Source organism: Bombina bombina, chromosome 6 (genome assembly GCF_027579735.1).
Source record: "Bombina bombina isolate aBomBom1 chromosome 6, aBomBom1.pri, whole genome shotgun sequence".
NCBI lineage: Eukaryota > Metazoa > Chordata > Amphibia > Anura > Bombinatoridae > Bombina > Bombina bombina.
The window spans coordinates 682,145,751-682,434,108 of NC_069504.1; the positions used below are offsets into that span (position 1 = coordinate 682,145,751).

At 38.4% G+C, this 288,358-nt stretch overlaps 2 protein-coding genes across 3 annotated transcripts; one reads left to right on the plus strand and one right to left on the minus strand.

The window, feature by feature from the left end:
* The first annotated feature begins 50,849 nt into the window (after positions 1-50,849).
* On the plus strand, positions 50,850-69,161 carry MTHFD2 (methylenetetrahydrofolate dehydrogenase (NADP+ dependent) 2, methenyltetrahydrofolate cyclohydrolase). 2 transcript variants are annotated; one of them, XM_053717763.1, is made up of 8 exons: positions 50,850-51,005; positions 54,171-54,355; positions 55,029-55,151; positions 56,926-57,078; positions 58,547-58,654; positions 60,079-60,171; positions 66,968-67,093; positions 68,035-69,161. In XM_053717763.1, the coding sequence occupies exons 1-8, from the start codon at positions 50,926-50,928 to the stop codon at positions 68,172-68,174; spliced, it is 1,008 nt and encodes a 335-aa protein (XP_053573738.1). In that variant the 5' UTR covers positions 50,850-50,925; the 3' UTR covers positions 68,175-69,161. The 2 variants fall into 2 exon arrangements, with proteins under 2 accessions (XP_053573738.1, XP_053573739.1); XM_053717764.1 differs by having other exon boundaries at positions 68,009-68,141.
* A 43,255-nt stretch (positions 69,162-112,416) lies between these two features.
* Positions 112,417-234,261, minus strand: SLC4A5 (solute carrier family 4 member 5). The gene is made up of 25 exons (XM_053719377.1): positions 234,195-234,261; positions 232,310-232,498; positions 202,395-202,524; positions 186,240-186,400; positions 185,844-185,999; positions 184,693-184,788; positions 184,145-184,200; positions 180,118-180,275; positions 179,794-179,881; positions 178,350-178,504; positions 177,846-177,986; positions 174,528-174,702; positions 173,952-174,085; positions 167,448-167,719; positions 157,153-157,214; positions 154,892-155,092; positions 153,463-153,576; positions 130,644-130,805; positions 129,459-129,637; positions 124,633-124,705; positions 120,642-120,710; positions 116,314-116,487; positions 113,940-114,095; positions 113,612-113,679; positions 112,417-112,582 (listed from the first exon to the last, which is right to left on the minus strand). Exons 1-25 carry the CDS (start codon positions 234,259-234,261, stop codon positions 112,417-112,419), a joined length of 3,402 nt encoding a protein of 1,133 aa, XP_053575352.1.
* Between the last annotated feature and the right edge of the window lie 54,097 nt (positions 234,262-288,358).

Sequence of the window (288,358 nt, forward strand, 5' to 3'; positions counted from 1 at the left end):
TTATTAAATAGTTAATAACTATTTAGTAACTATTCTACCTAGTTAAAATAAATACAAACTTGCCTGTAAAATTAAAATAAAACCTATTAGTTATATTGTAGCTAGCTTAAGGTTTATTTTATAGGTAAGTATTTAGTTTTAAATAGGAATTATTTAGTTAATGATAGGAATATTTATTTAGATTTATTTTAATTATATTTAAGTTGGGGGTGTTAGGATTAGACTTAGATTTAAGGGTTAATAACTTTAGTATAGTGGCGGCGACGTTGGGGGCGGCAGATTAGGGGTTAATAAATGTAGGTAGGTGTCGGCGATGTTAGGGACGGCAGATTAGGGGTTAATAATATTTAAGTAAGCAATAGAAGAGCCGCACACAGTATAAATGCTAAACTTTGCAAATTTATTGCATAAGTAAGAAAACTTCACAAATACAGATACAAGGTGTCCGACGCGTTTCCCGCCCTCTAGTGGCGCTTCATCAGAGACATAATGCACATGTACACACTCCATCCTTATATTGGGCAGTACCTGCCCTCAGACTTGCCCATACTTCAAATTAAAAGATAATGACAACAAGTAAAAACAGAACTCAAGTACATCACATTAACAGTGCTGTTTTTAAACTAATACTAAAATTTCTATTAAGCAGATAAGCCATTTCAGAGTAAATTGCACCAAACAGTATAACAATATACAAAGTATCATGAGCAAATAGATTACAATACTCATTTAACTGTTAAATTTTCATCCTATGCATGCGTCAGCATGCACACACCAAATATAAAATGTCAGCCAAAAAAAACAAACATTTTTCTTATTTGCTCAAACAGAGCAAACAACAATCCACTAATATAGTGTGCATGCGAACAGCCGCATATTCAAAAAAGTGCAAGATCATCATATATCAAACTGTATTACTTCTATATTCAGACTGCTCACGACCAGAACCACATTCAGTGTAAAAAGGGGGGAAAAAGATCAGGTAGCAAATATTAAAACCTCACGGCTAGATTTAGAGTTCTGCGGCCAAAGGGGTGCGTTAGCTACGCTTGCTTTTTTTCCCCCGCACCATTTAAATACCGCTGGTATTTAGAGTTCACAGAATGGCTGCGTTAGGCTCCAAAAAGGGAGCGTAGAGCATATTTACCGCCACTGCAACTCTCGATACCAGCGGTGCTTACGGACGCAGCCAGCTTCAAAAACGTGCTCGTGCACGATTCCCCCATAGAAAACAATGGGGCCATTTGAGCTGAAAAAAAACCTAACACCTGCAAAAAAGCAGCGTTAAGCTCCTAACGCAGCCCCATTGTTTTCTATGGGGAAACACTTCCTACGTCTGCACCTAACACTCTAACATGTACCCCGAGTCTAAACACCCCTAACCTTAAACTTATTAACCCCTAATCTGCCGCTCCTGCTATCGCTGACATCTGCATACTTTTTTTAACCCCTTATCTGCCGCTCCGTACACCGCCGCTACCTACATTATACCTATGTACCCCTAATCTGCTGCCACTAACACCGCCGACCCCTATATTATATGTATTAACCCCTAATCTGCCACCCCTGCTATCGCTGACCCCTGCATATTATTATTAACCCCTAATCTGCCGCTCCGTACACCGCCGCTACCTACATTATACCTATGTACCCCTAATCTGATCGGAACAGCCAATAGAATGCGAGCTCAATCTGATTGGCTGATTGGATCAGCCAATCAGATTGAACTTGATTCTTATTGGCTGATTCCATCAGCCAATCAGAATTTTCCTACCTTAATTCCGATTGGCTGATGGAATCCTATCAGCCAATCGGAATTCGAGGGATGCCATCTTGGATGACGACCCTTAAAGGAACCTTCATTCTTCAGTTGGACGTCGGAAGAAGAAGATTGATCTGCGCTGGAGGTCTTCAAGATGGAGCCGTTCCTCATCGGATGAAGATAGAAGATGCCGCTTGGATCAAGATGGTTGCCGGTCCGGATCTCCTCTTCTTCCCGGATAGGATGAAGACTTTGGAGCCTCTTCTGGACCTCTTCAGCCGCCGCTTGATAGAAGATTTCAGCCGGATTATGGATCGCCAGCCCCCGCTTGGGCTTGGATGAAGATTTTGGAGCCTGGAGCGATCGGTGAACCTGGCATGGTGAAGATAAGGTAGGAAGATCTTCATGGGCTTAGTGTTAGGTTTATTTAAGGGGGGTTTGGGTTAGATTAGGGTTATGTGGGTGGTGGGTTGTAATGTTGGGGGGGGTATTGTATGTTTTTTTTTACAGGCAAAAGAGCTGAATTATTTGGGGCATGCCCCGCAAATGGCCCTTTTCAGGGCTGGTAAGGTAAAAGAGCTTTGAACTTTTTTAATTTAGAATAGGGTAGGGCATTTTTTTATTTTGGGGGTCTTTGTTATTTTATTAGGGGGCTTAGAGTAGGTGTAATTAGTTTAAAATTGTTGTAATATTTTTCTAATGTTTGTAAATATTTTTTTATTTTTTGTAACTTAGTTCTTTTTTATTTTTTGTACTTTAGTTAGTTTATTTAATTGTAGTTATTTGTAGGTATTGTATTTAATTAATTTATTGATAGTGTAGTGTTAGGTTTAATTGTAGATAATTGTAGGTATTTTATTTAATTAATTTATTGATAGTGTAGTGTTAGGTTTAATTGTAACTTAGGTTAGGATTTATTTTACAGTTAATTTTGTAATTATTTTAACTATTTTAGCTATTGTACCTGGTTAAAATAAATACAAAGTTGCCTGTAAAATAAATATTAATCCTAAAATAGCTATAATATAATTATTATTTATATTGTAGCTATATTAGGGTTTATTTTACAGGTAAGTATTTAGCTTTAAATAGGATTAATTTATATAATAAGAGTTAAGGTAGGTAGTTTATGGGTGTTAGTGTACTTTAGAGCACAGTAGTTAAGAGCTTTATAAACCGGCGTTAGCCCAGAAAGCTCTTAACTACTGACTTTTTTCTGCGGCTGGAGTTTTGTCGTTAGATTTCTAACGCTCACTTCAGCCACAACTCTAAATACCGGCGTTAGAAAGATCCCATTGAAAAGATAGGATACGCAAATGGCGTAGGGGGATCTGCGGTATGGAAAAGTCGCGGCTGGAAAGTGAGCGTTAGACCCTTTCCTGACTGACTTCAAATACCAGAGGGTGGTAAAAACCAGCGTTAGGAGCCTCTAACGCTGGTTTTCATGGCTACCGCCCAACTCTAAATCTAGCCGTCAGTGTTTTAACAGTTATTTTTTCTTTTTTGAACTTAGTCTAACTATCATCTTTCCCTACATTGTTCAACTTATCTTAAATGAAAAGTATAACAATGCAATAAATCATAATATACATCAAGGTTAAGTCAACTATCAGAAAGAAATGGGTTAGTGTGAAAACACATACGAATACTTTAATACACTTGATAATCCTCAATGTAAAACTATCATATATACTATTTAAATATGCAATGTAATAACATTCCAATATAGCAGACTATGTGAATATTACTGTTAATAAAAACACATTTCTGTGAACGTTGGAAAATATTGAGAAATATTGGGATATATTGGGAAATATGTGTAAACAGGACACGGATACACAATCAATAAGCATAGACATGCATAGTTTATATAATTCCAAGTGAATACATGGTATAAAAGTGTATATAAAAGGATATTCATTAGCCAATAAATCATAGTAATTATTTACAAGATTATCGGCTACTGTACAAAATAGCTAATATCCCATTCCTTGTATAACCCTAGAGGGACCCTAGTTTTTAATTTAAAGATCCAATATAGTTCTTTCTTATCTAGTACTTTAAATCTATTCCCTCCTCTAATGGGTGTCATAGCTTTGTATATTGCTCGAATACTGAACTCATCAACATTCGTGAAATGCACTCCATTAAAATGTTGAGCTATGCTGGAGTCCTTATTATAATTTTTAACATCATTAAAATGTTCTCGCGCTCTTGTGCCCAACTGTCTACTCGTTTTTCCAACGTATTGACAATGGCAAATTAAACATTCTAATAAATATACCACGAATGTCGACTTACAGTTTGCATAGAAATCAATATCATATTTGCAGCCATCTACCATCGATTTAAATTCTTTGTTACTATCTATCATATTACAAGTCAGACATCCTCTACCTCCACCTCTATAATTTCCTTTCGTGGTAAGCCAAGTATCCCTACCTCTTGTTCTCATAACCATACTTGGTGCTAGTGTTTTGGCTAATGTTACAGGCTTTTTATAAACAAATTTACAGTTTCCTATTATATCTTTCAATATCTCATCTGTTTCAAGAAGTTTCAAATTCCTTTTCAAAGTCCTAACTATGTATGGAAACTGCCTTGTATATTCTGTGGTGAATAGAACATCTCCTTGTTGTATACCTGGTTTGATGTCTTTCCGATCTCTTAAATTATTCTTAGAGTGACCTATTTCAATCCTAGTTGCATTCAAAGATTGTGGATCATAACCCCTCTTCTCCAATCTTTTGCACAATTCTAATGATTGTTCAAGATATACTTCCAAGTTCTTAGTGTTTCTTCTCAATCTAATTAGTTGGTCCCTTGGTATGGCACGTATGAGGTGACGTGGGTGACACGATCTAGCGTGGAGTATGGTATTACCTGCACTCTGTTTCCTTTCTTTGAAACGACCATCCTATTTGCCACGTCACCACTCAGTGTCACATCCAAGAAGTCAACGCTATCCTGGCTGTGAATCCCTACACATTTTAAGCATAGATCATTCCTATTTAGGTATGCCATAAGTTCATCAAAAAGACTTCCTGTGGCAGGTTCCTCAATGACACTAATCACGTCATCGATGAATCTCTTGTACACTGCTATACTCTCCACAAATGGGTTACCTGAATCAAAAATATGGTGAAATTCCCAAAAACCTACATATAAATTTGCAAATGAGGGGGCATATTTTGCCCCCATTGCTGTACCACAACACTGTAAATAAAATAATCCATCAAAACTAAAAAAATTATGTGTAAGTAAAAAATGTAAAACTGAACAAATAAATTTAATGGTATCTGCACAAAAACCTGTAAATTTGTTCAAAAAGAATTTGACCGCTTGTATCCCCTGTTTGTTTTTTTTGGCTGACATTTTATATTTGGTGTGTGCACGCTGACGCATGCATAGGATGAAAATTTAACAGTTAAATGAGTATTGTAATCTATTTGCTCATGATACTTTGTATATTGTTATACTGTTTGGTGCAATTTACTCTGAAATGGCTTATCTGCTTAATAGAAAATGTAGTATTAGTTTAAAAACAGCACTGTTAATGTGATGTACTTGAGTTCTGTTTTTACTTGTTGTCATTATCTTTTAATTTGAAGTATGGGCAAGTCTGAGGGCAGGTACTGCCCAATATAAAGATGGAGTGTGTACATGTGCATTATGTCTCTGATGAAGCGCCACTAGAGGGCGGGAAACGCGTCAGACACCTTGTATCTGTGTTTGTGAAGTTTTCTTACTTATGCAATAAATTTGCAAAGTTTAGCATTTATACTGTGTGCGGCTCTTCTATTGCTTACTTGACTTTGTGCGGATGGTTCCTGCACCCCAGAGCCTTGCACCTTGCCAGAATTGAGGATCTAGCTGTTGGAGGACTCCGTGGCTGCTACTGCGGATGACGTCATTCCTATGGGACGTTGATACAGTGGAGTGTATCGGTAGCTGTCGCAGCTACAATTTCTTTACCTGTTAATAATATTTAACTAATGTTTGCGAGGCGGGAGTGCAGCGGTTTTGGGGTTAATATGTTTATTATAGTGGCGGCGATGTCCGGTTCTGCAGATTAGGGGTTAAAAAATGTATTTTAGTGTTTGCGATGCGGGAGGGCCTCGGTTTAGGGGTTAATAGGTCGTTTATGGGTGTTAGTGTACTTTTTAGCACTTTAGTTAAGAGTTTTATGCTACGGCGTTGTCTACTGACTTTAAAATGCGGTACCAGTCTTGACAGGAGAGGATCTACCGCTCACTTTTTGGCAGACTCGTAATACCGGCGCTATGCAAGTCCCATTGAAAAAAGAGGATACACAATTTACGTAAGTAGATTTGCGGTATTTCCAAGTCTGGCCAAAAAAGTGAGCGATGAGCCTGTACCTGCAAGACTCGTAATACCAGCGTGCGTTAAAAAGCAGCGTTAGGACCTCTTAACGCTGCTTTTTAAACCTAACGCACAACTCGTAATCTAGCCGTATATTTTTAAACAATACATTTTTTTATGTTTACTGTTCCTTTAATTGCTATTTAGTTGAAACTTCCAGGGGAAATGACTAAAAATATCTTTAGTACAGTGGTGTAAAAATGGCACAGACAGCAAAAGGGTTAAGCAGTCGAAATGAGCATGTATCATAGCCACACAAAAATCTAGGATGCATTAAAATGCATGGTACCCAGAATGATAAATTAAGTATGTGGATATTTTCAAAGAATTATATTTAATATTTCCTTTTCCATATTTTATATGGTAATATTATTTTTACTTACATAATTGCTTTAGGGATATCTTTCATTAAGGACTAGTTCATAACAATCAATAGCTCAATCAGTGGCGTCACTGGGGGGGGGCGGGGGGGGCGGACCGCACCCGGGTGACACCCTCCAGGGGGTGACACCAAAAAAAAATTTTTTTTTTTTTTTTTTCATTTTATTGAAATTCAAAGAAATACAATGTTGAGATGCATAGATTATTTTATTAGAGGCTGGCATTTGTGAACATTAGTGGGACTGGGGAAGTTGTAGACACACAATTTTTTTGCCCCTTGAGCCAGTGCTGCAATTTCAACAAATAGTTTTCCCGGCTGCTTTTGCTTGTTTGTACTTTGCTCCTCCCCTGCCCAATTTCACTATGAATGTTGTCGGTGTGCCGTGGGGTTTGCAAAGTTGCGCTGCTAGCTTAAACCTGCCTGCCTATCTGTGCTCACTGCTCAGTGACATGCGGCCCAGGGCTGTGCACTGACAGACTTGGAACAGAGTCAGAGAGCAGAATTTTCATAGTTTGCGTGCCTAAACCTTTTCTTCAGTGATTTATTTTAGAGTGCTCTGTTTATCTTTCATTTGATGTTCTGCTGAGCCAGGGAGCAGCTCTAGGCATGAGCTTCCTAATTAATGCAGTGCAGTTTACATATTTTGTATGTGTGTGTCTGAGTTTTTGTGTGTCTCAGTGTTTTTGTGTGTGTGTTTTTGTGTGTGTGTCTGAGTGTGTTTCCGAGTGTTTGTGTGTGTGTTTGCCTGTGTTTTTGTGTGTGTCTGCTTTCTGGGGGGGGGGGGGGTGACACCATGACTTACCGCACCGGGTGACACCAACCCTAGTGACGCCACTGAGCTCAATCTTTTGTGCGACCTTGTGTCAGGATCCCATAAACTACTGTCAGGATCCCATAAGCTCAGTTCGTCCTAAAATGCAAACTGCATGATGGGGATTCCCATGGTGATTTCCCTCACTGTGCCTTGCCTGGAATAGAACCAGGGACTCCAGGTTCAGAGTGTGGTTTGTGCGACTAGAGGATATTTATTTGCAGGGGTTTGTGGAAGAATATTATCATCAGTATGTGTGTCTCCCAGCTCCACCCCTCTGGATGCTAGCTAATCAGGGAAGTGCTCTCTGACTACATATTCAGCAGACTATGGGGCCGATTTATGTAGCTGCGAATGCAGCTGTTTCCCTGCGAGCTTTCAGGCTCGCCAGAAACATAACTTAAGAAGCAGCGGTCTTAAGACTGCTGCTCCTTAACTCGTCCGCCACCTCTGAGGCAGCGGAAAACAATCATCCCAATCGGATAGGCTCGGGATGATTGACACCCCCTGCTAGCGGCCTATTGACTGCGAATGTGCAGAGGGTGGCATTGCAAATAAGCAAATAAGATAATAGAAGTAAATTGGAATTTTGTTTAAAATTGTATTCTCTATTTGAATCATGAAAGAAAAAAAAATTGGGGTTTCATGTACCTTTAAATCTTAAGTCTCTGCATTTGGCCCACTTTCTACTATTGCTTGGACTTTCCTTTTGCAGTTTCCCAGCTCCAGTACCTTATTGCCTGCTGTGCCTATTTGTTTATCCTGTTTCTAGCACTGCCTTTGTCTGTTCCTGCTAGCAGCCTTTATTCAGCACCCTAGTATTCCCTTGTTTGGCCCAGAAGCAGGCACTTTCTTCTTTTGCTTGACCCAGAAGTGGACACTCATCTTTGCTTAGGCCAGAAGTGGGCAATCCCATTTGCTTTGCCCAGAAGTGGGCACTCCTGTCCTTGCACTGAACATCAGCTGTACTGGTTTGTACAGATTTCTTGTACCTGTTTCCCAGTATAAACTGTTATACTATTTGCCTGTGTAACTTTCTCCTAATAGACAGGATTGTTGTATATATTTGAGTCTCCAGTCTATTGCCATGCAATCTGCCCAGTTTCCTGCTAACCCTGCTATTGCACTCCATCCTGTTATAGATGCCAGAAACCTGACACCTTATGCAAAGAATAACACACAATTTGGTATTACAAGTAACGTGACCTATACTTTTAATTGATAGCGCAGGCAGTGATATTAGTGCACAAAATGCACTTGCATTACAAGTGTTTGTGCGCTCAAGCCCAATTCAAAATGCCACTGTAAAATCTAGCCCTTTTTAAGACCTAAAGAAAACCATTATTTATAATACAGCACAGAACTATATGAACAACTCCACTCCCTTGGCTTAGACCACCATCACTAAGCGATATCCAACATAAATTTTTTTTGCACGCCTCTATAGAAGTCTATTATATTAGGGATTTAGCGTACTCACACTATAACAGATGTTAACGCCCCTAGACTATCTCTATAGTAACAAAAAATAACTTTGGACTTGTAATATGAGCACATAAATGAAAGCATAATTGATTGAGATCAAACAATTTTCACTCACAATAGCACTAATATTTTTGCATTCCACTAGTGCTGAAACCTCTGCTATTATGGCAGTATGCTCAACAGCAGGTCGTGTACACAATAAAGGTCATTGTTAAAGTGATGGCAAACTTTCCACTTTTTATAATTAGATCCGGAATGAAAACTATATTTTAGATGGATTTTAATTCATCATTTGTAATGAATATGCGCTGTAACTGACTTTTTAATCTAGCGATGCCATTTTAATACCCCCTCACTACAGCCACCTACTTCAAAAGTAATTTTTTTTGGTGAGCTAACAGTTTGAACTGTTCTCTAATTTGTGCTCTAGCTACAACAAAAGTGCCGTAGGGCTAGAGAACTGACTGGAGAAAATTTTAAATCTCTAGCTCAGTGATTTGCAACCTTTTTTTTTGCCGTGGCACACTTTTTTACATTAAAAAATCCTGTGGCACACCACCATCCCAAAATTTTACAAAATCACACATTGTAGCCTAATACAGGATATATATACAGTATATATATATATATATATATATATATATATACACACACTGTACTGTGCTGTCATGCCATGCCTCCTACAAACTATACATGACAAACTGACATTTATTCACAAACAATCATAATGATTGTCTGTGAATGAATGTCAATGTCATGGTTGTAAATGATGCCTGATGAGCCTGTCACATACCTCCCAATATTTAAAAATTTGAAAGAGGGACACCCCCTCACTGTTGTCAGTCTACCGCGGCACACCTGAGGATCTCTCATGGCACACTGGTTGAAAAACACTGCTCTAGCTCACAAAAAAAAAATTACTTTTGAAGTAGGTGGCTGGAGCAGGGCTATTTGAATTTCAGCGCTACATTAAAAAGTCAGTTATAGCGCATCTTCATTGCAAATGATGAATTAAACTCCATCTAGAATATCGCTTACATTCCGAATCTGTTTACCATCACTTTAAGGCAAAAATAAGTTTTAAAGTCAGTAATTTATCTTTTTCTAACAATAAGAATATTGTAAAAATGTGTTTAATTTACTTTAATTTACTTTGAAAGGAACTACTGTACATTTCAGATATCGCTTTTAAGTCCCTTTAGTCCTTATCTTCTTATTCAAGACCATTTACTCTTTAGTGCTTGCTTATATTTATAATCTTATATCTCCCCATACTCATTGGTTTTGTTTACAGTAAGTTCCAGATCTCATCTATACCCACAACAGATGCAAAACTCAAAGATAAAATAATTCCAAGGTATTGCTCAATACCTCTGACTCATATGCCTTTTGGTATATATCAAACCCATTATTTAATACTATTTAAAACACATCTAAAACAAATGCCTATTTACAGTTATCTCTGGCACAAGGGTACAATAATAAAAATATTTTTACCTCATCCAACTTCACTTGTCTGTAAATTTACAACATTCCTAATTAGGGGTTAAATTACAAGTTGTGCAATATCAGGATTATTTGCTCTATTTTTAGCCTGAGAACAAAACCTGATGCACACTAACTTAAGGACTTCGGATATCGGGGCCACTTTAAAGGTACAGTAAACACCAGAATTTGTGTTGTTTAAAAAGATAGATAATCCCTTTATTACCCATTCCCCAGTTTTGCATAACCAACGCAGTTATAATAATATACTTTTTTGTATCTAAGCTTCTGCAGACTGCCCCCTTATTTCAGTTCTTTTGACACACTTCCATTTTAGCCAATCAGTGCTGACTCCTAGGTAACTTCACATGCATGAGCTAAATGTTATCTATATGACACACATGAACTAACGCCCTCTAGTGGTGAAAAACTGTCAAAATGCATTCAGATTAGAGGCGGCCTTCAAGGTCTAAGAAATTAGCATATGAACCTCCTAGGTTTAGCTTTCAACTAAGAATACCAAGAAAACAAAAGCATAATTGGTGATAAAACTAAATTGGAAAGTTGTTTAAATGACATGCCCTATTTGAATCATGAAAGTTTATTTTGGACTTTACTGTCCCTTTTAACATTTACTGCTTGCATGCTAACCCAACACTGCGTTTACCGACTGTGCTAAAGCTGAAGTGAGTTACAAATACTTTACATTCCAAAAATGTTTCTATCTATACAGTATCTCACTAAAGTGAGTACACCCCTCACATTTTGTAAAACAGTGTAAATTTGCTGTCCCCTCAAAATAATTAACATACAGCCATTAATGTTTAAACCGTTGGCAACAAAAGTGAGTACACCCCTAAGTGGAAATGTCCAAATTGGGCCCAAAGTGTCAATATTTTGTGTAGCCACCATTATTTTCCAGCACTGCCTTAACCCTCTTGGGCATGGAGTTCACCAGAGCTTCACAGGTTGCCACTGGAGTCCTCTTCCACTCCTCCATGACAACATCACGGAGCTGGTGAATGTTAGACCTTGCACTCCCCCACTTTCTGTTTGAGGATGCTCCACAGATGCTCAATAGGGTTTAGGTCTGGAGACATGCTTGGCCAGTCCATCACCTTTACCCTCAGCTTCTTTAGGAAGGCAGTGTTCGTCTTGGAGGTGTGTTTGGAGTCATTATTACTGCCCTGTTGCCCAGTCTCTGAAGGGAGGAGATCATGCTCTGCTTCAGTATGTCACAGTACATGTTGGCATTCATGGTTCCCTCAATGAACTGTAGCTCCCTAGTGCCGGTAGCATTCATGCAGGCCCAGGCCATTATACTCCCACCATCATGCTTGACTGTAGGCAAGACACACTTTTCTTTGTACTACTCACCTGGTTGCTGTGACACACGCTTGACACCATCAGAACCAAATAAGTTTATCTTGGTCTCATCTGACCACAGGACATGGTTCCAGTAATCCATGTCCTTAGTCTGCTTGTATTCAGCAAACTGTTTGCGGGGTTTCTTGTGCATCATCTTTAGAAGAGGATTCCTTCTGGGACAACAGCCATGCAGACCAATTTAATGCAGTGTGCGGCATATGGTCTGAGCACTGACAGGCTGACCCCCACCCCTTCAACCTCTGCAGCAATGCTAGTAGCACTCATACATCTATTTCCCAAAGACAACCTCTGGATATGACGCTGAGCATGTGCACTCAACTTCTTTGGTCGACCATGGCGAGGCCTGTTCTGAGTGGAACCTGTCCTGTGAAACTGCTGTATGTCTTTTTTTTCAATTCTCAGAGAGTTCTTTGTCATGAGTTGCCATGTTGAACTTCCAGTGACTAGTATGAGAAAGTGTGAGAGCAATAACACAAAATTTAAAACACCTGCTCCCCATTCACACCTGAGACCTTGTAACACTGAGTCACATGACACCAGGGAGGGAAAATGGCTAATTGGGACAAATTTGGACATTTCCACTTAGAGGTGTACTCACTTTTGTTGCCAACGGTTTAGACATTTATGGCTGTGTGTTGAGTTATTTTGAAGGGACAGTAAATTTACACTGTTATACAGGTTATACACTCACTACTTTACATTGTAGCATGAAAGATATAATAAAATATGTACAAAAATGTGAGGTGTGTACTCACTTTTGTGAGATACTGTACATATATATATATATATATATATATATATATATATATATATATATATATATATATATATATACAACAACATTTTAAATTAGGGGGAAATAAAAGGCAAGGTTAAAATCCTCCACTACGCACAAAATATAGAAAAAAATAACTCATTGTGTAGTTCATTAACAAATCTAGACAGGCCTAGAGGCTTGTTTTCCCACAGAAAACCTCTGAATTACATTGTTTCCAATGCAGCAAAGGATTCTGGGTAAAATATGCAAATGAAGTACACAATGACACACCTTTTTACTTCAGTCTGCTTTTCAGCAGGTTCCCTTTACGCCAAAGTATCGCTGTTCACACAGAAACTTAGCTAGGGTTAGTGCAGTGATTCATAACCATCCCAGGACAGACTGTTTCGTGGTTATTGCCACTCATCAGCTGGCAGAAGGTTAGAATCACTGCTGGGTGAAGTTGATTCCAGGCAGAATACAACAACGTTTTAAATTAAGGGGAGATAAAAGGCGAGTTTAAAATCCTCCACTACGCACAAAATATAGAAAAAATAACTCCTTGTGTAGTTCATTAACAAATCTAGACAGGCCCAGAGGCTTGTTTTCCCACAGAAAACCTCTGAATTACATTGTTTCCAATGCAGCAAAGGATTCTGGGTAAGATATGCAAATGAAGTACACAATGACACACCTTTTTACTTCAGTCTGCTTTTCAGCAGGTTCCCTTTACGCCAAAGTATCGCTGTTCACACAGCTTATAAACTTAGCTAGGGTTATTGCAGTGATTCATAACCATTCCAGGACAGACTGTTTCGTGGTTATTGCCACTCATCAGCTGGGAGAAGGTTAGAATCACTGCTGGGTGAAGTTGATTCCAGGCAGAATACAACAACATTTTAAATTAGGGGGAGATAAAAGGCGAGTTTAAAATCCTTCACTACACACAAAATATAGAAAAAATAACTCATTGTGTAGTTCATTAACAAATCTAGACAGGCCCAGAGGCTTGTTTTCCCACAGAAAACCTCTAAATTATTATTTTTTCTATATTTTGAGCGTAGTGGAGGATTTTAAACTCGCCTTTTATCTCCCCCTAATTTAAAATGTTGTTGTATTCTGCCTGGAATCAACTTCACCCAGCAGTGATTCTAACCTTCTCCCAGCTGATGAGTGGCAATAACCACAAAACAGTCTGTCCTGGAATGGTTATGAATCACTGCACTAACCCTAGCTAAGTTTATAAGCTGTGTGAACAGCGATACTTTGGCGTAAAGGGAACCTGCTGAAAAGCAGACTGAAGTAAAAAGGTGTGTCAGTGTGTACTTCATTTGCATATTTTATCCAGAATCCTTTGCTGCATTGGAAACAATGTAATTCAGAGGTTTTCTGTGGGAAAACAAGCCTCTGGGCCTGTCTAGATTTGTTAATGAACTACACAATGAGTTATTTTTTCTATATTTTGTGTGTAGTGGAGGATTTTAAACTCGCCTTTTATCTCCCCCTAATTTAAAATGTTGTATTCTGCCTGGAATCAACTTCACCCAGCAGTGATTCTAACCTTTTCCCAGCTGATGAGTGGCAATAACCACGAAACAGTCTGTCCTGGGATGGTTATGAATCACTGCACTAACCCTAGCTAATTTTATAAGCTGTGTGAACAGCGGTACTTTGGCATAAAGGGAACCTGCTGAAAAGCAGACTGAAGTAAAAAGCTGTGTCATTGTGTACTTCATTTGCATATCTTACCCAGAATCCTTTGCTGCATTGGAAACAATGTAATTCAGAGGTTTTCTGTGGTAAAACAAGCATCTGGGCCTGTCTCGATTTGTTAATGAACTACACAATGAGTTATTTTATATATATATATATATATATATATATATATATATATATATATATATATATATATATATATATATATAATGTATGTACAGTATCTCACAAAAGTGAGTACACACCTCACATTTTTGTAAATATTTTATTATATCTTTTCATGTGACACTGAAGAAATGACACTTTGCTACAATGTAAAGTAGTGAGTGAACAGCCTGTATAACAGTGTACATTTGCAGTCCCCTCAAAATAACTCAACACACAGCCATTAATGTCTAAACCATTGGAAACAAAAGTGAGTACACCCCTAAGTGGAAATGTCCAAATTGGGCCCAATTAGCCATTTTCCCTCCCCGGTGTCATTTGACTTGTTAGTGTTACAAGGTCTCAGGTGTGAATGGGGAGCAGGTGTGTTAAATTTGGTGTTATCCCTCTCACACTCTCATACTAGTCACTGGAAGATCAACATGGCACCTCATGGTAAAGAACTCTGAGGATCGGAAAAAAATAATTGTTGCTCTGCATAAAGATGGCCTAGGCAATAAGAAGATTGCCAAGACTCTGAAACTGAGCTGCAGCACAGTGGGCAAGACCATACAGTGGTTTCACAGGACAGGTTCCACTCAGAACAGACCTCGCCATGGTCGACCAAAGAAGTTGAGTGCACGTTCTCAGCATCATATCCAGAGGTTGTCTTTGGGAAATAGAAGTATGAGTGCTTCCAGCATTGCTGCAGAGGTTTAAGGGGTGGGGGGTCAGCCTGTCAGTGCTCAGACCATACGCCGCATACTGCATCAAATTGGTCTGCTTGGCTGTCGTCCCAGAAGGAATCCTCTTCTAAAGATGATGCACAAGAAAGCCCGCAAACAGTTTGCTGAAGACAAGCAGACTAAGGACATGGATTACTGGAACCATGTACGGTGGTCTGATGAGACCAAGATAAACTTATTTGGTTCAGATGGTGTCAAGCATGTGTCGCGGCAACCAGGTGAGGAGTAGAAAGACGAGTGTTTCTTGCCTACAGCCAAGCATGGTGGTGGGAGTGTCATGGTCTGGGCCTGCATGAGTGCTGCCGGCACTGTGGAGCTACAGTTCATTGAGGAAACCATGAATGCCAACATGTACTGTGACATACTGAAGCAGAGCAGGATCCCCTCCCTTCGGAGACTCGGCCACAGGGCAGTTTTCCAACATGATAACGACTCCAAACACACCTCCAAGACAACCACTGCCTTGCTAAAGAAGCTGAGGGTAAAGGTGATGGACTGGCCAAGAATGTCTGCAGACCTAAACCCTATTGAGCATCTGTGGGGCATCCTCAAACTGAAGGTGGGGGGAGAGCAAGGTTTCTAACATCCACCAGCTCTGTGATGTCATCATGGAGGAGTGGAAGAGGACTCCAGTGGCAACCTGTGAAGCTCTGGTGAACTCCATGCCCAAGAGGGTTAAGGCAGTGCTGGAAAATAATGGTAGTCACACGAAATATTGACACTTTGGGCCCAATTTGGACATTTCCACTTAGGGGTGTACTCACTTTTGTTGCCAATGGTTTAGACATTAATGGCTGTGTGTTGAGTTATTTTGAGGGGACAGCAAATTTACACTGCTATACAGGCTGTACACTCACTACTTTACATTGTAGCAAAGTGTCATTTCTTCAGTGTTGTCACATGAAAAGATATAATATAATATATATATATATATATATAAATTATTATGACCCTGGGGAAGTCTCCCTATGGGTGATGGGGGAAACCAGACGTGGACTCCTTGCCCAGTGTGCTTAGAGGAATGTGGCTGCACCTCACTGACGAGGCCCATAGAAGGCCGAAACGATCATCTGGGGTTGTCATGTTCCTTGTTCAGAGGAGAATTGCCTGGTATTTCGGGGCTGGACTGACCTTACTTGGCGGGATCAGACTGATATACTTCAGGAAAGTTTTCTTCTGTGAAAAGCACACTGGTCTAAAAGAGGCTGCTTCCGGGTGGTAAATCGCCATAGAACAAGCCACTGAGCTGTTGTTCGTTCCTGGTAGAGCGCTTCTCTCTTTGTATGCTAATTATTATGACCCTGGGGAAGTCTCCCTATGGGTGATGGGGGAAACCAGACGTGGACTCCTTGCCCAGTGTGCTTAGAGGAATGTGGCTGCACCTCACTGACGAGGCCCATAGAAGGCCGAAACGATCGTCTGAGGTTGTCATGTTCCTTGTTCAGAGGAGAATTGCCTGGTATTTCGGGGCTGGACTGACCTTACTTGGCGGGATCAGACTGATATACTTCAGGAAAGTTTTCTTCTGTGAAAAGCACACTGGTCTAAAAGAGGCTGCTTCCGGATGGTAAATCGCCATAGAACAAGCCACTGAGCTGTTGTTCGTTCCTGGTAGAGCACTTCTCTCTTTGTATGCAAATTATTATGACCCTGGGGAAGTCTCCCTATGGGTGATGGGGGAAACCAGACGTGGACTCCTTGCCCAGTGTGCTTAGAGGAATGTGGCTGCACCTCACTGACGAGGCCCATAGAAGGCCGAAACGATCGTCTGGGGTTGTCATGTTCCTTGTTCAGAGGAGAATTGCCTGGTATTTCGGGGCTGGACTGACCTTACTTGGCGGGATCAGACTGATATACTTCAGGAAAGTTTTCTTCTGTGAAAAGCACACTGGTCTAAAAGAGGCTGCTTCCGGGTGGTAAATCGCCATAGAACAAGCCACTGAGCTGTTGTTCGTTCCTGGTAGAGCGCTTCTCTCTTTGTATGCTAATTATTATGACCCTGGGGAAGTCTCCCTATGGGTGATGGGGGAAACCAGACGTGGACTCCTTGCCCAGTGTGCTTAGAGGAATGTGGCTGCACCTCACTGACGAGGCCCATAGAAGGCCGAAACGATCGTCTGGGGTTGTTATGTTCCTTGTTCAGAGGAGAATTGCCTGGTATTTCGGGGCTGGACTGACCTTACTTGGCGGGATCAGACTGATATACTTCAGGAAAGTTTTCTTCTGTGAAAAGCACACTGGTCTAAAAGAGGCTGCTTCCGGGTGGTAAATCGCCATAGAACAAGCCACTGAGCTGTTGTTCGTTCCTGGTAGAGCGCTTCTCTCTTTGTATGCAAATTATTATGACCCTGGGGAAGTCTCCCTATGGGTGATGGGGGAACCCAGACGTGGACTCCTTGCCCAGTGTGCTTAGAGGAATGTGGCTGCACCTCACTGACGAGGCCCATAGAAGGCCGAAACGATCGTCTGGGGTTGTCATGTTCCTTGTTCAGAGGAGAATTGCCTGGTATTTCGGGGCTGGACTGACCTTACTTGGCAGGATCAGACTGATATACTTCAGGAAAGTTTTCTTCTGTGAAAAGCACACTGGTCTAAAAGAGGCTGCTTCCGGGTGGTAAATCGCCATAGAATAAGCCACTGAGCTGTTGTTCGTTCCTGGTAGAGCGCTTCTCTCTTTGTATGTATATATATATATATAAAATATTTACAAAAATGTGAGGGGTGTACTCACTTTTGTGAGATACTGTGTATATATATATATATATATATATATATATATATATATATATATATATATATATATATTCATTCATACACAGATATATAGCCATTGATAGAGTGTATATGTATGTGTGTGTGTATATATATATATATATATATATATATATATTTATATATATATATATGAAACAACAAAAAATAACAAAAATATATTGGTGCACATCCAACCACTTAAGTCCACTCTTTCATGGCATATTTGTATATGCTTCTGTCTGCCAAATATTTTTTGTTGTTTTGTAATTGTTTTGGTCACTTTGGTAGCACTCCCACAATATGTGTGTTAAGATTAAACAGTCCTTTTGTGGTGTGCTTAACCAAAAAAAACAACTTTGTTGTATTTCTTAAATAGGGAGCTGACCAAATCCCTCCCCTTTGGTTAATGCAGGCCACTTAGTCCAGGTGTGTTCCAGATAAATATACTTAATAAGCTAGAAAGCTTCACACTGTGTAGACATGACTTGCTGCAGTGTGGAAACTGGTTAGTGTAGGACCAGTCTTTATGGGACACATTGTAAGTGGTGACTGGCTTAGCAGAATATGATCATATTGTGTGACTAAGATCCCATGTCATTTAAAGGCATTTTTTAAAGCAAAAACATTTTTGCAGCATAAATATAAGTCAATATTATTGCGAGATGTTAATCCCAATTTTATTTGAACTATGTAAGTATATTTAGCAGATAGAAGTATATTTGTTTTTGCAGCACAAATTTAAGCTCATATTATTGCGAGATGTTTATCCCAATTTTATAAGAAGCTATGTAAGTATATTTGGCAGACAGAAGCATATACAAATATGCCATGAAAGAGTGGACTTAAGTGGTTGGATGTGCACCAATGTTTTTTGTTGTTTTGTAATTATTTTGGTAACTTTGGTAGCACTCCCTCAATATGTGTGTTAAGATTAAACAGTCCTTTTGTGGTGTGCTTAACCAAAAAAAAAACCTTTGTTGTATATATACATATACATATATATATATATATATATATATATATATATATATATATATATAAATATATACATATATATATATATATATATATATATATATATAAATATATATATATATATATATATATATATATATATACTGTATAACTATATATATATATATACAAAACACGGAAGAGGACTGCACTCTCAGAGGGTACACATCCCATGACCCTGCAACATGCTCAGCCCTGGGTGCTCATTGGCACCCACAGGAAGTTGTGCTGTCCCCAGAGTCACAAGCAGTTAACCCCAGACAGGTCTGGCGGCAAGAACCATAGGGAAAATTTAAAAACAAATTAATACAACACACAGAGAAAGTCCAGCACTCACTTACAAGCTCTCAGCTAAGATTAAAAGCAAAAATGGAAGAATTAGTTACCGCATTTGGCCAAATAAGACAAGGCCAGGTACCACGTCAAGATCCCTTCCAAAAACCTGGGACCCTAAAACAGCCACACAATGGAAGGGACTGTTTTTTTTCCTGAAAACGTCACATCAATAAAAGGATTTCCTGTTGTCACAGACGTCGTTAGACCAGCGAGTGCTTATTTCCACAAATCATAGATAGATAGATAGATAGATAGATAGATAGATAGACATATAGATATATTTCAATTATTTCTATTCAAAACATTAAAAATTATATTGCATGTTTCAAGGTATTTGACTGGGAAGGGCTCAAAGGTGTATATATCTGTCTAAGCATATACATGTGTATTTATGTGTATATATGTATGTAGATGTGAACATATCTATTTACACATATAAATACACATGTATACATTTATATACACACACACACACACACTCAAACACTTTGCCATATACCATATTTCTGTTAGTTCTTTTAAAAACTTTTTATTAATATTCAAATTATATACACCTAGATTTAGAGTTTGGCGTTAGCCGTCAAAGGCAGCGTTAAGGGGTCCTAGCGCTGCTTTTTATCGCCCACTGGTATTTAGAGTCAGGCAGGAAAGGGTCTAACGCTCACTTCCTTACCGCGACTCCAGACTACCGCAGATCCCCTTACGTCTTTTGCATATTCTATCTTTTCAATGGGATCTGCCTAACGCCGGTATTTGGAGTCTTGGGAGAAGTGAGCGGTAGACCCTCTACCGACAAGACTCCTACCGCCAAAAAAAGTCAATAGTTAAGAGCTTCATGGGCTAACGCCGGAATATAAAGCTCTTAACTACTGTGCTATAAAGTACACTAACACCCATAAACTATGTACCCCTAAACCGAGGCCCCCCCACATCGCCGCCACTATAATAAAAAATTTTAACCCCTAATCTTCCAAACGGACACCGCCGCCACCTACATTATACCTATGAACCCCTAATCTGCTACCCCTAACATCGCCGACCCCTATATTATATTTATTAACCCCTATTCTGCCCCCCCCAACATCACTGCTACCTAACTACACTTATTAACCCCTAATCTGCCAACCGGACCTCGCCGCCACTATAATAAATGTATTAACCCCTAAACCGCCACACTCCCACCTCGCAAACACTAGAATAAATAGTATTAACCCCTAATCTGCCCTCCCTAACATCGCCGCCACCTACCTACAATTATTAACCCCTAATCTCCCACCCGCACCGTTGCCGCTACTATAATAAAGTTATTAACCCCTAAACCTAAGTCTAACCCTAACCCTAACACCCCCCTAACATTACAACCTTACAAAAAAAAAAAAAGAATTACAAGAAGTTTAAACTAATTACATCTAATTTAAGCCCCCTAATAAAAAAAAAAAAATTCCCTACCCTATTCTAAACTACCAAAGTAATCGGCTCTTTTACCAGCCCTTAAAAGGGCTTTTTGTGGGGCATTGCCCCAAAGTAATCAGCTCTTTTACCTGAAAATAAAAATACAATACCCCCCCAACATTACAACCCACCGCCCACATACCCCTACTTTAACCCACCCAAACCCCCCTTAAAAAAACCTATCGCTAACCCCCTGAAGATCATCCTACCTGATCAAACAGCCAATAGAATGCGAGTTCAATACGATTGGCTGATTGGATCAGCCAATCGGATTGAACTTCAATCTGATAGGCTGATTACATCAGCCAATCAGATTTTTTCTACCTTAATTCCGATTGGCTGATAGAATTCTATCAGCCAATCAGAATTGAAGGGACGCCATCTTGGATGACGTCCCTTAAAGGAACCTTCATTCGTCGGTAAGTCGTCGGTTGAAGAGGATGGCTCCGCGTCGGCTCCTTTGAAGATGGGTCTTCGGATGGATGAAGATTGAAGACGCCACTTGGATGAACACTTCTACCGGATGGAGGACCTCTTCTTGCCCTGCTTGGATGAAGACTTCTACTGGATCAAGGACGTCCTCTGCGCACCTTGGATGAAGAATTTGGCTCGGCTGAGTGAAGACGACTCAAGGTAGGATGATCTTCAGGGGGTTAGCAATATTTTTTTTTTAAGGGGGGTTTGGGTGGGTTAGAGTAGGGGTATGTGGGTGGTGGGTTGTAATGTTGGGGGGGTATTGTATTTTTATTTTCAGGTAAAAGAGCTGATTACTTTGGGGCAATGCCCCACAAAAAGCCCTTTTAAGGGCTGGTAAAAGAGCTGATTACTTTGGTAGTTTAGAATAGGGTAGGGAATTTTTTATTTTGGTTTTTATTTTATTTTATTAGGGGTCTTAGATTAGGTGTAATTAGTTTAAACTTCTTATAATTCTTTTTTATTTTTTGTAATTTAGTGGGGGGTTTTTGTATTATAGATTAGTTTATTTTATTGTATTTTAGTTTAGCTAATTGTAGGTAATTTATTTAATTAGTTTAATGATAGTGTAGTGTTAGGTTTAATTGTAACTTAGGTTAGGATTTATTTTACAGGTAATTTTGTACTTATTTTAACTAGGTAGCTGATAGATTTAATAGCTATTGTACCTAGTTAAAATAAATACAAAGTTGCCTGTAAAATAAATATAAATCCTAAAATAGCTACAATGTAATTATTAGTTATATTGTAGCTATATTAGGGTTTATTTTATAGGTAAGTTTTTAGTTTTAAATAGGATTAATTTAGTTAATTTTAGGAATATTATTTTGTTTCATTTAAATTATATTTATGTTAGGGGGTGTTAGGGTTAGACTTAGGTTTAGGGGTTAATAACTTTTTCTCCAACATAGGTGTGTCCGGTCCACGGCGTCATCCTTACTTGTGGGATATTCTCTTCCCCAACAGGAAATGGCAAAGAGCCCAGCAAAGCTGGTCACATGATCCCTCCTAGGCTCCGCCTTCCCCAGTCATTCTCTTTGCCGTTGCACAGGCAACATCTCCACGGAGATGGCTCAGAGTTTTTTGGTGTTTAAATGTAGTTTTTATTCTTCAATCAAGAGTTTGTTATTTTAAAATAGTGCTGGTATGTACTATTTACTCTGAAACAGAAAAGAGATGAAGATTTCTGTTTGTAAGAGGAAAATGATTTTAGCAACCGTTACTAAAATCGATGGCTGTTTCCACACAGGACTGTTGAGAGGAATTAACTTCAGTTGGGGGAAACAGTGAGCAGACTTTGGCTGCTTGAGGTATGACACATTTCTAACAAGACTTGGTAATGCTGGAAGCTGTCATTTTCCCTATGGGATCCGGTAAGCCATTTTCTTAATTTTCAATATAAGAATTAAAGGGCTTCACAAGGGCTTTAAAGACTGGTAGACATTTTTCTGGGCCAAAACGATTACTATATAAGCATATTTAATGGTTTATAACTTTGGAGAGTTATTTTTATCTTGGCAATTTTGTTAAAAAAACGGACAGGCACTGTATTGGACACCTTTTTCACTGGGGGCCTTTTCTAGTCATAGGCAGAGCCTCATTTTCGCGCCACTAATGCGCAGTTGTTTTTGAGAAGCAAGGCATGCAGATGCATGTGTGAGGAGCTCAGATCCACTGAAAAAGCTTATTGAAGGTGTCATTTGGTATCGTATTCCCCTCTGGGCTTGGTTGGGTCTCAGCAAAGCAGATACCAGGGACTGTATAGGGGTTAAATGTAAAAACGGCTCCGGTTCCGTTATTTTAAGAGTTAAAGCTTTCAAATTTGGTGTGCAATACTTTTAAGGCTTTATGACACTGTGGTGAAATTTTGGTGAATTTTGAACATTTCCTTCATACTTTTGCGTATATTCAGTAAAAAAGTGTGTTCAGTTTAAAATTTAAAGAGACAGTAACGGTTTTATTTTAAAACGTTTTTTGTGCTTTGTTATCAAGTTTATGCCTATTAACATGTCTGAACTATCAGATAGACGATGTTCTGTATGTTCGGAAGCCAAGGTTCCTATCCATTTAAATATATGTGATGAATGTGACAAACAAAGTAGGGACAATGATGCCACTGATAATAATGTTGCCCAAAATTATTCCTTAAGTGAGGGGAGTAAGCATGGTACTGCATCATCCCCTTCTATGTCTACACCAGTCTTGCCCACTCAGGAGGCCCCTAGTGCATCTAGTGCGCCAATCCTCCTTACTATGCAACAATTAACGGCTGTAATGGATAATTCTATTAAAAACATTTTAGCCAAAATGCCCACTTATCAGCGGAAGCGCGACTGGTCTGTTTTAGATACTGAAGAGCATGAGGACGCTGATGATAATGGTTCTGACATGCCCTTACACCAGTCTGAAGGGGCTAGGGAGGTCTTGTCTGAGGGAGAAATTTCAGATTCAGGAAAAATTTCTCAACAAGCTGAACCTGACGTTATTACATTTAAATTTAAATTGGAACATCTCCGCGCTCTGCTTAAGGAGGTGTTATCTACTCTGGATGATTGTGACAATTTGGTCATTCCAGAAAAATTATGTAAGATGGACAGGTTCCTAGAGGTCCCGGTGCCCCCCAAAGCTTTTCCTATACCCAAGCGGGTGGCGGACATTGTAAATAAAGAATGGGAAAGGCCCGGCATACCTTTTGTCCCTCCCCCTATATTTAAGAAATTATTTCCTATGGTCGACCCCAGGAAGGACTTATGGCAGACAGTCCCCAAGGTCGAGGGGGCGGTTTCTACTCTAAACAAACGCACCACTATCCCTATAGAAGATAGTTGTGCTTTCAAAGATCCTATGGATAAAAAATTAGAGGGTTTGCTTAAAAAGATGTTTGTTCAGCAAGGTTACCTTCTACAACCAATTTCATGCATTGTTCCTGTCACTACAGCAGCGTGTTTCTGGTTCGAGGAACTAGAAAAGTCGCTCAATCAAGCATCCTCTTATGAGGAGGTTATGGACAGAGTTCAAGCACTTAAGTTGGCTAACTCTTTTACCTTAGACGCCACTTTGCAATTAGCTAGATTAGCGGCGAAAAATTCAGGTTTTGCTATTGTGGCGCGCAGAGCGCTTTGGCTGAAGTCTTGGTCAGCGGATGTGTCCTCCAAGAACAGATTGCTTAACATCCCTTTCAAGGGAAAAACGCTGTTTGGCCCTGACTTGAAAGAGATTATTTCAGACATCACTGGGGGAAAGGGCCACGCCCTTCCTCAGGATAGGTCTTTTAAGGCTAAAAATAAAACAAATTTTCGTCCCTTTCGCAGAAACGGACCAGCCTCAAATTCTACATCCTCTAAGCAAGAGGGTAATTCTTCTCAAACCAAGCCAGCCTGGAGACCGATGCAAGGCTGGAACAAAGGTAAGCAGGCCAAGAAGCCCGCTACCGCTACCAAGACAGCATGAGATGCTGGCCCCCGATCCGGGACCGGATCTGGTGGGGGGCAGACTCTCTCTCTTCGCTCAGGCCTGGGCAAGAGATGTTCAGGATCCTTGGGCGCTAGAAATAGTTTCTCAAGGTTATCTCCTGGAATTCAAGGAACTACCCCCAAGGGGAAGGTTCCACAGGTCTCAATTGTCTTCAGACCAAATAAAAAGACAGGCATTCTTACATTGTGTAGAAGACCTGTTAAAAATGGGAGTGATTCATCCTGTTTCATTAGGAGAACAAGGGATGGGGTTTTACTCCAATCTGTTCATAGTTCCCAAAAAAGAGGGAACATTCAGGCCAATTTTGGATCTCAAGATCCTAAACAAATTTCTCAAGGTCCCATCGTTCAAGATGGAAACCATTCGGACAATTCTTCCTACCATCCAGGAAGGTCAATTCATGACCACGGTGGATTTAAAGGATGCGTATCTACATATTCCTATCCACAAGGAACATCATCGGTTCCTAAGATTCGCCTTTCTGGACAAGCATTACCAGTTTGTGGCACTTCCATTCGGACTAGCCACTGCTCCAAGAATTTTCACAAAGGTACTAGGGTCCCTTCTAGCGGTGCTAAGGCCAAGGGGCATTGCAGTAGTACCCTACTTGGACGACATTCTGATTCAAGCGTCGTCTCTACCTCAAGCAAAGGCTCATACGGACATTGTCCTAGCCTTTCTCAGATCTCACGGGTGGAAGGTGAACGTAGAAAAAAGTTCTCTATTCCCGTCAACAAGAGTTCCCTTCTTGGGAACAATAATAGACTCCTTGGAAATGAAGATTTTTCTGACAGAAGCCAGAAAATCAAAACTTCTAAGCTCTTGTCAAGTACTTCATTCTGTTCCTCTTCCTTCCATAGCGCAATGCATGGAAGTAATAGGTTTGATGGTTGCGGCAATGGACATAGTTCCTTTTGCGCAAATTCATCTAAGACCATTACAACTGTGCATGCTCAGACAGTGGAATGGGGATTATACAGATTTGTCCCCGACGATCCAAGTAGATCAGAGGACCAGAGATTCACTCCGTTGGTGGCTGACCCTGGACAACCTGTCCCAAGGGATGAGCTTCAGAAGACCAGAGTGGGTCATTGTAACGACCGACGCCAGCCTGGTGGGCTGGGGCGCGGTCTGGAAACACCTGAAAGCTCAGGGTCTATGGTCTCGGGAAGAATCTCTTCTCCCGATAAACATTCTGGAACTGAGAGCGATATTCAATGCTCTCAAGGCTTGGCCTCAACTAGCAAAGGCCAAATTCATAAGGTTTCAATCAGACAACATGACGACTGTTGCATATATCAACCATCAGGGGGGAACAAGGAGTTCCCTGGCGATGGAAGAAGTGACCAAAGTAATTCAATGGGCGGAGCTTCACTCCTGCCACTTGTCTGCAATCCACATCCCAGGAGTGGAAAATTGGGAAGCGGATTTTCTGAGTCGTCAGACATTTCATCCGGGGGAGTGGGAACTCCATCCGGAAATCTTTGCCCAAATAACTCAATTATGGGGCTTTCCAGACATGGATCTGATGGCGTCTCGTCAGAACTTCAAGGTTCCTTGCTACGGGTCCAGATCCAGGGATCCCAAGGCGGCTCTAGTAGATGCACTAGTAGCGCCCTGGACCTTCAACCTAGCTTATGTGTTCCCACCGTTTCCTCTCATTCCCAGGCTGGTAGCCAGGATCAATCAGGAGAGGGCTTCGGTGATCTTGATAGCTCCTGCGTGGCCACGCAGAACTTGGTATGCAGACCTGGTGAATATGTCATCGGCTCCACCATGGAAGCTACCGTTGAGACGGGACCTTCTTGTTCAAGGTCCGTTCAAACATCCGAATCTGGCATCACTCCAACTGACTGCTTGGAGATTGAACGCTTGATTTTATCAAAGCGTGGGTTCTCAGATTCTGTCATTGATACTCTTATTCAGGCTAGAAAGCCTGTAACTAGAAAAATTTACCATAAGGTATGGAAAAAATATATCTGTTGGTGCGAATCAAAAGGATTCCCATGGAACAGGGTAAAAATTCCTAAGATTCTATCCTTTCTACAAGAGGGTTTGGAGAAAGGATTATCTGCAAGTTCTTTGAAGGGACAGATTTCTGCTTTATCTGTTTTACTTCACAAGAAGCTGGCGGCTGTGCCAGATGTGCAGGCTTTTGTTCAGGCTCTGGTTAGAATCAAGCCTGTCTACAAACCTTTGACTCCTCCTTGGAGTCTCAATTTAGTTCTTTCAGTTCTTCAAGGGGTTCCGTTTGAACCCTTACATTCCGTAGATATTAAGTTATTATCTTGGAAAGTTTTGTTTTTGGTTGCAATTTCTTCTGCTAGAAGAGTTTCAGAGTTATCTGCTCTGCAGTGTTCTCCTCCTTATCTGGTGTTCCATGCAGATAAGGTGGTTTTGCGTACTAAACCTGGTTTTCTTCCGAAAGTTGTTTCTAACAAAAATATTAACCAGGAGATAGTTGTGCCTTCTTTGTGTCCGAATCCAGTTTCAAAGAAGGAACGTTTGTTGCACAATTTGGATGTAGTTCGTGCTCTAAAGTTCTATTTAGAGGCTACAAAGGATTTCAGACAAACATCTTCCTTGTTTGTTGTTTATTCTGGTAAAAGGAGAGGTCAGAAAGCAACTTCTACCTCTCTCTCTTTTTGGCTTAAAAGCATCATCAGATTGGCTTATGAGACTGCCGGACGGCAGCCTCCTGAAAGAATCACAGCTCATTCCACTAGGGCTGTGGCTTCCACATGGGCCTTCAAGAACGAGGCTTCTGTTGATCAGATATGTAAGGCAGCGACTTGGTCTTCACTGCACACTTTTACCAAATTTTACAAATTTGATACTTTTGCTTCTTCTGAGGCTATTTTTGGGAGAAAGGTTTTGCAAGCCGTGGTGCCTTCCATCTAGGTGACCTGATTTGCTCCCTCCCATCATCCGTGTCCTAAAGCTTTGGTATTGGTTCCCACAAGTAAGGATGACGCCGTGGACCGGACACACCTATGTTGGAGAAAACAGAATTTATGTTTACCTGATAAATTACTTTCTCCAACTGTGTGTCCGGTCCACGGCCCGCCCTGGTTTTTTAATCAGGTCTGATGATTTATTTTCTCTAACTACAGTCACCACGGTATCATATGATTTCTCCTATGCAAATATTCCTCCTTTACGTCGGTCGAATGACTGGGGAAGGCGGAGCCTAGGAGGGATCATGTGACCAGCTTTGCTGGGCTCTTTGCCATTTCCTGTTGGGGAAGAGAATATCCCACAAGTAAGGATGACGCCGTGGACCGGACACACCGTTGGAGAAAGTAATTTATCAGGTAAACATAAATTCTGTTATTATAGTAGCGGCGACGGTGCAGGCGGGAGATTAGGGGTTAATAATTGTAGGTAGGTGGCGGCGATGTTAGGGAGGGCAGATTAGGGGTTAATACTATTTATTCTAGTGTTTGCGAGGCGGGAGTGCGGCAGTTTAGGGGTTAATACATTTATTATAGTGGCGGCGAGGTCCGTTCTGCAGATTAGGGGTTAATAAGTGTAGTTAGGTAGCGGCAACATTGGGGGGGCAGATTAGCGGTTAATAAATATAATATAGGTGTCGGCGGTGTTAGGGGCAGTAGATTAGGGGTTCATAGCTATAATGTAAGTGGCGGCGGTGTCCGTTCGGCAGATTAGGGGTTTATAATATAATGAAGGTGTCAGCGATAGTGGGGGCGGCAGATTATGGATTAATAAGTGTAAGGTTAGGGGTGTTTAGACTCGGGGTTCATGTTAGGGTGTTAGGTGCAGACTTAGAGAGTGTTTCCCCATAGGAAACAATGGGGCTGCGTTAGGAGCTGAACGCTGCTTTTTTGCAGGTGTTAGGTTTTTTTTCAGCCCAAACTGCCCCATTGTTTTTCCAGCTTACCGCTACCGTAAGCAACGCTGGTATTGAGTGTTGAAGTGGAGCTAAATTAGGCTCAACGCACCCTTTTTTGAGCCTAACACAGCCCCTCAGACAACTCTAAATACCAGCATTGTCTTAAAGGTGTGTTGGGAAAAAAAGCAGCATTAGCTACGCGGGTCTTTACCGACAAAATCTAAATCTAGCCGATAGTTTTTTAAAATAGTGTTTATATGTGTATAATACTTTATTTTAATGTTGTTTTTTGTGTTTTATGCAATTTTTTTAACCCTTACAGTTTACTTCAGGTCTCAAGATCGTGATAACCCTTTTCTCACTCCAATTTTGTTCACATCACTACCGCCATAAGCACACACCTCAAACTGGAAAACAAATTATCATACACCATGGCCTGCTCTGTTGCTGTAACTTATCTGCTGAGTTCTGGTGGACAGTTATAAAAAATAACCCTCCTACCCCCACCTCACAAAATTATAAAGTATCCCATTCACTATATGGCCAAACAAAAACTATGTCCAAATTCCTATTCCTTATGTTACTTGCCCTTGCAAATGATGTAGAGTCTAACCCTGGCCCCCAACAAATTCCATTCTTGGGGGCCTATTTATTATGTGTCTGTCCGACATGATCCGATCAGTGGATCATGTCCGACAGACATTGCTGAATGCGGAGAGCAATACGCTCTCTGGATTCAGCATTGCACCAGCATCTCTTGTAACCTACTGGTGTTACGCCGCCCCCTGCAGATTTGCGGCTAATCGGCCGCTAGCAGGGGGTGTCAATCGTATTCGATCGGGTTGAATTGCGGCAATGTCTGTCCGCCTCCTCAGAGCAGGCGGACCGGTTATGGAGCAGCGGTCCTTATAACTGGTGTCTCTGGTGAGCCTGAAGGCTCGCCAGAAACATGGGACTTCAAGCTTTATACGGAGCTTGATAGATAGGCCCCCTAGTCTTCCAGCTAAAAAAGGCCTCTCCTTTGTGCACTGTAATAGCAGGTTACTACCAAAAATCGATGCACTGCAAGATTGGTGTTTACAATACAAGCCCAAAATCATTGTGATCTCTGAATGGTGGCTAACCGCAAAAATACCTGACTCTGCCATTGCAATACATGGGTATTCATGCCATAGAAGTACACCCCCTTACAAAAATCTAGCTCTCTGGCCACCTTTGATTTCCTTTCTAGCACAATTGAGATCCCGTGCAGGAAATCAATCATTGTTGCAGGAATCTACAGCCCACCTAGCTCCCCTGTGCATTCCCTTTCTGGCATAGCACATCTCTTTAGTGAAACCATAGCTCAATACCCAAAAAGTGAAACTTTGTTTTTTTGGAGATTTTAATATTGATTGGCTGAATCCAAAAAATAATAGTTGTTGCTCGCTGTTTGTCTTTGCAGCTAACGCATTTAATCTCCTCCCCATCTCGCATAAACATCAAAAGCCATAATCACACCCTGCTCGATTGGATTCTCTCCACTTCTCCTGACTGAATCCAGGAGGCAGGTGTTCTCCCTAACAATTTCAGTGACCACTGCTTAGTGTACTGTGTGAGCAAAATAAAGGCAACTAAATCCTCTACCAAGGTTAAAATCACCAGGTCCTTAAAACAATTTAATATTCAATCATTTCTAAATGACATCAAGAACCTCCCCTGGCACAGATTAAACCTAATCCCAGATCTAGACTCTGCAGTTGAATTCTTTCAGTCCGAACTTCTACAAGTTTGGAATTTACATGCCCCGCTGCGTAAGGTGAGAGTAAAAGGAAGCACACTTGAATTGGATCACAGCTGACCTCATTCAAATGCACTAGTTTTGGGATTCATTGTAGTCAAAGTTCAAGCATACTGGCTCTATGAATGATCACTGTGTATATAGACAATAGCGAAATATTTGCACTAAACAAACAAAATTGGCCAAGGCCCAATATTTCTGTGAAAATCTGATCAATAATATTAAACCCTAGAAAGTTTTGGAAACTCATAAATAACTTACAAACTCCACCAATCCACTCCCAATCCTTTAATGTCAATGTGGAAAACTAAACCCTGCAACTCCCCTTAGAAGTAGCAAATGTTTTTAACAATTATTTTGTCGGATGCTCCACCACCCTAATTGACAAACTAATAAATGACACGCATCCTGAAACTACAAATGTGGGTCAGGCCCCACTAAATCAGCAAAAACCCAATATAGAGAAGTTCAATTTTAGACCTGTACCCATCAATGTCATTAAGAAACACCTTAATAAGCTTAAAATGAAAAAACAGTCTGGACCTGATGAAATCCCATCAATGCTGTTGAAGCTCAGTGCGCCGGCAATTGCTGAACCTGTCACAACTTTAATATCCTTGGTGTCTGGATACATACCCAAACTTTGGAAGACTGCAAGAGTAGTGCCTATCAATAAAAGTGGGGAGATAACATTGGTTTCTAACTATTGCCCAATATCATTGCTCCCAATATTGTCAAAAATCTTAGAAAAATGCGTCCATACGCAATTATGTGAATATTACCAACAATCTAACTATCTGACCCCTGATCAATCAGGTTTTCACCCGAATCACTCCACTACAGCTGCCCTCCTAAAAGTTTGCAACAACATCCAAACTGGCATGGAACAAGGAGACCTAACTGGACCTATTATCTTGATTTTGCAAAGGCCTTTGACACAGTAGACCAAAACATACTACTGCTCAAACTAAAAAACTCAGGTATTGCTGATCATCCGCTAACTTGGTTTAGATCATATGTATCGGATCGATCACAATATGTCTCCATTTCTGACAGCGACTCCCACCCTCTCCCAATCACGTGTGGTGTTCCCCAAGGTTCCATTCTCGGCCCACTACTGTTCACATTATTTATAAATGATCTGCCTAATGTCTGCAAATCCTCAACTGTACACATGTACGCAGATGACACGGTAATCTATGCAAACAATTCCGATCTGCCGCAGCTTGAAGCAGTGCTCCAAGACCAGTTCACAGAGGTAGAAAAGTGGATCTCAAAAAACAAACTCTTCCTAAACACTGACAAAACTGTCACAATGATCTTTGGAACGGGACCTAAATTACACAAACTACAAAATTCCCATCTATGCATCAAAACAAAATCAAATTGCACACTGACCGCAGTCCACTCTTTCAAATACTTGAGTATGTTTGTACCCCAATCTATCTTTTGGAATCCACATAGAAAAACTTGCATCTAAACTTTATCCAAAACTAGGTGCCCTGTACAGAAACAAATCTTGCCTCAGCCCTACAGTAAAGGAAAAGATTGTACAGCAAATGCTGATGCCAATCATGGATTATGGGGACGTAGTATATGCACCTGCACCGCAAACTCACCTTAATAAACTTAATACATTGTATAACTCGTTCTGCCGCTTTGTGCTACAATGTAACTACAGGACCCACCATTGTGACATGCTAAAAGAACTAAACTGTCTGTCACTGGAATCCAGACGCACCCTCCATCTTTCCTACCTTGTGTTTAATAGCTTTTCTGGGAAGCTCCCACCCTACCTGAGCAGAATGCTCTCCCCGGCTTTTCCCACCTCCTATAACCTCTGATCCAGTACCAGCACATTATTTAGCTTGCCTCAATATAAAAAGAAAGCAGCTTGATCCTCCTTTTCCTACAGAGCACCACAATTATGGAACGACCTCCCGCACACTTTCAAGCCTTCCCCAAGCCTAAAATCCTTTAAGAGATCCCTCTCTACATATCTGAAAACAGAATGCACCTGTCATGGTTGATTATATATTTCCTACCTGTTCTATGTTAAATTTCTGCATATATTGTGTATTATTATTGTTTTTGTATTTTATTGTACCCTATTGTATCAATGCAATGTTTTGTGGACCCAGGACATACTTGAAAACGAGAGAAATCTCAATGTATCCTTCCTGGTAAAATATTTTATAAATAAATAAATAAGATGGCTATTTTTTTTAGCATAGTTTCGGCTTGTGCTCAAGCACAAATTATAACTTTCAACTTCTAATACCAGCGCATATTAGAGCTGTCGCAATATCCTTTGAAAGTATAGTTTGCGTTTGAGAGAAGTCAGCTGTGTTAACCCTTCTCTGTAATGCTCGTGGGATACTCCTCTATCAGACCGAACTCGGACAGTAGTCTTGTTATCCTGGCGTTGAGCCGGAATGATGCGGAATATCCCAGAGCAGAGAAAGTTAGTAAGATGAGGAAGGCGGCACTCACCACAGGCAGGACAGTCCCCAGCGGCAACGACAGAGCAGTCCAAGGACAAACCACTAGAATGCTCAGGCAGGCAGGGTTCGGCAACAAAGAGGCAATCCAGAACAACAGGGGTTAATAAGCAGAGTAGTCAGACAGGCAGGGTTCAGCAACAGTATATCAATCCAGTAATTAAGGGGTATAGCAGGCAGAGTAGTCAGACAGGCAGGGTTCAGCAGCAGTATATCAATCCAGTAATTAAGGGGAATATCAGGTAGAGTAGTCAGACAGGCAGGGTTCAGCAGCAGTATATAAATCCAGTAGTTAAGGAATATAGCAGGCAGATTAGTCAGACAGGCAGGGTTCAGCAGCAGCATATCAATCCAGTAGTTAAGGGGTATAGCAGGCAGAGTAGTCAGACAGGCAGGGATCATACACAAAATAGGCAAATTGATACAACGGAAAAGTATTAGGGGGTTAGAGGAACCCCCAAAAAAGAATACACATATAGCACTCAAGAGCTATGTATAAATATATAGCAGTGTACTGCTAAAGTATAGATATTAGTTATTCATATCAGTTCTCTTAGAAGAATGGGGAGGAATAGTTTGGGTTAAAAAAATATAACTTTTATTAATATATTGCAACTAAAAGGTGGATGGGAAAACGACAACTTTACTTAAAAACACACACAATATTTTGACTGGTTGTATTGGGATACTTATATATGTTACAATTAAAGTGCAGAAATCAGTTAATGTGCACATTACCTAGTTAATCTGCAGATTAACTAGGTGATCAGTTAAAGTGCAGAAAAATGGTTTCATTTCTCACATTACCTAGGTAATCTGCAGATTACCTAGGTAATCTGCCCATTACCTACTAGGCACTAGTTAAAGTGCAAAAAAAAAGCATTTTAGCTTTTTAAGAAAAGTTTGTTTCTCTCATGTAAACTGTTTATTGAAAAAGAAGCAGAAGAATGTAATAAATAAAGAATAGAATGTTCCGATTTCGGCCGAGGGCAGATACGCTCCAGACACAATTTGTGACTGCAAATTCATTTCCTAGATCTAATATTTCTTTCATGTAATTAGCAAGAGTCCATGAGCTAGTGACGTATGGGATATACATTCCTACCAGGAGGGGCAAAGTTTCCCAAACCTTAAAATGCCTATAAATACACCCCTCACCACACCCACAATTCAGTTTTACAAACTTTGCCTCCGATGGAGGTGGTGAAGTAAGTTTGTGCTAGATTCTACGTTGATATGCGCTCCGCAGCAAGTTGGAGCCCGGTTTTCCTCTCAGCGTGCAGTGAATGTCAGAGGGATGTGAGGAGAGTATTGCCTATTTGAATGCAGTGATCTCCTTCTACGGGGTCTATTTCATAGGTTCTCTGTTATCGGTCGTAGAGATTCATCTCTTACCTCCCTTTTCAGATTGACGATATACTCTTATATATACCATTACCTCTGCTGATTCTCGTTTCAGTACTGGTTTGGCTTTCTACAAACATGTAGATGAGTGTCCTGGGGTAAGTAAATCTTATTTTCTGTGACACTCTAAGCTATGGTTGGGCACTTTATTTATAAAGTTCTAAATATATGTATTCAAACATTTATTTGCCTTGACTCAGAATGTTCAACATTCCTTATTTTTCAGACAGTCAGTTTCATATTTGGGATAAATGCATTTGTTTCAATCATTTTTTCTTACCTTAAAAAATTTTGACTTTTTCCCTGTGGGCTGTTAGGCTCGCGGGGGCAGAAAATGCTTCTTTTTATTGCGTCATTCTTGGCGCGGACTTTTTTGGCGCAAAATTTTTTTTCTGTTTCCGGCGTCATACGTGTCGCCGGAAGTTGCGTCATTTTTTGACGTTTTTTTTGCGTCAAAAATGTCGGCGTTCCGGATGTGGCGTCATTTTTGGCGCCAAAAGCATTTAGGCGCCAAATAATGTGGGCATCTTTTTTGGCGCTAAAAAATATGGGCGTCATTTTTGTCTCCACATTATTTAAGTCTCATTATTTATTGCTTCTGGTTGCTAGAAGCTTGTTCACTGGCATTTTTTTCCCATTCCTGAAACTGTCATTTAAGGAATTTGATCAATTTTGCTTTATATGTTGTTTTTTTCTTTTACATATTGCAAGATGTTCCACGTTGCAACTGAGTCAGAAGATACTTCAGGAAAATCACTGCACAGTGCTGGAGCTACCAAGCTAAGTGTATCTACTATAAACTTTTGGTATCTTTCTCCAGCTGTTATTTGTATTGCATGTCATGTCAAACTTATTAATGCAGATAAAATTTCCTTTAGTACTGTTACATTACCTGTTGCTGTTCCGTCAACATCTAATTTTCAGAGTGTTCCTGATAACATAAGAGATTTTATTTTTTAAATCCATTAAGAAGGCTATGTCTGTTATTTCTCCTTCTAGTATACATAAAGTCTTTTAAAACTTCTCTTTTTTCAGATGAATTTTTAAATGAACATCATCATTCTGATACTGATAATGGTTCTTCTGGTTCAGAGGTTTCTGTCTCAGAGGTTGATGCTGATAAATCTTTGTATTTGTTCAAGATGGAATTTATTCGTTCTTTACTTAAAGAAGTGTTATTTGCATTAGAAATAGAGGATTCTGGTCCTCTTGATACTAAACATAAACGTTTAAATAAGGTTTTTAAGTCTCCTGTAGTTATTCCAGAAGTGTTTTATCTCCCTGATGCTATTTCTGAAGTAATTTCCAGGGAATGGAATAATTTGGGTAATTTATTTACTCCTTCTAGACGTTTAAGCAAATTATATCCTGTGCCATCTGACAGATTAGAGTTTTTTGGGACAAAAATCCCTAAGGTTATGGGGCTGTCTCTTCTCCTGCTAATGTACTACTATTCCTATGGCAGATAGAACTTCATTTAAGGATCCTTTAGATAGGAAAATTGAATCCTTTCTAAGAAAAGCTTACTTATGTTCAGGTAATCTTCTTAGACCTGCTATATTTTTAGCGGATGTTGCTGCAGCTTCAACTTTTTGGTTAGAAGCTTTAGCGCAACAAGTAACAGATCATAATTTTATAGCATTATTATTATTCTATAACATGCTAATAATTTTATTGGTGATACCATCTTTTGATATCATTAGAGTTGATGTCAGGTATATGTCTCTAGCTATTTTAGCTAGAAAAGCTTTATGGATTAAACTTGGAATGCTGACATGTCTTCTAAGTCAACTTTGCTTTCCCTTTCTTTCCAGGGTAAATAATCATTTTCGTTCCTTTCCTCACAACAAGGAACAAAAGCCTGATCCTTCATCCTCAGGAGCGGTATCAGTTTGGAAACTATTTCCAGTTTGGAATATATCCAAGCCTTATAGAAACCTATAGCCAGCTCCTAAGTACCTATGAAGGTGCGGCCCTTATTCCAGCTCAGCTGGTATGGGGCAGATTACGTTTTCTTCAAAGAAATTTGGATCAATTCCGTTCTTAATCTCTGGTTTCAGAAACATTGTTTCAGAAAGGTACAGAATTGGCTTCAAGTTAAGGCCTCCTGCTAAGAGATTCTTTTCTTTCCCGTGTCCCAGTTAACACAGCAAAGGCTCAGCATTTCTGAAATGTGTTTCAGATCTAGAGTTGGCTGGAGTATTTATGCCAGTTCCAGTTCTGGAACAGGGGCTGGGGTTTTATTTTATCTCTTCATTGTACCAAAGAAGGTCAATTCCTTCAGACCAGTTCCGGATCTATCATTATTGAATCGTTATGTTAGGATACCAACATTCAAGATGGTTACTGTAGGACTATCCTGCCTTTTGTTTAGCAAGGGCATTATATGTCTACAATAGATTTACAGGATGCGTATCTGCACATTCCGATTCATCCAGATCACTTTTAGTGTCTGAGATTCTCTTTTTAGACAAGCATTACCAGTTTTGTGGCTCTACCGTTTGGCCTAGCCTCAGTTCCAAGAATTTTTTTTTTCAAAGGTTCTCGGTGCCCTTCTTTCTGTAATCAGAGAATAGGGTTTTGGTATTTCCTTATTTGGACGATATCTTGGTACTTGCTCAGTCTTCTCATTTTCGAAGAATCTCATACGAATCGACTTGTGTTGTTTCTTCAAGTTCATGGTTGGAGGATCAATTTACCAATCAGTTCATTGATTCCTCAGACAAGGGTAACCTTTTTAGGTTTCTGGATAAATTCAGTGTCTATGACTCTGTCCTTGTCAGACAAGAGAAGTTTAACATTGATATCAGCTTGTCAAAACCTTCAGTCACAATCATTCCCTTTGGTAGCTTTATGCATGGAAATGTTGGGTCTTAGGACTGCCGCATCAGATGCGATCTCCTTTGCTCGTTTTCACATGCAACCTCTTCAGCTCTGTATGCTGAACCAATGGTGCAGGGATTACTCTAAGATATCTCAATTAATATCTTTAAACCGATTTTACGACACTCTCTGACATGGTGGACAGATCACCATCGTTTAGTTCAGGGGGCTTCTTTGTTCTTCCGACCTGGACTATAATCTCAACAGATGCAAGTCTTACAGGTTGGGGAGCTGTGTAGGGGTATCTGACGGCACAAGGGGTTTGGGAATCTCAGGAGGTGAGATTTCCGATCAATATTTTGGAACTCCGTGCAATTTTCAGAGCTCTTCAGTCTTGGCCTCTTCTGAAGAGAGAGTTGTTCATTTGTTTTCAGATAGACAATGTCACAACTGTGGCATACATCAATCATCAAGGAGGGACTCACAGTCCTCTGGCTATGAAAGAAGTATCTCGAATTTTGGTTTGGGCGGAATCCAGCTCCTGTCTAATCTCTGCGGTTCATATCCCAGGTATGGACAATTGGAAAGCGGATTATCTCAGTCGCCAAACGTTGCATCCGGGCGAATGGTCTCTTCACCCAGAGGTATTTCTTCAGATTGTTCAAATGTGGGAACTTCCATAAATAGATCTGATGGCTTCTCATCTAAACAAGAAACTTCCCAGGTATCTGTCCAGATCCCGGGATCCTCAGGCGGAGGCAGTGGATGCATTATCACTTCCTTGGAAGTATCATCCTGCCTATATATTTCCGCCTCTAGTTCTTCTTCCAAGAGTAATCTCCAAGATTCTGAAGGAATGCTCGTTTGTTCTGCTGGTAGCTCCGGCATGGCCTCACAGGTTTTGGTATGCGGATCTTGTCCGGATGGCCTCTTGCCAACCGTGGACTCTTCCGTTAAGACCAGACCTTTTGTCTCAAGGTCCTTTTTTCCATCAGGATCTGAAATCCTTAAATTTAAAGGTATGGAGATTGAATGCTTGATTCTTGGTCAAAGAGGTTTCTCTGACTCTGTGATTAATACTATGTTACAGGCTCGTAAATCTGTATCCAGAGAGATATATTATAGGGTCTGGAAGACTTATATTTCTTGGTGTCTTTCTCATCATTTTTCTTGGCATTCTTTTAGAATACCGAGAATATTACAGTTTCTTCAGGATGGTTTAGACAGGGTTTGTCCGCAAGTTCCTTGAAAGGTCAAATCTCTGCTCTTTCTGTTCTTTTTCACAGAAAGATTGCTATTCTTCCTGATATTCATTGTTTTGTACAAGCTTTGGTTCGTATAAAGCCTGTCATTAAGTCAATTTCTCCTCCTTGGAGTTTGAATTTGGTTCTGGGGGCTCTTCAAGCTCCTCCATTTGAACCTATGCATTCATTGGATATTAAATTACTTTCTTGGAAAGTTTTGTTCCTTTTGGCCATCTCTTCTGCCAGAAGAGTTTCTGAATTATCTGCTCTTTCTTGTGAGTCTCCTTTTCTGATTTTTCATCAGGATAAGGCGGTGTTGCGAACTTCTTTTGAATTTTTACCTAAGTTGTGAATTCCAACAACATTAGTAGAGACATTGTGGTTCCTTCATTATGTCCTAATCCTAAGAATTCTAAGGAGAAATCGTTGCATTCTTTGGATGTTATTAGAGCTTTGAAATATTATGTTGAAGCTACTAAGTCTTTCCGAAAGACTTCTAGTTTATTTGTGATCTTTTCCGGTTTTAGAAAGGCCAGAAAACTTCTGCCATTTCTTTGGCATCTTGGTTGAAATCTTTAATTCATCTTGCCTATGTTGAGTCGGGTAAGACTCCGCCTCATAGGATTACAGCTCATTCTACTAGGTCAGTTTCTACTTCCTGGGCGTTTAGGAATGAAGCTTCGGTTGATCAGATTTGCAAAGCGGCAACTTGGTCCTCTTTGCATACTTTTACCAAATTCTACCATTTTGTTGTATTTTCTTCTTCTGAAGCAGTTTTTGGTAGAAAAGTACTTCAGGCAGTGGTTTCAGTTTGAATCTTCTGCTTATGTTTTTCATTAAACTTTATTTTGGGTGTGGATTATTTTCAGCAGGAATTGGCTGTCTTTATTTTATCCCTCCCTCTCTAGTGACTCTTGTGTGGAAAGATCCACATCTTGGGTAGTCATTATCCCATACGTCACTAGCTCATGGACTCTTGCTAATTACATGAAAGAAAACATAATTTATGTAAGAACTTACCTGATAAATTCATTTCTTTCATATTAGCAAGAGTCCATGAGGCCCGCCCTTTTTTGTGGTGGTTATGATTTTTTTGTATAAAGCACAATTATTCCAATTCCTTATTTTATATGCTTTCGCACTTTTTTCTTATCACCCCACTTCTTGGCTATTCGTTAAACTGAATTGTGGGTGTGGTGAGGGGTGTATTTATAGGCATTTTAAGGTTTGGGAAACTTTGCCCCTCCTGGTAGGAATGTATATCCCATACGTCACTAGCTCATGGACTCTTGCTAATATGAAATAAATGAATTTATCAGGTAAGTTCTTACATAAATTATGTTTTTAAACCGTTTGATTGTTTGTATTATATTTTTTTAATTGTTATAGTTGAGTTTAAGGAAATAAATAAAGAACATGATGCTAAATGGTATTTGAGTTTAACTAAATAAATTAAGAAGAAAATGTTCCGATTTCGGCCGAGGGCAGATACGCTCCAGAGTGCTCTGTTCTAATCAGAGCCTCGGGCGCCACAACTGCCTCTGGGAACCTTACCATGGGTCCAGCCCGCACATCTTGAAATTCTCTGTCTGGGAAATTATCTATCTATCTATCTATCGAATCTATAATAAATAGATAGATTTGATAGATAGATAGATAATTTCCCAGACAGAGAATTTAAAGATGTGCGGTCTGTGACCCATGGTAAGGTTCCCAGAGGCAGTTGCGGCGCCCAAGGCTCTGATTAGAACAGAGCACTCTGGAGTGTGTCTGCCCTCAGCCGAAATCGGAACATTCTGTTCTTTATTTATATTGTTAAACTCAACTATTATTTAACATCATGTTCTTTATTTATTTGTTAAACTCAGCTATAACAATTAATGAAATTAACATAATGTTATTATTTAACATCATGTTCTTTATTTATTTCGTTAAACTCAACTATAACAATTAAAAAATATAATACAAACAATCAAACGGTTTAAATTATTAGATCTAGGAAATGAATTTGCAGTCACAAATTATTTTATTGCAGTTTTTAGATTTGATATAGGAAATTAATTTGCAATTGCTTACTTATTTGTGCAGTCTAAAAATTGGTGACACTTTGAATTACATAGATAGATTCGATAGACAATTTCCCAGACAGAGAATTTCAAGACGTGTGGGTTGTGACCCATGGTAAGGTTCCCAGAGGCAGTTGTGGCGCCCGAGGCTCTGATTAGAACAGAGCACTCTGGAGCGTATCTGCCCTCGGCCGAAATTGAAACATTCTTCGGCTTCTTTTTCAATAAACAGTTTACATGAGAGAAACAAACTTTTCTCACTTTAACTACACGGAAGCAGTTAATGTGCACATTACCTAGGTAAAGTGCAGATTCTGCACTTTAACTGAGCAAATCAGTTAATCTGCAGATTAACTAGGTAATGTGCACATTAACTGATTCTGCACTTTAACTGTAACATATACATATATATTGGTATATTTGTGGTTTTTGGGGCAATTGTGGAGTCAAAATGGAGTTGTAAAAAATGACCAAGTGAATTGGTAGGTGTCACATACCATGTCAGTATATATATATTATATGTCTGCGGATGGTATTTGTGTATAGGCAATGCTTTATAATACTGTTGCTTTATTTATACTGGTATATTAAAAGTAATTGGAGATTCTATTGTCATGGACTAAGTATGGACAACGGTTAACAACAGTTAAATTATCCACATTGGTGTATTTATGTTGGTCGATTAGCAGTATATGTATTAGTATATTGAATTGCAACAAAATCACTAATTGCAATTGTAAGGTATATTTTTGTCTCGTATATTGTGAGAATATACCAAGATTTTAACTTGTATATAGAGGCAATATGCTAGTATATAGTAGATATTACTTACAATGTCAATAAATTATCTATAGACAGTGCTGATGTATGGGCAATGTTTTACATTGCTAATGCTTTAATGAAACAAATATATCAATGATCATTTATACTTTTGTTGTCTTTTACTAAGCATTAACAACAGTATTGCAACAGTTTGACTGACCACACCTGATATATCTTTGTCAAACGTTCAGGGGTTCTGTGAAAATATTTAAAATTTCAGCTTATATCTATACGTAGTCTAATCGTATCAACCAACTGCTGTTTTTCTCTGTTATATAGCCCAGCAATATTGCCCAATTGCTAACATAGATATTGTTATATAAAGTTCTGCCTCAATATAACTCTGTCAGGTTAATGTTTTGTATTTATAGCTTCCATTATGTATAGGAAAGATTGTTACTTTTCCTGTGGAGGCTGAATATATACGGCAGCCGATTCACCTGATAACTAAAATTAGGTATTAACGGAGTTAAATTCTCTAGCGTTTAAATGTACAGTACTTGACTCAGTTTGCACCCCATTTCAGGATCCTTCTTACATTTGCTTAGATTAATTGAAGTTTAAACACAATTAATCAAATATTGTGGGAAGTTAAAATACAGGAGTTCCCATTGACTCCTCACCAATCCCTAACATGTTTCGCCGTCTAGCACGGCTTTTTCAAAGGTTATCTTGATCATAGCGTCTTCGGTCTCTATTTATGGCGGTTCGTTGCTTATCCCCACCCATTTTTGAAAACGTCATCTTGGGAGCGTATTCACAAAATAGGCAAATTGATACAACGATCTGTCACACCCAGGAGCACACAAAGTAACACCTATACTTGGACAGTAACAGATCGTTGTGGTAGAACTTACACAGGCGCAGGATTCGCGCCACAGACATCCGACCGGCATCAGGAGCGCCGCAAGCATCCGGACCCGACACAACCCCTGGCAACGAGCAGGGAAGGAGACGCCACGCCCATAGCAATGGCTAGAGCGGCGTGATGTGACATTCTCTGGTTATCGCGCTTTACCATGAACTTGTAAAATCAAGTTGCCACTAATAATAGCGCAGCCAAGTGATACTGTAATCTAGCCCTAGATGTCTAAACTTTTGGGCATTACAGTTCCATATATGTTGTTTTCTTTACTGTTGTACTCAGGTTTAAAAGTCCTTTTACCTTATTATTCATATTGTAAAAAATATAACGTGCCATTGGACAGTGATATACAAATATTAATTTAATACCAAAGGTCTACTGTCAATATTATGTAAAATCTCCAATTATCTTATTGCAATTAGCATGAACTCCATAATCAAATTTATAGTCATCTTTTAAAATAAAGGAATCTAGCATTTCACTACATACCTTCAAAAAGCCATCATGTTTGTTCTAATATGTCACTATAAAAAGTGCATTGAAAAGTATAAATAATAAGGACTTGTTTGGAATATTTTTTACCAAAAATTATTTCTTCATAAATGGAAAGAGTCCACAGCTGCATTCATTACTTTTGGGAAAATAAGAACCTGACCACCAGGAGGAGGCAAAGACACCCCAGCCAAAGGCTTAAATACTCCTCCCACTCCTCTCATCCCCCAGTCATTCTTTGCCTTTCGTCCCAGGAGGTTGGCAGAGAAGTTTGTTTTATCTCTCTCTTATGGAGGGTAGTACTCTTTGACATGGGAATGGAGATTAAGTAATCCTATCAGTCTCTCAGTGAGGGCCTGAATGAAAGTTAGAGCCCGGAGATGCTGGAGAGTCTTTCTGCGAAACCATCCCGACTCATATTAACAGCTCCACAAGCAATCGTCATTGTCGGACTGCGCTTCGCTGCCTGCTTTCTTCTCTCAAGTCCATGGCGGAGTTGCTGCTACTATTCGTCACACTTGAAGGGCTGTGTTCCTGTTCCACTGCGTAGATTCCAGTAAGATTGTTTCATTTTACTTCGTCAAAATGTACTGTAACTCATTTTTTCCTATAAGGTGGTATCTTGCGGGACTCATAGAGAGTATGTATATATATATATATATATATATATATAGGGCCTCAGTGAGGCTCCTTTAGTATCTTGGAATCAAGGGTTAATATCTCCTGAGGGGGATTATTGGACAGGGTTTTTTTAATCATGTTTGTTATGTAAAAATGAACATATCCCAATAAAGTGATATAAAAGAGCGCTGATATTTAAAATATAAAAAAGCAATATTCAATATAAAACCAGGTAATACACTTAAAGTATAGTAGATCAAGTCTACCGTATTAGTCCTGTTTATTGTCCATAAACTGGTGGTAAATTGAAGGGATAAAGGTATTGTTACGGTTGCCTCCAGGCTGGCTGGAAGTTGGACCGTAGAAAAGGATGCTCCTAGCGCTCACCAAAGGAGCAGCAGCACCGTGGACACTATAACTACTGCGTAGCCACCATCAGTAATGCAGACTATATGAACCACCGCTGCTGGGCTGGTATCTCGCCGTCTGCTCTGCGCCCTGGACCTACGACCAGGCTCCAGTAGGCGAACCTCTTCCTTCTGTAGCAATCCCTGTAGCTAAGGGAGTATGAAAAACATAGCAATCCCTGTAGTGATTATAAGCTGTCCCCTACAAACATGAGTCAAAGCTGCAAGTTAGAGGGTCAAAAATAGGTCTGATGTGCTGGAGCACACAGCCTCCTTTTTATTGAGGTTACATGCAAACAGGACACTCTCAGGGGGAGGCATAAAATCCCCCATCACACATTTGATATTAGATAGAGAGACACTCCCTTTGACAGGCCACAACATTTACTTCAGCAGATAACATTACACACAATAAAACAATGCAGTACACCTTATCAATACTAGCAGTCTGATTAGACAATGGGAAAGTTTATCACTAAACTTAATTAGAGCTGATCCCAGCAGACTTGTATTTAGAATAGGTTTCTTGAAGCTGAACAAAATTTAACTCTTAATGGCACACAATGAAACTGAACCAAGTGGGAGAAAGCCAGGGACAAGTCATTTCACAGGTCTGGGGACATAGTCTTAAAGGGGGCATTGTTCACCAAAGTCACAATATGTCCCCAGACGGTTCCCAAAGGGCCACACACACCCAACAAAAGTTAATAGGTTTTCAGGGGCACAATCTTCCAGGGGCCATAGTCATGTGGAAGGAGGCTGGCAAATAGACTTCTCCAAAATCCAGGGAAGCAGGGCAATTTTCCATTTAAAGGGCCAGTTACAAACAGCAGTTTGTAACATATCTCCCCTTTTGGAGGGAGACTAACCAGGCACCTGACCTTCTGCCGGTCAGTGCCTAAGTTAGTCTCGCAACCCACCCACAAATAATCGTTAGCAGCAAAGTAGCCCCCCCACAATACGTAGTACTGGCCTGTAAGTTCCAGGTTGTAGGATGAAAGTGTAGCATCCTCGGCCTTCCTGGCGCAGCTGGGCAAATAGCTGATGGTACTTGTGGGGCAGAGGCCAGCGGCACTCTGCCCTGGTGCCAGCGCTTCTGCTGGGGTGAGGGGTTTGCAGGCCAGTCCTGTAACAAGGACAAGGTCTGTAGGGCAGAGGCCAGCAGCGCTCTGTCCTGATGCCAGCTCTTCTGCTGGGGGAATTGGGGCATAGTCCTGCCCGGTGGCAAAGGGAACGTGGGGGTCAGTGGGGGTTAACATCTCCACTGTTAACCCTGGGCCCAAGTTAGGAGTTAGCTGGGGAGGGGGAGATTGGCTTACCTCCTCCTCCTGATACTCCGGCGGCCGTTGGGAAGGGAGGTCGATGCTCTCCGCTTCCTGTGGAACATGCTGCGGCTGGGGAGAGAGACCGGTTGTCTCCTCTCCCTGGAAGGCACACTCTGGCTGGGGAGGGAGGTCGATGCTCTCCCCTCCCTGTAGCTGGGTCTGTCGCTGGGGATCTGGGCCGCCTGCCCAGCATCCCTGTAGGGCCGGTAGAGAGACTGCGGTCCCATCTCCACCTGCCTGCTGGGGGTCCTCCCAGGACCAGTCTATGAGGCCTGCTGCCTCTGGTATCTCTGGTTGGGGTTGGGGAAGGAGAACGGTTGTCTCTTCCCTCTGCACAGTATACTGCCGCTGGGGAGGGAGGTCGCTGCTCTCCTCTCCCTTACATACTTCCAGCCGCTGGGGAATGGAGTCTGGGCTCACAATTCCCTGCATATCTGCCCCCTGTAACTCATTTTCTCGCTGGAGAGCAGGTGTCCATACCCCCAAACTCCACAGTTGGCGCTCAAAGGCTCGTGCTGCTTCGTTCTCAGTAGCCAATTCCCGGATGAGGCGACTGACTACCTCCTGCGCAGGGTCTGGACCATATCGGACTAGCCGCCTCTTTACCTCTGGAACGAAATCCGCGCCCTCATAGCGACGGATCAGGTTGAGGTGCTCTTCACAGGGTTCTGACCAGTATCTTGTCAGCTCCATGCTGCTGTAGGTAGGGACGCTGCGCAGTGGCTAGCGTTGCCCTCAATAACTTTCCTACGATACCAGTGCTGTTGTGGTGCTGCTCCTTGCGCTAGGACGCCAATCCCACCGCTGCCGCCAAATGTTACGGTTGCCTCCAGGCTGGCTGGAAGTTGGACCGTAGAAAAGGATGCTCCTAGCGCTCACCAAAGGAGCAGCAGCACCGTGGACACTATAACTACTGCGTAGCCACCATCAGTAATGCAGACTATATGAACCACCGCTGCTGGGCTGGTATCTCGCCGTCTGCTCTGCGCCCTGGACCTACGACCAGGCTCCAGTAGGCGAACCTCTTCCTTCTGTAGCAATCCCTGTAGCTAAGGGAGTATGAAAAACATAGCAATCCCTGTAGTGATTATAAGCTGTCCCCTACAAACATGAGTCAAAGCTGCAAGTTAGAGGGTCAAAAATAGGTCTGATGTGCTGGAGCACACAGCCTCCTTTTTATTGAGGTTACATGCAAACAGGACACTCTCAGGGGGAGGCATAAAATCCCCCATCACACATTTGATATTAGATAGAGAGACACTCCCTTTGACAGGCCACAACATTTACTTCAGCAGATAACATTACACACAATAAAACAATGCAGTACACCTTATCAATACTAGCAGTCTGATTAGACAATGGGAAAGTTTATCACTAAACTTAATTAGAGCTGATCCCAGCAGACTTGTATTTAGAATAGGTTTCTTGAAGCTGAACAAAATTTAACTCTTAATGGCACACAATGAAACTGAACCAAGTGGGAGAAAGCCAGGGACAAGTCATTTCACAGGTCTGGGGACATAGTCTTAAAGGGGGCATTGTTCACCAAAGTCACAATATGTCCCCAGACGGTTCCCAAAGGGCCACACACACCCAACAAAAGTTAATAGGTTTTCAGGGGCACAATCTTCCAGGGGCCATAGTCATGTGGAAGGAGGCTGGCAAATAGACTTCTCCAAAATCCAGGGAAGCAGGGCAATTTTCCATTTAAAGGGCCAGTTACAAACAGCAGTTTGTAACAGGTATCCTCCTGTTACGTGAGTAGGGCTGCTCCTCTTGATCCCAGAGAGTGTGGAACAACTGTTAAAATAGAAAGTAGAAAGAGGGCGCCACAATAGCGTGATACCGTCTGGATATGTAGGTATAGATATAAGTAAGTATTATGCTTACCAGATGGTAACTTCAAATAAAATGGCTTATAATACTTATGACGCGTTTCTCAACCTCAAACAGGTTGTTTCATCAGATAAAAAAGTTAAGCCATTTTATTTGAAGTTGTCTGTGTTGTGGTTTATCAATACCAACTGAACAACACACAAAAGATTACACCCTTTGCAGCACCTGAAGTCCAGCCAACAGGAGACACACTCAGAGTTTCAACTAGGACAAGTGCCTTTGGAGCTTGGCTTCCACAGTGTACTAGCCACTGATAAGTGCTAGCCTGCTTTCTTGCACTGGTCACAGTACAGTGTCACACCATCTGGTAAGCATAATATTTACTTATATCTATACCTACGTATCCAGACGGTATCACGCTATTGTGGCGCCCTCTTTCTACTTTCTATGTTTGTTATGTAATTTAATCTGCTTATGTGTAGTGTTAACTAGGCTCCTGGCTTGGAACATAAGGCCATTTGGAAGTGACGCAACCTTATGGTTGGGCACGCTTTTTTTGGACTGTACGGTTCACCTTGTGACTGGGTGTGTTTACGATCTGGTCTTCCATTTCCGCATTCCTGACCGTGTGGCGACGGAAAAATTCTGGTTGGCCAGTGTCTGGTTCATAGGAGGTGGTGAGTGCCCCAACCATTGTGGGTGTCAGGTGCTGTTTAGTTTTTGTTTTCTTATAGTCCATATTTTTATATTCTGTATCCAGTTATGGAGGATTCTGATGCTGAGACTGTTCAAATTTCAGATTCAGATTCTTCGACTTGTGAAGAATGCGAATTGGCCCCATTGACACAGGTCAATCAGTTATGTTCTATATGCCGTATTAGAGCACCTTGTTCCTCGGACTCAGGGAATCAAAGGACTGCTGAGCCATCCGCCTCTGGGGGTTCTGTCCTCCGAGAGGTGAGTTCCCTACCGCTCCCTACTACTACACATGCGGGTAACCCAGATTATGTTTATCCCTCCTTGCAGGGCGGTTTGTTCCCCCCGGAGGTTGCAGCACATTTTCTCTTTCACTTTTTTTGGCGATTATGCGTCTGCAAAGTCCAGACGTTTGTGCGTTTGTGCTCGTGCCCTATTGTACCGGGTCTCCCGAACCTTGGGTGGGCCTATACAGTTCCCTGCGGGTGTAGCTGTTCCTGAGTGTTGTGCCATTCGCTACAGAATAGCGCGCCTTCGCATTTTACTCAGACACGTTTTTGAGTTATTAGGGGACCCTATCCTTAACGGATACGGGAAGCCACAATATTCTACTTCGAATGGCTCGCCTCATTAGACATGAGGGGATGAGGTAATCTCCTGATTGTTGATTTATGATGATCCTTCCCAGTTTTGTTGGAAGATCAAGGTTCCGTTTGGCTGGTCCTGTAAGTATGCCTGTTTCGTCTTGGGCGTTAACCTACTGGTTGCCTTATAAAAAAATGTTTATCCGGTTAGGATATCTTTTATTTTTTGATTATATGTTTCCTTCGGGAACTTTCTCTGGGATCGATCCTCGCTGTTTACTTCTGCGGAAGTTTGTTAGGGGACATGTTAGTCCTATGTTTGTCTGTTATTCTCTTCCCCTCTGAGGGAGGATTTAGGCAGCTTGACAGTTATGACCCTGTCTACAGGCTGGTCCTGCTCGGGTTTAGTTCTTCTCTCTCACGGCTTGTCCAGACACGTGGCGCCTGTTCTGCCCGGCTGGGCTGGTTGCGGCACAGAGTGTTCTCTTTATTATTTGTGTTTTCTTGTTTTCTTATTACAAGTTTCAACTAAACATTCTAAAGAGGACTTGTGAGTTCATAAGGCAGAAGGATGTTTCAGTCCTTATTATCGCCCTCAAGCTGGTTGACTAGGTCAGTGGAGTTCCGCTGCGTCACTCTCTCTTTCTTCTTCTTCTATTCTCGGGACCTAGAGTGTTCTTCCTCATGTTGGAGGAATGGGGGCTTAGCGCCTCATTACCACTGTTTTGGGCGGTTTGGCCTTCTGAGGCTCTGGGAAATTGTCTTTTTGGACTTGTTCCTTCCATGGTCATTTGAAGACCTGGTTTTCCTTTCGGGAAGATGGTTGTTCCTTTTTGAGGACATTGGGGTCTCTGTTGGGCTCTGCTTAGGGTTCTTCCCCGGTGCTGGGGATGATCCACATCTTTTTGTTCATATGATCCTCTGACTCGTATTGGAGGTGATGTGGAGATTAGCCTTGCTCGAGTGACTTTGTCCTCAAAGTATCGCCTTGCTTTGGATGTATTGTGGCGGTTTGAACGTCTATGGGAGCCCGCTGTAGTAGCCTGATGGTTAACTTAGCTGCCTAGCAAGCGGAAGGTTTGCAGTTTGAAACCAGCTGCAGCTCTCTAGTGTTTTGGTTCGAGATACCTTAGCTTTTTTGGAGTGTTGGACTTCGGCAGGGGGTGGTCTCTTACTTGGGTTGGGACTTGCAAGATGTTCTCGTTATCCGGGTTATTCTGAATATTGCATTGTTATCTCCCTGTGGGTCTGTTTTCTATATCAGACAGGGTTGTTTGAGTTTCTGGGATATTGTTTGTTTTTTAACAATTGGGGGCTTGGACCTGTCTTTGCCCTGGTTCTTCCGGTTGCTGAGTTTTTGCTTGGTCTGGTTAGTTGTTCTGGTCAAGGTCGGCCAGGTTTTTCTGAGTGCCGATGTTCATTGGGCTTGCCTTACGCCTATTGAACGGTTTCCCCAGTTTGCTGAAGTAACCTAATGGCTTCGCGGTTCTGCAGGCGTAGGGTGTGCAAGGTACCCACACTGCAGCTATTACACCTTATCTGTGTGCTAGCAGGCTGTTGTAGACAAATTGACCCTGTCGTAATAGGGTTAAGCCAATTAGGGAAATTTATGTAGAGAAGTCAGCAGGGTGTATTTCCACTTCAGAGAATTACAAAATCCTAATTTTTCTGAGCTAAATTGCATGAAAATGGGAAGTATATTACTTAGTTTTTTATTTTGCATAACTAAACATTTTATATAAAAATCTCAATGTATTTACTGTCCCTTTAAATTGTGCACTCTCTCTGAATCAGGAGGTTTAATTTGACATATTTGGTTAGTTATAGTGAATGTCAATTTTGATGCCAAAATTCCTGGTTTTTAATATTTTTATTAAAAACAGGGGCACTTTAATTCATCAAAATTTACATTTCACTCCTGTTGAGAAAAAAAAACGTACCTTTTAATCTTCACAGCAGCTCCAGCTTCCTCCGGTCGCTGCAAGCTATTTCTGACGTCAGAAATGATGGATAGGTCATCCTCCCAATCACGGTCTCCCCGAGGGGGAATCAGTGTCTGATTCAACGCTGTGATTGGAGGAAGCTGGATTCCTCATTTTAGACCCAGGAAGAGGCTTTGCGACGGGTGGAGGAAGCTGGAGCTGCTGTGAAGATTAAAAGGTATGTTTTTTTCTCTCTACAGGAGTGAAATAAAAAATTTTATGAATGAAAGTGCCCCTGTTTTTAATCAAATTTTTAAAAACTGGGCACTTTAGCATCAAAATTGACATTCACTTTAAAGGGACATTGTACACTAGATTTTTTTATTTTATTTTTTTAATTTTTTTTGTAGATGATCCATTTCTAGAGCCCATCTGTGAGTGTTTTGGAACAATGTATAGTTTTGTTATTTTTTTAATAACATTGTGCTGATTTTCAGACTCCTAACCAAGCACCCAAGTATCAGATGTAGACCCAGGTCTACAGATTTCTGCTGCTATTGTTTGTGTAATATGTCTTTTCATATGCAGGGAAAGGGGGAAGTGTCTGCTCTGTCTACTTTTCCATGATGAATGATGAATAATACAGTTAGCTGAGCATATTGACTTGGCTGAATTTCATTATCGCAAACATCATAACATGGAAACATATAATACAAGAACTATGGGACAGTTATAATGAAGAGCACATAATAAAGGGTTAAATATTGTATAGGCCGTATTAAAGTGTCGGAATAACTAGTAAACGTACTTATATAACACCTGTAATGTAAATATTATGCACATTGTAGTACACCCATTAGCACCGCCCATCAGTGCCTCTTGCACCAACCAACTTTCGCCTTAGTGATGTCTTAACTGCTCCGCCCTTAGCCTTCTTGTGCGTAAGTAATGACAGGAGAGGGTGGTTGGTTCTAGTTACAGTGAAAGGCGTAGATGTCGTTGTATTGTCGTCACGTCACCCGAGTATATATAAAGGACGCACAGAAGCAGATCTTCCCCCTTCGGTTTAGTCGGGCTTCAGTGCTAGTTTTGTGTGGGTTTCCCCCCTTCCATAGTGACCATGGCATCCATCACCTCCCTGCGTACCCTCTGCTGCGTTGTGAGATCTCAGGTCCGTGCCCTTCACTGCACTCCCTGCCGGTAAGTAATGCCTCAGCTGTCTCACTGTCCTCAGCGCCATGTTTAGGCACATACCGGCTTCAGTTTTGTGTATGACAGTCATCTTCTTTCAGCCATTTATTCATCTTTGTATCTTAAACCATTAGCTGCATGTTGCAACTCGTGTGTTTACAGGTCCCCGGCATAAATCGTATTTGTTAGTATCAGTTTCTATTACAGAATGTGCTTATGCTGGTTCTATATGATAATTCAATTCTACCATCAGCTCCGTATATAATGTATTACTATTGAGCTATGGGGTAGATATGAGACACCTCTACACTGTATATTTTAATTGAATTGTGTTATACCACGTACAATATATATATATATATATAATTATAGAAATGTGATAACGTAATGGCTGGTTATACTGCACATTCTTCCTCAGGGACGTACATAAATTAATTATATTAGTTTAATCCCTTGTATGTTCTCATTCTTTATGTAACATTTTCTACGAATTTTAGTACAACCATATACCACTTATTGATTATTGGAGAAATTATATATTGTCACTTAAAAGGCTTTGCAGAGTTTATTTTTTTCACTCTACCCATTGTTATTTTACTCTGTTATTGTATTTACTTATTTTACACAAAATCTAACTTCTACCTGTTTGCTAAGTATATGAGTTTTACAGCTTTAGTGTTAGGATTGGTAGATCCCATGAGCATGTTGTAGTGGCAGAAGTAGGAAGTACAGGGTGGCTGATGAAATCTCCTTTGCTGGTTGCATTTGGGTTCAACTTCCCTCCCCCTTCCGTAATACTCATCACACCCACTGTCCATTCCCTTTTGCCATGGGGGTTGATCAGAGGGCTCAAAGACTTCTATGTGGCATTGTTGTTCCCTATGTAATGGTCCTAAAGAATTTTCTAGAAATCTGACCAGCTACGTCTGATCCATGCATGTGCCTACAAGTGGTTAGCTGCTTTCTGTGATCATTAGTATGTTAGCATGTTTGTTTATATAGTGTGGTTTAGCCTGTAAAGACATTTTAAAAAGAAAAACATTTTACAGTATTTTGAGATGTAATTTGTTTGCACACATGTATTTTTTTTACATCTTTGGATGTACACTGTGTGGGTATCTTTTTGTGTGTGTGTATATATATATATATATATATATATATATATATATATATATATATATATATATAGTGTGTGTATATACTGTATGTATATGTATGTGTGTGTGTGTATATGTGTATATATATATATGTATATATGTATATATATATATATATATATATATATATATATATATATATATATATATATATATATATATACATACACACACACACACCAGTGTGGCTGCTAGAGAGGGCTCCATTTTGCCAAAGGGATAAGTGGCCCCAAGCATAAATGTCCAGTGACATTTTAAAGCAGTATTTTACATATCTGTTAAACATGCAGTCTGTGTCATTATTTTTTTTAATACAGTGGACACTTTATTGTCCAATTTTCAATGGGATGCCCATCCCTCCCAGAATGCATGTCTGTACTACAAGTAATAGCGCATAGTCTAGTTGAACAAGGAGATACTTTTCTCACAACTTTAAATCTAAAGGCAATTAAAGGGACAGTGTACACCAATTTTCATAAAACCGCATGCAATAGAAACTACTATACAGAAGAATATGCACAGTCACTGATCCCAAAAAACTTAATTAGAAGCTCCTGGTTTTAGCACTGTTGATGAGTTTAGGCTGGGACACCCAGTGAAAGGGGCTGGAAAAACAAGACACCCCCCCCTTCCCTGCATATGAAAAGACAGATAACAAACCGGATTCAACAGTAGTCTGTAAACGCATGTATACATCTGACACTGTGGGGCTTGGTTAGGAGTCTGAAAATTATCATAATGTTAAAAAATAAGCAAAACTATACATTGTTACAAAAACATTCCCAGATGAGCTATAAAAATGGATCATGTACAAAACCATTATGTAAAGAAAAATCTAGTGTACAATGTCCCTTTAACGTTCCATTTGTAGGACAACGAAAATCATGTTGAAATCCAAACTGTTAATCAAATTGAGTAGTTTGAGTTACCTCATATTAATTCGGAGTAGATGACTTTTTGCAAAAACTGTTTTGTAACTAAGCAGCCAATTGGCACACAGACTCAGCCTATATCTTTTCCGAAGGCATTGTGACAGGAAATTGCATAAAATGACTCTTCCTTTGTACAAATACTTTTCATTTAATGTTTCATACATTACACTGGGCAGTTATCCATAACTAGAAACTCATGGCTCCTAGAGTTTTTCTCCCAAGTTATTCTACATATACTGTATCTACTTATAAATGTCCTCCTTTTGACACCTAAAAAGTTAAACTGACTTTTGTTTTAATACCAGCTTCTGCCTCTGTCCTGGTATAGAAATGTATGTGGAATGTACCATCATAAGATAATGGGGGACACAGCTTTTTAAAGTGTAATAGTTTAAAAGGTATTTAACCTTAGTAGATGAGTAATGTTTACAGTTGTCTAATCTTTATACTCAGATATTTGTTTTATGTATCTATTGTGAACGTTTGTTTCACATGGTGTTTTGGTATTGCTAGCCTCTAATAACTTTATTATAGCACCTTAGGTTAGTCTTTGCTAGAAGTGGCATATAACTTCCACTGACTAGTTAAAATCTGTGTTGCTTATTTGCCTCTTCTGCTCTTTTTACTCAGTAAAGCATTAAACAGATACACTTTAGTATGAGAATTGTCTATAAAGTAAACATGTTGCATGGAGTCTGGTTCCTTGTATGCGCCTGGAGAAGTTTAGACATCACATTTGATAACTATATTATGACTTGGCTAAATTTAGCTTTTTTTGTACTGTTATAGTAAATAAAAAAATATTTCCATATACCTAATATAGAATGAGTCAGAAGATAATTGTCCTGCATAATCTGCCCTTTTTGCTAAATTGTCTTAACGTTTTATCATTCATCAATGAAAACCTTAAATAATCTTCACTCTTCAGTTTAATTCCTATAACAAGTGTTATCATCAGGTACTTGTAAGTGTTAACAATACCAAGTTTTAATAATAAAGAACTGCCCAAATCAATTTACTGCATGCATGTTTGTACAAGATCCAAATTCTGCAAATGATCAGCTAACTGCTCGCTGTTGACACAGGAATGAAGCAGTCATCATTTCTGGCAGAAAGCTGGCAAGGCAGATCCGCCAGGAGGCCCGACATGAGGTGGAACAGTGGGTGGCAGCTGGCAACAAGAGGCCACACCTCAGCGTAGTTCTGGTTGGAGAAAATCCCGCCAGCCACTCATATGTGCTTAACAAGACCAAAGCTGCTGCGGATGTGGGTGCGTATACTACTACTACTACTACTACTACGTATACTTCACATGAGAATGGAATCTGTATTTCTAACTGGTTAGATTACACCGTTCTCTTGCATATAATCTACGTTATTATAAATCTTCCCATGGTGTGAACCTTTTGCTTCTTGATAGCATAGTTTTTATCCATTAAGGTTTAACAGTGGGAAATCCTATATCCATGGGTTTTATCATTAATAGTTTTAGGTTCATCAAGATGAGAACGGCCTGATGTGTGAGGCAGTCTCATCTAAAATGAGTTGATTTTACCTTGTGGACAAAGTATGTGTGAAGTTTTTCAGCAAGTGTACTGAATGCAGAGGAAATACAATGAATGCTTGATCTAAATCTTAGATTATGTAAATATATTTAAATACCAAATAAATTAGAGGCCAGAAATAAGTATGCACTTGTTAGAGGTCATGCAAACTTTGCTGGAACTAAAGGTTATCAATAATAGTGTAACTTTTTACATCTTAATACATATTTAAAAAGCTACACTATTATTAACCTTTAGTTTTAGCAAAGATTACATTTAAAAAAAAAAATAAAAAAAAATTCTTCAAAATAAAATCCATACCTCCAAAAATATTCCTTTTTTGTGGCAATTTTAAAATAGTTTGCTTATAAACATTTTTTATTTTCCTTGTATTTTTAGGTATAAGCAGTGAAACCATTCTTAAACCAACATCCATCACAGAAGAGGAACTGCTAGATCTGATCAGCAAGCTAAACAATGATAATAAAGTGGATGGTCTCTTGGTACAGCTCCCCCTACCAGGTACTGTTCATTTTACTACAACTCTACGGTATCATTATGGCCTCTTCTAAGACTTTATCAGTTAAAAAGTGCTTCTGAATGTATTGTGAAGTCCACAATCTGATAGTTTGATTCCGCTTAAAGGGACACTGAAGTGAAAATGAAACTGATTCAGAGCACACTATTTTAAACAACTTTTCCAATTCACTTCCATTATTCAAATGTGCACAATCTTCTTATATGCACACTTTCCGAGGCATCAGCTCTTACTGAGCCTGTGTAAGAATTCACAGAATATACATGTATGTATTTTGATTGGCTGATGGCTCACATGATGCTGTAGGAAGAAAAAATGAGCTACTCTTATGATTCAAACTCTTTGCATTTGCTTTGTTATGCGTTTATTGATTCTACTGTTTATTAGTCCTTTAAAGGGACACTGAACCCAAAATTTCTTTCATGATTCAGATAGAGCATGAATTTTTAAGCAACTTTCTAATTTGCTCCTATTAATTTTTTCTTTGTTCTCTTGCTGTCTTTATTTTAAAAGCAGGAATGTAAATCTTAGCAGCCAGCCCATTTTAGGTTCAGTACCATGGATAGCGCTTGCTTATTAGAGGCTGACATTTATCCACCAAAAAGCAAGCATAACCCAGGTTCTCAACCAAACATGGGCCGGCTCCTTATAATCACATTCCTGCTTTTTAAATAAAGATAGCAAGAGAATGAAGAAAAATTGATAATAGGAGTAAATTAGAAAGTTGCTTAAAATTGCATGCTCTATCTGAATCATGAAAGAAAAAAATTAGGTTTAGTGTCCCTTTAAGAGCCAGCTACTAGTATATTGAACTTGTATAATGAAAACCTGCGGGAGTCTGTAGGATGTATTTAGATCATATATAATTTCTTTAGCAAGTAAACTATGCTTTCTAGCGATAAGAAAAAGTAATTTGTAAATTTACTGTATTACAAGGGTATAATAGTTGCCATACCCCTCACATATTGTGTGCACTGCCAAACAGTCATTAGAGGCAAGGAGTAGGTTGCACAAAAAATGTCAAGTCCTTTCTGAACGAATTTTTGTCAATAATGGTTTAAAACTTTTCAACTCATGTTTATTTAAAAACAAGTTTGGCATTCTGTATCTTTCCTATGTATGTCTCAATAACGTTCTTGATTATTACTAATTTGCATGGTAACTAGATGCTTAGGGTGGATTTCTAAAGAAGCATTTACACTGCACACAATTTTTCTAGGGATGCACATTAAAGGGACATGAAACCCAAAACATTTCTTTCATGATTCAGATAGAGAATACAATTTTAAACAATATCACAATTTGCTTCTATTATCTTATTTGCTTCATTATTTAGGTATCCTTTGTTGAAGAAATATCAATGCTCATGGGTGAGCCAATCACGCGAGGCATCTATGTGCAGCCACCAATTGGCAGCTACTGAGCCTATTTAGATACACTTTTCAACAAAGGATATCAAGAGAATGAAGCAAATGATAAAATATCATTTGTATAGCGCTAGACAAAATTCTGTTGCAGAAGTAAGTTGGGAAGTTGTTTTAAAATAGCATGTTCTTTCTAAATCGTGGAATAAAAAAAATTGGGTGTCATGTCGCTTTAACTTTTCCTGGGTTAAGTACTTGGAGGCCATTGCTTCTTAAATATATCACAGTCCTAGGGGCTATGTCATTTTAATGTAACAGGCAGTTCAATCTACTAAACCTCGTTCATACACAATTCTTATACTTTGTGCCAAAAAGTTTTTCTATATTCTTGCAGAACATATTGATGAGAGGAAAGTCTGTAATGCGGTGACCCCAGATAAAGATGTTGATGGCTTTCATGTAGTAAATGTTGGGCGGATGTGCCTAGACCAGTATTCAATGCTACCTGCCACTCCCTGGGGCGTGTGGGAGATCATTAAGAGAACAGGTAAGTTTTATAGACCCACTCCACAGTAACACCAGACTTGCAAGTACATACAGGGGCCCCTAACTAAAAAGTGACAATGTATTCTAAAATTAGTTTCCCCTTTAATGTGTTTCCAATGACTTGTTATAACAACTGCAGAGTATAAATTGTATGGGAAGTGGATAGTTTAGGATTGTTTTTGTATATTAAATAGCTGGTTTTTGTTCTTTAAACCACAACCTGTTAAAATGGACTGATCTTGTGGGGAGATCAATCCTCATTGAAATGATTTATCTTATCTTTACATTAACAGAACTGTTTGTCCAATTTTTAAGCAGCAGAGCACAGTTTTATAATTAAACAAAACCAAAAATTGTTTGATAAGAGGTAGAACTTCCACCTTGGCAAGGGGCCTCTCAATAAAGTAACCCTTGACTTCATTCTAACATAAAAAATATCTTGAATATCTATATTCAATGGTAAATAACCAGCTATAAGGTTAGGGGAAAATATCTAGCCTGCTCTAAAAATAACAAATTTATACTTATACAGTTTGAATCTGGTACATATCACAATTGATTAAAAATGTATAACAATAACAAACAAATTAAAAGCGCTAATGACTATATATCAATAACAGGACAAAGCCTTACACATTTATTTATACAGTACATATAATCAGCAATAGCAAGCAATCTGCTAATAATTGTGCAAACTGATAATAGTTCACATCAATTCAAATAACTCATCAATCTAGAGGCTAGGTATAAATAACAGGCTCAGCACTATATCATGCAAAGTATAGTTCCAAATCACCTGATTTAATATAAACAATCCAAATGATGACTCCTATTATATCTGAGTTACACATAAGCCAGGGGTAGTTGTAAAATTATACTGTTCTGAAAAAGTGAAAAGTAAATGTCTGTAGACGTCCTTTAGGCTAAGGGCATTACCATACAACACAATACCATGTTCAGGAGCTCATTGGAGTGAAGCAGCTGGTGCTGTGCACAGACCAACTAATTGCCAACCAACTAATCGATTATGAGATTCGTTGACAACTATTTTCATTATCGAATATGTCGATTAGTTGTTGCAGCTCTTATATATACACACATATAAGAAAAGATGTTTACTTCTGATAGCAGCAAAGCTGTAAGGATTTGTAAATATATTTTATTTTCTTACTTAGAGATTGGTCACACTTGCTACAAATTGACCAGTGGTAGCTGAAGAAATGTGAAGTGTTAATCCAGTTCCCCTTTATTACTCCTGTTGCATCTAAGATGCTTTGGTAAATCATTTGTTTCTAGGAGATGGCCCTTTTTAATGTCCCTTTAAGACTGCAAGGTGTGAATCCAGCTGTGGTCAAAAAGCCGACTTGTGGAGTGGAAAAAAAGCAGGCTCACAGTTCTAGGCTGTATGACCTCTGTTTTTTTTTTTTGTTTTTTTTTTTACTAATTTGATATCAATTTTCCCTTCACAGGAATTCCCACCCTTGGAAAGAATGTAGTGGTAGCTGGTAGATCCAAAAATGTGGGAATGCCCATTGCCATGCTGCTTCACACTGATGGGGGACACGAGCGACCTGGGGGTGAGTTTCACTAGTACTTTAGGTGCCTAGTAGACATCCAGACATTAAACTGCAAAATGTATTCCCTATTTAATTAGGGACAATTAAACATTTTGAATAAGTTTTTGACTTTTGCCATAAAATACCCCTGGATGTTGTACTTGCTTTTCCCTTCATAAAGAGGGTGGCTTGCAGTTTTTCTAGACCCAGCTTGCTTAGATTAATGCAATTACCCCTCCTTTATATGATTCTTACACCCCACAAAGGAGAGATGCACATTTTTGAAGGTTTCTTATGGGGTTGACCATGGACTGCTCTTAATGTCCAATTTTAGATCTTTTGAGTGCTGATCTTTTGCAGTCCATTAATAAAATAAATTGCATATATCTCTACTGTCCCTTTTAACAACTGGTGCTTTAAGATTACGTGGCAATTGCTTTAATGTCAGGCATCTGTGTTCTCCAACTAAATTTTTGCCAAGTAGCATTATGAATTAGTTGGGTGGGGGCAGTGTAATAACTAGCAATATTATAACCTTTATAAATGTTCAAGACAGTATACACCAATTTTCATATAATTGGATGGAAAAACACTGCTATAAAGAAAATATGCTCAGCTACTGATCTAAAAGTACAGTATAAAACCTTTTAAAAACTTAGAATTTCCTAGTTTAGTCCTGTTGATGAGGTTAGGCTGGGACACAGACTGAAGGGCTTGGAAAGCAGGAATAGCAGGACCCTCCCCCTTCTCTGCATATAAAGACAGATTACACAAACCGGAATCTGTAGACATCAGTATACATCTAAAACTTTGGGGCTTGGCTAGGTGCACAATCGGCACAATGTTTAAAAATAAGCAAAAGTATACATTTTTACAAAGACACTTCCATATGCGCTACAAATTTATGCAAATAAAAATCTAGTGCACAATGTCCCTTTAAAGATTTGTGCAACAAACATTGAAAATGTAATTTTGCTAGTTTTTTAGCTTCATTTTAAATTTAAGCCGGGTGGTGTGCCTTTTAAACAAACATGTTTGTTTGTGTCAGAATTTTAATGTATTTTTTGAGAAGAAAGTTAAACTACTGAGAATCCTTTTGTTTGCTTGTGGGACATGTCACTCACTGAGCTTTGGAACTTACCCTTATCCACCAGTGAGCCTCTATCCCACAGTGTAATTGTATACTAGTTTCAAAACCAAAATAGGTATAAAAACCTTTCAAACGTTTAAATATTCATGAGACATTTGAGCGTAATGTCCCTTTAACACCATAGTTTCATGTCTTTGCTTATTATACACATAGTAAACTACTATATAGCCTTTTGACTAATAAGCGGCTCAGCTTAGGTCCATCTTCCTTGTATAGATCTTGTGAACTGCATTACTTTTACTCTGTGTGCTAAATGTAAATTCTCATGCTTGAACACATTTTTTTTTTCTTCAAGGTGACGCAACTGTAACAATCTCTCACCGTTACACCCCTAAGGAGCAGCTGAAGATGCACACTAAACTTGCTGATATTGTAGTCGCAGCTGCAGGTATGTTATACAGTGTTCTACTATTTCATCTACAGTTTTGTATTTGGTATTCTGTATTTAAAGTTGTCCAATACAATAGGTTTTTACATGCAGATGTACTTTATTGTAGTTTAAATAAAATAGCAAATTCAACTTGTCAATCACCACTCCAAACCACACAGCTGAAAGGTTTTATATATTTTTTTCATGTTGGATGTTTGCATTATTACTAGTATGGCTCTGTTTGATGAGAATATTGATAGGGACAAATGCTTTAAAAAATCAGTTTGGAAAATATTTTACCCATAATATCGCAAAAAAGAACGTGTAGGTTATCTGAAGATTTTTTTTAACAAGTTAAATAGTGATTGACCACAATAACAGCAGTAAGTCTCAACTGTAAGACAACTGAAATAAGATAACTTAAAGGGACATTAAACCCCTTGCATTTTTATAAAAAGTGCTTTTTCACATGCTCCCTATAGAAGATAAAAAGCATAATCTATAAAATAGGTTTTCAAAATGCTGCAAATTACATTAATCCGATACTTGATTTGCAAGTTACTGAATTTGCTTTTCTGCTTCTTGGGAGTGTGCGGCAAGCGCAAGATGTTTGGGGAAAAAAACAAACATTTTATTCGATTGCCTTGGCATACAATTGAAAATCAAAACAGGGTAATACATTTGTCTGCAGAGTACAGTAACTTATTAATTACGCCTGTACAATCAATGCTTCTTAATACTATCCAAAAAGTCCTCTGGGTTTGAGTATGGAGAGCGAACATATAACTGTCCACAAAGTTCTATCCAGTGCTTGGAACTGCAAGATTTGTTTCTCATTCTGGAGTATGCCTTTCAAATTGAAGTTCCTCCGCAGAGTATATGTGTAAACTTTTAAACAAGGCAATCTTTACGTTTTCCTTTTCAAACTAAATAAATAAATAAATAAAACAAACAAAATGACCCAGGTAAAACGGAGTCACCTAAGGTCAAACATCAATATGTCTTAGTAATACAATTTCATACTAATACCCTTTCATCTTCAAGTCCTGGCCACTCTGATCTCCCGGATGTGTCTTTGAGCTGATAGATTTCTATTGTAATTTAGAGAGAGGTGTCTCCAACTCCTGTCAGAGGTATCTAGTCCCACAATTTCCACCCCCCCCCCTAAGTTGTGCATTAAGAATATACTCTGTTTCTAAGGGGTGGTAAAATTTGTTTTTGGGTCAGGATAGGTAGTGAAAGTATGTATGGTTGTTCTAGCATTAATATCCCCTAGAGAGTCAGCTTGTTCACAAAATACCTGACGAGTAAGTGTCGGGGTTTTTCCCCAGTGGGAGAGAATAAGTTTTCTCGCCATCAGTATCACATTCCCTATTAGTTTCCTTTGTAAGTTAGTGTATTCCTTGAGATCTAGGAGTATCACCTTTTCCAAGGTGAATGTTGTTCGCGTGTGACAAAGTGAACTGACCTAGTGTGAAGTCATGTACCAGAATTTCTGTAGTGGTGGGCATTGCCATATCATATGAAGCAGATCTGGTTTTGGGTGTCTGCATTTGCTGCAATATTGGGGTTCTTTAGCTCCCTATTTTTGGTAATATTTAGGTGTGATATATGCATTATGTATGAGTTTCATGTGTGATTCCCTAGAATCCATATAGTAGCCTTTTTAAAGGGACAGTCTACACCAGAATTGTTTTAAAAGATAGATAATTCCTTTATTACCCATTCCCCAGTTTTGCATAACCAACACAGTTATATTAATATACTTTTAACCTCTGTGATTATCTTGTATCTAAGCCTCTGCAAACTGCCCCTTTTTTCAGTTCTTTTGACAGACTTGCAGTCTAGCCAATCAGTGCTTGCTCCCAGATAGCTTTACGTGCACAAGCACAGTGTTATCTATATGAAATACGTGAACTAACTCTCTCTAGTGGTGAAAAACTGTTAAAATGCAATCTGAAAAGAGATGGGCTTCAAGGTCTTAGAAATTAGCATATGAACCTCCTAGGTTAAGCTTTCAACTAAGAATACCAAGAGAACAAAGCAAAATTGGTGATAAAAGTAAATTGAAAAATTGTTTAAAATGACATGCTCTATCTGAATCATGAAAGTTTATTTTGGCCTAGACTGTCCCTTTAACTGTCTCGAAGCTCTTCGAGATCTGAGCCTCTGTTATAGTTGACTCTAGTCTATTCGACCAGTCCAATGCCAGTTGAGAGATCACTGCATTGCTGGGGGCCTCCTGCATTATGTTGTAGATGGGCGTAATGGAACCAATACCATGTTTGGCCCAGTTGATTATTTTGTCTAACGTTGCTGCGTTGGCTCCCATTGTCTGTGAGTCTTTCAGAGTGTATATATAGGTTTTAACCTGTAGATAGGCAAAATGGTGTTGCTTTGGTTTGTCATATTTGTTCATTAATTCTGTGAATGGAATTATTGCGGCGCCATCTGTTGTCAGTAAATCTTGGATGTGTCTAAGACCCTTTCGTTTCCAAATTCTAAAAGTCTGAGTGGTGAGGCTCGGCATAAAGCTCGGGTTGCCTCTAAAAGGCAAGTATTTAGTCTTATGTGGTGAGATAAGGAAGTGTTCACACATTTTCTGCCACTCCCTAATTGGACCTACAAATGGTATGAGTCCCCAATCTTTGGGTCGAGTTTATTCAGTTGGAGATGCGGGAGGAAGGACAATGACCAGGGTTTGACAATTTTCCTTTCAAGATCAAGGATTGCAAAGGTGTGTGTTTCTAGCCACCAATCAGTTACATATTTAATTTGTGCTGCCCAGTTATAGAACTGCAAATTAGGGAGTCTCAGGCCACTCTTTAATGTTGTGATGGTCAGTTTGTGGATACCTATTCTGTGTTTTTTCCCCCTCCATAGAAAATTAGTGATTGTGGAGTTTAGCATTTGTAAGTCTTTTTTTTTTTTACAGTGATTCTGGTAGCATTTGAAACAAGTAGAGGAGCTTGGGAAATATCATTTTAATGAGATTTACTCTCGCTGTAAGAGCTAGCGGTAGGGGATTCCAGGTCTTAAGTAGTGATTTAATCTCCAGGAGTATTGGCTTGTAATTGGATTCATACCAAGATTCCGTATTGTTTAAAAGTTTCACTCCCAGATATGTGAAGTCAGAGGTAATCAGTCTAAAGTCTAGCTCTCCAATTGTTTGGATGTGGTGTGGATGGAGCTCTGATTTATTTTTATTAACCGGATAACCTGAGACTCTCCCAAAATGCTCTACTATGGACATAATTTTGGGTGTGTTAGTCTGAGGGTCACTGATGTATAGTATCATGTCATCCGCAAACAGTGAAAGATGTAGCTTTGTTTTCCCCACTTGTAGGCCAGGAGTCTGGTTTCTGATCTTAATGGCCAGGGGCTCAATCACAAGATCGAATAATAAGGGGGATAATGGGCATCCCTGTCTGGTACCCTGTTTAAGCGAGAAAGGAGAGGTAGTGTCGCCGTTAACAAGTATGGACGCTGTAGGGTTTGCGTAAATCGTTCTAATGGCTGACATAAATTGTCCCTGAAACCCACATTTTTCTAGTACTGTATAAAGTTGATCCCGTAAGACTTCATCGAAAGCCTTTTCTGCGTCAAGCAGAATTGTGGTTTGTTTACGTGAGTTTAGTAATTTTCGCCAGGTATTTACCAGTCCTATTTCCAAATCTGTAAAATCTGGCTTGGGAATGTGTATAGCTTTTTGGTTTAAAAAAGCGTCTCAAGTTTTGTCTCCTTGTATTTATTCCTGGTAAAAGTAGTCGGGTATCTATTGTATGCGTTCATCTGTTTCAGTAGAAGGTCTTCCCTACATTTTTTTTTTTTTGTGATCCCTGCCATGTAAGAGTTGATCACCCTTTTGGAGAACTGCCTTAGCCGTCTCCCAAAAGAGGAGCGGGTTATTTCTGTGTTGTGAGTTAACCGTTTGAAAGATCTGCCAATGTAGTGTTGGATATCTATGCAGATTAACATCCTTATATAGAAAATTAGGGAATCTCCATCTCAGATTTGAAGCGAAATGGGGGCATGATCATATAGAGTGATGGGATGGATTTTAGGGTCTTGGATTCTGGTGCTTAGTTTCCCTGCAACCAGGAAGAGGTCAATGCGTGATAGGGTGTTTTTGGATGTGGTAAGACAAGTAAAGTCTCTGGATTGCGTTCCCTCCAAATATCTTTAAGGTGTATTGTGTTGGTGAATTTACCTAGGATTCTGGAATCTCTTCTGTGATATTTAGGTATTGGGATTTTTTCCAAGGTCTATTGTGTGTCCTTTAAATCTGCCTGTTGGTACTTTCGGAGCTATATTTAGGTCCCCTCCCAAGATAATAGCATCTACCTGGGTATCTAGTAATTTCTGTTGCAGCTGATGCCAGAATTCTGATTTCTTATCATTAGTAGCATGGATTCCCACTAGTACCAGTGGTAGGGTCTCAACAGTTATGTGGGCAATAATAAACCGTCCCTCTGGATCACATTCTGATTTGAATACTGTGTAACTTAAGTTTTTGCGAAACAGTATGGCTACTCCTCTTGCTCTACGTGTCTCATAGGTGGTATGGAGGACTGTAGGCGGTATGGAGTGTGTCTCCAAGTATCGCTATATCAACTTTCTGTGATTTCAGGTAACTCAATATGGACTTTCTTTTTATTGGGGATGTGATGCCTCCCACATTCCATGCTAGTATCTTAATTGTACATTACACTTTACAAGTCCCCTTCCATAGGAGCCAGAGGGATACTAGGCTACTTGGAACATGGTGAAGATCTACAGTTCCTCTAGGAAACAGACATTTCCCAAATCTAATGTTTCGGTGTGAGGACAAGATTGCATTCCCCTGATCAGGTTGTGTTCTCTGTTGCAGAGGATGCTTTTCCATTTTCTGTTTCTTCTTTATCAAGATATAGTTGCAAATGTTTAGGTGATTCAAAAAACTTCTGTCTCTCGAGGTTTGAAGTGTCAATTTTGCCGGAAAGAGCAAAGTCACAGAGCGGCCCTTCTCCAACAGCCTTTTACAGTAGGGAGAGAATTCTTTTCGCCATGTTGTAATCTCTGCGGAGTAGTCTTGAAAAAGGTAGATGCATTTACCCTCATATTCTAAGGATGTGGTCTGTGTATGCCCTGAGTATCTGTATTTTTTCTTTAAAGTTCAGGTATTTAACCATTACCTGCCTTGGCGGCCCATTTAAGTTGGTTTGTCTTCCTCACTATGTGCGCTCTCTCCGCTTCAAAAGAAGTATATTCTTCTGGTATTCTTAGAAGTTTAGGAAGAATGTTTTTAACCAAGTTTAGCAGTGCTGTGTTTGGTACAAATTCAGGCAGTCCTACAATCCTCAGGTTGTTTCAGCGTGACCGATTTTCAAGGTCATCAACTTTGTCCATGAGGATTTTATTTTGTTTCTGCAAGTTGGTCACACTAATCCTGCTTTCTTGTTGTCTGTCTTCTACATCTGACAGTATTCGTTCCACTTGGGTTAGTCTTGTATTGAACTCGGAGTTCATAGAATCTACGCCAGTCTGGAGCTTTTCAATCTTTGGCCGAAAAAGGTCAGAGAGCTGTGACACTATAGAATGTGTGTCTGGAATATCAAGGCCTTCATATTCTGATTGGGCTCTTTGCTCCTGATGCGTCTGGCTGTTTAGATTTCCTTTCATTCTGTTTCTGCGTGTGTGACATTCTATCAGTCTGTTTATTGTATGTGTTGTAATATTTACGCATACAGGGAAAGATGGGAGAATTAAGATGACTGGCGATGAAACGTTTTCACTATGAGTATAGCACTTTGAGGGCATTCAAGATGGTGTATATCAGACGTATATGTCTATGGGAGTAGTCATGCAGGTAGTATTGTCAGCTGCATACTATCTACATGTGTCTTGCTTGTGTCTTGCTTCTATGCTGGAGTCAGAGTCCTGCACATGCCTCACATAGTACTGGGGCGGTGTGTGGTGTGGCCGCTGTGTTCACATGCCTTATAGAGGGCAGAAGGTAGGGGAAGGACGATTTTGCCTTTGAACTTGTGCGGTGGTTAGGTTCTGATTTTACACGTGGAGTGTAAGGCCGCAGATATACAGAGCTGTGCTCGCCTTGTCTTCCACTGATCGGTTACCCATGTGCAGTAATCCACTTCCCCAATACCTCAGTGATATCAATCTGTTCCATAGGGCTCTTGTCCTCCCCTTGTCTCTTGTTTGGCCAGTCTCCGGTATGGTTTTTCTGCTGCTGTGTGTGTTGTACTTTTTTCTTGTTTAGACTGCAGGGCTGGTTGCGGCCTAGTCACGGCCGTTACTTTATCGCTCCCAGCGACAGAGGTGCTGAAATCAGCCTAGGGATACGTTGTTGGGCAAATTTGGAGCGGAAGTTGATGGTATATGGCAGTTTAAGAGCAGAGCTCTTCTCCCCTGCTGCCGCTCTCTAAGCACGCCCACCAGATGTCAAGCACAAGATGTTTTTAATGTCCTCTTAAGTTACTAATTAAATTTAAACTCCAAATCTAAAGCTGTGAAATGTTTAAGCGTAGAAAAAAGCATCATTTTATTTTACCATTTTCTTGTCATTTTTCTCAGAAAATTGATTTTCTACTCCAGTTTTTGGCTGACATAGGGAACACAAATAAGCTCTTTCAATGATGCAACCTTTAATTTTCCTTTAAGATACCTTTGACATATGAATTGAGGCACACAGATTCCATGTGAAAGAATACACACTATACGAACCCCACATTGCCATCTTTTGTGTAGTTGTCATGCTTTCATGTGTTTGTGTAGTATGTTTAATGTCATTTTTTTTTTCTTTATCTCCCCCTAGGTATTCCCAACCTCATTACAGCTGATATGATAAAGGAAGGAGCAGCTGTTATTGATGTTGGAATAAACAGAGTGCAGGATCCAGTCACTGGCAAACCCAAACTTGTAGGAGATGTGGATTTTGAAGGTAAATAACATTTTGTAAAACAATACAAACTACTTTGGCCAAAAGAATAAGTGTTCTAAAGTGAACTTTACACCATTTGTTTTCAAAAATAGATTCAGATTTTTATTTGTTGTTCAAATCTAAACAGCACATAACACAAGCATTTTTAGCAGTGTTTTTGGACATTAAATAGTAACAATATTATTATTATTATCGGTTATTTGTAGAGCGCCAACAGATTCCGCAGCGCTAACAATATATTCAGTTACGTATATAAAAAAAATATCCTGGGCTGAATAAACTTTTTTTTTTTTTTTTTGTCTGTGGGAGTTTTTCAAATAAACCAGATTTGCAGACACAGGCATCTTCTGCTTATTTAAAGTTGAACGTAAACAAATCTCTGCTTTATCATTTTTTCATATAGACTTGTATAATTTAACTGCTTTTTCCTACGTATAATATTGCAGTACAAGTTCCCTTTAATACATGCTTAAAGGGGGCATCCTAATCTACATAAATTTAGTTAGGGGAAGGGGGGGTAAAGGAAACATCCTTGCCTTAATTCTTAATATATTTCCTGTGAAACTACAGAAGGCGTTTCTGCCTCTAATGCTTTCAACTAAGCGTCATATGGGCCCTGAATTATGGCCATATCTGCACCAGGCTGGCTGTAGGGGGGAAATTGGCTGAAGATGGGTTAGAGTTCTTATCTTGCTTGTGAATGTCTCCTGACTCTTCCACTGAATCATAACTCCTGTACTATAAATGTCCCTTTTTTAAATGCCACCTTTTTTTTCTTTTCCTATACCTGTTTCTTAAACTGATTTTTATTTTTTGTATCTGATTTTTCTTGTAACTAGAATACCAGTTCTACTCAGCCTGACCTTTTTTATTATGCTAAACAAGGGTAATATTGAGACAGCTATATTTATGTAGGCTACACATTTTGTCCCTTTCCACAGGTGTAAGAAAGAAAGCAAGTTACATCACTCCAGTTCCCGGGGGAGTTGGTCCCATGACAGTCGCTATGCTGATGAAGAACACAATCATTGCTGCTAAGAAAATGCTGAAATCTACGGAGCTCCAGGCACTTGCCGTTTAACATCCGCTCCATCATATTTATGACTTTACATTCCAAACCCACTCCCATGAACAGGCCGAAGAAAAATGCAATATTTTGTATTTATTGTAGAGAAGCCAGTGGCTTCGGAGGTGAAGATATTTATTTGGAGCAGAGTATTACCTGCTCACTATACACAGCAGAGAAAAGCTTGATCTGCAAAGACATATGTGGTTAGTGACTGTTACTAGTTACTGTTACAAATGCATAAGCCAAAGTTAATGCTTAGTACTGAGCGTGTTAGAGAGAGCAGATGGTTGTTACCTTGCTGTGCTGGAGATAAAATGAAAATGCTGCTCTACATAATAGGATTCTGACAGTGGCTTTGTTAGTAACTGCAAAGGAATAAAATACTGGGTCTAAAATATATACAGGTTCGTGTGCTTGTGCTCTTGTCCTAGAAATCGCAAGGAGTCTATAGAAGCAAAAGCATGTACTTGAATAATTTAAGCAAATCAGGTTGCCAAATTGCTAGCAGAAAAAGATCACTTACATGTCTAACTATTTGGCATGTTGAAAATACTGTAATATGAAATTGGGATATGACATATTATCCCGATTAGCTTGTGATCTAACTCAGTGTGTTGTAAATTGAATACAGATACATATATATGATTTGCCAGTGAAGTTTAGCCATGTGCAACCTTTGCAGACCTGTATTATCTGAGTTCTACACAACCTGCCTGCATCAGTTATCAGCTGCTAATGCTTGTGGTTTTTGAGAGCTCTTGGGTTTATTTTAAGAACCCACCCTCATATATATTTTTACATGTTTTTTATGATTTGTAATATACATTGAATGGAGAATGTCAACAGCTGATCAGCAACTGATTGTGAAGGGAGGAATTCTGTGAAACACCAAACAGATAATCCCTGTGTTGATGTGTGATTTGTAAGATGCCTGCTCTTTCATTTGTTTGAATGAAATGCAGGTACCATTTTGACATCAATTAAAATTTTAATTCCCTGTGTGTGTCTCTGCAGTTATTTAATAACTATTTTTCTTCTGTTATGTGTGATCAGTCCACGGGTCATCATTACTTCTGGGATATAACTCCTCCCCAACAGGAAATGCAAGAGGATTCACCCAGCAGAGCTGCATATAGCTCCTCCCCTCTACGTCAGTCCCAGTCATTCTCTTGCACCCAACGACTAGATAGGATGTGTGAGAGGACTATGGTGATTATACTTAGTTTTTATGACTTCAATCAAAAGTTTGTTATTTTAAAATAGCACCGGAGCGTGTTATTACTTCTCTGGCAGAGTTTGAGGAAGAATCTGACAGAGATTTTTTACTATGATTTTAACCGGAGTAGTTAAGATCATATTGCTGTTCTCGACCATCTGAGGGAGGTAAAGGCTTCAGATCAGGGGACAGCGGGCAGATGAATCTGCATTGAGGTATGTGGCAGTTTTTATTTTCTGAATGGAATTGATGAGAAAAGCCTGCCATACCGTTAAAATGACATGTATGTATACACTTCAGTATTCTGGGGATGGTATTTCACCGGAACTACTGTGTTAAGGTCACTAATCCTTTTAATAACTATTCTCATGTTAAACGTTTTTGCTGGAATGTAGAATCGTTTACATTGCTGAGGTACTGTGTGAATAAATGTTTGGGCATTATTTTCCACTTGGCAGTTTTTTGCTTTAATTGTGACAGTTTCGTTTCTCTTCACTGCTGTGTGGGAGAGGGAGGGGCCGTTTTTGGCGCTCTTTGCTACGCATCAAAAAATTCCAGTCAGCTACTTTTATATGTCCTGCATGATCCGGTTCATCTCTGACAGATCTCAGGGGTCTTCAAACTTCTTTGAAGGGAGGTAAATTCTCTCAGCAGAGCTGTGAGAATTCTTATAGTGACTGTGTATAAAAAACGTTGTTTTGTTTTTCTTATGTACAAATTTAATTAGTGTTGTTTTTTACTAATGGGAACAAACCTTTGCTAAAAGTTGTGTTGTTTTAAAATTTGATGCAATAACTGTTTTTCAGTTCATTATTTCAACTGTCATTTAATCGTTAGTACCTCTTTGAGGCACAGTACGTTTTTTGCTAAAAAAGATTATAACCAAGTTGTAAGTTTTTTTGCTAGTGTGTTAAACATGTCTGACTCAGAGGAAGATATCTGTGTCATTTGTTCCAATGCCAAGGTGGAGCCCAATAGAAATTTATGTACTAACTGTATTGATGCTACTTTAAATAAAAGTCAATCTGTACAATGTGAACAAATTTCACCAAACAGCGAGGGGAGAGTTATGCCGACTAACTCGCCTCACGCGACAGTACCTGCATCTCCCGCCCGGGAGGTGCGTGATATTTTGGCGCCTAGTACATCTGGGCGGCCATTACAGATAACATTACAAGATATGGCTACTGTTATGACTGAAGTTTTGTCTAAATTACCTGAACTAAGAGGCAAGCGTGATCACTCTGGGGTGAGAACAGAGTGCGCTGACAATGCTAGGACCATGTCTGATACTGCGTCACAGCTCGCAGAGCATGAGGACGGAGAGCTTCATTCTGTGGGTGACGGTTCTGATCCAAACAGATTGGACTCAGATATTTCAAATTTTAAATTTAAATTGGAGAACCTCCGTGTACTACTAGGGGAGGTCTTAGCAGCTCTCAACGATTGTAACACTGTTGCAATACCAGAGAAACTGTGTAGGTTGGATAAATACTTTGCGGTACCGGCGAGTACTGACGTTTTTCCTATACCTAAGAGACTAACTGAAATTGTTACTAAGGAGTGGGATAGACCCGGTGTGCCGTTCTCACCCCCTCCAATATTTAGAAAGATGTTTCCAATAGACGCCACCACTCGGGACTTATGGCAAACGGTCCCCAAGGTGGAGGGAGCAGTTTCTACTTTAGCTAAGCGTACCACTATCCCGGTGGAGGATAGCTGTGCTTTCTCAGATCCAATGGATAAAAAATTAGAGGGTTACCTTAAGAAAATGTTTGTTCAACAAGGTTTTATATTACAACCCCTTGCATGTATCGCGCCGATTACGGCTGCGGCAGCATTTTGGATTGAGTCGCTTGAAGAGAACCTTAGTTCCTCTACGCTAGACGACATTACGGACAGGCTTAGAGTCCTTAAACTAGCTAATTCTTTCATTTCGGAGGCCGTAGTACATTTAACCAAACTTACGGCTAAGAACTCAGGATTCGCCATACAGGCACGCAGGGCACTGTGGCTAAAATCCTGGTCAGCTGATGTTACTTCTAAGTCCAAATTACTTAATATACCTTTCAAGGGGCAGTCCTTATTCGGGCCCGGTTTGAAAGAAATTATCGCTGACATTACGGGAGGTAAGGGCCACGCCCTACCTCAAGACAAGGCCAAAGCTAAGGCTAGACAGTCTAATTTTCGTCCCTTTCGGAATTTCAAAACAGGAGCAGCATCAACCTCCACTGCACCAAAACAGGAAGGAGCTGTTGCTCGTTACAGGCAAGGCTGGAAGCCTAACCAGTCCTGGAACAAAAGCAAGCAGGCCAGGAAACCTGCTGCTGCCCCAAAGACAGCATGAACCGAGAGCCCCCGATCCGGGACCGGATCTAGTAGGGGGCAGACTCTCTCTCTTCGCCCAGGCCTGGGCAAGAGATGTTCAGGATCCCTGGGCACTAGAGATCATATCTCAGGGATACCTTCTAGACTTCAAATTATCTCCCCCAAGAGGGAGATTTCATCTGTCAAGGTTGTCAACAAACCAGATAAAGAAAGAAGCGTTTCTACGCTGCGTACAAGATCTGTTAACAATGGGAGTGATCCATCCGGTTCCGTGGTCGGAACAAGGACAAGGGTTCTACTCAAACCTGTTTGTGGTTCCCAAAAAAGAGGGAACTTTCAGACCAATCTTAGATTTAAAGACTCTAAACAAATTCCTAAGAGTTCCATCGTTCAAAATGGAAACTATTCGGACAATTTTACCCATGATCCAAGAGGGTCAGTACATGGCCACAGTGGATTTAAAGGATGCTTACCTTCACATACCGATCCACAAAGATCATCACCGGTATCTAAGGTTTGCCTTCTTAGACAGGCACTACCAGTTTGTAGCTCTTCCATTCGGATTGGCTACGGCTCCAAGAATCTTCACAAAGGTTCTGGGTGCCCTTCTAGCGGTACTAAGACCGCGAGGGATTTCGGTAGCTCCGTACCTAGACGACATTCTAATACAAGCTTCAAGCTTTCAAACTGCCAAGTCTCATACAGAGTTAGTTCTGGCATTTCTAAGGTCGCATGGATGGAAAGTGAACGAAAAGAAGAGTTCTCTCTTTCCTCTCACAAGAGTTCCATTCTTGGGGACTCTTATAGATTCTGTAGAAATGAAGATTTACCTGACAGAAGACAGGTTAACAAAACTTCAAAATGCATGCCGCGTCCTTCATTCCATTCAACACCCGTCAGTAGCTCAATGCATGGAGGTGATCGGCTTAATGGTAGCGGCAATGGACATAGTACCTTTTGCACGCCTACACCTCAGACCGCTGCAACTATGCATGCTAAGTCAGTGGAATGGGGATTACTCAGATTTGTCCCCTACTCTGAATCTGAATCAAGAGACCAGAAATTCTCTTCTATGGTGGCTTCATCGGCCACACCTGTCCAGGGGAATGCCATTCAGCAGGCCAGACTGGACAATTGTAACAACAGACGCCAGCCTACTAGGTTGGGGCGCTGTCTGGAATTCTCTGAAGGCTCAGGGACTATGGAATCAGGAGGAGAGTCTCCTTCCAATAAACATTCTGGAATTGAGAGCAGTTCTCAATGCCCTTCTGGCTTGGCCCCAGTTAATAACTCGGGGGTTCATCAGGTTTCAGTCGGACAACATCACGACTGTAGCTTACATCAACCATCAGGGAGGGACAAGAAGCTCCCTAGCAATGATGGAAGTATCAAAGATAATTCGCTGGGCTGAGTCTCACTCTTGCCACCTGTCAGCAATCCACATCCCGGGAGTGGAGAACTGGGAGGCGGATTTCTTGAGTCGCCAGACTCTTCATCCGGGGGAGTGGGAACTTCATCCGGAGGTCTTTGCCCAAATACTTCGACGTTGGGGCAAACCAGAGATAGATCTCATGGCGTCTCGCCAGAACGCCAAACTTCCTCGCTACGGGTCCAGATCCAGGGATCCGGGAGCAGTTCTGATAGATGCTTTGACAGCACCTTGGAACTTCAGGATGGCTTATGTGTTTCCACCCTTCCCGCTGCTTCCTCGATTGATTGCCAAAATCAAACAGGAGAGAGCATCAGTAATTCTAATAGCACCTGCTTGGCCACGCAGGACTTGGTATGCAGATCTAGTGGACATGTCATCCTGTCCGCCTTGGTCTCTACCTCTGAGACAGGACCTTCTGATACAGGGTCCATTCAAACATCAAAATCTAACTTCTCTGAAGCTGACTGCTTGGAAATTGAACGCTTGATTTTATCAAAACGTGGTTTTTCTGAGTCGGTTATTGATACCCTGATTCAGGCTAGGAAGCCTGTTACCAGAAGGATTTACCATAAAATATGGCGGAAATACCTATACTGGTGCGAATCCAAAGGTTACTCCTGGAGTAAGGTTAGGATCGCTAGGATATTGTCTTTTCTACAAGAAGGTTTAGAAAAGGGTTTATCAGCTAGTTCATTAAAGGGACAGATTTCAGCTCTGTCCATCTTGTTACACAGACGTCTGTCAGAAAATCCAGACGTCCAGTCCTTTTGTCAGGCTTTAGCTAGGATCAAGCCTGTGTTTAAAGCTGTTGCTCCACCATGGAGTTTAAACTTAGTTCTTAACGTTTTACAGGGTGTTCCGTTTGAACCCCTTCATTCCATTGATATAAAAATGTTATCTTGGAAAGTTCTGTTTTTAATGGCTATTTCCTCGGCTCGAAGAGTCTCTGAGTTATCAGCCTTACATTGTGATTCCCCTTATCTGATTTTTCACTCAGACAAGGTAGTTCTGCGTACTAAACCTGGGTTCTTACCTAAGGTAGTCACTAACAGGAACATCAATCAAGAGATTGTTGTCCCATCCTTGTGTCCAAATCCTTCTTCAAAGAAGGAACGTCTTTTACACAATCTGGATGTAGTTCGTGCCCTCAAGTTCTACTTGCAGGCAACTAAAGATTTTCGCCAAACTTCTTCCTTGTTTGTCGTTTACTCTGGACAGAGGAGAGGTCAAAAAGCTTCTGTTACCTCTCTCTCTTTTTGGCTTCGTAGCATAATACGTTTAGCCTATGAGACTGCTGGACAGCAGCCTCCTGAAAGAATTACAGCTCACTCCACTAGAGCTGTGGCTTCCACTTGGGCCTTTAAGAATGAGGCCTCTGTTGAACAGATTTGCAAGGCTGCAACTTGGTCTTCGCTTCATACTTTTTCCAAATTTTACAAATTTGACACTTTTGCTTCTTCGGAGGCTATTTTTGGGAGAAAGGTTCTTCAGGCAGTGGTTCCTTCTGTATAATGAGCCTGCCTATCCCTCCCGTCATCCGTGTACTTTTGCTTTGGTATTGGTATCCCAGAAGTAATGATGACCCGTGGACTGATCACACATAACAGAAGAAAACATAATTTATGCTTACCTGATAAATTCCTTTCTTCTGTTGTGTGATCAGTCCACGGCCCGCCCTGTTTTAAGGCAGGTAAATATCTTTTAAATTATACTCCAGTCACCACTTCACCCTTGGTTACTCCTTTCTCGTTGTTTCTTGGTCGAATGACTGGGACTGACGTAGAGGGGAGGAGCTATATGCAGCTCTGCTGGGTGAATCCTCTTGCATTTCCTGTTGGGGAGGAGTTATATCCCAGAAGTAATGATGACCCGTGGACTGATCACACAACAGAAGAAAGGAATTTATCAGGTAAGCATAAATTATGTTTTTATTTTTTTATATTTTTTTTATTTTGTTTTTATTGAGGTATTAAAATCGGGCTTACAAATCGGTATACAAACATACAAAGAATGTTACAATACATCACAAAAAGCAGAGTACTCATTCCCATTAATACCTTTATTGCACACACCATCAGAGAGATAACTAATTGGTAGTGGTGGAAGCATTAGATCAAAGTACCTGAACACACGGAAACCTTCCAGAATGATCTTAGAAGGCCTCTCTTGGGCCTCACAGGTTTAAGGTTAACATATATAGAAGAAGGTGTAATGAATTGAAGAGACCACTTTTGGGTCCCATTGTGAAAACCTCAGTTTTTATAAGGGGAAAGAAAATGAAAAAAGAAAAAAGGACACATAAAATTGTAAGATATCATTACATGTGACTATGAGTAGAGGAAGAAGCAATATATATCTTAAGGGAATTAATACGCCAACATCCAAATACTAGTTACCAACTGGGGGTTCTATTTTAAAGTAAGGAGGATTGGAGGGCCTATGGAAGTGATGTGGGGGTAAGATAGCAACCAGTCTATGGGAATATAGGATAAATTATATACTTTGGAGTATTAGTGAGAGGGGAGATTTTGAGGTATCAGATGTATACTGTGGAATAGTTAAGGAAGAGGATCTTAATGGTCTTAGAACCCATTTATGTTTGCTCATAAGCAGATACCTAAGACTATGTGTAAAGTTATATTTTTCTAAGTTGAACACATATAATGAAACATAGTCCCCTGCAGTGAAAATAAATTAGATAACAGCAAAATAAAGTCTAGGAACATGAACACCATACAATAGTTAAACATTTACAGCAGAATGTCAGTGTTGCTCTATTCATAGTATGAGTAGTACTCATGTGTTGTGTGTATACACGGAAACAGCACAAATAAATCCACACTTCAACTTCTCATTGCGCATAGTAATAAAAAATATGTTGCAATAAAGATTAACCCAGATAAACTGATATGAAAGTAGTCTGTACTTAATAAATCAGGTAGTGTGTGCTTAATAAGGACGGCTATTTTATGGACTGGAAAAAGCCTGCCTGGAATTTGCAAACTACTGATAGCCAGACTTGTCTCACCAGCATTTTCGTTATAAAGTCCTGCACAAAACAGCATCTCTATATGGCAGTATTCTTAATTGATATAACCTCGTCCTTGTAGGCACCATATGCTAAAGTGTATAGAAAAAGTCTCTGTAGTAATTGTATGGCTTTATAGAAGACATCGGAGCTTGAAATATAATAAAGATTGCTCAATGTCTATTTTAGAATCACCACCCTTGCTTATTTCCATATAGTGTGGGGAGATGAATCAGAGAGTTCCGACCAACCTCTCGGCTGCCGGAATGACACAGACCTGGGGCAAAGCACCTTACCCCTCTCCGGCATCACGGAACGAACTCTGACCGTAAATCAAACCCAACTCTCGGTCCGGATCAGACATTGAAGCTACAGCCGCTCCAGACGCACCGCTGAGGGCTCCAGATCCCCCAGGGTCCCAGCTCACCTGCGCCAAGCCGGTAAGAATTATTACATGAAGCTTCTCTGCGTCATGAGCAGGCTCCATGGAGGTCAGATCTCTGCTGTCGGGTTGAACGGTTGTATAGTTGGCCCCATTGAAGTAGAGGAGCGCTCTCGCAGCACTATCATTTCCTAGCTGGGGTTTCCCCGTCCGCTCCAGAGGAGTTGAAGATACAGTAGACATTATGCGTCGGAGTTCCAGAGCTCCGTCGCCTCCTCCTCTATGGCCGACAGTGGTGTTCTGTGGAACCACGAAAGGCAGAGTGGAATCAACGTTGCCGAATTCCGACCTCCGGGTCTCTTTAGGCGGGTCTTGAAGTGTGGTGGGTAAAGTACTGACTTTGAAGCTCTCTGTCCAAGCGCTATTATCAGATATGGCTCCGTATCCACTCCAGAGCCCGGAGTCAGGATGAGTAACAGTTGTCACTTCTAGGTAGTTGTGTGCTTTGTAGCTTATTTCTTCTCCCACTGAGGGCACAACTTCTGGCGTCTTTGAGGCAGTTAGTGTAGGCTCAGTAGTACAAACACTACCCCAGTCTCTGGTCAAATGTTCAGATATGCATTTGAGTTGAACTTCTAAGAGTCCGGCAATAATGGCCACTAGTGATTCCTCTCCTCTAACCATTCTGGATGTATATGCGGGTAGCTTGCTCTTCCTAACACAATATGTGGTTGGCTGTAGAAAGGCTTGCTTCGTGAAGTGCTGGCGGCGCAGCAGTTTTGAGGACAGGAGAGGCTTCAGATATAGTGGAAGACTTCAGAGAAAAAGTCCGGTACTGAGGGCTATGTAGCCACACCACGGTCCAAAACCCTATCCTTTGGGTCAGGGTGTCTTCAGTCACACTTCTCCACCAATTTAGCTGACCTGGCACCAAGATTTCAAACAAAATCTGGAGAAATATGATGAGTAAGTCAGGAGCTGAAGCTCAGTGCGACCAGCAAGATGGCCGCCGCCCGGAAGTCCCCTCTATTTAATAACTACTTTGAGAGTATTGCATATAGTGGATATGAGAATGTTGTTCACCTCCTCAAATGTTACTGGAAGTTCATTCCATCCTTAGCTCTATTCACTGTTTGGTAGAGGGTTTTTAGGTGCCTCACCAATACATCAAACTGTAAAATGTTTCTCTTAATATATTCAAAATGATTTGTTAGACTTACTGCAGATTATTAAATGTAGAAGGTTGTTCCTTCATGTTTGTTTTATTATTAATAGCTTTTTTTGCCAGAGAAAGCTATTACGGATATGCTCATAAAAAAAGGACTGACTCTGCAGAAAAAGCCGACCTAGTCATGTTATATTTTTGTAGAGTCGAATAGGTATTAAAGTGCTAATTAACTCTGGGTGTGGTTAATAAGAAAAACAGCTATTTCAGAAACAAAAATATTTCTTTAACACTTCCCACTGTGAGGTTAACTTGCACTTACGTTTACATAGCTTTTATACATAGTGTACAAACAATCATATTTTCTGTATAGGTGGTGGAGTCAACATACTAAAGTAAATATTTCAAATAACAAAAAGTAAAAATTATGGATTATAAGAACACATAAAAGGGGAGAAGAATTTACGGTACAATGTGCCTTTAATCTTTCCTGAACATATCTTGCAGTGATCTATGCATTCATTGTAAACCATCCCCAAAAAACACTATTGAGAAAAAAAAATTACTTCCCTTGCACCCTACAAAAATGTGGTGAAACCTCCCAATTTCCTTTTTTTCTTTTTAAAGACACAATGAGTCCACGGATCATCTTCATTACTTATGGGATATTCACCTCCTGGTCAGCAGGAGGAGCCAAAGAGCAACACAGCAGAGCTGTTAAGTAGCTCCTCCCTTCCCTCCCACTCCAGTCATTTTCTTTGCCTATGTTAGTGCTAGAAAGAGGTAAAGTTAGGTGTTAGAAGAGATTCTTCAATCAAGAGTTTATTATTTTTAAAGTAGTGCAAGATTGTGCTGCTTTGTTCTAGGGTGTAGCCATAGTTAATATCAGTCTCTTCAGTAGAGCTTTTGGTGGCTTTAAAGCAATGGGAACTGGTGGGACATAGTTCTCACTGTGCCTCCCATACATTTATGCTGCCCTAATCCTGATGGCCTAAGCAAACTTAACTCAGGCTTTATCATTTTCCACAGGGCTATGGGAGGGAGAGGACCTCTTAAACCTGCTGGACTGTCCTGCTGTTGGACAGAATGAAGGTAAGTGCTGACTTTTTTATTCTGGGAGAATAACAAGACTCAGAGGAAAGTGGGCACTTTAATACGATGCATATAACACATAAGGCTCAGAAACATGGGGCTCTTTATGTTGGGACATTATGCTCTCTGTGTATGGAGGGTTTTGGACAGCATAAGTACAGGCACTGAGGCTGGGAGCTAAGCTTATGTGACATTACTGTGGTTAATTTCCCTAATGGTTTATTTTTCTATGAAGCCGGTCGGGTTATGTTTGTTTAGTAATGCCCACGATGGGTGGGACTATCGTTTTGCGCGCTTCCTCTAAGCTGAGCAGTATTCAACCTTGTCTGGTGTGTCATGGACGTCTGAGCAACGTCGCACTCGAACCGCATGATGGTTGTATAATTTGAGCAAGCGGTTTTAGCGCTATAGAGCCCTTATCCGGATCGCTAAAGATATAGCAGTGAGCCCGGTTGGCAGGTAGGCGCCTCAGCAGAGCTGCTGAGGTGTAAGGGGGTCTGAATTTTACTTTATTTAACTGAGAATATGTTCTTTTGCTAGTAAAATAGTTGTTTTAAAATTTAAAGACACAGTAACGGTTTAAATAATACAATTTTTTGTTTGAAATAAAGTATTTGATTAACTTATAATTTTTATTTTTGGGGAGACATTTTTCTTCCTGCAAGTAAAGTTTCCTTTAAAATTTTAAAGGGACAGTAACGTTTTAGTGTAATAATTTTTTTGTGTTAAAGTAAAGTTTTATTACATTGTCATTTTATTGTGCTTCAGTATGGACATAGGAACCGTGCAAAACGTTACTTGCTCCATGTGTTTGGATGCCAATGTGGAACCACCAATCCCTTTTTGTCCCTCATGTATTGAGAGGGCTTTAAGTTATAGAGAAGATTTTTTCATGAACAAAATTTTTCAAAAGCGGATGCTTCTCAGGAGTCTAATGACGAGATTCAGAGTATGCCGCAGCTTTCTCCCTAAGCATCCCAAACTTTAACGCCAGCATAAGCAGTGCCCTGTACTTCTGCTCTAGCTCCTGCTGGAATTACCTTAAAAGATATAGCTGCACTTATGTCTTCCACAATTTCTGATGCGTTGTCTGCTTTTCCTATACTACAAGGCAAACGTAAGCGGAAAGACAACCATGCTATCAGTGAGGTTTCTGATGCAATGGTGGCAATCTCTGATGTACCCTCCCAGGGAACTGAGATGGAGGGTATAGAGGTTCATTGCCTTTGACTGATTCAGAGGTTGTCTCTTTCAGGTTTAAACTAGAACACCTCCGCCTGTTACTCAGTAAGGTTTTGGTTACTTTAGACGACTGCACAGTAGTGGTTGCTCCTGCGAAGTCGAGTAAATTGGACAGATATTTTGAAGTTCCTTCTTACTCAGACGTTTTTCCAGTGCCTAAGCGAGCTTCGGAGATTGTTTCTAAGGAATAGGAGAGACCAGGTATTCCCTTCTCTCCCTCTCCTATTTTCAAAAAGATGTTTCCTTTAGCTGACTCTGTCAGGGAAGCTTGGCAAACGGTTCCGAATATGGAAGGGGCTATTTCCACCTTAGCCAAGTGAACTACTATTCCCATTGAGGATAGTTGTGCTTTTAAAGATCCCATGGACAAGAAGTTGGAGTTTCTACTTAAAAAGATTTATGTTCACCAGGGTCTGCTATTGCAGCCAGCTGCGTGCATTGCTACTGTCACTAGTGCGGCAGCTTATTGGTTTGATGCTCTGAGTCTCTCAGGACTGAGACTTCCTTAGAGAAGATCCAAGATAGGATTAAAGCTCTGAAGTTAGCTAATGCTTTTATTATGGACGCTTCTCTGCAAATTACTAAATTGGCAGCTAAAAGTTCGGGGTTCTCTATCCTAGCCCGCAGAGCTTTATGGTTAAAACCTTGGTCTGCGGACGTGTCATCCAAATCTAAGCTTCTAGAGATTTCCTTACAAGGGGAAGACCTTGTTTGGACCTGGCCTGACGGAAGTTATCTGACCTCACGGGAGGTACGGGTCATCTCCATCCTCAGGATAAGAGAAACAAACAAAAAGGACAACAAAGTAATTTTCGTTCCTTTCGAAATTTCAATGGAAATTCTTTCTCTTCCTCCTCCAAACCGGAACAATCTAAATCTACTTGGAAACCAAACCAGTCTTGGAACAAGGGTAAACAATCCAAGAAGCCTGCTGTTGAATCCAAGACAGCATGAAGGGCATGCCCCCGATCCGGGACCGGAGCTGGTAGGGGGGCAGACTTTCCTTCTTTGTTCAGTCTTGTGTTCGGGACGTTCAGGATCCCTGGGCAGTAGAAATAGTGTCCCAGGGATACAAACTGGAGTTCAGAAATTTTCCTCCCAGAAGAAGGTTTCTTCTTTAAAGATTATCTGCAGACCAGATAAAAAAAGAGGCGTTCTTACATTGTGTAAGAAACCTCTCCTATCTAGGAGTGATTGTTCCAGTACATGGACAGGGTTTTTATTCAATTCTGTTTGTGGTTCCTAAAAAGGAGGGAACCTTCAGACCTATCTTAGACCTCAAGAGTCTAAGCAAATTTCTCAGTTCCATCATTCAAGATGGAAACTATTCGTACAATTCTTCCATTGATCCAGGAGGGTCAATTTATGACAGTGGATTTAAAGGATCTTATCTACATGTTCCCATCCACAGAGATCACAGGTTCCTGAGGTTTGCTTTTCTAGACAAACACTTCCAGTTCGTGGCTCTTCCTTTCTGGCTGGCCACAGCCCCCAGAATTTTCACAAAGGTTCTGGGGTCTCTTCTGGCGGTTCTACGACCACAAGGCATTGCAATGGCTCCTTATCTGGACAATATTCTAATCCAGGCACCATCTTTTCAACAAACAAAATCTCATACCGACGTGGTGCTATCCTTCCTGAGAGCTCACGGGTGGAAGGTAAATCTGGAAAAGAGTTCCTTAATCCCAAATACAAGGGTGACTTTCTTAGGAACTCTAATGAATTCTATATCTATAAAGGATTTTTCTGACAGAAGTCAGGAAAATCAAAGCTTCTCGATACCTGCCGAGCCCTTCAGTCCACTCCTTGGCCGTCAGTGGCCCAGTGCATGGAAGTAATCGGACTGATGGTGGCGGCAATGGACATCATCCCGTTTGCTCGGTTCCACCTCAGACCTCTGCAGTTAAACATGCTCAGACAGTGGAATGGAGATTATGCAGACTTGTCTCCTCGAATAACCCTGGAACAGGAGACGAGGGACTCACTTCAATGGTGGTTGTCTCTGGATCATCTATCCCAGGGAACCTGCTTTCGCGGACCGTACTGGGTGATTGTGACAACAGACGCCAGCCTTCTAGGGTGGGGAGCTCTCTGGGGTTCCCTAAAGGCTCAGGGAGTGTGGACTGAGGCTGAGTCTGTTCTTCCTATAAACATCCTGGAACTAAGAGCGATCTTCAATGCTCTTCTGGCCTGGCCTCGGTTAGCCTCAGCCCAGTTTATCAGATTCCAGTCAGACAACATAACTTCAGTGGCTTACCTCAATCATCAGGGAGGAACAAGGAGTTCCTTAGCGATGACCGAGGAAAGCAAGATAATTTGGTGGGTGCAGGTCAATTCTTGCTATCTGTCGGCAATCCACATCCCAGGGATGGGCAACTGGGAGGCGGACTTTCTGAGCAGGCAGACTTTTCATCCGGGAGAGTGGGAACTCCATCAGGAAGTGTTCTCCAGCCTGATTCTCAAATGGGGTCGGCCAGAGTTAGATCTCATGGCTTCTCAACAGAATGCCAAGCTCCCGAGATACGGGTCGAGGTCCAGGGATCCACAGGCAGAACTGATATATGCTCTGGCGGTTCCTTGGTCCTTCAGCCTTGCATACCTATTTCCTCCGTTTGCGCTTCTTCCTTGGGTCATTGCTCGAATCAAACAGGAGAGGGCGTCAGTGATTCTTATTGCTCCGGCTTGGCCTTGCAGGATTTGGTATGCAGATCTGGTGGAAATGTTATCTCTGCCACATTGGAGACTTCCGTTGAGAGAGGACCTTCTAATTCAAGGACCTTTTCTTCACCCAAATCTTGACCATGAGTCAGGCTCGTAAGCCTGTGACTAGAAAGATCTACCATAAAGTTTGGCGTAAATACCTTTGTATTGGTGTGAATCCAATGGCTACTCATGGAGTAGGGTTAGGATTCCTAGAACTTTGTCCTTTCTCCAAGAGGTTTTGGATAAGGGTTTATCGACAAGTTCTCTAAAGGGTCAGATCTCAGCTTTATCTGTCTTGTTACACAGATGTTCAGTCATTCTGTCTGGCAGATGTTCAGTCATTCTGTCAGTCCTTGGTCAGGATCAGGCCTGTGTTTAAACCAGTTACTCCTCCTTGAAATCTTAATTTAGATCTCAAAGTTCTTCAAGGGGCTCCGTTTGAGCCTATGCATTCCTTAGATATTAAGTTGTTACCTTGGAAAGTTTTGATTCTTGTTGCTATTTCTACAGCTCGTAGAGTGTCTGAGTTCTCGGCGTTGCAATACGCTTCTCTTTACCTTATTTTCCACTCAGATAAGGTAGTTTTACGTACTAAACTAGGTTTTCTTCCTAAGGTTGTTTCAGATAGGAACATTAATCGGGTGATTGTGGTTCCTTCCTTGTGTCCTAATCCTTCTCAGAAAGAACGTCTTCTACACAATTTGGATGTGGTCCGTGCTTTTAAAATGTTATTTACAATCGACTAAGGACTTTCGTCAGTCCTCTTTGTTTGTAATTTTCTCTGGAAAACGTAAGGGTCAGAAAGCTACGGCTACCTCTTTCTTTTTGGCTAAAGAGTATCATCCGTTTTGCATATGAGACTGCTGGACAGCAGCCTCCTGAGAGTTACGGCTCATTCCACTAGGGCTTAAAAAATTAAGCTTCTGTGGAACAGATTTGCAAGGCATCAACTTGGTCCTCTCTTCACACTTTATCGAAATTCAATAAATTTGATACTATTGCCTTGGCCGAGGCCGCTTTTGGCAGAAAGGTTTCAAGCAGTGGTGCCTTCCGTTTAGGTTCCCTGTCTTGTCCCTCCCTTATCTGTGTACTTTAGCTTGGGTATTGTATCCCATAAGTAATGACGATGATCCGTGGACTCATCGTGTCTTTAAAAAGAAAAGAAAAACATAATTTATGTAAGAACTTACCTGATAAATTCATTTTTCATATTAGCAAGAGTCCATGAGCTAGTGACGTATGGGATATACATTCCTACCAGGAGGGGCAAAGTTTCCCAAACCTCAAAATGCCTACAAATACACCCCTCACCACACCCACAAATCAGTTTAACGAATAGCCAAGAAGTGGGGTGATAAGAAAAAGTGTGAAAGCATCAAAAATAAGGAATTGGAATAGTTGTGCTTTATACAAAAAAAAAAATCATAAACACCACAAAAAAGGGTGGGTCTCATGGACTCTTGCTAATATGAAAGAAATTAATTTATCAGGTAAGTTCTTACATAAATTGTTTTCTTTCATGTAATTAGCAAGAGTCCATGAGCTAGTGACGTATGGGATAATAAATACCCAAGATGTGGAACTTCCACGCAAGAGTCACGAGAGAGGGAGGGATAAAATAAAGACAGCCAATTCCGCTGAAAAATAAACCACACCCCAAAACAAGTTTAAATCTTATAATGAAAAAAACTGAAATTATAAGCAGAAGAATCAAACTGAAACAGCTGCCTGAAGTACTTTTCTACCAAAAACTGCTTCAGAAGAAGAAAATACATAAAAATGGTAGAATTTAGTAAAAGTATGCAAAGAAGACCAAGTTGCTGCTTTGCAAATCTGATCAACTGAAGCTTCATTCCTAAACGCCCAGGAAGTAGAAACTGACCTAGTAGAATGAGCTGTAATCCTTTGAGGCGGAGTTCTACCCGACTCAACATAAGCATGATGAAGACTTTAACCAAGATGCCAAAGAAATGGCAGAGGCCGTCTGACCTTTCCTAGAACCAGAAAAGATAACAAATAGACTAGAAGTCTTTCGGAAATCTTTAGTAGCTTCAACATAATATTTCAAAGCTCTTACCACATCCAAAGAATGTAACGATCTTTCCTTAGAATTCTTAGGATTAGGACACAATGAAGGAACCACAATCTCTCTACTAATGTTGTTAGAATTCACAACCTTAGGTAAAAATTTAAATGAAGTCCGCAACACTGCCTTATCCTGATGAAAAATCAGAAAAGGAGATTCACAAGAAAGAGCAGATAACTCAGAAACTCTTCTAGCAGAAGAGATGGCCAAAAGAAACAAAACTTTCCAAGAAAGTAATTTAATATCCAGAGAATGCATAGGTTCAAAAGGAGGAGCTTGTAAAGCTCCCAGAACCAAATTTAAACTCCAAGGAGGAGAAATTGACTTAATGACAGGTTTGATACGAACCAAAGCCTGTACAAAACAATGAATATCAGGAAGATTAGCAATCTTTCTGTGAAACAGCACAGAAAGGGCAGAAATTTGTCCTTTCAAGGAACTTGCAGACAAACCTTTATCCAGACCATCCTGGAGAAACTGTAAAATTCTAGGAATTCTAAAAGAATGCCAGGAAAATTGATGAGAAGAACACCAAGAAATGTAAGTCTTCCAGACTCGATAATATATCTTCCTAGACACAGATTTACGAGCCTGTAACATAGTATTAATTACGGAGTCAGAGAAACCTCTATGACTGAGAACCAAGCGTTCAATCTCCATACCTTCAAATTTAATGATTTGAGATCCTGATGGAAAAATGGACCTTGAGATAGGTCTGGTCTTAACGGAAGAGTCCAAGGTTGGCAAGAAGCCATCCGAACAAGATCCGCATACCAAAACCTGTGAGGCCATGCTGGAGCCACCAGCAGTACAAACGAACGCTCCTTTAGAATCTTGGAAATCACTCTTGGAAGAAGAACTAGAGGCGGAAAGATATAGGCAGGATGATACTTCCAAGGAAGCGACAATGCATCCACTGCCTCCGCCTGAGGATCCCTGGATCTGGACAGCTACCTGGGAAGTTTCTTGTTTAGATGAGAAGCCATCAGATCTATTTCTGGAAGACCCCAGATTTGAACAATCTGAAGAAATTCCTCTGGGTGAAGAGACCATTCACCCGGATGTAACGTCTGGCGACTGAGATAATCCGCTTCCCAATTGTCTATACCTGGGATGTGAACCGCAGAAATTAGACAGGAGCTGGATTCCGCCCATACAAGTATCTGAGATACTTCTTTCATAGCCAGAGGACTGTGAGTCCCCCCTTGATGATTGACATATGCCACGGTTGTGACATTGTCCGTCTGAAAACAAATGAACGATTCTCTCTTCAGAAGAGACCACGACTGAAGAGCTCTGAAAATCGCACGGAGTTCCAAAATGTTGATTGGTAATCTCGCCTCCTGAGATTCCCAAACCCCCTGCGCTGTCAGAAACCCCCATACAGCTCCCCAACCTGTCAGACTCGCATCCGTTGAGATCACAGTCCAGGTTGGAAGAACAAAAGAAACCCCTTGAACTAAACGATGGTGATCTGTCCACCACGTCAGAGAGTGTCGTACAATCGGATTTAAAGATATTAACTGTGATATCTTTGTATAATCCCTGCACCACTGGTTCAGCATACAGAGCTGAAGAGGTCGCATGTGAAAACGAGCAAAAGGGATCGCGTCCGATGCAGCAGTCATAAGACCTAGAATTTCCATGCATAAGGCTACCGAAGGGAATGATTGAAACTGAAGGTTTCGACAAGCTGAAATTAATTTCAGACGTCTCTTGTCCGTCAGAGACAAAGTCATGGACACTGAATCTATCTGGAAACCTAAAAAGGTTACCCTTCTCTGAGGAATCAATGAACTCTTTGGTAAATTGATCCTCCAACCATGTTCTTGAAGAAACGACACAAGTCGATTCGTATGAGATTCTGCTAAATGTGAAGACTGAGCAAGTACCAAGATATCGTCCAAATAAGGAAATACCACAATACCCTGTTCTCTGATTACAGATAGAAGGGCACCGAGAACCTTTGAAAAAAATCCTTGGAGCCGTTGCTAGACCGAACGGCAGAGCCACAAATTGGTAATGCTTGTCTAGAAAAGAGAATCTCAGAAACTGAAAGTGATCTGGATGAATCGGAATATGCAGATATGCATCCTGCAAATCTATTGTGGACATATAATGCCCTTGCTGAACAAAAGGCAGAATAGTCCTTATAGTTACCATTTTGAATGTTGGTATCCTTACATAACGATTCAATATTTTTAAATCCAGAACTGGTCTGAAGGAATTCTCCTTCTTTGGTACAATGAATAGATTTGAGTAAAACCCCAGACCCTGTTCCAAAACTGGAACAGGCACAATTACTCCAGCCAACTCTAGATCTGAAACACATTTCAGAAACGCCTGAGCCTTCACTGGATTTATTGGAATGCGAGAAAGAAAAAATCTTCTTGCAGGTGGCCTTACCTTGAAACCTATTCTGTACCCTTGTGAGACAATGTTCTGAATCCAAAGACTGTGAATCGAATTGATCCAAATTTCTTTGAAAAATCATAATCTGCCCCCTACCAGCTGCGCTGGAATGAGGGCCGCACCTTCATGTGGACTTGGGAGCTGGCTTTGGCTTTCTAAAAGGCTTGGATTTATTCCAGACTGGAGACGGTTTCCAAACAGAAACCGTTCCTTTAAGGGAAGGATCAGGCTTTTGTTCCTTATTCTGACGAAAGGAATGAAAACGATTAGCAGCCCTATATTTACCTTTAGATTTTTTATCCTGAGGTAAAAAAGTTCCTTTCCCCCCAGTAACAGTTGAAATAATAGAATCCAACTGGGAACCAAACAATTTATTACCTTGGAAAGAAAGAGAAAGCAAAGTTGACTTAGAAGACATATCAGCATTCCAAGTTTTAAGCCATAAAGCTCTTCTAGCTAGAATAGCTAAAGACATATACCTGACATCAACTCTAATGATATCAAAGATGGCATCACAAATAAAGTTATTAGCATGTTGAAGAAGCTTAACAATGCTATGAGTATTATGATCTGACACTTGTTGTGCCAAAGCCTCCAACCAAAAAGTGGAAGCTGCAGCAACATCAGCCAAAGAAATAGCAGGCCTAAGAAGATTACCTGAACATAAATAAGCTTTCCTTAGAAAGGATTCAATCTTCCTATCTAAAGGATCCTTAAAGGAAGTACTATCTGCTGTAGGAATAGTAGTACGCTTAGCAAGAGTAGAGAGAGCCCCATCAACTTTAGGGATTTTGTCCCAAAACTCTAATCTGTCAGATGGCACAGGATTCAATTTCTTAAATCTTTTAGAAGGAGTAAAAGAATTACCCAGATTATTCCATTCCCTAGAAATTACTTCAGAAATAGCATCAGGGACAGGAAAAACTTCCGGAATAACTGTAGGAGGTTTAAAAACCGAATTTAAATGCTTAGTAGATTTAGTATCAAGAGGACTAGAATCCTCCATTTCTAAAGCGATTAAAACTTCTTTAAGCAAAGAACGAATAAATTCCATTTTAAATAAATATGAAGATTTATCAGTGTCAATATCTGAGACTGAATCCTCTGAACCAGAAAAATCCTCATCAGAGACAGAATCAGAATGATGATGTTCATTTAAAAATTCATCTGAGAAATGAGAAGTTTTAAAAGACCTTTTACTCTTACTGGAAGGAGGAATAACAGACATAGCCTTCCTAATAGATTTAGAAACAAAATCTCTTATATTAACAGGAACATCCTGAGTAATAGATGTTGATGGAACAGCAACAGGTAATGGAATATTACTAATGGAAATTTTATCTGCATTAGCAAGTTTATCATGACATTCATCACAAACTACACCCGGAGGAACAGTTTACAACAAATGCACTTAACTTTGGTAGGACCAGCATCAGGCAGTGTTTTTCCAGAAGTAACTTCTGATCCAGGGTCAACCTGAGACATCTTGCAATATGTAAGAGAAAAAACAACATATAAAGCAAAATCTATCAAATTCCTTAAATGACAGTTTCAGGAATGGGAAAAAATGCCAATGAACAAGCCTCTAGTAACCAGAAGCAAAAGAAAAATGAGCTGAGTGGGAAAGGGTAAAGCATACTTTAATCTCAAATAGAAATAAACATATTAAACGGTTTATTAGCACTAGCAGTTAGATATATATATCTATCTTATTTCTTATATTGATAAACATGTCTGCTGTTAGATTAGCATTAACAGTGCTTGACTAAGTTTATTCCTTATTTAAAAGATGAATCATATCTGGTAGTTTATCTTTTAACAGTACTTAATCTGTTTTAGCAGTGCCTGTGGTTAGACACACTAAGGAGTATCTAAAAATCAATCCCGGTGTGGAACAAGAACAAACAGCCCAAGAATATGACGCCAAACAAGGAAGCATGCAGGATCAGCCCCCAAACTGGGCTCAGGTCAAGGGGGGGTGCAGATTATCTCTGTCTCATGAGGTTTGGGCTCAGTCCATTCAGGACATCTTATCTCAGGGTTACAATATATATATATATATACTGTATATATATATATATATATATATATATATATATATATATATATATATATATGTATATGTATATATATTTCCTGATCTCGCCCCTGAGGCGTGGGTTCTTCCTCTCTATGATCTCGGTATGGTGGAAAACAGGGGGCGTGAGAAGACAGGTTTTATTCAAACCGATTCATTGTTCCCAACAAAGGAGGGAACCTTTTGTCCTATTTTAGACTTAAGTGCCTCAACAAATTCTTAAGGGTCCTTCCTTCAAAATGAAAACCATCAGGTCCATTCTTCCTCTCATGCAGGAGGGTCTATTCATAACCACCATAGACCTGAAGGATGCATACCATCACATTCCAATTTACTGAGATCAACAGTACCTACATCTTTTCTGGAGAAGCATTACCAATTCATATCTCTTCCATTTGCTTTAGCTACAGCTTCCATGATCTTACAAAGGTTCTAGGGGTTCTCCTTTCTGTAGTCAGACAAGGGATTGCTGTGGCACGATACCTGGACAACATCTTGGTTCAGGTACCATTTTTACATTTAGGGATATCTCACTTAGAGAAGTTACTCTGGTATCTTTGAACATATGGCTTGAAATGAAATCTAAGTTTCTATCAGCATGCGTATCTATCTCACAGAGGCCGGAACTTCTATGCAAAATCTGATTTTCTGAGGCTGACTGCATTGGGATTAAACGCATAGTTTTGTCCCAGAGAGGATTCTCTGGGATAGTGTTTGATACTCTGGTTCATGCTAGAGAGACCATTACCAGACATATTTACCATAAGGTGTGGAGGGCTTATCTGTCCTGGTGTGAGGAACTTGTGTTCTCTTGGCACAAAGTGAAGACTCTGCATATCCTTCAGTTTCTACTGGATTGCGTGGAGCAGAGCCTGTCGGCTAGTTCTCTTAAAGATCAGATGTCTGCTTTTTTTGTTGCATAAGAAGTTGGCTTGTTTCTATTGATATTACGTTACTAATTTGGAAAGTGTTTTTTGTTAGCTATTTCCTCTGCTCGTAGAGCGTCAGAATTTTTTGCACTCCAGTGTGACCCGCCTTATCTAGTGTTCCATTTGGATAAGGCTGTACTTCATACAAAGATGGTTTTTTTTTTAGCTAACGTTGTCTAAACTCATTACATCAATCAAGAAATTGTTGTTACATCTTTGTCAAAATCCTTCTTCCTCTAAAGAGAGGTTGTTACATAATCTGGCTGTTAGAGCTTTAAAGTTCTATCTTCATGCTTCCAAGGATTTTCATCAATCATCTTCCTTGTTTATCCTGTATTCTGTTAAGTGCAAGGGTCAGAAAGCATCAGCTTTTACCCTATCCTTCTGGCTCAGAAGTTTGATTTGCATGGCCTATATCTAAGTGGGTCAGCATTCATGGAATACGGAACATTCTACTTGTGCAATGTCTTCTTACGTGGCCTTAAAGAATGAGGCTTCAGTTGAACAGATATGTAAGGATGCTACTTGGTCCTCATTACATACTTTGAATAAATTTGACAGAGTTTATGTTTTTGCCTTCGCAGAGGCATCTTTTGCGGGAGGGGTTCATTACATACTTTGAAGAAATTTTACAGATTATGTGTTGTTGCCTTCACAGAGGCATCTTTTGGTGGAGGGGTTATTCAAGCGGTGGTGCCTAGTTCTTAGGACTGCCTTCTCTACCTTTACCTCCCTAAAAAAATGTGTGGACTTCACAGCTTAGGTATTGGTTTCCCAAATGTTATGAATGAATTTTTGGGCTCACTGCCATTAGAAAAAAATATATAATTTATGCTTATCTGAAAAAAGTTGTTTCTTTCTTGGTAGTCAACTAACCCGCCCTGAAATAGTGTCTGCAGTCTTATGGCACCTCTGTACCCTTTTTATCTCTCTATCTTTCCTTATTCTCGGCTTGAACTACTGAGGGTTGGAGAAGTGGGAGGGATATTTAATGCTCTGTTTGGGGTGTCTTTGCCGTCTCCTGGTGATTTCCCATAGGTTATGAATTAATTTGTGGACTCTCACTGCCAAGAAAAGCATAAATTATATTTTTGCAATAATGAAGTCTATACCAATTATGCAACTAGTATAACATTTACTAGATATGTGAAAATATATTTTATTTTGTTATTCATTAGTTAAACTAATACCAAAAATGTTTTTAATTTGGCATAATTATGTCAAGATTTATTAGATTAAAAGTGCAACACACAAATTGTATCTGTGCAAATATAGATATTTGTGTATTTTTATGGTAGTAAATCCGGAGTTTGTTGCAAAAAACAAATGCTAAATATTATATATATATATATATATATATATATATATATATATATATATATATATATATATATATATATATATATATATATATATAATATTCCCTGAAAAGTTTTGAAATCAACCAGTGTGTACACAGCTCCATTTACTAACTTAGTGGCACATGGAAAATAGACTGTTAGAAGCATAGTGAGTTAGCTATTCCAAAGTAATTGATCTGTCAAACTCTACCAACGTTACATCTGAAGTTGGAGTTTAAATGGTATACACTGCACCTGCTGATGAGATCTTTATAGTCCTAAATATAGCAAGTCAGCAGGTGATAAATACAGGACTTGAAAATCCTAGCTTTAGTTTCAAAGGGACAGTCACTTGAAAATTTTTGTTTAAAAATATAGATAATCCCTTTATTACCCATTCACCAGTTTTGCATAACCAACACATATTCATACACATTTTACCTCTGTGATTACCTTGTATCTAAGCCTCTGCAGACTGCCCCCTCATTTCAGTTCTTTTGAGAGACTTGGGCAATCATTGTTGACTCATAAATAACTCTAAGGAACTAAGCACAACATTATCTATATGGCACACATGAACTAGCTCTGTCTAACTGTGAAAAACTCAAAATCTCCTGAGAAGAGGCGGCCTTTAATGGCTTAGAAATTAGCATATGAGCCTACCTAGGTTTAAAAAAAAAATACCAAGAGAGCAAAGCTAATTTCATAAAAGTAAATTGGAAAATTGTTTAAAATTGCATGCCCTATCTGAATTATGAAAGCTTAATCTTTTGTTTACTGATGTGTGCGCGTGCTTCTATGTACTAATGTGTGAGCGCACATACTTCTGTGTACTTAATGTGGGTGCACATGCTTTTGTGCACTAACGTAGAAGCATGTGCGCGCGCGGGCACACACGCGCACACACACACACACGTTGGTACACAGAAGCATGTGCACGTGCACACACACACACACGGTACACAGAAGCATGTGTACACTCACACGTTGGTACACAGAAGCATGTGCGCACACACACATACTGGCACACAGAAGCATGTGGCACACAGAAGCATGTGGCACACACGCGGTAGACAGACGCTTGTGCGCACACACATGTTGGTACACAGAAGCATGTGCGCACACACACGTTGGCACACAGAAGTGTGCATGCACACACGTTGGTACACAGAAGCGTGCACACACACACACGTTGGCACACAGAAGCATGTGCACGCACTCTCACACACGTTGACACACAGAAGCATGTGCACGCACTCGTTGGCACACAGAAGCATGTGCGCACACACACACGTTGGCACACAGAAGCATGTGCACACACGCACATTGGCACACAGAAGTGTTGGCGCACACACGTTGGCACACAGAAGCATGTGCGCACACACATTGGCACACAGAAGCATGTGCACATACTTACACACACGTTGGCACACAGAAGCATGCGTGCACACACACACGGCACAGAGAAGCATGTGCGCACACACACGTTGGCACACAGAAGCATGTGCGAACACACATTGGCACACAGAAGCATTAGGGTGCACACACACACGTTGGCACACAGACACATGTGCACACACAAGTTGGCACACACACATGTTGGGGCACACACACATGTTGGCACAGAGAAGCATGCGCACACACACACACACACACGTTGGCACACAGAAGCATGTGCGCACACACGTTGGCACACAGAAGCATGTGCGCACACACATTGGCACACAGAAGCATGTGCACACACACACGTTGGCATACAGAAGCATGCACACACACACGTTGGCACACAGAAGCATGCGCGCACACACATTGGCACACAGAAGCATGTGGGCGCACACACACACGTTGGCACACAGAAGCATGTGGGCACACACAAGTTGGCACACAGAAGCATGTGGGCACACACAAGTTGGCACACACATGTTAGCACAGAGAAGCATGTGCACATGCACGTTAGCACACACGCACATTGGCACACAGAATCATGTGTGTACACACACACACACACACACACACAAACACATTGGCACACAGAAGACAGTGGAGGGCAGAATAGCCCTTAACAAACATAAGAATTAAGGCCCATAGAACTGTGCTGCTGTGAAGTGGCAACAATGTTGCATTAGTGTGGGTGGGGATTTAGCTTACCTATAAGAAGCTTGGTTAGAGGCCCCAGACTCTCTTTCCAGCTCGTCTTCACAGTTTACAGGATCTTCATTTTTCAGTCTGCTGCAGCATGGATCGTTTTGCCGGAGTACCTGTGAGGATGGAAAAGTTGGAGTGGCTGATGATTGGGGACTTTGACTCTGAGGAGAATGTTATACCGCCATCAGGCCGGGGAGTCGTGCCCAGGTCTCTTCCTTATACCCCGAGGTGGGCGTAGTCCCCCCTCCCAGGCCCCTCCTCCTGCGGCAGTGCTCTCATCCCCATATAGATAATCCCTTTATTACCCATTCACCAGTTTTGCATAACCAACACATATTCATACACATTTTACCTCTGTGATTACCTTGTATCTAAGCCTCTACAGACTGCCCCCTCATTTCAGTTCTTTTGAGAGACTTGGGCAATCATTGTTGACTCATAAATAACTCTAAGGAACTAAGCACAACATTATCTATATGGCACACATGAACTAGCTCTGTCTAACTGTGTAAAACTCAAAATCTCCTGAGAAGAGGCGGCCTTTAATGGCTTAGAAATTAGCATATGAGCCTACCTAGGTTTAAAAAAAAATACCAAGAGAGCAAAGCTGATTTCATAAAAGTAAATTGGAAAATTGTTTAAAATTGCATGCCCTATCTGAATTATGAAAGCTTAATCTTTTGTTTACTGATGTGTGCGCGTGCTTCTATGTACTAATGTGTGAGCGCACATACTTCTGTGTACTTAATGTGGGTGCACATGCTTTTGTGCACTAACGTAGAAGCATGTGCGCGTGCGGGCACACACACGCACACACACGTTGGTACACAGAAGCATGTGCACGTGCACACACACACACACACGGTACACAGAAGCATGTGTACACTCACACGTTGGTACACAGAAGCATGTGCGCACTCACACGTTGGTACACAGAAGCATGTGCGCACACACACATACTGGCACACAGAAGCATGTGGCACACAGAAGCATGTGGCACACACGCGGTAGACAGACGCTTGTGCGCACACACATGTTGGTACACAGAAGCATGTGCGCACACACACGTTGGCACACAGAAGCGTGCACGCACACACGTTGGTACACAGAACCGTGCACGCACACACGTTGGCACACAGAAGCATGTGCACGCACTCTCACACACGTTGGCACACAGAAGCATGTGCACAGAGAAGCATGCGCACACACACACACGTTGGCACACAGAAGCATGTGCGCACACACGTTGGCACACAGAAGCATGTGCGCACACACATTGGCACACAGAAGCATGTGCACACACACACGTTGGCATACAGAAGCATGCACACACACACGTTGGCACACAGAAGCATGCGCGCACACACATTGGCACACAGAAGCATGTGGGCGCACACACACACGTTGGCACACAGAAGCATGTGGGCACACACAAGTTGGCACACAGAAGCATGTGGGCACACACAAGTTGGCACACACACATGTTGGCACAGAGAAGCATGTGCACATGCACGTTGGTACACACGCACATTGGCACACAGAATCATGTGTGTACACACACACACACACACACACACACATACACACACACACACACATACACACACACACACACAAACACATTGGCACACAGAAGACAGTGGAGGGCAGAATAGCCCTTAACAAACATAAGAATTAAGGCCCATAGAACTGTGCTGCTGTGAAGTGGCAACAATGTTGCATTAGTGTGGGTGGGGATTTAGCTTACCTATAAGAAGCTTGGTTAGAGGCCCCAGACTCTCTTTCCAGCTCGTCTTCACAGCTTACAGGATCTTCATTTTTCAGTCTGCTGCAGCATGGATCGTTCTGCCGGAGTACCTGTGAGGATGGAAAAGTTGGAGTGGCTGATGATTGGGGACTTTGACTCTGAGGAGAATGTTATACCGCCATCAGGCCGGGGAGTCGTGCCCAGGTCTCTTCCTTATACCCCGAGGTGGGCGTAGTCCCCCCTCCCAGGCCCCTCCTCCTGCGGCAGTACTCTCATCCCCTTCCCTCGGTTCCCCTGTTCGTCTGGTGATTGAGCCCGGGGTCGTTATCCCTCCATCACAAATGCTGTCCCCCAATGTGTCGGTGGCTGGAGCTAGTGGGAGCGTCGGATACCTTGTCTGGTGAAGTGGTGTTGGCAGTGGTCGTGCTTCTTCAGTCCCTCGCGTCGGTCCTGTTGGGTGGTGGTTTCCCTCCTGCAGTCGCGAGTTTTGGGTCCCCTCTGCCATCTCCGGCTCGACGGGCGGCGACAGCGCGGGAATCTTCCTCCATGCGTGCGGCCATGTCCACTCCAGATGACGTCACTTCCGGTTTGGCCGGTGACGTCATGTCCGGTACGGTTATTCGGGAACAGGCATCCAAACAGGCAGCATCATCTTCGCCTCCGGGGTGCTCAGGTAAGAGAGGATTGCCTCGGGGGGGGGGCTGATGGGGACATAATTTTATTGCAGGGGAGCTTGGGGCATCATTTTATTGCAGGGGGGCTGGGGACATCATTTTATTGCAGGGGCATCATTTTATTGCAGGGAGAGGGGCTTGGGACATCATTTTATTGCAGGGGGCTGGCCTTTGGGCTTAATTTTATTGCTGTGGGTATCATTTATTGCAGTGGGGCTCGGCATCATTTTATTGCTGGGAGCATCATTTTATTGCAGGGGGGCTGGCCTGGGGGCTTCATTTTATTGCTGTGGGGCTGGTGGCATCATTTTATTGCAGGGGGCTCACGGCATAATTTTATTGCAGGGGGGCTTGGGGCATCATTTTATTGCAGGGGGGCTGGGGACATCATTTTATTGCAGGGGCATCATTTTATTGCAGGGAGAGGGGCTTGGGACATCATTTTATTGCAGGGGGCTGGCCTTTGGGCTTAATTTTATTGCTGTGGGCATCATTTATTGCAGTGGGGCTCGGCATCATTTTATTGCAGGGGGGCTGGCCTGGGGGCTTCATTTTATTGCTGTGGGGCTGGTGGCATCATTTTATTGCAGGGGGCTCAGGGCATAATTTTATTGCAGGGGGGCTTAGGGCATCATTTTATTGCAGGGGGGCTGGGGACATCATTTTATTGCAGGGGCATCATTTTATTGCAGGGAGAGGGGCTTGGGGCATAATTTTATTGCAGGGGGGGCTGCAGATATCATTTTATTGCAGGGGGGCTGGTGGCATAATTTATTGCAGGGGGGCTTAGGGCATCATTTTATTGCAGGAGAGCTGGGAGCATCATTTTATTGCAGGGGTGCAGGGGGCATAATTTTATTGTAGGGGGGCTGGGACATCATTTATGGCTAGCGGCATAATTTCATTGCGGGGGAGGGGCTGGGGACATCATTTTATTGCTGGGGACATCATTTTATTGCAGGGGAGCTTGTGGCATCATTTTATTGCTGGGGGCATCATTTTATTGCAGGGGGACTGGCCTGGGGGCTTCATTTTTTGCTGTGGGCATCATTTATTGCAGGGGGGGTCAGGGCATCATTTTATTGCAGCAGGGCTGGGGGCATAATTTTATTGCAGCGGGGCTGGGGGCATAATTGTATTGCAGCGGGGCTGGGACATCATTTATGGCTGGAGGTATAATTGTATTGCAGTGGGGGCTGGGGACATCATTTTATTGCATGGGGCAGGGGACATAATTTTATTCAACACAGCAAAGGTCTGTGTGTAAAGCGCACAGCTCACCGCTCCAAACTTGATAGCTTCTAGGGGTGGAGACTCCAATCCTCCTGATGGCTCAATGGAGAGTGGGAATGCTCTGCTAACCACGAAAGCTCCGCTATGCAGCCCCAAGATAAGTCTGCCAACTTATCAAATAAATACAGAGAAATCCAGGAATAGGGCGCACCACAGAGACAGTCAATTCCAATAGGTAAAATTCTTCATTTTATTCGGCACAGCATAAAAACATGAGAGGGCTCGCAGGCCCAACAGGCTCACAGGTAAAAGCAACACAGGTGTGTCAGTTAGTCTTGCAGACATGTTTCGTGAGCATGCTCACTTGTTCACTGCATGTAGAGCTAACCTGACACACCTACTCTTATACCACAGATTTAAAGGTACAGTCTAGTTATCAAGTGGTATAAGTATATAAAGGACCAAAATATATACATATCTTATTTTTTGTTGATATTAAATAGCTGCAATTAGAAAATCAGGAGTTAGTTCACACTCATCTATATATATGTATAGAAATAGAATCTATCAACAATATATTGTTTAAATATTAAAAATTATAGAGCTCTCCATAACTTGCATGCCTATATCACATAGCTGTTATAGAATACAACTTCATTAAGAGGAACAATTTTCTATATACAAACTTAATATTTAAAGAACTTGATTTTAATTTTACAGCTAAAAGCTATGTATGTTTTTTTGTAGAGATATTGTTTTACTAGATGTAAAAGGTACAATTAGAGATTTGATGTATATGTAACTGTATACTTCATTCAAAAAGGTAGTTAGTTAAGGGGGGAAGGAACACATAAAGACCAGATGTGATTCTATATAGAAGGAAGACATTACTCTTATGTAAATAAATCAAGATCCCTTCTCATATTTAACCCTTGTGGGTTACTGGTCTTCAGTGAGAAGATCCAAAAGACCTCACGCTTATTTAATTTATCTTCCCTATTGCCTCCTCTCCTCCAATAGGGCACATGATCAATCCCTTGTAGTATTAAACTTGACATATCTGAGTCATGTAGATTCTTGAAATGTCTAGATATGGGAGTGTCTGATTTTTCATCTTTCCCTGAACGTAAGTGCTCTAAAAACCTGTCCTTGATAGGGCGCTTCGTTTTGCCTACATATTGAATATTGCAAATATTGCATGTTAATAGATAGACCACATGGGTGGTGTTACAATTTATGTAAAAATTTATTTTATGATTTTTCTGTGTAGTACTTGAGTGAAATGTATCACCCTCTGAAACATGTGCACAAGTCATACAATCCTTTCGTCTGCATCTATAGAAGCCCTTTTTACCTCTTAGCCAGTTAGTATTAGTTTTGTTCATCATATCAGATGGTGAAAGATGATTGGCAAGTGTTTTTCCCCTTTTGGGTATAAAATTAATTCCCTGTTTCACTATCTCCCCTCGACATAATTTTATTGCAGGGGGGCTTGGGGCATCATTTTATTGCTGGGGCATCATTTTATTGCTGGGGCATCATTTTATTGCAGGGGGCTGGCCTGGGGGCTTCATTTTATTGCTGTGGGCATCATTGATTGCATGGGGGCTCGGCATATTTTTATTGTAGGGGGGCTGGGACATCATTTATGGCTGGAGGCATAATTTTATTGTAGGGGGAGGGGCTTGGGACATGATTTTATTGCAGGGGGTGGGGAAATCATTTTATTGCTGGGGCATCATTTTATTGCAGTGGGGCTGGTGGCATCATTTATTGCAGGGGGGCTCAGGGCATTATTTTATTGCAGGGGGGCTGCAGACATCATTTTATTGCAGGGGGGCTGATGGCATTATTTATTGCAGGGGGCTGGGGACAATTTTGTTGCATTTTATTGTTGTGGGCATCATTTATTGCAGTGGGGCTGGTGGCATAATTTATTCCTGGGGACATCATTTTATTGCAGGGGGCTGGCCTGGGAGCATCATTTTATTGTATGGGGGCTGGGACATCATTTATGGCTGGAGGCATAATTTTATTGCAGGGGGAGGGTCTTGGGACATCATTTTATTGTGGGGGGGGGGCTGGGGACATCATTTTATTGCTGGGGCATCATTTTATTGCAGAGGGCTTGTCTGGGGGCTTCATTTTATTGCTGTGGGCATCATTTATTGCAGCAGGGCTCAGGACATAATATTATTGCAGGGGGGCTGGGGACATAATTTTATTGCAGGGGGCTTGGGGCATCATTTTATTGCAGGGAGGACTGGGGACATCATTTTAATGCAGGGGCTGGTGGCATCATTTATTGCAGGGGGGCTTGGGGCATCATTTTATTTCAGGGGGGCTGGGGACATAATTTTAATGCAGGGGGCTAGCCTGGGGGCTTAATTTTATTGCTCTGGGCATCATTTATTGCAGGGGGGCTCAGGGCATAATTTTATTGCAGGGGGGGCTGGAGACATAATTTTATTGCAGGGGGCTTGGGGCATCATTTTATTGCAGGGGGGCTGGGGACATCATTTTATTGCAGGGGGACTGGTGGCATCATTTATTGCAGGGGGGCTTGGGGCATCATTTTATTGCAGGGGGCTGGCCTGGGGGCTTTATTTTATTGCTGTGGGCATCATTTTATTGCAGGGGGGACTGGGGACATCATTTTACTGCAGGGGGGCTGGCCTGGGGGCTTCATTTTATTGCTGTGGGCATCATTTATTGCAGTGGGGCTGGTGGCATAATTTATTGCAGGGGGGCTCAGGGCATCATTTTATTGCAGGGGTGCTGGGGGCATCTTTTTATTTCAGCAGGCTGGGAGCATCATTTTATTGCAGGGGTGCTGGGGCATCATTTTATTGAAGGGGGGCTTGGGGCATCATTTTATTGCAGGGGGCTTGGGGCATCATTTTATTGCGGGGGGGGCTGGGCACATAATTTTATTGCAGGGTGCTGGCATGGGGGCTTCATTTCTTTCATGTAATTAGCAAGAGTCCATGAGCTAGTGACGTATGGGATATACATTCCTACCAGGAGGGGCAAAGTTTCCCAAACCTTAAAATGCCTATAAATACACCCCTCACCACACCCACAAATCAGTTTTACAAACTTTGCCTCCTATGGAGGTGGTGAAGTAAGTTTGTGCTAGATTCTACGTTGATATGCGCTCCGCAGCAGGTTGGAGCCCGGTTTTCCTCTCAGCGTGCAGTGAATGTCAGAGGGATGTGAGGAGAGTATTGCCTATTTGAATGCAATGATCTCCTTCTACGGGGTCTATTTCATAGGTTCTCTGTTATCGGTCGTAGAGATTCATCTCTTACCTCCCTTTTCAGATCGACGATATACTCTTATATATATATACCATTACCTCTGCTGATTTTCGTTTCAGTACTGGTTTGGCTTTCTACAACATGTAGATGAGTGTCCTGGGGTAAGTAAGTAAGCTTATTTTCTGTGACACTCTAAGCTATGGTTAGGCACTTTTTTATAAAGTTCTAAATATATGTATTCAAACATTTATTTGCCTTGACTCAGGATGTTCAACATTCCTTATTTTCAGACAGTCAGTTTCATATTTGGGATAATGCATTTGAATCAATCATTTTTTCTTACCTTAAAAATTTTGACTTTTTCCCTGTGGGCTGTTAGGCTCGCGGGGGCTGAAAATGCTTCATTTTATTGCGTCATTCTTGGCGCGGACTTTTTTGGCGCAAATTTTTTTTTCTGTTTCCGGCGTCATACGTGTCGGCGGAAGTTGCGTCATTTTTTGATGTATTTTTGCGTCAAAAGTGTTGGCGTTCCGGATGTGGCGTCATTTTTGGCGCCAAAAGCATTTAGACGCCAAATAATGTGGGCGTCTTATTTGGCGCTAAAAAATATGGGCGTCATTTTTGTCTCCACATTATTTAAGTCTCATTATTTATTGCTTCTGGTTGCTAGAAGCTTGTTCACTGGCATTTTTTTCCCATTCCTGAAACTGTCATTTAAGGAATTTGATCAATTTTGCTTTATATGTTGTTTTTTCTATTACATATTGCAAGATGTTCCACGTTGCAACTGAGTCAGAAGATACTTCAGGAAAATCGCTGCCCGGTGCTGGAGCTACCAAGCTAAGTGTATCTGCTATAAACTTTTGGTATCTGTTTCTCCAGCTGTTGTTTGTATTGCATGTCATGACAAACTTATTAATGCAGATAAAATTTCCTTTAGTACTGTTACATTACCTGTTGCTGTTCCGTCAACATCTAATTTTCAGAGTGTTCCTGATAACATAAGAGATTTTATTTTTAAATCCATTAAGAAGGCTATGTCTGTTATTTCTCCTTCTAGTATACATAAAAGTCTTTTAAAACTTCTCTTTTTTCAGATTAATTTTTAAATGAACATCATCATTCTGATACTGATAATGGTTCTTCTGGTTCAGAGGTTTCTGTCTCAGAGGTTGATGCTGATAAATCTTTGTATTTGTTCAAGATGGAATTTATTCGTTCTTTACTTAAAGAAGTATTAATTGCATTAGAAATAGAGGATTCTGGTCCTCTTGATACTAAATCTATACGTTTAAATAAGGTTTTTAAATCTCCTGTAGTTATTCCAGAAGTGTTTTCTCTCCCTGATGCTATTTCTGAAGTAATTTCCAGGGAATGGAATAATTTGGGTAATTCATTTACTCCTTCTAAAACGTTTTAAGCAATTATATCCTGTGCCATCTGACAGATTAGAGTTTTTTGGGACAAAATCCCTAAGGTTAATGGGGCTGTCTCTACTCCTGCTATATTTTTAGCGGATGTTGCTGCAGCTTCAACTTTTTGGTTAGAAGCTTTAGCGCAACAAGTAACAGATCATAATTTTATAGCATTATTATTATTCTATAACATGCTAATAATTTTATTTGTGATACCATCTTTTGATATCATTAGAGTTGATGTCAGGTATATGTCTCTAGCTATTTTAGCTAGAAGAGCTTTATGGCTTAAAACTTGGAATGCTGATATGTCTTCTAAGTCAACTTTGCTTTCCCTTTCTTTCCAGGGTAATAAATTATTCGGTTCTCAGTTGGATTCTATTATCTCAACTGTTACTGGAGGGAAGGGAACTTTTTTACCAAAGGATAAAAAATCTAAGGTAAATTTAGGTCTAATAATCGTTTTCGTTCCTTTCCTCACAACAAGGAACAAAAGCCTGATCCTTCATCCTCAGGAGCGGTATCAGTTTGGAAACCATTTTCAGTTTGGAATATATCCAAGCCTTATAGAAACCTAAAGCCAGCGCCTAAGTACCCATGAAGGTGCGGCCCTCATTCCAGCTCAGCTGGTATGAGGCAGATTACGTTTTCTTCAAAGAAATTTGGATCAATTCCGTTCACAATCTCTGGTTTAAGAACATTGTTTCAGAAAGGTACAGAATTGGCTTCAAGTTAAGGCCTCCTGCAAAGAGATTTTTTTCTTTCCCATGTCCCAGTAAACCCATCAAAGGCTCAGCATTTCTGAAATGTGTTTCAGATCTAGAGTTGGCTGGAGTAATTATGCCAGTTCCAGTTCTGGAACAGGGGCTGGGGTTTTATTCTATCTCTTCATTGTACCAAAGAAGGTCAATTCCTTCAGACCAGTTCCGGATCTATCAATATTGAATCGTTATGTAAGGATACCAACATTCAAGATGGTAACTGTAGGACTATCCTGCCTTTTGTTTAGCAAGGGCATTATATGTCTACAATAGATTTACAGGATGCATATCTGCATATTCCGATTCATCCAGATCACTTTTAGTTTCTGAGATTCTCTTTTTAGACAAGCATTACCAGTTTTGTGGCTCTACCGTTTGGCCTAGCATCAGCTCCAAGAATTTTTTCAAACGTTCTCGGTGCCCTTCTGTCTGTAATCAGAGAACAGGGTTTTGGTATTTCCTTATTTGGATGATATCTTGGTACTTGCTCAGTCTTCACATTTTCGCAGAATCTCATACGAATCGACTTGTGTTGTTTCTTCAAGATCATGGTTGGAGGATCAATTTACCAAAAAGTTCATTGATTCCTCAGACAAGGGTAACCTTTTTAGGTTTCCAGATAGATTCAGTGTCTATGACTCTGTCCTTGTCAGACAAGAGAAGTTTAACATTGATATCAGCTTGTCAAAACCTTCAGTCACAATCATTCCCTTTGGTAGCCTTATGCATGGAAATTTTAGGTCTTAGGACTGCCGCATCGGATGCGATCTCCTTTGCTCGTTTTCACATGCGACCTCTTCAGCTCTGTATGCTGAACCAATGGTGCAGGGATTACACAAAGATATCTCAATTAATATCTTTAAACCGATTATACAACACTCTCTGACGTGGTGGACAGATCACCATCGTTTAGTTCAGGGGGCTTCTTTGTTCTTCCGACCTGGACTATAATCTCAACAGATGCAAGTCTTACAGGTTGGGGAGCTGTGTGGGGGTCTCTGACGCCTCAAGGGGTTTGGGAATCTCAGGAGGTGAGATTACCGATCAATATTTTGGAACTCCGTGCAATTTTCAGAGCTCTTCAGTCTTGGCCTCTTCTGAAGAGAGAGTTGTTCATTTGTTTTCAGATAGACAATGTCACAACTGTGGCATACATCAATCATCAAGGAGGGACTCACAGTCCTCTGGCTATGAAAGAAGTATCTCGAATTCTGGTTTGGGCGGAATCCAGCTCCTGTCTAATCTCTGCGGTTCATATCCCAGGTATAGACAATTGGGAAGCGGATTATCTCAGTCGCCAAACGTTGCATCCGGGCGAATGGTCTCTTCACCCAGAGGTATTTCTTCAGATTGTTCAAATGTGGGAACTCCCAGAAATAGATCTGATGGCTTCTCATCTAAACAAGAAACTTCCCTGGTATCTGTCCATATCCCGGGATCCTCGGGCGGAGGCAGTGGATGCATTATCACTTCCTTGGAAGTATCATCCTGCCTATATCTTTCCGCCTCTAGTTCTTCTTCCAAGAGTATTCTCCAAGATTCTAAAGGAATGCTCGTTTGTCCTGCTGGTAGCTCCAGCATGGCCTCACAGGTTTTGGTATGCGGATCTTGTCCGGATGGCCTCTTGCCAGCTGTGGACTCTTCCGTTAAGACCAGACTTTCTGTCGCAAGGTCCTTTCTTCCATCAGGATCTCAAATCCTTAAATTTTAAGGTATGGAGTTTGAACGCTTGATTCTTGGTCAAAGAGGTTTCTCTGACTCTGTGATTGATACTATGTGACAGGCTCGTAAATCTGTATCTAGAGAGATATATTATAGAGTCTGGAAGACTTATATTTCTTAGTGTCTTTCTCATCATTTTTCTTGGCATTCTTTTTGAATACCGAGAATTTTACAGTTTCTTCAGGATGGTTTAGATAAAGGTTTGTCCGCAAGTTCCTTGAATGGACAAATCTCTGCTCTTTTTGTTCTTTTTCACAGAAAGATTGCTAATCTTCCTGATATTCATTGTTTTGTACAAGCTTTGGTTCGTATAAAACCTGTCATTAAGTCAATTTCTCCTCCTTGGAGTTTGAATTTGGTTCTGGGGGCTCTTCAAGCTCCTCCTTTTGAACCCATGTATTCTTTGGTCATTAAATTACTTTCTTGGAAAGTTTTGTTTCTTTTGGCCATCTCTTCTGCCAGAAGAGTCTCTGAATTATCTGCTCTTTCTTGTGAGTCTCCTTTTCTGATTTTTCATCAGGATAAGGCGGTGCTGCAAACTTCTTTTGAATTTTTTACCTAAGGTTGTGAATTCTAACAACATTAGTAGAGAAATTGTGGTTCCTTCATTATGTCCTAATCCTATGAATTCTAAGGAGAAATCATTGCATTCTTTGGATGCTGTTAGAGCTTTGTATTATTATGTTGAAACTACTAAGTCTTTCCGAAAGACTTCTAGTCTATTTGTCATCTTTTCCGGTTCTAGAAAAGGCCAGAAAGCTTCTGCCATTTCTTTGGCATCTTGGTTGAAATCTTTATTTCATCATGCCTATGTCGAGTCGGGTAAAACTCCGCCTCGAAGGATTACAGCTCATTCTACTAGGTCAGTTTCTACTTCCTGGGCGTTTAGGAATGAAGCTTCGGTTGATCAGATTTGCAAAGCAGCAACTTGGTCCTCTTTGCATACTTTTACTAAATTCTACCATTTTTGATGTGTTTTCTTCTTCTGAAGCAGTTTTTGGTAGAAAAGTACTTCAGGCAGTGGTTTCAGTTTGAATCTTCTGCTTATGTTTTCATTAAACTTTATTTTGGGTGTGGATTATTTTCAGCAGGAATTGGCTGTCTTTATTTTATCCCTCCCTCTCTAGTGACTCTTGCGTGGAAAGATCCACATCTTGGGTAGTCATTATCCCATACGTCACTAGCTCATGGACTCTTGCTAATTACATATAAGAAAACATAATTTATGTAAGAACTTACCTGATAAATTCATTTCTTTCATATTAGCAAGAGTCCATGAGGCCCACCCTTTTTTGTGGTGGTTATGATTTTTTTGTATAAAGCACAATTATTCCAATTCCTTATTTTTTATGCTTTCGCACTTTTTTCTTATCACCCCACTTCTTGGCTATTCGTTAAACTGATTTGTGGGTGTGGTGAGGGGTGTATTTATAGGCATTTTAAGGTTTGGGAAACTTTGCCCCTCCTGGTAGGAATGTATATCCCATACGTCACTAGCTCATGGACTCTTGCTAATATGAAAGAAATGAATTTATCAGGTAAGTTCTTACATAAATTATGTTTTTATTGCTGGGGCATCAATTTATTGCAGGGGTGCTGGGGGCATAATTTTATTGCTGGAAGCATCAATTTATTGCAGGGGTGCTGGGGGCATCATTTTATTACAGGGGTGCTGGGGGCATCATTTTATTGCAGTGGGGCTGGGGTATCATTTATGATTTGTCCGCTGACTCCTATTGGTGTGGTGCATGTTACGTGAGGTGTCACTAATAAAAGCTCAATAACAAAGCTTGGCATGCCATCATGTGTCACAATACCTCAATATATGGATTTAAAATTGTATAAAGTAAATACCACACAACTGTTATTTGTAACTAACCAGTTTGCCTTAGTTACAGTAAGTACCTGCAACTAAGCATAAGCAATTTACTTCATTTTAGATGCTTTCCATATCTATACATTTTTGCTTTGGGATTTCATGGTATTATTATATGTAAGATTATGTGAATATTGGACATCAATGTCTAATGTCTACATCAAAGAATATAACTGCAATGTTAAACTTTACATTCATTGTAACTTGGTGTAACTAAGGTACTTTTTGTTTAAATATAATGCCAGATTTGTTTTCAGTTGCAAATAAAATGCACACTTATGAGATGGCATGACAATGTACACTACTTAACTCCTTTCTGTAATGGCTGGGGCTATGAATCAAACCTTATTACAACAGGCAGCTGCCATACCTACGTATTCTAAATAAAGCATTAACATCTTTTAAAAAAACAAAAAACACAAGTATTTCTATTACCCTTGTGTACTTTGTGGGGTATGTGTGTGTGTGGGGTTTGTGTGGGGTATGTGTGTGTGTGGGGTTTGTGTGGGGTATGTGTGTGTGTGGGGTTTGTGTGGGGTATGTGTGTGTGTGGGCTGTGTGTGTCTGTGTGTTTGTGTGGTACAGTGCATTGCCTAATTTCTTTAAGTATTTATTGTTCTGGGTAGAGTCCACCGCGCTGTCATTCTGCCTATGGACCTGCACTTCCTAGGGCCAGCCCTGGCATCTCTGTAATGTTCTTGTTATCATAAAAAAACACATAAAAATAAGACCCAGTTCAACTCAACTGTCCCTAATTGTCAGCATAATTCTTCATTATATACATAAACAGTTGTTCCAATAGTACAAATGGTTTATTGCAATATATACAAAGATATAGCGCTCCACATTTGTAGATTTGTATGTTTTGTTTTGTTTTTATAAAATGTTGTGCGTTACATTAAATTATTTTTCTCCCGTTTTTTTTTTTTTTCAATTTTAAAAACTGGGGACGGGGGTTGGAGGCAGAGACTAAGCGGGGTTGGAGGCGGGGAGAAAGGGGGCCCCATTTTGCCATCCTGCCTTGGGCCACGCAATGGCTTGGGCCGGCCCTGGGGGGAGTAAGCTAGGTGTACAATTTCAGCTGGTCATGCTTGTCCTGGATTGGTGAATTATTATGTGTGATGTCACTCGGAGGAGGGGTTGCAAAGGGGATAGAAACTGATGCACGCAGTGCCAAGACAGAAAAATCATTTTGTCATTTTTCCTTTCTACCCTCCCTAGATGTAAACAAGGCTTGCCAAAATGAAGAGGTCACATCGGATGGAGCGATCAGAATAACATGGATAGGGGCAAATGCTGTGGCGATTGTGCCATTCAAGATAAGACCGCCCCTGTTCTCACCCCTTTATGGGCCATGATACCATGTGGCATGACACCAGCTTGTGCTCTGTCGGTCAGAGCAGGTTGATTGCAAATAATTTAGCATGGTTAGGACTGTCATTCATATACATGTTGCTGGAAATATTGCGTCCTGGCACGTGGGTACGGCGATAATAGGGGGGACATTGAGTGGTGGTCTGTCAGTCAAACTCATTTTTTGCCCTCCTAGTATGCAGATATCTTGGCCTGCTATTTCCCAGTAATTTCACCCCTTAGTTGCGCGCGGTAACGCTCCTTGGTTATGTGGGCCGCATATTGCTATTCAATGCTGGTGCATTTAATTTTGATTTGGATTTATGATTTGGATTTCATTTGTTATGATTGACAGTTTGAGGATCGCTCATAATATTGCCATAAAGACATTATTCAGTTAATTAAGAAACAATTGACCTTTTCTTATGCCAAAAATGTTGTGTCTGTCATTATTTTTAATTAAAGGGACAGTCTAGTATAAATTAAACTTTCATAATTCAGATAGGACTTTTAATTTTAATCAACTTTCCAATTTACTTTTATCATCAAATTTGCTTTTTTCTCTTGGTATTCTTAGTTTAAATTAAACATAGGTAGGCTCATATGCTAATGTCTAAGCCTTTGAGGGCTGCCTCTTATCACATGCTTTTTAAATCTCTTTTCAACACAAAGAGACAGAAAGTACACGTGGGCCATATAGATAACACTGTGCTCAGACACGGGGGGTTATTTAAGATTTAGCACAAAACAATGCTAAATTTAAGACAATAGATAATAAACAGTCACAGTCATGTGATCAGGGGGCTGGAAGAAGGTTCCTAGATACAAGGTAATCACAGAGGTAAAAAGTACATTAATATAATTGTGTTGGTTATGCAAAACTGGGGAATGGGTAATGAAGGGATTATCTATGTTTTAAAGCAATAACAATTCTATGGTAGACTGTCCCTTTAAGGAAAATAAGCAGGGAAAAGGGAAGGTATAATTTAATGGGAGTACAGGGAATGGAAAAACTAAAGTTTAAATTCCTTATAATTTCTGTAGGAGCCTTTCCACCTTGTGGTATTGCGCATCCAGTCGGCTTAGATAAATGTAGTAACACATTTCTGCAGGGTCGTTGATCCTTATTAGATAGTGATGATCGACTTATATTTGGAAATCTAGTAACTGTGGCATTTGTGGTTTTAGATCGTGAGCAAAAACCCCGGGTCTCCGGGGGAGGTCGCTGCCTATTAGTAAGCCGCCGCTTTAGGCCTGATACGTCCAAATCATGGCTCCAGTTTCATCAAGACACAGTATAGGCTCAAAAATGATCCTTGTTGTATGAAGGAGAGGTATATAGTAATTTTCACTGTGGATGCTGTCATAAGAATCCGTTAATCGGTGAATTTTCAGAAATTCCTCTGGAGCTCTTGAGAATGCCTCCTTTTATATACGCTGTGTGGACATGGCCCCCCCCCCCCCTTATTTTTTTTATTATTATTACTAAAGAGACATGAAACCCAAAAATATTCTTGTGTGATTCAGACCATACCATTTTGGAAAATGTTCCCATTTACTTTGATTATAAAATTTGCTTAATTCCCATGATATTCTGTATTGAAGAGATACCTAGGATCTGGATTACTCCATGGCAGATAATAGGGCTGCCAGCTAGTGCTCTTGCAAATGGATAACTTTCTTGCAAAACTGCTGCCATATAGTGCTACAACAGTGCAACTCTCAGCAGGGCTCTCTACCCATTTTTTCCCAAAAAAGCTACCTTGTGTATTGCCTATGTTTGTAGTGCTGCGGAATCTGTTGGTGCTATACAAATAAATGATAATAATAATTTTAGTAAAATGTCCCTTTAATACATTACTTATATGCCCCTTTTATTTAATTATATTGCTGTTCAGAAATGCTCTAATGTGTAAAACAGATGGTTATAGAGTTGAAAAATGTACATACATTTATTGAAGGCTAGTTTAAAATGTCAGATACATTTATATTGTTTTTAAAAAAAATGTATACTTGGTTACATCTAAAACAAAATCATCAAGAGATACTGGAAAATAAAATCAATTTCAGTTTGTAAATCATTTACAGTATGGCAATTTTGATATATTAACAATATCAAACCTGGCTTTAAGTTTAAAAAACAAAATTATATATAATATTTTAGATCTTTTTTAATTTTATAGGGTAGAAATATATAGGTTTGATTCACAAATACACATAATTACATGTTTTAAATACAACTTGCATCCAAATGGATCTTAAAGGGAAAGTGTACTGTAAATTTTTTTTTCCTATTATTTTTTTTGGTGACTTTTTTATATCAGTTTCAGAGGAAAAATGTATGGGAAAATACCCATTTTGGTTTATATTTGTATATGAAATAGCAGTTTTTGCTCTTTAAAACCACAGCCCATTCAAATGAACTGAGCATACAGGGAGAACAGATCTCATTATCTTATCACTCTGTATAAACACACATTACCTTGTTACCTCTGTCTGAGATAATTGAAAATTAAGAATTTATTACCTGTTTTTCCCACAACGAGGCAAGTGTGATTTTATTTTCTGTTGTACCTTGTTTACAAAGCTTTTCTGTAGCCTTTGCTGCAGTGATGGCATTTTCAATATAGTCATCAGGTTTAACAGGCAAAATCAGCTATTTCACATGACAAAATAAAGGCATTTGTAAACATTTGAATTAATTCCAAAAGGTAAAATCGATCATTGGAACGCAATATAGGGGAGTACATTTTACAGTACACTGTCCCTTTAAATACATCTTTGCAACATTACTCCCCATAATGGTACATAATAAAAGTCTTTATTAAACCAAGACATGAATGGTTATGCAGAATTTGCTTACTATTTTAAAGGGGCACTAAATACTAAATACATTTCATGTACCTCCCTCTAATCATGGCTGCTGCCATTTTGGAACCTAGGTTACACTGCAGGTATCTAACGGAGAGTTGCTGCACTTGTGCAAAGAGGTCAGCACTGGAATGTAGTGAAAGACAATACCATGCTTATAAAATGTATTTAGTGTTAAGTGTCGCTTTAAGACCTTTGCTGTTTTGACATGTTTGTTTAAACCAATAAATTGTACTGTCTATAGTACAAGGCTGAGTAAAGCCATATTACTCATAGTTGGTCACCCGTATGCAGTAGCTGCATTTTAAAAATAACATTTTCAATATACACATGTTTGTTTCTTTATTCTCTGCTTTTGTATACTTACAATGAACTGAACATAAAGAGAATCGTACTCTCCTCAATTCAAGCACAAAACTGATTATCCATCACTGTCCATTTCAGGTACCAATATTTAACTGTCCACAGGAATAGCTGATATCAAAGGAACACTACTATCATCTTGTACTGTGTAATTAAAGGGACATGAAACCCAAAATTGTTCTTCCATGATTCAGATAGAGAATACGATTTTTTAACACCTTTCCAATTTACTTCTATTATTTAATTTGCTTCCTTCTCTTGTTATCCTTTGCTGAAAGGTTTATATAGGCAAGCTCAGTAGCAGCAAAGAACCTAGGTTCTAGCTGTTGATTGGTGGCTGCATATATATATATCGATTGTGATTGGCTCACCCATGTGTTCAGTTAGAAACCATTAGTGTATTGCTGTTCCTTCAACAAATGATACCAAGAGAATGAAACAGATTAGATAATAGAAGTAAATTAGAAAGTTGTTTAAAATTGCATTCTCTATCTGAATTATGAAATACAAAATTGGGGTTTCCCTTTAAGCAATGCCATGTAATTCATTAAAAACCTAACATATATTATTATTTAATTTATATTTAGAGATGCAGTTTATACATTAGTGGTATTATTGCACCTTTTCCCACAACACTCTTCATTACTTGCTGTTGGCAAATGTTTTTGCTCACTAATAAAAGCCCCTGTTTCATACTTTACTTCCTTGGTATCAGCCAATGACAAATGCTATCAGTGTGAGCATTTAAAGAGACATGGAAGTCAAAAGTAAACTTTTATACGTCCAACAGAGTGTATAATTTGGTGTTGTTATAAGAGGTATCTCTTTCTCTTGACTTGCTTTGTTGAAGCTTCGCTTGTTTTCATGAAGGCGTACAGAGCCCCTGAAGCATGCCCTATATGTATAATTATTGTTGCCATATAGTGCTCAAGACTTGAGCTTCATATGATCCCTCCTAGTTATTCTGTCATGGAAAGGAGCTAAGTTTCAATAAAGAAAAAAAGAGGAGAGAAAGAAATACATTGGAAAAAGCTCTATATGGATTCATGAGTTTAATTTTGACTCAAACGTCCCTTTGGGCCAGTCTTACCCATCTCCAGTCCTCAAAACCCTTAACAGGCCAGATATTCATTATATCTTCACAAGAGCTCAGGTGAAATAATCAGCTGGTGAGTGAGCTGATTATTTCACCTGTGCTCTAGTTAAAAATGAATGAATATCTGGACTGTTACGGGTCCTGATGACTGGGATTGAGAACCATTGCTTTAGGCCAATTCCTGTACTGCTTACAATTGAATTTGTTAATGCCTAATAACATATTAAAATATGCAGCCATATTTCTGAATTGGGAATGCTAGAGATCACAGCACAAATACATTCTTGTTCCTTTTATGACTCTGGGTTATAAAGTGGTTTCACTGCCTCGATCTCGAGGGTTCTTTTCCAAATCGGAGTCTTCATATTCTGACTCCATCTCAATCTTCACTTGTGGGACGGTGGTCATTGCGTTTCTGGGGTAGGTAATAGCAGGAGAAGGAGGACAGGATATCTTAAGATGCAGTGTAATGCTGGAAAAGAGAATATTAGAAAAGATAGGCTTAACCAAATGGTACCACTGTATACAGAAAAAAACAAGTAGATGAAAACAACATTATTTTTAAAATATGCATATGTGCATTTGACCATCTTGAATTATCACGCTACCAAATTTAAACCCAATCCCTGCAGTAGTTTTGTTTATAGTCTTATTTGATATTCTAATAGAATACTGCTTTAAAAAAATGTACTTTTGATAGTTTTTTAAAAAAAGAACTACTAAAGTGATTTACTTTAAAATGTTACAGGCTTTTAATATTTGTATTTTATTCAAATTTGTTATTGCGTTTGAAATATCATCCTCTAGAAAGATGAAAAAATATGGCTGCCCAATACATATTCACACTGGCATTTCTAGTTTCTCCAGCTGAATCAGCTTCTAGGTTATTCTAGGTAGCATATTTACTATAGCATACTGATCTCTCTTTTGTATAGTCAATTAGCTGCATTGAAAATTACAGAAACTGGGGAAGTTGGAGAGACCTGTTCGTACATTTTGCCCCAGAAAACCTAAATAATAAGGGAGGTGTTTGCTAAGGGGAAGGAGCTCTTTTAGAGGAGCTATAACGCATGATGAGCCACACAAAGGACACACAAATCCATTTGGGGAGAGAGGAGTCCATTTTTTCCAATTTCAGGTTTTCTACTGTTGACATTAGTAGGGAAGTGGCAGAAAATGGCACCCATTTGTTGTTCTTACTGTATGGAACAATGGATCCAAAGGCATACAATACACAAAGTTTACCCCTCATATAAAAAGGGGGTTACCATTGTTTAAATTAAATTCCTCCTGTTACTGTTGGTAGCAAGTGTTTGCCAAAAGTTAAGCACTTGTGGTGGAGAACATGCCCACTGTTGTAGAGAAGATCTAGCTGGCTGCCAGAAAGTCTGGTAAAATATTCTTATTAATGGACTAAACAGTGTATTTGCTTATCGGAACTTCTGATAAAAATCTATATCCCCTCTGAGTTGTTAGAGAACTTCTATTAAATAGCACCTACCTACGATCCATATCAGATCCATTGGCAGACGAGTCTGAATGCAGTGCCCCTGGGTGGCCACCTCGGTCCTGCAAATGTACAAAGAGATTTGTTTCTTTAACAACCAGAAATCATAAAAAGAGGTTTGAATTGCATAATTGTCTTAGTTCCTAACTCTAGCCACTAATAGTCAAGTTTTTAAAGTTGTCACTATTTTGAATGTCATCTATTAAAGGAGTTGACATTTTTATAAACTGAGGTGCCACAGGTGGTAGCTGTCAAACTGTTTAAAATAATTATTATTGAAGAAATTACTTTTAGACACGCTAAAAACAACACTCTTATTTACCTCATCACTGTCGATTTCTTCTTTATCCTTTTTTTTCTTGCTCTTTTCCTCTTGCTTTTTCTTGTCTTTCTCTGGCAAGATGTCATCCAACCATGCAAGATCGTGCTGGCTAAACACCCAGTCCAACATTTTCCTCACCATTATCAATCCGAGTATCTTAGGAAAACATAATTGTAAATCTAAGTACAACTCTTTTGTTTACTATTAATTAGATCTCCAAAGCCTCTTAAAGCAGCATTTTATCACTTGAACAACACATTGCCAGGATACCCCTATTTGATTTAAACAGTGCATATTGACTAAGACTAAAAAACTGTCCTTCAAGGACAGCAGGATTTAGGGGTCAGAATATTTTAACTGGTTGCTCTTTGCCATGATACCTTCCCACCCTTGTTCTGTACTAATATTTTATTTATTCATTTTACTAATCAATGGTCCCGGGTGCACAACAGCTTTCCCAGTTTCTAGGGAAGCACAACATCTAAATAGTAATATACCACTGCTGTGGTCACAAAGACTGGAATGGATAAATGGTGTCAACACCTGTGACTTCTGGGAAGTTCTGCACTCATTAAAACATACCTGCAATAGTTGTAAAATTGTGTATATACTATGAGACCTAACATTTTTCAAATGCTCTGCTCACATGACACAGGTACTTGTGAGTTATCGGGAAGTTTAAATTAACATTTTAAATTCTTACATTAGCTTGTTAAAAAGAAAAGCTTATTTCTTGAGGATTCCTATTTTGTATGGTTTGTTACTTTAACAATCTATTAAATATACCATATATTTTAAGTAGAAACCAAAGATTAATCTGGTGGGACTGAGACAGTCTAGGGGTGGAACTTCTACAGCCTAGAGGTAGACCCTGATCAATCCATGGAGGGAGTTTTTATGGTCTGGTATAGTGTACTGTAAATTTTTCTCTCATTAAAAGTGTTTCCAATTCTCCAATTTACCTGTTGGAGTGTAATTAATTGCTAACAAATAACTACTTTACCTTTATTTTGACATTTGCAATAACTGTTGTTGCCTTAGTATCCCCCATCTATACTGAAAATGTCTATACTCAAGTATTGGAAATAGAAAAAACTATGTAGTCATAGCCAGTAGAATAAATTACACTCACATTGAGGGTAGAAGAGATAAGTAATACAATGCTAATTTTTAATTGTTCCCTCTAAGTTTTGGGCTTTGGTATACAGAGAGGTAAGATAAGGAATCATTTTTAGTATATAGAAAATGAGAAAATAAATTGTTCACTCTAAGTATTGGGCTTTGGTGTACAGACAGACATAAGATAAGAAATAAATTAGTTTGTATCTAAAGTGATAAAATAAATTGATCTGATTTCCTTTCAAGCTCAGCCCAAAGTAATGGGTTGTGGTGTAAAAGAACAAAATCAGCTATTGCATATAAAAATAAACCCAAAGAAACAATTTCTCATACAATTTATACTATGCTGCTGGTATGACAAGTTATGGTATGACACGTTACTGGAAACACATTATGGGGAAAACAGTAGTACAGTGCTTTTTCCCTTTAAGCACGAGTATTCGAGCACATAAGAAGGGGGCTGGAGGGGCAGTAGGATGGACGTCCCATGTTGGCAATTCTCCTACAAATTGCAAAAGCATCAAAAGGTTTGTTAAATATAATCAATATATAAATATAGGAGTAAAGAAAAAAGTAATAGACCAAAATAACACTTAAACCTTGTATGAAATATGTTTTTACTTCCCTTTATGGAATTGCCTCTGTCTATAAAAGACTATTATTATTTTTTTAAATCCAAAAGGGAAGAGAAATGTGCACAAACGTAACAGGTGGGACAAAGCTGAGAGATTATATCTGTCTGTGCTGTATGTTTTGGTGAACTTTCTATTAGTAACTGAAGAGCTACTACTTTGTCTCGGGCTTTATTTATAAAGCAACCTTTGTCATAGGTCTTTTATGTATTGACTAATAGTATTAATGTCCAATCATTCACTCTTCTGCAAATAATTACCCCCCCCATTATTATTCATATGAACAATATAATATATAAGCTATTATGTGTTTAAATCCATGACCCTGGCTTTTGCTTAGCTCTTCTCAGAACAGGTCAAGCCATGGACTGCTCATACCCAATCCTTGGTCAATCAGCTCTACATTCAACTACAGAGACACGTGCACCGCCACCACACCATTCAATCTTGGGTTACAATAAAAAAATATTGGAAGGTACTTCTTAAACACAGGTCATTCAATCACAATGGTTAAACCACAGATCAATAAATTATATTACTACATTTTAATAATCACGTGAATCCTGTGAATTTGCTTTTCTTAGTAAATGTATTTTTATATTAACTGAAAACATTCTTCTCACCATGACTGGGAAAATAATAGCTGCAACGGTAGACTTGAGGATCCACAGGATAGCAAGGCAGACAATTTGGACAAGAGTAAAGAGATGGACTCTGCGTAAAGGCACATGCCGGAGATATGCGTAGTCAGGCTGGTGCTTTGCTGGCATGAAGAAAAGCTTACACCTGTCCCAGAACTGAGCAGGGATATGACAATATTATATTAATGGTGATACAATTAATATCAATTTAACATTTATAAAAATGACATTGCTTTAATGACTAAACAACATTTTATTGGCTAAGTATTAAAATAAGGTATTATAATAATAGAAAATAACTAAACAATACAAACAAAATAATAAAAAACAACTGACATTTTATTTTAACATTCCAAAAATATATAGTACAGAACTAAAGGAAAAACCATCTGGTCTTTTTTGGAAAGACCAAGTCCCATCAGAAGCTAAACAGTCACAATTACACAGCCAATCCCAGCAGGAGATAATGTGACACACTCTATAGAAAGTCTTATCAAGATCACACTCAACATTTTCGAATTGTGCAAGTTTCCTCCCTGTCTCACCACCAATCTTCAAAGACAGTTAAAAGGACATTACACAGTAAATAAATGTTAGACAACATGATGTATTTGGAGCAAAGTTTGGCCTGAGAATACAATTTCAATATACTCAAAAAAGTCCCTAAAGTTTGTGTGATCTCTCTCCATGCCTGCAAGTTTTTGATCATCAGGCCTTACATTTCCTCCCTCTCTTTTGCAATATCCCAAATCATAAGGAACCCTAACACATTAAAGGGACATGAAACCCAATTTTTTTCTTTCATGATTCAGACAGAGCATGCAATTTTAAACAACTTTCCAATTTACTTCTATTATCTAATTTGCTTCATTCTCTTGATATCCTTTGCTGAAAAAGCATATCTAGGTAGGCTTAGTAGCTGCTGATTGGTGGCTGTACATAGATGCCTTGGTTGATTGGCTCACACATGTGCATTGCTATTTCTTCAACAAAGGCTATCTAAAGAATAGAAATAAATTGGAATGTTGTTTAAAATTGTATTCTCTATCTGAGTCATGAGAGAAAGAAATTGGGTTTAGTGTCCTTTTAGCCCTACTAAACACACAAATAGTCGGGTTAAAGAATCTCCATTATGCAGCCTCTGCCATCCAGAAACAGGTCTAGTGCTTGCATTTCCCCCATTCTTAGGAAAAATATAAACAATAACATTTTTCTAACAATTATTATTTTATAATTATTTTCTTAAATAACATTAACTAATTATGCTTTCCATGGCCATGCTTGGTGCAAAAATTGAGCTCACTAACTCTTCAGATTCAATTAATATATATTTTTTCTCTATGTAGGATGGAAGGAATAAGAAAATAGGAAGAAAAGGTGCTGTTTGGGTTAAATTATTTTTTGGGGGTTGAAGCTTTAATTTATAAAAATAAACAGTTTAAACTGAAAACAATCCAAAGAAAATAATAATAATATTTTTTTATTATTCAGTTTAGCACCAAATGTATTGGGTATTCTTAAAAGATGGACATATAAGTTACTTGCACCACCTAGTGTTCATTTTGCTAAATGCTAGATTCAGAATGAGAGATCTGTTTGAACACTAGACCTCTTCAATTACATATCCAAACGGTAATCAAATTATTATTTTTGAATCTAAAATAAATGTATTTATATGTCTATGAGTAAGGCTGATCTGTAGCTGAAATGTGTAAGACGTTTGTCTAGCTTTTCTTATGCTTGGATGTAATTTTTATTTACACTCCATAATAAAACTTTTTTGAATTATTATACTAGTGTCTCGAGACTCACCTGGTCTTTGTATAAATTATATGTATTTATATGTTTTGTAATGTATTGCTCTAATGTATTGCCCTCTGTAAATGAAGGATAGGTTTTAACAATATATTGTGCTAATTTGCCAGTAAGAAATTATCACAAACTCCCTGCCCCCCCTCCCCCCACATAACAATGTTTACTCCTTTTGACCATCCTACATGTGATACTGTGGAGCACTGATATCAAATCATTGTCTGTTGGTGATATTGAGACCATGACATTATGCTACAGCGCCATAATATTTTATAGCTATAGATTAGATTTATGTGTTCAAATTTTCTGTAAAATCATTTTGAATTAAAATTAATGCATACTCAAATAATATATTCTTATTTACTCAGTTCAAATGAGTTAACAAATACATTTGATGTTTATTTATAACTACTGTGAAATTACATTCCCACATTATTTTTGGAAAAGTTTAGCAGATTATCGGCTGCGCATTTGCTCATTGGTATGGACTATGTTACCATTTTTTTTTTTATGTATGGAAACTAAAGGATTTATTGACCTGTTTCTGATATCTTGTATTCTTTGTTTAAAGAAGATTGACTATTAATACATATATCTAATAGCAGCCTCTTGCACCATCTAGTGTTCACTTTGTTTTATGTTAGAACATTTCAGTTCTGATATATAAACATTACACCACTTACATTATATATTCATGTTACAACATAAATCCACACCACTTTCAAATAATATAGAAGTATAACCTCTATATAGAAGTATTAACCTCTATATAGATGTTTCACCACACACAACTCCATACTTGCCTGTATGAAGAATAATCAAAGAACGATAAAAGTCATATTTGCAATGCAGAGTATTGCATTTTAAATTCAAATATTTTTTTTTAACATATATGTATCAATTGGAAAAAAGGTTCTATCAGCCGTCTAAGGTGTTGGAATAACTCTTACTGTACACACATTGTGCCAACCAGAAAGCATGAAGAAATGACTTCACAGTTCACATGGGTTATGTGCACAATAAGAGATAGCACTAGATCTGTGACTATTCTATTTCTAGACGCATATATTGTAAATATACTCCTTTAGAACTTTGAATCTCAGTGACAATGTCACATTGTCAATACAATTCAAACTCCATTTAATGTCTACAATGTCAGAAAGGACTGAAAAACATTACAAAGCTTTTCAATGTTTTACTGCCCACTTTGCCATCCAAGAGGTCAACTCTAACTTCGATTCCTAACCCTAACTACAATGACAATGTGAATCAATTTCCTAAACCTACCCCCTAACATTAACCCCAACCCTTATCTTAATCATAACCCTAATTCCTAATCCTATCTACTAACAATTGCCCTTTCTCTTAACCTAAAATTAACCCCAACCCCTAACCTTAATCCCAATCCATAACTTTATTACCTAACATTAACCCCAAACCTAAGATAATTCCCAACCCCAATCCCTAACCCTAACCATTATCTTAACCCTAACATTTACTCTACCCCTATTCTTAACCCTAATTACAATCTCCAACCCTAACCTTCAAGATTTCCCCATGCAGATCTCTTCCTGTAACATCCACGCTGCTACATAGTGATTAACATAACAAAGGCTAGTATACAACAGGGACTTCATTTCCTGAATACATCAAATAAGTCATCAATATCTCTGATGCATTACACTGCTCTTCAAACCAGTGATGTTGTGAAATATAAATATATACACACACAATTTTTTTTCTCTTTCTCTCTCTCTCTCTCTCTCTCTCTCTCTCTCTCTCTCTCTCTCTCTCTCTCGATTTTAATATAATTACACCTTTATTGTGACGTTTCTGAGTTAAACACCCCTTCCTCAGGTGTTTAACTCCAAAACATCACAATAAAGGCGCCTGCATGGATATTTTATTGTGGATATTTTTGCCCTTATGTGGAGCTGTTTGGGTTGTTATAGTATTATAAATATTAAACTATGTGTTAAAACCAGAGACATATTTTGGCCCAGGACAGCTAGATATGTGCCTAGGGCAGAAGAATATTGTGGAGCAGCAATTTGGGAGTGGTAGTTATGCAGTACAATACATTCCCACTCCTATAGTCTACAAAAATTTTATTTATTAACTCTATTATTAATAAATGACCACTGGTTTTATAGTGGGGATTCATAACCCCTCTATTTGTACATGAGCTTCAGTTGTGAGAAATATATGAAGTAAATATAAGCTAAACTTGTTGGGGACAGGACAGCAAAAATAAACCCTGCTACTTTGTTAGAAATATATAATAAAATAACCAATCTATAGTAACAAGTTTACATTAGGAGAAAAACAATATAAAAGCAAAGACATGCCCAGTAAATATAATGCAGTGATGTGAAAATGACTATACACAAGCTCCTGTAACATTACATTTTGCTATTAATGTCTTAGAATATTGTATTCCTACACACAAGCCTCATGTCATGAACAAGAAAACAATATGCAGAGCTTAGTTGTCTTACCTGAATTCCGTTAAGTGATGCCACCCCCATGTACAGGAATACTCCATAAAGGACCGGCATGGGAATATACTAGATGAAAATATTATACTTGGTTATTCTTGTAACAGTCTAACATTTTATAAATATATACTGTATGCTTAAACATAGTATTCAAGAAGAGTTTATTCATTTATTTAAATCACACTAAATAGCAGTACAATGGCAGTTATTTCAGTATAATGTTAAAACCTCAGTATGAACCATTATCGTGACATGGGGAAAATATATGGGAAACATCATCTAACCATGTGAGAAAATATTACATCCCCTTGGATGTTACAAAGGACGTCATTGTATTGTTTTAATGAACATGAAAGGCATTTTTTCTTAAAAAACAAAACAAAAAAAATAGTTAAAAAATAGGCTTACAGGTCTTTTTCATGTAAAAAATTCTGAAATGTTCATTAGGGAATCAATCCATTACCAACAAGTTGTCGACATTTCAGCTTAAAGGGACATTAAACAGTTGGGTGCAACTACAGTATCGTGGTTACTACTCACAATGTTATTTTTCCCCTCCTGTAACTGCTGTTCTTTTTAAAGCTGTTCTCTTATTTTAACTTATTACAGAATCCAGTGGATAAAGCTCTGCATTTTATACTGGGAGCTGCCATCTTGTAGCTCACGTATTGTTACATCATGTGATAAAAGCAGTGTTCTTTCACAGATTTGTGATGTTACTGGCTTTTTGACAACTGCACCTTGATCTTCAGTTTAGCTTATATAATAGAGAATGGGAGTGTAACAGTTTTGCAGTTTTTTGCACAGTATAAAAGTTACATAACAAATATAAGCTCCAAAATCAAATATAAGCTCCAAAATGGCGGTGCCCAGTGTGAAGATGCAGAGCTTCACTAATACTTGTAAGGGGATAAAATAAGACAATGACTTTGGAAACAGCTGCAGGCACAGGCGGAAAACCAATAGCATTGTGAGTAGTAACCATTCTATTGTACTACAACATATAAGCCTTTATCAAGACATGCAACTTCTGTACAAATTATTTTCCTTCTAGTTTTAATATCAGTTTCACAAACTTTAATGCAAAGTGAAATAAAAAGTCTTATTAAAATTGTTCTTTACTTCTTTTGAAAATGTCTTCATTGCTTTTCTGTCAAAAAGGTTAATTAACCTTTAAAGGAACATTCCAATGGGAAATAAAATGCTCTAATTTGCTACACAATTTTATGTTAATACAAATGTCTTTGCAAACTGAGGGCTAGATCACAAGTGAAGCTCTAAATTATTGTGCGCCCGCAAACAAATTTGCCCGTTTGCAAGCGTGCAATAATTAACCAGCCATTACAAGTGGTTAATTTTCTAAAAGTGTCCCAGTGTGTACCATTTTTAAATAAAAAAATAACTGCACTAAGCAGTTTTTGTGGTCTAAAGTTGGTAGGAGTGGGGTGTTAGAAAAAAAAAAACGGCACTGAAAAGGGTCTTTACATTGCGGTCTATGGGAACTGTGTGTTCCCATAGACTGTAATGTAAATAAATACGTATATGACTATATACAGTACATATATATTTATGTGTTAGAAAAGGGGAGCTTCTTACCCCTTTGTTGCGTGAGATTCTGATGCCGTCTCTGATGCGCAATGTTTCATAGCAATGCGAACACAACCTCACATTTGCATTGCGATTTACTTGTAATACCAGCGCACATTATCGTGCACTGGTATTACAAAGTGGAGCTCTAATATCACTTGCAAGCAAGTGATATTTAGCGCTCCACTTGTAATCTAGCCCTGTGTGTTTAACCCATGTAAAAGGATTAAACACATAATTCTTGAAGCCACAACATATTGTAGCTTCTAAGCAAGACACTGTCAGTGAGCTAATTAGAAGCAATCTATGAATGAAGCTGCCAATGACTAGCTGTGCCCTGCTCAGAAGCTGCAATCAGTTGTATTATAGTGCATGTGATTTATCCCAAAGACTTTTAGGTATTTATGTGTAGTGTGATAGGAGCGCCTAAAGGTGGATTCCTGCTGCTAAAAAAGTTCTTCCCTCAAAGAGAACTAAATGGTGGATAAGAAGAAAAATGGGGTTTATTTAGCAGCACTAAAAAAAGCTAGGAAATGATGATACCAATCTAATTTATGTTTTATACAATCTAGTTTATTTAAAAATTCTTATAACACATAAAAACAACAGCAAATGCTATTCCTAATTAATAAAGGGACGTCTCCCTTATACAACACTTATAAAAACAGACTAGAACCATATATTGATAAACCCTATAATTCCAGGTATAAAGGAATTAATATTAAGCCCAGAAGGGTGAAACGCGTTGAATGGGACCTGCTACACTCTACTAAACTTCATTTACCACTGTCACAAAGCTGTGTGACCCTGCAACTTTAAACTTTTCTCCTGACCCTGCAAGTTAAAATCTACCTTTGGTAACTTCAGGGAATACGGTGTTACTGCTAAACACTGACCAAAGATTTCTTCAAACCTTAAGAAGTCTGAGGGAACCCAGATGAAAACAATATTTGGGCTATAAGAAGAAAGGAAAACAAAAAAAAGGATAACTACATCACCAGAACGGATCATCACCCCTGACCTCTGAATCAAAGAGAAGGTCAGGTGACTTATCAGAAGCACCAGGAACAAACAGTCTGTGAATCCCTCACAGTGAAGAATATCAGCGGTTGCAACCAGGACAGATTAAGGTACCTCTACACTAATTTGCACTACGTTTTTTAAAACACGCAAACACAACTTTAAAGACATCAAGGTATTCATCTGTTAAATTAACCATTTCCATTAACCACGATTGCTTTGGAACCTAAATCAGAATAACGGCTGTTTTTTGCCTTTTTAACTATCCAGCACACCTGAGCCAATTATATGTCCAAGGAAAGTAACTGTGTAACTTTATAACGGTATTTGTTACTGAAGAACTGTAAAGCTGTTAGGATTGATACATTTGTGCCTTTTAAATATTCAATTCACCATTTATCTTAGAAATTTGTTGCTTGCCATATGTTATCTATAGAATTAATTCCTTTATACCTGGAATTCTAGGGTTTATCAATATATGGTTCTAGTCTGTTTTTATAAGTGTTGTATAAGGGAGACGTCCCTTTATTAATTAGGAATAGCATTTGCTGTTGTTTTTATGTGTTATAAGAATTTTTAAATAAACTAGATTGTATAAAACATAAATTAGATTGGTATCATCATTTCCTAGCTTTTTTTAGCGCTGCTAAATAAACCCCATTTTTTCTATTTATTCCAAAAACCACTTCCTCTTTTTTGAAACATTTTTGAAAACCTGATATTAAAGGCATAAGAAAGATACAATTAAACAGTCATAATTCAGATCTAGCATGTGATTTTAAGAAACTTAATTCACTTTTATTTTCAAACGTTCTTTGTACCTTTTGTAGAAAATGTTTGTATATATCCTACACTACTGTGAGCTAGCTGATGATTGGTGGCTTTACACATTTTTCTCTTGTAATTGGCTCACCAGATTTGTTCAGCTAGCTCCCAGTAGTGTATTGCTAGTCTGGAGCTGACTTTAACTATGTGTTTAATCCATTTTCAGGCCCAAGCATATCTAGATAGGCTCAGTAGCTTCTAATTGGTGGCTGCACATAGATGTCTCATGTGATTGGCTCACTCGTGTGCATTGCTATTTCTTTAACAATTGATATCTAAAGAATGAAGCAAATTAGATAATAGAAGTAAATTGGAATGTTGTTTAAAATTGTATTCTCTGTCTAAATCATGAAATATTTTTTGGGGTTTAATGTCCCTTTAAAGCTCTTTCACCTCCATGACTTTAATAGAAGCTTTTATGTCTATTTAATTTGCATATGCTTGATATTTTTTATACTAGTTTAATGCCCCTTTGAATTTCATTGGTAACAGCAAAATAGATGTAGAGTTTGAAGTTGAAAGCAGAGATAAAAATATTTCTTAATTATGATGATTGTACCTTAAGAACAGGAGCCAGGAACACCGAGATCCCAGTAAGAACAAATACTATAATTCCAGTAACTCTTTGTTCCCTGTTAAGATATAAAATATATATATTTGTCTTATGGAATATTTACACACAATGTTGCACTGAGAGGGGAAATATTCATGTACACAAACATCTGCATATTCATATTTATAGGTTTTAAGAGTTTTGATAATATCTTAAAATTAAATAATGAGGTTTAGAATATAGTGACAGTAATATCGGTGTGTTGGTCCATTAAAAGGTGTCACAATCTACATTTACTGTGGGATCAATAAAGCAACAACATTTTAGTTAATATATATATATATATATATATATATATATATATATATATATATATATATATAAATGTATATATATATATATATATATATATATATATGTGTGTGTGTGTGTGTGTTAATATAGGTTGAAAAAGTCCATCAAGTTCAAGCTTTCACACATTCCTGTCATAACTGTTAAAAAAAATTAAAAAAAATTGAAGCGATTTCCAATGGTGTGTCAAATGGAAAAAAAAATCCTTCTAAGAGGCAATCAGATTTCTCCTTGTATCAACAAGCTACTATACTGTCAATGCTAACTGTTATATCCCTGTATATGATGTTTTGCCAATAAAGCATCTAGATCTTGTTTTTAAAAGCATCTACTGAATTTGTTGAAACAACAATATCAGGCAGATAACTCTGCATGCTCGTTTAATTAAACTTATATACTCGAGTCCCCTGCATGCCCCTGCCAAGAGCAGGTTTTTTTTTTCTAACAATGATATTTAGGCCATTTGTCCAATCCTAAGCATTGCTGCACGTAGATTGAATTCAATGAGCGCACCCTCCTGAGGCTAAGGAAGGAGGAGTTGTAAGTAATGAATCAAATCTCATTCTCTTTTAGTGCAACCTTGCCATCAGGAGTGCACACACATTCATTCCAATCTGCCGTGCGGCAACGCTTAGGATTGGATGAGTGACCTAAACATCATCGTAAGATAAAACACGGTATTGAAGGGGCAGGCAGGGGATTAAGAGAATGTGAATATAATTAAATAATATAAAATACTTATGTAAATTTTTACAACATAAAAAGCATGTCTGTTTATATTTAATAATGATCTAACATACGGCTAGATTACAAGTTTTGCGGCAAGAGCTGTTCGGTACTAACTTGCAAGTTATTTCCACCGCTCACCTCCCTACAGCGCTGCTATTACAGGTTTTCATAAACCCGGCGTTAGCAGGCAATATTGCAGCGTTGAGCAAAATTAAGCTTCATACCGCACTCAAATACCAGCGCTGCTTTGAGCTGATTTTATGTGCTCGTGCACGATTTCCCCATAGACATCAATGGGGAGAGCCGGCTAAAAAAAAAGCCTAACACCTGCAATAAAGGAGCGTAAAGCCCCATTGATTCCTATGTGGAAATAAAAGTTATGTTTACACCTAACACCCTAACATAAACCCCGAGTCTAAACACCCCTAATCTGCCACCCCTGACATCGCCGCCACCTACATTACACTTATTAACCCCTTAGCTGCCGTCCCCGACATCGCCACCACCTGCATTACACTTATTAACCCCTAATCTGCCGCCCCCAACGTCGCCACCACCTACCTACACTTATTAACCCCTAATCTGCCGCCCCAATGTGGCCGCCACCTACCTACACTTATTAACCCCTAATCTGCCGCCCCTAACATCGCCGCCACCTACCTAAATTTATTGACCCCTAATCTGCCGCCCCCAACGTCGCCGCCACTATACTAAAGTTATAAACCCCTAAACCTAACCCTAAGTCTAACCCTAACACCCACTAACTTTAATATAATTAAAATAAATCCAAATAAAAATTACTATCATTAACTAAATAATTCCTATTTAAAACTAAATACTTACCTATAAAATAAACCCTAAGCTAGCTACAATATAACTAATAGTTACATTGTAGCTATTTTAGGCTTTATTTTTATTTCACAGGCAAGTTTGTATTTATTTTAACTAGGTAGACTAGTTAGTAAATAGTTATGAACTATTTACTAACTACCTAGCTAAAATAAATACAAATTTACCTGTAAAATAAAACCTAACCTGTCTTACACTAACACCTAACCTTACACTACAATTAAATAAATTACATTAATTAAATACAATTAACTAAATTACAAAAACAAACAAACACTAAATTACACAAAAGAAAAAAGAAATTATCAAATATTTAAACTAATTACACCTAATCTAATAGCCCTATCAAAATAAAAAAGCCCCCCAAAATAAAAAAAACCCTAGCCTACAATAAACTACCAATGGCCCTTAAAAGGGCCTTTTGCAGGGCATTGCGCCAAAGAAATCAGCTCTTTAACCTGTAAAAAAAAATACAAACAACCCCTCAACAGTAAAACCCACCGCCCACACAACCAAACCACCAAATAAAATCCTATCTAAAAAACCTAAGCTCCCCATTGCCCTGAAAAGGGCATTTGTATGGGCATTGCCCTTAAAAGGGCATTTAGCTCTTTTTTTGCCCAAACCCTAACCTAAAAATAAAACCCACCCAATAAACCCTTAAAAAAACCTAACACTAACCCCCGAAGATCCACTTACAGTTTTTGAAGACCGGACATCCATCCTCAACGAAGCGGCAGAAGTCCTCAGCGAAGCCGGCAGAAGTCTTCATCCAAACGGGCCGAAGTCTTTATCCAAGCCGGCAGAAGTCTTCATCCAGACGGCATCTTCTATCTTCATCCATCCGACGCGGAGCGGCTCTAACTTCAAGACATCCGGCGCGGAGCATCCTCTTCTGACGACGGCTAACAAAGAATTTAGATTCCTTTAAGGGATGTCATCCAAGATGGCGTCTCTTGAATTCCGATTGGAATTAAAGGTGAAAAAATCTTATTGGCTGATGCAATCAGCCAATAGGATTGAGCTTCAATCCTATTGGCTGATCCAATCAGTCAAAAGGATTGAGCTCGCATCAGCCAACAGGATTTTTTCACCTTTAATTCCGATTGGCTGATAGAATTCTATCAGCCAATCAGAATTCAAGGGACGCCATCTTGGATGACGTTCCTTAAAGGAACCTTCATTCTTCGTTAGCCGTCATCAGAAGAGGATGATCCGCGCCAGATGTCTTGAAGATGGAGCTGCTCCGCACCGGATGGATGAAGATAGAATATTCCGTCTGAATGAAGACTTCGGCCCGCTTGGATGAAGACTTCTGCCGGCTTTGCTGAGGACTTCTGCCGCTTCATTGAGGATGGATGTCCGGTCTTCAAAAACTGTAAGTGGATCTTCGGGGGTTAGTGTTAGGTTTTTTTAAGGGTTTATTAGGTGGGTTTTATTTTTAGGTTAGGGTTTGGGCAGAAAAAGAGCTAAATGCCATTTTAAGGGCAATGCCCATACAAATGCCCTTTTCAGGGCAATGGGGAGCTTAGTTTTTTTAGATAGGATTTTATTTGGGAGTTTAATTGTGTGGGTGGTGGGTTTTACTGTTGAGGGGTTGTTTGTATTATTTTTTACAGGTAAAAGAGCTGATTTCTTTGGGGCAATGCCCTGCAAAAGGCCCTTTTAAGGGCCAATGGTAGTTTATTGTAGGCTAGGTTTTTTTTATTTTGGGGGGGGCTTTTTTATTTTGATAGCGCTATTAGATTAGGTGTAATTAGTTTAAATATTTGATAATTTATTTTTTATATTGTGTAATTTAGTGAGGTTTTTTGTAATTTAGTTAATTGTATTTAATTAATGTAATTTATTTAATTGTAGTGTAAGGTTAGGTGTTAGTGTAAGACAGGTTAGGTTTAATTTTACAGGTAAATTTGTATTTATTTTAGCTAGGTAGTTAGTAAATAGTTAATAACTATTTACTAACTAGTCTACCTAGTTAAAATAAATACAAACTTAGCTGTGAAATAAAAAACTATTAGTTATATTGTAGCTAGCTTAGGGTTTATTTTATAGGTAAGTATTTAGTTTTAAATTGGAATTATTTAGTTAATGATAGTAATTTTTATTTTATTTAGATCTATTTTAATTATGTTAAAGTCAGTGGGTGTTAGGGTTAGGGTTAGGTTTAGTGGTTAATAACTTTAGTATAGTGGCGGCGATTTTGGGGGCAGCAGATTAGGGGTTAATAACAGTAATGTAGGTTGCGGCGATGTTAGGGACAGCAGATTAGGGGTTAATAATATTTAACTAGTGTTTACGATGCGGGAGTGCGGTGGATGAGGGGTTAATATATTTATTATAGTGGCAGCGATGTCCGGAGCGGCAGATTAGGGGTTAATAATTTAATTTTAGTGTTTGTGATGTGTACTAGTGTACTTTTTAGCACTTTAGTTATGAGTTTTATGTTACGGCGTTGTAGCATAAAACCCATAACTACTGACTTTCAGTTTACGCTACGGATCTTGACGGTATAGGCTGTAGCGCTCACTTTTTGGCCTCCCAGGCAAACTCGTAATACCGGCGCTTTGGAAGTCTTTTTAAAAGCTGCAGTAGTTACGTTGCATTCCGGCCAAAAAAGTATGCGGTACACCTATACCTGCAAGACTCGTAATACCAGCGGTAGTGAAAAAGAGCCATAACAATGCATTTTCACTCATACCGCAAAACTCGCAATCTAGCCGATAATATATAAAGCAATCCTTAATACTTTACCATCACTTTAAGTTGTCATTTCTTCAGTACTATTACAGACATTTCCACATCAAAAAATAATATCTTATCCTCTTTCATGTATAGAGCTAAATGAGAGAATTAAAATGTATCAGGTTGTCTTTTATTGACATTAGTCCCCAATTACTTACCGAACCCCCAAAAACTGAGGCTGCTCCCCAGGTGCACTTGTTTCTGTCTCCATCTTTAAGCTGTCGATGTGAGCAATGGAGATGACAGTTGCTGCTACATACCAAGGTAACCCCATAAAGGAGCAAACGGCCAACAGAATCCCAACCCAGAAGAGGTCCAGGTGGTACCCACAGCCTTTCTGTCAGAGACAGGAGAAGTTGTTAGCCTTTCTTGCCTTTATTTTTACCTTCTTCCTTAACAAATCTCATTTTCCTTCTCTCCTCATTTCACATTTTTCAGGTTCCACTCTGTGCTTTAACCTTTCTGTAACTTAAAGGGACATGAAACCCAAAACATTTATTTCATGATTCAGATAGAGAATACAATTTTAAACAACTTTCCAATTTGCTTTAATTAACTTATTTGTTTCAATCTCTTGATATAATTTGTTGAAAAGCATATCTAGATAGGCTCCGTAGCTGCTGATTGGTGGTTGCACATAGATGCCTTGTGTGATTGGCTCACCCATGTGCATTGCTATTCTTCAACAAAGGATATCTAAAGAATGAAGCAAATTAGATAATAGACGTAAATTGGAATGTTGTTTAAAATTGTTTTCTCTATCTTAATCATGAAAGAAATTTTTTGGGGTTCATGTCCCTTTAATATTCCACAGTCTGTTTCTCAGTTCCTCTCACTCTCCCGGTGAATATTTTTTACATTTTCTGTCCTTCTCTCCTATCCCACTAGCTCATAATTATATCTTTCTCAGTATCCTTACTCTGTTGTTTTTTCAAATCCCATACCTCTTCACCTTTCTCTTACAAGCTTTCTTCTGATTCTTCCATTACTTCTAACTCTCCTTGATTTTTCACCCCTTTACTTCCCCACTGTTGCTCTTGCTTGTTTTATGATCATGTGATATTTAAAGTATGGCAATTAACATTTGGTAATCCGAATACTAACAGGTAAAACCTATCAGGTGTTATAGATGTGAACTGATTACTGTGACTGAGCCCTTCAGTAGCTCATCTCTACTATGAGTTCTTTAGAAGGGATAAGCAGGGTTACTTATATGCTTTGGGGAATGGCTTTGAATATTTCAATCACTGACTGAGTATGGTATTCTTCCCCAGTTCCTTTAATGGATCAAGTCACATTTTATAATGCCAAGCTAACAGACATCTTGAACCATGATCACGTACCCTTAACTTGTTCTCTTTTCTGTTGACTATTACAGCTGTAATTTGTTGATCCATAAAAATCAGAATTGTCACCAACAGTGCTGGAAGCGCGCTGGCTAGGTAAATCCACCAAGGGTTCTTACCAAAAGGGAATACAAACCATCCACGATCAGGGCGTGTCGGCTGTTGGAGAAGGAAAAAAATGAGCATAATGAATGTTACTCTGGTACCATGTTGTTAAAAATGTGAATATGGTAATCGCATTATTCAACTTAAAGGGGCAGTATACTATAAAATAGTTTTCCCCTTAATGTGTTTCAAATGACTTGTTTTACCAGTTGCAGAGTATAAAATGTATGAGATTTGCTTTTTAATGCTTATTTGTGTATATGAATGAGCTGATTTTGTGTTTTGAAGCCACAACCTAATAAAATGGGTTGTGCTTGTAGGTATAATCAGATCTCATTACTTTATCACTATGGGGCCTATTTATCAAGCCGTCAACTGCAAATACGCTGGAATTCCACAGCGTAATTGTGGAGAGCCTGATTCCCCTTATTTATCAAAGCCTACAGACTGGCAAAAGTTGAAATTTGAAATTTGTGACGTAACATACGATCCACCGGTCTCAGTCCGACACAGATCGATGCTTACATCATTGCAGATGTTCCGAATGCAAATTCGGCACTATCTGACTACTTTTGCTAGTTAACAAATATCTACCAGGTATGCTCACCACTATTCTGGCCCAGCGTACCTGGTTTTCAAACCGCCGCCCTGGAGGTGGCGGATGCCATAGGAATCAATGGGTGTCTGAAAGCAGCAAAAGCTCATGTTCGCTGCTGCCCGATTTCCCATTGATTCCTATGGGAGAATAAAAGTTATGTTTACACCCAACATCCTAACATATACCCCGAGTCTAAACACCCCTAATCTGCTGCCCTGACACCGCTGCCACCTACATTATACTTATTAACCCCCAATCTGCCGCCCCAACACTGCCGCCACCTACATTATACTTATTAACCCCTAATCTGCCGCCCCAACACCACTGCCACCTACATTATACGTATTAACCCCTAATCTACCGCCCCCAACATCGCCGCCACCTACATTATATTTATTAACCCCTAATCTACCGCCCCCGACATCGCCACCACCTACATTATACTTATTAACCCCTAATCTGCTGCCCCCGACATCGCTGCTACCTACATTATACTTATTAACCCCTAATCTGCCACCCGACACCGCTGCCACCTACATTATACTTATTAACCCCTAATCTATCGTCCCGACCCTGCCACCACCTACATAATGTTATTAACCCCTATCCCGCCGCTCCCAGAGCCCACCGCAACTAAATAAATGTTTTAACCCCTAAACCACTGGCCTCCCACATCACTACCACTTACTAAACCTATTAACCCCTAAACCGCCAGCCCCCCATCGCCATAAACTAAATTAACCTATTAACCCCTAAAGCTAACTTTAAATTAAAATTACAACATCCCTATCTTATAATAAATTTAAACTTACCTTTAGATATAAATTAAACTATATTAAACTAATAATTAACCTACACTAACTGTTATACTAAAATTACATTAAACTATATTAAACTAATAATTAATCTACCCTAACTGTTATACTAAAATTAAATTAAACTACAAATTAAAATAAATATATTATATATTTAAACACCTAAACCTACTCAAATAATTTAAATCTACAATTAAAAAATACAAAGTTACAAAAACTAAGTTACAAAAAATAACAAACACTAAGTTACAAAAAAAATAAACACTAAGTTACACAAGATAAAAAATAAATTATCAAATATTTAAACTAATTACACCTAATATAATAGCCCTATGAAAATAAAAAAGCCCCCCCAAAATAAAAAACCCTAGCCTACAATAAACTACCAATAACCCTTAAAAGGGCCTTTTGCGGGGCATTGCCCCAAAGAAATCAGCTCTTTTACCTGTAAATAAAAAATACAAATACCCCCCAACAGTAAAACCCAGCACCCACACAACCAAACCCCCCAAATAAAAACCTAACTAAAAAAAACTAAGCTCCCCATTGCCCTGAAAAGGGCATTTGGATGGGCATTGCCCTTAAAAGGGCATTTAGCTCTTTTTCAAAAGCCCAAACCCTAATCTAAAATTAAAACCCATCCAATAAACCCTTAAAAAAGCCTAACACTAACCCCCGAAGATCCACTTACAGTTTCTGAAGAGCCGACATCCATCCTCAACGAAGCGGCAGAAGTCTTCATCCAGACGGCATCTTCTATCCTCATCCATCCGGCGTGGAGCGGCTCCATCTTCAAGACATCTGGCGTGGAGCATCCTCTTCTTACGACGTCTTGTTCCGAATGAAGGTTCCTTTAAATGACGTCATCCAAGATGGCGTCCCTTAGATTATGATTGGCTGATAGAATTCTATCAGCCAATCGGAATTAAGGTTGAAAAAATCCTATTGGCTGTTGCAATCAGCCAATAGGATTGAGCTTTCATCCTATTGGCTGATCCAATCAGCCAATAGAAGGTGAGCTCAATCCTATTGGCTGATTGGATCAGCCAATAGGATGAAAGCTCAATCCTATTGGCTGATTGCAGAATTCTATCAGCCAATCGGAATCTTAGGGACGCCATCTTGGATGAAGTCATTCGGAAGAAGATGTCGTAAGAAGAGGATGCTCCGCGCCGGATGTCTTGAAGATGGAGCCGCTCCGCGCCGGATGGATGAACATAGAAAATGCCGTCTGGATGATGACTTCTGCGGGCTTGGATGAAGACTTCGGCCGCTTGGATGAAGACTTCTGCCGGCTTCGATGAGGACTTCTGCCGCTTCGTTGAGGATGGATGTCGGCTCTTCAGAAACTGTAAGTGGATCTTCGGGGGTTAGTGTTAGGCTTTTTTAAGGCTTTATTGGGTGGGTTTTAATTTTAGATTAGGGTTTGGGCTTTTAAAAAAGAGCTAAATGCTCTTTTCAGGGCAATGCCCATACAAATGCCCTTTTCAGGGCAATGGGGAGCTTAGGTTTTTTTAGTTAGGTTTTTATTTGGGGGTGTTGGTTGTGTGAGTGGTGGCTTTTACTGTTGGGGGGTATTTGTATTTTTATTTACAGGTAAAAGAGCAGATTTCTTTGGGGCAATGCCCCGCAAAAGGCCCTTTTAAGGGCCATTGGTAGTTTATTGTAGGCTAGGGTTTTTTTTAATTTTGGGGGGCTTTTTTATTTTCATAGGGCTCTTAGATTAGGTGTAATTAGTTTAAATATTTGATAATTTATTTTTATTTTGTGTAATTTAGTGTTTATTTGTTTTTTGTAATTTAGATAATTTTTTTATTTATTTATTTAATTTTAGTGTAATGTTAGGTTTTAGTGTAAGACAGGTTAGGTTTTATTTTACAGGTAACTTTGTATTTATTTTAGCTAGGTAGTTAATAAATAGTTAATAACTATTTACTAACTAATCAACCTAGTTAAAATAAATACAAACTTACCTGTGAAATAAAAATAAAACAGGTTTTTTTATTTTCATAGGGCTCTTAGATTAGGTGTAATTAGTTTAAATATTTGATAATTTATTTTTTATTTTGTGTAACTTAGTGTTTATTTTTTTATAACTTAGTGTTTATTTTTTGTAACTTAGTTGTTAGTTTTTTGTAACTTTGTAATTTTTAATAGTAGATTTAAATTATTTGAGTAGGGTTAGGTGTTTAAATATGTAATTTAGTTAATTTAATTTGTAGTTTAATGTAATTTTAGTATAACAGTTAGGGTAGAATAGTTATTAATTTAATATAGTTTAATGTAATTTTAGTATAATAGGGTAGAATAATTATTAGTTTAATATAGTTTAATGTAATTTTAGTATAACAGTTAGGGTAGATTAATTATTAGTCTAATATAGTTTAATGTAATTTTAGTATAACAGTTAGGGTAGATTAATTATTAGTTTAATATAGTTTAATGTAATTTTAGTATAATGGTTAGGGTAGGTTAATTATTAGTTTAATATAGTTTAATTTAAATCTAAAGGTAAGTTTTAATTTATTATAAGATAGGGATGAGTTCATATTTAATATAAAGTTAGCGGGTTGTTAGGTTTAGGGGTTAATAGGTTAATTTAGTTTATGGCAATGTGGGGGGCTGACGGTTTAGGGTTTAATAGGTTTAGTAAGTGCTAGTGATGTGGGAGGCCAGAAGTTTAGGGATAAATACATATAGTTAGTTGGGAGCAGCGGGATAGGGGTTAATACATTTATTTAGTTGCGGTGGGCTCCGGGAGCGGAGGGATAGGGGTTAATACATTTAGTTAGTTGCGGCGGTTAATAACTTTATTAGAGTTGCAGTGGGCTCCGGGAGCGGAGGGATAGGGGTTAATAACTATTAGAGTTGCCGCAGGGTCCGGGAGCGGCGGCATAGGGGTTAAACATTTTAGTATAGTGGTGGTGTTTAGTCACAGTATATAAATAAAGCTGGGAAAAAGCCAAATAGCAGCGAGATCGATGACTGTTTAGTTAACAACAGTCCGCTGCTCATCACCCCGTACTTGGTGCGCTGCTTTTTGACAGCTTTTTTGTTAAATATGGAGAGCATATTCAGGTCTGCGGCCGCAATGTTAGGCGTTCTTAGGCGAGCGTATTGGTGCCGTCGAATGCAAGTAAGTTGACGGCTTGATAAGTAAGCCTCATTGTGTAAATATACCAGCTTCTTTATCTTATATCTGTCCATAAACCAATCACCAATACTTGGAGAGAAGAATGGAAAATTAACATTTTATTACCTTATCCCCATTGATTATTAGAGTTGCAGTGGGCTCCGGGAGCGGAGGGATAGGGGTTAATAACTATTAGAGTTGCCGCAGGGTCCGGGAGCGGCGGCATAGGGGTTAAACATTTTAGTATAGTGGTGGTGTTTAGTGACAGTATATAAATAAAGCTGGGAAAAAGCCAAATAGCAGCGAGATCGATGACTGTTTAGTTAACAACAGTCCGCTGCTCATCACCCCGTACTTGGTGCGCTGCTTTTTGACAGCTTTTTTGTTAAATATGGAGAGCATATTCAGGTCTGCGGCCGCAATGTTAGGCGTTCTTAGGCGAGCGTATTGGTGCCGTCGAATGCAAGTAAGTTGACGGCTTGATAAGTAAGCCTCATTGTGTAAATATACCAGCTTCTTTATCTTATATCTGTCCATAAACCAATCACCAATACTTGGAGAGAAGAATGGAAAATTAACATTTTATTACCTTATCTCTTCTATAACCCACTGGGAGTGTAATTTCTTCTACTGGCTGTGTTAACACAGCTTGGCCTCGAGGCCAAAAACTTTTAGAATAGGTGGGGATACCACCGGTTAAATAAACTAATTTAAACGCCAATATAAGGTTAATGGAAATACTTGTAAACAATTTAATACACTCCAGCAGGTAAAGTGGATCATTGGGAACAAATTAAAGGGGAGAACATTTTTGAGTAAACTGTCCCTTTAAATAATAAGGGCCTGGCTGGCATGGAGAGAAATCATGCAAAGTGTTCGAGGATTTTTGAGCATTATATTATAATGTAGGTGCCTTTCCTTCACATCTAGAACCTGCATAGTGAGATAAATGGCTCTCAAGCTACAATTTGTATTTCTTAAATTGCTTAAGGAACATCACAGAACTGATGAAACTTCTTAGATAAACTTGCCAGAGCGGAGAGTTTTATACTTCTTAGATAAAATCACCAGAGCGGAGAGTTTTATACTTCTTAGATAAAATCACCAGAGCGGAGAGCTTTATACTTCTTAGATAAAATCACAAGAGTGGAGAGCTTTAGACGTCTTAGATAAGCTTGCCAGAGCAGAGAGCTTTAGACTTCTTAGATAAACATTGCCAGAGCAGAGAGCTTTAGACTTCTTAGATAAAATCACAAGAGCGGAGAGCTTTAGATGTCTTAGATAAGCTTGCCAGAGCAGAGAGCTTTAGACTTCTTAGATAAAATCACCAGAGTGGAGAGATTTAGACTTCTTAGATAAACTTGCCAGAGTTGAGAGTTTTAGACTTCTTAGATAAACTAGCCAGAGCTGAGAGTTTTAGACTTCTTAGATAAACTTGCCAGAGTGGAGAGCTTTAGACTTCGTAGATAAACTTGCCAGAGTGGAGAGCTTTAGACTTCGTAGATAAACTTGCCAGAGTGGAGAGCTTTAGACTTTGTAGATAAACTTGCCAGAGTGGAGAACTTTAGTTCAAAATGCCATAAATGAGGTTTGGCTATGTGTGAACGCCAGAATTCAATTTTTGATTCATACATTACGATGTTGTAAAAAAAAAAAAAAAAAAAAAAAAAAAGATGCTAGTAGAAACACGAGCAAACTAAGTAACCCAATATTTTCAAAATAAAAATATAATATTTATTATATCAATGCATAGGGAAAATAGGAAGCATACATACTATATTGATCTGTCACAAACAGCCAGATTACGAGTTTTGCGTTATGGCTGGCTCGCTACTAACTTTCAAGTTATTTCCACCGCTCACCTTTAATAGTACTGCTATTACAGGTTTTCTAAAAAACGGCTCCATACCGCACACAAATACCAGCGCTGCTTTGACGTGCTCGTGCACGATTTCCCCATAGACATCAATGGGGAGAGCCGGCTAAAAAAAAGCCTAACACCAGCAATATCGGAGCGTAAAGCTCCGTAACCCAGCCCCATTGATTCCTATGGGGAAAGAAAATTTATATTTAAACACCCTAACATAAACCCTGCGTCTAAACACCCCTAATCTGCCGCCCCCAACATCGCCGACACCTACATTACACTTATTAACCCCTAATCTGCCGCCCCCAACATCGCCGACACCTACCTACACTTATTAACCCCTAATTTGCTTCCCCCAATGTCGCTGCCACCCACCTAGACTTATTAACCCCTAATCTGCCGCCCCCAATGTCGCTGCCGCCACTATACTAAAGTTATTAACCCCTAAACCTCTGGCCTCCCACATCACTAACACTAAATAAATATATTAACCCCTAAACCTAACCCTAAGTCTAACCCTAACACCCCTAACTTTAATATAATTAAAATAAATCTAAATAAAAATTATTATTATTACCTAAATAATACCTATTTAAGACTAAATACCTGTAAAATAAACCCTAAGCTAGCTACAAAATAACTAATAGTTACATTGTATCTATCTTAGGTTTTATTTTTATTTTACAGGTAAGTTTGTATTTATTTTAACTAGGTAGACTAGTTAGTAAATAGTTATAAACTATTTACTAGCTACCTAGTTAAAATAAATACAAAGTTACCTGTAAAATAAAACCTAACCTGAGTTACACTAACAACTTACATTACACTAAAATTAAATAAATTAAATTTAAACAAAACATTTATCTAAATTACAAAAAATAATAAACACTAAATTACACAAAAAAAGAAATGATCAAATATTTAAACTAATTACACCTAATCTAATAGCCCTATCAAAATAAAAAAGCCCCCCCAAAATAAAAAAAAAAAACCCTAGCCTACACTAAACTGCCAATGCTCCTTAAAATGGCCTTTGCGGGGCATTGCCCCAAAGAAATCAGCTCTTTTACCTGTAAAGAAAAAAATACAAACAACCCCCCAACAGTAAAACCAACCACCCACACAACCAACCCCCCCAAATAAAAACCTACCTAAAAACCTAAGCTCCCCATTGCCCTGAAAAGGGCATTTGGATGGGCATTGCACTTAAAAGGGCATTTAGCTCTTTAACGGTGCCCAAAGCCCTAATCTAAAAATAAAACCCACCCAATAAACCCCTAAAAAAAACTAACACTAACCACCAAAGATCCACTTACAGTTTATGAAGACCGGACATCCATCCTCATCCAGCCGGGAAAAGTCTTCATTCAAGCAGGAAGAAGTCCTCAACGAAGCCGGGAGAAGTCTTCATCCAAGCAGCAAGAAGTCGTCCTCCAGACGGGCAGAAGTCTTCATCCAGACGGCATCTTCTATCTTCATCCTTCCAACGCGGATCGGCTTCATCTTCAAGACATCCAGCGCGGAGCATCCTCTTCTTTCAATGGCTATTGAAGAATGAAGTTTCCCTTTAAATGACGTCATCCAAGGTGGCGTCCCTTGAATTTCCGATTGGCTGATAGAATTCTATCAGCCGATCGGAATAAAAGGTTAAAAAATCCTATTGGCTGATGCAATCAGCCAATAGGATTGAGCTTTAATCCTATTGGCTGATCCAATCAGCCAATATGATTGAGTTTGCATTCTATTGGCTGTTCCTTTCGATGTGTAGCCATCGAAAGAAGAGGATGCTCCACTCTTGAAGATGGAGTCGCTCCGCATCGGAAGGATGAAGATAGAAGATGCCGTCTGGATGAAGACTTCTGCCCGCCTGGAGGATGACTTCTTGCCGCTTGGATGAAGACTTCTCCCGGCTGGATGAGGATGGATGTCCGGTCTTCAAAAACTGTAAGTGGATCTTCAGGGTTAGTGTTAGGTTTTTTTAAGGGTTTATTCGGTGGGTTTTATTTTTAGATTAGGGACTTTGGGCACCGTAAAAGAGCTAAATGCCCTTTTAAGAGCAATGCCCATCCAAATGCCCCCTTCAGGGCAATGGGGAGCTAAGGTTTTTTTAGGTAGGTTTTTATTTGGGGGGGTTGGTTGTGTGGGTGGTGGGTTTTACTGTTGGGGGGTTGTTTGTAAAAAAATTTTACAGGTAAAAGAAATGATTTCTTTGGGGCAATGCCCCGCAAAAGGCCCTTTTAAGGAACATTGGCAGTTTAGTGTAGGCTAGGGTTTTTTTTATTTTGGGGGGGCTTTTTTATTTTGATAGGGCTATTAGATTAGGTGTAATTAGTTTAAATATTTGATAATTTATTTTTATTTTGTGTAATTTAGTGTTTGTTTGTTTTTTGTAATTTAGATAATTTTTTTTATTTATTTATTTAATTTTAGTGTAATGTTAGGTTTTAGTGTAAGACAGGTTAGGTTTTATTTTACAGGTAACTTTGTATTTATTTTAGCTAGGTAGTTAGTAAATAGTTAATAACTATTTACTAACTAATCAACCTAGTTAAAATAAATACAAACTTACCTGTGAAATAAAAATAAAACATAAGCTAGATACAATATAACTATTAGTTATATTGTAGCTAGCTTAGGTTTTATTTTACAGGTAAGTATTTATTTAGTTTTAAATAGGAATAATTTAGGTATTAATTGTAATTTTTATTTGGAACTATTTTAATTATGTTAAAGTTAGTGGGTGTTATGGTTAGGGTTACGTTAGGGTTAGACTTAGGGTTAGGTTTAGGGGTTAATAACTTTAGTATAGTGGCAGCGACATTGGGGCAGCAGATTAGGGGTTAATAAGTGTAGTTAGCTGGCGGCGATTTTGAGGGCAGCAGATTAGGGGTTAATAATATTTAACTAGTGTTTACGATGCAGGAGTGTGGCGGTTTAGGGGTTAATATGTTTATTATAGTGGTGGCGATGTCTGGAGCGGCAGATTAGGGGTTAATATTTTTTTTAGTGTATGCAATGCAGGAGGGCCTCGATTTAGGGGTTAATAGGTAGTTTATGGGTATTAGTGTACTTTGTAACACTTTAGTTATGAGTTTTATGGTACAGCTTTGTAATGTAAAACAAAATTTTGTAAGAACTTACCTGATAAATTAATTTCTTTCATAATGGCAAGAGTCTATGAGCTTGTGACGTATGGGATATACAATCCTACCAGGAGGGGCAAAGTTTCCCAAACCTCAAAATGCCTATAAGTACACCACCCTCACCACACCCACAATTCAGTTTAATGAATAGCCAAATAGTGGGGTGAAAAAGAAAGAAGTAAAAAGCAACATAGGAATTTGGAAATAATTGTGCTTTATACAAAAAAAAATCATAACCACCATAAAAAGGGTGGGCCTCATAGACTCTTGCCAATATGAAAGAAATGAAATTATCAGGTAAGTTCTTACATAAATTATGTTTTCCTTCATGTAATTGGCAAGAGTCCATGAGCTAGTGACGTATGGGATAGCAATACCCAAGAAGTGGAACTCCACACAAGAGTCACTAGAGAGGGAGGGATAAAATAAAAACAGCCATTACGCTGAAAAAAATTAATCCACAACCCAAATATAAATTTATTCTCATAAATGAAAGGAAAAAAATCATAAGCAGAAGAATCAATTTAAAACAGCTGCCTGAAGAACTTTTCTACCAAAAACTGCTTTCGAAGAAGCAAATACATCAAAATGGTAGAATTTAGTAAATGTATGCAAAGAAGACCAATTTGCAGCTTTGCAAATCTGATCAACTGAAGCTTCATTCTTAAAAGCCCACGAAGTGGAGACTGACCTAGTAGAATGAGCTGTAATCCTCAGGGCCTGACCCGACTCCAAATAAGCGTGATGAGTCAAAAGCTTTAACCACGATGCCAAAGAAACGGCAGAAGCCTTCTGACCTTTCCTGAAACCAGAAAGGATAACAAATAGACTAGAAGTCTTCCTGAAATCTTTAGTAGCTTCAACATAATATTTCAGAGCTCTCACCACATCCAAAGAATGTGAGGATCTCTCCAAAGAATTCTTAGAATTAGGACACAAGGAAAGGACAACAATTTCTCTATTAATGTTGTTAGAATTCACAACCTTAGATAAGAATTTAAATAAAGTCCGCAAAACTGCCTTATCCTGATGAAAACTCAGAAAGGAGATTCACAAGAGAGAGCAAATAATTCAGAAACTCTTCTAGCAGAAGAGATGGCCAAAAGAAACAACACTTTCCGAGAAAGTATTTAAATGTCCAAAGAATGCATAGGCTCAAATGGAGGAGCCTGTAAAGCCTTTAAAACCAAATTAAAACTCCAAGAAGGAGAGATTGATTTAATGATAGGCTTGATATGAACCAAAGCCTGAACAAAACAGTTAATATCAGGAAGCTTAGCAATCTTCCTGTGAAATAAAACAGAAAGAGCAGATATTTGTCCCTTCAAGGAACTTGCAGACAAACCTTTATCCAAACTATCCTGAAGAAACTGTAAAATTCTAAGAATTCTAAAAGAATGCCAAGAGAATTTATGAGAGAAACACCATGAAATGTAAGTCTTCCAAACTCGATAATAAATCTTTCTAGAAACAGATTTACAAGCCTGCAACATAGTATTAATCACAAAATCAGAGAAACCTCTATGACTAAGCACTAAGCGTTCAATTTCCATACCTTCAGATTTAAAGATTTGAAATCCTGATTGAAAAAAACGGACCTTGAAACAGAAGGTCCGGCCTTAATGGAAGTGGCCAAGGTTGGCAACTGAATATCCGAACAAGATCCGCATACCAAAACCTGTGAGGCCATGATTTTGAAGATCACTCTTGGAAAAAAAACTAAAGGTGGGAAAAATATAAGCAGGTTGATAACACCAAGGAAGTGTCAACGCATCCACTGCTTCCGCCTAAGGATCCCTGGACCTGGACAGGTACCTGGGAAGTTTCTTGTTTAGATGAGAAGCCATCAGATCTATTTCTGAAAGACCCCACATCTGAACAACCTGAGAAAACACATTTGGATGGAGGGACTACTCCCCCGGATGTAAAGTCTGACGGCTGAAATAATCTGCTTCCCAATTGTCTATACCTGGGATATGAACCACAGAAATTAGACAAGAGCTGGAATCCGCCCAAGCAAGTATCCGGGATACTTCTTTCATAGCTTAAGGACTGTGAGTCCCATCCTGATGATAGACAAATGCCACAGTTGTGATATTGTCTGTCTGAAAACAAATGAACGGTTCTCTCTTCAACAGAGGCCAAATCTGAAGAGCCCTGAAAATCGCATGGAGTTCCAAAATATTGATTGGTAATCTCGCCTCTTGATATTTCCAAACCCCTTGCACTGTCAGAGATCCCCAAACAACTCCCCAACCTGAAAGGCTCACATTTGTTGAGATCACAGTCCAGGTTGGACGAACAAAAGAGGCCCCTAGAACTATACGATGGTGATTTAACCACCATGTCAGAGATAGTCAAAAATTGGGATTTAAGGATATTAATTGTGATATCCTTGAAAAAACCCTGCACCATTGGTTCAGCACACAAAGCTGGAGAGGTCTCATTTGAAAATGAGCAAAAGTGGATCGCGTCCGATGCTGCAGTCATGAGACCTAAAACTTCCATGCACATAGCTACTGAAGGGGATGACTGAGACTGAAGGTTCTGACAGGCTGCAACCAATTCAAAACGTCTCTTGTCTGTTAGAGACAGAGTCATGGACACTGAATCTATATGGAAACCTAAAAAGGTGACCCTTGTCTGAGGAATCAAAGAACTTTTTGGTAAATTGATCCTCCAACCATGTTTTTGAAGAAACAACACTAGTTGATTTGTGTAAGATTCTGCAGAATATAAAGACTGAGCTAATACCAAGAAATCATCCAAATAAGGAAACACTGCAATACCCCGCTCCCTGATTACAGAGAGTAGGGCACCAAGAACCTTAGAAAAGATTCTTAGAGCTGTCGCTAGGCCAAAAGGAAGAGCAACAAATTGGTAAAGCTTGCCTAGAAAAGAGAATCTCAGAAACTGAAAATGAACTGGATGAATCAGAATATGAAGATATGCACCCTGTAAGTCTATGGTGGACATATAATGCCCTTACTGAACAAAAGGTAGAATAGTCCTTATAATCACCATTTTAAAAGTTGGTACTCTTACATTATGATTCAAAAAAATTTCAGATCCAGAACTGGCCTGAATTAATTTTCTTTCTTTGGGACAATGAATAGATTTGAATAAAACCCCAAACCCTGTTCCTGAAACGGAACTGGCATGATTACCCCTGAAACTCCAGGTCTGAAACACACTTCAGGAAAGCCTGAGCCTTTAATGGATTTGCTGGAATGCATGAGAGAAAATATCTTCTCACAGGAGGTCTTACTCTGAATTCTATTCGGTACACCTGAGAAATCTTAATCTGCCCCCTACCAGCTGAGCTGAAATGAGGGACGCACCTACATGCGGACTTAGGGGCTGGCTTTGGTTCCTTAAAAGGCTTGGATTTAATCCAATTTGAGGAAAATTTCCTATTGGAAACAGATTCCTTGGGGGAAGGAATAGGTTTCTGTTCCTTATTTAGTCGAAAGGAACAAAAACGGTTAGAAGCTTTAGATTTACCCTTAAGTCTTATCCTAAGGCAAAAAACTCCCTCCCCCCAGTGACAGTTGAGATAATCAAATCCAACTGAGAACCAAATAACTTATTACCTTAGAAAGAAAGCGATAGCAATCTGGACTTAGAAGTCATGTCAGTATTCCAAGATTTAAGTCACAAAGCTCTTCTAGCTAAAATAGCTAAAGACATAGATTTAACATCAATTTTGATGAAAAAAATGGCATCACAAATAAACTGATTAGCATGTTGAAGCAAGCGAACAATGCTAGACAAATCATAATCCAATTCTTGTTGCGCTAATTTTCCAACCAAAAAGTTGATGCAGCTGCAACATCAGCCAAAGAAAATGCAGGCCTGAGTAGATGACCCAAATATAAATAGGCTTTCTTTAGATAAGATTCAAGTTTCCTATCTAACAGCATAGCCCTCTGATAGAGAAAAAAGGCAAGAGGCATATAGGAATGGGGTTTAAAATAATGAAAATATTTGGCGCCAAGTATGATGCACAAACAGAGAATTTTTTTTGGCGCTAACAACATCCGGAAATGACACACTTGCGTCATTGAAGACACAACCTTGTGAAAGGACTCGGCGTTGACAAAGATGCCGGAAATGATGAATTTCTGTCATCGAACGTAACTTTGCGCCAAAAAAATATTGCGCCAAAAATGATGCAATATACTTTCGCATTTCGCGCCCTCACAAGCCTAATTCTGCCCGCGAATTTAAAATGACAGTCAATTGAAAAAAGACTATACCCCAGGTAAGAAATACATTTTCCTAAAAAATGCATTTCCCAGATATGAAACTGACAGTCTACAAAAGGAAATATACTGAAACCTGAATCATGGCAAATAAAAGTACAATACATATATTTAGAACTTTATATAAATACATAAAGTGCCAAACCATAGCTGAGAGTGTCTTAAGTAATGAAAACATACTTACCAAAAGACACCCATCCACATATAGCAGATAGCCAAACCAGTACTGAAACAGTTATCAGTAGAGGTAATGGTATATAAGAGTATATCGTCGATCTGAAAAGGGAGGTAGGAGATGAATCTCTACGACCGATAACAGAGAACCTATGAAATAGATCACCCGTGAGGAAAATCATTGCATTCAATAGGTGATACTCCCTTCACAACCCTCTGACATTCGCTGTACTCTGAGAGGAATCGGGCTTCAAAATGCTGAGAAGTGCATATCAACGTAGAAATCTTAGCACAAACTTACTTCACCACCTCCATAGGAGGCAACGCTTGTAAAACTGAATTGTGGGTGTGGTGAGGGGTGTATTTATAGGCATTTTGAGTTTTGGGAAACTTTGCCCCTCCTGGTAGGATTGCATATCCCATACGTCACTAGCTCATGGACTCTTGCCAATTACATGAAAGAAAACTCATAACTACTTACTTTCAGATGACGGTACAAATCTTGTAGTTATAGGCTGTACCGCTCACTTTTTGGCCGGACAGGCAAACTCGTAATACCGGTGCTATGGAAGTCCCATTTTAAAAGGACTTTTTGAAAGGTGCGGTAGTTACGTTTGCGTGACGGCCAAAAAAGTGTGCGGTACAGCTGTACCTACATGACTCGTAATAGCACCGGAAGTGAAAAGGCAGCGTTATACTTATAACGCAAAACTCGTAATCTAGCCAATTGATAGGTAAAAATACTACATTTGATCATCTTCATTTATTACCAAGCATGTTGTATGTATAAAGCTATATTATCACGCAAGCATGCTATATATATATATATATATTATCACATCATATGTATAAACTGCAAGAAACCTATAACATTTTAAATGCTTTCACAGGAAAAACTAACTTTCAGAAAATCCTGCAGGAGAGCCACAGCTTATTTAAATTTAAGTGAACTGTGTAATTAAGTGGCATACGCATTGAATTATCTCTGTATGAGTTAATGCTTTCTTCAAGTACCATAACAACAGACTTGATCAAACTCATTTTGTGCAGTGGTTTAGTACCTAACTTTTTTTATTTTCAAGTCAAGTATCATACAGTGGGATCCTTGGATAGTGACGCGTGTTCTTGTTTAGTACTCCAGCATAAAGTATTTTAAATCAAACAATAACTAAGAGAATAATGTACAGGCTGTCTTGTCATCTTTCATTTGGGGGCATTAAAAATGACATCCGTAAAACCATTAAAAGTGAATTAATTATTTATACATAGTCCCTCATTTTTAGGGAATCAGAGTATCTTGACGACAGGCTGCCCAGCTGTTCTTTCCCAGGTGCGTTAGTTCATAAATAAAATAGATCTATAGGTGATTCAAAATATGGTATTTTCTTTAGTCTTTAACTGTCATCAATTTAAAGGGACAGTCAAGTCAAAATGATTCAGATAGGGCATTCAATTTTAAACAACTTTCCAATTTAGTTTTATCATCAAATTTGCTTTGTTCTCTTGGTATTCTTTGTTAAAATCTAAACCTAGGTAGGCTCATAAACTGATTTCTAAGCAGTTTTCACAGTTAGACAGCGCTAGTTTATGTGTCATATAGATGACATTGTGATCACTTCCGTGGAGTTATTTATGAGTCAGCACTGATTGGCTAAAATCGAAGGGGACAATTTATTAAATGGTGAGCGGACATGATTCGCTATAGCGAATCATGTCCGCTTGTTATCGCTAAATGTCGACAGCATATTAGTGCCGCTAGCAGGGAGTGTCAATCATCCCGATCGTATCGGATTGGGATGATTTCAGTTCGCCACCTAAAAGATGGCAGAGAAGATAAGGAAGACCGCTGCTTCTTAACTTCTGTTTCTGGCGGATCAGAAATGATGGGCGTAGAAAGCAGCATCCCCTGCTTGTTAAATCTACCCCTAAGTCTGTCAAAAGAACTGAAATAAGGGGCATTCTGCAGAGGCTTAGATTCAAGGTAATCACAGAGGTAAAAAAGTATATTAATGTAACCATGTTGGTTATGCACAATGGGGGAATGGGTAATAAAGGGATTATCTGTCTTTTTAAACAATAACATTTTTCAAGTAGACTGTCCCTTTAACATAAAGAGCAACAAGGTGACAATGATCACGGGGATGGAGACTCAAAGTAAACTGACTAGGATCATAGCCAAACATTAGGTTGGCAAAATCAATTGTGTTTTAAATTATTAATAATCAAAAACTGTTGGGTTCAGGATTCAGGAATAAGAATTGTTCTCATAGACCATGAAAAATGACTTTAGGGATCTAGCAAAGGTTGCCTGCTATTGTCAATTTTCAACTATCCAGGATGTAAGCATAGAAGTGTCAAAGAGAACCACAAAGAGATTTTTCCAGCATAACCTCAGAGGGCATATTGTATGATGAAAATCATTGATAAGCTTAAACAGCAGAATGAACAGGTCTGTTTGCATCTGGAGCAAAGTCTTATGGACAGATGTGATGAACATAAATCTGTACTAGAATGATGGAAAGTTTATAGAAAAAAGAAAATACACATGATCCAAAAAATAACTCTCCATTTGTGAAACATGGTGGATGTGTTATTGGTTGGGCATGTATGACTCCTGGTAAAACTCGGCTCTTGACTTTATTGAGGAAGCAAATTTTTATGGCAGCAGTAGGATGAACAATGAAGTGTACAGAAACATTTTTTCAGGGCCAAAAAGTGGAATATATTCTTCACTGACAAAGCCATTCGCTCAAACCAAATGCACTTGATTGTGTGTGTTTACCTACTAGACAAGAACAGAAGATAACTGCAGTATAGGCCTTGCAGAACATCTCCAGAAAAGATTCCTAGAATTTGCAGGTTGTAGATTTCTGGCAGTCAACAAACTGAAAGGATTTGTAAACAAGAACTAATCTGATAAGTTAATTTGTTAATGTATTTTTGGCAGCCTAAAATGGAGGGCAGTTTAAAAAAAGGTGAAAGTCCTCACTCTTCTTAATCATTGTTCGATTTCAAATATAATGTGCTGGAGTACAGGGCTAAACAACAACACACGTGTGACTGTTCATACACTTATGGACAGCCCTGTATAAAATTAAAGTTGATGGCATGCACAAGCTAACACAATGTATTACCCAGCATGTACTTTGCTGCATCATGGTAACAGTGAACTATTCTTTACCTTAAAATCAGTAGGCACTTGCAGTTTGGGAGTATTTAATCCAAATAGCATGTCAAGACCAACAAATAATAGAATGGACATGAAGATTGAGAAGTCACTAATAAGTTTACGGAGCTTAAGAAGAAGGCAGCATGTGGAAGAGAGAAAGGAGGAAATAGTGAGAGTTAAAAGCAACATCAGAAAACTTTGATTAAAACCGTTTATTTCCAATATTCCTCTGTTACTAGATTTCAATAAAAATGCAGTGATATCTACTTATCTTTCTAAAGACTAGAGATTAAAGGGATATAAAACAGTCTGATTCATTGTTCAGTGTCGCTCTCTGTAATGATTTGCAATCTGGCTTCATATTGTAAGGGAGCATGATCAGTAGTCGTTTCTTACCATATGAAGGCACATACCTTCTGCCCCCTGCAACATGCGCCTCTGTGCCTGACGTAGATCCTAAATCAGCACAGTACGCTGGGTAAAGTACTGGTAACGTAGTACCTATATCCATATGGCACAAGGGGTTAAACTTCCATGTTTCAGGCAGAGCATGCAATTTTAAGAGACATTTCAATTTAATTCTATTTTTTAGGCCTAGATTTAGAGTTTGGCGGTAGCCGTGAAAACCAGCGTTAGAGGCTCCTAACGCTGGTTTTAGGCTACCGCCGGTATTTGGAGTCACTCAAAATAGGGTCTAACGCTCACTTTTCAGCCGCGACTTTTCCATACCGCAGATCCCCCTACGCCATTTGCGTATCCTATCTTTTCAATGGGATCTTTCTAACTCCGGTATTTAGAGTCGTTTCTGAAGTGAGCGTTAGAGCTCTAACGACAAAACTCCAGCCGCAGGAAAAAAGCAGGAGTTAAGAGCTTTCTGGGCTAACGCCGGTTCATAAAGCTCTTAACTACTGTACCCTAAAGTACACTAACACCCATAAACTACCTATGTACCCCTAAACTGAGGTCCCCCCACATCGCCGCAACTTGATAAAAAAAAATTTAACCCCTAATCTGCCGACCGCCACCTACGTTATACTTATGTACCCCTAATCTGCTGCCCCTAACCCCGCCGACCCCTGTATTATATTTATTAACCCCTAACCTGCCCCCCACAACGTCGCCGCCAGCTACCTACAATAATTAACCCCTAATCTGCCGACCGCAAAGCGCCGCCACCTACGTTATCCTTATGTACCCCTAATCTGCTGCCCCTAACACCGCCGACCCCTATATTATATTTATTAACCCCTAATCTGCCCCCCTCAACGTCGCCGACACCTGCCTACACTTATTAACCCCTAATCTGCCGAGCGGACCTGAGCGCTACTATAATAAAGTTATTAACCCCTAATCCGCCTCACTAACCCTATCATAAATAGTATTAACCCCTAATCTGCCCTCCCTAACATCGCCGACACCTAACTTCAATTATTAACCCCTAATCTGACGACCGAATCTCGCCGCTATTCTAATAAATGTATTAACCCCTAAAGCTAAGTCTAACCCTAATACTAACACCCCCCTAAATTAAATATAATTTAAATCTAACGAAATTAATTATCTCTTATTAAATAAATTATTCCTATTTAAAGCTAAATACTTACCTGTAAAATAAATCCTAATATAGCTACAATATAAATTATAATTACATTGTAGCTATTTTAGGATTAATATTTATTTTACAGGCAACTTTGTATTTATTTTAACCAGGTACAATAGCTATTAAATAGTTAAGAACTATTTAATAGTTACCTAGTTAAAATAATAACAAAACTACCTGTAAAATAAGTCCTAACCTAAGTTATAATTAAACCTAACACTACCCTATCAATAAATTAATTAAATAAAATACCTACAATTACCTACAATAAAACCTAACACTACACTATCAATAAATAAATTAAATACAATTTCTACAAATAACTACAATTACATAAACTAACTAAAGTACAAAAAATAAAAAAGAACTAAGTTACAAAAAATAAAAAAATATTTACAAACATAAGAAAAATATTACAACAATTTTAAACTAATTACACCTACTCTAAGCCCCCTAATAAAATAACAAAGACCCCCAAAATAAAAAAATTCCCTACCCTATTCTAAATTAATAAATTTAAAAGCTCTTTTACCTTACCAGCCCTGAACAGGGCCCTTTGCGGGGCATGCCCCAAGAAAATCAGCTCTTTTGCCTGTAAAAAAAAACATACAATACCCCCCCCCAACATTACAACCCACCACCCACATACCCTTAATCTAACCCAAACCCCCCTTAAATAAACCTAACACTAAGCCCCTGAAGATCTTCCTACCTTGTCTTCACCTCAACAGGTATCACCGATCCGTCCTGGCATCCGGTGCTGAAGAGGTCCAGAAGAGGCTCCAAAGTCTTCCTCCTATCCGGCAAGAAGAGGACATCTGGACCGGCAAACATCTTCATCCAAGCTGCATCTTCGATCTTCTTCCATCCGGTGCGGAGCGGGTCCATGTTGAAGCATCCGACGCGGATCCATCCTCTTCTTCCGGCGTCTCCCGACGAATGACGGTTCCTTTAAGGGACGTCATCCAAGATGGCGTCCCTCGAATTCCGATTGGCTGATAGGATTCTATCAGCCAATCGGAATTAAGGTAGGAATATTCTGATTGGCTGACGGAATCAGCCAATCAGAATCAAGTTCAATCCGATTGGCTGATCCAATCAGCCAATCAGATTGAGCTTGCATTCTATTGGCTGTTCCGATCAGCCAATAGAATGCGAGCTCAATCTGATTGGCTGATTGGATCAGCCAATCAGATTGAACTTGATTCTGATTGGCTGATTCCATCAGCCAATCAGAATATTCCTACCTTAATTCCGATTGGCTGATAGAATCCTATCAGCCAATCGGAATTCGAGGGACGCCATCTTGGATGACGTCCCTTAAAGGAACCGTCATTCGTCGGGAGACGCCGGAAGAAGAGGATGGATCCGCGTCGGATGCTTCAACATGGACCCGCTCTGCACCGGATGGAAGAAGATCGAAGATGCAGCTTGGATGAAGATGTTTGCCGGTCCGGATGTCCTCTTCTTGCCGGATAGGAGGAAGACTTTGGAGCCTCTTCTGGACCTCTTCAGCACCGGATGCCAGGACGGATCGGTGATACCTGTTGAGGTGAAGACAAGGTAGGAAGATCTTCAGGGGCTTAGTGTTAGGTTTATTTAAGGGGGGTTTGGGTTAGATTAGGGGTATGTGGGTGGTGGGTTGTAATGTTGGGGGGGGGGTATTGTATGTTTTTTTTTACAGGCAAAAGAGTTGATTTTCTTGGGGCATGCCCCGCAAAGGGCCCTGTTCAGGGCTGGTAAGGTTAAAAAGCTTTTAAATGTATTAATTTAGAATAGGGTAGGGAATGTTTTTATTTTGGGGGTCTTTGTTATTTTATTAGGGGGCTTAGAGTAGGTGTAATTAGTTTAAAATTGTTGTAATATTTTTCTTATGTTTGTAAATATTTTTTTATTTTTTGTAACTTAGTTCTTTTTTATTTTTTGTACTTTAGTTAGTTTATGTAATTGTAGTTATTTGTAGAAATTGTATTTAATTTATTTATTGATAGTGTAGTGTTAGGTTTTATTGTAGGTAATTGTAGGTATTTTATTTAATTAATTTATTGATAGGGTAGTGTTAGGTTTAATTATAACTTAGGTTAGGACTTATTTTACAGGTAATTTTGTTATTATTTTAACTAGGTAACTATTAAATAGTTCTTAACTATTTAATAGCTATTGTACCTGGTTAAAATAAATACAAAGTTGCCTGTAAAATAAATATTAATCCTAAAATAGCTACAATATAATTATAATTTATATTGTAGCTATATTAGGATTTATTTTACAGGTAAGTATTTAGCTTTAAATAGGAATAATTTATTTAATAAGAGATAATTAATTTCGTTAGATTTAAATTATATTTAATTTAGGGGGGTGTTAGTGTTAGGGTTAGACTTAGCTTTAGGGGTTAATACATTTATTATAGTAGCGATGAGCTCCGGTCGTCAGATTAGGGGTTAATAATTGAAGTTAGGTGTCGGCGATGTTAGGGAGGGCAGATTAGGGGTTAATACTATTTATGATAGGGTCAGTGAGGCGGATTAGGGGTTAATAACTTTATTATAGTAGCGCTCAGGTCCGCTCGGCAGATTAGGGGTTAATAAGTGTAGGCAGGTGTCGGCGACGTTGAGGGGGGCAGATTAGGGGTTAATAAATATAATATAGGGGTCGGCGGTGTTAGGGGCAGCAGATTAGGGGTTCATAAGGATAATGTAGGTGGCGGCGCTTTGCGGTCGGCAGATTAGGGGTTAATTATTGTAGGTAGCTGGCGGCGACGTTGTGGGGGGCAGGTTAGGGGTTAATAAATATAATATAGGGTCGGCGGTGTTAGGGGCAGCAGATTAGGGGTACATAGGGATAATGTAAGTTGCGGCGGTTTACGGAGCGGCAGATTAGGGGTTAATAATATAATGCAGGGGTCAGCGATAGCGGGGGCGGCAGATTAGGGGTTAATAAGTGTAAGGGTAGGGGTGTTTAGACTCGGGGTATATGTTAGGGTGTTAGGTGCAGACGTAGGAAGTGTTTCCCCATAGGAAACAATGGGGCTGCGTTAGGAGCTGAACGCTGCTTTTTTGCAGGTGTTAGGTTTTTTTTCAGCTCAAACAGCCCCATTGTTTCCTATGGGAGAATCGTGCACGAGCACGTTTTTGAGGCTGGCCGCGTCCGTAAGCAACTCTGGTATCGAGAGTTGCATTTGCGGTAAAAATGCTCTACGCTCCTTTTTTGGAGCCTAACGCAGCATTTTTTTGAACTCTCGATACCAGAGTTAATTTTATGGTGCGGCCAGAAAAAAGCCAGCGTAGCGTTAACAGCCCATCTACCGCCAAACTCCAAATCTAGGCCTTAGTAAATTAAATTTTTTGGTATCCTGTGTTGAAAAGCATACATGAACAGGTTGAGGAGCAGCAATGCACTACAGGAAGCTAGTGGGGGATTGGTGGCTGCACAAAGATGCCTTTGTCATTGGCTTATTAATGTGTTCAGCTAGGTCCCAGTAGTGCATTGTTGCTCTGGAGCTGTCACTAACTATGTGTTGCAGGGGTTAAACATATACCTGCAGTTATATACAAGCAATTGTGCAATATTAAAATGATTTAACCATAAACGCACAGTCCTTTTGCACTTTTATGTCCCTTTAATGACTTATTTTGTATAGTTACCTTGGTTTGATGAAGATGAGAACAGAATCTGTGAGTTTAAAGGCAATTTACAGACCTCGCATAGTCATAGGTCCAATATTAACTGCCCAGATTTAGCAGAACAAATTGTCTTTATAGGTAAACATAATCTCAACAAATCTTTGACATGCATAAAACATGAATTCCACCCATTTCCTAGTACAATGACCAGCTCTAAAGCCATGTAATTCTGTGTAGGGATAGCAAGCCCGTATGGTTATTGTGAACAGTTCTGTGTTAGAGGGATGTGTAAAAAAAAAAGAAGGAAAAAACATCAGGGGATACCTTGATTGTACTGGGAACATGCAGCTTAGGAGTTTCCAGCTCAAAATATGCATCTATGCCACAGAAGATAAGGATAGTGAAGACAATGGAGAAATCGGCCATCAGGGTACGTAACTGGGGGAGAAAGGAAGAACATGCAGGTCAACCTGATAGTTGCTGGTGGAGCAGGATTGTTGTGCTATATAAGTAGTGTAAAAATAGTTCATAGATGCCAGATTCCACCAGATTAACACCAGCGTGTGAGTTATAAAGGGAAGAAAGAAATTTAGAGAGAAAGGGCGGAGGGAGGAAGAAATGAAACAGGAAGTGGTAGCAAAAGAGGGGGTGATAGAGGAGAGATGAAGAAAACAGCACAAGTGATTTTGATGGTTATTAGAGAGAAAGAATATGGAAGATGGGCAAGAAGAGCATGAGGAGAAGGAAAAAGAGTAACTGTAATGTGAGAGTGCTGGGAAAGGGCGATAGGTGACAGTTATTGTACAATGTAAGTAGGAGGAGGAGGGGAATAGGGAGAAGGAGATATGGAAGATGTAGTTAAAAAACATTCAAAACCAGTGCAATAGTAGGGAATTGAGTAAAGAGGGAAACCTAGAGCTGAGAGATATATTTGAATAACAGAAGCAGAAATGATGATGGAGAAAAAGTATATGGATGGTGGTTAAAAACAGCAGTGGTGCAGAGCTTTGGTTTCTGTTACTTTCAGTAACCTGGCACACTGTAATAACATAGCACACACAGCTTTGTGAGTCTATTAAATGTTCCTAAAATAATGTATATATATCTATACCTATACATTTAGTATATAACAGCACGGTCATTGTGCATACAACAAATTTTACTGTATAGACTTTTTAAATCTGTCTTTACATTTACAACTACTGGTTAAGTTCTAGAAATTCTGACAGTGTTTACCAACGTTGGCCAAGAAACAATTTAAATTCTTATTTCAATAGTCTGTTCAAATTTATATGTATTTGACTGTTTCAAACTTAAAGGGGCAGTAACTCCAAATATTTGCTATCATGCGCTTAATCAAATGCACGTTTCTAACTTTGTTGTTACAACCCAAGCTGGTGTAAGCAAGAATTGCCCCATTCAATTTCTAGACTAGGGTTTGGCTGCTGCAATCTATTGAAAGCAATGTAAAGTTTACAGCTGATCTATTTTCTGATTGGCTGGACAAATTTAAACAAATTAATTAAACATTTAAGTCTTGACTTCTCCTAGGAGTAACAAATTTTACAAACTTAATATGATCTAGCCATAGGAGTGAGTGTAACTGTGAACTCCGTGCTGCAAACCAAAATAACACATTTACAACTTTTAGATCACATATTTAGCATATAGTGATTTTGTAAAGTTTGGAAATCAATTAAAATCCATTTTCTTAGGGACTTTTATTTCATTATGGATTCTTGGATTTCCTTACCTTGGTGGGAAAGTAGCGGCTGAACTTGAATTTCTTCAATGTTACAGTCATGGAGTATGTCCCAAAGAATAGGATGAAAGACATAAGAGCTAAATCGGGCACGTAGTTACATGAGTTGCCCACCAGACTCCCTCCATATTTCAGACATTCCTTCATACTGAGCTGACTCCAGTCCAGAGCTGTGTTGTTCATACCATTGTACTTGGAATTCATATAGGGGAGATAATTAACCAAAATATTGTTAGAACAGCACTTGATATCTCACCCACTTTAATAGATGGCTCAGTCAGTCTTTCACTCCAATGCCATATATCTTGTGGATATGTGATATACAGATGGGTCCTCAAACTTCTACAAGAATTCTGATTAGTTAACAGATCACCCAGTCTCGTTCAATATCTTACCACCTTTATCCATTAATGTGGTAAATATTAAAGGGACAGTATACACCAGAATTTTTATTTTTTTAAAAGATAGATAATCCCTTTATTACCCATTTCCCAGTTTTGCATAACCAACACAGTTATAATAATATACTTTTAACCTCTGTGATTATCTTGTATCTAAGCCTCTGCAAACTGCCCCTTTATTTCAGTTCTTTTGACAGACTTGCAGTCTAGCCAATCAGTGCCTGCTCCCAGATAACTTCACGTGCACGAGCACAGTGTTATCTATATGAAATATGTGAACTAACACCCTCTAGTGGTGAAAAACTGTTAAAACGCATTCTGAAAAGTGGTGGCCTTCAAAGACTAAGAAATTTGCATATGAACCTCCTAGGTTAAGCTTTCAACTAAGAATACTAAGTGAATAAAGCAAAATTGGTGATAAAAGTAAATTGGAAAATTGTTTAAAATGACATGCTCTATCTGAATCATGAAAGTTTATTTTGGCCTAGACTGTCCCTTTAATATCAATAATACTATATTCTGAATTACTCATTGTTGGGAACTTTAAAGGTAGAGTCCAGTCCAAAATAAACTTTCATGATTCAGATAGGGCATGCAATCTTAAACAACTTTCCAATTTACTTTATCACTAATTTTGATTTGTTCTCTTGATATTCTTAAATGAAAGCTAAACCTGGGAGGTTCGTATGCTAATTTCTTAGACCTTGAAGGCCGCCTTTTATCGGAAAGCATTTTGACAGTTTTTCACCACTACAGGGTTTTAGTTCATGTGTGTCATATAGATAACAAAACTCTGCTCACGTGGAGTTACCTAGGAGTCAGCACTGATTGGCTAAAATGGAAGTTTGTAAAAAAAAACTGAAATAAGGGGGCAGTTTGCAGAGGCTTAGATATAAGATAATCACAGAGGTAAAAAGTGTATTAATATAACTGTGTTGGTTATGCAAAACTAGGGAATGGGTAATAAAGGGATTATCTATCTTTTAAAACAATAACAATTCTGGTGTAGACTGTCCCTTTAATCTCTATAATTACTTTTAAACACAAATTAGAAGATTAGAGTCATGTATGAAGTCAGTTATTTCTGCTTTCAGTAGTAGTATTACGATTTTATAGTTTTACCTAGCAGCATAACTTGGGATGGAGCGCATTAAACTAAATCTCATTATGAAGCTAAAGTTTGAGATTGTAAAAGATAATTGCATAGGTTGGTCTAATGGGTAGTGGGAGTAATGCAGTGGGTTAGGATTGATCCCATTAGAACAGTGTTGATGTTAGGGTTAATTGAGCTGGGGCAGGGTCTTAGTTAGGGACAATTGTGGTTCTGGATCCAGGATAGCAATGCTTTAACTTTGTGTGTGTGGGTGAGGTAGTTCATAGTTAGGTACAAATAGCTAAAATATTGACCCCTTTGCAATACCAGTACCCATGTTATATTGATTGGTGTTATAGTGACTAGCTGTAAGGAGCAGCTATTACTTAATAAATCGCATATGACATGCTGTAAACAAATAATAGTGCTGTAAGTCTAAGCAAGTTGCTAAAATGAGCAGTTATGAGAAATCTGATTTAGTTATTCTTTTTTAATAGCGGCTCAATTACAATGACTTGCACAAGATCTACACCAGGTTTAAAAGGAATCGGAGATGAAGTGATCAAAAAGGTATATACAAATAGAGATGACAAAATGTACTGCCTGTAATCTATTGTCTGCATCAAGCTAAACTGTGTTAACTTGATAATCTCACAGCTAATGTGATTCTTAATGATATTTAACAATGACTTGGAACTTTTGCAAACTCTAGAAAACATTATTTATTATATGAGTTAAATAATGATTACATTACTTACCAAAGAGATGTTAGTGTTGTTTGGTGCAAACCCAGCTGAAGCATTGAAAAAAGTTGCATTCACTGTAAAAAAAATAAAAAATAGACAGCTCTTTGGTACTTTCATGATTGTAGAACTGTACTGTATATGTGCTATATTTTTGGAAGACTGTTGTCCATATACAGTAAACAGGAATATTCTGTGTCTATTTTAAGGAAAATTCCCCATGCACATTAAAGCCAGAAAGGGGTTAATCTTCAAGTATATATATTTTTAAATTGTGTTTAAAGTGTGCATTTGCTACATATATTAAAAAGTACATATAGAGAGAAGCGCACTCACAGGAACGAACAACCAGCTCAATAACATTGTTAGCCTGTTCTATGGTGATTTACCACCTGGGTGCAGCTTCTTTTTAGCCCAGTAATGCTTTTCACAAAATAGAACTTTCCTGTAGTATATCAGTCTGATCCCGCCTATTACGGTCAGTCCAGTGCCGAAATACCAGGCAATTCCTCTCTGAACAAGGAACACAGCAACCCCAGACAATTGTTTTGGCCTTCATCAGTGAGGTGTATCCATATTCCTCTAAGCACACTGAGCAAGGAGTCCACGTCTTCTGGTTGCCCCTTTTTTCCCTTATGGAGACTTATACATACAGAGAGAAGCGCACTCACAGGAACGAACAATCAGCTCAATAACATTGTTAGCGTGTTCTTATATTTATGTGTGTGTGTATATATATATATATATATATATATATATATATATATGTGTGTGTGTGTGTGTGTGTGTATTTGTGTGTTAACTCTAATATGTACAATAAAAATAACATGTAAAGACAAATTAAAAACTCTACTACATGAGCAGAAGTTTTGTGTTAGGGCAGATAGGTGATTTTGCATTATCCAAAACTATCGCTCACACAATAAATAGTGTTAATGTGAGCAGTACTGATTTCTCACCAGCAATATTAGCTCTCCATAGCTCTTACATTTGTGAACATGACTTGTAATCTGGCCCAATATATTTTCAAAACATTCACAATTTCCGAGAGTGATATTTGCTCTCCACTTAGTAATATCGGTACTAGCGCACTGAAATGTGCGGTGGTATTACAAGTAAGCTGCAATGTGAACTCGACCTTGAGATCGCATTGCATGGAAGCTTTGCGCTTGCAAGAGCGTGCTTCCATAGGCTCCAATGGGAGCCTCGTTCTCATGACGTGATACACAGCATGAGAACCTAGCGCAGCGAAGGGGTTAAGCCGCACAGCATTGGGCAGCAAATGTTAAATATATATGTATATGAATATATATACATATACTGTATGTCTGTGTTTATATGTGTATTTACATATTAACACATACATATACAGTATATGTATATAAGCATATATATATATATATATATATTTAAAAAAAACACACAGTTCCCCATAGACCACAATGTAAAGGCACTTTTCAGTGCCGTTTTTTCTAAAACCCACCAGCTTTAACCCCTAAAAACTGCTTTGTTCAGTTTTCTTTTTATGAAAACAAAATTTTTCCTTTTCTTAAAATAAAAAAGTAAAATTTTTAGAATGTTCTAATCTCTGGTTAAAGTGAAAGCCAATCCTAGTGTTGTACAAACGCTAGGATTGACTATTGAAACAAATAAAGGGGACTTTAATTCATGAAGTATAAGATACTTCATGTAGAAAGCTCCTTTATTTGTTTCAACTGATCGCCGTTCTTAGCTGCTACAGCAGCCCACGGCTAAAAAATTTTTTTGCTAAGAGGTGACGTTTTCACCTCTTAGCCAATAGCCGTGCGGTAAATCCGGCTCCCATGGGCGCCAAGCTTAATAGTAATCTTGTAATAGTAATCTTGGCTGTATACAGGTATGTTATGTATGTTATTGTATCCCTATGGCCTCTAGGGAAAGAGGGGGGGACAGGGATTGACCCCAAATGACCTATTGATACAGACCTAAGTGTTAGCAATAGGTACAAAATGTTTATTGAGAAGAAGGACAGAAAAAGAAAAGCATATTGGGCACACTTGTTAGGGGTCAAAACCGATACTGTAGGTAGTGTGGTGTGTCGTGTATTTGTTAAAACTTAACTTTTATATCAATAATATTAAAAAAAGGAGTGGAATTTTCCACCAGTGAGAATAAAATAATAACCAAATAAATTAAAATGTGTCCGAGTAATACTCGGTACGCAAGAGCTCCTCTCTGGTGTGATACAGTGATCAGTCTGTATCACAGAGTCCGATAGATAGCTAGAACAATAGATAGAAAGTATCCTTAACTATATGATTGAACTTATGTTGTGAATACCATTATTTATCAATAATATGATTAAATATATCACTGAAGTCTTATCTGTTCTGAACTTTTCACGCAATAACTATCTATATGAAAATTAATTATTGGTATGTGGATACAATACGGTTACCACACAAAATATATAGATATATATGTTCAGGTGTTTTTACTGTGGGTTAAAGAGGATATATTAATCATATGCTATTCCACTTGGGGTCACCCTCAATCACCCAGATTTATTATAAAGTATTCCCCTGGATTGGGATATATGGGTTAATATAGGGGATTGTATGGCTCAAATTCTTATAATTTCCACAATACGTTTTGGTTCATGAACACTTATAAGAGGCAGTAAGCTTACATTTATCAGTTCCGCTATCATGAGACTAAATATAGTCTAAATCAATAAAGTGTTTTGTGCTAACTGTCGCTAGGTTCATGAATGCTGGTGAGAAGCGGTTAGCTTATATTTGTATTGCTTCACTATTATCTGGCTAAGCATAGTCTAGAGCAATAAAAGTATTAAGTGCTAACTATCGTTTAGTCAAAATAGGCATAAAGTGGAAGTGCAATGAAATAGCTCCCAAAATTGAAGTGGTATCACAACAATTAAACTATAACAGTAGCCTAGATTTGAGCATATCGCTCCAACAAGATCGGGCTAAGTACAGCCTGTATCAATAGTAATATAGGCTAATGTTGGTTAAGTTTAAATAAGTACTAGTTTAAAATCTATTATTTTTAAGTATAAGGATAAGGTGCCTAAAAGAGGCCAACAATTTAAGCTAAAGCAACCGGACTGCAGGAGAGGAGCAGTGCGAACGCCTGACGCGCGTTTCGCTACTGCTTTTTCAGAGGCGTCAGGTATGTTATGTATACTCATCTGCTATGCAGAGTCCTGTGCTTCAATGTCTCTTGTAGCAAGTAAAAACTCCAAATGTTCTGTTGAGGAGAAAGCAACAGAACAGCTCTGATTTAAAGTCCTGTGCTTCAATGTCTCTTATTGTGGTGGAAAATAATCCGTAATGAAGGAATGAAGAAAACAGCTGACGGTGTAGGTCTCTGAGTTCCAAGACCGCAAGACCTCACTTCGTCAGAGGGTCTTAGGATAATCCCAAGACCCTCTGATGAAGTGAGGAGAGCCTCACGAAACGCGTAAGGGCGGAGCTATACAGCGTGCAACGTCACATCCGGTCTCGTGGTCTTGGAACTTAGAGACCTACACCGGCAGCTGTTTTCTTCATTCCCTCATTACGGATTATTTCAAGTTTCCACCACAATAAGAGACATTGAAGCACAGGACTTTAAATCGGAACTGTTCTGTTGCTTTCTCCTCAACGGAAAATTTGGAGTTTTTACTTGCTACAAGAGACATTGAAGCACAGGACTCTGCATAGCAGATGAGTATACATAACATACCTGTATACAGCCAAGATTACTATTACAATTACAATTATTGTTTTGTCTCTCTTTGCACCTATTGAATATTCATTGACTATTTTAGAAGCAGACATTGTTTCTTTATGGATATCACGTCACAGGGTTTTTTTAGACTGCGATTTTGTCCAATAGGACTTCTCTGAATGACTTTTTAAAATAACAGTTACTTTTAACCAGTGCAAATAAAGCAGTTTTTTAAACTTCACTCTTCTCATTTGGATTCACTTATCAGTAGCTGGTACTCTACTTTAGTGGGGATTATACATTTCATTTGTGCCCACTATACACCTCATATTGATGAGGTTGATTTTGATAAACACAAATTGGCTTTTGGCAATACCGTCTCCCCCTTTGAGAGCGCTGTCTAATATCTCCTTTCTGCACATTAACCTTACATAGACTTCCTTTATTTCAGTGACTTTAAAGGTTCAGTCTATTTTCTAGATAGCAGCATTCTAGGGGCCCATCAGCTTTCTTTCATTTAGAACCATATAGGTTATTTGGTATTCTTTATTAGTAAATTAATTTAATGTCCAGTCATCTGGTATATACTTCAGCGCTGACACATATCTCTTGTTTGTTATATATATACTGTATATATATATATATATATATATATATATATATATATATATATACTGTATATATATTTAAGATTTTATATAGTGGATGGAAACAATGCAGTTTCAAGAGATATGTTGCCAAATGAAATTTTAAAAAATTCTTAAATTCTTAAACCAGTAATGGCGTAAGGCCCTTGTACTAGCACCTTAATAGATAGGTGGTGCAGACCCATACGATAGATATAGTTAAACTAAAAAGGGAAGAGACAGTGGTACATAGTAATAGCACTGTTTAAAGGACAGGGAATTCAGCACTCTTAAAAAATTGTATGCAACAATCTCGTAAATAAAGGGTCAAAAAGGCAAATTTATTAATGACCCCCTCTGAGGAAGCGTTCTGTGAAACGCGCGTCAGGGGTCCAGCAGGAGCAGCTGTGTCTCTCCTGTCTGCCTTTTTTAAATTGCTTACCTAAGTTGTAAATTAGATATTATGGTTCAATAATAACAGATACTCAATCTTGGTGCCCATTGTATTAGATGTTTAAAATTTTAAAGTAATTCAGCCCTCGGATTGTAAGGGCTTAGCTTACTCTATATTATAACATCAGTGGGCCCACGTTTACTAATATTGAATGAATATTTGAACCTCTAATTCTTACCTTAAAACTAGGTTTAAGTGTTTTTAACATTCTTCTGCTAATGTGTGTTCCTAGCTTAATCAATAAAGATTTAAAGTATGAATGGTATGGAACTTTTTAAATTAGAGTATTTATCCTAAACAATTTTTCCTTGGAGTAATATTGATACTAATTTTGTGGAATCCATTGCTACAAACTTTATTGTATTCCTTATACAATTAGTTTAACTAGTTGTTTGTGTTCTGTTTCTTTAGAATCCACATCAGGTGCTTGTTCTAGTAAATACATAACATTAATGTAATACTTTAATTTAAGGTATACGGATTGTAACATATAATATGTAACAGCATCTGTTATTGTTTAAACTCCAATAATCCCCACCCAAATATTCTAAAATTTATTAATACATAATATTGAGTCTGGACTCGCAACAAGAGCAGTAACACATATATCTTGAATAAAACAGTACCTGTCCTGGAGTAACACAGCATGTTAAAGTAGCATAATAGAGAATAAGTAAATAACTCCTCTGCAAAATTAGCAATATATAAATATATGAGTTGTGAAGGTATGGGCAGACCAACTACACCCACTCAGGACTCAGAACACCCAAAGAGGCTATGGAGGCAGCAACTGAGCTGAGACAGTGATATGGGATCTAAGTTGTCTGAGCATAACAACTCAACACGTGATGAATAGACATATCACAAGCATAAACTTCATTGCAGGGGGCGTGGCCACGCTGTAGTATGGAAACAGAGCTCTGTATGTATACAAATGTATTTAACTTCAAGGGAACATAAACAAAGTAAGGACTTTGGTTATTGCTCTTGTTGCGAATCCAGACTTGATATTATGTATTAATAAACGTTCCTTTTTGACACTTTATTTACAAGATCGTTGCATACATTTTTTCAAAGAGTGCTGAATTCCCTGTCTTTTAAACAGTGTATATGAGCGTGTAATACTTTATTACAGTTTACATCAGGTCTCACGTTACGCTAAATATTCTAGTGCAGTTTCATCTTTTGCTTGAGTGCAAATTATAGCCTTCAACTTGTAATATGCATGCAAATTAGCATGTTTGTGATAGCCATTGAAAGTATACGTTATACTCTAACAAAGTCAGCCATGCTAACCTTTCTCTGGTTAGCACGCTTTACCATGGACTGGTAATATCAAGTTGTGCACTAATGTTAGAACGGTCAAGCGATGTCGCGACCAAAGTTATTATTAGTGCGCCACTTGTAATCTGGCTCTATAAGAATTTGTGAGGATGTGTTAGATTTTCATTGGTTTATATAACAATTCTTGATCTCTTACAATTTTCAGTACAATAAGGTGAAAATGTTTTTTAGCAAAGATTTTTCTATTTATCAAAGATGCTGACAGCATCAATGATTCGTGCAGCAAAGCATTTGGTATACTGTTTAAAATTAACGCAGATTGTTGCTTTATAAAATAAATTGATTAATGGACAAATTTAGGTGTAAGAGCTTCATCAACATTTCTTTTTTTTTACAAAATCTTTTGTAAATATTTCTAAGGAATTTTGTAGATAAATTATCTTATAAACTTTTAAATTGTAATAGAGTAACCTATAATTTGGAGTCATCTGTAAGATTTACAGTACAGCAAATAACCTGCATAAACCCAGTATTGCTACATCAAAAAAGCAAAACTACATCAAAGAGCAAACACATAAATAAGATGAAATAAATAGGTATTATCTGTACTCACTTTCAAATTGGGACAGCCAGAGATGTGCATGGGGCAAGGAGAAATGTGGCAGATATCAGTTACAATAGTTATATTCAATAAATAAATACAACATGTTAGCAAAATCTCACACTTGAACAAGAACACTGTTTTTCTCAGGAGTGTCCAAAGTTGCCCTCGAAGAATACAAACAGGAGAATTATTTTTGCAGTCTACAATTAGCTACTGTTGAATTAAAGGGAGATTAAACTCAACAAATTTAATTAATGCAAATAAAAGAACTCTTTATTTATTTAAATGTGTAATAAATATATATTTTTTGCAACAAAGGTAAAGCTATAGCTGTTTATTTCGGTTTTGAAACTAACAAAAAGTGTACAACTGGTCCATGGTATAGACGTTCGTTGGTTCAAAACTTTCTCAGCTGTATTGCTGGATGGCGACATGTCCTTTATTCATATGGACAAATACTTTTTTTTGTCAGTACATGAACTGTCTGTTTAAAAAGTGTAAAATATGTCAAAATGAATTCCTCTTTTAGATTTATCAAAGAATTACTTTAATATGGCTTGTTCACCTATACTCAAGCAGATCTGAAGTTCTAGTCGGTTTGAGTCCTTGAGAGCTGAAGTTAGAAGACTCTTAAAAATCAAGTTTGATAATTCCTGTTTGCCATAAAATCGTGTCATCTCAATATACTTAATTCCCCTTCACAGTATTACTGCTTCCACTTCTACTGAGAGGATTTCCATGTATCAGCCCTTGTTCTATAATTCAGCTTTTTTTTTACTCTTTATTTCAAAGGCTTCTCAACTAGATATGTGCATGATCGAAAAATTCATTTTGTTTCTGTTTGGATCGATTCAGAGTTTTTTCGAATTTCGTTTCGGATCGATTCAAATTCGGAAAACTTTGAATGAATTTGTTTCGGATTCGTTTTGGATTCATTCGGATTCGGTTCGGTAATTTGGAATTTCGGTATGTGTGCTGTGTATTAGACTAGTATTATGTACTGTATATTAGGTGTAACCCATAGCAGAGTGATATAACCTAATATACTGTACAATACTAGTGTAATCCATGGCCATCCGAATTTACTGAATAAATCCAAACTAATTCGGATTTATTCTGTAAATTCTGCAGTATTTTAATTCGGAAATTCGGATCGATCCGAATCTCCGAATTTGCCGAATTTCCGATTCGATCCGAACTGAATTGGACATGTCTATTCTCAACTCAAATGTAAGAACTCGTTTGTTATCTAAGATTTATTTATATTAGAAGTATGTTCCTCATTTATATTTACACATTTATTTTTTTACACCTTTTAAACTTTTACACTTTTGAATCAATAAATCTTTGACTAAAAAGCATGATTTATATGTCATAGAAATGCCTTGGTCCTAAGATATTAGCATCTTAGTATTCTAAATACCCTACAGATATCCAAACATTCTATTAATTTGACATTATCTGTATCGGAGAAAACCTTATGAGCAAACTCATTTTTCAGAAGATAAATACTGCATTTGCATAAACTCATTCTGGTGCCACAGTATAGGTTGAATAAAGCATAGATATCGCCATGTTTGTCCACAGGGATTTACACATAAACTGAACCTGATAACAAAGTTTAGGCAGTAAAAAAGCTCATGGACCCATTTATGAAGCGTTCATCTCTCTATAAAATAACCTTACATTCAGGTTCCTGTATGGTCAAGCAATTGACATTCAGGTTAACTTGATGACACTTACAGCATTTTCTCATGCTTTTGTGTGCTAACCAGTGTCACTGTTTGGAAAGTTATAAATTCTCCAAGGAGTCCTGAAATGTGTTCCAAATAGCTTTTACTATTGCAACCTTAAAGTCACAAAATCCACAGGGAACAGCAGGAAGCCAATCTGGCATAGCTTATGAATATAGTGAGCAAGTATGAAGAGCCCACCCATGCCAGTGATTCTGTCGACCAGATGTAATCATTAATGTGTAGGTGTCTCTATTTGCTTTAAAGGGACATTAAACACTTTGAGATGATAATATAAAATGATAAATTGTATATATAAAACAGCTCTGCAATATACTTTCATTGTTTATTTTGTCCTCTTTGCCTGCAATTCCATTCTGAAATTGTGAGCTTTTCAGTTCTTGTTAGAAATGGAAGTGCAGAACACTGTTAAATCCAGCACAACCATTGGCTGCACACTCTAGTGACCTATTTATAACGGTCCCTAATTGGCCACAGAAGAGAAGGTAACACAAGTTACAACATGGCAGCTCCCAGTGTTTTATAGGCACTAAAACTTTACACTTATTTTGTCACTTTTTAAACAACTATTGAAACTTAAAAAATACATCTACATGTTAGTTGTGGACTAATCTTTTCTTTGAATGCATCATTCTACCTAGCATTTATTTAGTGTTTAATGTCCCTTTAACTATCTTATTAACACACTGCAAGTGGTAGCAACGAGAGAACCAGCAATGCTCACCAGTTGTCCAACTAATAGAGTGTGGGAGAGTGCCACTAAATGTGAAATGTATCTTGACCCTTTTAAATGAAAAGATGTTAGAAATAATTTACAACAAAAGTCACAAAGGAAATAAATTTGAGTCCCTCAGGTTTATATATCTTGCAATACCATTTATATGATACACCCGAATGCTGGTCTTTGCATTCAACTTGAAGCTATCATACACAGCAATTTTGTAATACTTCAGATGTCAATCGCCTATGAGATGGGAGGTGCTGCTGGTATGAGAATTCTACTGGATGATGGCTTGATAAATGGGACCCATAGCTTAGCCAGTTACATCACAGAGGTACATGATACCTTTAATTTGAAAGAAGAGAATCATCTGATTATCATATTGTGAATGTGCAAATTGTAACCTGATATACTCCAGGTATAGTATAATAAATCTAGGAGGCCTCTGAAACAATGTGTCTTTCATGGGCAAAAATCTATATACGTAAATACACGATTCAGCTAGATACTAAGAGGTAGACAAAACTAATATTCATCAGATTTAGACCTAGTTATCATTACTGTTTTTAACTGTTTAAACTTGTGGTAACATAACAAAAACATTTCCATAGATTTTAATGAAGATACCAGTTATTACCACCAGTGTAAACAGTTTTGAACAACAATAGAAATAAAGGCATTAGAGTGATAAAAAGTTGATGAAACTGTCAAAAATAAATATTTACACTCATGTGACATAATTTAATGAGGGGGGGGGGCTCTTTCAAATGAGGGGAAACATGAGCCACTTGATTTAGATTATGAAAAAGGTTGATGAAAAATGGTGAATATTTAAGATGCTGAAACCAGCTTTAGAGAAACAAAAGAGGAACAATGTGGGCAAGGAAAACGAGGCACCCATTTTACCACAAATAAGTTAGTTCACCTTTTAAAATTATTTTTAATTATGGGTTATATAACCCTTGTGGTCAGTTTGTAATTAGAAGTATCTTTTAATGTTTGATGTTGGGTTATAAAAGTGAAAAGATATATTGTATGTACCTATATTGATATTATGATGTTTGGTATATTTTTATATTTTTGCCCTCCCCTGATAGCAATTGCTGTAGTTGCCACAGATAAAACACCTACTGTTGTGTGTAATATTTCCACTGACCTGGGTCAGGTGCCACACACTCGCATCGATAAAAGGTGACATAGTCAGGTTTAAAGTCAGAGTTGATGGGATAGTATTTGAAAGCTCCTATCATCTTCTTAATGGCATCATAGATAAAAATGAAACTGATGAGTGTAGAAAATCCTTCTTCTGTGAAACGAGTGATGTATTTTATAATGAAGCTGGCATCTGTAGCGACGAGTAAAAGGCACTGAAAAGCTGAGTGAAGGCCAATCCAAAGGCGGAACTCCATATAGTCTATGTCATTACCTCTGAAACCAAGAACATGCTATAGCTTAATACAAGGTTCTTTATATCTTACAATCAGGGCTTACCATAATAACAAATTCTTACAAACCTTAAAGTTAAGTGGAGAATTTTCTACAATATATTTTTCTTTGATAAAATGTAATCATAATTTAAGAGCATATTTTTACAAAGTATGTTTGTTTGTTTTTTTTTTCATTTTATTTTTCAGAATATGTCTGTTACAATTCAGTATACAGTCAGTAAAATATGACCATGATGGGGTTTTTTTATGAGGTAAAAAGGGCTGCTGTTTATTGGCACCTGGTCAGCAGGGGCTAACTGTTGCTTGTACTTAAAATACTTAAATTATGATGTCAGATGCCCCTGTTATTGCTGAACAATAAATTCCAGATATTTATAATCCCTAGAGGGTGGGAATTATAATTTAGTAATCTGATTGGCTGTAATGCACTGCCAGTGTGCCTGTGCATTGTAATTGGGAAGATGTAGTTCTGTTTTTGCTTGATAATAAATTAATCACAGCATGAATAAATATTATGTCCCAAGACCCCTGTTAGATCTGGATAGTGGGCTGAGGTGGACCAGCCAGATAGCAGACAGAAGTCCAGACCTTCCAGCTTCAAGATATATATAATGCCCATTAATCTGCATTTCTGGTAACATCACACAAAGTGCTATCAAGGAAAGACATTGAAAATGTAAATTGGGGAGGGTGATCAGGGTCCCTGTAGTAGAGAAAATGTATGAATAATTGATAAATATAAAATAAAGTAAAAAATAACAATTTGTTGATGGAAGACTGCCTGCCAGTAACAAATATGACAGGGAACAGTGGGTGGGGGAAGGGTTAGAAAGCTGTTTGGGGGAAGAGGGTGAGGAGGGATCCCATGACTACAGAATTAAAACAATAAAAATTTAAACAAATTTAAATAAATAAAAGGCCTAAACTGGATAATGGCAGACTGTCCGCCAGTACATAACATGGTGGTGACCAGTTGGGGGGATGAGGAAAGATAGCTGTTTGGGAGAGATCAGGTAGGGATCAGGGGGTGGGAGGGGTCAGGTGAGAAGGTAATCCCTACACTACAGCATATATTAGCCTTACAAGATAACGGATTAATCCCTTCACTGCCAGGAAATTCAGAAGTGTAGTACACAACTGCAATTTGCAGCCTTCTAATTGCCAAAAAACAATGGTATAGCCATGCATGTCTGCTGTTTCAAAGCAAAGGCGATTCCAGAGAAGCTTTTACAACCATTTGTCTTGTTACTGCAGTTGTTGTGTGTAAATAATTTCAGTAAGAACAACAAAGTTTGTGAAAAGGTGGCAGGAAATATATCAAAATGGGCCTGGATTAATACTTTGGGTTGTCTACTTTAAAAATATATATAGTTTTATGGGTCAATTTTGAGAATTTGGGCAGTTCTACTATACTAAATGAGAATTACCTCAGTGCAGATTAACGGCTAGATTTTGAGTTTTGTCGGTAACGACCCGAAAAGCTAACGCCGGCTTTTTTCTGGCCGCACCATAAAAATAACTCTGGTATTGAGAGTCCACATAAAGGCTGCGTTATGCTCCAAAGAAGGAGCGTAGAGCATATTTAACGCAGCTTCAACTCTCGATACCAGAGTTGCTTACACAAGCGGCCAGCCTCAAAAACGTGCTCGTGCACGATTCCCCCATAGGAAACAATGGGGCTGTTTGAGCTGAAAAAAAACCTAAAACCTGCAAAAAAGCCGCGTTCAGCTCCTAACGCAGCCCCATTGTTTGCTATGCGGAAACACTTCCTACGTCTGCACCTAACACCCTAACATGTACCCCGAGTCTAAACACCCCTAACCTTACACTTATTAACACCTAATCTGCCGCCCCCGCTATCGCTGACCCCTGCATATTATTATTAACCCCTAATCTGCCGCTCCGTAAACCGCCGCTACTTACATTATCCCTATGTACCCCTAATCTGCTGCCCTAACATCGCCGACCCCTATATTATATTTATTAACCCCTAATCTGCCCCCCACAACGTCGCCTCCACCTGCCTACACTTATTAACCCCTAATCTGCCGAGCGGACCTGAGCGCTACTATAATAAAGTTATTAACCCCTAATCCGCCTCACTAACCCTATAATAAATAGTATTAACCCCTAATCTGCCCTCCCTAACATCGCCGACACGTAACTTCAATTATTAACCCCTAATCTGCCGACTGGAGCTCACCGCTATTCTAATAAATGTATTAACCCCTAAAGCTAAGTCTAACCCTAACACTAACACCCCCCTAAGTTAAATATAATTTACATCTAACGAAATTAATTATCTCTTATTAAATAAATTATTCCTATTTAAAGCTAAGTACTTACCTGTAAAATAAATCCTAATATAGCTACAATATAAATTATAATTACATTGTAGCTATTTTAGGATTAATATTTATTTTACAGGCAACTTTGTAATTATTTTAACCATGTACAATAGCTATTAAATAGTTAAGAACTATTTAATAGCTACCTAGTTAAAATAATTACAAAATTACCTGTAAAATAAATCCTAACCTAAGTTAGAATTAAACCTAACACTATACTATCATTAAATTAATTAAATAAAATACCTACAATTACCTACAATTAAACCTAACACTACACTATCAATAAATAAATTAAATACAATTCCTACAAATAACTACAATGAAATAAACTAACTAAAGTACAAAAAATAAAAGAACTAAGTTACAAAAAATAAAAAAATATTTACAAACATAAGAAAAATATTACAACAATTTTAAACTAATTACACCTACTCTAAGCCCCCTAATAAAATAACAAAGACCCCCAAAATAAAAAATGCCCTACCCTATTCTAAATTACTAAAGTTCAAAGCTCTTTTACCTTACCAGCCCTGAACAGGGCCCTTTGCGGGGCATGCCCCAAGAAGTTCAGCTCTTTTGCCTGTAAAAAAAAACCATACAATACCCCCCCCCCAACATTACAACCCACCACCCACATACCCCTAATCTAACCCAAACCCCCCTTAAATAAACCTAACACTAAGCCCCTGAAGATCATCCTACCTTGTCTTCACCTCACCAGGAATCACCGATCCGTCCTAGCTCCAAAATCTTCATCCAACCCAAGCGAGGGCTGGCGATCCATCATCCGGTGGCTGAAGAGGTCCAGAAGAGGCTCCAAAGTCTTCATCCTATCCGGGAAGAAGAGGCGATCCGGACCGGCAACCATCTTGATCCAAGCGGCAACTTCTATCTTCATCCGATGACGACCGGCTCCATCTTGAAGACCTCCACCGCGGACCTATCTTCTTCCGGCGACGTCCAACTGAAGAATGACGGTTCCTTTAAGGGACGTCATCCAAGATCAGATTGAGCTCGCATTCTATTGGCTGTTCCGATCAGCCAATAGAATGCGAGCTCAATCTGATTGGCTGATTGGATCAGCCAATCGGATTGAACTTGATTCTGATTGGCTGATTCCATCAGCCAATCATAATATTCCTACCTTAATTCCGATTGGCTGATAGAATCCTATCAGCCAATCGAAATTCAAGGGACGCCATCTTGGATGACATCCCTTAAAGGAACCGTCATTCTTCAGTTGGACGTCGCCGGAAGAAGATGGGTCCGCGGTGGAGGTCTTCAGGATGGAGTCGGTCGCCATCGGATGAAGATAGAAGATGCCGCTTGGATCAAGATGGTTGCCGGTCCGGATCGCCTCTTCTTCCCGGATAGGATGAAGACTTTGGAGCCTCTTCTGGACCTCTTCAGCCACCGGATGATGGATCGCCAGCCCCCGCTTGGGTTGGATGAAGATTTTGGAGCCAGGACAGATCGGTGATACCTGGTGAGGTGAAGACAAGGTAGGATGATCTTCAGGGGCTTAGTGTTAGGATTATTTAAGGGGGGTTTGGGTTAGATTAGGGGTATGTGGGTGGTGGGTTGTAATGTTGGGGGGGGTATTGTATGTTTTTTTTTACAGGCAAAAGAGCTGAACTTCTTGGGGCATGCCCCGCAAAGGGCCCTGTTCAGGGCTGGTAAGGTAAAAGAGCTTTGAACTTTAGTAATTTAGAATAGGGTAGGGCATTTTTTATTGTGGGGGTCTTTGTTATTTTATTAGGGGGCTTAGAGTAGGTGTAATTAGTTTAAAATTGTTGTAATATTTTTCTTATGTTTGTAAATATTTTTTTATTTTTTGTAACTTAGTTCTTTTTTATTTTTTGTACTTTAGTAAGTTTATTTCATTGTAGTTATTTGTAGATATTGTATTTAATTAATGTATTGATAGTGTAGTGTTAGGTTTAATTGTAGGTAATTATAGGTATTTTATTTAATTAATTTAATGATAGTATAGTGTTAGGTTTAATTGTAATTTAGGTTAGGATTTATTTTACAGGTAATTTTGTAATTATTTTAACTAGGTAGCTATTAAATAGTTCTTAACTATTTAATAGCTATTGTACCTGGTTAAAATAATTACAAAGTTGCCTGTAAAATAAATATTAATCCTAAAATAGCTACAATGTAATTATAATTTATATTGTAGCTATATTAGGATTTATTTTACAGGTAAGTATTTAGCTTTAAATCGGAATAATTTATTTAATAAGAGTTAATTTATTTCGTTAGATTAAAATTATATTTAACTTAGGGGGGTGTTAGTGTTAGGGTTAGATTTAGCTTTAGGGGTTAATACATTTATTAGAATAGCGGTGAGCTCCGGTCGGCAGATTAGGGGTTAATAATTGAAGTTACGGTGTCGGCGATGTTAGGGAGGGCAGATTAGGGGTTAATACTATTTATTATAGGGTTAGTGAGGCGGATTAGGGGTTAATAACTTTATTATAGTAGCGCTCAGGTCCGCTCGGCAGATTAGGGGTTAATAAGTGTAGGCAGGTGGAGGCGACGTTGTGGGGGGCAGATTAGGGGTTAATAAATATAATATAGGGGTCGGCGGTGTTAGGGGCAGCAGATTAGGGGTACATAGCTATAATGTAGGTGGCAGCGCTTTGCGGTCGGCAGATTAGGGGTTAATTATTGTAGGTAGCTGGCGGCGACGTTGTGGGGGGCAGATTAGGGGTTAATAAATATAATACAGGGGTCGGCGGTGTTAGGGGCAGCAGATTAGGGGTACATAAGTATAACGTAGGTGGCGGTCGGCAGATTAGGGGTTAAAAAAAAATTAATCGAGTGGCGGCGATGTGGGGGGGCCTCGGTTTAGGGGTACATAGGTAGTTTATGGGTGTTAGTGTACTTTAGAGTACAGTAGTTAAGAGCTTTATGAACCGGCGTTAGCCCAAAAAGCTCTTAACTACTGACTTTTTTCTGCGGCTGGAGTTTTGTCGTTAGATTTCTAACGCTCACTTCAGACACGACTCTAAATACCGGAGTTAGAAAGATCCCATTGAAAAGATAGGATACGCAATTGACGTAAGGGGATCTGCGGTATGGAAAAGTCGCGGCTGAAAAGTGAGCGTTAGACCCTTTTTTGAGTGACTCCAAATACCGGAGTTAGCCTAAAACCAGCGTTAGGAGCCTCTAACGCTGGTTTTCACGGCTAACGCAAATCTCCAAATCTAGCCGTAAGACTTTAAAATAATAATAAAAAAAGAAAAATATATACATTTGGTCTTTGCTGAATCAGAGGATGCCAATGAACAAACTGTGTGCTTTTTCTACAATTAGAAATCTAAAGGATTTTGTGGAATTTGATAATCATTTTATGTATTTAATTTTTTTACTTTTTTTTGTGGTAATTTTACAATAATGTCTTAATCCTGTGGACAAATAGCTAACTGAAATTGTTATCCACCAAAAGCTCCTTTTTATGCTATATATACTGTGTGTATATATATATATATATATATATATATATATATATAAAAATATCCTCTCTAGGTAAATTAAAAAAACAGAGGCTCTATTTCTTGTTAAACAGTGCAGTGAGAACAAAAATGCTAAACATTCTCCGGTACTTTTGGCATGGTTTGCGAAGGGGTTAAGTTCCTACAGTTGATGAAGAATATAGCATCTAAACTGATCAGTATTGCAAGATTAGTAGTTTTCAGATCACATTTATTATACAGACAGAAGATTACACAGCTTTTTAACCCTGCTATTATAAACTCAGAAGATATCTTATAGTTCAATGTCCCTTTAATTGTATCTGGTTCAGGGAAAGAAAAATAAAGACATTTGAAGACAAACACTTCTTCTACTTACTTGCTGAAATCAAATAGAAGTTTTTCAAAGATGAGAATGGGCCCAGTGCTACTCAAGATGATAAGAGGTTGTCCGGCAAAGAGGCAAAAAATAGAACCGGTCATTGCAGTACCCAGGAAGCTTTCCATAACGCCCTAGAGAGGCATGAAAACTTACGTCAGAGCCCACTTCTAACCCACAACTTCAGATACTTTAAAATGACTTTGCTAGGTTCCACTTTGCTTAAATGGCCATGGACATATTTATGAATATGTGAACCAAGCATGCACCAATACTTAAATATTAAAAAAAAAAAAAAACTAAAAAAAGGGTCAAAATGTGTTTCAAATGGTCAAGGCTGTTGAATTAGATAAATCTAAAAATAATGCGGGAAGCCAACCAAAAAAATTAATAAACACGCAAACAAACAAATTCTGTTGTTAGAAATGGTTACAAATTTGGAAACCAAGCAAATATCTTTGGAAATGGCTTTGCACAGATTGGAATAGACCATTGGTGTGAAAATTTCAACCCAGAATCAGACCAGAGACAACGATGTTTAAATGCAAATGTTAATGATAGTATCAGTTTCCATACCTGATAGTTATCTGTAGCATCTCCAAGCAAACCACCAAATGTAATGGCGTTAGTAATGCAGCCCAAGTAAATGAAGATAATAGCGGAAATAGACTGAATGTGAAAAGCTTCATAGAAATCACTCAAAAACCAAGGGAGCTTCCTTTTTATATCCAGATACAGTCCTCCACAGAATCTATAAGAAATGGCAGCACTATCAGCCACAGAATGCAGATGTCGTGCACAAAAAGAGGTTGGAGCTGGCCGGTTTGAATACTTCCTATTGGGGTTTGCCATATATATATATATATATATATATATATATATATATATATATATATATATATACACACATATACACACACACACAGGGATTTAAATGTCTCTCCTTTATGGGAACCCTTCCAGTTCCTCTTTTTTCACAGAACTGATTTTGTAATGCAAGAAACACCTCAACATTTTAGTAAATTGACTCCAAAGAACAGAATTGAAATCTGAGAGAAACATCTCATCTTCAGTGAATCTAGCCAAGTCAATCACATGTTTAGTTTTGAAAATAGAGGTACATTTATACTACTTTAATAACTCATTTTGATTTCCATTAAATATGTTGATACAATATTTAAATGTATATGTTTCATATATCAAATCATTTGTAACACATTTATATAAGTTGTTCTCTTTAGAAAATCTAATATAAAAGCTAAAACTCTAATATAAAACTTATATGACCTTGTAGCTGACCTTGTATTGGAGTCCACTCAATTACATACAAAATATATTTTCCCTTCAGTAGACATCAGATCTGGGCAAATTCACACACAACTGATTCAGTCTCATCACAGAGAGGAAGACACAGTTTGTTCTATCATTTTGCATTGTATTTTTCACACTCTGCTTTTCTCCTTATATTATTAAAAGTTACAATTCCTTATTGATATCTCTGCCAGTCTGATCCCACCTAAACGCACAAAGTAGCTATGAAATGTCTTCGCTATAGCAATATGGCAACTGCCAAAATATTGCAGCCATAATGTCACAATAGGCAAGATATGGCTGCAGAAATGTCTCCTGTGCAAGTGTCATAGGCAATATTACAGCCAGGGTGTCCTCTTTAATTTATTCAAGGCAAAGAAAGCTCTGGGCATGTGTGATCCATCTGAATGTTGACAACATAAATATTAGGTACAGAAGGCACAGTCAGATAATTTCTTTTTTTGGCCAGGAATGTGATTACCAAGCTTTTAACTCTTCATACAATTGTATCCTAAACTATGTTCTAGTCCACTCATTTACATATTAAACAGAATATTAAAGAGGCCAATCTAAGTGTATTTATTGGCAACTTTGAGGATGGCACAAACTTTTTTCTTCACCAGGAAGAAGTCCTTAAGGGAGGTTTATGTCTCTGCTGAAAAATATAGCCTTATTGATATAATTATGCATTTCTAAAATTCAAAGTAACTTTTCCATATTTGATTTACAAAACCGCGGTGTAGTATATACTGTGATGGTTTAAGACAATTATCAATGCATAATAATATCAATTCCCCACCAAGAAGTAACACAAACATAGTGCCTTATTGTAATAACCATACTATCTACTACTGTGCAAAGGAAACATAATTTATGATTATCTGATAAATTAATTCCTTTCATGTTGGTGAGTGTCCATGATCCATTACTTAATTACCTTACTTACCACTTGGAGGAGGAAAAGATTCTCAAACCCCAAGAGCTCTATATAACCCCTCCCACCTCACACATACCTCAGTCTAACTCATATCCAAGCAGAAGTGAGGTAAGAAAAAGAGCAAGAGCCAAAAAAATAGAGCAGGGAAAAAGATGTGCTTAAAAAAGAAAACAAAAACCCATTAAAAAAGGGTGGGGTCTTGTGGACTCTCACCACCATGAAAGAAATGAATTTATCAGGTAAGTACAAATTATGTTTTCTTTCATACAGGTGGTAAGAGTCCACGGTCTATTACTCATGGGACCTAATACCCAAGCTATGGAGTAAATGAGAAATAACATAAAGTAAGTGATTTAAAAACATGTTTTTCACTGAGAAATACACAACCAGTAGACACTCATCACCATCTAAGTAGCAGGCAGCCATACCAGTACTGAAACATATCAGTAGAGGTAATGGAATAGGAGACAAGTCCTGCGACCAATTATGGAAAGTTTATGAAGAAAAACAATACCCCATATACATCCCTCTGACAAGCTCCGCACACTGAGGGGAAACTGGGCCTCAAAATACACTGAAAAACCTTCTCTCTGAAGAAAATCAAGCACATCTTCATTCTTCAACCACCTCCAGCAGAGGCAAAGGAAAGACTGAGGTATGTGTGAGGGGTTATATAGAGTTCTTGGGGTTTGGGAATCTTTGTCTCCTCCAAATGGTAGGGAAGGTAATTTCCATGAGTAATGGATTGTGGACTCACTACCTGTATGAAAGAAAAATTATTTATAATCAGACATCAACAAAACCATGGTCCTAGGTAACTAATAAACAAAAAAGGATTGGACATTTTTTAATGCTTCAATATAATCATCCCATAATGGGTTAAATTGTGGTCCTTAACAATTAGAGTGCCAGAGCTGCTTTTATTCCAAAGCAATATCTATTTGTCATATCAAAATGTAATATTTGGATGCAATACCCAGCCATGACAAATCCCATCTGTTGCTTTAATACAGTCTCTTATATGAAAAGTATTTTGCAAGCAAAGGATTCCCAAATGTCTGACTCATTCATACGTGTTCATTCATACAGCGTTTCATAAGAAATTGGTGTCCAGGCTTTTTGCAATCAGTTGAATCAATGCTGATTCACTAAAAGGAACAAAAGGAACACATAGGAAATACTATTGATACCCACTGGCTTTGTACTTTTTATCAAGCCAATTTGTGGGCATCATTTACTTGCTTTAAAGGGCCTTTATAAAATTGAAACTATTATAGGTTGATTAAACTTTAGGTTTGAGTACATAATATATGTTGTCACATCTTTTTTTGTTTTTATTTCATTTGGATTAGCTTTGTGATGATAAACGTCTATGGCACATAGTGTACACTTATATTTCCATATATATGTGGCATTATTTTAATTTGAGAAATTATATATATATATATATATATATATATATATATATATATATATATATATACACACATACATACATACAAGGGTAAGAGATAGGCTTAGCAGCCTGTATAAGTATCACCTATATTTTGCAACCTATATAAAAAGGTTAATTTTGTAGGCTGCAGTCTTTTTCTTTATAAAAGTTAAGTCCATATATTAAAGGGCTATATATATTTCCTGCTCACTTTCCAGTCCAAGAAAGTTCTTCTCCAACCTCATGGGAACATGGCATCTCCCCATCTTCACTACCTCCACCTCCGCTTCCTCCACCTCCTCCGGCTGATCCATTCATCTGGCCAGCTTCATTGACAGAAAACATGGATTTCCTGTAAGGAGCAAGGAAGAGGTGAAGCCTATGCATTTTCACAACTGAATACAAAACATCTTTCAGGTTATACACAATAACATTCCCAGTCAAACAATGGTTTGCTTCATCACTTCCCTCTTCAGGGTATCTTGTTTACCTAAACTGTTACTGACAATTAATGCCTAACAATAACATTACATTTTTATTAATTACAAAAGCCCAGCCCCCCAATAGATCTTTATTTAGTTGGAAAGAAAACATAGTTATTCACTAGAGCATTTATTTACAAGGTGTTCTTGTGGGGTAATTATTCTATGAAACCTGAAAGTGAATTGTTAACTTGAAAACTAGTGTAATATGTTGCACTTAGGAAATACTGTACCTCTGGTCGGCTGATGGGATCTTTTTAGGTGGCTCTATTCTTATTGTAGGATCCCATTCTCCTGGGGGTAGGACTATAACCTCATCCAGAAATTCATCTATTCCTGCGATGAGGTCTTCACGGTCTTTAGCTTTGTAGGCAACATCACTGAACAGCTAAGTGAAGAAGACATTTAGCACTGCTAGACACATGACAAGCCCTATTTTACATTAGTTATAGCAGTTTAAATTACTTTTTTTGCCTTTTATTACAAATCTTTCAAATTCTGTTAGAAGATTTGTGTCGTTTACTTATGTTTCCAAAATTGCGTCTTTGAAAAGTGGTTTAATAATAGGTTTTCTTGTGCAGTCAAACTGCTGCCAGCATAGTTGTAGGCCTTGTGCACTAGCACCTTCCATTGGAGCATGATCCATATACTGCTCATGCGCCTTTGATGGCACATACTATTATATAGATTAAAAACCTTATAACCATTCTGACCTTTTTGCGCACAAGTATATTATATATATAAGTCTGTGATTACTATTCTGAATAAAAATCTTAGGCATTTTTTTCAACTGGAATATAATTTACCATATCAGTGAGAGTAAACTATAATGAGGTTAAACTGGGTGATTCATATTTTGTACTTTATCCTAAACAGAAGAGAATATTATAAACTTTATTATAGTTTTTAGTAAATATAGCTGACACACTTTTATTTTTAAAGCAGGTTTTGCAATGTAATAATTACATACTGATACATGCTATGCATATATAATAGTGTATATCTCTCGTATGCATTTATTAGTCTACAGTAGTCTTCATGGAGGCTTCTTTGTGATAGCTGAGACTGCCCTTGAGATTCAAAAGGCTAGAACTATAATATCTTACTGATGAGGGATAATAAGGGACAGAGCTTTTGAATTACTGAAAATGTACGGTGCTGAGTGGCGTAGCTTTCCAGTGAGTATGAATGTTTTTAAATGAATTTCTATCAAGGGTTACATTTGTCATTAGTTTTTGTCTAAGGTCACATTTACTCACATGGATACTTGGTTATTAAAATTATGCAACTTTTCACTTACAGATGGGCACATAATGTAATTCTAACCTTGCCTCCAAAATATGCATATTAGTTTATAATTGTAATAATTCCTTACATTTAATATCTTACTCATTTTATCACAGAGTAAAAATTCCATTTATAACTGTGCTAATTGTTATCTTGTATTACTCACATCGTCCACCATCAGGGTTGCAATTGCTCTGCCAATCTCAGTGTAGGATTTTTTAGCAACTTTTCACTTACAGATGGGCACATAATGTAATTCTAACCTTGCCTCCAAAATATGCATATTAGTTTATAATTGTAATAATTCCTTACATTTAATATCTTACTCATTTTATCACAGAGTAAAAATTCCATTTATAACTGTGCTAATTGTTATCTTGTATTACTCACATCGTCCACCATCAGGGTTGCAATTGCTCTGCCAATCTCAGTGTAGGATTTAGCTTTTCCAATTGGGCCCAGTAAAATAAACAGGAACCTGGTAATTCAAAAAATAAATATCATATTGCAGCAATGTTCCCCTACCTCTGTGACATTAATACATTACTCTGTGTATTATAGTCATTTTATATAGGTAACACAGTCACATTGTACAAAAGTATATATATATATATAATGCTGGCCTTTATGACACCATATACGCCTTGCAATTGTACAATATATTGTTAAAAGGCTCACACTGTAAGGGTGTGTGCTGTGTATTGTTGAACATACCTTGTGGGCACAGGAACTTCCGTAACACCACCCAGCATAAGAGACTGGACCAGCCGAACGAATGCTACAAAAGGTTTTTCTAAAAAATCCACTTCTCCTACCAAAACATTGGAGGCCTCAGCATCTCTGGGAATCTTCTTAATGAACTTATTTTTTAGCTGAGAAAACAAGAATTTCTTTCATTTCTTATCAAAGATCTAGACAGATAGTTATCTATAATATTAAGCTACTGTTGTTTTCTATTGAAAAAAAGTCATAATAGTTCAATTCCAATAACTTTGGTGGGCGAGTACAATCCATTAGAAAAAATTAAAGTCAATGGGGATTTATAAAGTAAGTATTATTGTGACAAAAAAAATCATAGATTATTGAAGTACTGCAGGATATCAACACCTGTCTTTAAAGGGACTTTTACATTTTCTCCCCTTTAATGTGTTCCCAATGGTCCATTTTACCTGCTGTATTGTATTTAACTATTTGCAAACCACTCATTTACCTTTTATTGTTATTTGAAATAGCTAATTTTGTCTTTTCTATCCCCACTCTTATTGAAAATATGAGTAACAAATGTTTTATCTGTAGAAAAGCTATGTAAATAGGGGACAATAGCACTGATTAATCTCCCAGTGAGTATGAGGGAGACATATATTTTGTATGTGAAATAGCTGGTTGTGGCTATTCAAACTTAGCATTTCAGTACCTAACATAGATGATATTAGCAAGCCTGCTTAACTTGGAAGTTCAGCCCATACTATGGGTATGTCCTAGGTGATGCTTTTAATGAAAGAAAAAAAGCTATTCAGACATATACAGTATAGGAAGGAAAAATGTCCCATACATGGAATACTCTGCAGTAAGTATAAGAAGTAATTTATAAATGTAAATGGCACAGTTGTCTTTCAACTGCCTACAGAAAATATGCTACCAAGAATTACGGATATATAAAAATTGGCTTCATACACTCTCTCAATATAAATGTTCTCAGCCAATTAGGCCCCAATATAGATGAACCTTAGGGTGCACATGTAAACGCCTCTTAATCATGTTATGAGAACCAGTGGTGGAGCCTACATGCAGCATAACAAATTTCTCTTGCATGTCCCTTTTTAACTTAAACATACACATTTTTAATAATTGAAGGGAATCTATAAACAATAAATTAAGAAAATGTATTCTTTGATAAAAATAGAGAAGATAAATAAACACATACCATGCAAACATAAAAGTGAAACAAATAAACCTCTAACAATGTAGTTCAGAAATGAGCAATAAAGAAATAAGAAAGAAAATAAAAATGCAATATATTAGATAGAAAATATAAAACAGTATGGTGTGGATAGCCACTGCCGTAGTCCATAACAACATTATTTATACTTACCTGATACATTAATTTATATCATGGTGGTTTGAGTCCATGATCCATTACTCCTGGGAATTACTCTTCCCTGCCACTAGGAGGAGACAAAGATTCCCAAACCCCAAGAGCTCTATAAAATCCCTCCTACCTCTCTGGCACCTCAGTCTAACGTATAGCCAAGCAAAAGATGTAGGAAAAGAAATAAGAAAGCATGTCTATGTAAGTCATTTTGCTTATTTTTGAAAATTATTTTAAAATACTTGCCAGCAATTTTTAAACAATTTTTTCTTAATTAGCCCTTTTAGAATATGCACAGATCTCAACATGTTATATGGCACTTTAAGAAACATTTTTTTCACTGTAAAACTAAATCCACAAACCCAAAAGAACCAAAAAAGGGCATAACCATACAATGAAATATAACCAACAGGCAAATAATCATCCTGAGACAACTGCTTAAAGCATGTCCTACCAAATGCTGCCTCAAAGGAAGCAAAAAACATTGAAATGGTAGAATTTAGTAAAAGTATATAAAGACGACCAAATAGTTGCCTTGCAAAGTTGAAGCCTCATTCCTAAAAGACTAATAAATGGCAATTGAACTAGTAGAATTAGCACTAATCCATTATGGTGGAGGCTACCCTGCCTCCAAAAAAAGCCTTATAGATCAGAAGTCTCAAACAAAAAGATAAATAAATTGCAGAAGCTTCCTGATCTTTCCTGGAACCAGAAAAGAGCACAAATAAACTAGAAGTTTTTCTGAACATTATAGTAGCATTAACAGAATACTTTAATGCTCTAACAACAATTAAGTTATGCAACAGAATTTAGGGATTGGACACAAAGAAGGAACACCAAGTTTCCATCTGATACAGCCAGAAGATACAACTTTAGGCAATAAAACAAAATAAGTCCTAAAAACTGCCTTATCCTTAAAAAAAATAAGATAAGAAAGATCACATTAAAGAGCAGATAACTCAGAAACAAACCTTATGACTCGAAGTAGAAATTTGGTTTAATAACAGGCTTAACTCTAGCCAAAGCCTGAACATAACTATGAATATCTGAAAGATTATAAATCGTCCAGAGTAAAACACCTGAAAGAGCTGAAATCTGACCCTTCAAAAGAACTGGTGGATAAACCCTTTTCAAAACCATACTAAAAAAAAGCTGCAAAATCCTAGGAACTCTAAAAGAATGCAAGGAAAAAAAAACATGATTTTTACCCTAGAAAATAAAAGCCCTCCAAAACTTATAATACAAATTCCTGGATACAGGCTCCCAAACCTGTATCAGAGTCCTAATAACAGAATAATAGAACTATATCTGCTTAAAAACTATTTGTTTAATCTTCATGCCATCATAAAATATCATCCAGAAAAGGAAACACTGCAATACCCTGAGTTCTGATTGAGTACAAAAAAGGGTACCCTGGACCTTGGAAAATATTTTAGAAAAATACTTATAGAGTGTCAAATATAAAATTAAAAAATAAAGTACTTACCAATAGGCACTCTACTACTAGAGGAAACCAATAGGAAGCCAAAATCAGAGCAGAAACATAACAGCAGAGGATCTGGAATGAGTATATCGACGAGCCAACCAAAGGAGGCAAAGGACAAGTCTTTGCAACATTTGTGGAAAAGCTTGTTACTAAATCCCATTAGGTGAAATATATGCCACTACCTATACTCCAGATACCTCCATTTAACAATCACTGTAATGTAATCTGAGGGAAAATTGGCCTCAACTTGATATGAAAACCCCTCTCACTGAAGAATCAAATGCACATCTTCCTTCTTCAACCTCCTCCAGGGGAGGTAAAGACAAGACTGAGGTGCCAGTGAGGTTGGAGGGGTTTTATAGAGTCCTTGGGGTTTGGGAATCTTCATCTGGCAGGGAAGAGTAATTCCCAGGAGTAATGGATTGTGGACTCTCACCACCTGTATAAAATAAATAAGGTGAGCTGGTGCTTCTCACAAAGTATAGCAATGTAAAAGCAGACCATAAGAAACTATTTAATATGATAAGGTTGTACACATACATAACTAGCGATTCTCTTAGTAAAATAGGAATGAATGGCTATTTTGTATCTTTTTTTCTATTGAATTACACAAAATAAATTCCAACAATACATATCCACAGAGGCATTATCACTCTTTTCAGTTGAGTATCTTGCAACTTATTTCCAAGTGACCATAATAAACTGTCTGAGACCTAGAAGTCTGTGTCTAAAATAAGTAAGAGAACTATCTGAGAAATTCACAAGCCGGCTACAGTGCAAAGGAACACAACCTCCAGCTATATAGCCTACTGGAGAGTAGTGTCAAAAGCAGGCAGAGAGAGTCCCTAAATTTGAAAGATGAAAGGCACAGGCCAATATGATTATGTACCCATTTGAAATAACCTTATATTCCACATCATCTGAGATGGAAGACTGCCAGAGTAGAGGCAGGAATATATCAAGCGTTGCAATGTTAGCTGGATGGTTGTCTTACTGTATTATATGGTTTCATGACTCATCAGCTACATGTTTGCTAATAAAATTAATGCTTTTTTTTAGCTATTTAAATAGGCACAGGTATAACCTCTAGATAGTTAAATAGTAAAATAATACTAAATAGGAATGTCTTGCAAATTTGTATGAGGGGAAAATGTATAACACACTACCTGGTCTGAACTTGGAGCATCACTAATGTCATTCATGCTCCTGCTTTGTGCATGACCTGCAAAAATAAAAATATGCCTTTAAAAGGGACGTTAAACTCAAAATTAAACTTTTATTATTTTGATAAAGAAAGCAATTTAAAAAAAAAAAAACAAAAAAAAAAAACTTTCCAATATATTTCTGTTATCAAATGTTCTTTTGGCATACTTAGATAGGTACAGGAACATGCAAGTGTTCTGAGCACCATATGGCAGAAGTTTTTCATCAATGTTTGTAACATGGCAGTAAACTATGTTTCCATCTGCTGCTCAAAATGTTAAACATTCTGACAAACACTGCAGGCCATATAGTGCTCTAGAGACATTCTCACTCCTGAGCCTACCTAGGTATGCTTTTTAACAAAGCAAACAAAAAAAGTTGATAAAACAAGCGAATTGGAACATTTTATGTCCCTTTAATGGACCATCAAGTGAAAAGATAACCTATTTCTATATAGAAAACTTGATCTTATACATTACTGATATCTGGATTAATTAGAAAATAGACCCACGTAGTCGTCCATAAGCTGAGTTTTGCCTCATTCTCAGGTCTTCTGTTGAGCGGTGTAAATGGGGACCAACTGGAGTGCTTGGGACAGGAATACGATCTAAAAGAATATAGAATATACCTATATCACAGATATGTATAATGTCATTTGTTAAAGATCCCTTCTCCTGTAAACTTTTAATCTACTACCAATAAAGCAGTATTTCTACTGTATTGCTTCTAAAACGTTTACATGCAATATTTTATTCTTGTTTTATTCTTTTTCAATATGCTGTATTTACTGCGCCCTGAATCATATTAAATTCATTAACTTATTTAATGTTTTTCAAAAATCTTTTTTCACACCAGCTATAGCATAGACACCTGAATTCAAACTACATTTCCATGACAAACCATCTTCATTATAATTTAAAATGGAACATATTTAAGCTTCCATAAAGCTTTTAGAGAGTGGCCTATATTTCCGTCTTGCTGTTATTATCATGTTATTCATTTTCCTACATAACAAAAATATTTTGTAATCAGTATTCCAATCTCAACAGATGACTGGATATGTTAACACCTTAAAGGAACATGAAACCCAAAATATTTCTTTCTTGATTCAGACAGAGCATGCGATTTTAAACAACTTTCAGATTTACTTCTATTATAAATGTTATCTTACCAACACCTTTTTCAATCAATAAAAAAGGTAACTGATCTCATTTTTAATTAACACTTTTAATATTATTATTTTTCTTCTTTGTTGTATCAAAAAGTGGGCTATTTAATATATGTTACAGTTATGAAAAACACGGTTTAATAAAATAAACATTTTTTCTGTTCTTATGCAAGTGCCCACAAATAGAGCTGTAGAATACAAATATGCCTCTTACAGCTTATATCCCCACTGGACCAGAAGTGCACTTCCAGCTTCACCTTAAACTTTTACATGCAAAAAAAAAAAAAAAAAATGACTGCAACAGCTTAGAAAAAAATCAGACCACAACTTAGAATTAACAATATTTTTTTAAAAAAAGGTTAAAAATCTATATTAAGAGAATTGTAGCTGCAGTATTTTTAATGAATTATTTGCTACTCACTTCAACTACCCTATGATACATTCATACACACAACTGTAGTTTCATCATTTGTACAAAGGCCTCAGTGACTCACTAGTGTTGGAGGACACAGATTTCCCGATATCTGCCAGAGACCTATGAATAGCCTTCTTGGTTTGATGCCTGTGTTTTCTTAGTAAGACAAAGCTGACTTTTTCCCTGAGTTCAGGCTTCAGAGATCCTTCTTCAACCTGCTTTTCAATGATGTCATCTATAGAACGTAATTTGTCATTATTCTAGTACATAGAAAAAGCATCGCTCATTGGGCCATTCTGATTTTGTACTACTTTTTTTTTTTTCTAATGTTTTGGTCAAATTATTTAAAATTAAGACTTTATCCAGGAAAATGTTGATAAAAATACTTTTTAATATTTATTTGATATCATTAAATTCATTTCTCAGTTTTGTTACCCTGGGGATGTCACAGTAAAACTACATGAGTAATTCATACCTACAATTTGTGGCAGTGAATAACCATCTAAATCTAGTATCACTGTTCCAGTCTGTAGACAGGTCCTCAATTCAAACAGGCTGTGCAGAGACAGTGTAGACACATGAGGTTTACTCCACCTCTCTCCTCCTTCCTCCACTTTTTCCTCAAACTTTAGCCACCTGCATAAGTTACAAAGGACAATAATGAATGCATTGTTTTTTTATGACCATAGAGAATTCAAAATGAAAAAGTAATATCAAATAAAGTTAATTTACATAATTTGGATTACTGAGTTGTTCCTTTAAAGGGACAGTAAACACACTGAGTTTTGCATATAAAAGCCCTGATTACAAGTAGAGCGCTATTGATAGTACAGGGTTTACTACAAATATCGCAGGCCAACGCTATGAATATTGCACAATCTGGTATTACAAGTGAATGGTTATAAAGAATTTCCAGAGAATGTTTAGCGCGTATATTACTCTCTAAGGTTACAGTTCATACCTTAAACAGATAGAGGGGTCACAGGGGCCTCCTACATTCCAGCCCATATCTGCTGCTCCTTCACTCCAAGTTCACTGACAAAGCCCCACAGGGAACACCCGACCCCGCAAGCTCTGCAAATGCAGCAACTCCAATTCTGCTTAACAACTGTCAGCTGCCGACGTTTGCACTGATTCTAATGCTTTCTAAATAAAGGATTGATTTGAATCTGCTATGTTCTCCCGTATAGCCGTTTTGTGTGCTGCGCTATGGCCTTATGATCCTAGGATATGAAGCAGGATTGGAGTCGCTGGAGTTGCAATGTTTAGCACAGCCAAAAATCTTTTTAGCGCACTCCATTCCGTCTATGGATAGTGCGGCAGCATTAAAAACATCGCACAAATTATACGTTGTGAGTTAAGTTCGGTGTGTCTCTCGAGCGCAACGCATGACAGTGCTAAAAAAGTTAGTGTAAAATATTACACTCATATTTATACTGATTTAAAATAACCTTTTTCAACATATGTTTCAGCTATCAACTTTGAAAATATTACCTCCTAGAATATTTAGTTTTTTTGAGGAATGTTTAATGCTAAATAATCTGATCATCACAATATTATGGGATTACTGCACAATAAGACAAAAATATAATGTTGAACTTTCTGTGACAAAAAAAGGAAAACAATTAATTTCTGCAAACTGCAGAGTGTATAAAAAAATATTAATTTTTCCTGTTTTTGCTGTAAAATATATCTGAAAACTATGGGCTAGATTACAAGTGCGGTGCAACTGATTTTGTGCTAACTCAATTGCGATTTCGCAATCCATTTTTCTCCCCCTGATATTACAAAACGAGAGAAACCGTGATTGCACTAGAGCAATAGCCTTTTCCACTTCAATACTTACCGCGATCTAAGAGCTCTGGTAAACTGTTTTACAAAAATAAAAAGTTGCACAAAACACAACAAAAATACATTATAAAGTACACTTACACCCATAATCTATACTATTAACCCCTAAACCGCCATACCCCCACATTGCAAACTAACTAAATAAACTATTAACCCCTAAGCTTTTTCCTTTCATCCTATTGACTGATTTGAATTTGAAGATTCAAATCAGCCAATAGGAATGCAAGGGTACCCCTATATAAAAGGGGTACCTTGCATTCAATCTTCAGTGTGCGGCTGGAGACCTCCCCGCGGACACCGGGAGGAAGACAGAAGATGGTCCGCTGCTGCTGATGGAAGAAGATGAAGATGGATGAAGATGGAGCGGCGCCCATCATCATTGGTGAGTACCAATTTTGGGGTTAGACTTAGGTGTTTTTTTATTTTTGGGGTGTTTTTTTTAATCTAATTTTTTAATTTTTTTAAAGTAAAAAAGTTGTTTTTTTTAGGGTAAGCTTAAGTTTAAATTTAATTTTACAGGTAAGTTTTTATTTAAAGGTAGTTAGAATATTTTAAAATTAATTTATGGGTATTTTAATTGGGATTAACTTAGGGGTTTAGATGTTAATTACTTTGCATTGTGGGGGGATGATGGTTTAGGGGTTAATAGTTTAGTTAGTTTGTGTTGTCCGGGGATGCTGATTTAGGGGTTAATAGTTTTATTTAGAGTTGGTGATGTGGGGGATGGCGGTTTAGGGGTTAATAGTTTATTTAGATAATTTGCAATGTGGGAGGATGGTGGATTAGGGGGTATTAGATTAGGGGGTATTAGACTAGGGGCCAATGGTGGGGTCTTAGTTTTTTTTTTTTTTTTTAAATTGTCGTTTTCGCGAGTAGGGTGTTAGGATTTTTTTCCACTTTTTTTCTCCATTGATTTCTATGGGGGAAAACATGCACGCACACAAGAAAACACCGCTATCGATTTTTGCGCTTCTAGGGCTGCCACTAGCGCAAAAAAAGGTAGTATTGATTTATTGTAGTATTTTGCTTTTACAAAAGAACTTATAGAACATATAGTCAATTTATATAAAAAAGCTGAATATAGTTTACAAAATTGGAAGGTTATATAAAAATGTCATTATAGTGCTTTAAATGTGACAGAACCGTGTTTAAATCTGACAGATGCAAACATGAACATCAGAATTTGGGTGATCACATTCATTTTATAATATAATTTTACAAATTTATAATATGATCTGGAGAAGAGGTTTCAAACAGTGTGTCACACTATCTTTTATAATGTAACTTATTGGGTCTACACTCCCTCCATAGTGGTTGAATTACCTCTCTAATACTTAAAGGGACACTGAACCCAAAATTTTTCTTTTGTGATTCAGATAGAGCATGCAATTTTAAGCAACTTTCTAATTTACTCCAATTATCAATTTTTCTTCGTTCTCTTGCTATCTTTATTTGAAAAAGACGACATCTAAGCTAAGGAGCCAGCCAATTTTTGTTTCAGTACACTGGACAGCACTTGTTTATTGATGGGTAAATTTATCCACCAATCAGCAAGAACAACCTAGTTTGTTCACCAAAAATGGGCCGGCATCTAAACTTACATTCTTTCTTTTCAAATAAAGATACCAAGAGAATGAAGAAAAATTGATAATAGGAATAAATTAGAAAGTTGCTTAAAATTGCATGCTCTATCTGAATCACGAAAGAAAACATTTGCGTTGAGTGGTCCCTTTAAAAAGACAATTAACACCTTTTAATTACAAGACATTTTGTTGTACTTCTATAGAATAATGAATCAAACTTTTATAAAACAACATACAAGGACCTCAATTTCACTGCTCCCCCTATATCTCAGACCTTGACTCCAGATACTCTCCCTCCCATCCCCTTCACTCTGCTCGTGACCTCCTACTCTCCTCCTCTCGTTACGTCCTCACACTAAACTTTCGTAACCTTATTTCCTCTTCTCCTTTTTTTCATCCAATTGAGCCCACATAGCCTGTAAGTCAATGAGCCCAGCTGTTCTGTTGGTCACCTTCATGAGAGCTGATTTACAACACGCCCTCTACACATTTGTCTCCCATTGATGCCCCCTTTGCATGCTATACCTATGTCTATAGTGCTGCAAAAACTGTTTCCACTCTACATATACTGTAACTGATATTAATAACATTTTTTTTGCTGTAATTGTTTTCAGCAGCCAAGCCCCACCTACCACTTGCTTTATTTAGAGGAGCCAATCTGGGCTTAAGTCAGCAGACAACAAGGATAGTCAGGAAAAAATATGTAGAATATACAGACCAACTCAACTGCTTTATACAATTTAAAGAGACATAAAACCCATTTTTTCTTTCTTTCATGATTCAGATACAGCTTGTGATTTCTAAAAACTTTCCAATTTACATCTATTAACTAATTTTTGTTGTTCTCCTGGCATCCTTTGTGGAAAAGAATACCTAGGTAGAATCGGGAGCTGCTGATTGGTGGCACATATATGCCTCATGGTATTGGCTACTAGTAGTGAATTGCTGCTTCTTCAACAAAGGATACAAAGAGAGTGAGGCAAATTAGATAATAGAAGTAAATTGAAAAGTTGTTTAAAATCACAAGCTCTATTTGAACATTGAAAACAAACATTTGGGTTTCCCCTTTAACCAACCTTAATTCCATCACATGGAATTACTTAATTTAGTGACAGCAAGGCTAGTCGTGGTCATTATTTTAGTATAAAATCCATTGTTTTGCAGTTGTTATCTGATAAATCCAATTAGAGAATGATATGTAGTAGAGTTAGCCTTAAAAAGTCAGCAGGGTGCATTTCAAATTATAAAAATTATAAAATCCACACTTTTCAGAGGTAAATTACACTAACAAGGGTAAAATAAATCATGAAAGCATATTGCAAAGTTGTTTTACTATGTATGACTAAACATTATATTTTAAAATCTCATAATGTTTACTGCCCCTTTAAGTATGGTGAAATTGACACAATCCTGCATCATCCTACACAGTGATTGGTTAGCTAAAAGCACAAGTTCATTAACATCCATCTCACAGTGGTTATAGGAAAGAATAAAAAGAACAAAGATTCTATCAGACTTTCCAAGAGCTGTTCCTGATCTGCAAAGATGTGTAAACTGCGCTAATAAAACCACAGTGACAGCATCTATTAAATAACATTTAGTAAGTGAGGCCTAGATTTTCTCTCACGTATGATGTTCTTTATGTTCAGCCATGGGATATTACACTTTTTTGTGCTTTATTCCAAAATCTTTGGACATAACAGTTTTTCTATGATGTATGACAATACACATATTTCTATGATGCATGACAAATATTAAGTAAAAACTGTATCAATTTAAAGGAACATAAAACCCCATTTTTTTTCTTTTATGATTCTGATAGAGAATGCAACAACTTTCTAATTTGCTTCTATTATCAAATTTTCTTCATTCTCTTTGGACTTAAGCTCAGGAGTGTGCACGTGTCTGGAGCACTATACGGCAGCAGTTTTGCAGGAATGCTATCCATTTGCAAAAACACTAGATGGAAGCACTATTTCCTGTCATGTACTGCTCCAGACTCCTACCTATGTATTTCTTCAACAAAGAATATCATGGGAACGAAGAAAATTTGACAATAGAAGTTTATTGGAAACTTAGTTTAAAATTGTATGCTCTATCTATCTATCTATCTATCTATCTATCTATCTATCTATGTTTGGGTTTCATATCCCTTTAAGGTAAAACTAACAGGAAGCGCATGATTCTGTGCATCTGGGTCCTTGCTCACTGGCTGATAAGGATAACTCCCACGTTAAAAAAGTTGGTTTATTCAGCAAAGAAACATCCATAAAAAACACTGTAATATATTTTGAAACATTCTTTATAGATGGAACTAAAAAAAAAATAAGTATCATGTCCCATTAAACATATGGATTTAGATACCCGGGCAGAAAAAAAATGTATTAATTCACATGATAGACACTTTACAAATATGTTTAAATTCTGGGTAAAAGTATTTTTCACGAGCAAAGAAAAAAACGCTATAAAAACTGGCAATGATTTAGCGATAAAAGTTATGGGTTATCTATAATTCCAAACCAGTTGCTTAGCGCTGCGGAATCTGTTGGCGCTCTACAAATAACCGATAATAATAATAATAATAATACATCCAAAAGCATTCTTACAGAATCTGTAGAAACAAAAACAATAAGGGAACTCATCAATATGTAATTGGGGCCATCATTTTCTAACCTAGACTTCCTTTTCTGCAAAGGCCAATTAGGAACACTTATAAATGGGTCACAGGAGCTTGCAACCAATGACTGATGGGTATATTGCAGTGTGGAGTCTGCACTTCCACATGTCAGGAATTAGAAAGCCCACAATTTTAAAAAGTAAGTTACAGCAAAAGGAAACAAAATAAATGATGAAAGTATATTGCAAACATTATCAATCATTTTGTAGTGCAATCTTAAAGTGTTTTATGACCTTTTAATTAAAGGGACATTAAGCCCAATTTTTTTCTTTCTTGATTCCGACACAGCATGCAATTTTAAACAACTTTCCACTTTACTTCTATTATCTAATTTGCTTCCTTCTCTTGTTATCCTTTGCTGGAAGGTATATCCAGGAAAGCTCAGGAGCAGCAATGAACCTACGTTCTAGCTGCTGATTGGTGGCTGCATATATAAATATACTGTATATACCGATTGTCATTGGCTTAGTTAGAAACCGTTAGTGCAACGGTGCTCCTTCAACAAATGATACCAAGAGAATGGTGCAAATTTGATAATAAAAGTAAACTGGAAAGTCATTTTAAATTGTATGTTCTACCTAAATCATGAAAGAAAATGTCCCTTTAATACAACATTTTAGGTACACAGAAAGATAGCGGGGTTCACATTACAGCTCATAAAATAATAACTGTTATTAAAGTTTTTAGTTTTAATGCACGTGAACCAATACGATTAAAACCTAAAGATTAAGTTGATAATGACCTAAAAAATGATATACATGTGAAGCAATGATTAAATTAGATTCTGAAACTAATAAAGCTATTTTTCTGCACAACTCTTCCAAGGAACACACTTGTATCACAGGAACACAAATAAAACAACAAATACATTTTAAAATAGTCCGTTTTAGATGCAACAAAAATACTTTAATTTCCCTTTAATTATACAGATGGAAAAAACCCAAATATGTTTCATTTCTCTAGCACATTACAGACTCCTGACCTATATAGCATTCCCCATTTGAGAGCAAATGTGTGCAAGTGTATGACTGAGTATTCCTGAATTCTCCTTAAAATGTTAATCCAGGCCAATTTTTCCCCCTCTTTACCAATTGATTACAAGTTGCATGACTTGTATTATGGATTATGGCGCACAACAAGGAAAGTGTTTTGAAAGGATTCTCTTAAGAGTTGCATTTTCTCAGAAAACTGTGACATTTAAGCAGATATACAATGGAAAAGGCATTGTAATCCTAATCCTTATAAACCGTTCACTCCTGCGCTCACTCTCCCTCAAGACTTACTACCCTGTTCTGCTTTGTACAGTGAGAGGGAGAAATTCCAGTTAAAGGGACATTAAAATCAAAAATAAAACTCAGAAGTAAATTGAAAAGTCTTTAAAAATGGCATGCTCTATTATCAAATATTAATATATGTTGTGGAAAAGCATACACTGGGAGCTAGCTGTTGACTGGAGGCTGCTCACATATCTAGTCTAGTCTCTAGTCATAGACTCACCAGATGTGTTTAGCTTGTTCCCATTAGTGCATTGCTGCTTTGATGCTGACTTTGGGCCAGATTACAAGTGGAGGGTAAATTAACACTCCTGCTTCAGCGTTGATTGCGCTAGAATTAAGATTTTTTTGCATTTGTCGAGAGCGCTCATATTATGAGTTGAAAGTAACTGTTTTCGCTCACAGGCTAGCACACCGAGCACAAAAATCCAAATGTAGAATAATGTGTGAGCGTTCACGTATTCACCCATCTAAGTCAAAGTAGAAAAAAGTGGGGAAAAACAACCACTCTCACGCAAACCCCTATTGCATATTCTCATTTGTGCTAACCCGAAATGGAAATATGAATATTTCATATTACAATGTTCTTTACATAACAGAATATGTTCTATTTATTCATAAATGCATATTTTTACATATGTCGGATGATATTTTGTTATATATCTATACCTATATATATATACATGATTATATATAGGTATAGATCTAAATACCTATTCTGCTATATGCAGAACATTGGAATGTGAAATAGTTACACTAAATACATAGTTAAAGCCTTTATTAAAAAAAATGTTTGCACAAATATATGATTTTACATGTTTTCATCTACATAAAAGCAAAGGGATCCATTGGTGTTATTTATATATGTTTATATACTGTATGTATACATATGTATTTATGTGTTTATATGTGTAAATATGTCTGTAAATACATATATATATATATATATATATATATATATAGATACATATAAATACATATATAGATATATATATACAGTAAAAACATACATATACATCTTTAGACATGTATATGTATGTAACTCAATGTTAAAGCCCTGTGCCTGCCTTTTTTCCCCTAACACCGGGGACCTCATGCCTTTGAGTCTTTTGTTTAAAATATTTTTTTTAAATCATTTGTATTAGATAATGTCATTATGAGTGTAACTGTACTATGTAATGTATTTTTCATGTGTTTTGTGACACTTTTATGTTTTCGCGAAACACTTAACCAGAGCCCTTAAAGGGACAATAAACCCACATTTTTTCTTTCATGATTCAGATGGAGAATACCATTTTAAACAACTTTCTAATTTACTTCTATTATCTAATTTGCTTCATTCTCTTGATATTATTTCCTGAAAAGCATATCTAGATAGGCTCAGTAGCTTCTGATTGGTGGCTGCACATAGATGCCTCATGTGATTGGCTCACCCATGTGTATTGCTATTTATTTAACAAAAGATATCTAAAGAATGAAGCAAATTAGATAACAGAAGTAAATATGAATGTTGTTTAAAATTGTATTTTCTATCTGAATCATGAAAGAAAATGTTTGGGTTTAATGTCCCTTTAAGTTGCGGTAATCATTCTAGAGTAAATTGTGATTATGCTCACATGGTAGCATTTAGTTTCAACTCGTAATACGAGTGGTAAGCCTGATGAGCGCAAACCCTCGCGATATATCCTTTATTGCTAGGGCGCAAACGTTTGAGCTCCAATCCTAATCTTGCATTTTATGTTTTAACTCCTTTTACATGGGTTAAGCACACAGGGGTTGATCACAATCTATTATATGAAAACTGTTATCATGTCAATCGCTGCAGATGTGCCCTCTTTCATCGTCACGTGAAAACTTGGGAACCTGTCCGCCAACCTTCTCAGCAAAGGTCAACAGATGCTATACATCAGCTACCCGCATGTACTACTGCACAATGACTTACTAGTGCAACCCAGCCCCTGCAGAGCCTGTCATTCACCCTGAAAGAACGCGTACACAGGGACAGAACTACAGGGGGTGCAGAAGTTGAAACTGCAACCAGGCCCCCCGAGGGTGGGGGCCCAGATTAAAAAAAAACATTGGCCTGACACTGCCTGCACTGATATCATGTGAGTGTGATGTGATGCTTCCCTAGTGTCTCTGTCTCTGAGAGGGGTTAGTGTTTCTGTTTTACCCATTGGTGTTTATGTGTGTGTGTGTATGTGTGTGTATCTGTATATGTATGTATGTGACTGTGTGTGTATTTATGCATGTATGTGTGTGTGTGTATGTTTGTGGAACCAGCAAATTACAGACCTTGTTACTACAGCATAGGGAGGCGGGGGGTAAACAGTGTCACTATACAGTACCACTATATACAGTATGGGGGGAGCTGGACCATGTCACAGACTACTGTGGTCACTTTATAAAGTACTGGTGGGGGGTAGGGTCAGGCCAGCCATCTCACCTGCAGATTACAGACTGTGTCACTAACTCAGTACTGGTGGGTTAAACAGTGTCACTATATACAGTAATAGGGGGTCAGACCATCTCACAGACTGTGGGCACGGGGTACCTCCTTTTGCAGATGTAAAATATGTATCAAATTCACATTTTTTTTGGGGGTGGGGGGCCCTTCTTAGATTCTTGCACCTGGGCCCTGTGATTTCTAGTTACGCCTCTGCTTGTACAGGTTATTTATTTCTGCCACCTCAGAGGTGCTGGAGAGGGAAAGATGCAGCTGACCACTGGTTCTTACATTACTTTTATCAGGCTCTCATAAGTGAGCTTGTCCTGCAAGGGCTTCAAAGCAGTATCTGCTACTAACAGCAGAAGCATTGTAGGATTGTGATCACTGGAAAAACAAACTAATAATACTGTCTGACAGTTATATATGCAATGAACAGTGCAACAATAACAATCTATGACATATAAGATCATTTGTTTTTACACATTTATGATTGCGGACAGCAATCAGCCCGATCGGAAACGATTGGGTTGATTGACACCCCCTGCTAGTGGCCGATTCACTGCGAATGTGCAGGGGGCAACATTGCACAAGCATTTCACTAGAAATGCTTGTGCAATGATAAATGCCGACAGCATATGTCCGTCCGCACATTGATAAATATACCCCTTTATGTCTGTCTGTGAGTCAGTCAGTGTTTCTGTCTGTCTATTTTCTTTCATGTTTGTATTTTCATCTGCATGACTGTATATACTGTATATACTGTGTATATATATATATATATATATATATATATAAAAATATATTTATATATATATATATATATATATATATATATATATATATATATATATATATATATATATATATATATTATTGTTTATTCCTGTATTGATCATTTTTATCTTTTGACACATTCTGCTTCTTTATTAGATTTATAAAAAAAAAAGTCTAAATAAATGTTTTTAGTTAACAAGGATAATGTATTGTATCTAGAATTAGTGCTTATTGCAGGAATGTATAGAAATGCACAGGAAAGGGGGAGATCCGGCCTAAAGTAAAATACTGCAAGCTGCTGAATTACCACACGATTCTCTAAGTAACAGGATATATGTCCTACAGTGAAAATTCCTTTTGGGTTTTAGACTTTACTTTAATAAAGATTAACAAGTCAAACGCTTTCGCCGGCCACATTTAATACTTTTATTAAAGTTTAAATCTCACGTACTGTGTTAACATTTATTGCTTGGTTTGATTTTATTAATATGGTAATTTGTCTTACATTTGCCCATTCATATGTCTCCACCTTCTGTAATTACTTCCATAATTGTTTCATATAACTCTTCATATACCTGATTTTAACTGTTCCCTATAGCTTTCTATAGCCTCTTCACCTCCTGTTACACCTTCCCTGTTTGCTCTCTATAACTTATTGTAAACTGATTGTATATCTATGTCCAATGCTAATTACAGGTACCTATCCCCAAATCCAAAATTATTCCAAAATCCAGACTTTTTCATGAATATTTAAAAAAAATTGTTTATTAAATTCCTCCTCCCAGGCAATCGTCTCTGTCCTGTCTGCGTTCTAAAATATATAATGCTAATATATATATATATATATATATATATATATATATATATATATATATATATATATATATATATATATATATACATATATATATAATTACAGTACTGCACTATCTTTCTGAGGGTACTATGTATACAAAAGTAATACAAATGATATAAAACTCCCTTTAGGTTGCATGTATAAGCTGTAATATGACATGTAAATGACATAAAATACTATTGTTTACCCCAAAATCCAATCTATTTCATAATACAAATCTCTTACAGTACCAAGCAGTTTGGATAAAGGGATTTGTACCTTTATTGCTACAGTTTATCGAAATAATTTCTTCCATAGCTGCTGTGATGTTGGTTCTCAATAAGTCTATAAATATCTGCTCAACACATGAGTTAATCCTCTACAATTACATTCAACTCCCTGTTGACTCTCCATACGGCTCCTAATTATATTTATAGCAGATAATTATGACATATCAAGCTCTTATAATGTACATTAAACTGGCCTAAGCTGGCAAATCATTCTTTATAGCTTAAACTCTTATTTGCAATTATTAAAGGGGCATTAAAGGGTTATGAAACTCAAACATTTTCTTCTGTGATTCAGACAGAGAATACAATTTTAAAGTTTCCAATTTGCTTTGTTCACGTTATTCTTTGCTCTTGCATATGGATACCATTCTTGCAAAACTGCTGCTGTATAGTGCTCCAGTCACGTGCACACTCCTGACATTATGTCTCTGCTTTTCAACAAAAGATATAAAGAGAATGAAGACAATTTGATAACAGAAGTAAATTAAGAAGTTGTCTTAAATTGCACTCTATCTGAATCATGAATAGAAAAATGTTGGGTTTCATGTCCCTTTAAACACTAAACACATTTTATAAGCATAGTATTGAGATTATTCCTCCCTCTAGCCATGCTGAAATCCAGCGTTCACTGCATTCCAGTACTAAAGTGGTTGCATATGTGCTGCAATGCTCTTTCAGATACATACGGTAAAACCTAGTTTCCAAAATGGTGGCACCCATAATTTGGGAGGTACATTGTAATATATTTAGTGTTTAATGTCCCTTTAATGCAGCCCTGCTCTTTACCTTTTCTAAATGCTGCTTCCTAAAACCGTACTCTATATATAAGTTTCTGCCATGTTAGTTATTCATTCTATAGTGACAGAATTATGATTGGTCTCTTGCTTCTGTGCCCCTTTGTAAGTCTTTGGCGCTGCTTCCAGGCACGGAGCATTGTTTCACTGTTTATTTTCAGCAAGAACCCCTAAATCATTTTACATTCTTATTTCCCCAAAATGTTTTCTATTTAAGTAGAAAGTAACTTCTTTATTTTTGCTTCTCAAATTTATAATGTTATTTTTATCTTTAGTAACCATCAAAATTACTTTTTAAACGGCAATTAAGCTCCTGTTCTCACTCTTACAAAAAGGATATAAAAACATTAAACATAAGTGGTAGTTGCAGGTCCCCTATGTTATTGTGGAAATAAAAGAGGTTGCAATATTTTCAAAGCATTTTTGGGGAAACTTAGGCGTTTGCTGCTGCCACAGGGAGCCTTATTGTCAGACAGACATGAGCTGTCCCTCTGTGGCACGTGCATCACTATTCATGTTTTAAGTAGTCAATGCAAACAGGCCTTCTAGTCTATTGTACCTGTTAGTTCTGCCCTATTTTCTATTGTGCCTACTGGTCCTACTTGTCTATTGTGCCTGATGGTCATGCATTCTTGTCTATTGTGCCTACTGGTCATGCATTCTTGTCTATTGTGCCTTCTGGTCATGCATTCTTGTCCATTGAGCCTGCTGGTCATGCATTCTTGTCTATTGTGCCTTCTGGTCATGCATTCTTGTCCATTGAGCCTGCTGGTCATGCATTCTTGTCTATTGTGCCTTCTGGTCATGCATTCTTGTCTATTGTGCCTTCTGGTCATGCATTCTTGTCTATTGTGCCTGATGGTCATGCATTCTTGTCTTTTGTGCCTTCTGGTCATGCATTCTTGTCTATTGTGCCTGCTGGTCATACATTCTTGTCTATTGTGCCTGCTATTCATGCATTCTTTTCTATTGTACCTGCTGGTCATGCATTCTTGTCTATTGTGCCTTCTGGTCATGCATTCTTGTCTATTGTGCCTGCTGGTCATGCATTCTTGTCTTTTGTGCCTTCTGGTCATGCATTCTTGTCTATTGTGCCTGCTGGTCATGCATTCTTGTCTATTGTGCCTGCTGGTCATGCATTCTTGTCTATTGTGCCTGCTGGTCATGCATTCTTGTCTATTGTGCCTGCTGGTCATGCATTCTTGTCTATTGTGCCTGCTAGTCATGCATTCCTGTCTATTGTGCCTGCTGGTCATGCATTCTTGTCTATTGTGCCTGGTGGTCATGCATTCTTGTCTTTTGTACCTGCTGGTCATGCATTCTTGTCTATTGTGCCTGCTGGTCATGCATTCTTGTGTATTGTGCCTTCTGGTCATGCATTCTTGTCTATTGTACATGCTGGTCATGCATTCTTGTCTATTGTGCCTGCTGGTCATGCATTCTTGTCTATTGTACCTACTGGTCATGCATTCTTGTCTATTGTGTCTACTGGTCATGCATTCTTGTCTATTGTGTCTGCTGGTCATGCATTCTTGTCTATTGTGCCTGCTGGTCATGCATTCTTGTCTATTGTGCCTGCTGGTCATGCATTCTTGTCTATTGTACCTACTGGTCATGCATTATTGTCTATTGTGTCTACTGGTCATGCATTCTTGTCTATTGTGTCTGCTGGTCATGCATTCTTGTCTATTGTGCCTTCTGGTCATGCATTCTTGTCTATTGTGCCTGCTGGTCATGCATTCTTGTCTATTGTGCCTTCTGGTCATGCATTCTTGTCTATTGTGCCTGCTGGTCATGCATTCTTGTCTATTGTGCCTGCTGGTCATGCATTCTTGTCTATTGTGCCTGCTAGTCATGCATTCTTGTCTATTGTACATGCTGGTCATGCATTCTTGTCTATTGTGCCTGCTGGTCATGCATTCTTGTCTATTGTACCTACTGGTCATGCATTCTTGTCTATTGTGTCTACTGGTCATGCATTCTTGTCTATTGTGCCTGCTGGTCATGCATTCTTGTCTATTGTACATGCTGGTCATGCATTCTTGTCTATTGTGCCTGCTGGTCATGCATTCTTGTCTATTGTACCTACTGGTCATGCATTCTTGTCTATTGTGTCTACTGGTCATGCATTCTTGTCTATTGTGTCTGCTGGTCATGCATTCTTGTCTATTGTGCCTGCTGGTCATGCATTCTTGTCTATTGTACCTACTGGTCATGCATTCTTGTCTATTGTGTCTGCTGGTCATGCATTCTTGTCTATTGTGCATGCTGGTCATGCATTCTTGTCTATTGTACCTGTTAGTTCTGCCCTATTTTCTATTGTGTCTACTGGTCCTACTTGTCTATTGTGCCTGCTGGTCATGCATTCTTCTATATTGTGCCTTCTGGTCATGGATTCTTGTCTATTGTGCCTGCTGGTCATGCATTCTTGTCTATTGTGCCTGTTGGCCATGCATTCTTGTCTATTGTGCCTGCTGGTAATGCATTCTTGTCTATTGTGCCTTCTGGTCATGCATTCTTGTCTATTGTACCTGCTGGTCATGCATTCTTGTCTATTGTGCCTTTTGGTCATGCATTCTTGTCTATTGTACCTTTTAGTTCTGCCCTATTTTCAAATATGCCTACTGGTCCTACTTGTCTATTGTACCTGCTGGTCATGCATTCTTGTCTATTGTGCCTGCTGGTCATGCATTCTTGTCTATTGTACCTGCTGGTCATGCATTCTTGTCTATTGTGCTTTCTAGTCATGCATTCTTGTCTATTGTACCTGCTGGTCATGCATTCTTGCCTATTGTGCTTTCTAGTCATGTATTTTTGTCTATTGTGCCTGCTGGTCATGCATTCTTGTCTATTGCGCCTTCTGGTCATGCATTCATGTCTATTGTGCCTGCTGGTCATGCATTCTTGTCTATTGTGCCTGTTGGTCATGCATTCTTGTCTATTGTGCCTGTTGGTCATGCATTATTGTCTATTGTGCCTGCTGGTGGTACACGCTTGCCTATAGTGTATGCTGATATTACTTGCCTATTGTATTTTCTGGACCTTCCTTTTTATTATCACTCTATCGATCAATTGTCCACAATGGCCCTGCCTCTCTAGGGTGCCCTAGGGGCGTAAAGGGATATGATTCAGATAGAACATGCATTCTAAGCAATTTCTAATTTACTCCTATTATCACTTTTTCTTTGCTCTTTTGGTATCTTATTTGAAAAGCAGGAATGTATCCACCAATCAGCAAGCACTACCCAGGGTGCTGAACTAAAAATGGGCCGGGTCCTAAGATTACATTCTTGTTTTTTTAAAACCACTTGTTGAAGTAGCCCTTATTGCCACTCCCATCCTATGTTGGTCCTGTCTAGACCTGGTCTTTAATCGTCATTACTACTGGGCATTACAGAGAAGTATGTTTGGTAACAGGTTCTCCAATAATGCCTATACATTTACTTCTGACCTTCTGGCTAATTCCTTACAGCTTGTCATCAACCTCCAGCCAGCTTAAGCCTGATTTATAGTTTTATTACTTTACTTTATAAATTAAAAGTGGCTAAAAAGGGCAAAGGGGGTGACAGTCAACAACTAAACTTCTCTAGTGATTGAAAGACTTTCACAATAATTTTTTCACAAAGTCCACAACATGCTAACATTTAGCTACTGGCAGACAGCAATCAGTTTGGTTAATAAGGGTCTGGTTGTCACATCAGGCCTTTAATGTTCTTATGATAGAATCAATACTTGTGTGAAACTCTAATCCATCCCTCCCCTTCCCACTAAAGCTCTATTTACCATGTTGTTTGGGAAAAATACCCTCTCAGGTATTCCTATACCTATAGTGAGATATGCAGACTCCCTCTTATCTTACTCTTGAGTTTATTTCTCAATACTGTTAAATCCTCATCTTCACTAGCAGTGCCAACCTCCACAATTGTAACCATTTTCTTTTAAATAATATGAATGTCTAGCATTATGGAAAACATTTATATTCTTTGTCTTTCCATTTTCAGTGAAATAAACCAAAATGTACTCAACATTCTAAAATATATTATTGTTCAAAGCTCTTTCAAACTATTGGATAATGATATTTGCAATGACAACGTGTATATCACCTGGCAGTTTCTTTCCACTCCAGTTCATCCCCATCATGTTGAAGAGTGTCCATCTCGGTGAACAAGGTTGGGTTTGGGGTCTCATCATCTTCTCCCAAGATGTACCTTAGGCGTTCAGCTGCAGGAGACACTGCTAAAGAAAATAAACATCATTCCAGAGCAGCTGACACATGTTTTACTCATACAATGGTTGTACATTACTGTACTTGTATTGCAGTGTGTTATGAATGAATTCTATTAAGCAGTTGACTATTTTTTAGGTTTAGAACAATTCCTATTGTTTTATATTCTTTGTGCTGGAAATATGAAAGTCCAGTAAAGCCAAACAATTACTGGACATTTATATATAAATATATTTGTTTTCAAATTGTGACATTGCAGTCTTCTGTACTGTACAGATTTGATCAAATAATACAATTTATAGGGCCAGATTAGAAGTGGAGGACAAAATATTGCTTTCATGAAAGCGATGTTAGAGCTCCACTGTGTAATACCAGCGCACGCAAGCTCGAGTTTGCATTGCTGGGAGCGCACTTCCATAGGCACCAATCGCATCACATCACGGCATCAGAACCTTGCGCAGCGAAGGGGTAAGTAGCACAGTGATGGCATAAATTTGTAAATATATATGTTAATGATTATATACATATATATTTATTTGTTATTATATGTATATACACATATTAACACATAAATACAGTATATATGTATATAACACCCCATAGGCCGCAATGTAAAGACACTTTTCAGCGCCAGATTTTTTCTAACACCCCACACCCAACAACTTTTAACCCCTAAAAACTGCATAGTGCAGTTTTCAAATATTTTTTTTTTAAATGCTACTATTTTTTAATTTATTCAAGCCACTACACACATTATTTTGGGGGCAATTGGGGCACATTTAAAAAAATTAACCAAAGGTCTGACCTTTTGGTTAATTTTTTAAGCGTTAATTGCTACCACTTGTAATGGCTGGTTATTTATCACGTGCATACAAACGGGCGAATTTGCCCGTTTTGCGGGCATGCGGTAAATTAGCGCTCCACTTGTAATCTAGCCCTAAGGCTTTTGTAGTCTCAATAAGTCTGCACAGTTTATTCATAGTGTTGTTTGGTTTGATGCAGGACTGCTCCGCTTGGATGATTATAACACTTGATTTTCTCTTTTTATACTAAAGCTCAGAGCTTCCATTCCGTCATGCTACGCTAGTGTCATGTACACAAGGTTTCCTGAGCTCACCGATTTTCTGCGTGTTCTGCAGAATGGTTTATACCCACAAAATAGGAAAAAGGAATTGCTATGCCCAGGTTATATGTTTAAAAAAAAAAAATCAAATATTTTCAAGTGATGAAGAAAGCACGGAAGATAAGCACTTTACGTTCTAGAACAAAAGACTATATTGTGAAGAAGTCTCAAGATAGTGGGTAAAAGAGAGTATTCTAAAGAAAATATCTGGATTATAAAGAATAAACTCCTAGAAGATTTGCTGTTCTAAACCTCCAACTCTATAGCAGCAAAATAATATAAATATATATATATATATTTAAATTATTTTGCTGCTATATGTTTTTTTGTTTTTTTTTCAAGTAAAAGTTTGATGATGTCTATAAAAGTAATGGCAAAAGTGTAGGGTTACCTGTTACAATATTTTGTCACCATGGCCAACATGCTTTGTGCCAATATAGATAGTAAAGATTAAATATAGATATGAAAGCACTGTTATGGTAAAATATTGTCTAAGAGTGTGGAAATCCAATATTAAATTAAAATCAGTCCAAACTGCTTTATTGTCTTTGTAATGTTGTATAATTATTTATACAAGCACATACAAGTAATTATTTTTCCCAGAAAAGTGGCAAATTCCTCAAACAAAAATGTACGGCAAAAATATTCTTTACTGGAAAATATATTACTACGAAAGTAAATTGCTACCATTTGTATTAATAAAAACAAAAATACTTGCTTTTTAATATATCGTCAAACAAACTGGGAGAAGCCAAAAAAGTCATTAACAGAGATAAAAGATATATTTTTAAATGACTAATCATGACTGGACCTTAGAATGTTTGAAACATATTTGGTATTTGAGTTGTTAATAAAAAATATTTTTTTCTCTGTAGGTGGCGCAGCTTCTACATGACAAATACAATTAAAACCTTTCCAGCAGGGGTCATATAAATTCAAAGATCTATTAACAACTAAACTAACAGTCTCCTCTTTGTATTCTGGACTGGCTTACTTAAAAATGCAGTTTTCAAGCGCTGTATGTCAAAAGTTAATCCCACATTATTCCTCTGGAAGAATTATTCCTGTTTTTATACCTGCATTCTAAAGGGGTTTAAATAAAGAACAGAAAAAAAATTAAGAAAAAAGCATTATAACTAAAAATGATCTAAAAAAATGTGTAAAATTCTGTTGTGCAAATTTGCAGTTCTTAAATATGAAACTAGGAATAATTGATTACTATTGAACATCAAGAGTTGTAGATGTTTCTCATTGGGTTGAAAATACTTTGTTTTGGTTTCTTTGAACAAAAGTCTTGAAGTCATTAGGTACAAAATAATAAATAATAACAATAAAGTATATGTGCATGAAGAATTATAAATGGTGATGCAGTTTCTTAACTTAAATTGAAAAAAAATATCATACATAAGAAAGCACAATGAACACACAAAGTATATATATATATATATATATATATATATATATATATATATATATATATATATATACTGTATATATCTCAAATAGCTGCTTTAGGCAATTACAACATTTTTGAGGGAGCGTGGGACAAAGCAGAATTTAAACAACAGTAAAAGGTATTTAATGTCATCTAAAGCAACGGTCTCCAACCAGTAGTCCACGGACCACTGGTGGTCCACGAGAAGATGTTGGTGGTCCTTGACACCATCAAACAGGAATTAATATCCTCTGATGATGTCACCCCCCATTGCGCCGCAACTCCCTACAGTGCCTGGCTGGACATCAACGAAAACTGACGGAGGAGGAGTTTAATTACAATCTCCCTACGCACGTTGCATAGTACTGCGCAACTTGCGTAGCTAGATTGTATTTTTAACTACTCCCGCCCAGCGCACTGTACAGAGGAAGATTATTCCATTCTAAAGCCAGCAGACGTTGGTATAGTCTTGGCTTGAAATAGTGGAATTAAAATATATAAAATAGAAAATCTTAAATGTCTCTTTTATTTCATTTATTTTCTTCCCTTTACCTGTCTCTTTGTAGTAGTTTTCCTAATTCCCTCAGATGGACTTACATTACTGTTTGTCTTCCTCCCCTCTATCTTCTTTTTTTTTAAATTAAATATTAATTATTTTTTATTCTAATAATTGTCCCATGCACAAAGCCATTCCACCTAAATTCCAGTAAATGCCATCCAGCAGATCAGTCATATCCCACCAGTATTATAGTAATTGCCAGTAACATCAGTTGTGGTTTGCTCACATCCATATTGAGAGCTTTCTGATATAAACTTAATTTATGACTCCCATTGTATGTCCATGATCATAAGTAGTTTTGAATAATTCCTAACTGGGGAGGTAACTTGGAAGTCTTGTGGTCCTTTTAAACATAATTCTTTTTTTCCCTACTTCTCTGTTACCAACTCAAAAGTTGGCACTCACCATTCATCTGTCATTTGGAAGTATTCTCTCAGTTCTGTCATTCAGTTATTTAATTCTAAAAAAATATTCTTAAAAATGTGTAAATATATAAATATAATGTAAACTATGGTTATACTAGTACAGTATGTGTGTGTTATATATATATATATATATATATATATATACACACAAACACACACACATATATATATATATATATATATATATATATATATAGTATATATATATATATATATATTTACATAGAGGTTTGTACCTTTTTGTTAAAAAATTCATGTTAGTGGTCCACGGGATTAAAATTGTGAGTTTAGTGGTCCTTGAGGTTCCGAAATCTTGGTGACCCCTGATCTAAAGCTTTTTTTTTTTTACATGTTAACTGCTGCTCTTTTAATGTATATGATATAAATAATGTCCTTTTAATGTCATTTTATGCAGTCCCTGTTTGTTACATATGTACAAATGAAATAGGAATGGGAAAATCCTTAAAAACATAAGGAAAAAGACACAAATATAGCTGCATTTATATTCTTCATAGCTCCTCCCTTTCTTCCTAGAAATATATGAAGCTGCATTCAAATGTATTACCTATAACAGGAAGAGTTACCTATTATAGGAAGAAAATATTTCTAAATAATATAAATGTATTTCATTTCATCTTAGTAGCTGAGGAACTTGTTCCTTAGAAAAACAACTTAAAATACAGTTGATAATTCTATGGTTTACAAAGAAAGATATTGAGAATTTGATGTAGTGGAATAACTAAAATGTCATCATATAAAACCACCAATTGCATTTTGTACATTTCAAGTTATTAGACAAAGATAGTATATTAAAAGAGATGCCATAAGTCTGTATAAAATATATTGTTCTTGTAAAAATAACATATGTTGTTTAACATAAAAGTACAGCTATAGGAGGCTGTAATCTCTTGACACCACAACAGATGTTCAGAAGGTGTATTGCAGAAAATGTTGCATTCATGAATGTCCCACAGAGAGGGTCTTACCTGGGATTGCTGGCTGCATGATATCCCCTACCATGCTCTCCGGGGACTGAATGTTTCTATAGCTCAGCTGTACAGCTTACTGAGCAGATTACAGGGAATTTCAAGTGTTTTACCTTAGACTAGGTTTTCCAGTTAGTGAGGTCACAAAAGCCCATTTACAGGGACTGCTTAAAAAATAATATTATACTCTTTGAAGAGACGTTAAAAAAAGAAATACGCTCTAGATATAATGATGTATTTAAAGCAAACATTAACAGAATAAAATGCTGATGTATTTTTAAAAATGATATTAATTGCTTAAATATTAAAAAAGTCATTGTAATCTTTTACTATCAACAAAGCAATGGTAATGCTATTACCTAAGTTTCCTTTTGTTGTTAAAGCCAATTGGGGGCAGTAATTATAATTATTATTGTTTATTTAAAGCGCCAAAATTTTACGCAGTGCTCTAATATTAAAGAGACAGTCTTGACCCTATACTTATTCTTTCTTACTTATTGTTAAAGGGACATTAAACCCAATTTTTTTCTTTCATGATTCAGATAGAGAATACCATTTTAAACAACTTTTTAATTTACTTCTATTATATACTTTGCTTTATTCTCTTGATATTCTTTCCTGAAAAGCATATCTAGATAGGCTCAGTAGCTTCTGATTGGTGGCTGCACATAGATGCCTCATGTGATTCGCTCACCAATGTGCATTGCTATTTCTTTAACAAAGGATATCTAAAGATTGCACCAAATTACATAATAGAAGTAAATTGGAATGTTGTTTAAAATTGTATTCTCTATCTAAATCGCGAAATAATTTTTTTGGGTTTAATGGCCCTTTAAATACCAGACAAGGATTTTGCAACGGGTTCCACATCTATAAGCTTGTAAGAAGTACATGAAACTTTTAAATTATCCCTTGGTAGCAGCCAAAATTGGCCACCAAGCTCCGCCCACAGCTTTCTTCTTGTTCAGTTAGCGGTTTTCTTGTACGACAGTTTAGCAGTGCACGTTTAATCATTTTTTTTGTTAGCTATTTCAAATTGCACAAGCACACTTCAGCATGTGAGAGAAGGAAAACTTATTTAAGAGTTGATCATGATTGGAGAAACTTAACATACCCAAATATATATATAATAGTTGAGCAGAGCTTGTCGGACATTTTCAACTCCTAACAAATGATGAATATTTAAATGTTTTATGTACTTCTTACAAGCTTATAGGTGTGGGACCAGTTGCAGGATGCCTCTCTAGTATGTAACAATAAGTAATCAAAAGATCCATAACTTAAATGGACAGAAAGGTCAAAATTGAAATGTGCATAAATACATTTCAATTTAAAATAGAAGCATTACATTACCAAAAATGCTTCTAGTAAAAGTTATTACTGTTTTCAGTGGCATACGCACATATCCTGTGAGGGCCTGTGCACCAGCATTAAGACACTACACCTTTTCAGAGAGCTGGCTGTGATGTGTATTGCTTCCGAAGATGTCATTTGTGTCATACAAGCTACTGCTGACTCTCTGAGAAGGTGTAGTGTTTAAAGGGACAGTCTAGTCAAAATTAAAATTTCATGATTCAGATAGAGAATGCAATTTTAAACAACTTTCCAATTTACTTTTATCATCAACTTTGCTTTGTGCACTTGGTATTCTTTGTTGAAGGCTAAACCTAGGTTGGCTCATATGCTAATTTTTAAAACCATTGAAGGCTACCTCTTATCTCAGTGCATGTTGACAGCTTTTCACAGCTAGACAGTGCTAGTTCATGTGTACCATATAGATAACATTGTGCTCATGCCCATGGAGTTACTTATGAGATGGCGCTAATTGCATAAAATGCAAGTTTGTCAAAAGAACTGAAATAAGAGGGCAGTCTGCAGAGGCTCAGATACAAGGTTATTACAGAGGTAAACAATTATATTAATATAACCGTGATGGTTTTGCAAAACTGGGGAATGGGTAGTAAAATTCTGGAGTAGACTTTAAATACTGGTTCACGGGCCCTCACGGGATATGTGAGTATGCCGCAGAAAAACAGTAATAGCTTTTACTATAAGAACTTTTGCTAATGGAAGTATATTGCAAAACTGCTTCAACTTCAAATTGAAGTTCACCCATGCTCCTTTCAATTTTGACCTTGTTATCCCTTTAAAACCCTTAAAGGGACACTCAAGTCAAAATTAAACTTTCATGATTAAGATAGAGCATGCAATTTTAAACAACTTTCCAATTTATTTCCATTAACAAAATGTGCACAATCTTTTTATATTTACACTTTTTGAGTCACCAGCTCCTACTGAGCATGTGCAAGAATTTACCACGTATACGTATATGCAGTTGTGATTGGCTGATGGTTGTTATCTGATACAGGGGGAGTGGAAATAGACATAACATAAAATCTACTACTCATTTGAAGTTCAGACTAAGTGCTTTTGCATAGTCTTTTTATTATCCATTTGATAATTATGCAAATCTACTGTATTTACTGGTCATCTAAGGGCCGCTTTCAAATGTATGGCTTTAAAACCCATCTGCAATAATAGATAGAATTTCTTGTTAACCAGACTAGGTCCTACTTGGAATTTGCACTTGGGAACATCTGAAGAAGACACTTGTAAAATGTATGTAATGATATATGTTAATCTATGAATGATAATAACTGGCTAAAATGTTATCATTACAGAGTTAGTGTGTTTATTACTAGGTTTTACATACCAAATAAAATTATTATTATGGAAAGCAGAGCATTTAATATCATGTGTAAATGCTAAGCCCTCTATAATTACGCATTTTATCTACAAACTGATAACAATACTATATCACATTTACCCTACATCATTAATTTCTAATTGAGAGATCTTCCTTTACAGATAGTGAGCTTCACATATGAATAAGTCTTCTGTTTGAGCGAGGACATACTTTTAACTCATTGGAGGATGATCACATTGGCTGATTTGTTTTATGGCCCTAAAAGGGCACTTTTTATTTCAACAAGGTCACAATAATGGGTTTTTGTCTTTTTCTCTAAAAACATCTGTAAAAAAACAGAATTTATGCTTACCTGATAAATTTCTTTCTTTTGCAATGTACCGAGTCCATGGATTCATCCTAACTTGTGGGATATTGTCCTTCTTGACAGGAAGTAGCAAAGAGAGCACCACAGCAGAGCTGTCTATATAGCTCCCCCCTTAACTCCACCCCCCAGTCATTCGACCAAAGGCCAAGGAAGAAAAGGAGAAACTATAAGGTGCAGAGGTGACTGAAGTTTACATAAAAAATACTATCTGTCTTGAATAGACAGGGCGGGCCGTGGACTCGGTACATCGCAAAAGAAAGAAATTTATCAGGTAAGCATAAATTCTGTTTTCTTTTGCAAGATGTACCGAGTTCACGGATTCATCCTAACTTGTGGGATACCAATATCAAAGCTTTAGGACACGGATGAAGGGAGGGACAAGACAGGAACCTAAACGGAAGGCAACACTGCTTGCAATACCTTTCTCCCAAAAATAGCCTCTGAAGAAGCAAAAGTATCAAATTTGGAAAAGGTATGAAGCGAAGACCAAGTCGCAGCCTTACAAATCTGTTCAACAGAAGCATCATTTTTAAAAGCCCATGTGGAAGCCACCTCTCTAGTGGAGTGAGCTGTAATTCTTTCAGGAGGCTGCTGTCCAGCAGTCTTATAAGCCAAACGGATGATGCTTTTCAGCCAAAAGGAAAGAGAGGTAGCCGTAGCCTTTTGACCTCTACGCTTTCCAGCATAGACAACAAACAAAAAAGATGATTGGCGAAAATCTTTGGTTGCCTGCAAATAAAACTTCAAGGCACGAACCACGTCCAAATTGTGCAACAGACGGTCCTTCTTAGAAGAAGGATTAGGACACAGAGAAGGAACAACAATTTCCTGATTGATATTACTGTTAGAAACAACCTTAGGGAGGAACCCAGGTTTGGAACGCAAAACCACCTTATCAGCATGGAAAACAAGATAAGGCGAGTCACATTGTAATGCAGATAGTTCAGAAACTCTTCGAGCTGAAGAGATAGCAACTAGAAACAGAACTTTCCAAGATAGAAGCTTAATATCTATGGAATGCATGGGTTCAAACGGAACCCCCTGAAGAACTTTAAGAACTAAATTGAGACTCCATGGCGGAGCAACAGGTTTAAACACAGGCTTAATTATAACTAAAGCCTGACAAAAAGCCCGAACATCTGGGACATCTGCCAGACGCTTGTGCAACAGAATAGACAAAGCAGATATCTGTCCCTTTAAGGAACTAGCGGACAATCCTTTCTCCAATCCTTCTTGGAGAAAAGACAAAATCCTAGGAATCCTGATCTTACTCCATGAGTAGCCTTTGGATTCACACCAAAAAAGATATTTACGCCATATCTTATGATAGATCTTCCTGGTGACAGGCTTTCGAGCCTGAATCAAGGTATCTATGACCGACTCAGAGAAACCCTGCTTTGATAAAATCAAGCGTTCAATCTCCAAGCAGTCAGTTGCAGAGAAATTAGATTTGGATGCTTGAATGGACCTTGAATCAAAAGGTCCCGTCTCAGTGGCAGAGTCCATTGTGGCAGAGATGACATGTCCACCAGGTCTGCATACCAAGTCCTGCGTGGCCACGCAGGCGCTATCAAAATCACCAAAGCTCTCTCCTGTTTGATTCTGGCAATCAGACACGGAAGGAGAGGGAATGGTGGAAACACATAAGCCAGGTTGAACGACCAGGGTACTGCTAGAGCATCTATCAGTACTGCCTGAGGATCCCTTGACCTGGATCCATAACAAGGAAGTTTGGCGTTCTGACGAGACGCCTTCAGATCCAATTCTGGTGTGCCCCATAGCTGAACCAGTTGAGCAAACACCTCCGGATGGAGCTCCCACTCCCCTGGATGAAAAGTCTGACGACTTAGAAAATCTGCCTCCCAGTTCTCCACCCCTGGGATATAGATCGCTGATAGATGGCAAGAGCGAGTCTCTGACCATCGGATTATCCTGGAAACTTCTATCATCACCAAGGAACTCCTTGTTCCCCCTCTGATGATTGATATAAGCTACAGTTGTGATTTTGTCCGACTGAAACCTGATGAATCCAGCTGAAGCCAGCTGAGGCCATGCCTGAAGAGCATTGAATATCGCTCTTAATTCCAAAATATTTATCGGTAGGAGGGCCTCCTCCTGAGTCCACAAACCCTGTGCTTTCAGGAAATTCCAGACTGCACTCCAGCCCAGTAGGCTGGCGTCGGTCGTCACAATAACCCACGCTGGCCTGCGGAAACACATTCCCCTGGACAGCTGATCCTGTGACAACCACCAAAGAAGAGAGTCTCTGGTCTCTTGATCCAGATTTATCTGAGGAGATAAATCTGCATAATCCCCATTCCACTGTTTGAGCATGCATAGTTTCAGTGGTCTGAGATGCAAGCGAGCAAACGGAACTATGTCCATTGCCACTAAGTCCATTGCCATAAGTCCGATTACCTCCATACACTGAGCCACTGACGGCTGAGGAATGGAATGAAGAGCTCGGCAGGTGGTTAAAATCTTTGATTTCCTGACCTCTGTCAGAAATATTTTCATGTCCACCGAATCTATCAGAGTTCCCAGGAATGGAACTCTTGTGAGAGGAATAAGAGAACTCTTTTTCACGTTCACCTTCCACCCATGAGATCTTAGAAAGGCCAACACTAAGTCCGTGTGAGACTTGGCAAGTTGGAAAGTCGACGCTTGAATTAAGATGTCGTCTAGATAAGGCACCACTGCTATGCCCCTTGGCCTTAGGACCGCCAGAAGGGACCCTAGCACCTTTGTGAAGATTCTTGGCGCCATGGCCAACCCGAAGGGAAGAGCCACAAACTGGTAATGCCTGTCCAGAAAGGCAAACCTGAGGAACTGGTGATGATCTTTGTGGATAGGAATGTGTAGATACGCATCCTTTAGATCCACGGTAGTCATATATTGACCCTCCTGGATCATTGGTAAAATAGTCTGAATGGTCTCCATCTTGTAGGATGTAACTCTTAAGAATTGGTTTAGGATCTTGAGATCTAGAATTGGTCTGAAGGTTCCCTCTTTTTTGGGAACCACAAACAGATTGGAGTAGAAACCTTGCCCCTGTTCTGTTTTCGGAACTGGGCAGATCACTCCCATGGTAAAAAGGTCTTCTACACAGCGTAAGAACGCCTCTCTTTTTGTCTGGTTTACAGAAATCTAGGAGATACCCCTGGGTTACAATTTCTACGGCCCAGGAGTCCTGAACGTCTCTTGCTCAGGCCTGAGCAAAGAGGGTGAAGTTTGCCCCCTACTTTATCTGGTCCCGGATCGGGGGCTACCCCCTCATGCTGTCTTAGTGGCAGCAGCAGGCTTTTTGGCCTGTTTACCCTTGTTCCCAGCCTGGTTAGGTCTCCAGGTTGGCTTGGATTGAGCAAAGTTCCCCTCTTGCTTTGCAGCAGGGGAAGAGGAAGCGGGACCACCCTTGAAGTTTCGAAAGGAACGAAAATTATTTTGTTTGGTCCTTGTCTTATTTGACTTATCTTCAGGGAGGGCATGACCCTTCCCTCCAGTGATGTCTGAAATGATCTCTTTCGGTGCAGGCCCGAATAGGGTCTTACCTTTTGAAAGGGATGGTCAAAAGCTTAGATTTAGATGACACATCAGCTGACCAGGACTTAAGCCATAACGCTCTTCGCTCTAAAATGGCAAAACCTGAATTCTTTGCCGCTAACTTAGCAAGATGAAAAGCGGCGTCTGTAATAAAAGAATTAGCCAACTTAAGGGCCTTAATTCTGTCTAAAATATCATCTAGTGGGGTCTCCATCTGAAGAGCCTCTTCTAGAGCCTCAAACCAAAAAGCAGCTGCAGTCGTTACCGGAACAATGCACGCTAAAGGTTGAAGAAGAAAACCCTGATGAACAAAAATTTTCTTTAGGAGACCCTCTAACTTTTTATCCATAGGATCAATGAAAGCACAACTGTCTTCAATAGGTATAGTTGTACGCTTAGCCAGAGTAGAAATAGCTCCCTCCACCTTAGGGACCGTCTGCCATGAGTCCTTTATGGTGTCAGAAATGGGGAACATCTTCTTAAAAACAGGAGGGGGAGCAAACGGAATACCTGGTCTATCCCACTCCTTAGTAACAATGGCCGAAATCCTCTTAGGGACCGTAAAAACATCAGTGTAAACAGGAACCTCTAAATATTTGTCCATTTTACACAATTTCTCTGGAACGACAATAGGGTCACAATCATCCAGAGTAGCTAAAACCTCCCTGAGCAATAAACGGAGGTGCTCTAGCTTAAATTTAAATGCCGTCATATCTGAATCTGTCTGAGGGAACATCTTTCCTGAATCAGAAATCTCTCCCTCAGACAGCAAATCCCTCATCCCTACCTCAGAACATTGTGAGGGAATATCGGATACGGCTACTAAAGCGTCAGAAGGCTCAGCATTTGTTCTTAACCCAGAGCTACTGCGCTTCCCTTGCAACCCTGGCAGTTTAGATAAAACCTTTGTGAGGGTAGTATTCATAACTGAAGCCATATCTTGCAAGGTGAAAGAATTAGACGCACTAGAAGTACTTGGCGTCGCTTGTGCGGGCATAACTGGTTGTGACACTTGGGGAGAACTAGATGGCGAAACCTGATTTCCTTCTGTCTGAGAATCATTTAATGCCAAATTCTTATAAGTCAAAATATGCTGTTTGCAATTTATAGCATTGGGACACATTCTTAGAGGGGGTTCCACAATGGCTTCTAAACAAATTGAACAATGAGTTTCCTCAGTGTTAGACATGTTTAACAGGCTAGTAATGAAGCAAGCAAGCTTGGAAAACACTTTATTTAATGAAAAAAATACAATTTGCAAAAATGGTACTGTACCTTTAAGAGAAAAAAAGGCATACACAAACTGCAAAACAGGTTAAAATTGCTTCAAAAATTCCGAAATTTTAACAGTGTACCCGCTAAGCTTTAGAAGGATTGCACCACAAGTAAAAAAGCAATAGACCCCCAAATGAAAAAACCGGATTGATAATTGTCTAAAACCGGTTAAAACCCCCTAAAGCACCTTGCCACAGCTCTGCTGTGGCCCTACCTGCCCTTAGGAAGCGATAATATGGGGTTTAAAGCTTCAATTAGTCCCTCAGAAGACTATCAGGACCTCAGGAGAAGTTGCTTGCTGCTTGTAAATGTAGGCCCTGCCTACCTCACTCGATGTTGCTGGGGCCTACACAAAACTAACAAACCCTGCCTGAAAGCCATGTGGGTTATAAACAAACCCAAAGAACCCTCAAGCAAATGTCCCATAAAACAGAAAACGTTACTCCCAGACACAAAAACGTTTGTCCCAAATTCACATAACAAACTGAGTGCCCACAAAAAAATAACCCTTTATGCAAGCTAGTAAAAACTTCTGATAACACTAGGATTACTGCTTACCCTTCCCCTAATGGGGACACTGTCAGCTTTTCTGAGTTAACACAGTCTCTGCAGAAAATATGACTGAACATACCTCATTGCTGTATAGCAAGAAACCGTTCCTCACCCTGAAGTTTTCCTGTACTCCTCAGCTCATGTGGGAACAGCAGTGGACCTTAGTTACAAATGCTAAGATCATCATCCTCCAGGCAGAAATCTTCATCTATGTCCTGCCTGAGAGTAAATAGTACAACACCGGTACCATTTAAAAATAACAAACACTTGATTGAAGATAAAATAAAACTAACAGTTTAACACCTCTTCTCTTTACCCTTCCTGCTTAGAGCCAGCAAAGAGAATGACTGGGGGGTGGAGTTAAGGGGGAGCTATATAGACAGCTCTGCTGTGGTGCTCTCTTTGCTACTTCCTGTCAGGAAGGACAATATCCCACAAGTTAGGATGAATCCGTGGACTCGGTACATCTTGCAAAAGAAAGCTCTATTTTTAACAGGGAGCAGAAATGTTCTCGGCAGTCATAATCCAATTTATCAATACTTTTCAACAGGGTTTCAAGACCATTTTAAACTTATAGAATTAAAAAATATAAATTTACATATGTATTGAGTATTTAATATCTCATACAGGTAAAGGGATCTTCAGGAAAAGTCTAGAAATGGCGTGTAGCAATCACTTTCTATAAATGTTTGTTTCTAATTACCACTCGAATTGTTGTGATTGCAACTTTCAGTACAGCTGTCTTCATAACCAGACTTTCAAACGGGATTGCGCCTTTGTGATTCATGATTCAGATAGATAATACAATTTTAAACAAAAGTTCAAATGTATTTCTATTATCTAATTTGTTTCATTCTCTTGGTATCCTTTGTTGAAGAAGCAGCAGTGCAATACTGGGAACTAGTTAACACATTGGGTGAGCCAATAACAAGGAATATATGTGCAGCCAACAATCAGCAGCTCCTGAGCCTATCTAGATATCCTTTTCAACAAAGGATACCAAGAGAACAAAATAAATTAGATACGAGAAGTAAATTGGAAAAAAATTTAAAATAACAAGCTCTATCTAAATCATGAAAGTAAAAAAAAAATAGGTTTCATATCCTTTTAATCTGAAAAACAACTGCACCTTCTTGACCAGCTTTGAAATGAGATTGAACCTTGGTGACTGGGATTTCAAAAGGAACTGCACCTTTGTGCACAGGCTTTCAAACAGGATCGCACCTTTGGGACCACAAAGGCAACACATTCACAAAAGTGTGTTTTCCAGTTTTTACAGCTACATTATTGAAAGCCTGATTACAAAGAAGCAATCCTGTTTGAAAGCCTGGTCACAAAGACACTGTTCCTTTTGAAATTACGGTCACAAAGGCGCAATCCCGTTTGCACAACATTTTTGAGGCTACAGTAACACAATAGAGTGGCTCCACAGTTTGCAGTTGCAGCCACTTCCTAAGTGTTCTTGATTTCAGATGTATATTTTGTCAAACTGAAAATGGTTATTTTTAAGTTAATAATTGGAAATATTGGAAAACAAATGCTTACCTGATAATTTTCTTTTCTTCAGATGGAAAGAGTCCACAGCTGCATTCATTACTTTTGGGAATTCAGAACCTGGCCACCAGTGAAAGTCAATCCTAGCGTTTTTACAAACGCTAGGATTGACTATTGAAACAAATAAAGGGGACTCTCATTCATGAAGTATAAGATACTTCATGTAGAAAGCTCCTTTATTTGATTCAATTGATCGCCGTTTTTACCTGGTACAGCAGCCCACGGCTAAAAAATGTTTTGGCTAAGAGGTGACGTTTTCACCTTTTAGCCAATAGCCATGCGGTAAATCCAGCTTGGCATCCTTGGGAGCTGGATTTACCGCACGGCTATTGGCTAAGATGTGAAAACATCACCTCTTAGCCAAAAATTATTTTAGCTGTGGGCTGCTGTACCAGGTAAAACCGGCAATCGATTGAATCAAATATAGGAGCTTTCTACTTGAAGTATCTTATATTTCATGAATGAGAGTCCCCTTTATTTGTTTTAATAGTCAATCCTAGTGTTTGTAAAATGCTAGGATTGACTTTCACTTTAAATACCTCCCCCACTTCCCTCATCCCCTTGTTATTCTGCCGAGGGAACAAGGAAAAGTAGAAGAAATATCAGGGTGAAAATGTGCTAGAAGAACAAAAATAACAGACGTCCCACAGAAAAAATACGTGCGGGGAGCTGTGGACTTTTTCCATCTGAAGAAAAGAAAATGATCAGGTAAGCATATTTTAAGTTTTTCTTCATAAATGTAAAGAGTCCACAGCTGCATTCATTACTTTTGGGAAAACAATACCCAAGCTATAGAGGACACTGAATGCAAAAATGGGAGGGTACAAGAGGCGGCCCATTCTGAGGGCACCATGCCTGAAAACCCCTACACAACAAAATCCTGCTTCGTCCGAAGCCGAGAACAACTTTGAAAAAAATGGAAAAGGCCCAAAGACACTGACCCGCAGATAGCCCACAAGCCTTGCTAGAGACCGCAGGAACTAGACTCGACTGAGTCAACAGCCTCCAAGTGACACCGTGGCCCAGCAGTCGGTCTCCAAACAACACACCCATTACTAAAGAAAGGGAACAAACTACAGTATTCTTCCACAAAGAAGAAAAGACATGGAGAAAACATGATTGTACTTGTAAAGCGTGGCTAATCTGCCTTATGGGACTCAAGGCGCTGCTCATTTTATCAACCACAAAAGGAGGAAAGGCTGAGTAGACCTTGCCGGAGATCGAACTTGCAACCCTCAGTTTGCTACAGTGCAGCGTAGCCACAGTGCATTAGTATGCTGAGCTAGTTGAGCCTAAGAAAAACCCTAAAAAGGGCACAAACACAGAGCAAAAAAACAGAGAAACTGGGTCAAGCTAACAGAGACCCTACCAGTCTCATAGAAACAAGGGGAGGCAACGCCCAGACCCCAGAAATAAAGAAACCATGGATAAGGCTGGGAGTCTAAAACAGAGAGAGGATCTTCCCCTAACACAGTGCAACCACACTCTAGAAAGCAACTGAAGATGAAGGTCCCCAAGTCGAAAAAAGGTAGCTCAGAATACGGAAATATTCAGAAATCAAACCTTGTGCAGCAAGCTCAGATAGGTCTGACGAACAACACCTGAAGCAAAAACACTGCACGCTGCAGTCATCTAAAAATTACTCTGAAACTTAAATACTTGCAGGGCATGTAGAAAGCAGATGAAGATAGCATCCTTCAGATTGCTAAGTATCCACTAACCAGCGGATAACATTGCAGGCTATCTAAGAGCCGCCAGTCCTTCCCACAAATCTTTTTTTTTTTAATTATTTTTTTATTGAGGTTAAGTAAGGTGTACAACATTGCATATTAATACAAAAAGACCTAAGTTCCAGAGTACATGGTAATTTCCGGGTGACACTTTCATAAAGGTATAATGTCCTATGTTCCAGAGGACCTTGGATATGAACATCAAGGACAATGATCTAGATGGTAGTCGCCTATAAGCCTCTTCTTTGTCGGGGTCAGTAGATGTATATCAGTGTGATAAGTGAAGGGTTACAGAAGGGTTACAGTGGTCTATTATTTAAGTGTGGAATAAGCAATAGCTTTACATGCCATACCTTACTTATGAATCAGTGGTAACAGGTGTTAGATGGCTCAGGAACCTCATTTTTTAGTATATTGCTTCTGGGGTAGGGTCAATCAGCAAGCAAGAGCTGCTCGGATTTTGAGAAGGGATTTATAGTATATTGAACAATTACCTTGTCTCAACAGGAAGGGAAGGTGTCGGCAGAGAGGTCTTGCTAATTAATAGTTTCACACATGTGTAAAAGTTGTAGCTATCTGTTTTATAGTGGCTGAACATCAGAGCGGCGTATCGCTATAAGCTTGGGTGGGGTGTCACATGTATCAATAGATCTCTCTATGTGTGCTGGTCTTGGTGGGTATGTTATCTAAATAAAACATTATGGCTGGGTCGACTGGCAGTGCCTGTAACCCAAGGGGGAAAGGGTCAGCGAAGCAAGGGAACAGGAGTATATAGTAACCATCACAATTGGAGCAAGGACCAGCAGCAGGGTGTGCATGGGGGCCGTAGCCAATTATCAGCCTGGATAGGTTTCACTGTTAAGCAGGCAGCAAGAGTGTAAAGCCAAATGTATCCTGGGAAATAAATAAAAACATTCTAATGAGTTAGCCCAGTATGATAAACATAGGGTAGTACAATAAGCAGTATCCTTATGTGAGCAGGAGAGCCCCCCCTGTGGAGTATATATAATTCAACAATATATGAACAATAGGGGGAGAAAACAAGGAAATAAGGGACAACAGTATGAATACAACTCTCTGATATAAACCAAGCATAACAGTTGCACTTTTGAAAACAATGGCCCTGATAGAGGGATATGATTCGATCTATCTTAGATTCTTAAGCACCTTTCCCCTTAACCCACACCACTTCTGTTAAGATTGTTCAGTTGAGCGGGTACCGTTACCTCGCAGTGGAGTTGTGGTGTGTACGGTATCTGGAGAGAGGAGCGTGCTGTCCCTCGAGAAAGATGGTGCTTGGGTTCAAGGGGTCTAAGTGAAGAGGCTGAGGATCTGACATCATGGGAGGCTGCGATAGGCTGCTGCTGTGAGGACACTGTCAACTGTGGTATGTAACTTAGTATGCCGGGAGTTACAGTGATAGAGGCTGATCGGGCCAATGCTGCTGTGAAGGGATGGGCCGTCTTAGGTTTCTGTATATTCTGGTGTCGGGGAGGGATAGGAGAGAGCCAGGAATCGTGATCCTTCAGACAGTCCGCTAGGAGACTGGACACATCCTCCCAATGAATCTCCGCTGGTAGTTCCTCCTCAGCTGATCTGAAATTATGCTCTGGAACAGATGTGGCTGGTACTGCATGTTGCAAAGATGTGGATCCGTGAGCTGATGGTTGACCAGTGTTGACACTCGGCCCTCTGAGATAGTGTTCTCCCTTCCTAGGGTTACAGTGTCAGGGGTATAGTAAGCCATAGATGCTATTAAAGGGTGGGAGGCAGGTTTCGATGTAGTAGGATTCAACTATGGATCCTCACTTGAACTCCCCCTAAGTATCGAGGTTAGATCACTGAAGCTGTGCTGAATTTGTTTCTCGAAGCCAGCAGGGAGACTATTTAGCGTAGCGTAGAAGTCCTCCCTGTTGAGAGTAGTCATATTGAGCTTATTTAACCCCGAGCTCCGGGGGGGTCCATTGGTAAGAGAGGTAGGCCGCAATCTGATGTCTCATCGACGGATTTCAGCACTGGGAGATCGTAGATGTAACGATTTTGGTATGAATCTGATTAGCAGGGCTTTAGAATGCTGTTAATGATCTCTATGTTAATTAGTGCTGAGTAGATCAGGCAATTTGTCTTTAATATAGTTGATCTCTTTTTAGAGGCTTAGAGTATGCGACCTATCATGGCTGCTGCTTAGGCACGCCCCCCTTCCCACAAATCTTGAACGTGGAGAAGGAGAAACCTCAAAGAGGCTTACCGTACCTCGAATGCTCCGAGGACAAAATAGCAGAGCAACAGATCTCAGATCCTGCTCCAACATCGGACCAGACCAAGGGACAGACATGTCTGATAGACGGGGGGACAGAAAGACCCCAACCACAAGCCCCCAGGGAATGGAAAGAAAAAGGGGGGACTCACCCACCCCAACAGAGCTCGGGTGCCAAATCAATCCGCTCCTACAAAATAAGGCACACCCAAGGAGAACCCCCTAGGACCTGAAACAGAGAAAAGTGCAATAGATCAGTAGGAAGACCTGTCACAACTCTCTTAGACAGTCTCTACGTAAAGAGATAAATTTCCCTACACACAGGGCAGGACAATGACCCTCCAGAGAGAGGAAACCCCAGCTCATAAGGAAGACAAACTATCCCCTCAAAAGGGAAGGACACAAATAAGAACAGCGTACATGTCCACAAGATATGAAGCCATAGTATGATCAAAACACAGACCAAATGAAAAAAATCATCCAGACACCACTGTTGACCCAACAAAGAAACTCCCCAAGAAGAGGAGCACACTCCATCTGAAGGACAAGTCAGGCCTTAAAGTTTATAACCAGTACCCGAAGGTGGATGTGAACTCTGGCCTTCTTACTTGCAAGCCCAATGAGCTAGCCCCTATGTCGCAACATAGGGTCTCTGAAAAAACTGGGTCGTCCCGAACCAGCCCACAGGATCATAATTCTCCAGACATCCAAGAAGGATCCAAGACAAGAACCCTGGACCCGGGACCCTGAATCGGCCTAGAATGAATGATACCCCCAGGGAACACAAGATACCCAGTCTGAAGCAATCAGACCTCACCGGGGATGTTAACGGGGGAACCTGGATAACGGGTAGTACAGGACTCACTCGTAATTCCTATTCCAAAGGGAAGAGAATACCCTTGGCCAGAGATCAACACCCCCTCCCAACAAGGTGCTAGGCCACGACAAAGTCACGCAATTTATCTAGAGCCCAAAGACCCCATGAGCAGCACAAAGGGAAATGAGAATGAGAACAGAGTCACCCGAAAGAGAGTAGAAAAGAAAGGCTAGTCTCCATAATCCTTTCAGATTAACATTCCAGAGGACCAGACCCAAGCGAGAAGAATGCAAAGCATCCCAAGCCCAGGCAGAAAAACATCCCCTAAGCAAAAAGCTTGGAAAAAGAGACAACACCTTCTATCGCCCCTGATATAGAGATGACTAACTCCCAAATGAAGACAGAGCCTCACGGCCTTCACTTCCTAATTAAGCGGCCAAAGCCGCCAGAAAAACTGGATGAAGTCCAGAAAGTCTTGACCCAAAGGAAGAGAGCCTCTAAAAGGAACAAGTCCTAAAAGGACACTTCCAAAGAGACCATGAAAGGCAAAACCGTAAGAACTGCGGTATGAAGGACCTAAATCCTCCAAGCCTCCAACCCACAATGGGAAGGAACACTCTAGTTCCCGGAAAAATCGGAAAAGACTGAACATGTCGCCGTGGATCTCAACAGAGTCCCGGCCCACTAGATTGAAAGGCGAATGAGAACTGAACCAATCCCCCATGCCCCTAAGCAACCACGGACCATCAAGTCCTCTCAGGATGCTAGTTGAAGCTTGTGAAATAACAAGTAAACAACACAAATCATATTGTGATCACTTGGCGCCCTCATCGGACCAGCTGGACATAAAAAGGCACCTTGTGTCTGAACTAGGCCTCAAAGACAGTAGGATTTGTACCCAGTCAGGACCAGCCTGAAACCAAGGGCCGCAGCACTGTCAAGGCCACATAGAGTCTCACCTGAGATGGAGGGATAAAGAACAGTCAGACAGAACATAAGACTAGTACGTCCTCAAGTAAACAGTGCGACCACAAAATCGTGAGTATCAATTCCAGAGAAGAAAGTTCCCAAAGGAAACATCACACAACAACATGAGCTTTAGACCAGATAAAAATCATCCTCACCAGATTAAAATAAAAGATAAGGCAACCCGTAAGTTATCGCCCAGGATGAACGGACAGACCCGCAAGACCAGCCCAACAGGGGAACGAGACTTCCAAGTTTAGAACTGGAAAAGGATACACAAATAACAAAGACTATAAGAAGATTACTTCATCCCCTTATGTCTATGCAAGTAAGCCAGTTGAAGATTAAGACTGAGAATCCCCAGAACCATTAAGAGTGGGATCCTCCAGCAACACCAAAATGTGCCTCAGTAGAACACAAAGGCGCACCAGTCTATAACGAAAGGCGCAACATACCTCGCCAGCACCAAATATATGGCCATGCGGAACCGTGTCATAACAGGCAACACTCCATAGAAGGATAAGTAGTGTTTGGGTTACCTGCATACGCAGTAAGAGATGGTGGTAGGGAACTCGCCTCATGGGAAATAGAATCCCCAGAGGGTACCTTGATTCCCCGATCCCGAGGAACAGAGCATTCTAAAACGACATTCGGAACATAACTGATAGGCATATATCACCCGGGCCAATTCATATTTTTCACAAGAAGTAGAGTCTAAATCAGAGACATCCGTCTCCAAAAAATCTGAATTCTCCATAACTGGGATATTTAATAAAAATATAAGAAAAATCTAATCGGCACCTTACACCCCCAATGGCTGGGGCACTCACCACCTCCAGGGAATCAGACACCAGCGGACCAGGATTTCTCCGTCGCCACATGGTCATAAATGCAGAAATAGATAGCCAAAATGTGGCCACTCCCGTTCACAAGATAAACCATGCAGTCCATGCAAAAGCGCGTCCGACCGTAAAGGCGACGTCACTAGACATAGGCCATTATGTTCCAAAATAGCCATGACCCAAAGCAACACTACACAGTAGAAGACAGAATCACATAACAAACGTGATTATAAACCCCCCTGTTCAATAACCCCCCTCAGGAGATATTAACCCTTGATTCCGAGATACAAAAAGGAGCCTCACTGAGACCCAATGTTAAAGTTATCCCGGAATGGTTGTAGACCCTCTCGGATAAACAGTTGTAATTAAAATACATGCATGATAAAAGTAAAATGAAACAATCTTACTGGAATCTACGCCATGGAACAGGAACACAGCCCTTCAAGTGTGACAGATGGTAGCGTCGCTTCTTGAAAAAAGCAGGCAGCGAAACTCGTCAATGCTGATTGGTTGTGGAGCTATTAATATGAATCGGAATGGTTTCACAGAAAGACTCTCCTTGCATCTCCGGACTCTAACTTTCACCTATGCTCTCACTGAGAGGCTGACAGGACTACTTAAAACTCCAGTCCCATGCCGAAGAGTACTACCCTCCATAAGAGACTATCAAAAACTTCTGACACTTCTCTGCCAACCTCCTGGGATGAAAGGCAAAGAATGACTGGGGGATGAGGGAAGTGGGGGAGGTATTTAAGCCTTTGGCTGGGGTGTCTTTGCCTCCTCCTGGTGGCCAGATTCTGAATTCCCAAAAGTAATGAATGCAGCTGTGGACTCTTTCCATTTATGAAGAAAAACAATACTTTTAAAATATAAAAAATGTCAATATAGGGGGCGGAACTGGCCGGAGAAGAACATGGCCGCATTCCTGTGAAGCGCCGTAGCAATCCACCCTGATGGACTGTCAAACAGAGGGAATCAGCACCTAAATGACCCAAACAAGAGGCAAAATCATGGTCTAAACACTCAAGGAGACAGCTGAGAGAACCCAATCACATCAGGGAGCGGTGCAAGCAGCCAGAGCTCCAGACTCAGATCAAGGCCTAAAAGACGGCGCAGGACGCAGCAACTAATACACTGCGCAATATATAAAAAATGACCAGCAAGCGGTACAGATCCAAACACGAGACCAGAGACCTTAGACCAAGCGTACCCACATCTAACACGCTAATCTGCAGTAAGTCAAAGAGCCGCTTATCAAACAAGCCATAAGACATGTAGATGAGACCTAGCAGGGAAACGGGAGAAAGCCCAGAAAAGGCACACCAAGCAGTCATTAGAATAACGGAGAAGACACCACCGCTCCCCATGCAGATATACACATAAAAATATCTGCAAAAGGGGGAATTATCAACATTTCACACTGTGCCACTGCCCACAACCACCAGCGCACACCATATATCGCTGGTTATCTGCAGCTTATTGCGCTCTGCACACTTGCTTACAGACATGAGGCAAAGTAACTGAAACTTAAATATTCCATACCAATATGGAGTTAAATTGCACCAGGCAGTATTGAGTTAACAGGAGACTAAAACATCCATAAGACCCTCCCTGCACAGCATATATAAAGCTGCTAGAAACCAAGTTACATCTTGAACCAGTAGCACAGCAGACCACCATAACAACACTTCAAGATGTTGGCAAATAAAAAAACCAGAGCAGAAAAATCTACAAGACCAGCAACTCCAGGCGGAGAGAAACTTAATGCATTTTTAAGCCTTTTTAATATTCAAACACAGATGAAACAGACACACCATTAATAAAGTCAGCTATTCACTTAGGGAGTACCTCTCAAAATATGTCAGGAGATCCCACTCCTATCACCAAAGCTGACCTTAATTCACTCCTAATCAAGGAAGATCTTACTACTTTAATGACACAAGTCAGCAACGCTATAAAAGATGACTTGGCTGAAGTTAAATGGGACATTAAGGCACTAGGCCACAGAGTACTCAACCTAGAAGAGCAAGCAGAGGAAACCTTAGCCTTGCAACAGCAGAACACGACAATACTCCAACTACAATCCCAGGTTGAAGACCTGGACAATAGGGGATATCGCCAGAATTTGTGGATCAGAGGGGTCCCTGAGAAGATCCTCCCCGCCTAAATACCATCTTATCTGCAGAACTTGTTTAAGTACCTTCTAGAACTGGGCAGGGATGACTGTATCATGCTAGACAGAGCACATAGAGCACTGAGGGATAAACCTTCACCCACGGCGCCCCCCAGAGACATTGTCCTCTGCTGTCACAAATATATGGACAAAGAGAGGATTCTACAGACTGCCAGCAAGAAATCTCCCATTATTTTCTGAGAAGATTCTCTGCAGATCTACACCGACCTTAGCCCTATAACATTGGCAAAAAGTAAAGAAGCACGAGTCTTAACCCTTCACCTGTCAGAGCTGGGAATCCCCTACAGGTGGGGTTTCCCATTCACCATTAAAGTCACAAAAGATGATAAAGTAATCTCATACAAGAATCCTGAATATTTGGAGCAGTTCTGTAAACAGCTAGAAATTTCCAAACCATCTCTTCTTAGCTACATGACAACTACAAAGACAAGCAACCACAGAAGAATCTATCACCCAGACCCCAATGCCCAGAATGGGCAACAGTAACAAAAAGAAGAACAACAACACTGCCTCAAACAATGTGGAAATGGACGCAGACCCCATTCGAAACTTTGACATGTTATGCATAGTAGGTAATACGAAATTGACTGGTATCACAGATGGTATGTAAACATAGTAGATTCCAGCTGCCCACTTATCCTCCTCCCTCGTTGTGGACTACCCCATCAAGAGTGGTTTGGCATTTGATTTGCCTGAACCTTACCGCCCCCTCCCAGTACTGATTTAAAAACAACCCTTTAGTTGTCCATGGATAACTACCATATCGTATACGGTAAAAACATCAGTAGTTTGAAGTATTATTTGTATTGTTTGTTTATGTATGTTAATATTAATTGTATTCTTATGCTTGCTCACTCACTTTAGTGAACCACTGAAGTGTCTAAAGTTTAATTTCATCATGAACCCTCTCCACTGTCTTCCTTCCTCTATCCTGATCTTTCAGAATGGGCTTCCAGAACAGCAATCCCAACATCAACAATTGGTAAGATCTTTTCCACATAGGCTACACACTCACCCCCACACGCATTCATAATTGATCCGACAATCACAATAGTGTCCCAAAATGCCAAAGGGCTCAATTTGCCAACAAAATGCTCCATAGCACTCCACAGTCTAACTAAACATAGGGATTCTATCATATTCTTGCAAGAGACTCATTTTTTAGGGGAGTCAGAAATGAAACTTACCTCTAGGGATTTTACATTAGGTTTTTTCAACTCTTATAAAAAATGGAGTAGGTTTTCTCATTTATAAACATATCCACTTCCAATTGCAAAACAAAGTGACTGATAGCGAGGGCAGGATCCTGATTCTGACGGGACTCCTTTTCCACAGGTCAGTAACCTTAGTGAATGTATACGATCCCAACAGCAACCAACATAAATTCTTTCAGCAGCTCTTAAGACTAGTTTCAGAACACAGAATAGGGACACTGATATTGGGAGGAGATCTAAATGTCACCATAGATCCCACACTAGATGCCTCTACAGGTAACCCATTAACACAAACAAGAACACCAAATGCAGTACTCAATTGTCTAGAACAATTGGGTCTGATCAATGCATGGCGAGTAAAGCACCTGACACAGTGTAACTACACTTTCTTCTCACACCCCTGGTCAGTATACACTCACATAGACTACATCTTGATCGACAGAAATCATCTCTCAATACTCAGGGACTCCAACCAACCACCTGGTCAGATCACTCAAAGACATATATACAACTACAATGGCCCAATCATCCAGTTACACCATTCATATAGAAGCGATCACAAAATCATTAACGCAATACTTTTGCATTAATGCCACTCCAGAGACCCACCCAGGAATCATTTGGGAGGCCCACAAAGCAGTTATTTGGGGTGAGCATTAAGCACACAGTGTTTAGGAAAAAAACATACAATCACACTGTAGAAGTGCTGACATCAGGGCTAGGAAGTCTGGAACTCAGACATAAAAACTCCCCAACAGACCACATAACCTTCAAACAACTAACTGACACGAGACAAGAACTCAATGGAATTCTAACCAAAGAAGCTAAAAGAAAAGCACTAAGCATAAAGAAAACCTATTTCTATGAACAGAGCAGGCCCCTTATTAGCCAAATTACTGAAAGCCCAAACACACAAATCCCAAATACATAAACTAATAACGGCAGACAAATGAGATATACACAACAGTGAGGAGATAGCAAACCACTTTAGCACATACTACTCTAAACTCTACAACCTAGACTCAAACGAAATCCCGGGAACATCTGTCACAAATGTGGACTTACATAAAAAATGCTGCATTACCCCAATTACAACCCACTTAGAAAGAGGACCTAGAAACACCAATAACCCTACAAGAGCTTCTTTCCGCAATTCGGAAAGAGCCCTGGCCCAGACGGCTTCTCGAACGTGTATTACAGAGCATGCAGAAACATACTGGTGCCACACTAGTTAAAACTGTTCAACACATTGGATGAGAACCATACCCACCCCCAAGAAATGTTAACAGCACACATATCTGTAATATTAAGATCCTGGGCAAGATTTTAGCAAAAAGAATCAATAATGTATTACAAAACCTTATACATACAGACCAAGTTGGTTTTGTCCTTGGCAGAGAGACAAGGGACATCACCATCAGAGCGCTGACACTGATATCATATGCAAAACATAACAAACTACCTGCAACCCTTCTGGCAGCGGACGCGGAGAAGGCGTTGACTACATAAATTGGAAACATTGAAACATTGATATCTCTAGGATTTGGCCCTAAAATGATTACCCGAATGTTTAGATTATATACGCACCCCATAGCCAAAGTTAAAGCAAATGGAATGCTGTCTAAATCATTCAACATTAGGAATGGTACACAACAGGGATGCCCCTTGTCCCCACTACTTTTCATCCTTTCAATGGAGGTCTTTGCAGTACATGTCAGACTAAACCATGGGATAAGAGGCATCAAAATAGGACCACATAACTTCAAAATTGCAATGTATGCAGATGATGTTTTATTTACAATATCTGACCCACTCCAAACTATCCCAGAAGTCCTTAAGGAAATCAACACCTTTGGCTGCTTTTTAAACTTTTCAGTTAACACAAAAAAAATCAGAAATCCTAAATATCTCCTTACCACATCAGGCATTCCAATCAATCTCATCCATTTGCCTGCTAAATTTACAAACCAAATCACTTAAATACCTGGGCGTTCACCTTTCACCTTCCAATACACAACTTTTTGATGAAAACTACCTAAAAACGTTCATGCATAATACAGCAAGATTTACGCACTTGGGCAACAAAACCAATTACTTAGTGGGGGCGCACACAATGCATAAAGATGACTACCTTGCCCAGGATCTTATACCTGTTCCAAACACTCCCCATCCCTCTCCCTAAATGGTACATCTCACAATTTCAGAAACATATAAATTAATTCACTTGGGGGAAAAGTAAACCTAAGATCGGTAGAGACAACATGTACAGAGCATACAGCTATGGTGGTCTAGGCCTACCCTGTTTAACAGATTATCATTATGCGTTGACCCTACAATGAGTCCTTGACTGGTACAGATCGTGAGAAACCAAAGCTTGGGTATCACTAGATTCCCATATATTTAAAATTCCTGATGTAGGAGCGTTGTGTTGGGTACCAAAGAACCTTAGATGCCCTCAATGTTTAAAGCTAGAAATACACAAACCTATTTTTGATTCTTGGGACACCATCGTAACATGGAAAAAGCACATTTAGGGTGCCCGTTCCCCTCTTTTCCCAATCCCCATTAATGCAGAATTGATAGGAGGTTTGGATAAGGGTCAACAAAGACTGATGGAATGGAGCTATTTTACACCCCTCATTGATTTTACACAAAATGGTAGACTAAAGAATAGAGAGAACCTAACTGAAGTGGCAGGAGGTAGACACTCTAGCTGGCTGAAGTACTCCCAACTGGCACACGTTGTTCCAAAACAGATAACACAACAAAATCGCTATTAATATCTAGGAAACTCCTACAAGTTGAACACTCCCTACACCTCCCCACATATGTAACCAAATGGCATGACAACCTAGGATTAACTTTAACCAAAGATGAGTGGACAAAGATTTTTTTATTCACTAAAAGATCATCAATATTCCCAAAATCATTAGAATTGAACTTTACACTGGTATCTTACTCCTGCTTGGATACACTCTATATACCCAGACACTAGCAACAGATGTTGGAGAGGTTGCGATAAAAGAGGGAGTTACCTTCACATGTGGTGGAACTGTATTAAAATCAGAATACTTTGACTTGTGATAGAAAAACATTTTCAATCCATATTAACGGACAAATTCTTCACCCTGACACCTAAAACTGCATTGCTGAATGACCCTCCAAAATTCCAATGCAAATTAAAACTCAAGCTGTTACAATTATGGCTAACAGGAGCCAAATCATTAATAGCATTACACTGGAAAACTCAATATACACCAATACTTAAAGGGACACTGAACCCAATTTTTTTCTTTTTTGATTCAGATAGAGCATGAAATGTTAAGCAACTTTCTAATTTACTCCTATTATCAAATTTTCTTCATTCTCTTGGAATCTTTATTTGAAATGCAAGAAAGTAAGTTTAGATGCCGGCCCATTTTTGGCAAACAACGTAGGTTGTCCTTGCTGATTGGTAGATAAATTCATCCACCAATCAAAAACTGCTGTCCAAAGTTCTGAACCAAGAAAAAAGCTTAGATGCCTTCTTTTTTAATATAAAGATAGCAAGAGAACGAAGAAACATTGATAATAGGAGTAAATTAGAAAGTTGCTTAAAATTACATGCTCTATCTGAATCACGAAAGAAAAATTTTGGGTTCAGTGTCCCTTTAATAACTGGATATAAAAAGTCAGATTTATTAAACCTGGAGGAGTATGGATATCCCAAAAGAAAGAAATGAAACTTCCTTGCAGATACTAAGTTCTACTGAGAGGAATCACTAGCGCACACTAACTTCCCCCTCACACTCAGAGAAGCAATACGGATAGATAAATAAAACCCACATCCTGTTCGAAATTAACTCTATTTGCATGACATTTACACATAGAAGACCATCTCAACTCTAATCCCCAATACACACCCTATACAAGGTTCATCCTCAATGTCATTCCCTCTACCGCTTTACTCTCTCTAGTTCTTCTCCTACTTTAAGTCTATATAAAAATGTGTGACTTGTTGATTTTCGGTTTACCTATGTAAGACAGGGAAGGGTAAAAGAGAAGACTTACCCCTCCTCCATTGGGACAGGGGACTTTACAAATAAAGACTCAGAATGCAATTGATGCATATATACAGTAACAAGCGAACATTACCCAACATGTGGGTTTTCTTTGTTAAAAGTTTTAAAAAAATTCAACTCATCTATTTTTAGAACCACACAGGTCATTATAATCATAATGTCATTATAATCATTGACCAATCATGCCCAGTATACCTATCAGTTCTATATAGTAATGACATTCATACTATTTACTAGAGATGTGCAGGGAAGACAATTTTTGTTTTGGATAAAATTTTCATTACAAATATTCAGGGAAAAACAAATGTAATTATTTCAAAGCTACAGGTGAAAAGTTCACCTGTGGCTACAATACCTTAATGTGCTCTCCAATGCATTGAGAACATGTTAAGGTAAGTATTAAGCACTTAAAAAATAATAAAGAAAACAAATTAATACTGGCGATTTACATCAGTAGCTATTTGTTTTCTTTATGTTCGTTGTATTCTAATTTTAATTCGATTTTCGTGGCAAATGTGCATTCACCCGAAAATGAATGCACATCTCTTCTATTTACCAGTGATAAGGATAGATTTGGATTACAATAGGTTGATCTCACACATGTAAATTAGTTATTTCCTTTACACATTATACAAATAGTTAATCCAAAAGACCTTTACTATATCCTTAAGAGGTGTAAAAGGACCATTGTAAATTTCAGTTTTGGTTGGATTCTCAGTTGCAATCCCGATAACAAGTACTTAACAATCAAAAACATGTTTTTGGAAACTTTTTTTATTAAAAACATATTCGTGACTGTGAGCTTTTAGGTGGTGGATCCATTTTGGATCGTGATTACTGAAAAATTATCTTCCCATATCAACCAAAACTAAAACTGAGTTGTCGGGAGCCAATATCAGAAAGATTATGATCAACCCTTGGTATCTAGTGGGTCATATAATTGTCACATAGACCTCTGCTTCCCCCCTCCTGTACAGTTGTGTCTACTGCTAGGTATAGAAGCTGCTATATAATATTGAGGCATTTCAGCATCTCATGAGTTACTTTAAATGGGAGCTGTGTCAGAAGTTGCAAAACTGCTATATATACTTTGCAGGAGGCAGTGAGGTTTATGTTATAATAATCAGTTGTTTTATTGAACCTTATGAGGATAAGATATTACAGTGAACAACTGTTCTTCGCTACTTACTGGTTCTGTCGATGGCAAAATTTTCATCATAACTGACACGGCCTCCTTCATCTGTATCTGAATGCTCGTCTCTACTGTAATGTTTCTCATTTTCACTGCTCCTCTCCCGGCTCGACAAAGACCTCCTCCTGCGCCGCTTCCTTCTATAGCTCCTTGGGGCTGGCACACCAATATAGATAGAATGATAATCTAAATAGATTAATGATATATAGTTGTTTAGGACTAAAGTAATGGCATACTAAATGCATGCAGTAAAGTAAATAGAGGAATATACTATATCTATAGTTAGTCTAAATACATTTAGTTATAACATTTTCACCTAGATTTTAATGTATCCCTCAAACTGAATTTTATTAGGGAAGCTAGAATATATTTCTGGTGAAAAACTTGATTCTTGTAGTTTTTCACGTTTAACTTCTTTTATATTGTTTACATAATTCTTTTATATTGTTTACATCATTTTGGCAGCTTAAAGGACTTTATAGCTACAATAAAAATGCATTTTCTTGCTATACTATTGCTTGTCTCCTCCTAGTTATTTAACCTTTACAAAAGAGTTAATCATATAGTTTAAAATTAGCCTCAGCACACTTTCACTGGACACTAGCTGGTTAATGGTGGCTATGCATACATGCAACCCCTCATTTGTGGCTTCAATCAATGCCACTTCTGATTGCCTTTCCAGTCCTTGTTCATCTCAGTATATGGGCAAGAAATAATTCAACAAGAAAATACTGTAACTAAGTCAAAAAACAGCTCTTCAATGTTTTTAACTATATGTTTAACTCCTATAATATATAAAAAAGAAAGCAAAAAATCACTTGATTCGCATGCAAACATTTTGCACAGCAAATGTATGGATTGGAAGGGAACTGGTGTTTACTGCAATTTTAATTTCTTCTAGAGCCCCACTTCCTGTTTCAGCAGAAGTTGCTATGTACATTTTTGCTCCAGCTTCTAAACATGCATGGTCTGCTAAAGAAGCATTCCATGTTTAAACCAAAGTGCCTTACCTATGAAGCTTAAAGGGACAGTAAAGTCAAAATTACACTTTCATGATTTGGATAGGGCATGCAATTTTAAATAACTTTTCAACTTACTTCTGTTATCAAATTTGCTTTGCTCTCTTGGTATCTTATTGAAGCATAAAACTAGGTAGGCTCTAAAGAGCTCAGGAGTGTGCACGTGTCTTTAGTACTCTACGGCAGCAGTGTTTTGCAACATTGTATAAAGAGACGGGCACACTCCTGAGCTCTTATGAGCCTACCTAGTTATAGTCTTGAATAAAAGATACCAAGAGAATTAAGCAAATTTGATAACCGAAGAAAATTGGAAAGTTGTTTAAAATTGCATGCTTTAGCTGAATCCCGAAAGTTTAATTTTGACTTTACTATCCTTTTAAGTGTTTTAAAAAGTAACAACGTCCTCCAGTTCCTCAAGTAAAAAAGACCTTTATTAGTATTCCATCATGGGTCAAATAATCAACAGCAACGTTTCAGGCCTAGCTCAGCCCTTCCTCATGCATACTTAACCTTAACAATTGGTACGTCTCCTCCGTGCACTCCAATAACAAGTGCTGTCCCCATTTATGATTTCCTTTTAAGCGTTTTAACAGTTAATTTTAGTTTGACTCTAATGCAGCTAGACAGAGGTAACACTTTATGTGCTGCAAAAATATTCAGTAGTGGTGTTCAGTACAATCCAAAGTGCAAGGTTTGGGATGTGTGTGTACAAAGTTGAATAATGCATTGGTTTATAGAGGTAAGTCAGGTCATTAGTGCAAGAACAAGTAATAGATGATAAAAGGAGGAGTAGCAGGTCTAGTTGTGGAAGAAAGGTGAGGTTTATAGTGTGCAATAGTTGAGCTAATGGCATGGAATCATACCTTCCTCGTCCTCATATCTTTTTCTGGAGCAAAGGGAACGATCATTGATGACATCATCATCCATCATGTTCAATCAGCTGATAAAAAAATACAAATATGAAGTGATAGTAATGTAATGTTTACAATAGTAATCACTGCATGAACATGTGTCATATAGAGAGAAACCAGCTTCTAATTCCTTAGCCTAATTTGTCCCTTGATTAAATTACAGTATATGTGCAATATTTCAATAAATACATTTAGCTATCTACCCCAAAACAGCTTCTTGTAAACATTTAATCCATCTCCACCTTGGGACCAAAATATATTTGCATTCAAAAATAAGAACAAAACAAATCTAGATAACCACATATTCCCTCAATATTACCATAAAAACCAAGACAGTATAGTTACAGCTTTTGCTTCCTTCCTCAGTATAAAGCTCCTTCCACAAAAAGTAAATTTCAGTGCCATGGCATTTTTTTTGTAGAACCCTTATTATATCAAATAGAACACAATGTTTCCAAGGAGCACACTTTTTTATGTCGGCCATGCAGCAATTCATCATTAATACCATATAGTTGTGGCAAACAGACAAGGTAAGAATATGATTTCTATGATAGCTAGACTCTATGATAGCTAGACTCTATGATAGCTAGACTCTCAATCATGCATCCTCAAACTTGGCCCTCCAGAGGTTTTGGAGCTACATTTCCCATGATGCTCAGCCAGCAGATCATGTGGCTGAGCATCATGGGAAATGTAGTTCCAAAACCTCTAGAGGGCCAAGTTTAAGGATGTCTGCTCTAAATGTTGTCTATATGTGTTTGTTTTTATAATATGTCAATAACGTGTTTGGGTTTTTTTCTTCTGGCTTCAAGGTTTCAGCTCCTGAATTCAGGCTGTTTCCTTACTCTTCTAAAGCACGTTGGGTAAAGGTGATATACGCTCTTGCTTGCCAAATGTTCATTCTCAAAGGCTGAAGCAGATTAGATATTTTGGAAGTCACTCTGTTAGAAAAGTACATGATCATTTCTGCTCACACATAGCTATTCTTAAATTATGGTAAAGTACCTAACTTGCTGATGAGTCCCTCTAACCATAAGCTAGTGCATAATGTTTAATTATAGTGTGCACGCAGGGTAATTATACTAGTTAAATATTTACCAATGAGCATTCAGCTAAGCTATGAGATCACCATCCATGGTTTGCAACTGGTATATCTCTTCACTGAACAAAAGGGCTAAACTTGGCTATAAATTAGAGTGATGGTAAAATCTCCCCTTTAGATTCGGAATGTTAGTGATATTTTAGATGACGTTTAATTCCTCAGGTGTAATAAAGTTGTGATATGTTACTTTTTAATATAGATTTAAAATTTAAATACCCTGCGCTCCGCCACCCACTTTAAAAGTACATTTTCTGTGAGCTAAAGATTTGAATTGTTCTCCAATCAGCGCTCTCCCCAAATGGCACTTTTGTTGTAGCTATAGCGCTGATTAGACAACAATTCAACTCTTTAGCTCACAGAAAAATAGACTTTTAAAGTGGGCAGCGGAGCGCGGGGTATTTGAATTTCACATCTACATTAAAAAGTAAGTTATAGTGCATCTTCATTACACCTGATGAATAAGGATCCATCTAAAATATCACTAACATTCCGGATCTGATTTTAAAAAGGGGAGAGTGTACTATCACTTTAATGGTACTGATTTCTTATTAAGATATTGTGATAGTGTGACCATATGAACAAATACCGTAACAGTTGAAGAGATACAATTTAAGATAATGATTTAACTATGGATTGATTGATTGATTGATTGATTGATAGATAGATAGATAGATAGATATTCACAAAAGGAAACTCAGCCAGGCATACATAAAAAATAAAATAAAGTATAAGCCAGTTAGTGTGCACCCTTCAGTCTGAATTGGACATATGCTTAGGAGCCAGGCCATTTCTGGAGCACTAAATGGCAGCAATTTCACAAGAACGTGATTCATTTGTAAGAGCACTAGATGTCTTCCTAGCTATCTCATAAACACAAAATATCATGGGAATAAAGCACATGTGATAATAGAGGTAAATTGGAAAGTTTTTTTTTACCAAAAATGGTATGCTCTGTCTGAATCACACAATAAAACTTTTGGGTTTCATATCCCCTTAAAGGCACATTCAAGAATCATTAAATTATATTTTCTTTTAAATCCATAATATGGCAACAATTAAAGCTTAAAGGGCCACTAAACCCAAAATCTTTCTTTCATGATTCAGATATCACATATAAATTTAAACAACATTACAATTTACTTCTATTATTTATTTTGCTTCATTTTTTAGATATCCTTATTTGAAGAAAAAGCAATGCACATGGGTGAGCCAATCACATGAGGCTTCTATGTGCAGCAACCAATCAGCAGCTACTGAGCATATCTAGATATGCTTTTCAGCAATGAATATCAAGAGAATAAAACAAATTAGATAATAGAAGTAAATTAGAAAGATATTTAAAAATGCATTCTCTTTCTAAATCATGAAAGAAAAAATGTGGGTATCATGGCCCTTTAATTGTTGATATATAACATGGATTTCTATGAAAAAATAAGTATGCATTACAGTTGCAGCCATATGATGGCAGCTAAGAAGAAGAGTGGCATTTTGTTTTGAGTGCTACCATGTGAACTAACTTGTGTTATGGGTTCGCCCCCCTGGTCTAGTAGGTGTTTATTCCTGTTTGGTAGTGGATGTTGTGTTATAAAGGTTTAAAATTGCCTTATACACACACAATGCACATTAAATGCAAACTACACACACAGCACCTATACATATAACAATAAAAAATATACTATATACTTTGATTCAGGTTAGTTTGTGTAAATCGCTAGTTTTCAAACCTGTCCTCAGGCCTCCCTAACAGGCCAGATTTTGAGGTTATCTGAACTAGAGCACAGGTGAAATCAGCTGCTTAGTAGACATGGTTATTTTACCTGCTCTCATCCAAGGCAATCCTGAAAACCTGGACCGTTGGGGAGGCCTGAGGATAGGTTTGAAAACCAGTGGTGTAAATTAACCACAAATCCAAAAGTGATGATCCGAATGTGGAAGAAAGTGGCCAATATAGACATTCTTTTTCTTCTTGTGAAAGAGCAACACACTAAGATCTGGATTAGCACAGTTCTTAAAGGGACAGTCTACACCAGAATTTTTATTGTTTTAAAAGATAGATAATCCCTTTATTACCCATTTCCCAGTTTTGCATAACCAACACAGTTATAATAATATACTTTTAACCTATGTGATTATCTTGTATCTAAGCCTCTGCAAACTGCCCCTTTTTTCAGTTCTTTTGACAGACTTGCAGTCTAGCCAATCAGTGCCTGCTCCCAGATTACTTCACGTGCACGAGCACAGTGTTATCTATATGAAATATGTGAACTAACACCCTCTAGTGGTGAAAAACTGTTAAAATGCAATCTGAAAGAGGTGGGCTTCAAGGTCTAAGAAATTAGCATATGAACCTCCTAGGTTAAGCTTTCAACTAAGAATACCAAGAGAACAAAGCAAAATTGGTGATAAAAGTAAATTGGAAAATTATTTAAAATTACATGCTCTATCTGAATCATGAAAGTTTATTTTGGCCTAGACTGTCCCTTTAAAGTGTTGCACCTTCACAAAAAGAAATCTGGCACTGAAAAGAGACGAATGCTGGGAGCGGCTGCCTTCTTCCTCACTCAGATCATCATGAATGATCCGAATGCACATGCCTAATAAACAAGTTATATTTATCCGGATTCAGGTTAGTTTGTATAAAAAAAGCATAAAACCCCTCTCACTTTCCCTGCCTATCCCTTTCTCCCTCCCCCATCTGTCCCTCTCTCTCTATCCTAGCATGCTGTTACATCTGTCACCAATAACAAATATACAAGACACAGAAAGATGGAGATTTGTATGTACTTAACCGTTACCGCTTTTATTCTACAAAAAATTGTCTATTTAAAGTCTCTTTCTGGCTCTGCTGCTGCTCCAGCTCAGGATGGATAAATCAAGACAGGAGGAAGGAAATGCACATGCAGGGTGAGAAGTTGCAAACTGCCTGGGCTTAGATTAGTCCTTTCATTTTCTTGTAGTTGCCTAACTTCAAAGATTTGAAGCAATGTGACCAGAAATAAATCTTATTACTATATGATCTTATTTGCCTTTGGCTGACCTTTTCACAGAACATTGCCCCTGCTCTCTCTCTGGCCCTGATGATCGAAAGTGCTTCCAAGCGGCAAAATATTCTAAGGAATCTTTCGCTATGTTGAGCAAGCCTGTCTGAATGCCGAGAAGCATTTACTATACACGCTATTGGTCGGCGATGCTGGCTTTAGACAACACCCAGCATTGACGATCATATTAGCGATGTATAGTAAAGGATCCCTTGAATATAACTGCCATGAGCCTAACCACTAATCCTAATACCCCTAAACCGAAGTACCCCATGATAGCAAACTAAAACTAAACTAATAAACATCTAAACTGTCACATACCCATAGCAAGTCGCTAACTATTGACCCCTATGCTGCTACATACCCACTGCTAGTAGCTAACTATTAGCCCCCATGCCTCTAAACTAAACCCCCTAAGTTACAATTAAAATCTAATAAAAAAAAATTAACCTAAACTGCCACAACCCCAAACGCATAATAATACTACTGTACCTAACCCCCTTTAAACTAACCCCCCCTAAACTAACCACCCTAAATTGCTACACAAAAAAATCGAAGTTACAAAATATAAAAAACTAAGCTACAAAAAAAATAAAACTACAGTATCCAAAATATAAAAAAACACCATTATACCCAAAACTAAACTACATGCCCCATAAAATAAAAACCCACCCAAAATAAAGAAAAATATACCCTAAAACAAAAGGGGTAAAAATTACAATAGTCCTTAGAGAGCCGAAGATTGCGGAGCGGAGGTGGCGGAAGAGGACGCGGAAGTCCGCCTCCGCTGCTGTAAAGATAGGCATCTGGTGCCTGGAGCCTGGGTGGAGAGGGCCCCAGCGTGGGAGAAGATTGTGTAGCAGAGGTGGCAGAAGAGGCTGCCAAAGTTCAACTCTGCAAAGAATAGGACCCTGGCATGAAGAGGGCCCCGTCGTTGATGAAGATTGCGGAACAGAGGCGGTGGAAGAGGCCTCTGAAGTCTGCCTCTGTAAAGATAGGCCCACGGTGCCTGGAGCCGGGAGGAAGAGGGCCAATGTTGGATCAAGAGGAGCCAGATTCCCCATCAACTGGGTGTACCACTTTTGCGTTTTTTATTTTTATTTTTAAGAATAGTGTGTGTGTGTGGTGTGGGGAAAGGGGTTTAGCCTATGGTTTTTTAGGGAGTTACTTGTAATGTAGATATGGGGTTTTGTCATTTTGTTTGCAAAAAAGGACTATTATAATTTATTTTAGTGTTAGGGTTTTTTTTTCTTTTCGGTGGGTTTTTTATTTTACCAGGCATTTAGTTTATAATGGTGTTTTTTTATTTTGGATACTGTATTTTATTTTATTTTTTAACTTTTTTATTTTTTGTTATTAGCTTTTTTTATTTTTTGTAACTTAGAGGGGTTAGTTTAGAGGGGGGTTAAGTTTAGAAAGGGGTTAGATTAGAGGGGAGGTAGGTGTTAGTGTAGTTCTAGTTTGCGTTGGGAGGTGGCAGTTTAGGCCTTAATCTCCTAACCACCCCCATACCTGTATGGGGCTTGATTAGGTGATTATTGATGGTTATAATTTATTAGGCCTAACCATCCCCATACCTGTTCATTTATCTACAATTTAAAAAAATGCATTCTTATGTATGATGTTTATTCTTTTAACTATTGTATATACATTAATCTGTATTTATTTTTTCTTGTTGTGTTTTTTATTTTAAACATAAATATATATTTTAAAATGTATATTCATGTTACAAAAGGCATTAGTATTACAATTGTTTTATTACATAACAGGCATGCAGTTATGTAATACTATAATTATAATACAACTGTCTTTTATAACATAAATATCTATTTTAAAAATATATTTATCTTTACAATAATAAATGCATCAAGCAAGAATATCTTCATTTTAATTTATATATCCAATATAAAAACTAATATGAATTATACATGACCATTCATTTTATTTCGAAGATTGTAGATATAATGTAGTCAGGCCTTGTCTTGATATTCAGTATCTAAACAGTTATGCATGTATATTGCATAATGGTTTAAGTATTGCATATAAATTAAAATGTATTTGACTTCTGGTAGGAGAAGCGCGAGTAAGCAGCAAGCACGCTAAGCTCTGAGACGAGAGAGTGATTCGAACGCTACCTAACAGCCTAACTCCTGTTGGCGGGAACCAAGTTAACTGCCAGGGGAGAGGGATTGTAACCAGCTGTGTCACGGAAGTCTCCTATACGCCTCGACAGTCGGGTGGCTCCGACCCCAGTCATAATCGCAAATCCACAACCAGGTGACAAAGATCACTGCAAGAAACAGTGAGACAAACAGTGGCTACTTCATTACAGCGGTAGAAAAGAAGGAAGTACCCGCGGCACGCTGTGTCATTAAAGCCCAGCCGACTGAAAGCCTGCAAGAGTCTTCTGAGTACGGGACTCGGTGACACACGAGTGGTGTCCTGGTGGGATCGGTGTCTCAGGGATATCGCTTGACATGGCGACTTGAAGGGTTAAAAAGATGTCGGCGTAATGAATCCTGGAAAACCGCAAGTATCTTGTCTGATGCAATAGATATTGAAGTAGCAAGTGAAACGACAGATATGCTGCAAAGAATTTGTAATTGTGTAAAGAGGGCATCATTTCTGGTTGTGAAGGGATTGTAACCTGAGGAGGGAGATCACGGTTAATAACAAGTTGTGATGGACCAGAAAGAGTGTGATAGCACAGAACATATCTCCAAAGTGGAAGCTAATATTTAAACTGGATATAACTAGAGTTTAAGTCTATGTGGTAGCAGTAAAGTGTGGTGTTACTTGATACCGGACACACAAAAGTGATAACTATAGACCCCAGATACATTGGAGGAGAGGAGCCCCTACCTCTTATATAAGGAGGCTGCTTGCCACGGGGGGAGTTAAGTTTGGGTTGATTAGTGGACTATATCTGCTGCAGCAGAAAGCTGGAAGAACATTAAATAATTACCCAACCAGAACCGGAAGGTAAAAAAAGGGGGAATTTTTGGACAAGCTGATGTGTAGAGCTGTGGAGCTTAGGTGTTTGTGGAGGGCTCAAAACTACACGTATATTCGCATAACTGGTTGGCAATCGCCTTGAAACAATAGGAGGGATACAGTGTTTGTCTGAGTGTTGTTCTAATACCCTCAAAAGGCCCCCGAATGGATAATTATGTCAATGCTCAGAAGTGACTCTAGTTAAGGGAACACTGTCTCCTTAAAATACACCTGAAAGAGGAAGGGAGGAGAGGAAAAAGGGGACAGAGAGGAAAAAAAGGGTAAGAAAGTCTGGACATGTGTGCTTATGTGCCATCTGGTCCTTGTTTGTTGCTGCTTTCTTCTTCGTTTTTTTTCTGACATTACAGAGTTGAAGCCTAGTGAGGGGGGCCTGTATAGTGCTACACTGGACATCTATGCTTGTTGTTTATGAATGTGCTGAGTTACGCTTAAACGAAAATGTAAATTAGGTTATTGCATGAGACTGTATAATATTAAAGATCTAGGTTTAAATATGTGTTTGGAGAGGCTCTTAATTAAGAAACCTGGTACGGCCTGTTGATATATATGTACATAGTGCAAGAACAAGAGTATTTGAATATATACAAATATAAATTGGTAATATAGGAGCTATTGTATTTACAAATGACAGCCTAAACAATCCAAATTGCATTTTAGAAGTAGTCTGCATGAGTATTAGTGAGTTATAGACTTGCACCCACGGGGAGAGTAAGTAATCTTTCTAGCTTAACTGTAAAGAAGTATTAACATATTAAAGTTTGGTTGATACAAATACAGTATTCATAATCACACTTGAGCTTAGTCCAAACTAAGGAGACAGGCTACACGGAGGATAATAAGAACTTTTGGTGGGTGACAAAGGAAATTAGAATTCATTATATATATATATATATATATATATATATATATATATATATATATATATATATATATATATATATATATATATATATTCGGTTAGTATATTTAAATAGGAGAGTAATTCAGGAAGGATCAACAATTTTAGCTACAGAAGGAACAGAATTGGTTAGGGGTATGGAATTCAGAGAAGGCCTATTTGAGGGACCTAGCTTAGATACGCGCAAAGGGGTTGTATAGAGTATCTTGTCATTAGGTAAAATCACAACCCTCTGAATCACTTTGTATTAAACACAATAAATACACAGACACACATTTTTTTAAGTATATATACACTATCACACATTTCTTTCACTACCTCATTGGGAGGCACTTGATATTCACTCACTCAAGGATGTGTTTTTTTTCTTCTGCTATCTTTCTATATGTGAGTTAGCAATACACTTTTTTGCACTTGTAATTTTTGTTTTTTCAAAAGGGAAAAAACAAACAATAAAAAAAGAAAAAAAATCCCTCAACAACAATCATACACATTATTGTTTAGGTAATGGAAAAATTTATCACAAACACAAAGATAAGATCACCAGTTATGCCTCTGAAAAGGGACAAGAAGTCAAAATTGGTCCAGGAGACCTTCTCTGAAAATATAGTAGAGGTTACCACTGTACCAGACTCACAAATGATGCTTAACCAATTAGCTGAAATGATTATGCCCCAGTTTGAATCTGTTAGGTTTGATGATAGAAATAAGACAATTTTCAAAAAGAATTAATGAAGTAGAGAATAGAGTCTGACTTGGAGGATATTTGTAACTCACAAAAAGCAATTAACAAAAAATTCCTAGACACAATAAAACTATTACAAGTAAAAATCGAAGATCTGGAAGACAGATCACGCCGTAATAACATCCGGATAGTTGGTCTGCTGGAAACTAACGAGTATAAGGATCTAATAGCATTTGCAGCCATAACTTTACCACAAATCTTAGGGGTGCAATTACAAGGAGAGAGATTACACGTAGAAAGGGCACACAGAACAGGTTCTAGCAAGAGATGTCCAGATGGGAATATTAGGCCAAGGATGATCATGGTTAAATATCTGAGTTTCCAAGAAAATTTTTATATAATTCAGGCCTACAGGAAGTGCATCTCATTAATGATAGGGGTTAACCAGATATATATTTTTCAAGATTATTTAACAGAAGCTGCATCTAAAGGAAAGGGCATGGCGCCCTTTTGTACAACACAAAAAGTCCGGAGCTGCAGTAAAAACTTTCTACTTTATTTTCTTCACAATAAAAACCAATGCAGTAACATGTATCCAAACAAGGCAAAAAACATGCCCTTAGTGACTGGAAAAGCTCACGCGTTTCGGCATTTATGTTGTACTCATAGCTCTCTAGCTTCCCTTATGCTAATGGGCTATTTAAAGGGATTAAAACCATGTGATTGGCTAAGGGACAATTGTTGTGTTAACTCATTCATAGCAAATGCAATTGTTTAGCTACAAACTTATTTTTGAACTTGCACATATATTCAAGCTGTCCGTAATAGATAGATTTTGCCTAAAAAGTGTCCAAATATATACCCAGGAATCCATGCACACCTACTATATAGAGGTAATTGCCAACGCATAGTGCTTTGTTTATTACAAGGGTCTTCCCCAAACTTGGGGTTTTTGTTCATCAGCCTTATTGTACAAGCCTTATTAAGAACAAATTTAAAGCTAGTTAACGATACCCCGCTAAAATATTGGTAGAGGACTCTGATGGTGTAATTACACTAAACAATATTGAAGAGGCTAAAGCATTTTTTACAGAAAAAATACAAACTTACAAAGTTTAGCGAAGGAGTAGGAAGAGTAATACTTCAGTAGTGATCTATTAAGATCTTAGGTTGCAAGTGAAATGGCGAGGAAGCCATTGAAAAATGATTTTATTGTTACTATGATTGGTAGTGTATATATATGGTTTATGTTTTTATGGGAGCAGAGGAAAGTCATTCTGCTGTTGTCCATTGGTCTTTTTTTTTTTTTTTTTTGTGCTGTTTGTCCTTCTCCGTCCCTCCTCACCTTCTTTCCCACCTTTTCCCCTAATTTAGGTTATTATAAAAAAAAAATTGAATTTGTAGGGATATAAATGGAGGCAACAATTAATCTAGTTTCGTGGAATGTGGGTGGGATAACTTCCCTGATTAAAAGGAAAAATGTTTTTAAATTTTTAAAAGACAAAAACCAGATATCATGTTACTTCAGGAACTACATCTGAAAGAGGAGGAAATCTCCAAATTAAAAGTAAATTGGATAAAAGAAATTATAGCAACTCCATGCGACAAGAGGAGATGTGGAGTCACTATTCTATTTAATAAAAGACTTGATTATAACATAATAAAATATGATCTAGACCCCGCTGGGCGCTACTTGATTATTCAAGTGGAGATTGGGAAAAAAAATTGGTCATTTTGCAATGTGTATGGGCCTAACAAATTTGATAGAGCATTCTGGAATAAACTTAAAAAGAAACTAAGTTCCCTTCTGTGTCAAAACTTAGTGATTGTTGGGGATTTTAACATGACCATGTACCCAGGAATAGATACATTTTGCCAAAAAAGTGTCCAAATATATACCCAGGAATCTAAACTCTTCAAAGAATTCAGTAAGACTTTGCAGGTAAAGGATATTTGGAAATTACAACACCCAGATGTACATAATTTTAGCTGTGAATCGAAGACATATAAAAAAAATTCTAGAATAGATCTGTTTTTGGTAGAAGATAAGCTTTTGAGTTTGGACACTGAGTCCCAAATCAATGAGATTATTCTCTCAGATCATGCCATTATGAGTTTGAAAATTAAAATCCCTCCAAGTATAGAGACGTATAAAAATACTTTCCGGTTTCCCAGTTATATGAACGATAATAGCCGATTTTGTAAATGGCTGATTAATAGATGGAGTAAATATTGTGAATTGAATCAGTCATATGCACACAAAACTGAGATCCTTTGGGAGGCAGGGAAAGCTTTTCTTAGAGGTGAAATCAAGGCATATATAATTAAAGTGAGAAAGAAAAATTATTTCAGGGAAATACAATTAGCGAACTAACTTAAGAACTCATATAGCCGGTATTTAAACAACCCTGATACAAATACTTGGGATAAGTATATGAAGGCTAAATTAGAGAGAGAAGTCTTTTTGAAAGGAAATTGGGCATTTGAAGATATGAAAACAAGAGCCTTTTTTTCAGGGGCATCAGGGGGTCTCAGCCAAATATCTAGCAAAAATAACTAAACTTAGAAAGAATAAAAATATAATCGCTAATATAAAGGAAGGCGATAAAAGTCATATAAAGGCTACTGAAATTAGGCAGGCTTTTTTTTAGGTATTACCAAAAGCTATATTCTGCAGATTTGATAGATGAGACAGAGAAAGAGGAATTGTGACAAAAAATCAATCTACCTTGAAGTTCAGAAGAGGCTCTAAAAAAATAAATCAAGAAATTACGACAGAGGAAATTATGGGTGCAATAAAAAAGGTATAATCTAATAAAGCAGTGGGGCCTGATTGATTACCAGCTGAATTTTATAAAATCATTTAATTCCGAAATAGCAGAGACATCGGCTAAACTATATAATTGGTATTATATAAAGAATGAAATGCATTCACAATATTTTGTTGATTCTACAATTACATTAATACATAAAAAGGGTAAGGAACCAGAAGAATTAGTGTCGTATAGGCCATATCATTATTAAACATAGATTATAAGCTCCTTATGTCAATTGTAGCAGAGAGGTTAAAAAAAGTAATTGGGAATCTTGTACATGAAGATCAGACAGGTTTTATGCCAGGCAGAAATCCGGTGCGAAACGTGAGACGAGTTTTGATAACGTTGGATTATTATTATAATAAAGGTAAAAAACAGGATAAAAAGAATAAAGGTGATCTAGCTTTACTTGCTATAGATGCAGAGAAAGCATTTTATTCCATTAACTGGGATAACTTGTTTACAGCTCTGATGAAGTTTGGTTTTCAAGGTAATCTGCTAAACCTTATTAGACTAAACTATCTATCTCTCTATCGGGCACTTATAGAGCACGAACTAATCACCCGTGAGGGTCTCAAGGCGCTAAGGGAAAGTAGATAGGAGGAGGGGTGGGGGAGGGGATGGGCGTTCAGTCGAAGAGTCAGGTTTTAAGGTCCTTTCTGAACTTTGTAAGCGAGGTGGATTGTCTCAGGTGCAGCGGGAGGGTGTTCCATGTCTTTGCTGCCATGTGGGAGAAGGATCTTCTGCCCGCTGTGGATTTGCTGATGCAGGGGATGACTGCGAGTGCTTGGTCGGCCAATCGGAGTTGTCTAGCCGGGGTGTAGAAATTTACGCAGTGGTTGATGTGTTCGGGTCCGATGTTGTGTAGGGCCTTGAACGCGTGGGTAAGGAGCTTGAAGGTGATTCTCTTGTTGATGGGGAAGCAGTGAAGGTTCCTTAGGTGTTCGGTGATGTGGCATTGGAGAGTGATGTCAAGGATGAGTCTGGCTGAGGCGTTCTGGATACGTTGGAGTCTCTTTTGGAGTTTGATGGTGGAGCCGGCATAGAGTGCATTGCCGTAGTCCAACCAGCTGCTGACAAGGGCGTGTTGAGGTGATGGCATTGATTTGTCGGTTCATGGAGAGTGAGTCCAGGATGAAGTCTAGATTTCGTGCGTGGTCGATTGGGGTTGGAGGGTGACCGATCCCAACTTTTACTAAACAATGAATTATCACAATATATTACATTACAAAAAGAGACGCGGCAAGGGTGCCCCTTATCACCATTATTGTTTAACATCTCATTAGAACCTTTAGCGATATATCTGACTGAGACAAGAAATTGAGGGAATTAAACTTGGCAGGCAGAACGTGGTAATCTTACTCTATGCGATGATATAATTCTATTTCTCCAAAAGTATTCTGAAATGCCCAGAGATTATAAATAATTACAGTAAATTTTCTGGGTATAAAATTAATATGCAAAAATCAGACATTTTATGGATTTATAAAACATCTAAAAGTTATAAAGTACATTGGATCCAAGAGGTACAATATATAAACTATTTAGGCCTGAAACTGAGTAAGAATCCTAACGAATGGTATCAACTTAACTATAAAGAAGTATTTGACAATCTATCAAGTGAACTGGAAAGGTGGAAAATATATAATCTATCCCTTACGGCTAAGATTATGCTCATTAAAACAATCTTTTTTCCCCAGAATTTTATTTTTGCTGCAAAATTTACCTTTATTTATTGCAAAAGGTGATATGGTTAAATATAATAGGGTTAATACACTCTTATGGAATAACAAAAATTCACGTTTGGCAACTGATAGATTGACTCAATTTAAGAAGGAGGGTGGATTTGCATTACCTAGTATCAAACACTATACTTGAATAACTTTAAAAAAATTAGCTGTAGATTGGTTGACTGAAGTGGAGTACCTAACATATTATAAGACAGAATCAGATCTTATAGCACCATTCAATCTTAAAGCAGTTTTGCATCATGATCAGATAAATCTTCCAAGTAATGTTAGTGAGTGAGTTGACATTTACTTATATTATTGCGGCATGGCAGAAATATTGCACTGCAATAAATAGGAAGTTCTAGATCTCTAATTATCTACCTATTATAGGTACTATTGATTTTACACCAGGTATATACAACTCTGTTTTTAGAGAATGGAGAGAGAAAGGAATAACTTATTTTGCACAACTCAAACATGGCAATTTGCGGTCAATTCAAGTTTATGCAGAGATATCGGCTAAGTATCAACTTCCCGCAATACATTTTTATGCCTATCTGCAGATTAGGAGCTATTTTATGCAGAAATTACACAGCTATGGTTTTGAGTGAGATATGCAAGAAGTGGAATCAGGCATTAAACTATATAAAGGAGGTATACGATCTATATCATTTTGGTACAAACTGCTTTTTTCCAAACTAGGTATCAGCCATTTAAATACGCTTAAAGATAGTTTGCATAAGTTCTTCCCTCAGATTCAAGTACAAGATATAGCGAAAAGTTTCAATATAGCAGAAGCCACCACAGTAATTTGTAGTTGGAAGGAATCACAATTAAAGCTAATGAATAACAATTATTTAACTCCTGATAGAATAAATAAATAGACCCCAGAAACACAAAAGTATAAATGTTATAAATGTAAGGCAGAAAAAGCCGACATTAAACACTGTTTAGGGACGTGTCCAAAAATCAAGCAGAATTGGGGAAAAGTTAATTACTGGTTGAATAAATTTATTCAAATCAAAATCTTTCTCTCGCCTACGCATGTTTTTTGTGTGTGATAACTATGAGTGCAAAGGAGAAAAACAGTTGATAAATATAGCCATCATGGCAGCACGCAACATAATCTTTAAGAAATGGAAATCCCTAGATGCACCAAGCCTCTCTGAATTTGTTAAAACCATTAAAACACAAATGACTATTGAGTTATATGATATTAAACCGCCCACGGAAAAAAAATCTGAAGATTTATTTTTCTAAATGGATGAATATAATATTAGCTTGGCCCCTTTATGTGCAGATACAGTTTATCTACCGACTTAGGAATGCACCAGACTTTATATTACTTATCTTGAAAAGTTTCCTCCCACAACAATGGATGCCCTAGGGGCATTAGATAGGTATTTATATTTTTTGTTTTTGAGTTTTTGTATACTCTTATTTCGAAGGAAGAGGGGGAGGAGGAGGGTTTTTTTCTGTTTTTTTTTTTATTTAGTGTGAGTCAGTTAATGTAGGTGGTAAATCATAAAAATTCAACTTATTGGTTATAAGCGTTGGAGCTGCGTCTCCCAAAATGTTGTATTTTGTTTCGGCAATCAATAAAGTTGATTTTAATTTTTTTTTTATTCATGTTAGCTTGTTGTGTTTATTAGTGATAACATAGATATATATGTTAATATATATTTATGTTATTGTAGTCAGTAGCATTAAATTATATTTTTACATAACAGATATGCAGTAATGTAAACCTATAGTATTTATTATACTGTCTTTAATTATTAATAATAAACCAGCAACAGTAATTACATTTTAATTTAAATGCAAATATTTAAACGTTATGCATTTTACATAAAAATGCATAATTTTAAATATTGGATATTTATGCGTAGGGCCTTTGCTTCTACAGTTAGTTTTAGGTTATGGCAGATTAGGGGTCAATGTTTAAAGGATATGCTTTGTCATGTACAATTTATATTGTATAAAGTATTGTAGATATCTTAAAAATAATTTAATTTTTGCATAATATTATTTGAAACATAAAAATATATTTTCAAATTTTGAAGTTTGAAATAATAGCAAACTTTAAATAATCTGCATTGTACATGACAATGCATATTTTGTCAAGGAGATGAGGTAAATTCCAGCCTAGCCAAGCTCCTGGCACTCAGTGCTGAACCAAATTTGAGCCCTGGTCCACCGCTTATTAAAAGTGGTGTCGATCGAGTAGGGTGCAGGGGATCAATTTGGCCTTCTAGTAACTTGTCGGCAATTTAATGAGGCCCCTAGGGATACCACTTGTTAGGGGGTGCTACATTCTGGGAGAATGGGGGACACTTCAAATGCAGTCCCCCATTCCTCCCAGAAGGTAGTATCCCCAAACAAGTGGTTTTAATGGCGGAGGTCGGACATCAGCGTTTTAACACATCTCTATGACACATTATTTAAACATTGATAATAACTGATATTTATAATAAGGACATTTATTATGTATAGTTTATTATTATAGTGAGTTATTTTTTGACAGCAGGCAGGTGTGTAGGTTAGGTGTGACGTAGGTGTAGGCAGTCGCTGGGAGGTAGTGAGGTGGAGCAGGGTGAGTGTAGGTTAGATGTGATGCAGATATAGGTATTCAGGGAGAGTTAGCGAGGCTTGCTAGTGGGAGTAGCCTGCACTTTTGCTTTTGACACATCATCACAAGATCGATATACAGTATGTTCAAAGCAGCAAACTGCAGGTTGTGAGGAGGGTAGCAGCCATGTTATTCTCGCTAGCCATCAACTGCCAAGACTACATCGCCTGAGCTAGCTAGTGTAAATGTAATTAAACTTAGGTGCCCATAGCAACATTTGAAGTGGGCCTACATGGAAACTATTTTTAGTTTCAGTGAGCGCATTTTCTGCGCTGTGTAGGCATACTTCAAATAACCCCCCTGCAGTAAAATGCAGATGAACTGCGATGCTGGTGATGTCACGCTCCTATTGACATCTATGGGCGAGACATCGCCACTCGCCGGCATTGCTTGGACACGTCCCTTTTCTTTGAATATCTCGACAGACCTTCGGGTTGTGAGGCCGACAAGGCCATCAAAGCAGTCTGTTGATGCTTTGAATATCAGGGCCTCTGTCACAGGGTTTGTAGTATCAAGAGAATGGAGCATAAATCCTTTCCTCCCTGTCCCTATGGCCCTGCAGATCAAAGCAATGTCAGACCCACAAGAAATTGCCTTTTTGGTCTTTCCAGTCTTGCAATCCATGGGCTGACCCTCTCTGTTCTGATGAGTGGCAATGTGTCTCCCATAGGAAATAAACAAAGATTACAGTTTCAGTAAAAGTTCACCAACGAGGGGGGGGGGTTGGATTTAAAATATTTTCGCACAACATAGACTGGGTATTCACTTAAACAAAGAAATGGTTTCTATGTAGTAACACTTTAAATAATGCATATGTAAATTGTTTCACTGTACGTTCACTAGATCTCTCACACTGGAATTACACCTTCAAGGTAATGTTTCCCCATTAAAATACCAGTTTCTCTCATGCAACGCCCATGAAACTCCCACAAAATGATGTCTGCAATCTCCATTGTTAATAAGAGACCAAAAAACCCCCATAACAACTCACTGTTAAACCTATAGGAGCTGTGGGGATTTTGGGTATAGTTTACATGTACTGTATATACAGATAAGGGGAGCTGGACTATTATATGAAAATACTGTAATACAGTGTTATAAAGGGAATTTTCAAATTCGTGATTTATTTTAAAATATATTTTGTGAATGAAAATGGCGGAAAGAAAAGCTCCGTAACGCAGCCCCATTGATGTCTATGGGGAAAAAGAAACTAACGTTTAAATCTAACACCTTAACATAAACCCTAAGTCTAAACAGCCCTAATCTGCCCCCCATTGATATCGCCGACACCTACCTACAGTTATTAACCCCTAATCTGCCGCTCCCGATATCGCCGCCACCTAAATAAAGGTATTAACCCCTAATCTGCCGCTCCTAATATCGCCGCTACTATACTAAAGTTATTAACCCCTATTCCGCCGCACCCCAACATCGCCGCCACTATATTAAAGTTATTAACCCCTATTTCGCTGTTTCCCGACATCGCTGCAACTAAATAAAGTTATTAACCCTTAAACCTCTGGCCTCCCACATCACTATCACTAAATAAACCTATTAACCCCTAAATCGCCAGCCCCCCACATCGCAACAACCTAAATTAAACTATTAACCCCTACACCTACCCATAAAACTAACCCTAACACCCCCTAACTTTAACATAATTACAATAGATCTAAATTAAATTTACAATTATTAACTAAATACCTATTTAAAACTAAATACATACTTACCTGTAAAATAAAACCTAAGCTACCTACAATATAACTAATAGCTTAGGTTTTACTTTTATTTCACAGGTAAGTTTGTATTTATTTTAACTAGGTAGACTAGTTAGTAAATAGTTATTAACTATTTACTAACTACCTAGTTAAAATAAATACAAAATTACCTGTGAAATAAAACCTAGGCTACCTTACACTAAAACCTAAAATTACAAAAAATAAAAAAACTACCATTACAAAAATAAAAAAACTACCATTACAAAAAAAAACCAAACGAAATTATCCAAAAAATAAAAAATTATTCCTATTCTAATACCCTTTAAAAAAAAAAAAAAAAAAAACACCCCAAAATAAAAAAAGCCTAATCTAGAATAAACTACCAAGGGCCCTTAAAAGGGCCTTTTGGGGGACCTTAAAAGGGCCTTTTGTAGGGCATTGCCCTAAGTTAAACAGCTCTTTTGCTACAAAAACAAACAAACACCCCCTAACAGTATACAAACCCCCACCCCCTCAAACTGCCAAGGGCCCTTAGGTAGGAAACCTAATTTAGTACGTAAAACCACCTTATCAAAATGAAAAATAAGATAAGGAGTATCAAACTGCAGAGCTGAAAGTTCCGAAACTCTCCGAACAGAAGAAATAGCAACAAGAAACAAAACCTTCCAAGATAACATCTTGATATCTATGGAATGCATATGTTCAAACGGAGCCCGCTGTAAAACTCTAAGAACAAGGTTAAGACTCCAGGGAGGAGTAACAGGCTTAAACACAGGCCTAATCCTAACCAAGGCCTGACAAAAAGATTGCACATCTGGCGCATCCGCCAAACGCTTATGCAACAAAAGAGGCAACGCAGAAATCTGACCTTTCAGAGTACTAGCTGACAAACGCTTCTCCAGACCCTCCTGGAGAAAAGACAACATCCTAGGAATCCTGACTCTACTCCACGAGTAACCTCTGGATTCACACCAATACAGATATTTTTGCTCCCAGTTTAATGACCTGTAAGGAAGCATCCATAATAAAAGAATTAGCTAATTTAAGAGCCTTAATCCTGTCCTGGATTTCCTCAAGAGGAGTATCTTTCTGAATAGAATCAGACAAGGCATCAAACCAGTAAGCTGCAGCAATGGAAATAGCTCCTTCCACCTTAGGAACCGTTTGCCACAATTCCTTAATAGAGTGAGCTATAGGAAACATCATCTTAAAAATTGGAAATGGAGAAAAAGGAATACCAGGTCTCTCCCATAATAATCTCAGAAGCACGATCTGGAACAGGAAATACCTCCACCGCAGAGGGAACATTAAAATACTTGTTCAGCTTACTAGACTTCTTAGGGTTAACAACGATAGTAGTATCGGAGTCATCTAAGGTAACCAAAACCTCCTTAAGTAACAAGCGGAGGTGTTTCAGCTTAAATCTGAAGGGCACAACTTCAGCATCAGCAGAAGGAATTATACTGCCAACGTCTGAAATTTCACCCTCAGATGCACCCGTGGAATCTTCATCCTCAGACTTCTGAGAAGAAATACTTTGATTAGCCACCTCAGGATCAGAAACCTTACTTACTGTTTCTTTAAATTTTCCTTAAGTAACAAGCGGAGGTGTTTCAGCTTAAATCTGAAGGGCACAACTTCAGCATCAACAGAAGGAATTATACTGCCAACGTCTGAAATTTCACCCTCAGATGCACCCGTGGAATCTTCATCCTCAGACTTCTGAGAAGAAATACTTTGATTAGCCACCTCAGGATCAGAAACCTTACTTACTGTTTCTTTAAATTTCCTTTTGTGTTTTCCCTGCAGCATGGGAAAAACAGACAGTGCCTCAGATACCGCAGAAGATACCTGGGCAGCAATATCTTGCAAAGTAACTCCAGACGGAGCATGAGAGGAAACGCAGGGCAATGCATGTGAAGATGAATAGGATTGGGACGCTTGAGGAGAAAGCTGTGGCACAACTGAAACAGGAGGCTCCTGAACAGCATCTGCCTTAGCTAATGATGGCTCAGGGTCAAAAAGTCTATTTCTATAAGCTAAAGTTCTTTCAATACATGAACAAAAAGGTACTGGGGGTTCCACCTGGGCATCAAAACATAAGCTACAGGTAACATCCTGCACAGCCTCCTGATCCATAATACAAAGGATATAATACAGAACCAAAAAAACGTTCTTAAATAAATGTTCCCTTAAATTGAACATACCCCAGGCAACACTCTACACCTCAGCAGAATTACTGAGGTGCCCTACCTGTCCTGCAACCTGCAGCAAACTGAGGAAAAAAACGATCCCGTTAACAATCCATATTTCCAGAGAAGCAAAAACAGCAAGAAGCCTTCTAAACAGTAGAGCCATCTGAAATATGCGCACCTCACTCTTACAGGAAGGGAACAAAAAGTGCCAAAAAAACTCTGACATCACAGAATCAGAACCACCCTAAAAGGGGCGGTCCTACAGCTGACAATAAAAGCATAGCCCTAAATTAAACAGCTCTTTTGCTACAAAAAACAAACACCCCCTAACAGTATACAAACCCCCACCCCCCAAACTACCAAGGGCCCTTAAAAGGGCCTTTTGGGAGGCCCTTTAAAGGGCCTTTTGTAGGACATTGCCCTAAGTTAAACAGCTCTTTTGCTACAAAAACAAACAAGCACACCCTAAAAAAATACATTACACAAAATAACAAATAAATTATCAAAAATAATAAAAATTATTCCTATTCTAATACCCATTAAAAAAAAACCACCCAAAAATAAGAAACCTAATCTAGAATAAATTACCGGGGGCCCTTAAAAGGGCCCTTTGTAAGGCATTGCCCTAAAGATATCAGCTCTTTTTGTAAAAAAAAAAAATACATTACACAAAATAACAAATAAATTATCAAAAATAATAAAAATTATTCCTATTCTAATACCCATTAAAAAAAAACCACCCAAAAATAAGAAACCTAATCTAGAATAAATTACCGGGGGCCCTTAAAAGGGCCCTTTGTAAGGCATTGCCCTAAAGATATCAGCTCTTTTTGTAAAAAAAAAATACAAATACCCACTAACATTACAAACCTCCAAACCCACAAAATAAAAAAAAACTATCTAAAAACCTAAGCTACCCATTGCCCTGAAAAGGGCATTTGTATGGGCATAGCTCTTTTACATGCCCAAACCCTAAACTAAAAATAAAACCCACCCAAAAACCCTTAAAAAAAACTAACACTAACCCCCCCCCCGACGATCCACTTACAGTTTTTGAAGTCCCGCTTGAACGATCTTCATCCCGGCGGAGAAGTCCTCATCCAGGTGGTGAGAAGTCTTCATCCAGACGGCCTCTTCAATCTTTGTACCGGCGGTGAAGTCCTCATCCAAGCGGCGAGAAGTCTTCATCCAGGCGGCATCTTCTATCTTGATCCCGGCGGCACGGAGCGGGTCCATCCTGAAGTCATCCGGCGCGGAGCATCCTCTTCATATGGTCGACGCTGTACACTGAATTTTCAATGCAAGGTATGCGATTCAAGATGGCGTCCCTTGCATTCCTATTGGCTGAAAAATTGGAATCAGCCAATAGAATGAGAGCTGCTAAAATCCTATTGGCTGTTCAAATAAGCCAATAGGATTTAAGCAGCTCTCATTCTATTGGCTGATTAATTAAAAACTGTAAGTGGAACTTCGGGGGTTAGTGTTAGGGTTTTTTAAGGGTTTTTTGGGTGGGTTTTATTTTAGGTTTAGGGTTTGGGTATGTAAAAGAGCTAAATGCCCTTTTAAGGGCAATGCCCATCCAAATGCCCTTTTCAGGGAAATGGGTAGCTTAGGCTTTTATTTAGAGTTAGGTTTTTATTTTGGGGGGTTGGTTGGGTGGTGGTTTTTACTGTTGAGGGGGTCTTTGTATTTTTTTCTCAGGGAAAAGAGCTAATATCTTTGGGGCAATGCACCACAAAAGGCCCTTTTAAGGGCTATTGGTAGTTTATTGTAGGCTAGGGTTTTTTTTATTTTGGGTGAGCTTTTTTATTTTGATAGGGCTATTAGATTAGGTGTAATTCTTTTTTATTTTTGAAAATTTTGTTTGTTATTTTTCGTAATTTTGTGTTTGTTATTTTTTGTAATTTAGTCTTTTCTATTTTTTGTATTTAGATCGTTTGTAATTTTTAGAGTAGTGTTAGGATTTTTTTAATGTGTAGTTTAGTTTTATTGAATTGGTAGTTAGTTTAATTTTAGTTTAATAATTATTAGTTTAATTGTTAGTTTAAAATTAGTTTTTTTAATTTGACAGGTAAGTTTTAATTTAATTTAAGATAGGGAAATTGTAATTTTAATATAAAGTTAGGGGGGCGTTAGGTTTAGGGGTTACTAGTTTAATTTACCACTAGATGGTGTTAGTTCATGAATTTCATATAGATAACACTGTGCTTGTGCACGTGAAGTTACCTGGGAGCTATCACTGATTGGCTAAACTGCAATTCTGTCAAAAGAACTGAAAAAAGGGGCAGTTTGCAGAGGCTCAGATACAAGATAATCACAGAGGTAAAAAATATATAAATATAACTGTGTTGGTTATGCAAAACTGGGGAATGGGTAAAAAAGGGATTATCTATGTTTTAAAACAATAACAATTCTGGTGTAGACTGTCCCTTTAAGTAACTATGAGTATAGAGCATGTAAAGTCAAACCTGCTCTATTAACCCTTAGGACATTTCCACCAAAGATTAGGTTCAGTCTGTATATAATAAGAGTATTAGACTATTCAAAACTATAGAGAACATATAGTATACTAGGACTCGCAGATCAAACAGGAAGGTGTATGGAACTTATGTTATAGCTAGGTGCCCAACTATCAGGAATCTATGGCTAAAAACATTAAATATATTGCTGCTTCCTAAGGAGGGCTGCTATAAGAGTAGATACTAAACTAGGTAGGAACCTTAGTAATATACTTGTGTTGAATAAAATACCTGACATACTTTCTCTATCAACATGCATGCATAGGTTTACTAGTAAACAGAGAGTATGCATGAATACACTGCACTGCGGTATCAACAGTAGTGCCCAATACCAATAAAATAACAAAAACATAACATTGAGAGAAGTCACTACAAACATGGATTAACTGATAATCAACAGTAAGGAACTGATAATAGAATCCTTATGGAAAGTCAGAGATTTATAATGTCCGATACATATTTAAGATCCGAAACTTCAGACATTTCTGACATCAAGAATATAAGGGAAATTACAAACCATATTTTTTATATATTTTTATCAGGTCTTTATCAGGCTAGCAAACTGTCATGAAATACATGTTCCAGATTATTTCTCAGTTATAGGCTACAACTAGTAAACTGGAGCTTATATGCTCCTATCCTATGCCATGTCTGTCTTGTGTTATTGTATCTGCCTGTAATCGTACTTCGCAGGTGATGGATTTCTTGTGCCTGTGTGCTCCTGTATCGTCAGGAAGACCCTGGGAATGCTAAGTGAGAAAATATCTCTGTATGGCTTTATCCGCGCCATCTCTTTTTTACAGGTATTCACAAATTCACAAATCTTAGCATTAGACCAATGCCTAGAGAGGTTACCAGATTCTGAGTCCAGTCCATACCCAGACTTAACATCGCACTGCTGCCATTCACCACATAGTCCAGCAAGGATCCTCTTCATCAGGGTCGGTCCGTAAATTGGATCGCCATAGCCTCTGAGACTCGATTATCTTCTCCCCAGCCAGTAAGCATTACCACCCCATCTATCTTTGTCAGGAACTCCTGATGGTCAGCATGTAGTTTCCCCCGGGGTTCGGCCGCATCCCCCGGTGGGCAATTAGGTGAGGAGGGCTGGGAGGAGTTCCAACTAGAGAGATCTGGCATTATATCATGTCGGCTGGTTGGGGGATTCGATATGGGCAATATAGCTGTACTCTGGACATGAACCAGTTTCCCAACATTTATCGACGTCTGTGAAACGATATCTCCAGAACTAGCGACCTTTAAAAAAGAGTCTATTCTCCACTGCAGCGTGTTCTCAAAGTCTGCAAAGAGATTTAGGAGAGATAAAGAAATATCCTCCATGTTGAATGCCCAAGGAAAATTTGTAGATGTAGACATAATAGTGTCCGCTTTTTCTTTTTTAAATAAGATTTCCTGTCTTAGGCCTCATGAATGCTATGAAGCTACCTCGTGGCTTTGATAAAAGAGCTTAAATATCAAGGTTTCCCGGCAAAAGCTCAAAACCTCTCCAATGTCTTGTTAGATAACAGTTTGCAACAAGTTCCCAATGAGTTTGCTCCAGAATCTATAGGATTTTAGGGTTAATCTTCATAAAAAGAGCTATGTAGGAGCAGGAGCTCACAGAATGTACATCTAGTTGCTGCGGTAGTTAGCTCCGCCCCCGTTAGTGTACTTTTTAACACATTAGTTAGAAAGTACACTAATTAGTTTTATGTTACAGCTTTGTAGCGTAAAACTCATAACTACTGACTTTAGATAGCGTTACGGATCTTGTCGTTTTAGATTGTAACGCAAGCTTTTTAGCCTCACCGCAAAACTCGTAATACCAGTGCTATGGGAATCCCATGGAAAAAACGTAATTTTTAAGAGTGCGGTACTGACATTGCATTACAGGCTAAAAGGCTTGGGGTACACCTATACCGACAAGACTTGTAATGGCTGCGGTGCTGTTTTAACGCTGAAATGACCATATTTTCAGCGTTAAAAGACGAACGCACAACTCTTAATGTAGCTGACAGTTTCTTAATAAAATAAACAATTATTGTAGTTTGGCATCTTAAAAATAATAATTCAAAGGCACCTTAAAGTCAAAATTTAACTTTTATGATACAGATAGAGTATGCAATTTTAAAAAAAACTTTCCAATTTACTATTATCAAATTTGCTTTGTGCATTTGGTATTCTTTGTTGAAAAGCATACCTAGGTAAGTTCAGGATCAGCAATGCACTACTGAGAGTTAGTAATTGATTGGTGGCTACACACATATGCCCCTGGTCATTGGCTCGCCTGATGTTCTCAGCTAGTTACAGATTCAAATTGAAAGAAAACGTTTGGTTTCATTTCCCTTTAACATTCAAGCAATTAAAAGCTTGTTAAAAAAATAGCTCTTGTATTCAAAATTTTACCTTCAAATTGTTCTTGCTGGCAGGGTGGATAGATCACTCAGATGCTTCTATTTGGAGAATGGATCAGTTTTTAGGATAACTTTGCCAAAACCTGAGCTTCCAATGGGGAGAAGAGACACAAATTCAAGTCCCAATGCCAGCTGCAATAAAAGGCAATATTTGTAAGATGTCAGCTTCCTTCTCTGGGAATAATAATACACCAGCAGAACTCCAAATTATTTATAAGTGAGCTGGAACGGGGTGTCTGGGGTGGAATTTCCATGTGTGTGATTGGAGCCAGGATAATTTAACAGTGAGTTAAATGCTCTGGACTGTGTTATGGCAATATGGATGGGGTTATACAGGTTGCATACAACATAGAAAAGAACGATAAAGAAAAGTTGCTTTCTGAATAAGTTTGCATGCAGTTTAGAAAACAAATGTATTATGTATTAGTAATTGTCACAATCAAAATAAAACCCCTCACAGTGGAATATATTATGGCCAAGAATGTGGGAATAACATATCTCTCCATAAAACATAAATACACCCACTCTTCTTGAGATCCATCCTTTAAAACAACATTATTAAGTATTCAGAATCATTGGTACAATACAAATCACAGGATATCTTCCCTAGCCATATAATAGGGCAAGGAAAGGAGAAAAAGAATCACAGTGGAAATGGCTAAAAAGTAAAGGTAATCGTGAAGAGGGAAAAAAAAAAAAAAAATACACAGGAAAGCAAAATTATAGGTTGATGTGATGAAAGGAAAACCTATCAGATTAAGTGATAGAGATGGTCATGTACATCTTCAGAACAGTTGGTGCTAACAGAAAACGCCTGTGTTCTTTAGGCTTGATACAATTTGCATATCAGACACTTCTAATTCACTAAATCAGTTAATCAGAAGAATTAAATAAATATTACACAACTAAAAATATGAATTACAGTAAGAATGTGCTGAAAATTTAATTCCTTTAGTAGAATAGTACTGTGGACATTTGTTTTGGACAATCAAATGTTGTTACCCCCTTAACGATACACGTCGTACAGGGTACGTCTTACACAAACTGGTCTTTAAAGACCAGCGACGTACCCTGTACGTCGTCAGGGGTTTAAAGCTGCTATAAGCGATCCTGATCGCTTCCAGATGCTTTCAAGTTATTGCCGTGATGCCTCGATATTGAGGCTTCACTGCAATACCTTTTCTGGCACACCGATGCAGAGAGGGCCACTGTTTGGGAGGGATCAAGGGGTGGGATGTGTTAGGTGGGAGGCTGATCTCTACACTAGCTAAAATTAACCCTTCACGCTCCCTACAAGCTACCTAATTAACCCCTTCACTGCTGGGTATAATACAAGTGTGGTGTGCAGTGGCATTTAGCAACCTTCTAATTACCAAAACGTAATGCCAAAGCCATAAATGTCTGCTATTTCTAAACAAAGGGGATCCCAGAGAAGCATTTTTTGTTATTTGATCACATTTGGCGGTGAAATGGTGGCATGAAATATACCTAAATGGGCCTAGATCAATACTTTGGGTTGTCTACTAAAAAAAAAATATATGCATGTCAAGAGATATTCAGGGATATTAATGATCCAATGTAACTATCACTAATTTTGAGAAAAAACAATGGTTTGGAAATAGCAAAGTGCTACTTGTATTTATTGCCCTATAACTTGCAAAAAAAGCAAAGAACATGTAAACATTGGGCATTTCTAAACTTGGGACAAAATTTAGAAACTATATAGCATGGGTGTTTTCTTGGTGGTTGTAGATGTGTAACAGATTTGAAGTTAGAAAAAGTGTGTTTTTTCCATTTTTTTCTCATATTTTATATTTTGTTTTGTAGTAAATTATAAGATATGATGAAAATAATGGTATCTTTAGAAAGTCAATTTAATGGTGGGAAAATCGGTATATAATATGTGTGGGTACAGTAAATGAGTAAGTGGAAAATTACAGCTAAACACAAACATTGCTGAAATGTAAAAATAGCCCTGGTCCTTAAGGGAAAGAAATTGAAAAATGGCCTTGTCCTTAAGGGGTTAAGAATGAAAATCCATTAAAATTCGGTAATCGAATGTTCCTTTCGTTTTCAGATGGTCCTAATTAAATCGAATATCCACATTAGAAAATTCAAATGTAACAGATTTAACAAATATTATTCGGAAGTTCAATAGTTCATGTGGTAGGGGATTTAATAAATTGATACATAATAGATACAAATATATCAATTTGAATGTTTTTATTTCAAATATTGCATCATTCGAATATTACATTTAAAGAAAGCATTAGAAATGCTACAGGCTATCGTTGACTATTAATCCTCTACAAGAGAGCATATGGGATTGGCAATCTGCTAAACTCACGTGAGGCTCCAGTGCAATAATTTAAAAAATCTGGGTATTCCCGTACTAGTCTTTTACTGACCTGAAGTCCACTGAATATCAAGATTAAAAAAAACAATCAAAGGTGGCATTGGCAGGGTCCGGACTCCACCAGGAACACCTGACTTACGTTTTGCAGTACAGCTTTGTCAAAGGCCTTCAGGTCAGTAAAAGACTAATACCGGAATACTCTGATTTTTAAAATAATTGCACTGGAGCCTCACTTGAGTTAAGCAGATTGCCGTATGGTCCCTTGTGGAGGTTTAATAGTCACTGGAAGTCTGTAGCTAGGGATTTTTTGTTTCATATGACCCAGATCAATGAGGATAATTACCCATATTGTACATGACTTTATATAGAGTAATGTATGGTATATATTTATATTTTTGATATTGTGTATATGCATCAGGATTGGACTTGCTGGTTAACGTTTTAATTTTTTTTATATGTTTTTTTAATTGCATATATTTTTATTTGTAACTCTAATAAAAGTTAGGTTTTAACTATATAAACCCCTATACTGGGGTGGAGACCTAGACATGACTTATAGATTGTTTATAATGTTTTTCTCTTTTGAGTTCTAAGGGGATGCTATTTCTTTTCTTTGTCTTACTGTAATTCAACTTTTCTGCATCCAGCACCACCTGACTTGGGCTTTCCCATTTAAGATTTTAATTAATAGTTTTCCCCATGAATTTACATTTATTAAATTGCTAAAAATATTCAGATCCTTTAAATTAGTAAATGATGCAACGTTAGTAATAACTGTATTTCTCTCAAACACTGTGTGCTACCGTAAGTGTACCCTTTTTGTGAATCATAGAATAAGGTGTACAATATCTAACAGCTAAGTGTTAAATACCCAACTCTTGCATCAAAGAAAAATAATTAGCTTATGCTGTAAGGCTAAGCCATAGCTAATTAGTTGTGTTTCTAGCAGGGGCAGTGCATTAAAGGGACATTAAACACTAAATAAACGTTTGATAGAATGATGCATTCAAAGAAAATATTAGTCTCAGAATAACGTAGATTTTTTAAAGTTTCAATAGTTGTTTAAAGTGTAACAAAATAAGTGTAAAGTTTTAGTGTGTTTAAAACAATGGGAGCTGCCATGTAGTAACTTAGGTTACCCTCTCTGCTGTGGTCAATAAGAGAGAGTTATAAATAGGTCACTAGCATGTGCAACCTATGGCTGTGTGGAAAATAACAGTGTTCTGCACTTCCATTTATAGCAGGAACTGAAAAGCTCACTATTTTAGAAAGGAATTACAGGAAAAGGAGACAAAGTAAGTAATGAAATTATATTGCAAATTGTTTTTTTATTTATATGATTTATCATTTTATATTAAAATCTCAAGGTGTTTAATGTCCCTTTAACTACTTGGATGACAATTCCAATCCTTTATAATTCATAGTTAAAGGGACAATTAACTCCTTAAGATTTGTATATAAAATATTTAGTTATGCGAAAGGAAACAACTTTGCAATATATTTTCATGGTTTATTTTGCCCCCTTTTCATGTTATACTAACTAGACTTTTGAAGCAGCAAATAATTTGTTTCGTACAAATAATTTGGAATGATTATTTAGAAAAATCAGTTTTTCAATATATTCGTTTGCTGGGATATTCTGTATTCTTTAAGTTTAAAACAAAATGGACACTGAATACTCGTGGAATGTTTACATTTGTTTTTGTAAATATTCCTTTGCTATAGGTGGAAAAAGTTCGCCTGTAGCCTTTATACTTACCCAGGGCTTTTTTGTGGGTGTACTTACGGTTACTTAGTACCATCACCTCTGCCATCTCATAACAGGTAATATTTGTAATCATTGTGTAAATACTCTAGTTTTCTAAATACTGGCACTTTGTTTTGTACAAAAAACCACTGTCTTTCTGTATAGTGTAGACGCTAACCCCACCACTTCTTCACAGAGCCCCAGGTAAAATACTTTACCTATAGCGCGCTGCCGAGAAGCTAAGCTTCCTGTTAGCAGGGCCGGGGCTCTCTGAAGAAGTGTCGGGATTAGCTCAGCTCTTCAGCTTGCTATAATTTTAAGGAAATTAATGTTTGCTAACTCATTTTGTTAGTATATATTTGTTTTCGTTACATTTAGTTAGTGCATTAGTTTGGATATTCTTGTTGTGAAAACAAAACAAATATCTGCATTTTCGTTATGAATTTGCCTTTGTAACTAAACAAATGCACAGGCATAATACTAACAGAATGACTGTGGCTATCCTTGTTTGCAGACTACAGGCCAGATTTATACCTACAAATAAAGCAAACGGTGGGTGCAGTTTGGCTATTAAAAAGCTATTGCAGTAAAAAGGATGTTTATTTTTAAAATGTTTAGATTTGTCTATGTCAATCTCTAGCAAGACAGAAAAATGGTCTTGTATTACAAAGGTTTAACTGTCCCTTTAACTTTTTTGTTTGTTTTTTTTACTTCCTTTTCTATGGTATTTCAATATGTTAGAAATGACACTGTTTGAATATCACAATCTATATTTCTTTCATGTAATTGGCAAGAGTCCATGAGCTAGTGACATATGGGATATACAGTCCTACCAGGAGGGGCAAAGTTTCCCGAACCTCAAAATGCCTATAAATACACCCCTCACAACACCCACAATTCAGTTTTTACAAACTTTGCCTCCTATGGAGGTGGGGAAGTAAGTTTGTGCTATGATTTCTACGTTGACATGCGCTTCTCAACATTTTGAAGCCCGATTCCTCTCAGAGTACAGCAAATGTCAGAGGGACGTGAAGGGAGTATCACCTATTGAATGCAATGGTTTTCCTCACGGGGATCTATTTCATAGGTTCTCTGTTATCGGTCGTAGAGATTCATCTCCTACCTCCCTTTTCAGATCGACGATATACTCTCATATATCATTACCTCTACTGATAACTGTTTCAGTACTGGTTTGGCTATCTGCTATATGTGGATGGGTGTCTTTCGGTAAGTATGTTTTTTATTACTTAAGACACCCCAGCTATGGTTTGGCACTTTATGCATTTATATAAAGTTCTAAATATATGTATTGTACTTATATTTGCCATGAGTCAGGTTCATGTATTTCCTTGTGCAGACTGTCAGTTTCATATTTAGGGAAAATAAACATATTAAGAAATATTTTTCTTACCTGGGGTTTAGTCTTTTTTTCAAATTGACTGCTTTTTTTCTTGCAAATTGCGGGCAGTACTAAGTGCGCCAAATGCTAGACTTTATTGCGTCATTTTTGGTGCGAGAATTTTTTGGCACGAAAAGTACGTCCGTTGACGCAAGTTCGTCATTTCCGGTGTCGTAGTTGACGCCAAAGCCTTACTCACGGTTGCGATGTTAGTGACACAAGTGTGTCATTTCCGGATATTGTTGGTGCCAAAAAATATTCAGTTACGTTGTGCGTCATACTTGGCGCCAAATTTTTCATTAATTTAATACCCCATTGCTGTTTGCCTCTTGCCTTTTTTCTATGTCAGAGGGCTATGCTATTTGCATTTTTTCCCATTCCTGAAACTGTCATATAAGGAAATTGATAATTTTGCTTTATATGTTGTATTTTCTTTTACATTTTGCAAGATGTCTCAATCTGATCGTACCTCAGGAGTATCTGCCTGACATAGGTTCTACCAAAGCTAAGTGCATTTGTTGTAAGATTGTGGAAATTATATCTCTGAATGTCATTTGTAACAGTTGTCATGATAACCTTTTACATTCAGATAATGTGTCCATTAGTAATAGTACATTGCCAGTTGCAGTTCCGTCAACTTCTAATGTACATGATATACCTATGAATTTTAAAGAATTTGTTACTGATTCTATTCAGAAGGCTTTGTCTGAATTTCCGCCTTCTAATAAACGTAAAAGGTCTTTTAAAACTTCTCATTCAGTTGATGAAATTTTGAATGACCACCAACATAATGATTTATCCTCCTCTGATGAGGATCTATCTGATACAGAAGATCCTTCCTCAGATATTGACACTGACAAATCTACTTATTTATTTAAAATGGAGTATATTCGTTCTTTATTAAAAGAAGTGTTAATTACTTTGGATATTGAGGAAACCAGTCCTCTTGACGTTAAGTCTAGTAAACGTTTAAATGCTGTTTTTAAACCTCCTGTGGTTACGCCTATTTCCTATTCCTGATGCTATTTCTGATATAATTTCTAAGGAATGGAATAAGCCAGGTACTTCTTTTATTCCTTCTTCAAGGTTTAAAAAATTGTATCCTTTACCAGCAATTTCTATAGAGTTTTGGGGAAAAGTCCCCAAAGTTGATGGGGCTATTTCTACTCTTGCTAAATGTACCACTATTCCTATGGAAGATAGTACTTCCTTTCAGGATCCTTTAGATAGGAAGCTTGAATCTTATCTAAGGAAAGCCTATTTATATTCAGGTCATCTTCTCAGACCTGCAATTTCTTTGGCTGATGTTGCGACTGCATCAACTTTTTGGTTGGAGAATTTAGCGCAACAAGAATTGGATTCTGACATATCTAGCATTATTGGCTTACTGCAATATGCTAATCATTTTATTTGTGATGCCATTTTTGATATTATCAAAATTGATGTTAGATCCATGTATTTAGCTATTTTAGCTAGAAGAGCTTTGTGGCTTAAATCTTGGAATGCTGATATGACATCTAAGTCTAGATTACTATCTCTCTCTTTCCAAGGTAATAATTTATTTGGTTCTCAGTTGGATTCTATTATTTCAACTGTTACTGGGGGAAAGGGAGTTTTTCTGCATCAGGTAAATCTAAGGCTTCTAACCGTTTTCGTTCCTTTCGTCAAAATAAGGAACAAAAATCTAATCCTTCCCCCAAGGAATCTGTTTCCAATTAGAAGCCTTCCTCAAATTGGAATAAATCCAAGCCATTTAAGAAACCAAAGTCAGCCCCTAAGTCCGCATGAAGCTGCGTGCCTCATTCCAGCTCAGCTGGTTGGGGGCAGATTAAGGTTTTTCAAGGATATTTGGATAAATTCTGTCCAAAATCAGCATTGTCTCCCAAGGGTATCGAATGGGATTCAGAGTAAGACCTCCCAGCAAATCCAGTAGAAGCTCAGGTTTTCCTGAAGTGTGTTTCAGACCTGGAGTTTTCAGGGCAAATCATGCCGGTTCCTTTTCAGGAACAAGGTTTGGGGTTTTATTCAAATCTATTCATTGTCCCAAAGAAGGAACATTCATTCAGACCAGTTCTGGATCTGAAAATTTTGAATTGTTATGTAAGAGTACCAACTTTCAAGATGGTGACTATAAGGACTATTCTGCCTTTTGTTCAGCAAGGACATTATATGTCCACAATAGACTTGCAGGATGCATACCTTCATATTCCGATTCATCCAGAACATTATAAGTTCCTGAGATTATCTTTTCTAGACAAGCATTACCAATTTGTTGCTCTTCCATTTGGCCTAGCAACAGCTCCAAGAATCTTTTCAAAGGTTCTAGGTGCCCTACTCTCTGTAATCAGAGAACAGGGTATTGCAGTGTTTCCTTATTTGGACGATATCTTGGTACTAGCTCAGTATTTACGTTCTGCAGAATCTCACACAAATCAACTAGTGTTGTTTCTTCGAAAACATGGTTGGAGGATCAATTTACCAAAAAGTTTCTTGATTCCTCAGACAAGGGTCACCTTTTTAGGTTTCCAGAGAGATTCAGTGTCCATGACTCTGTCTCTAAGAGACAAGAGACGTTTGAAATTGGTTGCAGCCTGTCGGCACCTTCAGTCTCTGTCATTCCCTTCAGTGGCTATGTGCATGGAAGTTTTAGGCCTCATGACTGCAGCATCGGACGCAATTCCTTTTGCTCATTTTCACATGAGACCTCTCCAGCTTTGCATGCTGAATCAATGGTGCAGGGATTATACAAAGTTATCACAATTAATATCCTTAAATCCCAATGTTCGACGCTCTCTGGCATGGTGGTTAAATCACCAGCGTTTAGTTCAAGGGGCTTCTTTTGTTCGGCCAACCTGGACTGTGATAACTACAGATGCAAGTCTTTCAGGTTGGGGAGCTGTTTGGGGATCTCTGACAGCACAAGGGGTTTGGAAATCTCAAGAGGCGAGATTACCAATCAATATTTTAGAACTCCGTGCAATTTTCAGAGCTCTTCAGTTTTGGCCTCTGTTGAAGAGAGAACCATTCATTTGCTTTCAGACAGACAATGTCACAACTGTGGCATATGTCAATCATCAGGGTGGGACTCACAGTCCCCAAGCCATGAAAGAAGTGTCTCGGATACTTGCTTGGGCGGAATCCAGCTCCTGTCTAATCTCTGCGGTGCATATCCCAGGTGTAGACAATTGGGAGGCGGATTATCTCAGCTGTCAGACTTTACATCCGGGGGAGTGGTCTCTCCATCCAGATGTGTTTTCTCAGATTGTTCAGATGTGGGGTCTTCCAGAGGTAGATCTGATGGCCTCTCATCTAAACAAGAAACTTCCCAGATACCTGTCCAGGTCCAGGGATGTTCAGGTGGAAGCAGTGGATGCGTTGACACTTCCATAGTGTTATCAACCTGCTTACATTTTTCCGCCTCTAGTTCTTCTTCCAAGAGTGATCTCCAAAATCATCATGGAACAATTGATTGTGTTGCTGGTGGCTCCAGCATGCCCCACAGGTTTTAGTATGCAGATCTTGTTCGGATGTCCAGTTGCCAACCTTGGCCGCTTCCGTTAAGGCAGGCCGGACCTTCTGTCTCAAGGTCCATTTTTCCATCAGGATCTCAAATCATTAAATTTGAAGGTATGGAAATTGAACGCATAGTGCTAAGTCATAGAGGTTTCTCTGACTCAGTGATTAATACGATGTTACAAGCTCGTAAATCTGTCTTGAGGAAGATTTATTATCAAGTTTTGAAGACTTACATTTCATGGTGTTCTTCTCATAAATTCTCTTGGCATTCTTTTAGAATTCCTAGAATTTTACAGTTTCTTCAGGATGGTTTGGATAAAGGTTTTTCTGCAAATTCCTTGAAGGGACAAATCTCTGCTCTTTCTGTTTTATTTCACAGAAAGATTGCTAAACTTCCTGATATTCACTGTTTTGTACAGGCTTTAGTTAGTATTAAGCCTGTCATAAAATCAATTTCTCCTCCTTGGAGTCTTAATTTGGTTTTGAAGGCGTTACAGGCTCCTCAATTTGAGCCCATGCATTCTTTGGACATTAAACTACTTTCTTGGAAAGTGTTGTTCCTTTTGGCTATCTCTTCTGCTAGAAGAGTTTCTGAGCTATCTGATCTTTCTTGTGAATCTCCTTTTCTGATTTTTCATCAGGATAAGGTGGTTTTGCGGACTTCATTTCAATTTTTACCTAATGTTGTGAATTCTAACAACATTAGTAGAGAAATTGTTGTTCCTTCCTTGTGTCCTAATCCTAAGAATTCTTTGGAAAGATCCTTACATTCTTTGGATGTGGTAAGAGCTTTGAAATATTATGTTGAAACTACCAAAGATTTCAGGAAGACTTCTAGTCTATTTGTTATATTTTCTGGTCCTAGGAAAGGCCAGAGGGCTTCTGCTATTTCTTTGGCTTCTTGGTTAAAGCTTTTGATTAATCAAGCTTATTTTGAGTCGGGTAAGACTCCGCCTGAGAGAATTACAGCTCATTCTACTAGATCAGACTTCACTTCATGGGCTTTTAAGAATGAGGCTTCAGTTGATCAGATTTGCAAAGCGGCAACTTGGTTCTCTTTGCATACATTTACTAAATTCTACCGTTTTGATGTATTTGCTTCTTCAGAAGCAGTTTTTGGTAGAAAAGTTCTTCAGGCAGCTGTTTCAGTTTGATTCTTCTGCTGATGTTTTTCTTGTCATTAAAAGAATAAACTTATAATTTGGGTTGTGGATTATTTTTTCAGCGGAAAATGGCTGTTTTTTATTTTATCTCTCCCTCTCTAGTGACTCTTGTGTGGAGTTCCACATTTTGGGTATTGATATCCCATACGTCACTAGCTCATGGACTCTTGCCAATTACATGAAAGAAAACATAATTTATGTAAGAATTTACCTGATAAATTAATTTCTTTCATATTGGCAAGAGTCCATGAGGCCCACCCTTTTTATGGTGGTTATGATTTTTTGTATAAAGCACAATTATTTCCAAATTCCTTTATTGATGCTTTTTACTCCTTTCTTTATCACCCCACTACTTGGCTATTCGTTAAACTGAATTGTGGGTGTGGTGAGGGGTGTATTTATAGGCATTTTGAGGTTTGGGAAACTTTGCCCCTCCTGGTAGGATTGTATATCCCATACGTCACTAGCTCATGGACTCTTGCCAATATGAAAGAAATGAATTTATCAGGTAAATTCTTACATAAATTATGTTTTTTGGCAAATATCTGGCTGAAAGAAAAAAAATATATAACATTTTCTTGCAGCTACACTATTGAAATCCCAGTCACAAGGGCACAATTCTGTTTTAAATGCAGCAGTTGCAAAGTTTACAGCGAACTGTTGAAATCTCAAACTTATAGTGTTCTTTTTTAACCACTAATTGGAAATACTGAAAAAAAGAAATACTTTTAAAATATTAAAAGTGTTAAAGTGAAAGTAAATCCTAGCGTTTGTGAAACACTAGGGTTTACCATTGGAACAAATAAAGGGGACATTCAGTCATAAAGTATAAAATACTTTATGCTGAAAGTTCCTTTATTTGTCTGAAGCATTCGCCACGCTAAGCTCCTCAGGCCGCACCCACGGCAGATGCTTTCTAATGCCTTTATAAAATTTGGGGGTTTACAATCCCTTTAGTCTAAAAATCTTAGTAAGAAAAAAACAGACATTTGAATAGCTTTGAACAAATTTTAAGGCCAACCCACATGATCTTAGCAACTCTACAAGTTCACTGCTTTTCTTACATTTAATACATTGGAAAATTAGAAGTCTATAATTAATGCGTTGCCTTTATTTGCTTTACATTTGAAATGAATGGAGTGGAAATTAAAACTGAGATTTTCATTGACCGGTATTGATATTTTTGCCTTTTTTCCTTACTCCTAAAGGAAATTAGACTGACTAGATAAAGCATTCAGTAGCCTGTGAATCTAACAGTATTTTCTTTTCAGCATTGGGAACTGTTGCATTTTAAGCTCACTTTTATAATATAGTAAAATGAAATACAATTAAGTAGCCAAAAAGACATCATTTAATATTGTGTTGTGATTAGAAGTAATCAAATGCATTGTAGGTCAGATGTAAAAATCACACCAGATGGAAAACATAACCACAACCTAATATTCTGCTTTACAGACTAGGGGCCCGATTCTCTAAAACTTGCCAGCATGGAGAGAAATGTCACGCCTACCTCACTCCCGTGGCGACTGTTAAGCTGCTACCTGTAGAAAGTATTCAAACTCAGAAATAAAGACTCTTGCACTAGAGAACAAATTCAACATTTTAAGACTCAGCAACTTACATTTAGAGAAAAACAGGGCAGTGGCATCTCTAGAAATTAAATGTAAGGGGGGGGGGGGGAGTTGTCACATCCACCTCTAATTTGTGGGCAGGGCCACACTGGGAGGGTGGGTTGTGGAATTATTGTGTGGGACCAAGTGGGGCCGGTGGATCTGGGACTGGGAACCATTAATGAGGTATTAAAGCTAAAATTAAACTTTCATGATTTGAATAGAGAATGCATTTTAAAACTTTCCAATTTACTTCTATTATAAACTTTGTTTTGTTCTCTTGTTACCCTTTGTTGAAGAGTAAATCTAAATAGGCTGAATGGAGCTAAGGAGCGTACACATATCTTTATAATTCTATGGCAGCAGTGCTTGCTGCTATGTATCTCATTGATATAATGTTGCAAACACTGCTGTAATATGGCTACATACACGTGCGCACTCCTGAGCTCACCTAAGATTACTCTTTAACAAATGATACAAAGAGAACTAAGTAAAATTGATAATACAAGTAAAATGAAAAGTTGGTTAAAATGTCATGTTCTATCCTTCCAATCCATTTATGTTTAATTTTAACTTTACTGTCCCTTTAACTTCCTGAGACATAGAATGACTTCCACTGACAAAGATTTCAGCATCACAAAAATGTTTTTAAAACATTACACAATAATACACAATAGCTGCACAAAATAAAACTTAAAAACACTTCAAGAAAATAAAAAGGAGACACAAGCTTTGACTTAAAAGTCAATATGACTACACTCCATCATTTATTCTGAAAGAATGTTACATTTAGGACCATACTTGGTCCTTAATTATGCTAACATAGAGTCCATCACACATTTAGAGAGAGATTATGAGTGGAGTGCTATTTATCAATCTCCGCTAGAAGCAAGATTTTTTTCGTGCACGCAAAAAGCCGAAGTTAAAATATTGTGACCCCGTTAACGTATTACCCCATAGAGGCCTACTTATCAAGCCGTCAACTGTGCTGCATTCGCCAGCACCAATACGCTCGCCTAACATCGCAGCAGGGGACCTGAATACACTCTCCATATTTATATAAAAAGCTGTCAAAAAGCCACGCACCAAGTACGGGGCGATGAGCAGCGGACTGTTGTTAACTGACAGTCATCGATCTCGCTGATATTCAGCTTTTTCACAGCTTTATTTGTACCCTGTCACTAAACACCGCCACTATACTAAACTGTTTTACCCCTATCCCACTGCTCCTGGAGCCCACCGCAACTAAATAAAGTTATTAACTCCTATCCCGCCACTCCCGGACCCCGCCGCCACCTACATTATGTTCTTAACCGCTAATCTGCCGCCTCCTACACCGCCGCCACCTACATTATGTTCTTAACCCCTAATCTGCCACCCCCTACACCGCCGCCACCTACATTATGTTCTTAACCCCTATCCTGCCATTCCCGGAGCCCACCACAACTAAATAAAGTTATTAATCCCTAAACCGCCAGCCACCCACCCACATCGACATAAACTAAATTAACCTATTAACCCCTAAACTTAACAACCCGCTAACTTTATATTAAATTTTAACTCATCCCTATCTTATAATAAATTTAAAAAATTACCTTTACAATTGAATTAAACTATATTAAACTATTAATTAACCTACCCTAAATATTATACTAAAATTACATTAAACTATATTCAACTAATAATTAATCTACCCTAACCGTTATACTAAATTACATTAAACTACAAATTAAATTAAATATATTATATATTTAAACACCTAACCCTACTCAAATAATTTAAATCTACAATTAAAAATTACAAAGTTACAAAAAACTAACAACTAAGTTACAAAAAATAACAAACACTAAGTTACAAAAAAAAAAAAAAAACACTAAGTTACACAAAATAAAAAAGAAATGATCAAATATTTAAACTAATTACACCTTATCTAAGAGCCCTATGAAAATAAAAAAAAGCCCCCCAAAATAAAAAAATCCCCAACCTACAATAAACTACAAATAGCCCTTCAAAGGGCCTTTTGCGGGGCATTGCCCCAAAGAAATCAGCTATTTTACCTGTAAATAAAAAATACAAATACCCCCCAACTGTAAAACCCACCACCCACACAACCACCCCCCAAATAAAAACCTAACTCAAAAAAACCTAAGCTCCCCATTGTCCTGAAAAGGGAATTTGTATGGGCATTGCCCTTAATAGGGCATTTAGCTCTATTGCAGCACAAACCCTAATCTAAAAATAAAACCCACTAAATAAACCCTTAAAAAAACCTAACACTAACCCCTGAAGATCCACTTACAGTTTTGAAGATCTGATATCCATCCTCAAAGTAGCCGGGAGAAGTCCTCATCAAAGCCGGCAGAAGTCTTCATCCAAGCGGCCGAAGTCTTCATCCAAGCCCACAGAAGCCTTCACCCAGACGGCATCTTCTATCTTCATCCATCCGGCGCCAAGCGGGTTCCATCTTCAAGACGTCCGACGCGGAGCATCATCTTCGTTCGACGTCTTCTTGAACAATAAATGTTCCTTTAAATGACTTCATCAAAGATGGCGTCCCTTAGATTCCGATTGGCTGATAGAATTCTATCAGCCAATCGGAATTAAGGTTGAAAAAAATCCTATTGGCTGTTGCAATCAGTCAATAGGATTGAGCTTTCATCCTATTGGCTGATCCAATCAGCCAATAGGATTGAGCTTGCATTCTATTGGCTGATTGGATCAGCCAATAGGATGAAAGCTCAATCCTATTGGTTGATAGGGGTTAATAACATTATGTAGGTGGTGGCGGGGCGGCAGATTAGGGGTTAATAAGTATATTGTAGGTGGAGGTGGTGTCAGGGCGACAGATTAGGGGTGTTTAGACTCTGGGTATATGTTAGGGTGTTAGGAGTAAACATAACTTTTATTCTCCCTTAGAAATCATTGGGATATTGGGCAGCAGTGAACATAAGCTTTCGCTGCTTTCAGACTCCCATTGATTCCTATGGCATCCGCCGCCTCCAGGGCGGTGGATTGAAAACCAGGTATGCTGGGCCAGAATAGTGGCGAGCGTACCTGCTAGGTATTTGTTAACTAACAAAAGTAGTCAGATAGTGGCGAATTTGAATTCGGAACATCTGTAGTGATGTAAGCATCGATCTGTGTCGGACTGAGACCGGCGGATCGTATGTTACGTCACAGATTTCTACTTTTGCCAGTCTGTAGGCTTTGATAACTAAGGGGAATCAGACTCTCCACAATTACGCTGTGGAATTCCAGTGTATTTGCGGTTGACCGCTTGATATATAGGCCTCATAGACTTCACCCTACTTGCGCACAAAACCCATCACATTTTCTCAAGTGCGCTAACTTGACATTAAAATATTAATATTTCACATTCCAATGTACTTCACATAGCAGAATATGTTCTATTTATTCATAAATACATATTTCTATATATATTTGATGATTTTTTTGGTAATATATATATATATATCTATCTATCTATACATACATATATATATATATATATATATATATATATATATATATATATATATATATATATATATAAAGGTATACATATATACATATATATAGAAATATCTCAAAAAAACATATTCTGCTATGTGAAGAACATTGGAATGTGAAATATTTAGTATAACACTTTATTAAATATGAATATTGCATAAATATGATTTTACATGTTTTCAGCCAGTTAACTGCAATATGTGTACCATGGGTATTAAAAAGAACCCCCCCCCTTGAAAAAAATCACATTTTGTTGCTTTGCAGACTGAATTGGAGTTGGAGTTGAAAAAAGGATCACCCCCTCCTAAAATTACTTGTAAACTCAATCAGGTGTAGCTAATCACCTTCTCAATGGAACACACAACACCATTTGACCTTCAACTGTGATCAGCTGTGGGCATATTGATTAACTCAGCATGAAAAGAGCTTTCCTGGAGCATCTCAATTCCTGGTATTGCAACTGAAGCAAACAATCAACTATGGGTGGCAAGGCACTGTCAAAAGATCTCCGGGATAATGTTGTGGACAGACACAAGTCAGGAGATGGATACAAGAAAATATCAAAGGCTTTATCAATGCCTAGAAGCACAGAGAAGTCTATTATTAAGAAGTGGAAGGTATTTGGTACAACACAGACCCTCTCTGGATCAGGATGTCACTCCAAACTGGATGAAAGAGCCAGGAGGATACCAAGAGGCCCACAGCAGCTCTGAAGCAGTTGCAGGAATTTATGACAAAAAGTAGCCGTGTGCATGTGACAACAATATCACAAATTCTCCACAAATGTGGCTTGTATGGGAGGGTTGCAAGAAAAAAGTCACTCCTTAAGAAAGGCCACATGCAGTCACGACTGAGCTTTGCTATAACACACCTAGGAGATTCTGAGGCCACATGGAAAAAGGTGTTATGGTCAGATGAGACTAAAATTTAATTATTTGGCCTCAACACCAAATGATATGTCTGGAGGAAATCCAATACAGCTCACTATCCAAATGACACCATATCATATAGTAAAGCATGGAGGTGGTAATATCCTGTTATGGGGGTGTTTCTTTGCAGCAGGCACTGGGGCACTTGTCAGGATAGAAGGAATAATGGATGGGGCAAAATACTGTCAAATTATTTAGGAAAATCTGCTGCCCTCTGCCAGTAAGTTGTCAATGGGAAGAACATGACAATGACCCAAAGCACACAGCAAAAATGACCACATAGTGGTTGAAGGAGATAATGGTGAATGTCCTTGCATGTCCTAGTCAGAGCCCAGACTTAACCCCCATTGAATATCTGTGGCATGACTTGAAGACTGCAGTCCACAAACGGTCACCATCAAATGTAACGGGACTGGAGCAGTTCTGCAAAGAAGAATGGGCAAATATTGCACAGTCTAGATGTGCAAAGTTAGTAGAGACATATCCCAACAGACTAAAGGCTGTGATTAAAGCAAAAGGTGGTTCAACAAAATACTGACACAAGGGGGTGATCCTTTTTGCAACTCAGTGATTCTGTTTTTGAATTGTCTTTATTTTTGCCGGACATATTGGTGTTATAGCTTTCACTTGGATGTTATAAGTTCATTTGGCATCCAAGACACAGCCCTCTTCCGGTTTGCCTCATATCTCTCAAAACGCTCATTTTCAGTTTCCATTAACAACATATGTTCTGATCCTATGCCTCTCTCAGTTGGAGTACTGCAAGGCTCTGTCTTGGGTCCCTTGCTTTTCTCTCTCTATACATCATCCTTTGGAAAACTTATATCCTCCTTTGGATTCCAGTACCACTTATATGCTGATGATACCCAAATATTTCCTCTCCTGATAGCTCTCCCTCTTTACTCAACAAGATTTCCAAATGCTTCTCTGCAATTTCCTCTTGGATTTCTTCACACTACCTCCAACTCAATCTGTCCAAAAATCAGCTGCTTCTTATTCCCCCCTCTTCGAGACATCCAACACCTGACATTTCTCTGACGGTTGGAGACTCTATTCTGAACACCTCACCCCAGGTACGCTGTCTTGGGGTCACACTTGACTCAGAACTCACATTCAACCCACATATACAAGCGCTTACCAAATCCTGCCATTCACACCTACGCAAAATTTCCAGAATTCATCCCTTCCTTACTCAAAAAACTACAAAAATACTAATTAATTCCCTCATTTTGTCACACATTGATTATTGCAATCTACTTTTAAATGGCTTTCCAATACACCGCCTCTCCTCCCTCCAATCTATTATGAATGCTTCTGCTAGACTCATCCACCTAAGTCGCTGATCTACATCAGCTGCTCCGCACTGCCAGTCTCTACACTGGCTCTCCATACACTGCAGAATACAGTTTAAAGTATTAACCCTAACTTACAAAGCACTCAACAGTCTAAATACCAACTATATTTCCTCTCTCATCGTGAAATATTCCCCATCCCGTCCTCTTCAATCAACCTCTGTCCTATGTCTCTCCATTCCAGTTATCTCTGCGTCCAACTCCCGTCTCCAAGACTTCTCACATGCTGCTCCTGTCCTCTGGAACTCTCTACCCCGCTCCATAAGACTGTCTACAACCTTGTACAGCTTCAGACACCCCTTGAAAACCCACCTGTTCAGAGAGGCTTACCATCTCTCCTCCATCCTTCATCGGAACCAAACTAATACATGCCTGACTCACTGCTGCAACTACAACCGATGTGGCAAGCTACCCCCAACCTTATGTTTCTGCACCCTAAACCTGTAGACTGTAAGCTCTCCAGAGCAGGGTCCTCTTCCTCCTGTACTAGATTTATTTAGTTTTGTTATGTTTTGTATTTATCATAAATCCTTGTCATTGTATACCCCTATCATTGTACCCAGAGCTACAGAATTTGACGGTGCTATACAAATAAATGATAATAATAATTCTAATAATAATAAGTTGCACTGAGTAATTACAACTGGATAAACAAAAACTGTGTCTGTCTTTATTTAAGGCTGCAAAGCAACAAAATGTGATTATTTTCAAGGGGGAGGATTCTTTTCAATACCCATTGTACATATGTATTTATGTGTTTATATGTGTCTATATGTCTGAAAATACATAAATACACATTAATACATAAATACATATGTAAACATATATATATATATATATATATATATATATATATATATATATACACACATATGCATATTTGTACGTGTATAGTTTTCTGTGTGTCTGAGTGTTTTTGTGTGTGTGTTTTTGTGTGTGTGTCTGAGTGTGTTTGCGAGTGTTTGTGTGTGCACCTGAGTGTGTTTTTAAGTGTTTCTGATTGTGTGTGTGTCTGAGTGTTTGTATGTGTGTGTGCCTGTGTTTTTGTGATTGTGTGTGTCTGCTTTCTGGGGGGTGGGGGTGACACCATAACTTACCGCTCCGGGTGACACCAACCCTAGTGACACCACTGCTCTCCTTTACTCAAGATCTATAGACAGCCTCACAAGTGACTAGGCCTGTGCATTTGGAAGAAAGCAGCAGCTCACATCTTGCGGCTCTTTTCAGAGCCGGATTCCCTCTTGTGAAAGTGCAACACAATAAGATCTGGATTTGCACAGATCTTAGCGTATTGAACTTTCACAAGAAGAAATCAGACTTCAAAAAGAGACGAATGCAACAAGGTTCCACCATCATGAATGATCCGAATGCACAGGCCTACAAGTGACTATGAATCTAGGCAAATGTTAACTTAGGTGGCCGATTCACTATAGCTCAATTATCCCTATATTCTTTACTGAATCGGCTGTACAGAATAACATAGGAACTGGTGAAGCCGGAGAGGCTAGCAAAACCTCTTTTTTGTTCTTTCCGTTTCTCTTATTGGTTGTGAGGCAGTTTAGTTAAACAAGGGTGTGATCATGTTTATTAACTGAACTCTCAAAATGGAAAATGATTTTACAATTTCAGTGATTTTTATATAAAATAGTCAATGGAAAATAAAGGAACATTTATAAAATGTGCTCCAGAAATGAATCACCTATTGCAAAAGATATTTGTTTGAAAAATTTACATTGAATTGAAACTAAAGAATACATATTCTTGTGTTGTTTAGCTCACCTCCTTTACTGTAGCCAATTACAGACAAAGATAAATGGGCTCTTGTACATAACAAACAATCAGTGTGCGACATGTAGAAAGGTCTGGGTTCTTAATTATCTCTAATAAACTCTAGCCTGTCTGGGAGCAATGAGACTGCTTAATATATTACAAAATACCAGGAAAAGGGCAAAATAAATAATTGTCAAGTTATTTTACATTGAATTGTTGGACATTTTGTCCTAGATTACAAGTGGAGCTCAAAACTATTAGATCTATTGAGAGCTAACACCACTCAAGTTAAAATACTAGCGGTCTTATTTTTGCGCTCATATTATAAGTAAAACGGTATCAGTATTGGGCGCGCTAACATCTGGTGTTTGCAGTCGCATGTAATCCCTAACCTTATAGATGTGAACTTCAAATCTCAAGTTCGGCTTTTCCTTGAACACTAACCCAAAGGTGTGCTAAGCAGAAGGTACGTTAAAAAAAAAGAAGAAAATAAATATATACAAAGTTTTAAACAATGTATTAAATTAATATATATATATATTCATATATATTCATATATATATATTCACAAAAGTGAGTACACCCCTTACATGTTTGTAAATATTTTATTATATCTTTTCATGTGACAACACTGAAGAAATGACACTTTTCTACAATGTAAAGTAGTGTGTGTACAGCCTGTATAATAGTGTAAATTTGCTGTCCCCTCAAAATAACTCAACACACAGCCATTAATGTCTAAACCGTAGGCAGCAAAAGTGAGTACACCCCTAAGTGCAAATGTCCAAATTGGGCCCAAAGTGTCAATATTTTGTGTGGCCACCATTATTTTCCAGCACTGCCTTAACCCTCTTGGGCATGGAGTTCACCAGAGCTTCACAGGTTGCCACTGGAGTCCTCTTCCACTCCTCCATGACCTTCTGTTTGATGACGCCCCACAGATGCTTTATAGGGTTTAGGTCTGGACACATGCTTGATCAGTCCATCACCTTTACCCTCAACTTCTTTAGCAGGGCAGTGGTCGACTTGGAGGTGTGTTTGGGGTCATTATCATGTTGGAATACTGCCCTGCGGCCCAGTCTCCAAAGGGAGGGGATCATGCTCTGCTTCAGTATGTCACAGTACATGTTGGCATTCATGGTTACCTCAATGGACTGTAGCTCCCCAGTGCCGGCAGCACTCATGCAGGCCCAGACAATGACACTCCCACCACCATGCTTGACTGTAGGCACGACACAATTTTCTTTGTACTCCTCACCTGGTTGCCGCCACACATGCTTGACACCATCTGAACCAAATAAGTTTATCTTGGTCTCATCATACCACAGGACATGGTTCCAATAATTCATGTCCTTAGTCTGCTTGTCTTCAGCAAACTGTTTGCGGGCTTTCTTGTGCATTATCTTTAGAAAAGGATTCTTTCTGGGATTACAACCATGCAGACCAATGCGATGCAGTGTGCGGCGTATGGGCTGAGTGCTGACAGGCTGACCCCCACCCCTCCAACCTCTTCAGAAATGCTGGCAGCACTCATACATCTACTTCCCAAAGACAACTTCTGGATATGACGCTGAGCACGGGCACTCAACTTCTTTGGTCGACCATGGTGAAGCATGTTCTGAGTGGAACCTGTCCTGTGAAACCGCTGTATAGTCTTGCCCACTATGCTGCAGCACAGTTTCAGGGTCTTGGCAAGCTTCTTATAGCGTAGCCAATCTTTATGTAGAGCAACAATTCTTTTTTTCAGATCCTCAGAGAGTCCTTTGCCATGAGGTGTCATGTTGAACTTCCAGTGACCAGTATGAGAGAGTGTGAGAGCGATAACACCAAATTTAACACACCAGTCACATGACACCGGGGAGGGAAAATGGCTAATTGGGCCCAATTTGGACATTTCCACTTAGGGGTGTACTCACTTTTGCTGCCAACGGTTTAGACATTAATGGCTGTATATTGAGTTATTTTGAGGGGACAGCAAATTTACACTGTTATACAGGCTGTACATTTACTACTTTACATTGTAGCAAAGTGTAATTTCTTCAGTGTTGTCACATGAAAAGATATAATAAACATGTAATGGGTGTACTCACTTTTGTGAGATACTGTGTGTATATATATATATATATATATATATATATATATACAGTGTATCTATCTATCTAGTTACATATATACAGTATGTGTTCCTTATTAATGTAGAGCTATGATTGAAAGGTATACAACAAGATGTTGGACTGGGAAGGGCTCCATGGTATGTGTGTATGTATGTATGTGTGTATGTATGTACTGTATGTATGTACTGTATGTATGTGTGTATGTATGTATGTATGTGTGTATGTATGTGTCTATGTATGTATGTGTGTATGTATGTATGTATGTGTTTATGTGTGTATGTATGTATGTATGTGTGTATGTGTGTGTATGTATATGTGTGTACGTATGCATGTATGTATGTGTGTGTGTGTTTATGTATTTGTGTGTGTATGCATGTATGTGTGTGTTTGTATGTGTGTGTTTGTATATATGTGTGTGTATGTATGCATGTTTGTGTGTATGTATGTATATGTGTATGTATGTAGGTGTGTTTGTATGTGTGTACGTATGTATGCGTGTATGTGCGTTTGTATGTATGTATGTATGTATGTAGGTACGTACGTGTGTGTGTGTATGTACGTACGTACGTACGTACGTGTGTGTGTATGTATGCGCGTTTGTATGTATGCATGTGTGTATGTATATATATATATGTTTGTGTGTGTGTATGTGTGTATGCAAGACAAACAACAGTAGACCACATTTTATAAATGCAGCAAAAAATTGCCTGCAAATTTTTTTTTACTTTTAAATAAAATTGGGATCTTAGTCACACAATATTATTTGTTTGGATGTGCGCCAATACTGTTGTTTGTCTTGCATACACACATACATAGATATATATATATATATATATACACATTCCAGCGCTACGGAATTTGGCGGCGCTATACAAATAAATGATAATAAATAATAAATAAATACACATACATTTATAATTTTTTGCTGCATTTATAATATGTGGTCTCATTTTTTTGGATGTGCGCCAATACTGTTGTTTGTCTTGTATTTACTTTGGTCATCCAATGTTTTTGTTAGGTGTGCTTAACCAAACCCCCTTGTTATATTTCTTAAATTTAAGGGAGTCACTGACCAAATCCCTTTGGTTAAAGCACACCACCCTGCTCAGGTGTATTCCAGATAATGTAATTGAGTTATATATATAAAGCCAGGGAGCCTCAATCTGTGCAGTCGTGATTTGAGGCATAGTACTGCAGTGTTGGAATTCTATTTTGGTATACTAAAATTGAATGATTCAGCCCAGTAAGGCTAAACTTTATAGTGTTAGGACCAGTCTATCTTGGGACACCTTGTAAGTGATGACTGGCTGAGCAGAAAATGGCCGTATTGTGTGACTAAGATCCCAATTTTATTTAAAAGTAAAAAGTTTTTTGCAGGCAAGTTTTTGCTGCATTTATAATATGTGGTCTCATTTGTTTGGATGTGCGCCAATACTGTTGTTTGTCTTGTATTTACTTTGGTCATTTTGGCAGCACCCCCACAATATGTGTGCTAATACATAAAATGTTTTTGTTTTTGTTAGGTGTGCTTAACCAAATCCCCTTGTTGTATGTGTGTATGTACGTATATTGCTTTAGACTTGATAAAGGAAGGAACTCTTTCGAAAAGCTTGTCAACTTATAAATGTATAGTTAGTCCAATAAAAAAGTATCATTGCTCAATGCAATACTCTTGTTATTTTGATATATATATGTATATACATATATGTATGTGTGAATGTATGTGTGTTTCTTTCATGTAAGTGGCAAGAGTCCATGAGCTAGTGACGTATGGGATATACATTCCTACCAGGAGGGGGCAAAATTTCCCAAACCTCAAAATGCCTATAAATACACCTCCCACCTCACTCATACCTTAGTTTTACAAACTTTGCCTTCATTGGAGGATGGTGAAGCAAGTGGTGCTTGATTTCTTCTGTGAAAGGCGCTTCTAAGCATTTTAAAGCCCAATTCCTTACAAAGTACAGAGTTAGTCTGAGGGATGTGAAGGGAGTATTTGCCTAATGATGCCATGTTTTCACTTATGGAAAATCTATTCTAAGGCTCTCTGTAATTTGGGGATTTATCTGCCACCTCCCTTTACAGATCGACATTATACTCCTCTACCATTACCGCTGCTGATATGTCTCAGTACTGGTTTGGCTATCTGCTATATGTGGATGGATGTCTTCAGGTAAGTATATATCTTTTTCTTAAGACACTCTCAGCTATGTTTGGCACATTATATTTTAAAGTTTTAAATATATATTGCATATATTTGCCATGAGTCAGGTCTATGTTTATTTCCCTTTGCAGTTTAACAGTTTAAGCATGAAAAATTATGTTTTGGGAGGAATTTAGTACAATTTTTCATATCTGGGGTTCCAGCTAGTTGTAACTTCGGCCTTGTTTTTTCAAATTATCGTGGGCAAATTAGTCTTGCGATGACGCAAAATGCTTCTATTTATTGCGTCATTATTGGCGCTAATTTTTTTTGGCGCGAAGGTTGCGTTTGTTGTGACGCGAGTCACATATTTTCTTGCGTCTTTGTTGATGCAAATTTTATTGCCACAAAGTCGTGCCTGTTATGACACGAATCGTGTCATTTCCTGTTAACCTTGGTGCCAAAAGTTTTTTCTCTGCATTTGCATAAACTTTGTTAGCCTCATTTTTGGCGCCAAATATTTTGTTATATTAAAGGGACACTGTACCCAAATTTTTTCTTTTGTGATTCAGATATAGCATGACATTTTAAGCAACTTTCTAATTTACTCCTATTAGCAAATTAACTTCATTCTCTTGGTATCTTTATTTGAAATGCAAGAAAGTTCATTTAGATGCCGGCCCATTTTTGGTGATCAACCTGGGTTGTTCTTGCTGATTGGTGGATAAACTCATCCACCAATAAAAAAGTGCTGTCCAGAGTCTGAATAAAAAAAAAAAGCTTAGATGTCTTCTTTTTAAAATAAAGATAGCAAGAGAACGAAGAAAAATTGATAATAGGAATAAATTAGAAAGTGGCTTAAAATTGCATGCTCTATCTGAATCATGAAAGAAAAAAATTGGGTTCAGTGTCCCTTTAAGTCTCTCCCTCTTTTCCTCTCTGCTTTCATTTGTTACAGAGGGCTATGATGTTTGCTTTTGTTTTGCAACACATTTTTTATTTTTTCATAAGCATTTTTTCCCATTCCTGAAACTGTTATTTTGAGGAAATTGGAAATTTTGTTTAAATGTTATTTTTTCTTTTTTGTTACATTTTTCAAGATGTCTCAAACTGATCCTGCCTCTGATGTTACTGTAGGAACTAAATTGCCTGAAAACAAATCTACCAAAGCTAAGTGTGTATGTTGTAAATTGGCTGATCTTCCTTCTTCAGCTCAAGTATGTGGCACTTGTTATGAGAAATTGTTTCATGCTGATAATGTTTCTATAAGTAGAAATACATCTACTGTTAAACCTTCACAGTCTAATGTACATGATATTCCTGTAGATATAAAAGATTATATTGCTGCAGCCATAGAGAAGGCTATGACTGCTATTCCGCCTTCAAATAAACGTAAAAGGTCTCTTCTTACTTCTCATAATTCTGATGAAGTTTGTATTGATCAACAACATACTGAAGTATTGTCTGCTGATGAGGATTTCTCTGACTCAGAGGATCCTACTTCAGACTGAAATTGATAAATCATTCTATCTTTTTAAGATGATATATATCCGTTCTTTGTTAAAAGAAGTATTGTTTACTTTGGGTATTGAGGAATCTAGTCCTCTTGATAACAAGAATAGCAAATGTTCTGTGGATACTCCTGAAGTTTTTCTTATTCCAAATGCTATCTCCAATATGATTACCAAGGAATGGTCTAAGCCTGGTAATTATTTTAATCCTTCTTCTAGGTTTAAAAAATTGTATCATCATTGCCTGTGTCCAATTTAGAGCTTTGGGAGAAAGTCCCGAAGGTTGATGGCACTATTTCTACTCTTGCTAAACATACTACTATTCCTATGGAAGATAGTACTTCTTTTAAGGATCCCTTAGATAGGAAGATTGAATCTTATCTTAGGAAGGCATATTTACATACTGGCTATATTCTTAGACCTGCTATTTCTATAGCTGATGTTGCTGCTGCTTCAACTTTTTGGTTGGACAGTCTAGCACAGTAGTTATCGGATCCTGATTTGTCTAGCATTGTTCTTTTACTTCAACATGCTAATCATTTAATGTGTGATGCTATATTTGATATTATTAAGATTGATATTAAATCTATGTCTTTAGCTATTCTATCTAGAAGAGCTTTATGGCTTAAATCATGGAATGTTTATATGGTGTCTAAATCTAGATTACTATCTTTATCTTTTCAAGGTAATAATTTATCTGGTTCTCAATTGTATTCTATTATCTCCACTATCACTGGGGGTAAGGGAGTTGTTCTGCCCCAAGATAAGAAATCTAAGGGTAAATTTAAAGCTCGCAATCATTTTAGTTCCTTTTGTCAGACTAAAGAACAAAAAAACACTCCTTCCCCTAAGGCCTCTGGTTCCAATTGGAAACCATCAATGAATTGGAATAAATCCAAGTCTTATAAGAAACCAAATACAGCCCCTAAGACTGCATGAAGGTGCGACCCTTAATCCAGTTCAACTGGTGGGGGGCAGATTGAAAATGTTTCAAGACATTTGGGCAGATTCTGTCCAAAATCAGTGGATTCAGGATATTGTTTCTCAGGGGTATCGAATAGATTCTTTCTTTCCCATGCTCCAACAAACCCTGTGAAGGCTCAGGCTTTTCTGAAGTGTGTTTCAGATCTAGAGCTTTCAGGGGTGATTGTTCCAGTTCCTCTACAGGAACAGGGTTTGGGTTTTTATTCAAATCTGTTCATTGTCCCAAAGAAAGAAGATTCATTCAGACCAATTCTGGATCTGAAAACTCTAAATCATTTTGTAAGAGTCCCAACTTTCAAGATGGTGACTATAAGGACTATTCTGACTTTTGTTCAGCAAGGCCATTTCATGTCCTCAATAGACTTACAGGACTCTTATCTTCATATTCCGATTCATCCAGACCACTATTGGTTTCTGAGATTCTCTTTTCTTCCATTTGGCCTAGTGACAGCTCCGAGAATCTTTTCAAAAGTTCTCGGTGCCCTTCTATCTGTAATCAGACAGCAGGATATTGCAGTGTTTCCTTATTTGGATGATATCTTGGTACTAGCTCAATCTTTTCATTTAGCAGAATCTCACAGGAAACAACTTTTGTGGTTTATTCAAAGACATGGTTGGAGGGTCAATGTACAAAAGAGTTTCTTGATTCCTAAGATAAAGGTCACCGTTTTAGGTTTCCAGATAGATTCAGTGTCCATGACTCTTTCTTTGACAGACAAGAGACAAATGAAGTTAGTTTTAGCTTTTATAAACCTTCAGTCTCTATAATTCCCTTCAGTGGCTATGTGCATGGAAGTTTTAGGTCTCATGACTGCTGCATCGGACGTGATCCCCTTTGCTCGTTTTCATATGAGACCTCTACAGCTTGCATGTTGCACCAATGGTGCAGGAATTATACTCAGGTATTACAGTTGATATACTTAAATCCCAAAATTCAACACTCTCTGACTTGGTGGTTAAACCATCATCTTATTGTTCAAGGGGCCTCTTTTGTTCGTCCTTCCTGGACTGTGATAACAACAGATGCAAGTCTTTCAGATTGGGGAGCTGTCTGGGGGTCTCTGACAGCACAAGGGGGTTTGAAACCTCAGGAAGCGAGGTTACCAATCAATATTTTAGAATTCTGTGCTATTTTCAGAGCTCTTCAGGCCTGACCTCTATTGAAGAGTGAACTTTACAATCGATTTCAAACATACAATGTCACTACAGTGGCATATGACAATCATCACAGTCCTTCAGCAATGAAAGAAGTATCCCTGATACTTTCTTGGATGGAATCTATCTCTTGTCAAATTTCTGCAATTCATATCCCAGGAGTAGACAATTGGGAAGCAGAGTTTTTCAGTCGTCAGACTTTACATCCGGGAGAGTGGTCTCTTCATCCAGATGTGTTTTTTTAATTGGTACAGATGTGGGGTCCTCCAGAAATAGATCTGATGGCCTCGCGTCTGAACAAGACACTTCCAAGATACCTTTCCAGGTCCAAGGATCCTCAGGCAGAGATAGTGGATGCTCTAGCAGTTCCTTGGTTTTACCAACCTGCTTACATTTTTCCGCCTCTGGTTCTTCTTCCAAGGGTGATCTCCAAGATAATAACGGAATGATCTTATGTGTTTCTGATAGCACCAGCTTGGCCTCTCAGGTTTTGGTATGCAGACCTTGTCAAGATGTCCTTGGCCACTTCCTTAAAGGCCAGACCTTCTTCTCAGGGACCATTTTTCCATCAGGATCTCAAATCTTTAAATTTGATGGCATGGAAAATGAACGCTTAGTGCTTAGTTATAGAGGTTTCTCTGACTCCATGATTAGCACTATGATACAGGCTCGTAAGTCTGTTTCAAGGAAGATTTATTATCGGGTTTGGAAAACCTATATTTCATGGTGTTCAACTCATGATTATTCTTGGCATTCTTTTAGAATTCCTAAGATTTTACAGTTTCTTCAGGATGGTTTGGATAAGGGTTTGTCTGCAAATACTTTGAAAGGACACATTTCTGCTCTGGTTTATTTCATAGAAAGATTGCTAAACTTCCTGACATTCACTGTTTTGTTCAGGCTTTGATTTGTATCAAACGTGTTTTTAAATCTATTTCTCCTCCTTGGAGTCTCAATTTGGTTTTGAAAACTTTACAGGCTCCTCCTTTTGAGCCTATGCATTCTCTGGACATTAAATTGCTTTCTTGGAAAGTATTATTTTTTTGGCTATATCTTCTGCTAGAAGAGTTTCTGAATTGTCTGCTCTCTCTTGTGAGTATCCTTATCTGATTTTCCATCAAGATAAATCTGTTTTGCTGAATTGATTTACATTTTTGCCTAAAGTTTTGAATTCTAACAACATCAAATTGTTGTTCCTTCCTTGTGTCCTAATCCTAAGAATACTCTTGAAATGTCTTTACATTCTTTGGATGTGGTAAGAGCTTTGAAATATTATGTTGCGGCTACTAAAGAAAGTATTGTAGTCTATTTCTTGTTTTTTTCTGGCTCCAGGAGAGGTCAGAAAGCTTCTGCTATTTCTCTGGCTTCTTGGTTGAGACTTTTGATTCACAAAGCTTATTTGGATCCGGGGTAGTCTCCGCCTCAGAGAATTACAGCTCATTCTACTAGATCAGTTGCCACTTCTTAAGAATTAAGCTTCAGTTGATCAAATTTGCAAAGCAGCAACTTTGTCTTCTTTGCCTACTTTTACTAAATTTTACCATTTTTATGTATTTGCTTCTTCGGAAGCAGCCTTTTGTAGAAAGGTTCCTCAGGCAGAAAACGTAATTAATTTTGAATTTAATTTCTCAGCGGAAATAGCTGTTTTTATTTTATCCCTTCCTCTCTAGTGACTCGTGGACTTCCACATCTTAGTGGCAAGAGTCCATGAGACCCACACTTTTTTTGTGGTTATGATTTTTTGTAAATTTTTTCCAGTTCCTCTTTTTGTATGCTTTTTACTCCTTTTTTTACACCTCACTTCTTGGCTAAACATTCAACTAAGGTATGAGTGAGGTGGGAGGTGTATTTATAGGCATTTTGAGGTTTGGGAAACTTTGCCCCCTCATGGTAGGAATGTATATCCCATAAGTCACTAGCTCATGGACTCTTGTCACTATGAAAGAAATGAATTTATCAGGTAAGTTCTTAAATAAATGATGTTATTTTTGTATGTGTGTGTGTGTATGTGTGTTTGTATGTATGTGTGTATGTGTGTGTGTATGTGTGTATGTATGTATTAGGAATGTGCATTTATTTAGTTATGAATACAAAATCG

What these genes read in the sequence shown, in the direction of transcription:
- MTHFD2 (XM_053717763.1), top strand. Translation starts at nt 50,926, where the DNA reads ATGGCATCCATCACCTCCCTGCGTACCCTCTGCTGCGTTGTGAGATCT. An exon ending in CAAAGCTGCTGCGGATGTGG is followed by an intron (nt 54,356 to 55,028) that starts GTGCGTATACTA and finishes TTGTATTTTTAG; the next exon opens with GTATAAGCAGTGAAACCATT. An exon ending in GGTACAGCTCCCCCTACCAG is followed by an intron (nt 55,152 to 56,925) that starts GTACTGTTCATT and finishes ATATTCTTGCAG; the next exon opens with AACATATTGATGAGAGGAAA.
- SLC4A5 (XM_053719377.1), bottom strand. Translation starts at nt 234,261, where the DNA reads ATGATGGATGATGATGTCATCAATGATCGTTCCCTTTGCTCCAGAAAA. An exon ending in GTGTGTGGCACCTGACCCAG is followed by an intron (nt 157,215 to 167,447) that starts GTCAGTGGAAAT and finishes TTTTTTTTACAG; the next exon opens with TGAATGCAACTTTTTTCAAT. An exon ending in ATGTTCCCAGTACAATCAAG is followed by an intron (nt 130,806 to 153,462) that starts GTATCCCCTGAT and finishes CTTCTCCAACAG; the next exon opens with CCGACACGCCCTGATCGTGG.